General features: G+C 38.6%; 3 protein-coding genes, 1 long non-coding RNA gene, 1 other non-coding gene and 3 pseudogenes across 12 annotated transcripts; 3 read left to right on the top strand and 5 right to left on the bottom strand.

Annotated features, from left to right (window-relative positions):
• Window positions 1–11,647: 11,647 nt before the first annotated feature.
• Window positions 11,648–12,584, bottom strand: LOC122473817 (annotated as a pseudogene).
• Window positions 12,585–24,326: 11,742 nt separating this feature from the next.
• LOC122496768 lies at window positions 24,327–24,463 on the bottom strand. Its single transcript, XR_006300933.1, has one exon. It is a non-coding gene; the product is annotated as a small nucleolar RNA SNORA42/SNORA80 family (small nucleolar RNA).
• Window positions 24,464–50,705: 26,242 nt separating this feature from the next.
• On the top strand, window positions 50,706–51,477 carry LOC122479711 (annotated as a pseudogene).
• Window positions 51,478–114,944: 63,467 nt separating this feature from the next.
• On the top strand, window positions 114,945–149,184 carry MIER3 (MIER family member 3). Of its 2 annotated transcripts, none has more exons than XM_043590728.1 (13): window positions 114,945–115,025; window positions 116,472–116,496; window positions 119,521–119,666; window positions 129,291–129,425; window positions 130,951–131,071; window positions 132,208–132,293; window positions 132,489–132,561; window positions 134,542–134,693; window positions 137,966–138,047; window positions 139,539–139,630; window positions 144,732–144,859; window positions 144,937–145,079; window positions 145,181–149,184. In XM_043590728.1, exons 1-13 carry the CDS (start codon window positions 115,017–115,019, stop codon window positions 145,636–145,638), a joined length of 1,650 nt encoding a protein of 549 aa, XP_043446663.1. In that variant the 5' UTR covers window positions 114,945–115,016; the 3' UTR covers window positions 145,639–149,184. The 2 variants fall into 2 exon arrangements, with proteins under 2 accessions (XP_043446663.1, XP_043446655.1); XM_043590720.1 differs by having other exon boundaries at window positions 114,946–115,025; window positions 139,536–139,630.
• A 4,529-nt stretch (window positions 149,185–153,713) lies between these two features.
• On the bottom strand, window positions 153,714–160,986 carry SETD9 (SET domain containing 9). 2 transcript variants are annotated; one of them, XM_043590681.1, is made up of 6 exons: window positions 160,880–160,986; window positions 159,064–159,431; window positions 157,546–157,669; window positions 156,940–157,055; window positions 156,117–156,222; window positions 153,714–154,083 (listed from the first exon to the last, which is right to left on the bottom strand). In XM_043590681.1, the coding sequence occupies exons 1-6, from the start codon at window positions 160,975–160,977 to the stop codon at window positions 153,996–153,998; spliced, it is 900 nt and encodes a 299-aa protein (XP_043446616.1). In that variant the 5' UTR covers window positions 160,978–160,986; the 3' UTR covers window positions 153,714–153,995. The 2 variants fall into 2 exon arrangements, with proteins under 2 accessions (XP_043446616.1, XP_043446626.1); XM_043590691.1 differs by having other exon boundaries at window positions 156,117–156,218.
• LOC122489170 lies at window positions 160,914–234,328 on the top strand. Of its 4 annotated transcripts, none has more exons than XR_006298855.1 (6): window positions 160,914–161,017; window positions 186,837–186,933; window positions 199,491–199,621; window positions 201,329–201,545; window positions 217,957–218,110; window positions 233,073–234,328. It is a non-coding gene; the product is annotated as an uncharacterized LOC122489170 (long non-coding RNA). The 4 variants fall into 4 exon arrangements; XR_006298860.1 differs by lacking the exon at window positions 233,073–234,328 and adding an exon at window positions 219,361–219,439; XR_006298848.1 differs by lacking the exons at window positions 217,957–218,110; window positions 233,073–234,328 and having other exon boundaries at window positions 201,329–202,001.
• Window positions 169,950–171,063, bottom strand: LOC122489161 (annotated as a pseudogene).
• MAP3K1 (mitogen-activated protein kinase kinase kinase 1) lies at window positions 188,857–266,241 on the bottom strand. 3 transcript variants are annotated; one of them, XM_043590655.1, is made up of 20 exons: window positions 265,740–266,241; window positions 220,780–220,930; window positions 217,955–218,155; window positions 213,971–214,171; window positions 213,490–213,606; window positions 213,026–213,174; window positions 208,861–208,982; window positions 208,179–208,260; window positions 207,881–208,064; window positions 205,299–205,577; window positions 202,230–202,351; window positions 200,553–200,644; window positions 200,107–200,296; window positions 198,517–199,801; window positions 197,998–198,150; window positions 197,088–197,250; window positions 194,807–194,938; window positions 193,829–193,971; window positions 192,970–193,101; window positions 188,857–191,487 (listed from the first exon to the last, which is right to left on the bottom strand). In XM_043590655.1, the coding sequence occupies exons 1-20, from the start codon at window positions 266,219–266,221 to the stop codon at window positions 191,338–191,340; spliced, it is 4,530 nt and encodes a 1,509-aa protein (XP_043446590.1). In that variant the 5' UTR covers window positions 266,222–266,241; the 3' UTR covers window positions 188,857–191,337. The 3 variants fall into 3 exon arrangements, with proteins under 3 accessions (XP_043446590.1, XP_043446602.1, XP_043446594.1); XM_043590667.1 differs by lacking the exon at window positions 265,740–266,241 and adding an exon at window positions 264,676–264,845; XM_043590659.1 differs by lacking the exon at window positions 265,740–266,241 and adding an exon at window positions 249,951–249,976.
• Window positions 266,242–288,358: the final 22,117 nt, after the last annotated feature.

Raw genomic sequence — 288,358 nt, 5'->3', positions numbered from 1 at the left:
TGCCCTATAATAAGTAGGCCATTAGTAACATGAGCTTGGAGCCCAGAGAGTGAAGTTAGTGGTAGAAGGGCACACACCCATGTAAAGGTGACCGTTTGGAACTTTGAGAGGGATTGAGACAACCCAAGAAGAAAAACCAGATGAGAAGGCCTGAGAGGCTCTACTGGAAGCTGAGACCCAGAGTGTTTCTCTTTCTCAACCAGCAATTTCCTAGGTCAGCAATCATAAAACAAGCATTGATTAACTTACTGTGTATTTCAAATTACTTTTTGCACCACTGTGAGCTGTTCATAAATTTGCTGTCTTAGGAACAGAAATGAAATCAAATTTATTATCCAATGAGGTGGTTATTATCACCCCTTCAGTCTGTGACTTCTTTACTAGACTCATTATTAAGTTGGGAGATTTAACTTCTTTTTAGTGTTACTCATTTTTCATTCAATTCTTTACAACCACTTTCCATAGTGGCTTGTGATCATTACTTTTCAATTTTGGGTTTCCCAATAGCCTTTTCTACAATATGGTCCATTTTCTGCATCATGAAATTCAGCAGAGTGGAACATTGGTTAAATAAAATAAATTTAAAAGTTTGTTAAGCTCTGTATCTATAAAAATGATAGAAACTATGCTCTTTTCTATTATTTTCCAAAAATAATGGATATAGTTGGATCTTACTTGATCTACAGATTTACTGTAGTAACGCATTAAACACAGTGTTATCATCTAATTGTTATTTGGTCCTCATTGGGTCAAAATGTTTTAATTCAGTAAGTTAGATATAAATGATTATTTTGGTTCAAGGTCTTAATGACAGATCTAATAGGGCCTGAGAGGTCATCTATCCCATCCAAGGCTGTTCCTGTCTTTGCTTTCATACTTAGCCTTTTTGAAGATAGCAAGTTAAACTTGACACATTTATATAATATTATAAATGTTATGCTTCCATGGCAGTTTCTTATACTGATCTTATTTGATTCCTACAGCCACCCAGCTGCCCTACTTTTTATTAAGATTTTACCCAGAACTTCAATATATAGATGATAAAAGTTGAACTTCTCTGCTTCAAGCTGAGGTGAGAGTTTGGGAGCACCACTCATACAGGTATTCTTTGTTTTGTTTTGATTGTCTTTTGCCACTAAGCAGCAGCCTCAGCTGCAGTCCTGCACCAAACCAACTTGCTTTCTTCAAACTATTTCCTTGCTCGCCAAAGCTCTCACATAGCGATTCAATAAGAATTAAATAATGAATTGCTAACATCTATTGAACATTTACCCTTTGCCAGACGTGTTTGTTGTTAAGTGAATTATCTTGTTTAATTATCATAGCCATCCCCGGAAGAAGAGAAGACTGAGGCTTGGAAAGTTTAAATAACTTAGCGTAAGAACACATAGCTAGCTGGCAGGTGGTGAATTTTATTCCATTATCTACTACTCTTAGTGGATAAACTAATCTGTTTTCCAGTGCAGACACCTTTCATTTCTAAGCAATGTAGCTAGCCATGTTTGAAAACACCTCATGCTTTAAGTTCTAGGAGCATCTGTTATACGTTTGCTTTTGCCTACATAACAGCACAGCTGGCTAAATAGGTGATGAAAGACACATAATGGCAGGTGACAGTAAGAAGTGCTGTTTGCTATTTGAAAATTTGTATCCAGAGTAACACATTCCTTCTGAAATGTATTATCAAGGCTAAACATATTAATTATTCAGATGTCATCTTGGATGTGGTACTTGTCAAAAACAGAAAGCTGTTTTCCCAAAACACCTCACTCTTAATGTGCCTAACATCAGAAGCTGTTCATGTTCATTCTAGATTACTGCAGTGCTTCACTTTGGGACTTTTCTATTAAATATACATTGCCTTAGATGAGTTATTCATTGTCTTAAAATTTCTGAGGACTGAGATACTGATTTATTTCATGTTCCAATATGTGGCAGTATAGATAACATTGAACCTGGTCTTTCCTTTCATTAATTTTTAATTTTTAATTTTTTTAAGTTTATTTATTTTGAGAGCAAGAGGGCACCAGTGGGGGAGGAACAGAGACAGAGGGAGGGAGAGAGAATCCTAAGCAGGCTCCACACTGTCAGTGCAGAGCCTGATGTGGGGCTCTAACTCATGAACCATGAGATGATAACCTGAGCCAAAATGAAGAGTCAGATGCTTAACTGATTGAGCCACCCAGGCACCCTTCATTAATTTCTTAAAAAGTAATCTCGGGGTGCCTGGGTGGCTCACTCGGTTGGGTGTCTGACTTTGGCTCAGGTCATGATCTCACAGTTCGTGAGTTTGAGCCCCGTGTCGGGCTCTGTGCTGACAGCTCAGAGCCTGGGGCCTGCTTCAGATTCTGTCTCTCCCTCTCTCTCTGCCCCTCCCCTGCTCACACTGTGTCTCTCTGTCTCTTGAAAATAAATAAACATTAAAAAAATTAAAAAAAAAAAGTCATCTCCACCCAATGTGAGGCTAGAACTTAAAACCTCAAGATCAAGAGTCACATGCTTTACCCAGTCAGCCAGGCCCTCCGTTAGTATTTTTTTCTTGTGGAATTTATGAAGGATTACTTCCTGTCTCCCTCTCTTTTTCTTTTCTTTTCTTTTCTTTTCTTTTCTTTCTTTTTTTTTTTTTTTTTTTTTTTTTTTGTGAAGGTCTCTCTCTTTCTCTCCTTCTCCCTGTCTCAAAACATTCATTATTGTATTTTCTTATCAAAGAATTATTCTTCGATTTAACACACAATAGCTTGGGACTATTTATTTACATTCATGACCAACATTTCTCACAAAATAAGGCAGACAGCTCTTCCTTCTGAGATACAGGTGTGTTTATGGAAGCCCCAAAGAAATTCCATATGAATCCATCTAGGGTACAACCTGTCTTAACTTGTCTGTCATCCTGTCTCATTTCCTCTCATCTTGGGGCAGACCTGGGAATTCCTAGTCTTCCTGACCCTCTTCTCTTGCTCCTCCCCTTCCTGTACTATGACAAAGATTCTCTTAGTTCATCCTGCTCTTTCCATTCCTGTTGCAGATCAAGGCCAAGAGAAATCAAGTCCAAAAAAATGTATCATTTATCCCTTGGTAGGACTAATCAGGTTAGAACTGTGTACAGAAACATTGCTTTGGGTGCAAATATTTCTTTTCTTTTCTTTTCTTTTCTTTTCTTTTCTTTTCTTTTCTTTTCTCTTTTTTTAAGAGAGAGTGAGAGAGACGGGGGAGAGACAGCATGAGCACAAGTGCACACATGGGGAAGGGTAGAGAGAGAGGGAGAGACAGAGAGAGACAGAGAGAGAGAATCCCATGCAGGCTCCATGCTCAGCGTGGAGCCCGACCAGGGTCTCTATCTGAACTGAAATCAAGAGTGCGAGGCTTAACCCACTGAGCCACCCAGGCACCCCTGGGTACAAATATGTCTAATCCAAGCCTGTATTAGCCTTTAAAATTAGATTCCTCACAGGTCATTGGCCATTCAGATCTTTATCCTAGCTTTAGAACTGACAGTATCTTTACTACTCAGATTCCTAAACTGTTGTGAATCTAATTCTTTTAATGTCTTCTAGGAAAGGAAATTATTGCTTTCATCAACAACTCATGTCAAAGTTTAATGGTTCTTAATGGTTCTTCTACTTCAGTCAGAGATAATTATTTTCATGAAACACTTGGATCTTCATTCCAATATATGCATATGTAAGAGTCTCTGTTATAGGCTGTCTGCCTTGGCTACACCCTGGGGATCTTTTTTTTTTTTTTTTTTTTTTTTTTTTATATTGCACAAATGCCTTGGATGCTACTAAATAAGAATTCTAGGAAACACAAGGCAGATAATAAATATGAAAAGATTGAGGGAAGTACTGTTCCAAGTACCAAATGAAAATCAACCAAGAAGCTAAGTTTCTAAGATTGGGAGGTGGGTGATGGAGGAAGGTAATGAACTACTTAACAAGAGGACAAAATGGGGAAACAATAGGGCCAGAGAGAAGGAAATAAAAATTTCTTCTCTACTCTCTTAGGATCTCTGGCTGGGCCTGAGAATTAAACTGACTTAAAACAAATTAACAGGAGAAAAGCATACAAGTTTAATTAGAATTTTACATGTATGAAAATCTTCACAAGAAAATGACCCAGAGATGTGCCCAGAGCAAAAAGTTTATATATATACCTTTTAGATAAAGAAATAATACATTTGAAAAGACATGATAAGACAAAGGAGGTTTGGGCTAGAGGCAATAAATTATGGGGAAGTGACTAGGAGATGTACGGGGTGGTGGGGGTGGGGAGTGAAGAGATTAGTGGAAGATAAAGGTAAGATTTTAGTAAGATTACAGTAAGATTTTAATAAATTTAGTAAGTAAAGATTTAGTAAATTTATCTGTACAGATCCATCTCAGTGTCAATTCCCAATTTCTGGTGATATGGATGTTCTTTTATTTCTGCTACAGGAAGAGGGCACCTTTCTCATGGGAAATTTTACGGGCTATTTTTAGAGAGGAAAGGGGAGGTCAGAGAGCCCTTCTTGCATCTGCTGCTTCTCAAGTGCCTTCAGCTCAAAATAGTCAATATGCCAAAGTGGCATACTTGGGGTGGCATGTCCTGAATTCCTTCAGGAGATGTCTGTGTGAAAGTCAGAGGGTATTCTGAATATCTATTTTTAAGTACCAAAGCACCCCAAAACTTAGTGTCTTTATACAATAATCGTCATTTATTACTTCTCCCAGTTTCTGTGGGTCAAAATCTGAAATGATTTGACTGAGGTGTTCTGGCTTGGGTCTGTCATGGGTCCCAGTCAAGTGATGGCTGGAACTGGTGTCACCTGGAAGACTCTTCACTCACATGCCTGACACTGTGTTGGGAAAGATTCTGAGTCTGGAACAGCTGAAGCTCCTCAGACATCTCTGTCTACCTCAGTATGGTCTCTGCTTTGTCTCTCAGGCAGCTTCAGGGTATGAGAATTCTTATGTGGTGGTTCAGGGCTCTAGACCATGCATCCTGAGAGAGAGAGCCAGGAGGAAGCTGTATCACCTCTTCTAACTTGCCTCAGAAGTCACATAGCATCCCTGCCAACAAGAGTATTCTACTACACACATTCTATTTGTTAAGAGTCATAAGGCCAAGCCATGTTTGAGCAAAGGGGAATTAGACCCCATCATTGGTGAAAGGATTGTCAAAGAATTGGCAGACATGTTAAAGTGATCAGAGAAACCTAGGCCAGAAATAAAAACTTGGGAGTCATCAGAATATAAATCATTAAAGAAGTGTGAGTAATTGAAGATAAGGGTATGATGAGATGGAAGGAAGAGAGAGAGAGAGAAAGAGAAAGAGAACAGAACGAGAAGGAAGGGAAGCCAGGTCTGAGCCTTTAAAAATGTCCAACATGTAAAGATTATTTGGCAGAAAAGAATGAGAAGCTCTGATCAGAGAGACTGGACAACCAGTGGAAGAATGCAATATCACAATAGCAGGGACAACAGAATGGCTTCAAAGAGGATCTACAACGAATGCTACTGACAGACAATATACATCTGATTTAGGGAACCACTTGCACTGGGAACCAATTGCACATTTAAATGCTCATGAAAGCGATCCGGTAGAGAATGAGGAATTGAAGATGAGGAGAGAGAATTCTGTCTGGAACCTCAAAGATAAACAAATTATCCACTTAATACCTCAATTGTTCTATCTAGGTCTCTGAGCTAGTGCTGGAGCACCTGAAGTCGGGAAGAAGATATTGATATGGGGTGCCAACTTCAAGAAAAGCAGAGGACAGAATTCCTTCATGATCCTCTCTCCTTTAAATTTTCTGTAAATGAGATCTAGTGATTAACCAGATTGACACTGGATTTATTTTCCAAGACAACCTCGTGAGTGGTGGTGTGCATTCTTCTATTAGGTGGTACAGAAAGTCTGGTTGTTTTTTGTGATGTTAGCCACCATTGATGATCACTGACTTGATCTGTTGATTCATTAGAGATTGCAAAATGGTGATATTTGAATTCAATATTGTTCCTTCTTTCTACTGGTAGTCCTATAAGGAGAAACTTGTTCATCAAATATTTGCTTATTCTGAGGGACAGCGTGTATAGGAAACACAGGAGTAATGATTAATTCTTTGCTCTCTTTATCAGTTTTCAAACTTAATGCAGTGGTTCACTAGCATCCTCCAAAAGTGATCATTACAGGACAGTGTATGTATGCTATGCTCCACGGAATCTTTCAGGGGCTGCATGGCAAGGAAGGGTAGGAATTGGGCAAGTTCTGTGTCCTCACCCCAATTTACTCAGTGCAGCTTTTATGTTTTCCATATTGAGCATCGGTGATCCTTTACTGGAAAAGAAATGCTTGCATGGCTTAAAGAAAAAGGATTGAGGGGTGCCTGGGTGGCGCAGTCGGTTAAGCGTCCGACTTCAGCCAGGTCACGATCTCGCGGTCCATGAGTTCGAGCCCCACATCGGGCTCTGGGCTGATGGCTCAGAGCCTGGAGCCTGTTTCCGATTCTGTGTCTCCCTCTCTCTCTGCCCCTCCCCCGTTCATGCTCTGTCTCTCTCTGTCCCAAAAATAAATAAAAAAAAAACGTTGAAAAAAAAATTTAAAAAAAGAAAAAGGATTGAAAATAATTGATCTGAAAGATAAATTTTATACCTAGAACATTATAGGCTCAATAAATTTTTGTTTGTTGAATGATGAATGATGAACAAATGAATGAATTAAAAAACAGTGAATGACTAGATTTTCAGAACTGAGGGTTATAAATGAGTATCTAGTTCTTTCCAGCCATGGCCTTTGTTCACAGAAAGATAGGCTTCAGGGAAAGGTTATGTGAATAACAGGGATTTGTCTTGCTTTTTTTCCTACTTTCCAATAATCCAGAGACGGCCAGACAGCAGGTGTGTGAGAGAACAGGGAGAGAGAGGATAGAAAGAGAGACGAGAAGAACACCTGGTGTTAAGCCTCTGACTTCCGCTCTGGTCATGGTTTCACAGTTTGGTTCATCAGCTTGAGCTCCCCTTCAGGTGATCTCAAGCCCTGCTTTGCGTGAGCCCCACTTGTCTCTCTGTCTCTCTCTCTGCCTTTCCTAGGATTCTCTCTGTCTCTCTGCCCCTCGCTCCCCACTCTCCTGCACCCACTCTCTCCCTCAGAAAGAAAGAAAGAAAGAAAGAAAGAAAGAAAGAAAGAAAGAAAGAAAGGAAGGAAGAAAGAAAGGAAGGAAGAAAGAAAGAGAAGAAGAGAGGAGGGAGGGAATAAGTGAAGTAAAGGGTAGTCTTTTTATCTACTAGTCATCCTCTTTCATTTTGCTTAGTTCCCCAAGGACAGTCTGAAGACCAGGCAGTCACCAGAAACTCCCCTTTCTTAGTCTCATCACAGCTAGCTCAGTCCCTCCACCTTTGAGTTATTCTGTTCTTGATGCCCCTTGGAAACTTGGGTTGCTGTTAGTCTGGAGAACTTTGCCACCCCTCTGGCAGGTCCTTACAAATCCTTTAAACACAAGCTACAAGTGCTTCCCCATGACCGGGGGATCACAGGAACCAAGGGACTCCAGGAACTGTCTCCATCATTGATGTCCTACTTGATGATGTCCTTCAACCACAATTAGCTTTTAAGTTCTTTTCTTTCAGGTAACCCAGCTAGCCTGCTACATACTTTTTTTTTTTTTTTTGGTTTTTATTTTAATTCTAATTAGTTAACATACAGTGTAATTTTAGTTTCAGGTGCACAATATAGTAATTCAACAATTCCATACGTCACCCAGTGCTCACCACAAGTGCACTCCTTAATCCCCATCACCTATTTTGCCCATCCCCACCCCTCCCCTCTGGTAAAGAATAGTTTATTCCTTATAATTAAGAGTCTGTTTCTTGATTTGTCTCATTCACTCTCTTTTTTTTTTCCTATTTGCTTCTTTGTTTTGTTTCTTTTTAAAAAAATTTTTTTAAGTTTATTTATTTTGAGAGATAGAGAGAATGAATAGGGGAGGGGCAGAGAAAGAGGGAGAGAGAATCCCAAGCAGGCTCTGCGCTGTCAGCACAGAACCTGACCCAGGGCTCAAATACACAAACTGCAAGATCATGACCTGAGCCAAAACCAAGAGTCGCTGAACTGACTGAACAACCCAGGTGCCCCTGTTTGTTTTGTTTCTTAAATTCCACATATGAGTGAAATCATATGGTATTTGTCTTTCTCTGACTTACTTTGCTTAGTATTATACTCTCTAGCTCCATCCATGTTTTTGCAAATGGCAAGATTTCATTCTTTTTTATGGCTGAATAACATTCCATTGTATATATATACCACATCTTCTTTATCCATCAATCAACACTTGGGCTGCCTCTATATCTTGACTATTGTAAATAATGTTGTTATAAAGTTAGGAGGGGAACGTATCCCTTTGAGTGTTTTTGTATGCTTTGGGTAAATACCCAGTAATGCAGTTGCTGGATCGTAGGGTAGTTCTATTTTTAACCTTTTGAGGAAACTCCATACTGTTTTCCAGAGTGGCTGCACCAGTTTGAAATCCCAACAACAGTGCACAGGGTTCCTTTTTCTCTGCATTCTCACCAACACTTGTTGTTTCTCGTATTGTTGATTTTAGCCATTCTGATAAGTGTGAGATCCTGCTACATACTTACATAATCCGTGATGCTTTGTTAACCATAAAGGAAAATATTGAAAAATCCTGGGAGCCTTTCATTCCAAAAATTAACAAAAGGGAATGTGATCTTCCTAATAACATTTCTCTGTCCTAATTTTATTAAAGGTGACTGTATAATTTAAATTCTATTGTAATGAGAGTGGTGAGTTACCTGCAGATAATCAATACTATCTACATACTTTAACTTTCTGTTTTCTTTAAGGCTATTTTTCTGGTTCTTTCACTTACAGGTATACACATTTTCCAACTTCAATAGAAGCTTTTCTTCTCTTTAGAAAAAAACTACATAATCTTCCTTAAAGTTAATACTAATATGGAATTCAAACCCATTCATATGATAATTTACATCATTCAAGTTTATGGCTGTTATTGAGAATCTTACATTATTTGATCTAAGGAAAATCAAAATGAATACGGCTACGGTCAGTTCAAAGTGGGTTTTCATCTCATGCAACACCAAAACCAAATGGGGTAATTTAATATTGCCTAATGTGATATTCAGTATTCATGGAGTACTCACAGTTTCCTCAGATGAAGTCAATATTCTCTTTAAAGGAGAAACATGAGGGGCGCCTGGGTGGCGCAGTTGGTTAAGCATCCGACTTCAGCCAGGTCACGATCTCGCGGTCTGTGAGTTCGAGCCCCGCGTCGGGCTCTGCGCTGATGGCTCAGAGCCTGGAGCCTGTTTCCGATTCTGTGTCTCCCTCTCTCTCTGCCCCTCCCCCGTTCATGCTCTGTCTCTCTCTGTCCCAAAAATAAATAAATGTTGAAAAAAAAATTTTTTTTAAAGGAGAAACATGAATAAAGAAACCACCACGGATGCTATTGCATATCAATTTTAACATCTGGAAATGCTTACCATATGTGAACTGCTTTTCATTGATTGATTGATTGATTCATTCTGTAATCATTTGTAGAGTGCCTATTAGGCGCTGTGTTAGGCTCTGAGAATACTACAAATGAAAACAAAACAAGAGGGGCACCTGGGTGGCTCAGTTGGTTGACCATCTGACTTTGTCTCAGGTCAAGATCTCATGGTTCATGAGTTTGAGCCCCGTGTCAGGCTCTGTGCAGACAGAGCCTGTCTCAGAGCCTGGAGCTTACTTTGGATTCTGTGTCTCCCTCTCTCTCTGCCCCTCCTCCACTCACGCTCTGTCTCTCTCTCTTTCTCTCTCTCTCTCTCTCTCTCTCTCTCTCTCTCTCAGAAATAAATAGCCATTAAAAAAAATTTAAAAAGAAAACAAAACAAGAAATGTTTGGTCCCTTACTGATTATTTGACTGGCAAAAAAAATGGGGAAAGAGATCTATAGAAGTGACTCAGCAATTAAAATGATGAAATAGTGCAAAACATGCTATGATTGAGGTAAATCTAGGGTGAGGGGAGCAAATGGAAATGAGGGGTGAGGTTTAGGAAAACTTCCTAGAACAACTGAATCTGAAAAATAGTAAGAGTCAGGCAAAGGGAGATAGCAAGGACATTCCAGACAGAGATGGGCAGGAAATGCAAAGATCTTTTTGCAGAAGGGAGAAGGAACATCCTGTGGTCCCAGAATTGCAAGGGGTTTAGTATGATTGAAGATTTGAATGAGAGATGGAGAGTGGTAAGAGATGAGGCTAGAGAGGTAAGTAGATACCATATCATAAAAGGCCTGTAGGCAATTGTTATGAGTTAAGTAATAGTTCCCTGGAATTCATGTCAACCTGGAATCTCAGAATGCTGGGTCTTTGCAGATGTTAAGGATCTTAAGAGATGGAATCATCCTGGATATAGGGTAGGCTCTAAATCCCAGGACTGTTTTCATTATAAGAAGGGGGGGACTCAGAGAGACACATGAAAAGGAGGCCATGAGAAGATGGAGGCAAAGTTTGGAGTGATGCAGTTCAAGCCAAGGAATGTCAGAGATTGCCAGGAGTCACCAGATTCTAGAAAAAAGTAAGGAAGGATTCTTCCCTAGAGATTTCAGAGGGAGCATGGTCCTGCTAACATCTTGCTTTTGGACTTCAAGCCTCCAGAACTGTGAAAAGTAAACTTCTGTTGTTTTAAGCCACCAAATTTGTGGTAATTTTTTTAATAGTCATATTCTGACGTTTTGAACTTTATGCCTCAGACATTTTTTCCAGTCATTTAAGATTTACTTCAATAAACATTGTCCTGTATTTTGTGGATAGCATTTTAAAATCAGAAGCAATTTTACAAATTTCCATATATGACCGATGACAAACAAAGGACAAAAAATTCAAGCTTTATTAACAATTCTAAGTAGAAGAGAACACAATTAAGAGCTTCCCTGGTTAACATAAGCATTTAGCAAATAAATTATCTTGAATGAAAAAGTAGGAAATCTTTTAATAAAAAACAAAAATCAACACGCAACATGGATAGACCTAGAGGTCAAGTGAAGTAAGTTAGACAAGTAAGTAAGTAAGACAAGTAAGTAAGAAAGACAATACGGTATTATTGCACTTATATGTGGAACCTAAAAAGCAAAACAAACAACAAACAAAGCAGAAACAGACCCATAAATGCAGAGAACAAACTGGTGGCTGTCACAGGGGAGAGGGTGGGGGGATGGGAAAAAAATAGGTGAAAGGGACTGGGAGACACAGGTTTCCAGGTACAGAATGAGTAGGTCACGGGACAAAAGGTACAGCAGAGGGAATAGTCTGTGGCACTCTAATAGTGCTGCATGGTGACAGGTGGCAGCTACATCTGTGGTGAGCATAGCATAACATATAGAGCTGTCCAACCACTATGTTGTATCCCTGAAACTATTATAACACTGTGTCAACTCTACTTCAATTCAAAGAAATCAAGGATAGAAGGAAGAAAATTTTCCAGACGGCAGCTTATACTTCCGTCACAATTTGTATCACTTATATTATACATAGTTAAATAAATACTCATGTTATACTTACAAAATAGATAAGAGGAAAAAACCCAAGTATCAGGGTCTTTCATTTGTTGTCCTTCTTCCAATTTTCTGGATCCATTAGTTGATACACCAACTAAAAATGTGATTCTAGTTAACTACAGTTGAAAGCTTATCAATTAAGTCATCAATAGTGTAAACAAGAAGTTGAATGTCCGATTATTCCTTCATTCTGTGATCACTGTGTTTTCGGAGGATGACATCTACATCTTTGCTGACTACTCGGTTGGCAACCTGTATGGATGTATGCCAAGGTATGATGTCATCTTTCATGCCGTGGAGCAATCGTATAGGGCAGTTCACAGGAATAGGGCTATGTAACAAGCAGTGGTGTTCAGCTTCTTTAATGAAACTGTACTGAATGTCAAAAACTCCTTTTTCACTGTATTTTGATGGCATGGTCCACACACCTTTCATCTATATTTCCTTTTTCACCTCAACAGGGAACTCATTAAACTGTGTCACTAGGTCATCTACAGCTGTAGCTATACCAACAAGAGCAATGACCTTTTGTGGCCTTGGGATTGCAGCATGAAGCATAAGCCATCGACCAAGGCTAGATCCAACAAGTATCTGTGGTCCTTCAGCTAAGTCATCAATTATAGAAAGAACATCTTTTCTCCATTTTCCTACTGTCCATTCTTGTAAGTTACCATCCGAATTACCATCCTGAGTAATCAAACCTTATATAGGCATGACCTAGAGATTTGCAAAACTCTCCAATCGCCAAAGCTTTTGTACCATTCATGTTAGAAATATAGCCAGGGATGAAGATAATTCCCGGACTTTTGCCTTTTAGCTTCTTATAAGCCAAGTTTGAAAGGTCTGGTCGACTAAGAAAAGAGACTGATGACTTTGGTCTGCAAGCTGGGACCCACTGTGGCATCCACTCCGACTTCCTTGCAAGTAACGTGCTGAGGCCATGGTGGAAGCCTAAGAAGACAGCCTCTCTGCCCCACCTCTGATGAGGTACCCAAGAGCCCAGGGCAGCCATGCCTGCCCCTGCCATCTTCCCAGAGGCCCTTCAAATTAGTGGTAATTTTGTACAGAAGCCCTGGGAAACTAAGACGGTCATATTAAGTTTGAACTGATATATAGATATCTACAAGTCAGATGTCAGTCTTGACATATCCTATGAAAAGATTTAAGTAAAAAAGTGACATTATAAAATTGGTACTTTATTTTTTTAAATTTTTTTAACGTTTATTCATTTTTGAGAAATAGAAACAGAGCATGAGCAGGGAAGGCACAGAGAGAGAGGAAGACACAGAATCCAAAGCAGGCTCCAGGGTCCGAGCTATCAGCATAGAGCCCAACACAGGGATTGAACCCACAAACTGTGAGATTATGATCTGAGCCAAAGTCAGATGCCTGACTGACTGAGCCACCCAGGCACCCCTCAAAATTGGTACTTTAAAAAGGTCACTCTGGCTGCAGCATAGAGGACTAATGAGAAGAAAGAGAGTGAATGTAGGGACACATTGGAAAGATCTAGAAAAGGGTGACTTAAATGAGAGAAGGAAATGAAGAGAAGTGGTTAGATTTGTGAAATATTAGACAGGTAGAACTGATAGAACTTGATCACTCTTTTTTTATTTTTTCACTCTTTTTTTTTTTTAATTTTTTTTCAACGTTTATTTATTTTTTTGGGACAGAGAGAGACAGAGCATGAACGGGGGAGGGGCAGAGAGAGAGGGAGACACAGAATCGGAAGCAGGCTCCAGGCTCTGAGCCATCAGCCCAGAGCCTGACGCGGGGCTCGAACTCACGGACCGCAAGATCGTGACCTGGCTGAAGTCGAACGCTTAACCGACTGCGCCACCCAGGCGCCCCCACTCTTTTTAAATTAATTAATTTATTAATTAATTGGTTTTAAGTAAGCTCTACACCCAACATACAACTTGAACTCAAGACCTTAAAATCAGGAGTTGCATGCTCTACTACTGAACCAGCCAGGCACCCTAGTGATCACTCTTTCTTAGATGTGAAGATTTGTGAAGAGTGAAAATTCAAGAACTGACACTCGACATATAGTCTAGCTTTCCCACAGCTCCTTCAAAGAGAGTCTGTTTCCATCTACAGATCTAGCTAAGGTAGAGGACATGAACAGACATGTTTGCACCCCTTGACTCAGCTAAGTTGAGGCAGTCTGATTCTCTCTGGCTATGAACCATGATATTCAGGGCATTCAGACAAATGTTGCTGTGGACTTAGCTTGGAAGGTCACACTGGGTTAGAGTTGCAGGGGCATTAGTAAGTCATAGATTAGCAGAAAAACCTAGTCGTGGAAGGAGGAAATAGATAAAAGTCAAGAAAAGCTATTCAGATGAGCTTGGGAGACTGAGTTTCCTTTGAGGTCTGGTTGTTTTTTCTTTTCTTTGTAAGTAATCTTTACACTCAACATGGGGCTTGAATTCATGACCCCCTATCAAGAGCTGCTTGCTCTACCAACTGAGCCAGCTAGGTGCCCCTGTTTAAATTTCTTATAATTGCCTTTTATGGGGCACGTGGCTCGCTCAGTCATTAGAGCATGTGACTCTTGTCTCAAGGTCGTAAGTCCAAGCCCCATGTAGAACTGACCTAAAAAAATAGATATGGCACAAGAACAAATACTCAGATCGATGGAATAGAATAGAGAACCCAGAAATGGACCCACAAACGTATGGCCAACTAATCTTGGACAAAGCAGGAAAGAATATCCAATGGAATAAAGACAGTCTCTTCAGCAAGTGGTGCTGGGAGAACTGGACACTGACATGCAGGAAAAATCAACCTGGACCACTTTCTTACACCATACACAAGAATAAACTCAAAGTGGATGAAAGACCTCAATGTAAGACAGGAAGCCATCACAATCCTCGAGGAGAAAGCAGGCAAAAACCTCTTTGATCTTGGCCACAGCAACTTCTTACTCAACATGTCTCTGGAGGCAAGGGAAACAAAAGCAAAAATGAACTACTGGGACCTTATCAACATAAAAAGCTTTGGCACAGTGAAGAAAACAATTAGCAAAACTAAAAGGCAACTGACAGAATGGGAAAAGATATTTGCAAATGACATATCAGATAAAGGGTTAGTATCCAAAATCTATAAAGAACTTATCAAACTCAACACCCAAAAAACAAATAATCCAGTGAAGAAATGGGCAAAATCCATGAATAGACACTTCTCCAAAGAAGACATCCAGATGGCCAACCGACATATGAAAAAATGCTCCACATCACTCATCATCAGGGAAATACAAATCAAAACCACAATGAGATACCACCTTACACCTGTCAGAATGGCTAACAGTAACAATTCAGGCAACAACAGTTGTTGGCAAGGATGCGGAGAAAGGATCTCTTTTGCATTGTTGGTGGCAATGCAAGCTGGTGCAGCCACTCTGGAAAACAGTATGGAGGTTTCTCAAAAACTAAAAATAGAACTACCCTATGATCCAGCAATTGCACTACTAGGCATTTATCCACGGGATACAGGTGTGCTGTTTTGAAGGGACACGTGCACCCCCATGTTCGTAGCAGCACTATCAACAATAGCCAAAGTATGGAAAGAGCCCAAATTTCCATCGATGGATGAATGGATAAAGAAAATGTGGTATATATATTTACACTGGAGTATTACTCGGCAATCAAAAAGAATGAAATCTTGCCATTTGCAACTATGTGGATAGAATTGGAGGGTAGTATGCTAAGTGAAATTAGTCAGAGAAAGACAAAAATCATATGACTTCACTCATATGAGGACTTTAAGAGACAAAACAGATGAAAGGAAGGGAAACAAAAATAATATAAAAACAGGGAGGGGGACAAAACAAAAGAGACTCATAAATATGCAGAACAAACTGAGGGTTGCTGGAGGGGTTGTGGAAGGGGGGATGGCTAAATGGGTAAGGGGCAGTAAGGAATCTACTGAAATCATTGCTTCACTATATACTAATTTGGATGTAAATTTTAAAAAATAAAAAATAAAGTTAAATTAAAAAAAAAAATAGATGCCTGGGTGGCTTAGTAGGTTGAGCATCCAAGCCTTGATTTCAGCTCAGGTCATGATCTTGTGGTTTGTGGGACTGAGCCCCAAGTCAGACTCCACGCTGACAGCACAGAGCCTGATTGAGATTCTGTCTCTCTCCCTCTATCTCTGTCCCTACCCCTCTCATGTGCCCTCTCTTTCTCAAGATAAATAAACTTAAAAAATATATATATGTAATTGCCTTTTATGAGATTATCCTTAAACATATGATAAATCATCTTTTATTCAATGGCTTTTCTGTTTTGCAGTCACACTGTCTCATGCTATCATTTTAAGCCAAATTTCTGGCTTAAATAATTGGATAGGTAGCAGTACTATGCATCAAAAGGGAAGTAGTGGAGGAAAAACAAGTTCTGAAGAAAAAGTATGAGTTTAGATTTTGACACTTTGTTTTTGTTGTGCCAATACGATATTTAGGCAAGTCCAGTGTGGACACAGAAGATTTTATGGGAATAAAGTCTTTTGGACCAGAGTTCAGCTCCAGAAGCTATTGCCCTGTGAACATTAATTGATGCTATTTTCTTCCAGGGTAAGAGGGAAAAGAGAATGAAAACAGTGGGAAGTTTGACACTGACGGTCTTCTCTGTTTCAGAAAGAAAAAGGAAACTGCAGAGAAGAATAAGAATGAGTAGTCAAAGGAGTAAAAGAATCAGGAGAAGGTGGAGGGGGGACGATCTGAGTCAAGAAAGTAAAGTACTTCAAGGAGGTCAAGAGCATCAGATGCTGTGGTGAGTCCACTGGTTTTTAGCAAGGAAGAAGCCACTGCTGACTTTGGCACGAGATTTGGAGAAGTAATGAGGGCAGAGGATAGAGTGTGGGTAGAAACCATAGATTATGTTTCAGTGAGCTGACTGTAATGGAAAGAAAAGACATGGAGATAACTAAAAGGGAATATTTGTCTGTTTAACCTAGATGGGAGACACTTGAGCCTGTTTACAGAGTAGGGAAGAAAATAATTTGATAGAATTTAAAGACACTTGAGAAACATTCATTGATCAGTTAAGGTTTCTAGGAATGGGGGAGAGATAGATGCAGTACTTAGTTGAATAATTACCTTCTTTCACTGTGGTGAGAGGGGACATGGTAAAAAAAAAAAAGGAAGCAAGAATGCAAATAAATTTGTAGGTTGACTAGAGAAGTAAAAAATGGGAATTTTTTCCTGAAGAGTTCTAACTTGCCTCTGTGTAGTAAAATGAAACACCAGAGATTAAATTTGTGTTAACTGGAGAAATAGAACAGTAAGGTAATTTGGAATTATAAATTACTTAAGAAACTACCTCTCATCCTAGCCTTACTCTAAATGTGAAACAGGTGTGAGTACTTGGAATCACTTAAGAAGTGACTCATAGAAGGGAAAATCAGAAGGATAAATAAAATCTAATGCTGGTTTTTGCAAAGATAAATAATGTACAAACCCCGTAGGTAATACACAGACACGAATGCACACACATACATGTATGTATATACACATACCATTTTAGGTTTGAAAAAGGAGCTATGATAAAAGTCAAAAGAATTATACCAGAATGGTTTGCACATTCCACGGTAATAAAGTGAAAATTTAGAAATTTTTCTAGCAATATATAAATGACTGAAAGTTTTTTAAAACTTGAAATACCAATATGATTGAAAATATTAGGGAAGGCAGGACCAGCCTGCCTTTCCTATATGAGCTTCATTTCAGTGTAACTAAATAGTTGTTAAGGAAAGATTCTTTTTTGTTGAGGAATTTCAGCTAACAAAGGTAGAAACAATAGTAGAAAAAAAACCCACCATTTTTGCAAATCCTAATGAAAACAGTGGCTCTAAAGATTTTTTTTTTAACGTTTAAATACAAGTGAGTTAACATATAATGTAATAATGATTTCAGGGATAGAATTTAGTGATTCATTACTTATATATAACACCCAGTGCTCATACTAACAAGTGCCCTCCTTAATGCCCATCACCCATTTAGCCCATCTCCCAACCCAACATCCTGCTAGCAACCCTCAGTTTGTTCTCTTTAAGAGTCTCTTATGCTTTGTCTCCCTCTCTGCTTTTATCTTATTTTTGTTTCCCTCCCCCCTATGTTCTTCGTTTTGTTTCTTAAATTCCACATATGAGTGAAATCATATGATATTTATCTTTCTGTGACTGACTTATTTCACTGAGCATGATATACCCTAGTTCCATCCACATTGTTGCAAGTGGCAAGATTTCTTTCCTTTTGATTGCTGAGTAATATTCAGCACTTCTTTATCCATTTGTCAGTCAATGGACATTTGGGCTTTTTCCATACTTCAGCTATTGTCAGTGGTGCTACTATAAACATTGGGGTTCATGTGCTCCTTCGAATCATCACTCTTGTATCCTTTGGATAAATACCTAGTAGTGCAATTGCTGGGTTGTAGGGTGGTTCTATTTTTAATGTTTTGAGGAACTTCCATACTGTTTTCCAGAGTGGGTGCACCACTGTGCATTCCTACCATCAGTGCAAAAGAGAGCCTTTTTCTCCGGATGTTCACCAACATCTGTTGTTACCTGAGTTGATAATGTTCGCCATTCTGACAGGTGTGAGGTGGTATCTCATCATGGTTTTGATTTGTTTTTCCTCGATGATCAGTGATGTTGAGCATCTTTTCATGTGTCTGTTAGCCATCTGGATGTCTTCTTCGGAGAAGTGTCTATTCATGTCTTTTGCCCATTTCTTCACTGAATTAGGAATATTTATTAATGGCTGCTAAAACTATTAGGTGAAAGGCTGATGGTGAACTGTATAATGAATGGATTAGGCTGATACTAAGCTGAATTCAATCATCAATCTCAATATCACTATAAGTGGGACAATCAGACCTTAAGGGCGATCATGACGTGGTGCAATATGAAGTATACCATATGATCTATGAAGAATCCTTAACAAAAAAGTTATTTAACTTAAATACATTCAAGACTTTATCTAATTTTCAGTCTCCCAAAAATAAACAAACAAATAAACAAAGAAGAGAGAAATGAATGAAGTAACACTACAAGGAAATAATCAACCAAATCCAGAGCTATAATATACTGTAGGACAAGCAACCTGATTTTCCAACAAATAAATGGCATGGGGAGGGCAGGGTGGGAGGAGATAAGAAAGAACTTTCATAAATTAGAGAGAATCAAGAGGCAGAACAACAAAAATGCAATGCACTAGATGTTGTTTAGATTCTGATTCAAACCAATAGTAAAAGGATATTTTTTAAACAATCAGGAATTTTTTTTTAGGTGTGATGAGGTGGCTGTGTTGAAAACACCTTATCTGTTAGAGATACATGGTGAACTACTTACAGATGAAATTATATGAAATCTGAGATTTGCTTTAAAATATTCCAGCAAAATGGCACAAAAACAGACACATAGACCAATGGAATAGAATAGAAACCCCAGAACTAGACCCACAAACGTATGGCCAACTCATCTTTGACAAAGCAGGAAAGAACATCCAATGGAAAAAAGACAGCCTCTTTAACAAATGGTGCTGGGAGAACTGGACAGCAACATGCAGAAGGTTGAAACTAGACCACTTTCTCACACCATTCACAAAAATAAACTCAAAATGGATAAAGGACCTAAATGTGAGACAGGAAACCATCAAAACCTTAGAGGAGAAAGCAGGAAAAGACCTCTCTGACCTCAGCCGTAGCAATCTCTTACTCGACACATCCCCAAAGGCAAGGGAATTAAAAGCAAAAGTGAATTACTGGGACCTTATGAAGATAAAAAGCTTCTGCACAGCCAAGGAAACAACCAACAAAACTAAAAGGCAACCAACGGAATAGGAAAAGATATTTGCAAATGACATATCGGACAAAGGGCTAGTATCCAAAATCTATAAAGAGCTCACCAAACTCCACACCCGAAAAACAAATAACCCAGTGAAGAAATGGGCAGAAAACATGAATAGACACTTCTCTAAAGAAGACATCCAGATGGCCAACAGGCACATGAAAAGATGTTCAGCGTCGCTCCTTATCAGGGAAATACAAATCAAAACCACACTCAGGTATCACCTCACGCCAGTCAGCGTGGCCAAAATGAACAAATCAGGAGACTATAGATGCTGGAGAGGATGTGGAGAAACGGGAACCCTCTTGCACTGTTGGTGGGAATGCAAATTGGTGTAGCCGCTCTGGAAAGCAGTGTGGAGGTTCCTCAGAAAATTAAAAATAGACCTACCCTATGACCCAGCAATAGCACTGCTAGGAATTTATCCAAGGGATACAGGAGTACTGATGCATAGGGCCACTTGTACCCCAATGTTCATAGCAGCACTCTCAACAATAGCCAAATTATGGAAAGAGCCTAAATGTCCATCAACTGATGAATGGATAAAGAAATTGTGGTTTATATACACAATGGAATATTACGTGGCAATGAGAAAAAATGAAATATGGCCTTTTGTAGCAACGTGGATGGAACTGGAGAGTGTGATGCTAAGTGAAATAAGCCATACAGAGAAAGACAGATACCATATGGTTTCACTCTTATGTGGATCCTGAGAAACTTAACAGGAACCCATGGGGGAGGGGAAGGAAAAAAAAAAAAAAAGAGAGGTTAGAGTGGGAGAGAGCCAAAGCATAAGAGACTGTTAAAAACTGAGAACTGAGGGTTGATGGGGGGTGGGAGGGAGGAGAGGGTGGGTGATGGGTATTGAGGAGGGCACCTTTTGGGATGAGCACTGGGTGTTGTATGGAAACCAATTTGTCAATAAATTTCATAAAAAAAATAAAAAATAAAAAATAAAATAAAATATTCCAGCAAAATAAAAGTGGAAAGATAGATGAAACAAGAATGGAAGAGTCTTGTGATAATTGTCAAAGCTAGGTGGTAGGTACATAGATTCATTATACTATTTTCTCTACTTGAAATTTTTTATAATAAAATCATTTTCTTTTTTTTAAGTTTTTTAAAGTTTTTTTTTTTTAATGTTTGTTTTTGAGACAGACAGCATGAGCAGGAAAAGGGCAGAGAGAGGGAGACACAGAATCTGAAGCAGGCTCCAGGCTCTAAGCTGTCAGCACAGAGCCTGCTGACACAGGGCTCAAACTCACATGATTTAAGATCATGACCTGAGCTGAACCAATGTTGGACGCTTAACCACCCAGGCGCCCCTATAATAAAATTGGTTTCAAATAATGAAAAAAGCAACAAGTCTGGTCAAGTTACAGCTAAATTCCCTCTAACATTCAAATTACAGATAATTCCTATGTTTACCAAACTATTCCAGAATATATAAAAATATGAAACTCTTCACAATAGTTTTATAAATCCAGCATAGTCATACAAAGACAAAAAAGCAGAACAATAGACTAATTTCATTTATACAGGTTCAAAAACTTTAAATAACATGCTCTTGGATCAAATCCAACAAGGCATTTTTTTAAAATATGACACAATGGAACAAATGAAAAGATTTTCTCAATAGATAATGTATCATCAAATGCCGCATTTCCTAAAATTTCCTAAAATTATTTTGTAAATTTAATTCCATACAAATTTTTTCTTTTATTTGGATCCTAAAATTTGTATGGAAGAATAAATATAAGGTAATAGACAAGAAAAGCATTAAAAGAGAAAAGGAACAACAGTGTGGAAAAACTTGCCTACTTAATATTGGAATACATGATAAAGCTAATATAAAATTAAATCCAAGGGCACCTGGATGGCTCCGTTGGTTAAATGTTTAACTCTTGATTTTGGCTTAGGTCATGATTTCATGGTTTGTGGGATTGAACCTGCTGTTGGGCTCTGAGCAGACAGCACAGAGCCTGCTTGGTATTCTTTCTCTCCCTTTCTCTCTGCTCCTTTCTCTCTGCTCCTTTCTCTCTCTCTCTCTCTCTCTCTCTCTCTCTCTCTCTCTCTCTCTCTCAAAATAAAGAAATAGGGGTGCCTGGGTGGCTCAGTGGGTTAAGCATCCGACTTCAGCTCAGGTCATGATCTCACGGCTGGTGAGTTCAAGCCCTGCATTGGGCTCTGTGCTGACAGCTCAGAGCCTGGAGCCTGCTTTGGATTCTGTCTGTCTTTCTCTCTCCCTCTCTCTCTCTCTGCCCTCCCCGCTTGTGCTCTGTCTCTCTCTCTCTGTCTCAAAAATAAATAAACATTTAAAAAATGTTTTTAAAAATAAATAAATAAACATTAAAAAAAGAAATAGGTACAGTGTAAGTTAAAATTTGATACATAACAAAGGTGATAATTCAAATCACTGAGGAAAGGCTGAATTCTTTAATAGTGTTGGTGCAATTGGGGAGAAACTCAAATGAATCCTGTATTTTATAATATTTCGGAAAATTAATTCTGGTTGGGTTAAAGACATAATTGTAAACAATTAAATTTTGTAAGAAAATGTCAGACTTCACATGAGCCATCAAAGTGCATGAGGAACTTTAATCAAGCCTGGAAACCCAAAAACAGCAACAGAAAAGGTAAACATACCAAATTTAAAAACTTTTTATAGCAAGAAGATAGTATAAATAAATGAAAACATAATAATTTGGAAACATCTATAGAACATCATAAACCCCCATAACCAACAAGTGTTCTGATTCATTGATAGTGAAATGCAAATTAAAGCAACAACATATCACTTTTTGCTCATGTGATTGGCAAAACATTAAATGAATCAGTAGTGTCCATTCCTTATGGGAATTAGTAGAAAATGTTTCACCCATTGTTGGATAAACATGAATTTCACATTTTGGAAAACAATTTAGTAATATCTATCTTATCAAGTTGACTCAGAAAAAGAAAATTAAGTAGTGAGATTAGGTGAGTAGGAAACTATTGAACTTACTTTATGAAATAACATATAACATTAATACCTAAACTTAATAAGAACAGATTAGTTTCCTATTGCTGCCATGATAAATTACCACAAACTTAGTAGCTCAGAACAACCAGATCTATTATCTAATAATTCCACAGGTCCCAAATCTACAATGAGTCTCATGGAATAAATCAAGGTGTTGGCAGGGGCTATGTACTTTCTGGAGGCTCCAGAGGGGAATTCATGATATGGTGTCATAAATTGAGGAGTGTGACCACTTCAGTTCAGAATACATGGTGTCACACAAATATAAATACCTCATTCTTTGACATAGCAATCCCACTGTCAGTAATTTTTTTTAACAGAAACAAATGCATTATTGTAGAAGGATACATGAACAAGAATGTTTATTGAAGCATTTTTTTTTTGTAATAGCAAAAATTAGGACTTGACTTGTACATCCATCGACAGAATGGTCAAATAAATTACAGTCTGCCCATATACGGGAATATTATGCAGTTATTGAGAAAATCAGTTAGACTTATATATACAGACCTGGAAATATTGTCCATGAAATATTAAGTGAAAAAAATGCAACTTGCTAAGTAATGGGCATTATCCCATTGTTAAAAATATATATGTAAATAAGGAGAAGAACAAAATTCCAACATATGAATGTTTCTGTGTCATTGTCTAGTAGGAGGAGAGAGATCATATCAGTTTTATGAAAGGGAGAAAGCTAAATATAAAATAACAATAAACTAGGTATCAGTCTGCTAACTAGACAACTAAAAGGAAACTTGCAGATCTCTAAGTGAGAGGGTGGGATGAATCTGGTTCTCCAATTGTTGAAAAAAACTGCAAGCCTTATTCAGTCACTGCCAGGGGCTATGGTGGCAGCGGCAGGAGTGAAGAAGCATTCCAGGATGATGGGGGTCCGTTAGCAAACTGGAAACAAACAAGGATCCTAACAGAAAACCAGAAAGCCTAGTTACAATCCCACCATCACAATAAGACAGGGAAGAGGCTGGAGCTAAGAGACAAAGGCTTACTACCTAGCACCATATGTTTACACATAATTGTGTGGAGAAGAAAAAAAAAAAAAAAAAACTTTGAATGATCCACATCAACCAGTTACCTCAGAGGTAAGAAGATCATGAGAACTTTCAAACAGGAAAAGAATAAAAACTCCCATGTAGCATTTGATGGATTACAATGTGTGTGTACTATTTATGTAATAATTTTTAAAACCCCACATAACTAATGAAGCATAAAAATAAAAAGTTAAAATTAGAAGTAGATATATCCAGGATCCTGGGTGGCTCAGTTGGTTGAATGTCTGACTTCAGCTCAGGTCATGATCTCACTGTTGGGAAGTTCGAGTCCTGCGTTGGACTCTGCTGACAGCTCAGAGCCTGTAGCTTGCCTCAGATTCTGTGTCTCCCTGTCTCTCTGCCCCTCCCCTGCTCACACTCTGTCTCTGTCTCTCTCAAAAATAAATAAACATTAAAGTTTTTTTAGGGGTGCCTGGGTGGCTCATTGGTTGGGTGACCAACTTCAGCTAAGATCATGATCTCTTGGTGCATGAATTCGAGCCCCACCACAGCTCAGAGCATGGAGCCTGCTTTGGATTCTGTCCTCGTCTCTCTCTCTCTCTGCCCCTCCCCTACTTGCTCTTTCTCTCTCTTTCTCTCTCTCTCTCTCAAAAATAAATAAACATTAAAAAAGTTAAAAAAATTTTTTTTAAGTAGAAATATTCACCCTGAGGTGTGCCCTCAGGAGAGTATAGCTCTGTCACTGTGTAGTAGTAGATGCCTGAGCTGTAGTGCCCTTGGATCTGAGAGGTAGCTGCTCAGGGAACCAGTTTGCACTGTTAAATATACATACAGCTAAATGTATGTATTGGCTTTGAAAAACTTTTTTAAAATTTTTATTTTTTTACAATGTACAGCCCCCTTCAGTGCCCACAGCCCACTAGTGAGGAGGCTGGGCAGTGGTTCAGGGCTGCATGCTTCTCTGGCACAGGTATACTCTGAGAGGCCCACAGAGAAGGGCCCACCATCAATCCATCACTGTGTGCTTGCATTGGCTTTTTAAGCTATTTTGACAATTGTGACAACTTCTTGATGATTGTTGAATCTGGATGCTGGGCACATGGTGGTTCATTTTAATGTTCACTTTAATTTTCTGTAGGTTGGTGTTTTTTCACAATACTGGAGAAAAAACACTCTAATATAATCACAGTTTAGTTTTTAACCACAGCCATGAAAAGAAGAAAATACATGTATTTTTCCTAACTCCAAGAGGATCTGACAGTTCCTTAATGTTCATTTGAATTAATTATGGTAAGATCAGTTACAATGTTGATGAAGAAATCCAAACTGAACGTCCTGTAACAAACAATAAGGAAATAAAATTTCTCAAAACAAACAAGTAAAACAAGCATCATCGTCTCAAAATTAAGGGTAATATAAAACAGTAAACCGTTGTAGTTAAAAATCAAGATGTAACTGTTGAACTTCTTAAATACACCCTAGCCAGGAATCAATTTCATCATGATAAGAAACATCATCTGTCAAGAAAGGACCTTTACCCCAACCTGGCTAATGTTTACATTTTTAGTGTCCTTAACACATCTGATTGGTTAATGAAGCCCATATTTGATCTTTATCTCTGCAGCAAGCTCCCATGCCCAGCTCAGAATTTTGAAACTGTAAAATGTCTGTGTCAACATCTCATCTGCCCAAGATTCCTATTATTGAAACATATGGCACCTCTGTTACAATCTGGAATTCAATTTGATCTAGGCTGAATCAGAGAGATTTGGGCTTATATATAAATTTTTCTGTTTTCTCTGCTCTAGGTCTGTAACTTTGAGAAACCAAGAGTAGGAAGGCTTGGAAGAGATTTATACTTTGTGAGGGCAGTTGCCCTCTCTTAAGTATTCCACATAGCCCCTGCAAGATCATCAGGAGGCTGGAGGCAGTGGGGTTTAGTGTCAATAATATGTATGCCAGCATTCTTATCAAACTCCAGAGCCATCTCTACTTGGGTATGGAAGGCAGACTTTTTTAGCTGTGAAATTCCCCAGGGCTTTCAGATAATGCAGGAATGTGGAGTCTTCATGAAGGAGGTACTAAAGTTCCTGTTGAAAAGGCTTACGGACTGTGTGCTCAGAAGTGCCCTGATGCCCCGAGAATATGGAGCATCTCCCGTGGAATACATTTGTGAAGTGTAGCCAAGGTCTTCTGAAGTTAAGGAGAGGTCTGTAGACTAGGAATATGGTAAAAGTTTGAAATAGCTTCTGTGAGGAATAGGAGAAACATCTGACAAAGCATTTCCTGAAGGACTTTTGGGCTGTGAGGAAGAGTAAGCTGAGGTAAGAGAACCTTATTGCATGATTTTCACAACAGCTTGCATTCAGAGGCTGAGAGGGCTGATGGATGAACATTCAGGGATGATGGGAGGCAAAGGGGCAAAGATGATGAGATCACTGATGAGACAGTGATTGAACTGATATAACCCAGGGTGTAGGCTGAGTTAAAAAAGGAGAGAAGACAGAAAGGAAGGAAAGTTGGCGGTAAACAGAGGAGGTGGTCTCTGAGGGCTTGACTAGTTCAAATGTCAAGTGAAGGAGTAAGATGTGGGAGAGTTAGAAGGTGGTAGTCAGCGAGCAATTTACTGGAATTCAGTGTATCAAAGGTGGAGCACATAGACGTGCAAAGATCCCCAGGTGTGCCTATGGGAGGAGGTAGTTGTTATGGAATAAAGGTCATTGTATATATCAAACTAGAGTGTTGGATGACTAATCAATCCATATGGCTGTTAACACTGAAGACAGCAAAGCAAACGACTCTGGCATGAATTTAGGAGAACGCTGAAATATTGATAGCATGACAGACTGCTTTCGTTTGGAGTATGCGTCCCAGCCCCTACTCTCTATCTGTTGCATTCTGACACCCTGTTCCCCTGTTCTCTGAGTATCTCCCACCACACTTATACCCCTACACCCCACTTCACTCAGAAAAAAAAATCTTCCCCCAAGAGGCCACTCACTTGTTTGTCACTGTAAATTAGGAAAGATCAATAGAAAGGTCCTGGACATAAATCTCTCATTAATTCAAAGGAGAAAGAAGTATAAAATGACAATAATTTATAAGGGAGATGAATGGTTTATCATAATGAGTCAAGAAATCAGAACATTTATTGCAGGTTTACTTTGTGCTTAGCTTAGAGTTTAAGTGCATTGGCTTTGCAGTTCAGCAGTCCAAAGACCAAATCTGCCACTTAATAGCTGCATGAGCAGGGCAAAAATTACTTTATCTCACGAAACTTCAGATTGTTGTCTTAAAATTAAGATAGTACCTCTTACTGCATAGAATTGCTATGAAGATTAAGAGATGTTTCTTGTAAAGTAGAATGTACTTAGAACAACCAGCACTCAATTCCGGCTAGCTATTGTTAACATGCTTCTCCTTCCTGCATCCTAAAGCATTTTTCTGACAGGGTCCTCTTTACTCATCCTAGAATGAAGAGAAATCCATCCACATCTAGTGCTTGCCAGGGAATGTGATGGATCTAGCTTATGACAATCTGGGGTCATGTGCTTCTCTTCCTAACTTGTGGTTCAGTGACGTTGACAGCTGAGATCCACTATATTCGGAATGTTCACACCATGGAAATTGGCAAAAACTTACAAAATGGAAGGAGGGTTGGTGGTAGTGGTGGGGTAGTCAGAGTCTTTTTACCAGCACACTACTGCAATGGGTTTTAGCTTGCATGTTCCCTTCTCAGATCTGTAGCAGATCTGCTGGGCAGCTCCTAGCCCATTCCCAGCCTCTTGCAAGTTTTCATCTAGTGAGACTCTGCTGGCCTGAAATGGTATCTTCTCCTGCCCCCACTATCTCCATCACCCTCTAATTGGTGGGATTTGTGAAACATTGTAATTGCTAGACCCTCTATTTTCACCACTCTTTCTGTCTCAGTGTTTCTGCAGTGTTTACACCAGAGACTACAACATCCCTGGTATATACCCCACTTCCTGCCTAGTTTTTATCATGGAACTTGAATGTTTTTAGGAAGAGAAGGAAGGGAGGACTAGGAGAGAAGATTCTGGCTTCCTCAAACCATGTGGGAGGAGGCTGGCTGTCTAAGGTTTCTCATTGCAGTCTTTTACTTCTTCATTCAGGACAACCGGAAGGGCTTTACAACCTGATTTCTGGCCCACGAGTGCCACTATTTTCCCCAGTGGCATAGGAAAAGAGAGCAATTGATTAAACTTTTCCAGTTTCCATCTGACTTAGCGGAGTTTTCCCCTTGCTTCTGCCTCTAAGTTAATTATCAGTTTTGTGTTTTGATCTTGGTAGTCATCTTCTTTCTTTTTAAGTATTTCATTTGGAAGTCAAAAAGGTTTAAGCCAGGATCTACTAGTTGAATGTCATTTTATATTGGAAGTGTCCTAAGAGAAACTCAGTTTTACTTACACACTTTATTTTTGTTCTTTTCATGTCCTACTCCAAAATTGTTATTTAATAGAATTATTTTGTATTATATATCCTTTAAGAAAGTACACATGGCAAGAACAGAATCCAATTTAACCTAGTTTCTAGGAATTTATTGGAATATACACTAGTGCCCTGAAAAAAAAGATTCTTCCAATATGCACAAATTAATTAATATAATTATGAACTCTGCCTGGAAGGAGAGCTGAGATCCAGGAAATATACTCAGATCTATTATAATTATGTTTTCAAAAATTACCTTTTTGATGTGCCTGGGTGCCTCAGTCAATTAAGCATCCGACTTTGACTCAGGTCATGGTCTCGCAGTTTGTGGGCTCCAGCCCTGCATCAGGCTCTGTGCTGACAGCTCAGAGCCTGGAGCCTGCTTCAGATCCTGTGTCTCCCTCTCTCTCTCCCTGTTGCCTGCCCATTCTCTCTCTCTCTCTCTCTCTCTCAAAAAAAAAAAAAAACCCTAAATAAACATTAAAAAAATTACCTTTTTAATCAGAATAAAATCTATTTCTTTCCTTTTTTACAAAAATTATTTTTTTATTTAAGAGATAGAGAGATGGCACACGCGAGTGGGGGAAGGGGCAGAGAGAGAGAGGAGAGAGAGAGAATCCCAAGCAGCCTTTGCACCCCACACACGCTCAATCTCACAAACCCGGGAGATCATGACCTGATCTGAAATTGAGAGTCTGACGCTTAACCAACCGAGGCACCAAGCACCCTGACAAAATCTATTTCCAAGTTGAAATTTAACACCCTTCCCCCCTCCAAAAAAAACTAATAGATTTAGGTAAGACAAGAAACAAAATCAAGTATTTATTGGATACCTTCTACCAAAATAATTTCTGGCAGAGAAAAATTTAATCAAAAGCTATGCCATAAACTCAGGTCATGATCTCACAGTTCATGAGTTTGAGCCCCACATCAGGCTCTGCGCTGACAGTGAGGAACCTGCTTGGGATTCTCTATCTTTCCCTCTCCCTCATGCCTCTCCCTGCTCACTGTCTCTCTCTCTCTCAAAATAAATAAATAAACTTTAAAAAAAATCTACACCATAAAGACCTGTATTTTAGGAACACCCTTAGGAGTGAATGTTACACAGTTGATAATGAACTTTTTCCTCAGTAAGAACTGGTGATTATATTAGTGAATAGAGATGGTAACCTTATTTGATTGTTGGTCTTGTGTTATAAAGTTCTGGGAACTGTGTGTAAGTGCTGGGAAACAATAGCAGTGAGATTCTATTCTCCCTGAATTTGTCAGGAATGGGCAATCTAGGAAGATAGCTTTTGTCAGTTTGATTTGCTTTACCTTCATGCTGCCAGGTTGTGATTAGCTGTCAAGAAGAGTAACCTCTCTCCTGGGAGTGAGTCACTGATTTCTATTGTTCCTGTAAGAGTAACGCCTTCCCTTGGATAGGGGAGAGCCAGTTGAGTGTGAATGCTAGCCTTTGTTAAACAAATCAGAATCCTTTTATCTGGCAGTAGGCGCCAGTTTGGGCTCTTCAGGAGCGTGGCATGCCAAAGTAAACTCATTTTCTTCCTCATTATTATTGGTAGATGGGGCACCTGGGTGGCTCAGTCTGTTGAGCTTCTGGCTCAGGTCATGATCTCATGGTTTGTGGGTTCAAGCCCCACTTTGGGCTCTGTGCTGACAGCTCAGAGCCTGGAGCCAGCTTTAGATTCTGTGTCTCCTTCTCTCTCTGCCCCTCCCCCGCTCAAGCTCTGTCTGTCTTGCAGAAAAATAAACATTAAAAAAATTTTTTAAAAAAGATTGGTAGAAGAGAGGGAAGCTATTGATAGTTATTTTTTGTTTAATAGACATGTGACAAAGACAATCATGATATTCTTCTGGATGAATCCAGGAAATGTGATATGGAAAATAATACAATGGATTATGTGGGTTAGATTCTTAACTAATTTATTAACAATGGCCAAACATCTGCTTAATCAATCCATTTTGTCTTTGAGAGGTTCGGGGGTTTGTTTTGTTTTGTTTTGTTTTTGATAATTTTATGAGGATTCACGAATTGTACATACCTTTATTATTTACCTCTATGAAGACCTAGAAGAGATGCTTACCAAATAGGCAGATGACTAAAAGCTGGAGAAACAGATTACAGGTTGGATAATAGAATCAAGATCTCCATAGACTACATGATAGATCATGATAGATCTCCATAGACTACATGATAGATCTCAAAAGATCAAATTTGTCTACTTAAATTTTAAAGATCAGCCTCACAAATAGAAGTCAAAAGAAACCTAGCACTGAAAAAAAACTTAAAGCAAAGGGTTGGGGTGTCTAGGTGGTTCAGTTGGTTATGCATCTGACTCTTGATTTCAGCTCAGGTCACTATCCAACAGTATATGAGCTGGTGCCCCAGTCAGTGCAGAGCCATCTGCACTGACAGTATGGAGTCTGGGATTCTCTCTCCCTCTTTCTCCTTCCCCTCTCCCTCATCAAAAAAGTACCCTTAAAAAAAAAGTGATTTTTTTTAACTTAAAAAGGTTTTTTTTAACTTAAAAAGATTTTAAGTTTATGTTACTTAATAATTTACAAAGAAGAAAAAGCAAGTGCAACCTTAGGTTGTATTTATAGAAGTACAGCAAAAAAAGAATGGAGCCCAGTGTTTTCTGTAATGATCAAACCACAATTATTCATGATTATTTATTACAATGATTCAGAACATCATTCTAGAAGTTATTGGAATCTAAAATGGATCAGTCTGAGTTAATTCAGGAAGTTTATTGAGAGGATAAGTTTGTACTTTAATAACTACAGCAGAACGTAGGAATTGAGGTGTTATAAGAGAGCACAGGTGAAGTCATATGTAAATTTGAAGGAGCCAGAGATTATTTCTAGGAGTAGGGATCAAGAAATCCTCGTTGAGGGGCATTTGGGTGGCTCAGTCAGTTAAGTGTGTGACTTCAGCTCAAGTCATGATCTCACGGTTCATGGGTTCGAGCCCCACGTCGGGCTCTGTGCTGACAGCTCAGAGCCTGAAACCTACTTCGGATTCTGTGTCTCCCTTTCTCTCTGTCCCTCCCCCACTTGCTCTCTGTCTCTTTCTCTCAAAAATAAATAACCATTAAAGAATTTTTTTTTTAAAGAAATGCTCATTGAGCAGAGGGAATAGTTGGAGTAGAGAACACAGTTAAATCTCTTTGTTGTGTATGAGTCTTGTAGGGGTCTTGGTGTCTTTGGCTTATGGCTACAGAGACCAACTTAAAGTGTCAGACACAAAATTCACCTAATTTGAAATCCCAAGTGCAAAAATGGTACAGAAAGTTAAGTCTGATGGTCTTTGTCAAGAGTAATAGTATGAGAGAAGTAAGAAAGGTAAATTGAAGCCAGATAACTGTGCTTTATTAATATCAGTGAGAAAGGACTTCAGGTCTTCAAAGAGGTCCTAATGTCTCAAACAAGGGATGCAATTCCTAACTTTGCCTCTGTTCTCTGACCATCACAGTCTTAACTCATGCCATTGGGGATTTGATGCCTCCTGCTATACAGAACTATATGACTCTGATTTCCCTTATCTCTTCTTTTGTATCACACCTATACCTTCTCCAAAGCCCAATCCCAGTTCATTCATGTCTTATTAATACTTGTAACAACTACACCTTATGCAGAATACCTTACATACCAAGCACAGGTGTTTGCATTTTACAGAAGTGGCACAATCACAGAAGGGATTCAAACAATTTGTCAACCATGAAGGGTGGACAGAGTGCAAAGAAGAAGATCAAGGCAGAGAAAGAGATAATGAAGATCAGATTTAGAATTGTACTTACAGGAATATAGGGGAGGGAGCAGTCGTAGTAGATATACACAGTTCCCACTAAGGCAGGATATCATTGGGGAAATACTGGGCACACTCTTACTTGATTTAGGAATGAGGCAAGAATAATCACCATCTTCACAACAAATTAACTCTGTGAAACTTTAGCCTACACAAGCAGTCAGTGGAAAACAATTAGAAGATTAAAAATTGAAAAGGTAGAGGCAAAACTACTTTTATTCCCAGATGATATGGTAGTTTACGTGAAAAAAACCCTCCAAAATTGAAAGTAAAATGAAACAGTTTAATTTAACTGTATATCAAATTGGTGATACAGCCATAAAGAGGAAAGAATTATTTCAATTGTCTTTAGAAGATAGGACCCTGCCTGTAGAGTCTTAGGGAGATATAGCAAAAGAGTGAAATAAAAAGCAAATCTTGCATTTTACTTAGTAGCAATTTTGGTATTGATACTATAATTTTGAAACCATTTTATCTACATCATAGAATAAAACAAAAAAAAACTATATTCACATTATTAAGGACCAGTATTTTCTGTATGAGAGAAGGGATAGAAATAAATAAATCAAAGAAAGTGAGAGAAGCTTATGTCATTCAGAGAAAACTAGGAAGGGAATTAAATCAATTTGGTAAGGAGCACATATCAAACAACAACGATATTAACAGCTAATGTCACTTTAGTGGTGAAGTATTGAATGCTTTTCTGCTAAGCTGGTAACAAGACAATAATATCTATTCTTACCACTTATATTCACATTGTACTGAAGAACCTAACCAGTATAATAAAACAATAGAAAGAAATAAAAGGCATACAGTTGAAAGTGAAGAAATAAAATTTTGTTTATTCACAAATGATTTGATTTATAGTTAAAAAATCCAGTTGAGTCTACAGATAAATTTCTAGAATAATAAGTTGAATTTAGTAATCTACATATGAGGTCAATAGGAAATATATCTTTTACATATTAGCAACAGTCAACTAGAAACTAAAAATGTTAAAACTGCATTTATAAGAGTACAGAATGCCATCACATTATTCCACAATGAAGTCAATCAAAGATATTCTACAAAGACTTCTGCAATGAAAACTATGAAACATTGCCAAAAGAAGTTGAAGGCATAATTAAATAGAGATATATATCATTTTAGGAATTGGAAAACTGTATATTGTTAAGATGTCTAGTTTCCTCAAATTTATCTTAAATTTAATGCAATTCCATAAAAATCTTAGCATATTTTTTAAAAATAGAAAATTACAAGCTGATTTTTAAAATTATGTGAAAAAAGGGGCACCTGGTGGCCCAGTTGGTTGAGCATCTGACTTGGGCTCAGGTCATGATCTCATGTTCCTGAGTTCGAGCTCTGCGTTGGGCTCTGTGCTGTCAGCTTGGAGCCTGGAGCCTGCTTCAGATTCTGTCTCTACCTCTCTCTGCACCTCCCCTGCTCGTGCTCTGTGTCTCTCTCTCTCTCAAAAATAAATAAACCTTTAAAAAATTTTTTTTTAATTATGTGAAAAAAGTAAAAGATCTATAATAGTCAATTTTTTTAAGGTTAAAAAGCAGTGCTTTTAAAAAAATTTTTTTTAATGTCTATTTTTGAGAGAGAGAGAGAGAGAGAGAGAGAGAATGTGAGCGGGGGAGGGGCAGAGAGAGAGGGAGACACAGAATCTAGAGCAGGCCCCAGGCACAGAGCCCAACGTGGGGCTCGAACTCACAAACGGAGAGATCATGACCTGAGCCAAAGTCAGATGCTTAACTGACTGAGCCACCCAGGTGCCCCTAGTGGTACTTTTTTTTTTTTTAATGTTTTATTTATTTTTGAGAGAGGGAGACAGAGGGTGACTGAGAGGCAGAGCGTGACAGATAGCAGTCTCCAGGCTCTGAGCTATCAGCACAGAGCCCAACTCAGGGCTCAAACTCACAAACTATGAGATCATGACCTGAATCGAAGTTGGACACTTAGCCAACTGTGCCACCCAGGTGCCCCTGTAATAGTCAATCTTGAAGAAGAATGGATTTGAAGGACCTACCAGATGCCAAGAATTAATCTAAAACAGTCTAAAAGAGTAATTAAGACAGTGGTGCTATTGGCATAAGGACAAATAGGTCAATGAGTCCAGAAGGAGCCTCATGCATATATGGTTACGTGATTTACGACAAAGTCGTCAATGCAATTCAGTGAGAAAATGACTTTTTTTCAATGAATGGTGTCAGAGCAATTGAATATTTACATGGAATAAAAAGACCCTAGTAACATGCTTCATCTTATAACATACACAATAATTAATTTGATATTAAATCATAGATCTAATGTGAAAGATTAAAACTATTATACTTCTAGAAAAACACTTAAGGTAATACATTCATGGGATTGGGGTAGGTAAAACATTTATAACTAGGACACAAATGATTTAACCATTAAAAAAAGTTCACAAATCAGATTTCATCAAAATTAAAAACTTCTGTTCATCAAGAGCACCATTAAGAGAGCAAAATAAAATTGTATGTCTACAAAGAAAGTTGTACTACAATATTTATAGCAGTTTTATTCATAGTAGCCAAAAATGGAAAGTCCCAAAATGTCCATCAACGGAAGAATGGATAAATAAACTGTGTGCATATGGGTGATCTCTGGAGAATCCTTTAAACTTTTCTATATTTTTGAGATTTTTCATGATAAGATTTCAGGCGGAAAGTACAGGAAATAAATAAACACAGTGGAGTGCCAAATATGCTTTTTAATTATCCCTAGGTGTTTAGATTTGGCATTAATTTATGAACTTTCATTTCTCTTTTATGTTTTATATAGCATATTGGGGTATTTTTACATTTAGTATATATATTTTAATACAAAATAAATCTTATTTTGTCAATATGGTGTAAAAGAAAGAAGCACATGTATGTCCTGTTACTGCAGCTCACCTATGATAGTTCCTATGGCAACATGATGTTTTCAGTGAGATTTTTAGAGGTATACACAATTATCTGACTTTTTCATAATTACTCTTTAGGTGCATATTACCAAATAAGATATTTGATTTTGTAATATTTTTAAGTTTTTTATTTTATTTTATTTTTAATTAATTAATTTTTAAATTTACATCTGAGTTAGTTAGCATGTAGTACAATAATGATTTCAGGAGTAGATTCCAGTGATTTATCCCTTATGTATAACACTCAGTGCTCATCCCAACAAGTGTCTTCCTTAATCCCCCTTGCCCATTTAGCGCATTCCCACCCACAGCCCCTCCACCCTCAGTTCGTTCTCTGTATTTAAGAGTCTCTTATGTTGTGTCCCCCTCCTTGTTTTTATATTATTTTTGCTTCCCTTCCCTTATGTTCATCTGTTTTGTATCTTAAATTCCTCATGTGAGTGAAGTCATATGATATTTGTCTTTCTCTGACTAATTTTGCTTAGCATAATACCTTCCAGTTCCATCCACATAGTTGCAAGTGGCAAGATTATATTCTTTTTGATTGCTGAGTAATATTCCATTACACACACACACACACACACACACACACACACACACACATCTTCTTTATCCATTTATCTGTCGATGGACATTTGGGCTCTTTCTATATTTTAGCTATTGTCGATAGCACTGCTATAAACATTGGGGTGCCTATGTCCCTTTGATAAGTTTATTTTATTTATTTTGAGAGAGAGAGAGAGAGAGGGAATGCGTGAATGCATGCACTTGTGTGTGCAAGGGGTAGAGAAAGAGAGAGAATCACCAAGCAGACTCTGCTTTTAGCACAGAGCCCAGTGCAGGGCATGTAAGATATTTTAAAAACATGGAAAATACAGAAATAACTATAGTTAGCAGTAATTTGGACATACTTCTTTGCTATTTAAGTTGGAATCTTTTTAAATTTACCATTTTATGATGGTTTATTTTTATTTATTTATTTATTTACTTATTGACAGAGGGCACAAGTGAGCAAGGGGCAAAGAGAGAGAGAGACAGAAAGAGAGAGAGAGAGAGAGAGAGAGAGAGAGAGAGAAGTGGGGCTCGCCCAAAGCAGGGCTCATGTTCACTCTGTGCAGGACTTGAACTCATGAACTCATGAACCCATGAGATCATTACCTGAGCCAAAGTCAGATGCTTAATCAACTGAGCCACCCAGGCGCCTTTTTTTTTTTTTAAGCTATATGTATTTTTTAATAAAAGGGGGGAAACATTTGTTTTAAAGATAATTATTCGAATTGGCTATAGGAGTAGAGGACCAGGCACCAAAACACTCAGAGACAGCACTGAGCTTTAAGCCTGAGTACTGAGTACACATGTGTACTGCACAGACCATTGCCCATAATGCTAGCTTTCCCCACAGGTCCCCCTGAGAGGTTCCTTCCCTGAACCACACAGAGGGGACCAGTCCAGAGTGGTGCTCTTGCCTCAGCTGGCTGCAGTAAGTTGCCACAGAGGGATTGCAGTGATTTTTCTGGACCAATCAAAATCTTGATCTTGGGGAGTGTGGAAAGTTTCAAGAGGTAGCTGACCAGTTCGAAAATTGTAGTGGAAGCCAAACTCACACAGAGAGGAACAATATGCAGGTGCCATGAGACCGTGGAAGCCATGAATAATCCAAAGCCATAAATTGGCAGAAAGCATGAGCACAAGAAAGATAGCTGGTAGTTAGTTGACAGGAGAGGGAAGAAGCAGAAGTGCATCTGAACTCTTAATAATGCCTATTGCTTGCCAGACAATGTCCTAAGTGTTTTATAGACACTAACTCATTTAATTCTCAGTTTAAGGTAGATTGTTTTATTCTCATTTTTACAAATGAGGAGGAAACTAAGGCAGAAAAGCATTAATTATCTTGGCAGTCTGGTTCCAGAGACTCTGCTTTTAGCCACTATACTGTGCTGCCCCATCCCATGGCCCAGCAGGAGAGGGCAAATGAACTGCATGGGCAGCTTCTGTGCTTGGCCACCGAGGGGTCAGGCCCAGCTCTAAAGCTATTCCTGTTTTTCCCCTTGAGGCCTTCTTTTTTTTTTTTTTTTAATTTTTTTTTTTAACTTTTATTTATTTTTGAGACAGAGAGAGACAGAGCATGAACAGGGGAAGGGCAGAGAGAGAGGGAGACACAGAATCTGAAACAGGCTCCAGGCTCTGAGCGGTCAGCACAGTGCCCGATGCGGGGCTCGAACTCACAGACCGTGAGATCATGACCTGAGCTGAAGTCGGACGCTTAACCGACTGAGCCACCCAGGCGCCCCCCCCTTGAGGCCTTCTTATGCAACCTGTCCTGTTTTGTTTTGTTTTGTTTTGTTTTGTTTTGTTTTGTTTTTAAATGAAGTCTGGCTCTCTGCCTGAGGATCCTATCTTATATCAAACAAAGACAGAGAGAAACAATCACTACCAGGAGACAAACAGGAGTAATGAGTTGAAACTTCACAAGTAAGCAGGAACTTCATCGGAAAGGGCCTTTAAGCCATGTTAAGGTATTAGACCTTTTTTCCAAAAGCAAGGGATATCATTGAGATGTTGTAAACAGGGAAGGTGAGGGGAGGAGGATCATGATGAGATCCACATTTTTAGAATGATTATCCTGGCTGCCTGTGTGGAGGAGTGAGATAAGAGGCAGTGTGTCGGGGCACCTGGGTGGCTCAGTCGGTTGAGCGTCTAACTTCGGCTCGGGTCATGATCTCGCGGTCTGTGGGTTTCGAGCCCCGCATCGGGCTCTGTGCTGACAGCTCAGAGCCTGGAGCCTGTTTCGGATTCTGTGTCTCCCTCTTTCTCTGACTCTCCCCTCTTCATGCTCTCTCTCTCTCCGTCTCAAAAATAAATAAAATGTTAAAAAAAATTTTTTTTTAAAAGAGGCTGTGTGCCTATTAGAAGGCCAAATTGGACTTGGATGAGCAGTGATAGCCTGAGTTAGGGATGTGGCAGTGGGGATAAAGAGGTAAGTCTGAAAGGACCTTGTGCTCAGAAGGGTCCCATGATTTGCTAATGCTGTGCTAATGCTGCTTCTAGTAATTGTTGAACAAGAGACTCCACACTCCAGTTTTGTACTTGGCCCCACAAAATGTGTAGTTGGTTCAGCCATCAAGACTTTGGAAATGCAGCACTGGAGCACAGAGAAGCAAAGGTTTGAGTAGTGTTCCCCAAAGAGTGTTTCCCAAGTGTGCTTATAGGTGTCATGTGTGGGGAAGAAGTAGGGTCCATAATATGGGTCTCCATGTTCAAGTAAATTGAGGAAATACCAGGTTAAACAAAGTTAAATCATTTTTTTTTAAGTACAAAATATCCCAGAATTATCAGTATGGTAGATAACTATGGTATAATACAAAATATCTGGTCTTTGTCCCTAGTCCTGGTGCACATCTTCGTCAACCTTTGGAATTTCTTGAGTGATAGGAGTATCTTGGTTATGCTTATGCCATAATGTGGGGTGGGAGGGTCCCTAGCTGGTCTCAGGATGGATGCTGAATGATCATCAGAAAGACCAAACTTGTTATTAAAGAGTTGGAAATTTCAGGCACCTGACCTCCAAAGAGAGGAGCAGGGGTTAGAGATAAAGTTCAATCACATGGCCAGTGATTTAATCTACCATGCTTATGTAATGAAACCCCAATAAGGTCTGGGAGGCTCTGGAGAGCTTCTTGGTCAGTGAGCAAGATCGTACATTTCTTCTAGTACATTCTAATAAATAAACGTTGAAAAAAAAAATTAAAAAAAAAAGAAATAAATAAACAAAAAAATAAAAAGAAAAAATTTATACTCAAAGTATTCAAATAAAATTGTACTTTAGTTTTTGGCAGTTTAATTAAATTCCTGCACTCAGTGTCCATCTCGTTGCCCTGTAAAGAATTGTTATGCTTCATTCAGATCTATTGTGTCAGTTAGGGCCAGTTAGGAAAAAACAAATCACACCAGTTCGTTTCACAACAAAAACTTAAGGAATTGGCCAAACAGGTATCCAAGAACTAAACCACCGAAAAGAGATCAGGAAGGTGACATTGAAGATAGTATCAGTAGAAGCTCCCATGCCTAGAGGTGGGAAAAGAAAGACGAAACCAGAAATTTTCAGGAGGGCATTGCAGAACTGGGGCAGACACCTTTGAACAGGAAAACCTGCCTGGCTAGTGGATGCTGTGATACTGGATCTGGGACCACCGCAAAAAGCTGGATACAAACCAGGTGTCGCTGCTGAGCTGCAGGACTGTTGTGGAGGTGATATTAACAGGGACACCCAGCAAACAGGAAGGAGAAGCAAGCCCCCCTTCTCTGGCCTCGCGGCCTCCTCTAGCATTCTCTATTGGCAGAAGGTAGAGATTCTGCCTCAGAGCAGAAGGTCGTTTAGTATCTGAGAGACAATACAAATTTAAGAGTAAAACAGCTTGTTTGATGTTTTAAGTGTTCCTCTACCACCATATGCAACTGTTGTGACTACAGCATCCATTTGTCAGTTCCTCCAAAACCATCAATTTTACTATAGGTGCTGCTGAAGCAAGCACTCCTCCAGAGCCATCAACTGGAACACAAAAGAAAAACAAGAATGCTTGGCCCTATTGGGAAATACTTCTCTGTGGAAGGATCTGTTGCCTTCCTGCTTTCTGAGAAGAATTTGACAAGTTAACAAATTTATCTTTTTCTAACCTAAGCACTTCTGTTTCTCAAATCCGCCCTGAACTCCAAAAAGGTGTTGGCCTCCAATATCAACAGTGGAATAACCCACAAATTTTCATGGCATTTTGACACAGTTGCCTTTTGTTTTGAGGATATAGGGCAAGCCATGTGAATAAAGATTCCCCCGCAGACTGCACAGTAGCAGATGTTTAGGGTTAAAGGTTGTGCTGTGCCAAGGCTGATGGTAAGATCCCCAATGGCTAACATGCTCTCTGATATTTGTGTACGTGTGTGTGTTTATGGTATGCAGGGTTTGTGGTGTGCAGGGCAAGTCTAGAGCATCAAGACAAGGGCAGAGGTTCTTGTCTGGATCTAAAGAGCAGTACTGCTCAAGTGTACCCTGGCAGTGTGGTGGAATTAGTGCCTCTTAGGGAGGAATTTGGCCAATGAAAGATGGGCACCTATGGGTAAATTCTTCCCCTTTTCCCCCTTTCTCTCCCAGGATGATGCTGAGATGCCATTTATGTGGTTTCTAGGGGCACAATCTCATGGTTTTGAGTTACTTATTGGAGGTCATCTTGCTAGATCTTTTTCTTGTTGGTTCTTTCTCCTTCTCTGCCTCACTGCATTTGAGGCTCACTTCTGCTCCCTGGGAGTGAATTCCCTAGTAAAGCACCCAGGCATATACCAGTGGCTTCAGACGGTTTTTTGGGGGAACCTAGGCTAAGACACTGTCAGTACCCCTACCACGAGAGGCATAGCTGGAGAGTATTTGTATTCTGGTAAAGAAGAGTGAGATTAGTTCTCTAAGGCACAGCCAGGTCTAGGTTGATACATTCATTCCGAGGGTGGTGCAAGTGCAGGCTGGCCTGAACAAGGAGTGTCTCCTATTTGTGTCCCAGGAGCCCCTCTTCTCACACTCACCTGGCCTTGCTGCTGGAGGTTAGAGCATATCAATCTATCACTCCTGCATTTGGAGTCCCAATCAGTTGGATGTAGATATAAGAAACCAATATAGCAGAAGCTTTCATAGCAGCTGGGCAGTGTCCAGCAACTCCAAAATATAGGGGTTTTACTAAATTGTGTTGGAAAATGGGGAGCTTGCACTACATTTTTCTGAATGCTTTTGTACAAGTAGACAAATTCATCATTGTTTTCCAGCAAAAATGATTTTCTTATTAGATTTCAAGTGCAAGGAACCAAGTTAATCATTCTCAGGGTATGGCACACTGTTACTGTTGGTTCCAGGATGTCTTTTAGACATTAATGCTTAGCTGTCGTCGTCATCGTCTTCCTCCTCCTCCTCCTCCTCCTCTTTTTTTTCTTCTTCTTCTTCTTCTTCTTCTTCTTCTTCTTCTTCTTCTTTTAATGTTTTATTTTAGAGAGGGTGGAGGAAGAAGGACAAAGAGAATCTTAAGCAAGCTCTGTGCTGACCACTGAGCCTGAAAGCTGAAATGAAGACTCAGATGCTCAACCAACTAAGCCACCCAGGCACCTCATAGCCTTCTTTTAATTTTTTTTTTAATGTCCATTTATATTTGAAAGAGAGAGAGAAAGAGAGAGAGAGAGAGAGAAAACATGAGTGGGGGAGGGGTAGAGAGTGGGAGACAGAATCTGAAGCAGGCTCCAGGCTTCGTGCTCAGCACAGAGCCCAATACAGGGCTGGAACCCATGAACCACGAGATGGTGACCTGAGCCAAAATCAGATGCTTAAACGATTGAGCCACCCAGGTGCCCTATCATAGTCTTTTAAATGTCATTTTAAAAACCTGTTTCATTTACCAGTTTTTATGCTTTCTTTTCTAATTATCAAAGTAATTTTTTTAATTAGAGAAAATTTAGGAAGTTTAATAAAATAGAAAAATATCCATAACCCCACACCTAAACAGTACCATTATTAACATTTTGATAATTTCTTCTAGACCTTTCTCCATGCATTTTATGTTTTAGGATATATTTTGCATATACTTTTAATTTTTCTATCATCCTTTTAACTCAAGGTTATACCAGAGTCAGTTTGCAATGCCATTAAAACTTTTTGTGAGGGACACCTGGGTGGCTCAATCGGTTAAGCATCCACCTTTGGCTCAGGTCATGATCTCATGGTTCATGAGTTTGAGCCCTACATCGGCCCTCTGCTGTCAGCACAGAGTCTGTCTCAGAGCCTTCTTTGAGTCCTCTATCCCCCTCTCTCTCTGCTCCTTCCCTGCTCGTTCTGTCTCTCTCTCTTTCAAAATAGATTAAAAGACTGCTAAATTATAAGATGGAGGTAGCAACTTGATTTCAGTGACAAAAGTAATACATGCTCATTGCAAAAGATGTTGTCAGTATAGAAAAATATAAGGAACAAAATAAAAATCACCTGTAATTACATGTTCTAAACATGTACTACTAACATGCTAGTACATGCTTATGGTGGATTGTATGCAAAAATTACCACAATTATCCCCCTCCCTGTATCCACATGTGCTTGCAGTATGGTCTGGCAGCTCCTTATATCAAGAGATAGAGATGGGGCACCTGGGTGGCTCAATCAGCAAAGTGGTCAATTCTTTTTTTCTTTAATTTTCTTTTTTCTCTTTTAAAATTTACATCCAAATTAGTTAGCATGTAGTGAAACAATGCTTTCAGGAGTAGATTCCTTAGTGCCCCTTACCCATTTAGCCCATCCCCCCTCCCACAACCCCTCCAGTAACCCTCAGTTTGTTCTCCACATTTATGAATCTCTTTTGTTTTGTCCCCCTCCCTGTTTTTATATTATTTTTGTTTCCCTTCCCTTCCCTTCATCTGTTTTGTCTCTTAAAGTCCTCATACGAGTGAAGTCATATGATTTTTGTCTTTCTCTAATTTCACTTAGCATACTACCCTCCAATTCCATCCACGTAGTTGCAAATTGCAAGATTTCATTCTTTTTGATTGCTGAGTAATACTCCAGTGTAAATATATACCACATTTCCTTTATCCATTCATCCATCGATGGACATTTGGGCTCTTTCCATACTTTGGCTATTGTTGATAGTGCTACTATGAACATGGGGGTGCATGTGTCCCTTCAAAACAGCACACCTGTATCACATGGATAAATGCCTAGTAGTGAAATTGCTGGGTCATAAGGTAGTTCTATTTTTAGTTTTTTGAGGAACCTCCATACTGTTTTCCAGAGAGGCTGCACCAGCTTGCATTCCCACCAACAATGCAAAAGAGATCCTTTTTCTCTTCATCCTAGCCAACACCTGTTGTTGCCTGAGTTGTTACTGGTAGCCATTCCGACAGGTGTAAGGTGGTATCTCATTGTGGTTTTGATTTGTATTTCCCTGATGATGAGTGATGTGGAGCATTTTTTCATGTGTCGGTTGGCCATCTGGATGTCTTCCTTGGAGAAGTGTCTATTCATGGATTTTGCCCATTTCTTCACTGGATTATTTGTTTTTTGGGTGTTGAGTTTGATAAGTTCTTTATAGATTTTGGATACTAACCCTTTATCTGATATGTCATTTGCAAATACCTTCCCCCATTCTGTCGGTTGCCTTTTAGTTTTGCTGATTGTTTCCTTCGCTGTGGTGAAGCTTTTTATGTTGATGAGGTCCCAGTAGTTCATTTTGCTTTTGTTCCCCTTGCCTCCAGACACGTGTTGAGTAAGAAGTTGCTGCGGGCAAGATGAAAGAGGTTTTTGCCTGCTTTCACTTCGAGGATTTTGATGGCTTTCTGTCTTACATTGAGGTCTTTCATCCACTTTGAGTTTGTTTTTGTGTATGGTGTAAGAAAGTGGTCCAGGTTCATTCTTCTGCATGTCAGTGTCCAGTTTTCCCAGCACCTCAAGGTGGTCAATTATTGATTTTGCCTCAAGACATGATCTCATGGTTCATGAGTTCAAGCCCCACAGCAGGTTCTGTGCTGACAGCTCAGAGCCTGTTTGGGATTCTCTTCTCCTTCTCTGTCTGCCTCTTTCCTACTCTCTCTCTCTCTCTTTCAAAATAAATAAACATTACAAAAAAAAAGAGAGAGAGTCTCTTTTCCCTCCTCTCAAATATGAGCTGGTCTTGTGATTTACTTTGGCCAGTAAAACGCAGCAGAACTACAAGCCAGGTGTCAGTTCAGGATTCACTCTTGTTTTCAGAACCATGGGGAGCACTATGTGATCAAGCCCAGTTTGGTTCCCTTAGAATGAGAGACCAGGAAGAACAGAGATGAGCTGTGCTAGCTGATGCTGTCCTAAACCATTCAGTGTCCAGCCACTAGGCTGCTGACCACAGATGCATGACAGAGCTTGAGTCCAGATAAACTGCCCATATGAACCCAGCCCAAATTGTCTTTCTGCAAAATCGTGAACTAAAGAAATGGTTATTTTAAGCCACTAAGTTTTAGAATGGTTTGTTATGCAGCCAAAGTTGATAATACAATCTTTCCAGACTTCTTTTCTTTCTTTTTAATTTAATTTAATTTAATTTAATTTATGAAACAAATTTTTTTATGTTGTTTTTTTTTTTTTTTTTTTAAATTTTTGAGAGAGAAACCGAGCATGAGCAGGGGAGGGGCAGAGAGAGGAAGACACAGAACCTGAAACAGGCTCCTGGCTCTGAGCTATCAGCACAGAGACCAACACAGTGCTCACAAATATATGTTTTTTTAAAAAATAACCTAACGTTTTACTCTATGTATTATTTTGTAAACTTTATTTTTAGCATAATATAATACATAGCATATATGGTATATAGAGTGTATATATGATATATATGCACCTATTTGTGGCATTTATAACAATAATATATAATATATAGCATAATATAATAATGTAACATGTATTAAATAAATAACCGTGCTAAATAAATATTGATATTATTATGTTTAATATTATTAATGCTATATTCATTTTAATATTATGATATAGTGATACCATAATTTATTTCAGTAATTCCCCATTGGTGAAAACTTATTTTTCTACTATAAAAAAGCCCTCAGGGGCACCTGGGTGGCTTGGTCAGTTAAACATCTGACTCTTGATCTCAGCTCAGGTTATGATCTCATGGTTTGTGAGTTTGGGCCCTGTGTCGGGATCTGTGATGATAGCACAGAACATGCTTGGGATTCTCTCTCTCCATCTCTCTCTGCCCCTCTCCCGTTTGCTGTGTCTCTCTCTCAAAATAAAGAAACTTAAAAAATATTTAAAAAGAATCCCTCAGTAACATCCTGTAGTTATATTTTTGCAAATTTGCAAAATTTTGCAAATTTACTATTTCCTTGGATTAAATGTTTTAGAAATACAATTGTTGGGTCAAAGGCCATGTTCATAGTTAAGGATATTGATACATGTTGCTAACCTGTCGTCCAGGAAGGTGACACCACATTGCCAATTCTGTTCTTCATTGTCTCTATCATGGATTTCAGTTCTGCTTTTTCAGTCATTTCACCTACCTCCCTTTTCTTTTCATCCCATTGTCTTTCCATCTCCATCTATCCTATGCTCTTCTGAATTTGTTTCAAAGAGGTCAGTTACTTTGCATTCTTTTGAGCAGGAAAAATTTCCCAAACTTTAACCACCACCCACTCCCCCTCCCCCGGATTCCTACTGATTATCTGAGTCTGAGGATGTTGCCCCTTCTCTTGTTTTTGGTATTTTTCCACCGGCTTCATTTTACTATCTGTTGATTATCCTATGTATCCTCTAAAGAAGCAAGATTCATTCAGCGGTCTTACTTGGGTGTGTCTTTTGCCCTCATGCTGCTCTCTCTTCACTTGGGGGATGGTAGGGTCCACAAGTCAGATCTACAGAGAGTGGCTGGTAGATGTGCACCACTCCCAGCCCAGTTCAAGTAGTTTTCCACCAAATGTCTCTGCTGGAAGGTGGTGGAATCTTCCATACCTATTTGTTTGCCCTCTCACCCTCTGAACAGATGTAGTTCTTAAAAGATTACCATCTCAAGCACACATTTGTCAAAGGCTCCTGCTCTCTCACTGCCCCCACTTCTAGGATTCTCCTTGAGTGGCAGTCACATCACAGCTATGCTGAGCTTTCTATCTAATGGTTCTCTAGTTACTAATTAGATCATCATGTAAAAACATTTGTATTGGGGCATCTGGGTGGCTCAGTCTGTTAAGCATCTGACTTTGGCTCAGGTCATGATCTCACGGTTTGTGAATTCAAACCCAGCACTGGGCTCACTGATGTCAGTGCAGAGCCTGCTTTGGATCCTCTGTCTCCCTCTCTGCCCCTCCCCTACTCATGTACACCTGCACTCTCTCTCTTTCTCAAAAATGAAAAATTTTTTAATGTTTTTACTTATTTTTGAAGGAGAGAGAGACAGAGCATGAGTGGGGGAGGGGCAGAAAGAGAGGGAGACACAGAATCTGAAGCAGGCTCCAGGCTCTGAGCTGTCAGCACAGAGCCTAATGCAGGACTCAAACTCACGAACTGTGAGATCATGACCTGAGCCGAAGTCAGATGCTTAACCAACTGAGCCACCCAGGTGTTCAGAGTGTCTGCTGTCATTTGGCATCCCATTTGTGCTTGCCCTTCAGCATCACTCCATATTTCAAGCATGGTCACTAAGTGACCCAAGTGGTCAGCATTATCTGCAGTGCTCCAAACAACCTTACCTGACTCCAGATGAGTCAGGTGTTCTTGTCCTTGAACTTCAGGGGAAACTGGCATGGAGGGACATGGTGATTCATCTGCTTAATTGGTGGGCATCTGTGGTTCCCTTGCTTCCCCTCCAGTGCTTTTTACCTTGGCATTGTGCTGTCAGTTTGCCCATCCCCTGAGATTAGTTGGGCTGTGGTGGAAGGTCAGTTTAGATGAGTCGTTTAAACATTTGAATTGCCTCTCTGCTGCTTAGAAAGTGCCCTGAATGCAGGCTTCGCTACTGAGCATTTGAGGTTTGGTGCTGAACAAAACTGCACACCATGGAGCCTGCCCCCAAAGCCCTGTGTCATGTGTTTACCATTCGGGCTCTGTAAGTCTTAATCCACTTCATCCTCAATACCAGCTTAGTCAGTATGAAGTGCTTCTAATAATAGCGGCAGATGAGCATACACAATACCTGTCATCTTGAAGGTGCTTTAGAAAACTATGCACAGGTGTTTCTGTTTGTCTGGTCATAACTTTAACTTTGCATCTGGAACTATATGTGCATGATGACGTACATGGAAATATTTAGTAACTGGGAAGTCATGTGGTTATACCTGAGAGGTCCAATAGAGAATTTAACTAGGCCCAGCTAACCCCATTAGACACATCACCTGCCATGAACTTGCATTTCTAGGAGAATGGAAACCGGCCTTTACTAAGCTTGCTTTAAGAATCTTTTGGTTTCCATGGAGTTTAGAACTATAATGGTCTAGCAGGTGCAGAGGGAAGCCAGCTGTGAAAGGGTTAATAGGTCAGGCAGCCTAAGGGCTAATATTAGAAACTCATAAACTCATCATTTGTTGGACTTACAGAAATGAAAGCTGGTAGGAAAAAGGAAGGAGAGAACCAAGGACAGCTAGACATAGAGTTAAAATCTCATTGTTTGTCTTTCAGGAAAGGGGCCATTTAAAGTATTGATTGAAGAGATCCTGAGGCCAGTGGGTTCCCAGGGGGTGAGGAAAGTAAACAAGACAATTCGCTGGCAAAGAAAATGCAGCTGAACTGCTATGCGATCCAGGAGGGCTGGGAGGCGCTTTAGCCCTCCTCATTCTGCAGATGAGATGCGGTTCTTTGCCCAGAGGCCCCCTTCAAATATGAAAGGCTGAGACAGAAGTAGTGGGGTCTGCAGAAGAAGGATGATGACACAGAGAGACGAAAAGGGAATCTGAGATGAACTAGTTACTTCAAGTTCCTGAAACGGAAATATACATAACATATTAAAAATATAAACATATGCAATATTTAAACATCTGTGACCCTTCCAGGGGAAAATTCCGATTCAATGATTTCACTCCATGAATAAATCCACTTTGTCACTTATTTTGGTAAATAAAAATTTTATTCAAGTCTATTTAGGAACCTTTTCCTATTTTACATCCCCACTGGTTTGAAGACTTACGTAAAACCGGTTCTCTGCAGCTGCTTCTCATTTTGATCTCCACACTATGACAATTCAGTTGCTAGTCAATCACAGAAAGAGGACAAATCTTTTGACAAGGGGCCTAAAGGTAGAAAGCCATTGTAACGTTTACTATACAAGTCATACTTCTGGAGGGGAATATGCATGGTATCAAAAGAATTGCAGTAGGTAGGGCGGTTTCAAGTTTCACTTCCTTCTTCAGCTGTAATTTTAGAGGAGTGCCACGCTAAGTCATAAAACCAGAATTACACACTAAATTGTACTCACAGGCTTGGCTATGATTACACGGGTTTCTGGAGTGACTAAATATTTTCATTGACTTTAAGTGGCTAAATTGTGTATTTCTTTTTTTTTTTCCTTCAGATTTATATTATGGAAAATTTTAAACATCAGAAAAGTTGAAGGAATACTAAAGTGAACACCCATGTACCTTCTTTGTAGATTCAGGAATAGTTAATATTTTGCTATATTTGTTTTTTCTTTCTCTGAACTTTATATATATTTATACCCTTTGAAATTAAGTTGTAGTTATCATGACATTTTACTCCTAAATACCGCACCAACCTTGGCACTTATCATGCCATTAGAAAGTGAGAACTTTTGAATAGGTAAAGTCAAGTTTTGTTTAGAAAAGGTGGGCAAGGGGCACCTGGCTGGCTCAGTAGGTCCAACTTCGGCTCAGGTCATGATCTCGCGGTTCGTGAGTTTGAGCCCCGCTCAGGCTCTGTGCTGACAGCTCGGAGCCTGGAGCCTGCTTCAGACTGTTTCTCCATGTCTTTCTGTCCCTGCCCCGCTTGAGCTCTGTCTCTCTCTCTTTCTCTCTCAAAAATAAATAAACTGTAAAAAAATTAAAAAGAAAAAAGAAAAGGTGGACAAGATGAATTGTCAGCATAGCTTCTTCTGGTAATGGAGGTTTCTAGCACTTAGCTAATTCTCACATTGATTTTCTGATACATGGTGCCGTTTTATGAAGCATGCATAATAAATTCCTTCTTGCTAGTTCTTGTTTCAATAATTTCAAAAGAGACAAAGAAAATCCATTTTAAGTCTGTAATGTCCATTTTCTTCATGGTTTACTTCAAAAACATCTTTATTACAATGTTCTCTTGTACACTCTAGAAGACAGAACTTGCTTTTTTCCTCCCAACATAGGAAGTACTACTAGAATTATTTTGTAATATGTATTTGAGTCTGCTAAGGAGAGAGTGAAGATCTCTTTAAAAGATCTCTTTTAAGTTAAGATCTTTCATTATTTTTCTTGTGACTTGAACCATCTTCCAAGGTGGAAGATGTTAAACATCACATTAATACTTGCTGGTGATTGTAAAACATTACTGTGTGCTACATCATGATAATGGTTATCTTCTCCAGAAAAATAATTATATTCCTTTAGTGTACTCATAAATATCTCTGCAATTTTTAACTGGTATTTTGTTCCCAGCCCATCTAGTACACAAGTTCAGATCATAGTACCAATTAATCAGTGGCTAAATTATAGAAGATAGAAAGTATTCATTAGGAAGCTCCAGGTGTCCTGTCCTTGTTTCAGAACACACCAGAGAATCTAGTTCAAAGTTCTGAAAAAATAGTTGTAAAAATTTTTTGACAGATGAGATATGAACTTAATGAACCAGCTACGGAACAACACTCTCTGCTATGTCAAAGTACTCTCTGGAACTTTTCTATCAACCCGCTCTCCCTCACAACAGGTCAACATGTGGCACCTGTGACAAATCCTCAACGATATTGATTTAAAATTGGACAAAAGCTATTGTAATTGGATAATAATAATAATATGTAAAATGGAGTAAGAGCCAGCTGTTTTAGGTAAAAAAGAAGTTAAGCTTAATATTAAGCACTCAAGAGCCTGGCTCTGTATCATGTGTCTTGCTGCAATTCATGTAAACAGTCCAGTCCAGGGGTTCTCAAAGTTCAGGGTGCCTAAGGATGACTAAATGCCTGTCAAAATGCATCTTCCTTGGGGCGCCTGTGTGGCCCAGTTAAGTGTCTGACTCTTGGTTTCGGTTCAAGTCACGATCTCGCAGTTTGCAGGATCAAATCCGGTGTTGGGCTCTGTGCTGACAGTGCAGAGCTTGCTTGGGATTCTCTCCTTCTCTCTGCCCCTCCCCCCACCAAAAAAAAAATGGGGGCACCTGGGTAGCCTCCAACTCTTGACTTTGGCTTATGTCATCATCTCACAGTTTGTGAATTAGAGCCCCATGTCAGGCTCTCTGCTGTCAGCACAGAGCCTGCTTAGGATTCTCTCTCTCCCTCTCTCTGCCCCTCCCTCGCTCGTGCATGTGCTTTCTGTCTCTATCTCTCTCAAAATAAATAAATAGGGGCATCTGGGTGGCTCAGTTGATTAAGTGTCAGACTTTAGCGCAGGTCATGATCTCACAGTTTGTGAGTTCGAGCTCCATGTCTGCTCCAGGCTGACAGTACACAGCCTACTTGGGATTCTCTCTCTCCCTCTCTCTCTGCTCCTCCCCCCACTGTGCTGTCTCTCTCAAAATAAATACATTAAAAAAAATCAAAATAAACATTAAAAATTAATTAATTAATTAACATAAAACAAAAACAAAATGCTGATTCATTGCTGATCTTAGAGGCTCTGATTTGGCAGATAAAGAGTGGAGCCCAGGCATCTGCATTCTGTTCAGTTCCCCACATGATTATGATGAGACCATAATGGAACATGCTTTGACTTATATTGTTACCAGCAACTAAGATGCTAAGAGGGTGGGTCATTGCTAAGCCTGATCCATTATGTATGAGCTGACTTAATGCTTGTCTTTGCTGGTTGACCAGTACTAATGGTCTCCATTGCATCCAAGATCAGTCACTGCTCAGAAGGAACAAAGGACTGGTATGCTGTAACTAACAATCATTGTGTGAGCTGACTCTGAAAAGGATACTTTGTTCTCCTGTCAGCTCTGAAACAAACTTTTATGACAGGACACCAGCCCAGTAGTATTTAAACAAAATTCTGTGTGTTTGTGTATGTATGTATGTGTGTGCATATGCATGGGAACAGCTACTGGACCCAAAATTAGTATTTCAAGGGTCTACCCTACACTCCTGATTTAGCTCCGCTATAATGTGGCATATGCACTCATAAAAATCACTGTGCTATGCACAACAGTGCAAAAGAAATGAAAGGGTTTATGGGAAAAGATGGGATCAGAGAGACAACATTTCAGAACTTCATCAATGACACATTAAAGAAAAAGTGTAGGAACCTAATAAAAATGCTAGCACAGTTTTACACATGTTAAATGGTTAAAAAATTCATAAGTAGCCTCATAACTTAAGAAATTCATAGGCAGCCAAAACAGAGGATGGAAAATGGAGAAAAAGAAGTTTTCTGGAGAAAAGAAATGGAGAATGGAGAATGGAGAAAAGAAGGTTTCTGCTGTGCCAGAAACCATTAAGAAAAAGTATTGCAGTGCTGAAGATCAAGCACCTGAGAAAAATGCTCAAAAGATGCTTCCCAAGGCAAGGATGAAACTTATCTATGAAAAGCTAAGCACCAGAGTAGGGAAGATTGGAAGATGTATAGAAGTAAGATTTGAATTGTGAGGATTGGGCAAGAAGTGCAAACAACTTCTATGTAATGTGGAACCCAAGTGGGCATTTATTTTCAGGATCAGAGATATCCGTGGTGTGAGCCCAAAAGTCCAAAAGGTGTTGACACTTTATCTTTGTCAGTTCTTCAGTGGCACCTTTGTTAAGCTCAGCAAGGCTTCAGTTAACATGCTGAGGATGGTGGAGCCATATACTGCATGGGGTACCCAAACCCGAGATCAGTAAATAAATTGATCTGCCAGCATAGTCATGGCAAAATCAACAAAAAGTCAATTGTGCTGACAGATAACACTTTGATTGCTCAGACTCTTGGGGAAAAGGGCATCGTCTACATGGAGGGTCTTATTCATGAGGTCTGTCCTGCTGGAAAATATTTCAGAGAAGCAAACAACTTCCTGCAGCCCTTCAAATTATCTTCTCCCCGAGGAAGAATGAAGAAAAAGATCACCGATATTGTAGAAGGTAGAGATGGTGACCAACAGGGAAGACCAGATTAACAGACATGTTAGAAGGATAAACTAAGGTGTCTCCCATGATTATTTTTATAATCTGTTCAGTTAATAAACAGTGACCACTTCCAAGTTAGAAAAAAAAGGGAAATTCATAAATAATAAAGTAAACATGGCACTTTATCTTAAAAAGACTTCAATGAGGACGTGAATGTTGAAAGGGTAGCAGCTTGTGACTCACTGTAAAGGGGTAGGAAAGTAGGTTATGTAAAGTCAGAGGAAAAATTTAACACCAGACTTGGATGGGACAACATAATACACGGAGCGCACAGAGTTAGCTGGTAGAGCGTTAAGCATCTGTGCGCATGTGCATATGTGTTTTGAGTGTCCCACACTGCTGGGTTCAGCTGAGCCAAGTTTTCTGTTTTCATCCAGTTTCTCACTCATAAGACCTCACTTTACATAGGCAAGGGTAAATGTGCACCATCCTCATATTGTTTCCTAACATATGAATCACCCTGGACCATATTTGTGTTTTCAAGGCAAGCGTTATTGCAGAACTGACTCTGCCTGTAAGGAGTTCACATCAAAAGTAATAGTTTCAAGTTGTCAAGACTCTGCCAGTAGTAAGGAGGTCATTAGTGGCATATAGGGCCTGATGTCTAAGAGGCTTTGGGAACTGAAAATATGAAGGTTGAGGTAGTGGTGTTCCCTTCTACTTTCTGGGCTGTCCACGTGGTCATGAAAGATATCTTAGAGCTATTATCTCAGAGTCTCATGGGTGTTATCTTTTTCCATATTTTCATAGACTAACCTAGACTAACAATTACCCAAGGGTTTAGGATATCTAGGTATAGAAAATAAAAAACATTAGAGTAGGTTTCAGAGGATTCACATTTTATGCTTAGCTTTGCAAGCTATCTGACTGAAAGCAAGGCCCTTTATTTCTCTTGGATTCATTTCCTCATCTGAAAAATAAAAAACTAAACTGCATTTTCTTTCTCAGAGTTCCTTCCTGGATCCAATATCTTTTGACTCTGAGACCTTCTGTGTTGATTAAATGTAGAGAAAATGAACACTGCTTGACCTCTTCAGAACACACCACGTGGCTCAGCAATATTTTTTTTCTCATCCCAGGTTGTCTTCCTTGGTCATTTCCCAAAGTGAAAAATTCCAAATGGTTATGCCCCTCCATCTCTGCCTCCACCAACAGGTGGAATTTACTGAGGCAGATTGAGTCTGAGCTTATAAAACTTGTTTATTTATTTTGTTAACAGTTTTATTGAAGTAAAATGGATATGCAATAAGCTGTACATATTTAGAGTATACAATTTGGAAAGTTTTGACATATGCATACACCCATGAAACCACCCCTACTACCATCAAGGTAAGGAAGCTATCCAACACCTCCAGCTATTTGCTCATGCCCCTTTGTAGTTAATTCCTTCCTGTCCTGTTCCTCCTCCTTTCTTTCTATGCCCAGGCAACCACCGATCTGCTTTCTGTCAGTACAGACTAGTTTGTATTGTCTGGAATGGTATGTAAATGAAATCATACAGTATGCACTATTGTTTTGTCTGGTTTCTTTCACTTGGCATAATTATTTTGAGATCTATCCATGTTCCTTTTGTTAATAAAAAGGACTAATAAAAGGAGGGAGATAGTAGTCTATCACATGGATATACCACACTTTGTTTATACATATTTACCTGTTGATGCACATTTGGGTTGTTTCCAGGATTTTAGCCATTACAAATAAAATCGCTATAAATATTTTTTTACAAGTCTTTGTATGGATATCTGCTTTCATTTCTCTTGTGTAAATTCTTTAGAAGTCAAAAGGCTAGAGCATATATGGTAAGAATATATTTCACTTCTTTCGAAACTCCCCAACTGTTTTGCAAAGTCGTTTTACCATTTACATTCCTGTTAGCACTATATGAAAATTCCAAATTTTCCATATCCTTGCCAAAACTTAGTATGGTCAGTATTTTTAAATTTTGCCATCTAATAGGTATGTAGTGATCTCTCATTGTGGTTTTAATTTGCATTTCCCCAATGACTAACAATGTTGAGCATCTTTTCATATGCTTATTTTCCATCTGTTTATCTTCTTTGGGGAAAGTCTGTTCAAACATTTTGCCCCATTTAAAAAACTGGGTTGTTTTCTATTTATTAAGTTTGCTTTAAATTGTGATAAAATAGGGGTGCCTTGCTGGCTCAGTTGGTTAAACCTCTGACTTCAGCTCAGGTCATGATCTCGTGGTTTAAGAGTTCGAGCGCCACGTCAGGCTCTGTGGTGAACCCTCAGAGCCTGGAGCCTGCTTCGGATACTGTGTCTCCCTCTCTCTTCCCCCTGCCTCGCTCACGCTCTTTCTCTTCCTCTCTCAAATAAATAAATAAATAAATCTTAAAAAAATTTTCTTTAAATGTGTTAAAATACATTTAATATAAAATTTACCATCCTAACCACTTTTATATGTAAAATTCAATGGCATTAAATATTGTTGTGCCACTATCACCACCATCCTTTGCCACAGCTCTTTCATCTTGATGAACTGAAACTTATGTATTAAACCGTAGTAAAACCATAATAGCTTATTGTGTTTATTCTCCTGCACCCCCCAACTGTGGCAACCACCGTTCTACTTTCTATCTCTATGAATTTGACTCATCTTAAGTATCTCCTATCAGTGGAATCATATGGTTTGTGACTGGCTTATTTCATTTAGCATAATTTCCTCAAGATTTATCCAAACTGTAGTATATGTCAGGATTTCTTTCCTAAGAGGCCAGATATTCCATTGTGTGTATATAACATGTTTTTTTTTTTAATTCATTCCTCCATAAATGGACACTTGGATCACTTTCCCCTATCACTTTATTGTGAATAATTCTGCAGAGAACAAGAGTGTATAAATATCTCTTTGAATCCCTGCCTTTAAGTTTGATTACTGAGTTTTGAGAATTCTTTATACATAATTAACATAAGACCTTTATCAGAAATATGACTTACAAACATATTCTCCCACTCTGTGACTTTTCTTCCTTTCTTTCTTTTTTTTTTTAAAAAAAAAATTTTTTTTTTCAACGTTTATTTATTTTTGGGACAGAGAGAGACAAAGCATGAACGGGGGAGGGGCAGAGAGAGAGGCAGACACAGAATCGGAAACAGGCTCCAGGCTCTGAGCCATCAGCCCAGAGCCCGACGCGGGGCTCGAACTCACGGACCGCAAGATCGTGACTTGGCTGAAGTCGGACGCTTAACCGACTGCGCCACCCAGGCGCCCCCCTTTCTTTCTTTTTTAAAAAAATTTATTTTTAAGTAATCTCCACACCCAACATGGGGCTTGAACTCACAACCCTGAAATTAAGAGTTGCACACTCCACTGACTAAGCCAGCCAGGCACCCCATCTGGGGCTTTTTCTTTTTCATTTTCTTTTCTTCCTTTCTTTTTTTCTTTGAAAGAACTAAAGAGAACACAAGTCGGGGGAAGGGGGGAACAGAGGGAGAGAGAGAGAGAGAGAGAGAGAGAGAGAGAGGATCTTAAGCAGGTTCCACGCTTAGCTTGGACCCTGACATGGGGCTTGATCCCACGACCCTGGGATCATGACCTGAGCTGAAATCAAGAGTTGGATGCTCAACCCACTGAGTTATCCCTCTTTTCATTTTCTTAATAATTTCCTTTGAAGACCAACCAGAAATTTTTATTTATTTTTTTTATTAAAAAAATTTTTTTTTCAACGTTTATTTATTTTTGGGACAGAGAGAGACAGAGCATGAACGGGTGAGGGGCAGAGAGAGAGGGAGACACAGAATCGGAAACAGGCTCCAGGCTCTGAGCCATCAGCCCCAGAGCCTGACGCGGGGCTCGAACTCCCAGACCGAGAGATCGTGCCCTCCAACCAGAAATTTTTAGTTTTGGTGAAGTACAACTTATAATTTTGTTTTCTTCTTGGTTTTATATCTAAGAAATTTTGCTTAACCTGTGGTCACCACGATTTGGGAATTTCTCCTGGTTTTTTTTTTTTTATTATTATAGACATTTTATAGTTTTATATTTTACAATAGTATCTATAATCCATTTAGAGTTCATTTTTTAATGACACAAGATGTGGGTCAAAATTCATTTTTGTTTATAATGCTCCAGCATTATTTGTGGAAAAAGCTATCTTTTGTCCACTGCATTGCTTTTGCACCTTTGTCAAAAATCAGCTGTTCATACAGGTGTAGGCTTCTTTCTGGACTCTCTAGTCTGGTCCATTGATCTATGTGTCTCTCTCGATGACATACTATCTTGATAACTGTGGTTTTATAAATGAGGTAGTGTTGATCCTCCAGTTTTGCTTTTTCTCTTTCAAAGACATTTTGGCAATTTTAGTCCTTTGCAGTACCATATGAATTTTAGAATCAACTTGTCTAATAGTACAAAAAAACCTGCTGGGTTTTTTATTGGGAATGTGTTGAAGCTATAGATGAGTTTGAAAAGAATTGACCTTTAACAACAACACTGAGTTTTCCATGAACACTTCATCTCTTCCATTTATTAAAGTCTTCCTTAATTTTTCTCAGCAATATTTTATAGTTTTGTATGTACCTTGCATATCTTTTGTCAGACTTAACCCTAAGTTTTTCATATTGTTAGTGTATAGAAATACAATTGATTTTTATATATTGTCCTTGAATGCTGCAACATTTCTAAACTCATATATTAATTCTAGTAGCTTTTAAGCAGATTCCATCTTTTTCTATATAGAAATTTCCATATTTCTTCTATAAATAAAGACAGTTTGACCTCTTTCTTTCTAATATGACTGCTATCTATTTATTTATTACTTTAGCCTCGTTGCACTGGTTAGGACCACCCATATAATGTTGCACCAAAATGTCAAAAGTACACGTTCTCATCTTACTCCTGAATTTATGGGGATGAACATTTAATTTCCACCATTAAATATAATGTTAGCTGTCAGTTTTTTTGTAATTGTACTTTGTCAGACTAAGTAAGTTCCCTTCTAGTACCAGTTTTCTGAGAGATTTTGTTTGTTTATCGGAAACATTTTTTTTTACAGCATTTATTACATGATTACATAGATAGTTGTTGTTATTTTAGTTTTGTACCTAAAAAATAATCATGTATGGTGAGCTATGTTGAGTGATATTTGAATATGAAACCAATCTTGTATTCTCATTTTCTTCAAGCCCCACGTAATGGGGGATACAGAAGGATAGACCCCATGTAATCATAATGTATTATCATTTTTATATATCGTTGGATACAGTTTACACTTACCATTTTGTCTGGAATATCTGCATGTGTATTTATGATGGATATTGGTCTTTTTTTTTTCTGTCTGGTTTTGGTGTCATGGTTATGCTGGCCTCATAGGATGAATTGTGAATTATTTCATCCTCTCCAATTTACTGGAAGAGTTTGTATATAATTGGTATTGTTTCTTCCTTAAATATTTGGTGGAACTCGGTAAAGCCACTGACTCTGGAGTTTTCTTTGGAGGAGGGAGTTTAACTACAAATTCAATTTCTTTAACAGATGTAGGGCTATTGAAGTTATCTATTTTTTCTTGAGGCAACTTTCATAATTTGTAGAATCTGTCCATTTTCTCATTTAAGTTGTCGAAGTTTTTAGTACAAAGTTATTCATAATACTTTCTTATCATTTTTTTTCCCTCAGAGACCCACTTTATTCAATTCTGTACATATGGGGACATTGGCCCAACCCAGCCCATCTTAGCATGTATCACTCTGTGGAGAATAAAGCACCCTATGTACACAGCCAAAAGCTGCCCTGCTTGTGCCCCTGAAACCTAGGTCTGGCCCTCTTCAGCCCCTTGCCCTCCAAGGTGTCTAAAAGGGACAAGTGGGGCCCTGCCCAGCATCAGCACAAAGGAAATTCCTTATCATTATTTTATCATCAGTTGTATCTGTAGGGCTATCACTTCTCTCATTCCTGATGCTGGTAATTTTTGTCTTCTTTTTCTTTTTCTGGTCAATCTGGCTAGAGGTTTATCAACTTTATTGATGAAAAATAAATTTTTTAACATTTATTTATTTTTGAGAGACAGAGCACAAGCAGGGGAGGGGCAGAGAAAGAAGGAGACACAGAATCAAAAGCAGGCTCCAGGCTCCAGGCTGTCAGCACGGAGCCCAACGTGGGCCCAAACTCCCAAGCCATGAGATCATGACCTGAGCCAAAGTCCGACACTTAACAAATGAGCCACCCTGGCTGCCCCTCAACTTTATTGATTTTAAAGAACCAGCCTTTTTGTTTCATGATTTTTCTCTGTTGTTTTTCTCTTTTATTTTTCATTGATTTCTGCTCTGATTTTTATCATTTGCTTTCTTCTGCTACTTTGAATTTGCTTCTTTTAGTTTCTTAAGGCAAAAGTCGGGCATATATTCCTCTTAATGTCCTTCTAAGTAGTATTTAAAGGGCTATATCAGAGTCCTGTTGTATTGTCTTTGTAACAAATCACCACAAACTTAATGGCTTAAAGCTGTACAAAATTGTCCTTTTATAATTTTGGAGATTAAAAATGCAAATTCAGATTTACTGACCTAAGGTCAAGGTATTGGCAGGGCTGGCTCCTTTTGGAATCTTTGAGGAGAGACTATGTTTCTTTGTCCTTTCCAGCTTTTTTTTTTTTTTTTAAGTAGTCTTTATACCCAATACGGGGATCAAACTCACAACTCTGTGGTCAAGAGCTGTATGCTTTACCAACTGAATCAACCAGTCTGCCCCACCCCCCTCTTTTTTATAGCTTCTAATGCTGTCTGTGTTTCTTGGCTCAAGGGCCCTTTTTATATTTCAGACTGTATCACTTCCATCTCTGCTTCTGTCATCACATTGTTCTTTCCTCTGATTCTGACTCCTCCTCAGTTTCTCATATAAGGATTACTGTGATTACATTGGCCTACTCTAATAATTCAGCAAATCTCCCCATTTTAAGATTCTTCATTTATCACATCTGCAAGTCCCTTCTGTGATATAAGGTAACATTCACAGGTTTTAGAGATTAGGATGTGAACATATTTGGGTGCCATTGTTCACTCTACCACTTAGGCATCCCCTACTATTTGATATGTTGTGTTTTCATTTGCACTCTGTTCAAAATATTTTTTTAATTTTGATTACTTTCCTTTGTCACCTTTGTTGTTTAAAAGTGTGCTATTCTGGGGCGCCTGGGTGGCGCAGTCGGTTAAGCGTCTGACTTCAGCCAGGTCACAATCTCGTGGTCCGTGAGTTCGAGCCCCGCGTCAGGCTCTGGGCTGATGGCTCAGAGCCTGGAGCCTGTTTCCGATTCTGTGTCTCCCTCTCTCTCTGCCCCTCCCCCGTTCATGCTTTGTCTCTCTCTGTCCCAAAAATAAATAAACGTTGAAAAAAAAATTAAAAAAAAGTGTGCTATTTAGTTTCCAATTATAGTTGGCCCTTGAACAACACAGGTTTGAACTGAGCAGATCCACTTATACACAGATTTTTTACCATAAATACAGTATAGTACTGTAAATATATTTTCTTTCTTGCAATTTTTTTTGAATTGCAAAGGTAATTTAATTTCTTTTTTTATTATTTTTAATTTAATTTTTAAAATTTACATCCAAATTATTTAGCATATAGTGCAACAATGGTTTCAGGAGTAGATTCCTTAGTGCCCCTTACCCATTTAGCCCATCCCCTCCCACAACCCCTCCAGTAACCCTCTGTTTGTTCTCCATATTTAAGAGTCTCTTATGTTTTGTTCCCTCCCTGTTTTCATATTATTTTTGTTTCCCTTCCCTTATGTTCATGTGTTTTGTCTCTTAAAGTCCTCATATGAGTGAAGTCATATGATTTTTGTCTTTCTCTGACTGACTAATTTCACTTAGCATAATACCCTCCAGGTCCATCCACATAGTTGCAAATGGCAAGATTTCATTCTTTTTGATTGCCAAGTAATACTCCATTGTGTGTGTGTGTGTGTGTGTGTGTGTGTGTGTGTGTACCACATCTTCTTTATCCATTCATCCATCAATGGACATTAGGGCTCTTTCCATACTTTGGCTATTGTTGATAGTGCTGCTATAAACATTGGGGTGTATATGTCCATTTGAAACAGCACACCTGTTTCCCTTGGATCAATACCTAGTAGCACAATTGCTGGGTCGTAGGGTAGTTCTAGTTTTAATTTTTTGAGGAACCTCCATACTGTTCTCCAGAGTGGCTGTACCAGCTTGCATTCCCATCTTTCTTGCAATTTTCTTAATAACATTTTCTTTTCTATAGCTTATTTTATTGTATAGATAAGCTATATTTACAGTATATAATACATGTAGCATACAAAATATGTGTTAATTGACTGTTTATGCTATCAGTAAGGCTTCCAGTCAATAGTAGGCTATTAGTAGTTAAGTTTCAGGGAGTCAAAAGTTATATGTGGATTTTTGACTGTGTGGCAGATCAGCGTCCCTAACCTCCATGTTGTTCAGGGGTCAAATGTATGTGGAGATTTCACAAAGATCTTTCTGTTATTGATTTTTAAAAATATTTATTTTGGGGAGAACACAAGTAGGGGAGGGGCATCGAGAGGGGGCAGAGGATCTGAAGTGAGCTCTATGCTGACAGGCTGACAGCAAGCCCAATGTGGGGCTCGAACTCACGAAACAGCGATCATGACCTGAGTCATGATCCATCCAACTGACTGAGCCACCCAGGTGCTCCTCTGTTGTTGATTTTTAATTTCACACTGGCCATAAAATATACAATTACTTGAATCATTTAAAATTTGTCAAGACTTCAAAATATGATGTATTTTGGTAAATATTGTGTATGCATTTGAAAAGAGTATGTTTTCTGCTGTTTAGGGATGCAGGGTTCTATAATCATTGACTAGGTCAAGTTGGTTGACAGTGTTCAAGTCTTCTATAGCTTTACTGACTTTTCCTTTATTTGTTCTATTAATTCTTGAGAGAGGGTTATTGAAATCTCTGACTATAATTATGGATTTATTTACTATTCCTTGCAGTTCTGTACATTTTTGCTTTATGTTTATTTGGAGCTCTGTTATTGGATAAATGTTTAAGATTGTTGTGTCCTTGTGGTAGGTTGACACTTTATCATTATGAATTGACTTTCTGTGTCTCTGGAAAGACTCTCTTTTTTCAAACCTTTTGTGTCTTGATATTAATATAGGCTCTTCAGCTTTATTTTGATTAGCATTAGTCTGATATATCTTTTCCTGTCCTCTCTCTTTTAACCTTTTGTGTCTTTATAATGTGCATTTTTTACATGTGCTATATAGGGAATCTTGCTTCTATAACCAGTTGGACAATTTCCGCCTTTAAAAAAACTAATAGACTATCTTTTTTGAGCACTTTTGACTTTACAGAAAAATTAAGTGAAAACTACTAGCGTTCCCATAGATCCCTTTACTCCTGCACCCCAGTTTCCCTATTATTGACTTCTTGCCTTAATGTAGTACATTGGTTGCATTTTTTCTCAGCTTTGTCTTCCATAACAAATTCCATAGACTGGGTAGCTTAAACAACAGATACTATTTTTCACAGTTCTGGAAACAGACATCCAAGACGAAGGACCCAGTCTATTCAGTCACTGGTGGTGAAGGCAATTTTCCTGGCTTGCAGATGACACCTTCTTCCTTTTCTGGGTAAAATCACACACACACACACACACACACACACACACACACACACACACACTGATAGGGAGACAGAGACAGAGATTACCTCTCTTCCTCTCCTTATATGGCCACAGTTCTACTGAATTAGAGCCCCACCCTTATGACCTCATTTAACCTTAATTAGCTCCTAAAACCGTATCTCCTGATATAGTCACTCTGGATTAGCACTTCAAGAAAGGGATTTGTCAGGGGACAAAATTCAGTCCATAACACAACTGATGAGCCAAAATTGATACATGATCATCTCTGTCTATTAGTAATTATTGATATAGTTAGATTTAAATTTATCACCTTGCTAATTGTTTTCTGTTTCTTCCAGTATGTCTTTTGTTTCCTCTTTGTTCTTTTATCTGAATAAGGCTCTTTAAACCTAAAATAATTTACTGGTTTTTGTCCTGTTTTCAGTGACTAGCCTTGGGGCTGTATGATTGCCCTCTGGCTCCAATCCATTCCTCATTTCAGTGACCCACTCCTCTCCCACCAGCTCATGCAGGTGATGGTCTGATATGCCTTGGCTCTAAAAGTGACAGAAATCCAACAAGAATAGTGTTCAAATATTTTGGAATGTCAATTTTAGGTTTTATAGAACTTAGTTCTACCTACTTATCTGCCTTAATTTTCCTTATCCTTCTTCAGATACCCTCCCTATTTTTTCTTCAAACTTAAATGTAATGGTGCTCATACCCTAAGTTACTTTATCTTCAGACTCAGCTTCCTCCTACCATACATTTGATCATGTCTTTCCCTTTAAATACAAATCTTTTCCCTCTCCTATTTGTATGATGAAATCTTATGGACATTTAGACACTCAGTTCCTGTTTTGTCAGTTCCTGGGGAAGCCTGACCTGGAACCCTGCTCCACTCAACAACAAAAAGACTCCCTCCATTGGGTTTGCAGAGTGGGTTTGTAGGTGTGTCTGTTACAGCATTTTCCAAATTATATATAGTTAGGTCTGTATATGTATGTTTCTCCCACCAGGTGCCAAAAATCTTGAAGCTCCAGAGCCCATATATTATTTTAAAGTATCTTTCAGATTGTGGGGCTCAAACTCATGGAGAGTGAGCCCATGACCTGAGCTGAAATCAAGAGTCGGACGCTCAACCAAGTGAGCCACTCAGGTGCCCCCAGATTGTTCTTATATACATCAAGATTCTTGGTTGTAACTAACAGAAATGGATTTGGGTTTTGTTGGTTTGTTTATGTTTGCTCCCCCTCCCTTTCCCCCAGTTTTATTGTGGTATAACTGACAAACAAAATTGTATTTAAAGCATACGATGTGATGTTTTGGATATATATATATATATATACATATATATGTATATATATATATATATATACATTGTGAAAGAATTCTCACAATCAAGTTATGTAACACATCCATCATATCACATAGTTAGCTTTTTGGTGTGTGATAAGAATACTTAAGATGTCTTTGTGGTTCTATATCTCACACTTAGATTTTAGGAGTGGTCCCACTATTCTCAGGACTGATCAGAGTGGTTCTCTCTACTTAAATTGTACAATTTGGCTTATGATGAACCCTTACTTTCCTCTTGAGAGTCTTGCACCTGGGTATGAGATAGGGAGAGGATGCCTACCTGGCCAACTGCCAAATTAACAGACTCTGAGTCTCTAATGAGCTTTCCTGGTAGAGAACATTTTACATGTTTTTGTTTTTTTAATGTTTGTTTATTTTTGACAGAGAGAGAGAAAGAGAGAGAGCAGGGGAGTGCAGAGAGAGAGAGGGACACAAGAATCCAAAGCAGTCTCCAGGCTGTGAGCTGTCAGCACAGAGCCCAACAGGGGCCTGAACCCATGGGACCGCAAGATCCTGACCTGAGCCAAAGTCAGACACTTAACTGACTGAGCCACCCAGGTGCTCTGGGAACATTCACATGTTGTAACAAATCCTTGCTAGGGGAATTAAATGTGTCTTATGTGACTTTACTGGGAGCAGACTCTTGGAAAACTGTAATTGGTTTTCCCTGAACTTTGCCCATATGCTTTTTTCTTTGCCAATTATGCTTTGCATTGTATTCTTTTAGTATAATAAATCCTAGCCATGAGTATGACTATATGTTAAGTCCTGTGAGTCCTCCTAGCAAATCACTGAACCTCAGCATGGTTTTGGGGACTCTCAACATGGTGGACATCTCTTCAAGATAGTTATATGATACCTTTTCTAGAGTCCTAAAGTTTTCAGTGGCTCTGGAAAAGTTTCTAGGTTAATCTTTTGGTTTGGTGTTCACATCTCCACAGGATAGTCTGAATTTGTAGCCTCTCACACTTGTGACATAGATTTGAGGTTCTGATTTCTGATGGATGCCACCTTCCCTTGGTGGATAAATAGCTTCTTTGACCCTTCCTTCGTCAGTGGTCAGTGTCTTTCCATTTCTTTATCATGAGCAGAGCGGCCTTGTGAGCCTGGTTTTTGTGGGAAGCTCAAATCCTCACCTCTCATCTCCATGAAACCACTAATATTATAGTCCTTGGCCTCTGAGGCTAATATTGATTTGTCAATATTTTCTTAAGGGGTTTGGCTCCAACTCCTGTTTTGTGTCCCTAGCACCTGGGAATTTCCTTTACTTGCTTTCAAGCTTAACTCTGTTTTAAAATTTTTTGTTAGTTTTTTTTTTTTACCATCAATATTATTGTTTGAGGGTGATCTTTCTATTTCAGCTCAGTCGAACCTATTGCCTAGAAATTGGAACTGTATCTTTCTCACCTTGAATCTTCTTTAGCATGAAACCCAGAAGGGTATGTAGAAGGGTGAACAAATGTTGTGTGACTGCATAAATGGGTTGTACAGAACTTTGTTGATCCTTCTCATCCTCACTTTTACCTCTCCACAGATTGATGTCCACAATTGGGCATCTTTGAGCAGAGCAGGTCTCCATATTTATGACCTAAAAGGAAATAAGAAAAACTAATGTGAAAATCAAGAACTTTATCAGTTTGTGGGCATTGTATTAGCTGGTCAAGATTATAGATACTGGCCTGAGTAAATATGCCTGAGCAATGATAATGCTCCCAACCTCCGGAGAGTGCAGCAGGAAAAAACCTGTCTATGAGCATTTTACATGAGGCATCATCTCATAGAGGCTATGATGACACTCCCATTGCCACTGAAGGAAAGAGAGAGGACTGTTGGTGGTTCCCGGGGTGGGGGCGGAGGGGGGGCATGGATTGCTGTCATTTAATGCAGGCCTCCCACACTACCTTCTGTAGACAATGCAGATTCTGTTTTAGAATGATAGGAATCTAAAGAATCTTGTCTGGGATCATCCACGATGATAATTCTTCTAATTAGCTCTGGCCGGACTAGGGTACTATGCAGAAAATAGTATTGGTTTTTCCAAATTCTGGATGCATAAAAGTGACACAGGTGTAATGATTTGCCAGAGCTCTGGAGAAGAGGGGGCTGGAATAGACAGGACTGACATAATGAGTAAAATGAAGAGCTAAGCAAACTGAGGACAAACAGTAGAGGTAAATACTAAAAGTCTAGAGGCCAAGAAGTGAGCTGGTGTTGGGACCCCTGTTACACAATCTCAGGATACACTGCATGCATCTCCTTTGTAGGAACTGTTGTCACCACAGCAGGATGATCATCTGTACAAACATTTGTTATGTTCTTCACTGAACGATAATTTCTATGAGGAGACAGACTATGTCTTACTTACCCCAAGACCTACAGTGCCAGACATGTAGTAAATGTTTGTTGAATAAATGAAGAGTCATGGGATCATCCTATGTTGAGGCTTTTTTCACAGTCCTTTCCTGAGTATGGATTGAATTCTGGATGGAATCTCCAGACTCACTGACCACCTCACAATTCCATCAATAAAGCCCTTCCCCACACTTATTTCACCTCTATGTTTATGTAGTTCTGATCTGCCAGGTCAAAGCAAAGGAGTTAAGGGCTTTGTTTTGTTTTGTTTTTTTTATTTTCATTTTGGCTTGACTTGGTTTTGTAAATTTAGTTAGAAGAAACATTCAAGATACAGAGAAAAATGGAAGTACTTTGTTTATAATTTCACAGCAATGGCTCTCTGAAATAAGGTGACCACAGAAATGAAATCCAAAACTCAGTCCTTCTTCCTTTTTAACCACACACTATTGTGCCAATCACTCTCAGCCTTCAAACTTTGACGTGGGAGGTAAATGAGCAACCTTTTCTTTGTGGTTAAGCCCTTAAAAAAGTAGATACTTGGTTTTTGGAATTTTCTAAGTCAAATTCACTGCCACATATTTACAATGAAGTATTTATCTCTGGCTACCACAGACAGGAATGATCTTTGTGTAATATTTGTTTTAAGTTAATAGACATTCTTAATTTTAACTTTGAGGGCAGGGGCATGATCCAACTATGTAAAACATAGTTGTATTGGTATTCAGTTGTTTTAGTGTAAGCAACATTTGTAGTTGAGGGGACTTAGTGTGATCATCCATTCGTGTTAAGGAATCATGATCTATAAATGTGAAAAATGGACTATTGTTTAGAACACCAGAATTTGTGGCCAGCTCTGCCCCTGATTGGAGACATTTATCGTGGTTATTGTACTTTATAAATCTGACTGGAAATTTTCCCAAAATGGCTTGTGTGTGTGTGTGTGTATGTGTGTGTGTGTGTGTATAGCTTATATTGTATAGATATACATATATACACACACACACACGTTTTTTTTTTTTTCAGTTTGAGAGAGACAGCATGCACGTGAATGGGAGAGAGGGACAGAGAGAGAGACAGACAGAGAGAGAGAGAGAGAGAGAATCTTAAGCAGGCTCCACGCTCAGTGCAGAGCCTGATACAGGGCCTCGATCCCATGACTCTGGGATCATGACCTGAGCTGAAATCCAGAGTTGGATGCTCAACTGACTGAGCCACCCAGGCATCCCTTGTTTATATATTTATTGAATATCTATTATGAATCAGGTACTATTGTATATATAATAGGTGATGCAAAGATTATTATCTATTATTATAAATACCATATATGTCAGAAATCTATGTCAGCGTCATAATATGATGTATTGAAAAAGACATGTGTCAGAGAAAGCTGAGAAGTAGTTAAGGAAAACTTGTGGTGGAGGTGACCTGAAAAATGAAGACATTTCAGCAGGTAAAAATGGGAGCAGAGCCAAGAGGAGTATCAGCACAGTTGTGGAATGATCAAGGTAGTCCAGTGGGACTGCTGTGTTGGGTACACAGAGGAGAGAGGGGGACATGTCTGGAAAAATGGGGTAGGGCCAGAGAACCTGGGGTACTGCATGCCAGCCTAAGGAATCTGAACCTCATTTTCCATAGGTAGTAATAAGCCATTGAGTAATTTTGAACATGAAACAAACAGGAAAGCCTTGAGAAGAACAATAACACAATTATTATTCCATATTTAAGTAATTGCTACCCAAATCGGGAGATCTTTAAAATCACTTTGAGGATTATGTTTTAAAATACAAATTTATAGGCTACACTTCTGGAGGTCCTGAATCATTAGGACCTTTCATTCTGATTCATCTATTCTCAGAAGAGATCGCTTCCCTAGTGATGTCGACAACAGTGGTGCCCCTCAGGACTCAATGGTAGCAGAGCCATTGGCAGCGTTCAGTTTATAGCAGTAGTAGCTGCAGCAGCAATGGCACCCAACCAGGCTGGCATGACCTTGGCAGTGGGCTTAACTGCTTAGCCCACCTCAGTTCACACTCCTTTCTTTTTTTCTTTCTTTCTTTCTTTTTTTTTAAAGTTTTTTTTTTTTTTCAACGTTTATTTATTTTTGGGACAGAGAGAGACAGAGCATGAACAGGGGAGGGGCAGAGAGAGAGGGAGACTCAGAATAGGAAACAGGCTCCAGGCTCTGAGCCATCAGCCCAGAGCCTGACGCGGGGCTCGAACTCACAGACCGCGAGATCGTGACCTGGCTGAAGTCGGACGCTTAACCGACTGCGCCACCCAGGCGCCCCCTTTCTTTCTTTCTTTCTTTCTTTCTTTCTTTCTTTCTTTCTTTCTTCAAAAATTTTTAAACATTTTATTTTATTATTATTTTTAAAAAGTTTTTTTAATGTTTATTTTTGAGAGAGAGACAAAGCATGAGTGGGGGAGGGGCAGAGAGAGAGGGAGACAGAGAATCTGAAACAGGCTCCAGGCTCTGAGCTGTCAGTACAGAGCCTGATGCAGGGCTTGAACCCACAAATGCAAGAGTATGACCTGAGCCAAAGTCAGCCTTTCAACCAACTGGACCACCCAGGCACCCCTGCACTCCTTTTCTCTCTTTCTTTCTTCCTTCCTTTGTTTCATGTTTATTTTTGGGAGAGACAAAGAACACTCTTGCACTCAAGAGCTGGAGAGGAAACAGAGGATCCAAAGCAGGCTCTGCCCTGACAGCAGCAAGCCCAATGTGCGGCTCAAACTCACAAACCGTGAGATCATGACTTGAGTCAAGGTCAGAGGCTTAACCGACTGAGCCACCCAGATGCCCCTCACACTCCTTTTCGGAGCTAGATTCTTTAAGTTTCCTTATGATTAATTCCTACTTTGCTTAATTATCCCAAATCTTCATTATGTGAAGCCAAGTTCTCTGGCCAGTACAAAAACCAAGTGGAGTTTTCAGGAATGTTCAGTCCATGTTCATTCTTCCATACCTGCCTCTAACAGAGAGAAGTTTATCTCTTTGTCCTCTGGGAGAAAGCCCACTTGCTTGATAGAAGAGTCCACACCTGGCCATGAAGTATGTTGGAAAAGGTCTTCAAGTGCTAGGATATAAAAGTATATCTATCTCCCTTTCCCAGCCTCATTGCACTGCTCCTCTGCCTTGACATGGATTTATTTGGCATGAATTACTTGCCTACTTGATGACATTCCTCTCAACTTTCTAATGCTTTGGTATTCTAAAGTCTTGATTTCTTTAGCCCCCAACTTTCTCTCTGAATTTGATTCCTCAGATTTCAGAAAAGTTGCAGCTGTGTTCCTGCCAAGACATTTTTGGAAGCAAGCAGCTGTCTAGTGCAGGTTTTAATTCTTGCTATTTGGTATCAGAGGTAACTTGTGTGTCTTTTTAAATCCCTGTTTGCCTTAAATAGATTTTAGAAGGAAATGCTATCCCTTAGCTTAGCTGCAAACCTTTACCCCAGGACAAGAATATATGATTACATGGAGTCCAGAGCTTTTGTTTTGACAGGAAACTTTCTTCTCATTCTTTACCATTTGTAAGATCCAGAACTGTAACGGTAGGAGTTTTATTTTAAGGTCAGAACATCTGTACTTTTCAAAAGACCTTCATTTTGAACTCAAGACTCTCAATGCCATGTTTTTCCTCCAGGTGCAACTGAATGGGTCACCTGTACAGTCTGGAGAGGTGAGCAAAGATGGTGTTAATGCACACAGGAAGTAGGAGGCTATGCACTCCAATAGGAAACATGTCCTATGAAATAGCAGGAGCCAGACTTCCTGGGAAGATGTTTGCTTGGCAAAGCGCTGTCCTATCACTGACACTGCTTGATCTGTTATAGGTGACTTTGGAATATTAATTTAGAATGATAGGGAAAGATACCAAATTTCACCTAAAGAAGTGTTTTAGTATGTATCAGAATTATCTGATTACTAGAAATATAGATTGCTAGGCACCACACTAGACCTGAAGAGTAGGAGTATTTAATATTTAGGTAAATGTGTGTACATGTGTGTGCATGTGTATGTGGGTTGGAGGTAGGGAGTTTGGTCATATTTAAATTAGTAAAATGACTTTAATAAGGGCATAAAAGGTGGGGCGCCTGGGTGGCTCAGTCAGTTAAGCATCTGACTTCTGCTAAGGTCATGATCTCATGGCTGGTGAGTTCAAGTCCTGCATCAGGCTGTGTGTTGACAGCTCAGAGCCTAGAGCCTGCTTCAGATTCTGCGTCTCCCTCTCTCTGCCCCTCCCCCATTCACGCTTTGTCTCTATCTCTCTCAAAAATAAACACACATTAAGAAACTAAGGGCATAACAGGTAAATCCAAAGTAACTAATGATCAAAATTAGTAAATTATGCCAATATTGAACAATTGCTGAATTTTAAGTAGCGTTTTTCCATTATTAAGTTAAACTTTTTATTTTGAGATAATTTGAGATTTAAATGCAATTGTAAGAAATATTGCAGAGCGATTCCATAATCCTTTTACCCCTTATCCCTAATGGTAAAGTCTTACAAAACTATGGAACAGTATCACAACCAGGACATGGACATTGATAGAATCAAGATACAAAACAAAATATTTCCATTACCACATATCTCACAATGCTTTTTTGTAATCAAACTTGCTTCCTACCACTTACCCTGTTCCTTGACTCCTACCTATCACTGTTTTCCATTTCTCTAATTTGTCATTCAAAAATGTTGGATAAATGGAAACATATATTCTGTAATCTTTTGGATTTTTTTTTCCACTCATCATAATTCCCTGGAAATGCATCCAAGTTGTGTGCATCAGTAGTTTGTTTCCTTTTTTTGTTGAGTAGTGTTACATGATACGGGTGTAACATCATTTGTTTAACTATTTACTCTTTGAAGGACATCTGAAATGTTTCCATTGTGGGGCTATTATGAATAAAACTACTGTAAACATTAGTGTACACATTTTGTGTGAACATAATTTTTTATTTCTCTGGTATAAATACCCAGGGGTGCAGCTGATGGGTAGTATAGTAACTGTTTCATTTTTAAAGAAACTGCCAGACTCTTTTCCAGAGTGGTTGTACCATTCTACATTTTCCACCATCATTGCATGAGTGATTGGATTTCTCCACATCCTTGGCAGCATTTGGTACTATCGGTGTTTTGGATTTTAGCCGTGCATGGTGGTATTTCTTTGTGGTTTTAATTGGAAATCCTCTAGTTGCTAATGACGTTGAATATCTTTTCATGTGCTTTTTTTTTTCCATCTGTGTGTCTTCCTCAGGGAAATGTCTCTTTATGTCTTTTGCTTATTTTTTAATTGCATTGTTTGTTTTTCACTATTGAGTTTTGAGATTTTCTTATGTATTCTAGATACTATTCATTTGTCAGGTTTGCAAATATTTTATCATACCCTACAGAACCTGGGAACTGTGCAAATAAAGCCAGTCTAGTGTTTTTCTAGTTACATTAGGATCAAGAACTTGTTTCATGTAAAAGCATCCATTCCTGTGATATCTACCTGCCCACTGCAGCTCTGGTGACTAGAGAGACCCGAGTGCCCCTAGAGGCTATGTCTGGTAGTGCCAGCAGCTCTCAGGCCTGGCAAAGGTTTAAGTTCAGGTGGCCCTGAGGAAGTTCTGTTCCTGAAAGCTTTGCAAGTTGGAATCAGGGACAGCTGCAGTGGTTGACCCATTCCTATTTGGAGATGTGTTTCCAAGGGCAGAGCAGAAGAGTGTTGGAAACCAGAACAGTCAACAGATTAGCCTGGCAAGTGATAATAGGATTGAGATAGCACCACACGGAAGAATCCAGATACAGAGTTAAAAAACATAAACTGAGAAAGAAGAAAGGCTGTGAAAATGGGGCTGTATTCATCTGGGTGCAGTAGAGAGAGCTTTGAAGAATCACTTCTTAAGAATTTATAATAATCACATCAGCCATTATCTCTAACTTACAAAATAGTAACAGGTACTGTATAAGTGCTTTCTACATGCCAGGAATTGTATAGTGCATTATATACACATTATTGCTAATCTTTGTGTAACAGGTAAAATATCACGAGCATATTAAACCAATGTATTTTTGTCCTAGATAATCTGTGGGGCTAACTCACTTTATGGATCCCATCTCTAGAGCCCCTCCTGAGGTATTTAGAACAAAGAGGTGAGTGTCATAGTACAAAGCAGATAATACTTCCATCAAATGGTTAGGCCATGCCTAACCAGGGTTATGAGTTTGAGTCCCACATTGGCCATGGAGCCCACTTAAAAACAAATAAAGTAAATAAAATAAAATAAAATAAAATAAAATAAAATAAAATAAAATAAAATAAAATAAAATAAAGTAAAGTAAAATAAAATAAAATAAAATATTTAAGAAAAGAGAAAGATAGAGAGTTTTTTTCTCTTTGCTCCTTAAGGCTGACCCTTGGGCTAGGGTTGCAAACATCCAGTCAGTGTTAGAAATATCCAGAGATCCAAAGAATATCAGGCTTGGTGACTTCCTTCCCTAGGTGCTTTCTTGGGCTGGGAATCTTTCCTCATGCCTGGGAAAGATTGTGGGTGAGGAAGGGTGATTGGAAGAAGCTGTGGCTCCCTGGGAAGAGCACCAAGGAGTAAGCCCACCTGTACTCTCCTCCCTCCTTCTGATGGCCTTCCAGGGCTACTCTCTGGCCAAGTAACAACTGGAAGTCAGTAAGCAAAGGAGCCACAAAAGTAGTCCATAGTAGTCAGTCTTGGGACAAAGAGTAGGGTGGAGGAGAATTTAAATAGAAGGGACAAATGGAGGACAGGGGGAACACCTGCTTACCTTTATCATCTCTCTCTCTCTAGCTCCCCTATTTCCAACACACGCACATGCACACACACGTACACATGTATGCACTATAACCCAGCAGCTCTAACAGTTTTCCCCTGTGGATCATTGTCACTGTGCTGTGGAGCTTTGCATATGCAGTTCCTGCCTAAATCATCTTTTCCTTCACCTACCATCATCCTTCCAGTTTCAGTTTAGACATCATTTCCTCTGGGAAGCCCTTACTGGTCTCCAAGCCTAGGCTGGATACCCCTCCTCTGTGTTCCCACAATAATCATGGTTAACATATTTAAATTTATACAGTGGCAGACACTGCTCTAAGTAAATCTTAACATGTGTTAATGCATTTATTCTTTGAAGACTTATCAGAAATATACTATTATATATATTCAATTTACATTCAAGAAAACCAAGGCACACCACAGCTTGCTGATCAAGGTCATACAAGTAATGAGTATGGGGCCTACATTTGAGTTCAGGCAGACAGGAACTGGAGCCCATGATCTTAGCCACTGTGCTAAGCTGCTTTCAGTTCACAACTGTATTTATCCCTAGACCATTCACAGTGCCTAGTACTTAGAAGGTACTCAGTAAATACTAGCAGATTTAATTAGTTAGTTAGTTAATTAATCTATGTAGGACAGGAGTCATAAGTCATTTTTTTTAGAACATCTGGGTGAGAAGGATTTGTTACCTAGCTTTTGCTTTGTCCCTAGGAAAAGCTTAAGTGAGGTTGTGTTTTAATGCCCAAGATCTGGCTAAGAACTTCTGATACACCAGAATTTATTATCCTAGTTGCTCTTGGGGGAGTTCATGTGTCCATATGATGGAGGATCTTACAGTATGATTTCTGCAAAAACCATTAATGGTATCCACTTCAGCAATTATATTTATCATTTCCCACCTGGGGATTCAAGCCCTAGCCTTTGCTCACATGGATGTGCAGTAACTTATGGATCTGCTGTTGTGTCTGACGCCACGGTTTCTGCAAAAACCATTAGTGGTGTCTGCCTCAGCAATGAGGTACAGGAATTGGCTCATGGAAGAAATCAAAGAAAAGAGGAAGGTAGCTGTGTGGATGAGCTGTGGGAAGATGGTCTAATATACAGGAAGGAAACAGCTCTAAGGGGGAAACAGATCAGATTCAATTAGATGAAGTGTTAAACTGAGATCTTGCAAAAGTGAAGAGAATAAAAAAACTAGAATTTTAGGGTATACTTCCAAATGACAGACACCATGCTTTACATAGATGATCTATTTAGCAATTCAGAGGGATATTTTTCGGTTTACAAATGAGAAGACTGAAGGTCTAAGAGTTTAAGTGTTTGCCAAGGTTATTCAGAAATAGGCCATGGTGAAATCCAAAGCCTGTGCTCTTTCTACTGCTCATAACCTCAAGGTACCTCAGCTTGAGAGCTCCAGTGTGCCAAGTCCTGGAGATGTACCATTGAAGAAGGCACATTCACAGCCTCAAGGATCACATTAATCTTTGTGAAACATGCAGTGGTAGGATGTGATGGGAGTGCAAGGGCATCAACTCATCTTGGTGGAAGTGGAAAGAGACACTGACCTTAAGGAAGGTTTAAGAAGGAAGTGAATTCAAATGGAGCCTTGAGACACCAGGGATTAGCAAGGAAAGGAAGTAGGCAGTATATTCCAGGAAGAAGTTAGAGCTGAAACAAGTGCCTAGAGATCTCCCAGAACTCCAAATAGATCAGCAGGAAGCAGGATGATGACAAGAGTTAAGGCAGGACTGATAAACAAGGGTTCAAATGTGTAGGGCCTTGTGTAATATGTAAAGGATTCTGGACTTTATCTGGTAGGCCATGAGGAGACAATAGAGTGACATCACCAAATATGGAAGGATCACCTTGCTGTCATGTAATGAATGAATTAGAGGGGTCAAGAATGTGGGCAAGAATGATAGCTTAAACTAACATAGTGACACCAGGAAAGAGAGGGATATTCAGCAAATATCAAGAAGGCAGAGTCAACAGGACTTGGTGAGTAAGAGACAGTGAGGAATAAGGGAAAGAAGGATCAATTAGGATGCCATGGCTTTTGGTTTGGACCACTGAAAGGTATTGGCATTCACTGAAGTAGGGAAATCAGGAAAAGGAGCACACTTGGGGCTGATTATATTGACTTTAATTTGGGACATCCAAATGCAAAGACCTGTTGCTTATATGGGTATGGACCTCAAGGTGGAGACCTACCCCGAATAGAGCAATTCAAGCCATCAACATGAAGATCTTTGTTTCCAAACTTGGCTAGGAATCAGATTTGCCTATGACGCTTTTTGCAAATAACATGTCTAACTTCATCTAAGCCTGACTAAATCAAAATTCTCAGGCGGCAGAATCTACATACATATGTTTTTAAAGAGCTCCTTCAGGATTCTGATGCTCTGCCAAGGTTGAAATTTACTGATATTGATGATAGCTATGAAAGTGCGGTGCTCAGACTTCCTTCAGGTGAACCTGGTCTGAGAAGCACACTTGACTGACAGACCCAGCTGACCACCTCTCCCCCAACCTTTGAATCCTGCACTGTGTTCACACCAAGGCCACACTTCCCAGCTAGCCATAGGACTACTTAAAAGGCAACTTTGGCTCCAGGATTCCCTGTGCGCCTGACTGAAACTGTCTTAGAACTCGATGGCAGTCTGAGACTCTTCCTACTGATTTTCCTTTACCCTCTTCTTTCATAGGTGAGTTGTTGAAATGATATCATGATCTAAATTCTTTTCCCAACTTACTTCTGCTGCCTCTCCTTTATCCTTCACAGATATTTCTCCCAATAAATCTCTTGCATATCTAATCACATCTTGGTGGATGCTTCTTGGAAAACTTGAACTGACACGGTGTGGATGATACTTTAGGCATAGAAATAGCAGTGATCATCCAGTGTAGAAGAGAGAAGGTCCGGGGCGCCTGGGTGGCGCAGTCGGTTAGGCGTCCGACTTCGGCCAGGTCGCGATCTCGCGGTCCGTGAGTTCGAGCCCCGCGTCGGGCTCTGGGCTGATGGCTCGGAGCCTGGAGCCTGTTTCCGATTCTGTGTCTCCCTCTCTCTCTGCCCCTCCCCCGTTCATGCTCTGTCTCTCTCTGTCCCAAAAATAAATAAATGTTGAAAAAAAAATTTAAAAAAAAAAAAAAAAGAGAGAAGGTCCAAAACAGAGCTCTGAGGGTCATCTACATTCACAGGTTGGACAGAGGAAGAGGTGACTACAGAAAGAGGTTAATAACTGGGTGCCTGGGTGGCTCAGTTGATTAAGCATCCAACTTCAGCTCAGGTCATGAGCTTGAAATCCCTGGGTTCAAGTCCCACATCAGGTTCTGCTGTCAGCTTGGAGCCTGGAGCCTGCTTCAGATTCTGTGTCTCCCCCCACCCCTGCCCCTCCCCAGCTTGTGCTCTGTCTCTCTCTCAAAAATAAACATTAAAAAAAGTTTGTTGTTTTTTTTTTTAAAGAGAGAGACTGAAAAAAAGTGGCCAAAGAAGCAGAAAGGAAACAGAGACCATGACTTTACAGAAGCCCAGGGAAGAGATCTTCAAAAGAATGACATGGTTAATATGGTCAAATGCTACAGAGCTCTAATACAGACTTGCAAGAGTCCCCTGGATTTGGCAATATGGATTGGAATCTCAGTGAGAGTCACTTCAGTGGAGTGAAAAGCCAAGATTGCAGCAGCCAAGGAATAAATGACAGGTGAAGAAGAGGAGATAGTGAGCAGATACGTTTTTGAAAGACGAGAGAGCCTGAATGGATGTGGAGTTGAGAATGGGTGTATTTTTTAAGATGGGAAATATTAGGGCCTGTTTAAATGCTTTCAGGAGAGGGGCGCCTGGGTGGCGCAGTCGGTTAAGCGTCTGACTTCAGCCAGGTCACAATCTCACGGTCCGTGAGTTCGAGCCCTGGGTCGGGCTCTGGGCTGATGGCTCAGAGCCTGGAGCCTGTTTCCGATTCTGTGTCTCCCTCTCTCTCTGCCCTTCCCCCATTCATGCTCTGTCTCTCTCTGTCCCAAAAATAAATAAACGTTGAAATGCTTTCAGGAGAGCAGTAGTGTGAGGGTACGAGTGAAGATACAATATTGAGAGATGGTAGAACCAAATGAGATCAGATTACAAGTAGAATAGATTTGGATAAAAGGCAGGACATCTTTCCCATTTTGGCAATGGAGAAAAGGAGAAAGAGGTACAGACAAAAGTAAATTTGTGCATTGAGTAGAACAAAGTTGAAGGTGTTCCCAAATGATGAATTCTATTTTCCTTAAGGTGAAGTCTCTTACAGAGAGTGAGAAGTGATGGGATATAGATTAAGAAAAGGAGGGAGAAGTTTCAAATGATTTCTGTAGAGTGGGAGTAAAGCTACCCAGACAACAGAAGGATTGCCATATACTCACTGAGAACCTGTTTGGAGTACATGAATTCCGAGTGGCCTGACTATAAGTGTTTGTATAATTTTTTTTTTTTCCCATCATGGCTAACAGACGAGGTGTGGAGCACAAAGGCAAGTGGTTGCGTACTTCAGTCATGGAGTTTTCCTGGGCATGTGTGATGGAAGAATCAAAAAAGAAGGCAGTAGAGGAAACTGGATGGAGAATGGTAAAAGTGATTTGTGGGGTCTAGATTAGATAGAAAAGTAAATGCAGAGAGAATGAAGAAACAAGAGTCAAGAACAAACAGTGCGAATTCCAGAATGAGAAAACAAGATAGGACATTATTATCCAAGTAATGGCATATAGAGGTGGAATAATTTTAGGTGGTGGTGAGACCCAACGTATGTCAATTGAAATAGGTGAAGGTGATGGTATTTAGAGTTGAATAAGTAAAGAAGCACTGGATGGGTCTTTCATATAGACATTGAAGGAACCATTGATGATGATAGACTGGGGGAAAGAGGGAGATGATAGATGAAAAGCCAAGGTTCACAGTGAATGATGGGACATTTGAGGAGGTCAACAAATAAAAGAGATGAGGAAGGGAAGACAGTAAAGCCAGGCTTTGGGCCTTCAAGGAAAAGAGGATTTTACTTAAGGATGGAAGAATAATGCCCTGAATGCATCATTGCTTAAGGAAGATGCTGTCAAGATAATCTTTTGACCTCAGAGTACATCAGGTATAGCAAACTAAGAAGCAACTCTTCAGAGGGTGTCAAGGCAAGACGTTTTCTTTGGAAAGGTCTGGGTTTCAGGTTAGGCAAGATACTTAGGGAACACTTGGTGATGTTGAAAATCCTGTGGAATTTATGCATAAGAAGTAGTTTCCCAAGAGTACAATGGGAAGAGGAACAGTAGTGGTTGAGGCAAGAGAAAGGAAGGACAAAATAGTATGAGGAAGAGTCTAGGAGAGAAGAGATGACAAAAAAGGTGACATGGAAGTGAACCATGTTGTACTAAAAGTAGGGCATCTGGAAGACTTAGTTTCCACAGTGGCTTTATGTATAGGAGGGACTTAGTTTTCTGTACAAAGTCAGGCATGGCCCTGGTTGATTATAGTTCCAAGAGGAATCTAGTTTAGATGAGCCCATGAACAATAACAGTACCATAGTTTCATTTTAAGACAATGTGAATCATGAGACTATGCAATAAATAACAGCTTTTAGGGGAAAAATAAGGAAAGAATATATTTACTACCCAACCTGATTTCAGAAACATTACAGTATAAAACATACATGCCTTAGAGTTAAGAAAATATGAAAGCTGGTTCTGTATAACTTCTTCATGTTTTTGGTTAGTGGAGGTGAGGGACACAGTCTTCGATGGAACATACTTTATTTCTTAATTAAATAAATGAGGAAGGTGTTGAGAGATGGCCATTCAAAGAAAATAAGAGGAGAGGAGATGAAAGGTCTTCATGATGTTATCAAGAATTTCCAATCACTGATTATTCTAGTTTGGGCTGGTCTTTGTAACTGCAATATTGGGTTTATACAAAAACTTGGTATCTTCTCCTAAGGGATTCTAAAACATTGAGGGTTTTCAGTTCTTTGAAATGGGTTTCCTGGCTGAAGCCAAAATCTTGATAATTTCTCAAATTCTCTATCAAAGTGACTATTCTGTCATATTTCTTCTATAATTCTTGTTTTTCTCTTCACCCAGCCAGTTGAGGATAAAGTTGTTTTGTTTGTTTGTTTGTTTTTAAATAAGTCTTCATTTATTCTTTCTCTGAAACTTGCTTCTTTAAATCCTAACGTAAAAAATTAACCTAAAAAAATTTCCTGTTTTTCTCTGCTTTGATATTTACATATCAAAATGAGCATAATGCTGGAGTGATTTGTATGCTCTAAGAGGCAAAACCAAACCCCTACTTGGTGTAATTTACTCAAATGCCAGATTCTCCTGGGGAAACTGGGCTCTCTTTACAACTTGATTCAAATAACTACTCTGATTCTCAATAGCTTTTATGAAATTACCATGTAGAGCCTAAATTGGTGCAGCTGAATTAAATAAATATCAGAGCTTAACATTCTTAATCGCAAACCTTCAATTTAACCAACCGTTTATTATAATCAAAAAGCAATCAATATGTTGATTGTGGTGACATGCAAAATGGAGATAGAATTATTAGTAATTACCCTATATTTGTAGTTCAGTGTGATGGAGAAATAACTGGAAAGAAATTTTGAAGCACACTATAGTTAAAGGACTGGTTGCTATGTTTTGGAGCAGCATGCTATATTGATTGTAGTCTTTAAATAAATTGAATAACATAGGTTGCTGTCAAACATGTGAATTATTCATGAAGCAGAGTTTGGGAACATTAAAGCAGATACTGTTTATGAATATTCAAATGTGTTAATGTATAAACGACTGACCCAGCATTCTTGCATAAAGAAAAGATCTCACAAGCAAAGTGGAAATCTATTAGGCAAACTCACTGTCTTGGGTCACTCATTTGAAACATAGCCTGCTTATGTGAGAGATGGGGAATGAAGCCTGAACTCCTAATCAGAGAGGAACACTTGGTGACATTAAGTTTTTTGCAGGTTCCAGGAACCTCGGAATTGCTATGATCACATTTATGATGTGACTCTTGGATCCCGTCCTATTAATATTTGGACCTATATAGCAACATATATTTGGTTTGCTTTTTCAGTCCTATTTATGAAAGGATGTAAGGAAATTACAGAGCATTCCATTTTTGAGAAATCCTTAATGAGGAGTTTCTTTTCTCTGAATAAGTCTTCACAGTGCTCCATAAACTATATGTTTTATTTTTCTATTTTTAATGTTTTTTATTTATTTTTGAGAAAGAGAGCGTGCAAGTGGAGGTGGGGCAGAGTGAGATGGGGACAGAGGATCTGAAGCAGGCTCCGAGCTGTTGCTGACAGCAGAGAGGAGGATGGGGGGCTCAGACTCACAAAATGTGAGATCATGACCTGAGCTGAAGTCGGGCATTCAACCGACTAAGCCACCCAGGCACCCTTATGCTATATGTTTTAATATTTATGAGGTTTCATTAGGAACAAAATCCTTCTTTCCTAAAAACTCTGGAAATCATTGAGTCTTGGGAAGATATATTTTAGTAAACGATAAAATAGAGAATTTGTCTGATATTATCAGACTATGCAGGGTCTCATAGGAAGGCAGTGGTTTGTGACCAGTTAGGGTGACCAACTGACACAGGTTGCTTGGGACTCAGGGGGTTCCCAGCACATGGGACCTTCAATTTGAAAACATGGTGCATTCTCAGGAAAACCAGGATGAATTGGTCACCCTACCAACCATACCAATTTGACCAGAGGAATCTCCTGGGATGTGGAACTTACAGTGTTAATACCGGGAAAACTCTTGGACTGTTGGCTCCTCTACCCAAACTACAAAGTGAAATGGACAGATTTGGGGTGGGACAGTTGATAAAGTTTCTAAAAGATGAATTTACAAAATTAGAAGCTAACCTTTTAATTTACAAAAGAGTAACAAATTTCCCTATGAGTAGAATTTTATGTATATCATCTAGGATACCCTATCCCATCAACCACATGGCTGAATTTTTCAATAGAATATTTCAAATGTATGAATCAGAGCTAAAGAAGGGAGATTCTGGAGTATGAATTTCTGAATGTTACTGCATATTAGAATCACCATAGGAGCTTTGTAAGAATATGAATCCTTGAATTGTACTACTAGAGGTGTTAAGGGTTGGATGGAGCTTGGTAACTGGAATTTTATAAGCTCACAGAAAACACCACCCAAGTTTAGGAACAACTGAATGGGGACATATTTCATTCAGGCTAAGGTGGGACCTGATGAATTATTCCTGTCCTGCCGTAGGATACACCTCTTGGGTAACCATGATTTTCATGTCCCATGTGATGCAGTGAGCTCACTGCCTCTCAGCTTCTGGTGTCAGAAACCATTGGTTCACTTTTGACTCCAGTGCTTAGAAACTGAAAACTTAAAGCAGATCCCTGCTTTAAGGTCCCTGCACTCCCTGACCATCTGTTTCCTCATCTGTTGGAATGCTACAACAACAGAAGCTATTTCATAGAGTTGTTATAGAATTAACTGGTACAATATGTGTGAAATATTTATAAGCATGAGAGCCACAGGGTTCAATGAATATAATTTAATGTCTCTCCCTGAATAGTGATGACTAAACTGCCAAATTCTTCCTCTTTTCTAGCTCTTTTACCGGATTTTCTGAAGATCATTTTTTTTTTAATATATGAAATTTATTGACAAATTGGTTTCCATACAACACCCAGTGCTCATCCCAAAAGGTGCCCTCCTCAATACCCATCACCCACCCTCTCCTCCCTCCCACCCCCCATCAACCCTCAGTTCTCAGTTTTTAACAGTCTCTTATGCTTTGGCTCTCTCCCACTCTAACCTCTTTTTTTTTTTTTTCCTTCCCCTCCCCCATGGGTTCCTGTTAAGTTTCTCAGGATCCACATAAGAGTGAAACCATATGGTATCTGTCTTTCTCTGTATGGCTTATTTCACTTAGCATCACACTCTCCAGTTCCATCCACATTGCTACAAAAGGCCATATTTCATTTTTTCTCATTGCCACGTAGTATTCCATTGTGTATATAAACCACATTTTCTTTATCCATTCATCAGTTGATGGACATTTAGGCTCTTTCCATAATTTGGCTATTGTTGAGAGTGCTGCTATGAACATTGGGGTACAAGTGGCCCTATGCATCAGTACTCCTGTATCCCTTGGATAAATTCCTAGCAGTGCTATTGCTGGGTCATAGGGTAGGTCTATTTTTAATTTTCTGAGGAACCTCCACACTGCTTTCCAGAGCGGCTGCACCAATTTGCATTCCCACCAACAGTGCAAGAGGGTTCCCGTTTCTCCACATCCTCTCCAGCATCTATAGTCTCCTGATTTGTTCATTTTGGCCACTCTGACTGGCGTGAGGTGATACCTGAGTGTGGTTTTGATTTGTATTTCCCTGATAAGGAGCAACGCTGGACATCTTTTCATGTGCCTGTTGGCCATCCAGATGTCTTCTTTAGAAAAGTGTCTATTCATGTTTTCTGCCCATTTCTTCACTGGGTTATTTTTTATTCACACACTTATTCTTCAGATAGAGTGCTTCACTTTGTTAGCTTTCATCTTAAATATTTGACTACCCTGGGGCACCTGGTTGGCTCAGCCAGTTAAGCGTCTGACTTTTGATTGCGGCTCAGGACACAATCTCACGGTTTGTGAGATCAAGCGCTAACAGTGCAGAACCTGCTTAGGATTCTCTCTCTCCCTGTCTCTCTGCCCCTCCCTTGCTTGTGCACACACACACACACACACACATACACACTCAAAATAAATAAACAAACAAACAAACAAATAAATAAATAAAATTTTAAAATATTGGGATAAATTAATGTTTGTGCCACATTTTCAGCTCTGTTGGTACAATCATGTTTCTGTGGGTGCTATCAGATCCTCAGTCATTTACATGTAGCCAATCCAGATTTCTGTCAGAGATCGCATGAAACATTCCATTCTGGTATTGTGATCATGAGTTGGGGGTTGAAAAAAATAAGTCCCAGAATATAGGGCATAGGTGAGAATGCCCTCCTTTTTAATGTCCATCTAATCTCCTGTTCATTGCTCAAATAGGTGAGATTTTGATATATTTCATGAATTTGAGTTGGCTTCAGCTATGTTAATTTTCATTTCCTCATTTTCTACTTCTTGGAAGGATGCCTCACCCTCACCTCCATGTACCAAGAAGAGTGATCATGTGGAAGTCATGCCCATCTTGGTTATGGTAGTGTGGCTGCAATGGGCTAGTTGATGACCAAATAATTTCTTTTCCTTCCAGTCACATAGCTACATGTTTCTCAGTCTTCCTCGCAGTTAGACACGACAATATGACTGAATTCTGGACAATGGATTTGGGTGATATTATGTGTTATATCTGGTACTGGCTAAGAAAACCTTCTGTGTAACCCTACAAATTCTCTCTTCCCCTTCCCTGCCGATCTAATGCAAAGGGTCTAGTGAAGCCAACAGGTTAAAAGAACCTTGGTTCCTGGGTCACTGATCAGAGAAGAACTGCTTAAGGGAGCTGTATAGGAACAGCTGCATTGTACCATCGCATTTATAAAAACTAACCTCTCATTGGATTTAGTCACTGAGATGTTAGGTTTATCTGTTTCATCCTCTTAGCCCATCCTGACTTTTTAAGTAGGAAGGAGGGCTTGCAGGTATCTAAGACAAACATCTGGCAAATAACATTTTGGCCTCTAACATTGTTATTCTTTTCTATAAAATGTGTTTTTAAAAATAAAGTTATGTAAGTCTTTACATATTTATTGTAGAAAACTTAGAAAGAAGGAAGAAAGTTAAGATAACCCATAATTATAACCCATAATATAATCCATATATAATAATACCATATATTCTTCTGGACTATTTTCTCTGTATATGAAATTTTTTTTCTAAAAATAAACTCATCTGTCTTTTTTTTAAGTTTATTTATTTATTTATTTATTTATTTTGAAAGAAAGAGAGTGGGGCAGGGGCAGAAAGAGAGGGAGAGAGAATCCCAAGCAGGCTTCACACTGTCATTGCAGAGCTCAATGTGGGGCTCAGTCCCATGAACTGTGGGATCATGACCTGAGCCGAAATCAAGAGTCGGTTGCTTAATCAACTGAGCCACCAGGAAAAAAAAATCATCATTTTTATGGCAGTACCATGATCTATTTAGTGACCCGTTACTAAGCATTAGAATTGTTTTCAATTTTTTCTTATGCACAAATCCTGCTGGGGCACCTCTCCCTGCCTCTGTCTCTCCCTCTGTCCCTCACCCCTGCTTGCTCACTCTCTAAAAGAAGGAAGGAAAGAAAGAAAGAAAGAAAGAAAGAAAGAAAGATCTTGCTATGAATATCTTTGTGCATTAATCTTTGCTCGTATCTTTATTTCCTTAAGATAAACTCATTAAAGTGGAATTGCTAATATAACATTTCATTCCACACCCAGTACTGAGTTGCTTGATTTCTTTGGCCTTGACTAAACCACAGCTATATTTTAATGTCATAGATTATAAGTGTGACCAAGGGAGAGCTTGCCAACTATAATTGTTGTATCATGACCAATTGAAGAAGAAAATGTCTCGTTATTTAGAATTATAATTAATCTCTCACCCTAAAATAGTTTTAGCAAGTTTATTACAACTGAAATTCCTATTAAGATGAGAAGTGAGCCTCTCCTGGGGTAAACAGGTTTCTTTCCATTCTTCCTTATTTTTTTATGTTGAGATCTGCCTGGAAGGATGCAGTTAAATACTCAGACACGTATTAACCTAAGTGCTGCATTTAACATTTTGTGGAAATCACTCTGGTCACGAAACTTTTTATTTTCACATTTGCTAAGGACTTACTTGCCTTCGAAAAACTTCCTTGGGGCACCTGGGTGGCTCAGTTGGTTAAGCGTCTGGCTCTTGATTTCAGCTCAGGTCATGATCTCATAGTTCATGAGATTGAGCCCTGTGTTGGGTTCCACACTGAGCATGAAGGCTGCTTGGGATTTTCTCTCTCTTCCTCTGTCTCTGCCCCTCCCCTGCTCACACACACACAAGCACACTCTCTCTCAAAATAGATAAACATTAAAAAAAACAAAAAACTTACTTAAAATCTTATTATTTTAACTATTAACACCAGAGTTGTGAAAATATGAGTGATGAGGGATAATTTTACCTTAGGATGAAACTTGTTGTATATATTGCAAGTTTTGACGTCTGAAGGTTTTTAAACCTTATGTGACTGGTGGATTTCACAAATCAGTTTTCTCAGGGAAAACAAGGCAGTAGAATGCATGTTTTAATTTCAGAAAGGTGTCCCTGGTGACTTCTCTGGTCTCAATGACATTGTGCAATGGTACAGGACACACACAGTTGCAAAGACTATTATCTTTCATCAGTGGATGACTTTGTGTAGCACTGTCAAATGATCCTCTTTGGAGGCTAAGTGACCTCACTCTTAATGCCCTTTAACAGCTGGTTTCAAAGATGAAGAACAGTGCAAGTGGTTGAGGGCACAGATAACATAGATTGTGGGCTCAATTGTTGGCATACACAAGAGATATTTTTGGAAAAATAGTGGCCATAAACATTTTTAATTAGGATCAAACACACATTTTAAAAATATTTCATATGGCAGCACTTGATTTTGGTTTAAACCATTTGGGTGGATGGATAGAATCCAAAGACATATCATGGAACTTCATGGAGCCCAGTTTCATAAAGTGCTCCTACTATCAAAAGGCATTTGCTTGATAAATTTGCGGGCTCCCCAAATCAGTGTTTCCTTCTAGCTGCTCAATCACCAAAGAAGAGTCTAAGAAGATGATTGTGCCTCATCATTATCTTCGCTAAGTGGTATCTTAGTGGCCCCATGGAAAGTGTCACTCCCGGTGGTATGTTTGTTTAAAATAACATCCTGCTCTCTGGCAACCTAAAACCAAGTAGATTTATGCATAGGCTCTTGGAGTATGAAGTATTGGAAAGAATTTCACCTGCAAGGAGAGGCTCTGATTTTTATTTTGGCCTTTGCCCAGTGAAAAAAGAAGTAGCTGTTTCAATGTTGAATGATTTATTGGCTCTCGACCTTAGAAATAAGTAGCCTTTCCTCTCAAATTGATAGCCATGTTCTTGATACCGCTATTGCTTCAGGAAAAGATGTTTTAATGGTGGTAAGGAATTTCATAATAGAGATCATAGGTCTTGAAATGGAATCTCATCTAAATCATTCCCAATCAATGAACATCTCTTCCAGAATCTTTGAGGTACCAAATTGGCATTTGACACTGATTCCTTTTCTCCTGCTAAAGGAAATACTTCCCTGGTAAACGATGCCCATCTGCTGTAATTTGTAGGCTTAGGCTTGGAGGACAGGCTTAGTTGGCAGTAGGTCTTTTCAGAATGTGGAGGGCAGGAACCTAAAGATAGGACAGATCCATGGCCCTACATTTGATGTGTGATCCTTGCATGTCTCTTTATCCCTCTCAGTCACACCATCTGACCAGTCCTCTCAAACTGTTGCTTTGCCTTTTGCAGAAAAGTTATGTTTGTTGATTAACTTACATTTTTATACTCACTACTCTGAATATTCTTCGAATTTTAGTAGCCATGCTAAGCCATTATTTAAATGTGTGATATTGGACAAATCACATCACCACTCTGTACCTTATTTCTGTCATTAAGGTGTTTGACTGAGTTAGAAAGTCTCTTCAAACTCCAAATTCTAGGGACACCTGGGTGACTTGGTCGGTCGAACATCTGACTCTTGATCTCGGCTCAGGTCATGATCTCGCCGCTGTTCATGAGACAGAGCCCTGAGTCGGGCTCTGCACTGACAGCACGGAGCCTGCTTGGGAATCAATCTCTCTCTCTCTCTCTCTCTCTCTCTCTCCCCCCACCCCTGCATGCTCTCTCTCTCAAAATAAACAAATACATTTTAAAAAACCCTCTAAATTCTATGGTTAAAAAAACAACTAAATTAAGTTATTCATCCATTTATTCAAGAACTACATACTGAGCCACATTGAATGGTAGACCTTGTATTGGGTGCAAACAACTTCACATCTAATTCCTTGCTGTCTATCTAGTAGCTGATATCTTAGGCAGGGAGTACCAGAATTGGGGCTAGGACTCTTGGGGCATGTGAAGTTTGACAAGCTCCCCAGGTGATCCTGGTACTCACTCCGTCTATCAGTTGAGAACTCAATATTCAATCTGAAAAGGTCAGCCACAATAGGCCATTAGAATACATTGTTCCCCGATAGATTGGCTAGATAAAATCGAGCTGGAGGTCATCTCACTCTGTATAGCTAACAGTTTCACCATCCACTGTGTGGCACACGTGTACAGTATCATTGTGGCCAATGCTGGGTAGCTGATCTTTCAGAGGCATGGAATTTCATTTGAATTAATACATTAGTTATATCCTCTGTGATTCTGTTTCTCTCGCATTGTCAGGGAGTTAACATAAGGGATTCTTGGAGAAAGGACTGGTTGAGTGGTGAGTCCTTCGACTTGGGCCCCTCTGTTCCACACCTGGTGGTTGGATGGGGGAAGGGGAGCATTGAACATGACAGCTTTTCGCTATGAGGGTGCACCTGCCACACATGTCTGTAGCCATCCTAGGGGTGAGGGTTTCGGAGGCACTTTGGTGCTTGTGAATCTCCTGTAGTTTGTCACCAATCCCTCTGGAAGGGCCTGAGCAGCCCTCTGTTTACTGATTACACCCATCAACTCATTGAACTCTTCTCCCTTCACACACACACACACACACACACAAATCTGTGTAATGATAGTTGTTCATTTCCATTTTCTTATCATCATCATTCATTCATTTATAAGTCCATTGATTCTTTGGTTCATTCACTGATTTATTCATTCGACCATTCATTTATTCATTTCTCTGTAGATCAGCATTGAAAAAATACACAGGGTGTATACACAGGGGACTCAATCCTACCACAAAATGCTTCAGAGCACACCTGCATTCTCTTTACACAACTTCCTTTTCAGTGTTCTTCCAACTTAAACCTCACTTAGAGCTGATTCCCATCCCTCCCTCTGTTTGTCTCATCGTTTCTCCATGGAGACATCTCTGGTGGGTTTTGTTCAAGGAGATTGCTCATAAGTTTAGGAGGTCAGGGCTGGCTGTGTACAAAGAGCTCCATGGGCTAGTGCAAGTGCAAGGTGGCACCAGGGAGCAAAAGAAGTTGACTAACAATCAGTTGCAAAAAATACTATAAACATTTAAAATATCAATCAAAGAGTTTCTCAAGTTTTCCTTTCTCTCTCTAATAATAGCTCTGTGGTATAACCTGTAAATCTACTCTGGGGCAGCATATGGGAAGGGAATGTTCTGGAGCCCAGAAACTCCAGTGCTCCTGTAACTGTGCTCACAATGGGGCAAGAGAAACAATCAAAGATCCCACAGCCTCCTGACAGTTGTTAACCCCTTGTCTCTTTTTGTCCAGTCCGGAGCCTGGTTTCTTCATTTTTATCTCCCCACAGAGCAGTCTTTGTACTCCAGCTGATCCATAACCGACCCACAGAGATCCTTAGGCAGTATCTACTTGATTCCTGAATTCTCCATCTATTTTCACAGGCTCCATTTCTTTTAGTATTTTTTTAAATGTTTATTTATTTTTGATGGAGTCGGGGCGGGGGGAGAGGGAGAGAGAGAGAGAGGGAGAATGAACGGGGGAGGGGCAGAGAGAGAGGGAGACACAGATTCCAAAGCAGGCTCCAGGCTCTGAGCTGTCAGCACAGAGCCCAATGCAGGACTCCAACTCATGAACCGTGAGATCATGACCTGAGCCGGTCAGACTCTCAACCTATTGAGCCACCCAGGCGCCCTTCACAGGCTCCATTTTTTGAATCTGGGATTCTGTATTTGAACCTGTTGTTGATAACTTGGTTGATATCCCATCCATTAGAACAGGAGCCTTCCTCAGCTATGCCAGTCCAGCTCCCAAGGATCAGAATCACAGACAGCCCCAGTAATGACAGACTGCTGGCTTGGTGTCCTGAACTTCTAAGTGTGCTCCACTTTGAGTGCCCCATTCCTGTGCTTCACATACCCGTTGGGCTTCTCTTCCAGCTCAACTGCCTGCTCAGGCTGTCTGCAGTTGCAGCTGCTTGGTTCTCTCTTCCTCCCTTGTGTTTGACCCCTTGGAACCAACCCAGATGTATCCAAGGCCTCTCCCCTTCCATCCATCCGTGAGGATTGCCAAGGCTGGCTGAATCCCACAGAGTGACACAGGTGACAGTCATGCGTGAACTAAAGGTTATGGTATTTGCTGTTCTGTAGATCCATGCCACAAAAAGACTAGCCAAAACTTGAATGAGCAGAGAAATTTCAGGACCACATGCAAAACTTCTCTGTGAAATGTTTCCAAGCAAAGAAAAGATGACTAGTTGTGTACTTCTGTGATTTTCTAATTTAACATTCTGGAATGTGATCATAAATTTGTCCTTAGCAGGGTGCCTGGGTGGCTCAGTTGGTTGAGGGTCTGACTTTTCTGCTCAGGTCATGATCTCACGGTTTGTGGAATCAAGCCCTGTGTCAGGCTCTGCAATGACAATGTGGAGCCTGCTTGGGATTCTCTCTCTCTCTCTCTCTCTCTCTCTCTCCCTCTCTCTGCCCCTCCTCCATCTCAAAATAAATAAACATTGTTTTTTTAAATGTCCTTAGAGGGTGCCTGGGTAACTCAGTCGGTTAAGCATTGGCTTAATTGATTTTGGCTCAGGTCATAATCTCACAGTTCGTGAGATCAAGCCCCATGTCAGACATTGTGCTGATAGCATAGAACTGCTTGGGTTTTTCTCTCTCTTCTCTCTCTGCCCCTCCCTGCACTCTTACTCGTTTTCTCTCTCTTTTTCAAAATAAATAAATAAACATTTAAAAAAGTCCTTAACGTGTGTGCTGTGCAGCTTCCTTTATGCCAACCCATTTGAAATGTGTTTATTTTGTGTTACTTTATCAAAATCATTTTCATATGTCTTTAAATAACCTGCTTAGGAGCAGGGCATCCTAGTGGAAAGAATACTGGGCTGTGTTCTAGTCCAGTCTCTTTGGAACATTATAGATATTTGTATTTTGTTCTGTTTTGTTTTTATTGAAGTATAACTGAAATATAATATCTTATTAGTTTCAGATGTACATCATGGTGATTCTATATTTTTATACATTACGAGATGAGTTACTAGTTACTGTCACCATGCAAAGTTATGACAATATTATTGACTATATTCCCTATGCTGTATGTAATATCAACCAGACTTGATTATTTTATAGCTGGAAGTTTGTACCTCTTAATGTCCTTTACCTATTTCACCCACTCAACCCCTCCTTCTCTGGTAACTGACAGTTTGTTTCCTGTGTCTATGAGTCTGTTTCTGTTTTGTTTGTTTATTCATTTGATTTGCTTTCAGACTCAACATATGAGTGAAATCATATGGTATTTTCTTTCTCTGTCTGACTTATTTTACTTAGCATTAATACTCTCTGGCTCCATCCATGTTGTTCCAAATGGCAAGATTTCATTCTTTTTTTATGGCTGGGTATTTTCCATTGTATATAAATACCACATCTTCTTTGTCTATTCATCTGTCGATGGACACTTAAGTTGTGTAAGTGGTCTGAACTAATTTTCTGGGAAAGGGGTCTGTGCTCCCTTTGAAGTCTTGGAGCCTGGCTCTGTGGGTGTGCTCTCACTCATCTCGAAAGGGTTTCACTCATGTAGTCAGTTTGCATGAATGTGCTAACACATATTTATTGAATATTTACTATGGGCCATGAAGTGTGTTAGGTGCTAGAGGTACAATTGTGAATAAACACCTGTATGGTTCCTGTTCTCTTGAAGCATGCAGTTTAGTGAAGGGTTCTTCATGTGGGCACTATTGAAATTTTGTCATGGGAACTGTCCTGTGCATTGTAGTATGTTTATCAGCATATGTGGCCTCTGCCCACTAGATACCAGTACCACCTCTCCAGCTGATACATCCCCAGATGCCTCCAGCACATTGCATTGCCAGATGTTTTTTTAGGGGAGAGAGGAAAGAGGGAGGGACAGATTATCCAGGGATGAGACCAATGGTCTAGTATTATTAATGATGAACAATTACTGGGCACTTTCTAGGTGTCAGGTGCAGTGTTCAGCACAACTAGCCAAAAGGTAGATAATGGTGAAAATTGGTGAGTAGACCCTACTAAAACAACTCACCAGATTCTACAAGACTGTCCACTTATTTCCTCCATGACCAATAAGGAGGAATTCCAAGGACACATGAATATTTATTCCTAAGGACTCTGGTTCACCCGTGTACTTCTGCCCTGGCATGTTGACTCATATGTTTAAAAAGAAATGTCTTTGTTCTCAAACCTGTTTGTGCCTATCATACTTGTTACAATTGTGCGATTTGATTAAAAAGCACATAAATTTGGGGCGCCTGGGTGGCTCAGTCAGTTGGGCATCTGACTTCGGCTCTCAGGTCATGATCTCACGGTTTGTGAGTTCAAGCCCCACATCAGGCTCTAGGCTCTCTGTGCAGGGCCTGCTTCAGATCCTCTGTCTCCCTCTCTGTGTTCCTCCCTTGCTCATGCTCCCTAACTCAAAAAGAAAAGAAAGAAAGAAAGAAAGAAAGAAAGAACGAAAGAAAAATAGCACATAAACTAAATATGAGTGTGAAGAGTTTTTCTGAAGAAAACTAAATGGAATGTTTTGGAATGATGTGATTAAAAAAACCATTCTGTTTAATTAAATATGAATAAGAACAATTGTAATAAGATAGAAAAAAAACCTGTAAAAATCTAGAAGACATAGTTTTTGCTTTTACTTTAAAGAGTCCCAAACTGGAAGTTGTTGTCCATGTATTATGGATGTGGATCAGGTAAGAAAAAAAGATGTGAAGAATAGTTAGCCAAAGAAAGGTCTATGCACTACATAAGGACGTATAAATAAAGGTTTATTTGTATGTTTTAAGTTAAAAAAAATGTTTGGCAAATATATGGCATTTTATGATGTTCCATTTTTAGTTGACCAATTGCCTCATACTGACTTACTTCCAATGGGTGTGATTCTCTTATATTACTACCATTTCGGAGATGAAAAATTAAAAGTTAGAGAGATAACTTGCCCGTGTGACATGTAAACACCCTTCCCCACCATACTCTCGATTACATTAAAATGAAGGATTTGTGTTTAATGAAGAATGTTGTGGACAAAGTTACTAGATGATAAACTGGGAGATTTTGCAATGTCTGAAACCAACAATGGTTCAATATTCAGAATATACAGATAATTTCTGAAACCAAAAAGATAAAGAAAGCAATCTCAATGTAAAAATGGGCAAAGAGTGTAATGGATAATTTACAGAAGAGGAATCTCTGAAGACTAATAAGTATTTGAAGACATGATTGATAATTTTAGTGATCAGAGAAATTTAAAACAAAGATGAATGGGGCAGCTGCATGGCTCAGTCCTTTGAGTGTCCAACGCTTTTTTTTTTTAACGTTTATTTATTTTTGAGAGAGAGAGAAAGACAGAGAGAAAGTGGGGTAGGGGCAGAGAGAGGAGACACAGAATCTGAAGCAAGCTGCAGGCTCTCAGCTGTCAGCACAGAGCCAGATGTGGGGCTCGAACTATGAGATAATGACCTGAGCTGAAGTGCGAAGCTTAACCAACTGAGTCACCCTGGTGCCCCAAGTGTCTGACTCGATTTCTGCTCAGATCATGATCCCAGGGTCCTGGGATGGAGCCCGTGTCGGGCTGCACACTGAGCATGGAACTTGCTTAAGATTCTCTCTCTCTCTCTCTCTCTCTCTCTCTCTGTCTCTCACTCACTTTCTCTCTCTCTCTCTCTGCCCCTCTCCCCTGCTCATGTGCATGCCCTCTCTCTCAAAATAATCAACCAACCAATCAATAAATAAATAAAACAAAGACATCACTATGTGCATTAGATGGGCAGACATTAGCTAGAATATACCCCAAGGAGCCGGGGGTGAGAAGCTATTGGAGCCCTAGGTGCTGCTGGTGAGAACAGAGATGGGGCAGCAGCCCCTTCTGGGGGAAACCTGGCCCCACCAAGTGACCCCAAAAGTTTCCTCCTAGATGTACATCCTTGAGAAATCTTTACACAACTTTATCAAGGAACATGAACAAGGATGTTCAATATAGCATTATGGATTAGCCTGGGTCTTCTGAAAAACAGACACCAAGATGTGAATTAAATGTCCAAAGATATTAGTAGAGGAGGTACCTGTGGAAGAAAATTGGGAGGACTGAGATAACCTTCATTCCATGATGCAAGTCTGGTCCTGAGTGAAGAAGAGAGGGAAAGAATGTTGGTGGAAGTGTCCTCAATTGCCTTGTGATCTAAGGAATGTTTTTCAAGTCCACCTGGGTGTCCTCCAGGAAAAATCAGCTATGAGAGGAGTCTCATGTTACCCAGAAATGGGTCTGTCTTAGTGTTTCTGCTCCCTCCTGGGAGCAGCCCACAGGAAGTGTGACCTTAGGTGAAGCCCAGAGACAGATTTCAGAGCACAGCAGCTGGGGTCTTCAGTCACTTACACTCGCTGGGGCTAGAGGCCTGTGAGGAGCACTCTCATGGATGGCACACAGTATTAGGGGTAGCAGGGAGAGGAAACTGCATATATGTCCATTATGGGGACAGTAAATACATACTATGTACTGGACACACATCAGTGAGCAGTTAAAAGCAAAGAATTGGAGGTATACCTAACAGCATGGATGAATCTAAAAAACAATGTGTAGAGTGAAAAAGAAGAAACAGAATGAGGTATCACAACAATATTTACTGAATGTATGAATACATGCATACAAAACAGTAACACTCAATATACAAGTGTATACATACAAACCAAAAGATGTTCAGGACACCTGGGTGACTCAGTCAGTTAAGCAACTGACTCTTAATTTTGGCTCAGGTCATGATCTTGGGGTTCTTGAGATCTAGTCCTGTGTTGGGCTTTGCACTGTCAGTGGAGTCTTCTTGGGATTCTCTCTCTCATTCATGCTCATGCTCTCTCTCTCTCTCTCAAAATAAACTTTAAAAAAAAGATGTTCATCATGCCCGTTAGAATGGTTGCTTTGATAGGTTATGGGAGTAAAAATGAATTAACATAAAGGAACATACAAAAAAAGGCCTTACATGGAATCAGTGAAGATAAAGTGTCTCTAACTGAGCATGAGTAGCTCAGGTTCCTGACTCTGAAGACCTAAATAAACATATTAATACAGTGCTCACCATTCATCCCCTAAATTTGATAACACTCTAGCCAGAATTCTCAAAAAGAAAAGAGAGAGGACCCAAATAGATAAAATCACGAATGAAAATGGATTTATTACAACCAATCCCTCAGAAATACAAGCAATTATCAGGGAATACCATGAAAAATTATATGCCAACAAACTAGACAACCTGGAAGAAATGGAAAAATTCCTAAACACCCACACACTACCAAAACTCAAACAGGAAGAAATAGAAAATTTGAACAAACCCATAACTAGTGAAGAAATTAAATCAGTTATCAAAAATCTTGCAACAAATAAGAGTCCTGGACCAGATGGCTTCCCTGGGGAATTCTACCAGACATTTAAAGCAGAGTTAATACCTACCCTTCTCAAGCTGTTCCAAAAAATAGAAATGGAAGGAAAACTTCCGGACTCTTTCTATAAAGTCAGCATTACTTTGATTCTCAAACCAAAAAGAGACCAAACAAAAAAAGAGAACTACAGGCCAATATCCCTGATGAATATGGATGCAAAAATTCTCAACAAGATACTAGCAAATCGAATTCAACAGCATATAAAAAGAATTATTTATCATGATCAAGTGGGATTCATTCCTGGGCTGCAGGGCTGGTTCAATATTTGCAAATCAATCAATGCGATACATCACATTAATAAAAGAAAGGATAAGAACCATATGATCCTGTCAATCGATGCAGAAAAAGCATTTGACAAAATTCAGCATCCTTTCTTAATAAAACTCTCCAGAAAGTCAGAATAGAAGGAACATACTTAAACATCATAAAAGCCATTTATGAAAAGCCCATAGCTAATATCATCCTCAATGGGGAAAAACTGAGAGCTTTCCCCCTGAGATCAGGAACACGACAGGGATGTCTACTCCCACCGCTGTTGTTCAACATAGTGTTGGAAGTCCTAACATCAGCAATCAGACAACAAAATGAAATAAAAGGCATCAAAATTGGCAAAGAAGAAGTCAAACTTTCACTTTTTGCAGATGACATGATACTCTACATGGAAAACTGACAGACTCCACCAAAAGTCTGCTAGAACTGATACATGAACTCAGCAAAGTTGCAGGGTACAAAATCAATGTACAGAAATTGGTTACATTTTTATACACCAATAATGAAGCAACAGAAAGAGAAATAAAGAAACTGATCCATTTATAATTGCACCAAGAGCCATAAAATACCTAGGAATAAACCTAACCAAAGATGTAAAAGATCTGTATGCTGAAAACTACAGAAAGCTTATAAAGCTTTATGCTGTGTGCTGAAAACTATAGAAAGCTTATGAAAGAAATTGAAGAAGTCACAAAGAAATGGAAAAACATTCCATGCTCATGGATTGGAAGAATAAATACTGTTAAAATGTCAATACTACCCAAAGAAATCTACACATTCAATGCAATCCCAATCAAAATTGTACTGGCATTCTTCTCAAAGCTAGAACAAACAATCCTAAAATTTGTATGGAACCACAAAAGACCCCGAATAGCCAAAGTAATATTGAAGAAGAAAATCAAAGCAGGAGGCATCACTATCCCAGACTTTAGCCTCTACTACAAAGCTGTAATCATCAAGACAGCATGGTATTGGCACATAAACAGACACATAGGTGAATGGAATAGAATAGAGAACCCAGAATTGGACCCAAAAATGTATGGCCAACTAATTTTTGACAAAGCAGGAAAGAGTATCCAATGGGAAAAAGACAGTCTCTTTAAGAATTGGTGCTGGGAGAACTGTACAACAACATGCAGAAGAATGAAACTAGACCACTTTCTTACACCATTCACAAAAACAAACTCAAAATAGATGAAAGACCTGACTGTGAAACAGGAAACCATCAAAATCCTAGAGGAGAAAGCAAGCAACCTCTTTGACCTCAGCTGCAGCAATTTCTTACTCGACACATCTCCCAAGGCAAGGGAATTAAAAGCAAAAATGAGCTATTGGGACCTCATCAAGATAAAAAGTTTCTGCACTGCAAAGGAAACAATCAACAAAACTAAAAGGCAACAGACAGAATGGAAAAAGATATTTGCAAATGACATGTCAGATAAAGAGTTAGTATCCAAAATCTATAAAGAACTCACCAAACTCCATACCCTAAAAACAAATAATCCAGTGAAGAAATGGGCAGAAGACATGAACAGACACTTTTCTAAAGAAAACATCCAGATGGCCAACAGGCACATTAAACGACGCTCAGTGTCATTCATCATCAGGTAAGTACAAATCAAAGCCATACTAGATACAACCTCACACTGGCCAGAGTGGCTAAATGAACAAATCAGGAGACTATAGATGCTGGCGGATGTGGAGAAACAGGAACCCTGTTGCACTGTTGGTGAAAATGCAAACTGGTGCCACCACTCTGGAAAACAGTGTGGAGGTTCCTCAAAAAATTAAAAATAGAAATACCCTATGACTAGCAATAGCACTGCTAGGAATTTACCCAAGGGATACAGGAGTGCTGATGCATAGGGGCACATGTACCCCAATGTTTATAGCAACACTTTCAACAATAGCCAAATTATGGAAAGAGCCCAAAAATCCATCAACTGATGAATGGATAAAGAAGATGTGGTTTATATATACAATGGAATACTACTTGGCAATGAGAAAGAATGAAATCCTGCCATTTGTAGCAATGTGGTTGAAACTGGAGGGAATTAAGCTAAGTGAAATAAGTCAGTCAGAGAAAGACAGATACCATATGTTTTCACTCATATGTGGATGTTGAGAAACTTAACAGAAGACCGTGAGGGAAGGGAAGGGGGAAAAAAGTTACAGAGAGGAAAGGAGGCAAACTATGAGACTCTTAAATACAGAGAAAAAACTGAGGGTTGATGGGGGGTGGGGGAGAGGGGAACATGGGTGATGGGCATTGAGTAGGGCACTTGTTGGGATGAGCACTGGGTGTTGTATGGAAGCCAATTTGACAGTAAATTATATTTAAAAAAATAAAATAAAATTGGTATAAAAAACAAAAAAGAAAAAAAACCCTGCAAAAGCAGCCTCTTTGGAGTTCTGTAATACCAACTATAGAAACAGTCTTCTGTCCTAAGAACAGTAGATGCCCACTCTTGGTCCTTTACATTCTGCTCAACCTACAATTGCCTCTTGTTGTTGCAATGTACAGACACCAGCAACAGCAACTCCCAGCACTAGCCTTGGAGCTGCCTCAGGCCACCCACCTGCCTACCATCTCTCTCTCTTTCAACCCTCCCTTCAGGCTAGCTCCTGGGCTTTCTATTCCTGCCCTGGGCTCATGGTTCTTTTTTTTTTTTTCCCCACCCTTAAATAGCTTTATTGAAATATAATTCACCTTCCATACAATTCACCCATTCAAAATGTACAATTCAATGGATTTTAGTACCTTCACAGAACTGGGCAGCCATCACCACAATGAATGTTAGAATATTTTATCATCCCCAAAAGAAACACAGCAACCTCCAATCCTTCTGCCACCAAACTCCCCATCCCCTTCCGCACTCTAGGCAACCACTATTCTACTTTCTGTTTCAATGATTTGCCTGCCTATTCTGGACATGTCTTCTTGTAAATGGAATTAGACAATGTGTGGTCTTCTGTGACTGGCTTTTTTCATGTAGCATGATGTTTTCAAGATTCATCCATGTTGTAGCATGTTTCAGTGCTTCATTCCTTTTTGTTGCAAAATTATATTCCATCATATGAATATACCACATTTTATTTATCTTTTCTCCCGTTGATGAACATTTGGGTTGTGTCCTCTTTGGGGCAGTTACATACAATACTGCTAGGATATTTGTATATAACTTGTTGTGTGGACATATGTTTTCATTTGTCTTGGGTGTACACCTAGGAGTGGAATTGCTGGGTCATGTGGAAGTCTATACCCAACCTATTGAGGAACCTCCGGACTGTTTTTCAAAGCAGCTGCAGAATTTTACATTCGCACCAGCAGTGTATAAGGGTGCCAGTTTTCTACATCCCTGTCAATACTTGCTATCATCTGTCTTTTTGATTATGGCACCCTACTTCCCACTATTGGCTCCTAGAGCCTGTTTGGCTCACTGACCTTAGAAATCCTGCACTTCCTTGATTTCAGGCATCTTCTGGGTTTCCTGTAAAAGTCATTCTCCATCACACTGGCAGACTCCTTGACTTCCTCCACTAAGGAATAAGGCTGGCAGATATTGGGGTTCTCAGATGCTACCCCCAAAATAAAAGAGGAGAGAAAGAGGAAGGTTAAATGTGACTGACAGTACCCCTTTTCTTTCTCTTCTACTCCAGTTGCTGGAATGACCAGCTGAGGGACCGAGGAAGGGCTGAACTGAGGATGGGACAGCAATCATTCTGGAATTCCAACCTGAGAGTGGCAAGGATGAGATGGAACAGCCAGTGCAATGATCAGTTTAGAGGTGGACTCTCATTTCCTTTGGTCTTTTTATTTGCTGCAAAGGGGAAGGGAGAGGAGTCTCCGCATTAGGTAAGGTAGTAATAAATAACTGGTTTTTGCTGACAGTAACTTACAACTGATAATGTTTATCATTCCTCTTTTCAATGACTTCTCTTTTATGGCTGGTTTATTTAGAAACAACTGTTGGTGTTAGTACCTTCTATGCATTCCAGGCTGAAGAGTCCTGGTTTGGCGTGAGGCAGATTTCAATAGTACCACAGCTGAAAGAGAAAACCTGTCAGCACAAAGAGAAAGGCCATCAGAAAAGTCATGGATTGTGTTTCTGTTTAACCCTCTTTTCTTAGGCTGGGATGACTTAAGTAGAGGTTTCTGACTTGGAAAATTGACTTGCGTTTGAATCTCTCAACCGTACTTGAATTTTACCCTGGGAAACCAGGCTCAGTGAGTACACTTATTTCAGTAACAATTCTATACACAGCTGAAGGCTTTACTTAACAACCATTTAGATTCAGGAATAGATTAAATCCATTAACTAAGCCAGTGTTTTCTCCCTCACTGTGGTTATTAACCAAATTGCTAGCATTAGGTGTAACACAGAAAACCATGTTTAAAGATAACCTACACCTACCGTTTTAGCATTTTTATTTTAATGTGCATGATTAGGACATACATTCTGAAACTATATAGTTTTGTAGAATTCAAGTATAAACTTTTAAACGTCAACTTTCTTGAGGTATAATTCACTTAACATTTAAGTGCACCACCTATTTAAAAAAATTTTATTTTGGGGGAGAGAGATCACAAGCAGGGAGGGGCAGAGAGGGAGAGAGAGAGAGAGAGAGAGAGAGAGAGAGAGAGAGAGAGAGAATACCAAGCAGGCTCTGCACTTCCAGCTCAGAGGGCTCATTCCTACGAAGTGAACCATGAGATCATGACCTGAGCTGAAACCGAGAGTCAGATGTTTAGCTGACTGAGTCACCCAGGTGCCCCTAAGTGCACCCATTTTAAGGGTACTGATTAGTGAGTTATACATTTGTGTAACCACTACTATGATCAAGATATGGAGCATCTCTATCACCTTTCCTCCTGTCCTTTACTGTCAGTCCCCACACACTTTCCAGTCCCAGGCAAACACAAATTTACCTTCTTTTCCTAGATTAATTTTGTATTTTGTGAATTTAATATAACTGGAACCAGAGTGTTTTTGAGATTCATCCATGTTGTTACTTGTATCTGTTTTCATACCTTTTTACTGCTTGATGTTATTTCTAGTGTATGGATGTACCAAAATGACAAATTAAAGTTTATCCTAGGAATGAAGGATTGGATAAACATTGAAAATCACCAATTACCAGAATAAAGGTGAAAAAGAATGTGATCATCTCAATATATGCAAAAAAGTTACTTGACAAAATTTGTCACCCATTTGTAATAAATATTCTAAGCAAACTAGTAATAGAAAGGAAATATCCTTAATATGATAAAGGGCGTTTACAGGAAACATCATACTTAATGGCTATATTAGTTATCTAAAACTGTGTAAAAAATTACCCCAAAACTTAGCAGCTTAAGCAATAAACACTTAACGTCTCACTATTTCTTAGGGTTAGGGATTTGAGTGCAACTTGGTAGAGTAGTTCTAACTGAGATTCTCTCATGAGGTTGCATTCAAGATATCAGCTAGGATTATGTCATCTGAAACCTTGATTAGGGCTGAAGGATTTGCTTCCAAGATAGCTCATTCACAAAGCTGTTGGGATAAGCCTTCAGGTCTTTACTACTTGAAGGAGGCCTTAGATCCTCACCATATGCATCTCTTCATAAGTCTTCTCATGGCTTGACAAATGGCTTCCCCCAGAGTAGTGATCCAAGAAAAAGAGAAAGCAAGAAGGAAGCTACAATACCATTTATGACCATTTATGAAGTCACATATAGCCTTTCCACCAGAATCTATTCATTAGAAGCAAGTGACTACTGCTCACATTCAAGGGGAGGGGGAAAGACTCCACCCTCTGAGGGGAGGAGTATAAGAGAAACAGTGACTATATTTCAAAACCACCACAAAGGTAAAAGATGAGATGCTTTCCCCCAGGAATATCAGGAACAAGGAAGAATAAATACTTTCAACATTTTAATTCAACATTATCCTGGAGGTCCTAGCAGTCACAATAGAGCAAGAAAAATAATAAGATATGGATCAGAAAGGTAGAAGTAAAACTGTCTTTATTTGCAGATGACATATTTGTGAAAATAGAAAATTTTAAGGAGTCTACAAGAAGCCACTAACATATAAATAAAATTTCCAAAGTTGTATGATACAAAATTAATATACAAAATTTAATTGAATATCTATATACTAGCAAAAATCAATGGTAAAATGAAAATTTTAAATGCCATTTAAAATAGTATCAAAAATACATAAAATATTTGGGGTTGAGTTTAGTAAAAGATGTACAAGATCTATACATTGAAAACCATAAAACTTTGCTGGGAGAAACTAAATGAGACTTAAGTTAATGGAGAGATATGTTGTGTTCATAAATTGGAAGAGTTGCTGTTGTTCAGATAGCAATTCTCTCCAAATTGATCTATAGGTTCAATACAATCTCAAGCAAAATACTAGCAGGAATTTTGTAGAAATTGATGAACTGATTCTGAAATTCATATGGAAATAAGGATAGTGAATAGCCAAAATAATTTTAAAAAAGAACAAAGATGAAGCCTTTCACTACCTGATTTCAAGGTTTATTACAAATTTTATTATTATAAATTATCAAGAATTGTCTTATCCAATTTCAAGATTTATTATGAATCTTATTATTATAAGTCATCAAGAATCATGAAAAAATATATGGACCCTAGTAATAGGCATTATACACATACAATTTTTCATAAATATATATGAATTGAAAAAAAATTTTGATATATATATGAACCATCAAAAATATGTACATATCTATATCTGTATCTATATCTATATCTATATCTATATCTATATCTATATCTATATTTTGAGAAAGGTGCCAAGTTTTTTCAATGGGGAAAGTTTTTCAACAAGTGGTGTTGGGACAACTGTGTATCTATATTGAAAAAAAAAATAACCTTGACCCTTAACTCACACCATATATAAAAATTAACTCAAAATGGGTCATAGGCCTCAATGTTAAAGTTTAAACTATAACATACTTTTAAAAACAATATCAGAGAACATCTTGGAAAACTTTGAGAAGACAAAAATTACACAGGCTACAAAAAGCACCAACCATAAGAGAAAAAAATTAATACATTGGACTTCATCAAAATTAAAATCTTTGTTCTTCAAGTGTAAATGCAACCAAGAGAATAGCAGGGATTAGGGGGGAGAAGGCAGTGTATACACCAGATACTACGTTGGTGAAGGACAGTGGCCATGTAATCAGTAAATGACAGTGACCAGGAATGAAGATAGTATGAGTGAATATTAGGATTCTCAGAGGGTGGAGCATCCTGGCTTCCTACCAGAGGAACAAGGACATGGACCTCACCTCCTGACCCTGAAGTTTGTATGGTCTGAAAGGGTGATGTCCTGGGTGGGTGGGGGCAGTGGGGGATCAGGAGAAGAGCAAATTTCAGTTAAGGCAGGTGGTGGGGAGAAATGCCCAGGGAAGTGGTTCAGGATATAAGGGGTGTGTAGATCACAGAGTAGGACTCGTGGAGGCTTGGTGGAAGAGTTTGGGAGGAAAAGAAGACATGTTAAGAAGGAGAGATTCTGAGGATATAGGACAGGAGAGGCATATTTTGGACTGCAACTGCAGGAAAACTTCCTCCTCCCAATCTCCTAAAGCAGTGGTCTTCAAACTTTTTTGCTTCAATAGTCTCACATAAGATTTTTAAAACCTCCTTTACTTTTGTTGTTGTTGTTTTTATTCAAGTATAACTTTTCTGGGGCACCTGGGTGGCTCTGTTGGTTAAGCATCTGACTCTTGATTTCAGTTCAGGTCATGATATCATGGTTCATGAGATCAAGCCCTACATCAGGCTGTGCACTGACAGCACAGAGTCTGCTTGGGATTCTTTCTTCCCCTCTCCCTGCCCCTCCTCCACTCACATTCTCTCTGTCTCTTTCAAAATAAAAATAAAAATAAATTTTAAATATAACTTTTCTAAGGTACCTAAATCTTAAATGTACAGGCTCAGTGAACTTTTCCATATTTATACACTCATGTTATCACCATCAAGATGAAGATGTAGAACATTTCCAGCACTAGCAGGTTCCCTCATGTTCCCTTCTTGTTGATACCTGCCCTCTCCCTCCTGTAGGTAATCACTCTTCTGACTTCTATCACCATCATCTCATATTTTTCAGTTCACATGAAGATTTTTCTACTATAAATCTAAAGAATTTCAAAGGATGTCACTCCTGGCATATTATATAGTGTACCTTGGCCTGCAGATTGAACCTATTTCGTTTCTGGAAATGTCTGCTATCTAATCTAAATGGCAAAGCCAGTCTTCATTCTTAAACCAATTAGCCAGATTGAATTTTCAGTCAGAAGGAGTCTGACTTCATTTATCAACTCATATATATGTGTTCCTAGGTCTCCCTGTGATGGATTTATCTTACTTTTGGATTCCAATTCTAAAATATATAAATGGGTGCATAAAGCTCAGGGGCTTGCCAGACGGTTTGTTACCTGCTTGAACCAAGGCACTGATGCTTTATCAATTTTATGAAGCTCTTCTGCTTTGCCCTCAGGGAACTGCCTCACAGATGCTCCTCACAGGAGAGAGCACACAATCTCATGTCCTTTTTTTTAGGTGCTCTCTAGGTTTTTCAACTTGGGCAGGTTTATATGGGATTTGGGAGAAGGGTCATCAGGAAAGGAAGGCTGGAAAGGAGAATTGGCAGGCTGTAGCAGCCCAAAGTCAGGAAAGAGTACAAATGGAAACTAAAGACCTGTAACCAGTCAGCTTAAAACAATCTGTGCCTGCTCACTGCATGGAAGCCTATGTGCACTGTTAGGGCACAGTTTCTGCATCTAAGCACTATTGACATTTTGGGTCCTTTAACTCTTTGTCATGAGGGGAGCTGTCCTGTGCATTGTAGGATATTTAACAATATCTTTAACCTCTATATACCAAATCCTAGTAGCAACCCCCTTCCTCGCATTGTAACAACCAAAAATATCTTCACACATTGGCACATGTCCCCCTGGGGAGCAAAATACACCTGGTTAAGGACCACTGCCTTAGGGTACTCAGTTTGAGGACTGCTGTCCTGGAGGAGGATAGCTTCACAGACATCATCTGAAACCTGAAGTATGGAAACTATAGTCATAGTAGGGACCCAATTTTCCTTCTCTTTTAAGTCCACAGAAGTGGAACTTGAGTCTCATTTCCCACTAGGCTAGATGGTGACAGCAGCAGGGAGCCCAGGGGTATGGGCCATGTGGTCCTTCTTGCAAGGGTGAGTAGGAGTGGGCAGTGGTCTTCACCCTTGCTTCTAGCCATCAGCACTAAGGAGAGGGTGGGAATCTTTTGCAAATGTAGTTTGATGGCAGCATCAGAGGTGTTCCTTAGAGATGCCAAGAAATAACTGAACAAGATTTTGGAGGGCTAGGATCTTTTAACAATAGAGAAGCGTATTAGAAAACTTTTTTTTTTTTTGCTTTAATAAAATATCAATCAACATACTGCTTCCTTCACTGAGAACGTCTTGCTATGAAAGAAATGTCAGCTGAATTTAGTGTTTAATGACTTTAGTGTATAGTGACATAGTTTATTTGCATTCTGGCTCCAGTTCCTTGTCATGGCAGCATTCCACACTTTGTGTGGCTAGGATATGAACCGAGGGTCTTTAGAGGGTCATGAAATCAATTCAAGACTTGCAACCTTGTTAAAAAAAATAATGAAATGGAAAAAAAATCAGAGTATGTGCTATTTAGAATGAGTATAATTGTATGAATCTTTTGTTTCAGTTATATACATGTATATATACCTACACACGTGTACTGAGTCACAATGTCAAAATACCTTTACAAGTGTGGGTATTGGTCAGAAAAGTGTAAAAAGCACTGGTCTAGGAAAACGTGAAAGTGCAACTGTGCTCATTTAAGGCTGGATTCTGGTCCATTATGATTTTCAGAGCTTTTTTAGCTGTCCGTCAGCAGTAGATACTGCCAATGCTTGATCCATATTTTTCAGTCCACCTGGAGTCACCTTCAGACAGCACCTTAACCTTATACACCTAGTTCCTGCGTTTCTCTGCCTATGAGAGTTATCTGGCTGAGACAGCAGGCTGGGCCTTCCCGAAGGTCAGGACAAAAGTGCCTGAGAGTTAATGCCAGGAATTAGCTGCAAATGGGGATGGGAATTGGTGGATATAATTCCAACTTCCTTATCCCTCTGTGGAACACTTCTAAAGAGTTACACACTCTAAGAGGGGTACAACACAGACTAAAAAAAAAAAAGAAACTGAGGTACAGATACATTAAATGACTTACCCAAGTTCACATGCCAGTAACATTTAAATTCAGGTCTGTTTTATTCCGATGTTCACTGTTGTATCTGTGTTATATTTTTCCTCCCAAGATACACTTCCCTGGTCCATAAAGTTATTGACCTTATTTTTTCGTTTGTTTTTTTTCAAAGTTTTTAAATTTATTTAAGTTATCTTTACATCCAACGTGGGGCGCAAACCCATAACCACGAGATCAAGAGTAGCATGTTCTTCCATGTTCAGCGAGGCACCCCTAAAGTTACTGACCTTCTAACAATTTCTCCAAGTTGACCAATCTTGTTTTCTGGGTCAGTCCTTAACCTATGTCATTAATTCTCTTGAACTCCTCCATATGACAGGGGCAACAATTCCTACAAGCTCCATTTCCCAGGCTCCTGGGTTAGCTGGCTTCTTCTTGGGTTCAGGTAATGGAAGGCAATGGTAATAAATCACAGAGAGAAGGAGAGAAGCCAGGATATTTGTTCCTCTTTCTCTGTCTCTGGTTACATCTCCAGTACAGCTCTAGCTAGGCAAGTATACCATAGTTCTGGCTTCCCCCACTGACTGGCCCCCGGGCTGTGGTAACATTGATAATGCTTTTTGTCCCTCCAGCTTAAGAGTGGTGGCACTTTCTGCAAATCTCTGAATAACTTCACAGTACTCTGTTTTGAATCTTAGACTTGTGTAACCCATTCATGGATTAATTTCCTCTGTTTATTTATTTGAATTTCTTCTGTTTTATTTATTTAAAAATTTTTTAATGTTTATTTATTTTTAAGAGAGAGACAGAGAGACAAAATGCAAGTGGGGGAGGTACAGACAGAGAGGGAGACATAGAATCTGAAGCAGGCTCCAGGCTCCCAGCTGTCAGCACAGAGCCCGATGCGGGGCTCAAACCCACATGAGATCATGACCTGAGCCAAAGTCAGACGCTTAACTGAGTGAGCTACTCTCAGGCGCCCTGAATTTCTTCTGTTTTAAATCTTAGAATGGTTTTTTCTCATTTTCTATTTGGAACTGGCTGATATACTTCCTAATCTTCTATTTCATTAAGAGTGATGATGAGTCCTCTGAGCTCAACATGTATAGTGTAGGGCCACATTATTGATTAAATGATACTCTACTCAGAATCATCCCCAAGATTCCTTGTCAGTGTTTGTCTCTAATTAACAGGATTTTTTTTTCAGTCTCATTTTCTCTTTGTCAAGTATGCCAGCGTTCTAGCTTAGGTTTCCTAGAAAACAGAACCTGAGGCAAGGATTAAGTGATGATGTACTTGTGAGTATTTGGGAGATGGAAAACCATGGCAGCAAGAGGATGGAAAAAGGGAAATTAAACAGGGAAGAATGGAAAGCACTGCAAAGTGGTGCATAATCATGTTGCTCATTGCTCTGTGACAAAGCCACAGGAGGCCCAGCAGGTCACTCAGCAGATGCATCTTCTCAGTCACAATGGACATCTCAGGACAGGTTGCAGGAGGAACCAGCACCCCAGAGTCATCCATCCAAGGGAAGGAGGAGAGGAAATTTAACTGCCAGATACCCTTCAGTCTCTCATGTCCCCATTTATCAAAATTTGTCTCCCATGTCCCCATTCATGAAAGTTTGATATAGAATCAAAACTTCCATGTTTCTGCCTTACACCATCTAGCCCCTCCAGCAGTTACTCAAAAAGCCAGATTCTGTGCTCTGCAGCTGGTGTGTTGTCCAAGTGCAGAAGTGGCAAGAAGACTCCAGACACCAGAATGCAGTTCCTTGCGTGGAGGTGATCATCCAGGGCAGAAGCTACAAGTGTGAGAGGCAGATTGGGTGGAAAGAATCTGAGGGGACACCTGTTATGGATTGAATTGTGTCCCCTCGAGTTTCTATGTTGAATTCTGTAGTACCTCAACAATGTGACTATAATTGAAGATAAGGCCTTTACAGGTGTGATTAAGTTAAAATGAGGCCATTAGGATAGGCCCGAATCCAGTCTGATTGATGTCCTCATAAGAGGACATTTGGATACACTGATGCCAGGGATATGTGCACACAGAAGGAAGGCCATGTGAGGAGAATCTAAAAGCCAAGGAAAAAGGTTTCAGGAGAAACCAATCCTTCTGACACCTTGGTCTTGGACTTCCACTCTCCAGAACTGTGAGAAAATAAATTTCTGCTGTTGAACTCACCCAGTCTGTGGTACTTTATTATGGTGGCCCAGCAGACTAATACAGCACATAAATGCTTCTGATAGAAAGTTCTTTCTATGTCGAAAAGTCCTCCCCCAAATAGGCTTGTTCTTGCACAACTTTGATATGGTAATTTTGGATAGAAATCCACTCAGTGGTGGGGAGTATTCATTTGTGTGTAAAATTAAGTGTTGGCATGTAAGTATTTCAAAAGCTGAAATACAAGTTGGTGAACGATTATAGTTTTGTAGTGAATCCACTTAGAGAGCCTAGCACAGGCTGCTCATTATGTCCCTTCCTCTCCGAGATAGAGGGCCAGGTAGAGCTGACGTGGCTTGTGTGGACCAGGAAAATCCTGCAGTTATGGGTGAGTGGAGGTCCCAGAGGGAACACAGTGGGTGAAAGCCAAGGGAGCATGTTCCAGTGAGTCATACAAAAAAGGGGGCCCTTAGGAACATTACTCCGTGTGTGACATCAAGGGGAGTTAGTTATCTGAGGTGGGGGAGGGAGCTGGACTGCAACAAGTCAGAACAGGTGAACAATAGGGCTGCCTGACTGCACAGTGAAGTCAGACAGCTCCTGTCCCTGACTTGTCTTCCTGGTACACTTATTTCATGGGGAGGCCCTATCCAACCAAAGGCCAGGGATGGAAGTGATTTGTAAATGGATTAATAAGTGAATGACTGCTGCCTCTAAAATACCCTTCCAGTGATGCACTAGGACACATTGCCTGTTATCGTCATTACTGTATACCTTGGATTATTTGGAAGTGGCTGTAGTCGAACTGGATCCTGATTTACTCATTCATCCAACTTACATTTACTGAGTGTGTGTGCTAGGCCAAGTGTATGCAAAGAGGGACTCAAATGGACACAGTCTGTGTTCTCTCAGCTTATTATCTTTTAAGTACAATATAACTCAGATTATTTTACCTAATTGTATGAGCATTACAATAAGTTGATATGATACATATTTTTTTCTATTATCCAGTTTCATAGGTTATTTCCAAAGCTGGTCCCTTAGTTTAAGCATGTTTTTTCCTTCAACAGAGTTTGCTCAGTCTCTTAATTACCAAGGTTTCACCTAAATGCTTTTTGTTTTTTAATAGTTCCTGGTTTACTCATTAATATTTTGATATGAAGAAAACAGCTTAGGCAGATTTGGGCCCAAATTTAACTGTCATTCACAAGCTGGGTAAGTTTCAATTTCTCTATTAGTTTCTTTATCTATAATACAGAGACAATACCAACCTCCAAGATGGTTGATACACACTTAATAGGTACTCAATAAATGCTTATCATGTGGAATCAACACTGTATTTACATTTAGTTTGTGCAAGCTAAATGAAGAGAAAGGAAGATAAAAAGCTATTTAAATGGCATACTTTTTGATATTCCTAAAACATTTCATAATAATTATTTTACCTTTTAAAGATTTTATTTTATTTTTAAGTTTATTTATTTATTTATTTATATAGAGACCAGGAGCAGAGGAGGAGCAAAGAGATATAGGCAGAGAGAGAATCCCAAGCAGGCTCTGGCATGGGGCTAGATCTCACAAAGTGTGAGAACATAACCTGAGCCGAAATTAAGAGCTGGAGACTAAACTGACTGAGCCACTTGGGGACCCCCAGATTTTATTTTTGTAAAGTAATTTCTATACCAAACATGGGGCTCCAACTCACAACCCCAAGATCAAGAGTTGCATGTTCCACCAAGTAAGCCAGCCAGGTGCCCCATAATAATAATTTGAAAAGAAATTGAAATGAAAAAAAAAAAAAAGTTAGGAAACTTCCACATTGAAGGTGGACATACAGCCTCTCAAAAAAATCCAGTGAAGTCAATTTTCCTTCAGTATTAACTTGGTATCTCTTTAGTTTAACACCAGACAATGAAGGAGTTTTGTATTTACAGGCCATGCTGTACCAAAAAAAAAAAAAAAAAAAAAAGTACCTTTAAACACCAGAATTACAGTCAGTGCAGCAAGATGCTTACACTGTGAGAAGCCAAGCAAGAGTATGGAAAATTCAAGTCTTTTCATCTCAAGATAAAACCAGAATATTTTCATCAGGGGATGGAGAGCAAAGTCACTGGCATTCCTTGAATTGTACATTCTTTCTTCAAGATAATTTATAAGTCTATTAAATAAGTCTAGTTCTGTTAATACCCTGCTAATGATCCTGCATCAGCAGAAGTCCCTGTTTTTCCATGCCCTGTGCATTCCATCACAAACCCAGTTCTCCAAACGGGTTGCCTGTTACTTAGTGCTAAAATTCTGAAATTGTCAGTTAAGCTTTTTTAATACTCTTTCTAGCTTCTATTCTAATACAGCACAACAGAATTATGAAGCACTTGTCAGTACTCGAACAGTTGTTTTGTTCAGGCTGTTTTGGTCAGTCTTAGAGAAGTGAATTTTTTTTTTACAATTAGAGTGACCAAGATATAAGAAGATATCTTCACCATATAGTTTTAGAAATGCACATTAAAATGAAGGATATATAATAAGCTTGTAGAAATTATTTAATGCATGTTAAATCTTCCTGTCTTATATATTTTTTAAGTTAAATATGGTGTGAAGAATGGAGTATTTTGGTCCTTGTTGGGATTTTCTGACAACAGAGACAGTATGTTGTGGAGTAGTGAGAGGCAGAATAATTTTCATTTAAAGACTTTCTTTTCTGACCACTGTCAAAAAAATAGAATGCTTTTGAAGGAGAGTTCTAGAAAGAACAAAGTACAGAAGCAAGCATTGATAGGAAATAGTAAACACTATTTAAGCAAGTATTTTCAATTAGTCTCAATAAACTTGACTCCAAGAGGAAACAAATTTTTTCAGATTTCTACATTTCTAGGAACACTAGATAAAAGTCAAGATAAAAATCCTTATATAATTTCATCTAAGATTTTCCCACTTTCTATTAAAAATAAAAAGAAAGGCTAACTCCTGGACTGATTATTTTTAGCAGCACATACCTTTGTATATCATCAAATATATAAGAAAAGTTTGAACACAAATGAAATTAGTGGAGTATTTCTGAGTTTTTACTCATAATTCTTTATTTCCAAAGCAAATACCAAAGTTCAGTACACACACATGCACATTTGCCAAAGGATTACTGTGCCTTTTACCACATCCTTTGCAAAATAAATAACTTATCAATTTTAGCTACACATTACATTGAATGAAAACAAACTAAGTAATCAGGAACTGTGTATTGATTACTCTTGTTTTTATAACATGATAAAATGAATACATTCTATTAAATCTTACCTCATTTTAATCTTAAATTGCCTTTTAGTAATCTATTTTATAGCACATGGTTTGTAATTTATTTCTCAATGATTTTTAATATGCTTCAAAATAAGATTTAACATGCTCATTAGGATTGGTAGTGAAATTAGAAAGTGAAGTCAGATTTTCTTTGAAAGAAAGCAAATCTGACCTGGCAGTGTGGTTTGACAAAGGGGACAGTTTTTGCTGGTTGAGTTGTATGGCAAATATTTTCCACAATCTGAAAGGGCTGAATCTGAAGCTCCATGGTTTTGACAAAAATGTATTTAAAATGTGTGATAAGATGTAAGCGTCCGATTCTTGATTTTGGCTCAGGTCATGGTCTCACGGTTCATGGGAGCACAGAGCCTGCTTGAGATTCTCCCTCTCCCTCTTTACTGCCCCTCCTCTGCTCAGGAGCACACATGCTCTCTCTCTCTCAAAATAAATAAACTTTAAAAATGTGACCAATATAAATAAAATAAAAGAAAAAGGTTTTATTTAAAAATACTATATTGACAAGAAAGTATTAAAATTAAGAATATGTCCATTTGCCCTCCCTTTTCTGAGGGTGTTGGCTTAAATGTGTGCCTCTAAGAGAAAAAAATAACCAGTACAATCGTTCATTTGATAAGTTTTGGCAAAGTCTTTTTTTGGTATTCATCAAGATTGATGTGAATTATAGTGAAGGATCGTGAGGACTGGGTAACAAATCCTTTTGTTAAGTCAGGTAGCTTTTAATTATTTGCTTTCAACACAAGTGAAGATGATCAAAATAACAGTGTAAGATTATAAACAATAACGTTTGAAGGAAGATCACTACATGATATATTACTAAGGAGTTCAAAGAATTCAGTGATGGTTTAGCAACAAAACCCTATTGTGTGAATATGGTTTCTCAGAGTTTACTTCCATACACATAAAGAATAAGAATGGAACTGATGCTAAACTCATTCTCATTCTAGTGTTATATAAAATTTATCCACAGGTACAGGACCTAATTTTTTCAGGTCCCATCCATCTTATTAAGAGATTGATATCTAGTTTAATTTTGATTTTTGTTCAATAAGCTTTAATCAAAATTTGTAATACATGTATATTGTTTTGATCGATTGGGAATTAATAATAATTGGACTGATAATGTAATCTAGAGGGAAATTATTAATTTTGAGTGTCAATTTATAGAGATCTTTTTGTTGCAGAAAAAGATAGTAGGGCATCACCAAAAGACTTTTGGGCTTAAACATATTACACTGGGATAAAGTTCTTTGGATGAAATAGAATGGGAATTTGAGATCAGAGAGAAAAAGAAATCATAAAATTTCCTACTGTTAAAGAAGAAACATATCCTTTATTTATAAAAAAAAGAATGATGGACATATCAAATTGCTGTGGTATTTAGATTCCATTGCATGCATTTTAAAGTGTTAAATGAAGGCTTTCTTTTTAAAGGGCCACCATTACAATATTTTGGGAAGTATATCCTTTGCAACTCTTTAAACTTATAATGGAAAAATTAGATGTCAGCTTGGATATGTGGAAAGGGGTATAGGTATTCACAATTCTTTTGAGAAGATCCCTTAAATTTAAAGTTACTGAGTTTGAAGATCTAATTGTGTCACCTTACAAAGGTGTGTTAGCCTGATGCATCTATCATATTTTCTTTAATTTTTTTTAATGTTTATTTTTGAGAGAGCGTGGGGATGGGCAGAGAGAGAGAGAGGGAGACAGAGAACCTGAAACAGGCTCTGCACTGACAGCAGAGAGCCTGATGTGGGGCTTGAACCCACCAACCGTGAGATCATGACCTGAGCCAAAGTCAGGCACTTAACCAACTGAGCTACCTGGGTGCCCCAAATCTATCATATTTGAAGGATGGCCGTAACTCATGGGTCAGATAGATTCTCATGTCTGTGGACCAGATTTTCTTCTTCTTTGTAATGAACTGAGGATTCACTGTCTTTTTTCATCTCTGTGAATGTTCTTTTCTTTTTTTCTGAAGACCATCCCCCTTCCGTTAACAGTGTTTGTTTAGGCAAAACTTATAATGAATTAGTCTTCTCAGAGACTAGTCATTCATTTCAACAAAAAATATTTGAGTATCTCTCAGGAGAAGTGGATATATTTACAAAAAATGCAAGTAGTTCAATCCGATGGAGAGCTGAATTGCTGGCATTACAGTCTTATCTGAAGCCATATTGAGAACTAATACTAATTGGATGTTCTACTTTAGGGTCTGCAAACTGGAAGTTCACACCATGATTTACTTAATGTGATAAATTTGGCCTACACTGTGTTTAAAAATTTAATTAGTTGGCAAGTTAAAAAAAACAGATTTCACATAAAAATCCAACTTTCTAGTTGTTTTTGGAAAATTCAAATGTCTGGAAGCACTGGGCCTACATTCTTACAATGCAAAGGCCAGTCTGAGACTAAGTTAGTGGCTGCCCCTTTTAGGCAGGGTTATTATCTCTTGGTTTGCTATGGTCCCCACTTTTGTCTTCATATTAGCCTACTTCACCTATTCATCATACCTGCCTAACTACCATAGACTTTAACATTGGATAGCCTATTATTTTCCCTTGGGTTAGATGGAATCTGTAGAAAGCTAAATATTTGCATTGCATTACTGTCTTCCCATTAAAGCTGCTTTTGGTAGGTCATATACCCATAATGTACCCTCAACTTTCATGGATGGTCACTAAAAGAAACAGTGTTGTAAAACAAGCTAGTGAATTTGAAGAGGTGGTAAAGGGTATTTCCCTCTACATTACTATGTTGCTGTGTAGTGCAGGCAAGACATTTCTTTAAAGTGTCCTGAAAAGCTTTGTTGCCATTGAAGAATTTGTGTATTTCTCCTCCAAGACAATGAGAATCAAGCAACTGATAGCCATTATTTATTTGCTTTGTCTCCAGAAAGCTGCAAACCACATCTATGGTTTAACTTTCATATTGTATTACATCTCATTACTTGAATATTCTTGTTTTGTAACTTTTTCTCTGGTGTTGACCTCCTAGTGCATTTTGTTTTACTGGTCTTTTTTTATATTTACATTTTCTTTTTTTATGTATTTATTGTAAAACATCTCAAAGCACACATTTATAAAGTATTCTTGATTTATCTCATTTCTAAAGATGGCTAGAGCATCTATTACATTTTGGTTCTCTTTAGATGGTTACCATCGTTTTAGTTTTGAGTCTTCTTGCTCTTGGTCCCATCCACCACATACAAGAATTATTCAGTTACAAGGACTGAAATACCGGAGAGACAAGGACTTTTATGGTGATCCTGTATTGCCTAGTGTCCAGCATAGGACTTGTTCTCTATATAATAACACCTGTTGTGTAGTGACAGGATAATAAAAACAACAGTAAAATATAATTTTTTATTCCATTCCCTGGAACAGGGGACTTTATATCTATACCAACTCCTGGAAGTCTTGTCATCAAAGAGAATGAAAGATCCATGTACATAAGTAGACTTTACACACTTCATCATAAAAGGAATGTGTTATGTAAGACTGGGCAGTAAACTTTTTCTCTAGTGATTGGAAGGTGAGAAAGTAGCTCTGCTTCCTTATACTGGAAATTTATTTAGTTTCACTATTTTTCTGTGAATCCTTATTTAATACGTGGCAAAGGCTACATAAACAGTGTACTCTGATGGAGAGAATATAAGCAGTCAAAATTATAAATGCCTATATGTAATCTTTGCAGTTTAATGAAAAAAGAATTTGCAGATGCTCTACTAAGTTCATCCGAGTACATGAGTCTCTGTATTTCTCAGACATGGCAAAATGGAACCTAAGACCACAGGTAGTTTGGATTAGCCAAATTTTGCTATGAAGAAAACGTTTCTCCTAGTGTTAAGTCCAAGGCAGGTTGTTGGAGACACTTCATGATTCAGATCCCTGACCTAGTCTATGGGGGCTTATGCTGTGGTCAAGCAGATCAGGGCACTGTTTAATGGCTCTGTCCACAGGGCGTGCTTGCTGCAACATTTCTGAAGTTAATCACCTGCACTTAATTTCAAGCAACTTTTTTTTTTTTTTTTTTTTTTTTTACTTTGAAAACTCTAAACGCCTCATTGAGGACAGCACATACAACGTGTGCCAAGCCTCTGGTTTCAAAGTTCAGCTTTGACTGGACAAAAGGTCGAAAGGTATCTTTCACAGCAGGGAAAGTGTAATTTTCCATGTCTTTATGATGTTTTGAAATGGTTGAAGTGATTTTTCCCTAAAATTTCCATAAATAAATAACTTTTGCCGGGGTAGTAACTTTAATTCTAAGATGCCTTGGCAAAAATGTTAAAAGTAACCCTTTGCTCTCCTATCCATAATCATATCTTCAGCTTCATTGTCCGTGTATTCTCTTGGAGGGGAGAATCAAAGGTGATCCCAGCATAAAAGCAAACCTGTCATGTTTGGACTAAAAGTATGGCAAGTTTTAGAATTCAAAAAAGGCTCTCAATTTCTTATCAAAAACCTCAACTCTATCATTTAATACTACATGTTTTAGCAACAACTGGGAGAAGAGCTCTATGTCTGAGATCACTCTCCTGTGCATGTCTCTCTGTGGGTGTCCTGCCATACTTTTGATTGTATTTATATCTGACTTACCCATGGATGTGCCAAAATTTTCTCTTCCACATTCTAAACTTTGTTTTCCATATGTATTGTTATTTCTCGCTTCCTGCTTTAAGACAATGGTGTGCCAAGGCAACTTGGCATGATGGCTTGAAGCTTGCAGGATTTACCTCTGTGGGCTACCCATGAACTGTTAATGAATATTTCTGTGTACTTTGCTTAAAGTTGTTCAGGTGGATATGAATCTGCCAGGAGTTAGATTTACCTCTTCCAATGAAGAGGAAGGCACGTGCAGGAGTATGTGTATCTGTTAAGCCTTGTCCTCCCTTCTCCATCCATCCACTTGCCCACAGGACTAGTTTTCTTTTTGACCTAGTTTTCATTTTAAGCAAATGTTTGGCTTTCTGGGATGTAGGTAGAATTTTTGAGACCCGACTCAGGGCCTTGATTCTACTATTTTCGCTTTTCCACTGTTCTATCAAGTGTGTGCCCTGGACTATTTGGTGACTCAAAACCTCTTAAGATCTAATTTTTTGGGGTACGTGCACATTTTATATTTTGAGTGTCTTCTCTGAATTGTGCAAGTCTACTCATCATTCTTTGCCTTTTTGATCTTTTGCCTGTTCTGTGATTGTCACTACCTTCCAAAGCCTGTCTGGCAAACGATCACTTCCATCGTCCACTCCACGAGCCAGTGCATGTTGACCTGTATCCCCCATTTCTCAGGTCTCTTCGGGAAAACCGCAAGGTGTCCGGTCGCCGCCTCTCATTCTGGACTGACCCTGCCGTCCATCAGTCACTTCTCCCATTTCCCGGGGTTTTCTCGTGTCCATCAAGTCTACTCCATCGGTCACCTTCTTTCTTTTTACTTAGGGAAGTCTGTCGAGTTGTCCCTCCACGTCTCCTGCCGGCCTCCCCCAACGTCCTACCGGACTAGAGTGTCGGTCAGTCGGTCGATTCTCCGCTGCCCCGGCCAGCTCTTCGGCCTCGGCTGCCTGGACGTGGGTCTGTCCCACGCCCGAGTTTCCATCCGTCCCCCACTTGCCTACAATTCGGCAGGAACTTTACTCCGACCAAGAAGGGGAGGGCGGGCGAGCGCGGTTGTGCAGCGGCCCGTCCGCAGCGAGCGCGGGGTGCGGCGTGGGGCGCCGGGCGGGGTGGGCGTGCGAGCGGGCCGGGGGCGTCGCGGGCCGCCCTGCCCTATAAGGGGCCGAGCCGCCTCCGCCGCCGGGCGGGTGCCTGGCGGACCGCGGCGGCGGCGGCGGCGGCGGCTGCGATTGGCTCAGGCGCCCCATCCGGGGACTGGGCTCGGCGCTGCTCGTTCGCCCTAAAGGTACCAATATGGCGGAGGTGAGCAGGGAAACCGGGCAGGAGCGGCCGGGCTAGAGCGGGCGCCCGGCGGTCCCCCGCGGCCCCGGAGACGGCCTGGGGGATCCGGGGCCCTTCCCCCGGCCCAACGTGGGGGCGGCGCGGCGGTGCGGGGGCTACGGGGCGGCAACGGGCCGTGGCGGGGCCGGCCGGGGGGCGGGAGCGGGCGCGGGAGCGGTCTCCCTCCGGGACTAGGCCGCGGCGGCTCCGGCCCCGACCCGGCCGGGCGACGGGGCCGGACGGGAGGTGGTGACCGGCGGCAGCGAGCCCTGGCCTGGGGACAGCGCCGTGCCGTGCCCCCCCAGGCAGCTGACGCGGGCCGCCGGAGCCTCGGCGCCGCTTTCTAGGGCCAGAGTGGGTGGAAACCGGCCGAGCCCCCCCCCCCTCCCCATCCCCGGCCGAATTGCAAAGCGGGGAGCGGGCTGCGCCACTGTCCTGCGGGAGGAGTGCTCTGTGCCCCCGGCCCAGCGGGTCAGGGCTGCGGCGCCAAGGAACCTCACGCTCCACTTTGCTCCGAGCTCGGAGGCAAGCGGGATGCGCGGCCGCGGGGCTTCGCGGGAGGCGAGCGGGACTCCTCGCCCCGCAGCCCTGGAGGTGCGGGAGCCCCTGGGTGTGAGGCGGCTGTCCAAGACTCTCGACGTTTTTTCCGGGGGGCTCTCGGTAGCCCCACTTTCTTCTGGCCTGGAGGAAGGAGGCAGGGCGAGCAAACCTGCCCTGGTCATGTCCCCCGGGACTGGTGAGCTGGGGGGAGGGGGTAGCGCAGCAGGAGCCCCTTGGACTGGAGCTCGCTGGGGCGAGGGGCTCTATGGAGGGCCTAAACACCCTGGAGGGAACTAGCATCTCTGGGACTGAGGGGCCGCGTTTCCAGTTTTGGGAGAGAGAATGGGGGGCTTGCGCTTTGGTTTGGGGGCGAGTGTCCTGTTTCGAGCTGGCCTACGCTCGGGTTAGAGGACAGCCTCAGAATTGGGGCTCCCGGGCCCCAGGGGGTAGACTAGGTGCTCCGAGGGCGATTCCCTTCCAGGAAACGGTGTTGCTTTGCGAGGTGGTGTTTGGTTCCGTGGGGAGCCAGGTGGGATTTGGGAGACCCCGAGATGTCGGGAGACGGGACTGCGAGGCGACGGCTCTGGGTTTTGCTTCTTCGCTTTGTAACTTGCTGAGCTCCAAAGGACGGCTTGGGGGCTTGGAGTTGCCTGTTAGACTCTGGGCTTCGTCCCGGGTCTGCGAGTTTGCACACTGGGGACTCCGGGAGGAAGGCGAGGCAGCCAAGAGGGGCCCGAAAGGGGCTGGGAGCGATTGGAGCGAAGCTACGTCTTGTACTTTTGGCAGCTGCGGAGGAGCGCTGGGCTCCGCCTCCTCTGCGCCCTGTTGCCGGCGCTGCCTCTTCCCCGGGCTGCGCGATCTAACCTCACGTTTTCTTCTCTCTCCTAGGCTTCTTTTGGAAGTTCGAGCCCAGGTTTGTCCTATTTTCTTACCTCTTCAGTGGCTCCCACAGGGTAATGGGGGGCTCAGAGATCTATTGCTACAGGTTTTCCCACAAAAATTTGTCCTGCGAGTTTTTCATCACTTTGGTAATTGAGTTGTTCGAGGAAGGAACTGTTACACTTCTCTTTTTTTTTTCTTGCATGTTGAAAAAATAACTTGTTACAAAGCTGCTAACAGGTGTTCTTTTTAAGTACTATATCTTTAATTCTCACATGTCTTTTTTTGTCCAAGCCCAAAACAGTTAATCCCAAATCATCTTTCCACTAACTTTTGCAATTTAGTGTAGATAATAATTTTTTCCCCGAGAAACCGACTCTTTAATTTGTCGAAACTTTGGGATTACTTATATGGATTATTAACCATGACTCCCTATCTCCCCTTATTTTCTCTTCTAAATTTTTCATAATTGAGAAATGTCTATGGGCTCTATTAAAATTGGAATATGAGAGTTAGGTAAAGCTACCTTAAAAGAAACATAGAATTTCCAAGTTTGACACAGAAAAGTGCTAATACAGACTTTTTGAGGTCAGAGGACCCTAGATCATCTAGTACAGTGTTTAACCTTTTTGGAATCAGAAACTTCTGTCAGGATATGATGACAGCAAGAGACGGTCTCCAGAAGTCTGCACATATGCATAATTGCATACATTTTGGGGCTTTTGGAGCTCCTGAATCCCATCAGGGAGAGGACAGCTTTGTTTAATTTCTCACCCCCTTTCCAGCCCCATTTTGGCTGCCTCTTTCCCCTCTAATAGTCTCCAGGAAAAGTACCTCTGAACTACGCCAACTCTCTTATTTTACACTTGAGAAGACTTTTAAATAACTCCACTGAGAGTCACCTAGTTAATAGAGCCTGGAAAAGTTCGGAAATCTTCCCTTACAACATGTTGCCTTAGAGTGAAGAGCCTGTTTCCTTGTGTATTATTTTGTACAATATTTAGGTGTCTTTTAAGGTCTCACTTGATTATCCTTGAAAGTATAAAATAATTGGTCACCGAGTAGAAGAAATTTGTGGTTGTTTTTAAAATATCTATGTTTTTACGTTTAAAAATTGTTTTAAAAAGTTTTTCTGATTTTGAGACAAGCATTTCTTTGTCATAACTGGTTTCAGGAAGGAATATTTATATACATGATGCCAAACATCTGGATGATAATGGAATTTTTCCATTTTGCATCACTCTCTGCCTTTAAGAAGTTGCAATCTAAATAGCAAGAAGATTGTGTAGTTTTGGTGTTTAAACAAACTTTTATAACCTGTTTTTAATCATTTACCCAATTTTAAAGAAGATTTTAAAGCTTAGAAGAGACTCTTGGTCATCTAAGCCAGCACTATGCATTTTACAAATGAAAAACTGGACTCGGCCCAGAAAGTTGAAATGACTTGCCTCAGGTCCTCAGCAAGCCAGGGACAAAGCCTAGAGTAGACCTCAGGCGCTTTGCTTTCTGGCCCTTATTGAATACCTTCTAGTTTAAGAAGGAAGAGTGCTGTGACAAGTGATATGGGGATTACAAAAGAGGACAGAGCTGTGCCTGAAAGAGGTGGAAAAGTTACCATCTATTTCATCCCTGACCCTTAGTAATATTACAGAGGTTTCCAGGAATTCCTCAAAATAGAAAATTCATAATGGTGGATGCTCTGCTTTTGAGCTCTTTAATAAATATTCATCTTTCTCCTTAAAATTAAGCTCTGTACTTAAAATCTGTACTTCGACAGGTTTTAAAATGCACAGATAATCTTTTAACATTAAAAACATAACATCATATAATGAATGTAAGCTTCCTAAAGAATTAAGTGCCATAGAAATTGTGTTATTTTTAGAACTGATGATTATAGTTCTCCAAACTCAGAATCAAAATCTCTGAATTATGTCTGTGGTTTTTTTTCATAGTGAAAAATCTTTGGTGTTGTTCAGCATTTTGGTAATGATTTCACACTGTCCTTAAATGTTTGAAATTTAAAATGTTAAATAGCTTGATGAAAAACAGACCAAACTTTTTATGTTGACTCTGCTTCCTTCCACTTCTCTTTTCCTCTACCCAAAGATTCTGGTACTTCTTTCCTTCTATGCTCTGAGAGTCACTGGTCTGATTGAATTAGATATGAGAGTAAAATGGAGAAAATTCCAGTTTTCATAAATTTGGTTTCATTCTCTTGGGATTGTGGATCTTATTCATTTCTCAACTTGGTTTTAAGAGTATCCTGTTGACTTCGTATTTGCTATTAAAAAGCATTACAATTTTATAAACAAATATGAATTGGCCAAAACAGCTTGCAACTGGATACATCTCCCAGAAACTTTTAGATGTGATTTTCTGTTATTTCCTTCACATACCCTTAAAAACTAATTATCAGTAGTCCAAAGAAAAGTGTGCTCTTACAGTTTAATGCCTGTCTGGTTAATGCTGGGGAGCTTGAAATACAGGGGACATGAAAAGTGACAGTAGTTTTAGAGATTGATTTGCTGTATAGCTGCTTCAAAAAAACTTTTATTTGTTCTGGGAACCAGATTTCTATTGTTCCTATTGTTTTGTATCTTTGAAGGTTATAATTGGGCAGAATTTATATTCTCTTTGCCTGAAGTGTTGAGCTTTAGTGTATAATAGATTCTTGTGAAATCTTCCATTCATAGTCCTTGTAACATTTTTCTTTTGCTTTTAGACAAATGTATTAAACTGATAAACAGGTTCAACTTTTCTCTTAGATCATTTTTTAAGGACTGCTCCATTTAAATCACTTTGCTACTATTATAAGTTGTGTTCTCATGGACTAGACTTCTTATTAAAGTGTTGTTAAATTACTCTGCCTTGTTCTTTTGCTGATTTAGGTATCTTTTCAGAACTGTATGGTCTTTATAACCTGTTGAGTGTATATAGTAAATGCATTTAATAAACCTTACTTATAAACATTAAAAGGGACTGGCAGAAGAACACAAATTATTTTCTTTTGTAAGTAGCATTGTGAATGTGTAAAGTGATGTAGTTTGTTTCATTCCAGTTGGGTCTTTGTCTTCTGAGGATCATGATTTTGACCCCACTGCTGAGATGTTGGTCCATGACTATGATGATGAAAGAACTCTTGAAGAAGAGGAAATGATGGATGAGGGTAAAAACTTCAGTTCTGAAATTGAAGACTTAGAAAAGGTAAAGGATTTTACCTTTTCATATCTTAATAACGTAAAGATTTTGAAACTGTACTATAAATTATTTTACAGTCTATCTGAAATAAAATTAGGTTCAGCATCCTTGTTTTTGACCTAACTTTTAAAGATTTTCACTGATTTTCTCATTATTTTGAGGGAAAGTCTAATAAATGAGTAAATTCTCATTTAATTTTTCAAAATTGTTTTATATGTCTTAATCTAGTTTTTAAGTTCTGGAAGCACAGTAAAATACGTACATCTGGTCACCTCACAGATGAGAATATTGGGATATAGAGAACTATCAGCCCTAAACTTGGTTCTGAGTTCTAGCCCAGCCCAGTGCATTATACCACACTATTCTACTTAGGGTCACACTTGAGTTTAACTAAACACTGCAGTAGATACAGGGAGAAGTACTATAGGAACATTGAAAGATAAAAAGTTTTAATTCTATTTTTAAATGTAAAAAATGTCCCATTTTTCTACCATTTTTAGTCATCTTTTTAAAAGTTGGCAAGAGTAAATTTAGTTTATAACTCTTTAAATCCCAAATCAGTATAATTTGAACTGAACTGGATTTTAAACAAGTATTTATACCTGGACTGCAGAGAGAGGTCTCCATAGGGGTCACTAAAAAAAATAGGATTATGCTTACTAAAAGTTAACCTTATCTCTAATCAGACCAGAATAACAAAAGCTTTCAGGAATAATATTGAATAATAATAATCCTTTGAATTTTTATACTTCTTTTTCTTGAAGAAGACAAGACCCTTTCTTAAATAATCTCTTCCGCTATCTTTGTGAGACAGAGATGAGCTCTTATTGCATTTCTCCCTTTGCATTAATATACAGGGAAACTGAAGGCATTCTTCACGGTCTCGACCCTAGGCTTACTCTGGTGGACCTGAAAATTTCTAAACGTGTTCATTTACTTGGCAGAGTAATCCAACTCAATTGTTATTAGATTTAATCATTAACCCCCCACCAACTTATAGCCAAACAGATTTGGGAATATAGAGATAAAATGGTTGTGAAATACTTAAGAAGAAAAGTTTTGCATATTGCTCCTTTCAGGGGTAATAATAAAATGTTGCCTTTTGATTAAAAAAAAGGTGCCCAGAAGTCTCGAGCTCTGCCTTGGCTTTTTGCAGGCATTTGCTTCCTACCTCTTATGAATGGGTCTAGAATAACAGAATTATAATTCAGCTACTGTTATCATTAAGTCAGGACTGTGGTAGGCTCTGGGAATGCAAAAATGAGCAATTTGACAGTGTCCCTGAACTCAAGCAGCTTACAGTTTAATGTGGAGTGACAAAGGGGAACAAAGAATTTTAATATGATATGCTAAGAACTATGGAGGTAAACAGGCGCCTGGGTGGCTCAGTTGGCTAAGCATCTGACTTTTGATTTCCACTTAGGTGATGATCTCGTGGTTTGTGAGTTTGAGCCCCATGTCAGGTTCTGGATGACTGTGCAGAGCCTGCTTGGGATTCTGTGTTTCCCTGTCTGTTTCTGCCCCTCCCCTTCCCGTGCTCGCTCTCTCTCTCTCTCTCTCAAAAATAAGTAAATATTAAAAAAAACAAAAAACCAAAAAACTATGGAGGTAATAAGCAGTGAGAGCTGTGGAAGAATGTGTATAGTAAATGGTGTTTAGCCTAATGTGGAAGTTCATGGAATGCTTGTTAGAATAGAGAGTTCTCTCTTGTACAGTTTTAAGTGAAGACACCGCTTTGGGCCTGTGGCAAAAGTTTCAGGTGGTCTCATAATGTGTCTTCCTTGTTTATGTGTTGTTAAACATGGGAAGACAGCATAGTTAACACCATGACATAGGAAAATGGTATAAATGAATTGGACTGCATTTTAGACATGCAAATAGTCTTTTTGTCAGTAAAGTAGTAAGAATTTAAAATTTCATTTAATGTGATAACTCAGTTACTACTTGAGTGTGAGTAATCTGGTAGAGATTTTTATGGGCTCTTAAGATTTTGTTTTTCAGATGTGTAGGTTTTATTCTTCTAGAGATTGTAGTAATAGCTGCTTTGATCTGTGTTTAGTGGGTTTTAAAAGGACATTGGGGAAGATATGGAGAAATAATGAACAGCAAAGAATTACGGAGCTATTCACAAAAATACCTGGTCCTTTTCCTATGATTTTCATTTTGTTTAAAAAACACGGGTAATTAATTTTTTTGCTTTGTAATGATATCTGTCACTGAATTTGTAGATTGAGAAAAATTATAGGTCTTTAGATATTTCAGCTTCTTTCTACTTGGACAGTTTGGCTTCTTGGTATTCTATCACATTCTTAGAAATTGGGACAGAAAAAAAAATTGGGACAAAAAGATAAAGGTTATCTTTAATTAATTAATTAATTTTTTTTTTTAACTTTTTTTTTTTTTCAACGTTTATTTATTTTTGGGACAGAGAGAGAGCATGAACGGGGAAGGGGCAGAGAGAGAGGGAGACACAGAATCGGAAACAGGCTCCAACCTCTGAGCCATCAGCCCAGAGCCTGACGCGGGGCTCGAACCCACGGGCCACGAGATCGTGACCTGGCTGAAGTCGGACGCTCAACCGACTGCGCCACCCAGGCGCCCCTAATTTATTTTTTTTATTAAAACTGTTTTTAATGTTTATTTTGAGAGAGAGAGAGAGAGAGAGAGAGAGACAGAGCACAGGTGGTGGAGGGGTAGAGAGAGAGAGGGAGACACAGAGTCCATTGCAGGCTCCAGGCTCTGAGCTGTCAGCACTGAGCCCGATTCAGGGCTCAAGCCCACAGACCACAAGATCATGACCTGAACTGAAGTCAGACACTATACTGACTGAGCCACCCATGCGCCCTGATACAGGTGATCTTGAAACAGCTTCTAGCGAAGACCAAAGAACTGTGTCTCCATCTAGAAGCCTAATCTTCTCTCATTGAACAATGGATAAGAGGAGCTATTTCTTTTTTTTTTTAATTTTTTTAATGTTTTTATTTATATTAGAGAGAGTTTGCGTGAGTGAGGGAGGGGCAGAGAGTCAGAGACAGAATCTGAAGCAGACTTCAGGCTCTGAGCCATCAGCACAGAGCCTGACGTGGGGCTCGAACCCACGAACTGTGAGATCATGACCTGACCTGAAGTCAGACGCCCAACCAACTGAGCCAGCCAGGTGCCCCAAGAGGAGCTATTTCTAAGAGTGACCGACTGCCCAGTTTCTCTGAACTATAATTCTTATGTGTAGTAAAGCATAACTATATAAATGTGGTCCCTGTTCTTTATTGATGTTTAATGAAACATGAAAATGAATAAAAGAAACAGTAGATAGAGATACCAGTGTAAAGAGTAAAGATTATTTTTAGAAGAAATTTAAAATTATTTCTATATCATTTAATATATTTTATTAGTCTTTTATTATTGGAACATTGTTTTAGCTATTATTACATGTTCACAGTCTTAGGGGCTTGATGTTAATGTTTGTTTTTAAAAATTACAATAAGGGGCGCCTGGGTGGCTCAGCTGGTTAAGCATCCAACTCTGGATTTTGGTTCAGGTTATGATCTCACAGTTCGTGAGTTCAAGTCCCACATCAGGCTCCACACTGACAACGTAGTGCCTGCTTGGAATTCTTTCCCCCTGCTTTCTCTACCCTTCACCAGCTCTAGCTTGCACTCCCTCTCAAAATAAATAAATTTTTTTTAAAAAAACACAAAAATTACAGTAAATTTTTATTCTGCAAGTAAACAAACTCGGTAGCTTGTAGTCTGTAAATATGACCTGTATTTTAGTGCTTATAAATTTTTAGTTACATTAGATATTATGGAAAATAAGAGACAAAAAAAAACCCCACTTTGTATAGTAGCACTTAGAAGTAGAGAATACATTATGTGACTACATTTATGTCTTTGAACATATAAGGTTTACATCATGTCTTTCTATATTTTAATTTATTCATGTTAATTTTTGCTAAGGTTTTAATAGTCTAGAGCCATCACTTTTAGAAAAGTTCTATACATTATTATGTAGATTTCCCCCTTGATATTCACTGTGAAATGAGAAAGTGAAAATCACCTTTTCTACCACTTAAAGTCTGGTATAGATCCTTCCTGTTTTGTGGGTTTTTTTTTTTTTAATTATTTAAAAAAGCTATGTGTATTCTGCATGTTTTATGATATCGGACTGGTATTATATGAAAAGTGATCTACATTTCACTTAGACCATTTCTGTTGACCAATCTAGCAGCACCATGAGATGGATTGGATGAGTATTAGCATTATTTTCTTGGTTAAGAGGCCTTGTTGATTGTGAAATGTACCATAGATTTAGAAATTATATAGATGGGGGCAGAGACGAACAGTACTATGGGAAATCTATATGTTGGTAATGGAATGCATCCTGATTTGTGGTATGTGAAGTTATGTATCATAGGATCAAGGAAATTATGATACTCTTTATTTACAGATAAAGAAATGGAGGTGAGGGATTTTAGGTGATTTGTCTATGGTAATGACAGAGTCCTCTGCCTCTAAATTTTATGTTCTTTCTGATATAAAACCTTTGCATTAAAAAACAGTTCCCTTAGGAGTAGACTCAATGTGCTCCTTAAAATTTAAATAGGGTCAACAAAATACCCGAGAAAAATCCTCCTACCTGGAATAAGGTGCTAGATCAAACTTTTTTTTTTTTTTTTTTTTTTTTTTTTTTACATTTATTTTTTATTTTTGGGACAGAGAGAGACAGAGCATGAACGGGGGAGGGGCAGAGAGAGAGAGGGAGACACAGAATCGGAAACAGGCTCCAGGCTCTGAGCCATCAGCCCAGAGCCCGACGCGGGGCTCGAACTCACAGACTGCGAGATGGTGACCTGGCTGAAGTCGGACGCTTAACCGACTGCGCCACCCAGGCGCCCCTAGATCAAACTTTTAAGATGTTGATAGGCTCTAATAGAAACTTCATTTGTAAAGTGCTTCAGAGATTAGATTCACCTTTTCTGTATTTTAACATCAGCTCCCTTTTAGTAACTAGTGCCATTCCTTGACTGTATTAGTGAAGTTTCCACTAAGATAACCACCTTCTTTCTCAACAGATGATCATAATTATTTCAACGTTTATTTATTTTTGGGACAGAGAGAGAGAGAGAGAGCATGAATGGGGGAGTTGCAGAGAGAGAGGGAGACACAGAATCGGAAACAGGCTCCAGGCTCTGAGCCATCAGCCCAGAGCCTGACGCGGGGCTTGAACTCACAGACCGTGAGATCGTGACCTGGCTGAAGTTGGACGCTTAACCGACTGCGCCACCCAGGCGCCCCCATAATTATTTTTATAGAGAAAGTAGGGTTTTCATGAATGACTACCTAGAATCTCCTGTTTGCCCCACACATACAAATATAACTTTTGTACTCATTCTTTCTTCTTTCTTTACTGTCCCTAGAGTATATGCCACATCCCAGGCTAACTCTTAATTCTATCCCTCATGCTCTGAGTCTGTTCTTCCCACTTATTTTTTTTTTTTTATTTCAGTATAGCAAGTCCTACTCATATGTTTCCTACATTTGGAAGAACTTTTTTTTAAATGCCTTATTAAAATTTTTTTTCATGTTCATGTTTTTTGAGAATGAAAGTGAGTGAGACTGTGTGAGGGAGGGGCAGAGAGAGAGAGTGGGAGAGAGAATCCCAAGCAGGCTCCATGCTGTCAGCACAGAGCCTGATGCAGGGCTCAATCTCATGATGAGATCATGGCCAGAGCCAAAATCAAGTCAGACACTTAACAGACTAAGTCACCCAGGAGCCCTAGAAGAAATTCTTTTTAACCTGTGTTATCTTTAGTGATTCTTTTTTTTATAGTGTATGCACTTTTCCCCCCTCTATTCAGCCCTCAACTTTGTTTCTCCCAATAGTCTGTAGGGTCACCAGTAATTCCTGATTGATAGGTACAGAGAATTCATGTCTCTCTATATCTCAATTGATTTCTCTTTGATATTTGACTTAAGTGACTATCTCTGGTCTCTCCATAGTTGTTTCTTCCTTAACTTATGTAATTCTGCTTTCACCTAGTTCTGCTCTCCAGTATCTCCCTCTGTTGTACTTATGAGCTTTTCTTCCTTTGCCCATGTTTTAACTGATGGCATTCCCCAGGCCTCTAGATTTTGTCTTCGCACTCTGTATGGCCTTTCTGGATGATCTCATTCAGGCCCACTGCTTCAACTTTTGCCTTGAATTATCATTTACCATCCTACCCTCCACCGTCAAGTTCATTTGTCTGATGTTTCTGTTTCATAATGGTGCTATAAGTATTTAGCCTTTTTGGGCCAGAAACAGGCAGTTCATGTAGACTTCACTGTCACTTACTTTCACTTTATCATGTAGGCCAAGAAACAGATTCTTTTTTCTTAATTTCACTCAGATAATTCCCTTCCTTAGTTGAGGTTCTCATTCTTGGACTCCCCCCAGAATGTTACTTTCAAAATGCATATTTTGTTTAAAATTTTTTAGATGTGTCCCATTGCCTTTAGGGTAATATATCTGAAAGTTCTTCTAATAAACTATATATTCCTTTGTCTTTTCTGTCTACCCTCTCAACTTCTGTGGCTTTAAATATCATCTAGATGCTAATGAATGCCAGATTTATATCTTTAGCCCAGCTTGATCCTCTAAGCACCAGGCTCCTGGCCAACTTGACTCTTTTGCTTAGATGTTTCATAGTCCTCTCAAATTTAACTCGTGTCTTCTGCAGGACTCTTAATTTTTTTCCTTCACAAACCTTTCCTTCAGTCCTTTCTATCTCAGTAAAAGTTATCACCATGCAGGCAGTTGCCCAAATAGAAATCTGGGGAATCCTCCTTGTCTCCCCCTTTCACTCTCACATCCTGGAACTCATTTGATTCCACCTCCGGATGTATATCATCTATTTACTTCTCTCCATGTCTGTATCACTACCTTAATCCAGCATGAGGCTCTTAGGTGGTCTCCCTGCTTTTTTCTTACCTCTCCATCTTCTCACGCTTTTCTTTATGTAGCTGCCCAGCAATGAAGAAGAAATGAAGTCATGGCACTCCCCACCTGCCTTTTTTTTTTTTTTTTTTTAAGTCTCCATTTACTTCCCACTGTCCTGGGAGTAAAGGACACTGTCTTTCCTTTGACCTGGTGAAAGTAGATTCTCGACATTATTCTGTATTTCAGGACCCTGTTTATTTCATTGCATTCATCATAATTGGCAATTCTGTATTTGTGTATTGTCATTATCTCTGCGCCCCCCCCCCCCTTTGCACTGACTGTAAACTGTAGAAGGGCAAGACCTGTTTTCATACCAGCACTTGGCACACTGGCCTACTGGCACACAGTAACTGCTCAGTCAGTGTTTCTTATGATATACCACGAGTCCCTAGTATATAGCCCTCATCTGTCAAATCCCTCTTCATCTTTCAAGACTTAGCTCAGTCTTTCCATCCTATGTGGTACCTCCCTAACCTCATGTATTCCCATGAGGAAATGCCATTATTCCCAGAGTGTAGTTCTTCCCTTCTCTGTACTCAACAGTGTATGGTGCTATTTCCAGAATTGATTAATGCAGCCAACACATTGTATTATAGTTGTTAACTTACCAGTTTCTTCCATCAGGAGTACAGTCATTGAGAGCAGGGATTTTTCTATAAATTTTCTTTTCTCTATCCATAGCTAGTAGCCTCTGCACAGTATCTAGAATGCAATAAATTCTGTATTGATGGAAAAGTGGACCTGCCTGTGTATGATGAGTGAAAATTGACATCTCCTCAGGTCACGGAGAGAATCTGAAACTTCTGAGGTTTTGGAGAAATACTGATGACAGATGGTTTGCAAAGGCTGCAACCTAGTCTCCTCTTAAAACCAATATGAGCCAAAGGGAATAGGCTGCATGGAGTCTGCAAGGAGCAGGGCTAAGGAGACTCTAAATCTGGTCCTGGGCACATTTGAGGGGTTCTGTTCATTGATTCAGGAGAAGAATAATTCACGAGGTTTCCTCATGGCATGGGTGAACTTCTGTCCATCCTGACCATCCAACTCAATTTGTGCTGACTCCATGCTACCAAAGCAGCTTTTTAACTGATTTCAATCCCAAGCTGAAAGGATTTCATGAGTGACATGATTGGTATGGTCACTGCAAAAGGCACATGTCTCCTACAGCAAATTTACAAAGTAGCATTCTGTCCTAAACCTTATTCCAAATTCATTTCGCTTGAATCTGTTTTAATAAGGCACAGTGAAAAATGTAAGTTCTAGTAGACCTATAAAGGTGAAGGTCAGGTTCTTGGGCACCCCCAGAGCCTGAATTCCCTGTGGGGCCTGGTGGGCAATCAGTGGCTTTCTAGAATCATCACTGGCTTCTCTCAGCTCGCTTTGTGATATGCTGTGGATATATTTTACATACTCTGCTTTAGCATTTCATGCTTTTTGCATCATGACTTAGGCATTTTGCCTTAAAAAGAAAACTAAACCCATAAACAAGCTTAATGAATCTCTTAATAGATGGGCATAAACATCTTTACAATATTGAAAAAATTAGTCTATAGATACATTGTTTTGTGTTCATATATTTGAATAATTATAAATAGTTCTATACACTTTAGTAGTTGAATTAAGATATTTTTAAAAAGGAAATACACTCCTTATTTTCTGATGGATTAGTTGGGGGAAGAGGGTGCCAGTATGTGGCACGGCATAGGTACTCATTACACAGGAAGCACTGCAGCCAAAGTATGTGGTTTTATCAAAGCAGTGCTGCCAGTAAGTGGTACTAGGATTTGAACCCAGAACTGAGCCTTCTGTTTTGTCACCTGTAAAATGGTGGTAATGATACAAACTTCAGTAGATGGTTATGGAAGAGAAACCTAAAACAAGTGTACAGAATATAGCTATGATAGTAGTAATATAAAAGGATAATTTTTAAAAGTAATATATAAATATTGTTGGTGTTAGTGAATGCTCAGCAGTGGTTTCCCTTCAGGTATCATTTCATTAATATGAAGAATAAACCAAGTGGTCAACTGTTAATTGTGAAGAAACAAGCTAAAAATTACATGAAGTTATTGATTGATTAATTGTGAATGCTTTCAAGGCAAATCATTATACCAATGTGAATGCTAAAAAAATAAAAGTCACTAAAGCAAATATTTGAGGAATTTTTTAAAGGGTGAAATGATAGGGGAGGCCTGTGTGGCTCAGTTGGTTAAGCATCTGACTTCATCTCAGGTCGTGATCTCCTGGTTTGTGGGTTCGAGCCCTGCACCAGGCTCTGTGCTGATAACTCAGAGCCTGGAGCATGCTTTGGATTGTGTGTCTCCCTCTCTCTCTCTCTGCCTCTCCCCTGCTCACGCTCTCCCTCCCTCTCTCTCTCTCTCTCTCTCAAAAATAAATAAACATTAAAAAAAATAGTGAAATGATGCTGGAAAATAAAAATGAAGATGTTAATTTTTAAGGCTTTTGTTAATATGTTAATAAAAGCTCTAAGTCTTTAAGCCTATTTTCTGGCAGTAGTACAAAAAGAAAAACTAAAACTTGGCTTTGATTTGATACTGCTGTTTTGTTAATCTGTTTTATGAACATTAAGTTTATCTGTACTTCTGTATTGTGGCATTTACTGAGTTTATGTTTGTGCCTTGGCTTGACTAGGAAGGAAACATGCCTCTAGAAGATTTACTGGCATTCTATGGCTATGAACCTACAATTCCAGCAGTTGCAAATTCCAGTGCAAATAGCTCCCCAAGTGAACTTGCTGATGAACTACCAGACATGACACTAGACAAAGTAAGTAACAAACATTTAAAAGAAAAATTCCAGATCCAAAAATAGCCATTATCATTGGTTGTTTTTTATTAGTTTCCTTTTAATTGAAAGCATTTTATAATTCTGAAATGTAAACTTCTTATTGGCCCCCATTGCTCTTGTCATTTTGGTGACCCGATTTAAATATTGTTTGGATTTGATCACACTACTTTAAAAGTACTAATAGTTTCCCGCTGCTTTGTATGTTTGAGTGTTCTCCCCCAATTTTTTCTTCCCTATGTTGATATATTGTGTCTAAACTTAGATTTTGCCCTCACTTCTTTTGATCCTCTGACTACTTGAACGCATTGATTAATAAATCCCTCAGAAGCCTTCAAACCAAGCTGACTTAGATGTGGAGTGGTTAGAGAGAAGTTCTGTTTTGTTGGGCTCTGTGAGTGACAGCAGCCACAGTAGACAAGGCCATTGTGATGTATCTGTAACATTGTTGGTTGTGGGGAAGGCATAGTTCCTGCTGAGGAAAGTTCACACAACCATGGTCTCTGCTAACTTTCTTTGGTCTTTGGAAAGCTTTCCTTGCCTTTCAGATATCAGGCAGGGAGAGGAATCCACATCTTGGAACCTCTTCCTGTGAGTTTTGTTGTTCCCCCTTTCCAATCAAATGTGATACTACTGTACCATACCTTAATGATTATAGTCACCTAGCGAATATTGAGTGCCTACTAGGTACCAGGCATAAGATAACTATATACTTAAATAATAAATTCAAATCTGTTCTTTTAAAGTTATATCACTAGTCAGAGCTTTTCATTAGTTAGATTTTTTAAATTATTGGAAGAGAAGAGTTTGGAGAAGTTTTTGGTTTTGTTTTATTTATGTTGGCAGAAAATTTAATTGTTAAAAAAATTTTTTTTTAATGTTTATTTATTTTTGAGAGAGAGAGAGAACAAGCACTAGTGGGGAAGGGGCAGAGAGACAGAGGGGGGACACAGAATCTGAAGCAGGCTGTAGGTTCTGAGCTGTCAGCACAGAGCCCGACGCGGGGCTCGAACTCACAAACTGCGAGATTGTGCCCTGAGCTGAAGTCGGACGCTTAACCGACTGAGCCACCCAGAAGCCCCGAGTTTAATTATTAATCATTTAGAAGTAAGATTATTTTTGTTGTAAAGTCACTAAAACTTAGCCTGCAGCTTCATATGAGCTTTCTGTTTATCCATAAGTTAAGCAAAATTGTTTGTTAAAAGTGTGTAAGCAGTAAAGTTATTAAGTATTATATGTAATTAAATATTAAGTGTTACCACTATTTATGTATATGAAGTAAATTATAAGAGCATTTCAGACTTACTTCTCTCAAAACTAAGGGGGCTTCAACAGATTCTTACTTGTATCATAATACCATAGTAATATATTTATGAATAATATCATGAAGACTTTTTCTTAAATTGATGAGTTGTAATAATTTTTTTATTAAATTTTTTTAAATTCTTAAATATTTTTATGAGATGTAATAATTTCTAACTCTAACACTGCATTCCTATTCTTATAGGAGGAAATTGCTAAAGACCTGCTGTCCGGTGATGATGAGGAAACTCAGTCTTCTGCAGATGACCTGACACCATCTGTGACATCCCATGAAACTTCCGATTTCTTTCCTAGGCCTTTACGATGTAAGAAACCCAATCGTTACTGATTAATAGTAGCATTGATACTCTAGCTTAGGTACACTTAATGGCATTCAAGAGTTTGTCAGAATATTTTAAGTGTTTTCTTTAATTGACGTGCAGTCCTTTAATAATCCAAATAAGATTATCACTTTTTTTATTGGGATAGAGGTAAACTAATATGTCCTTTAAAAACCTAAAGTATTTGTTTAGTTTTGCAAGGCTGTACATTTTCTTTCCCAAGATTCATCTGTTACTATGGGAAACAATTCTTCAGCCATGAAATTTCATGGACATTTTTTGGACTCTCTTAAAAGGCTCTTTACTCTCCTGGTTTTGAAAACTATCAGATGCTCAAAAAGTATTTTTTAGCGATTTATTTCTTTATTTTTTCATTTTAGTTCTTGGTGTTATGTCTTAATGTATATCAGTAATATTGAAAGGTTTTTGAAGTGAAATAATTTCTTATCTGCAAACTTGCTTATTTTTTTAGGTATTTTGATTGTAGAAGAACTGTTCACTTAACAAATGCAAATACATATATGCTTGTATGTGCACAAAAATATAATTTTGATGGACTTAATGTGCATCTTGGTCTATGTCCCATTCTGAGTTAGTATATAATAAGACCTCCAGTGCTTTCTGTTCTTTTTTAAGGTGACCGTAGTGGTTTTCCTTTTACCTTCCCAAACTCTTTGACAAGACCAAACATTTTTAATCTTTATTTTTGAGAGAGAGAGAGAGACAGAGCACGAGTAGGGGAGGAGCAGAGAGAGAGAGAGGGAAACACAGATTCTGAAGCAAGCTCTAGGTTCTGAGCTGTCAGCACAGAGCCCCATGCGGGGCTCGAACCCACAAAAGCAAGTTCATGACCTCAGCCGAAGTTGGACACTTAACTGACTGAGCCACCCAGGTGCCCCATGACTAGACCAAAAATTTTTAAGGATATATACACTTTCTTAGTATTTTCAGTGTCTTGTTTTGACTGGTGTTAAGATTTGAGAATAGTACAAGAAGTTGAGTATATTTGTGTTACTCTCATGTATTCAGACTTTTATAATGTACCATGTGCCAGCTGTTCTTCCGGGTGCTGCAAAAGTAGGCAAAAAAACCTTTTTAAAATTTACTTTTCTTCTTTTAAGCAAATACTACATGTGATGGAGATAAGGAATCAGAAGCTGAAGATGTTGAAACAGACAGTGGTAACTCACCTGAAGATTTGAGGAAAGTAAGTTGAGTTACCATCAGAAGTTAGTGGACTGTTTGGACTAACATAACTTTTAAAAACATTTCTGAAGTAACTTAAGATAATTTTGTTGTTACAAGATGAAATTTCTTTTGACTTGTAACTGATTAATAAGTTGGAACTTGTTTTTCAGAATTTATTTTTATAGGGTGTTTTTACTTCTGAATTTTCTTGTAGGAAATAATGATTGGTTTACAATATCAGGCAGAGATTCCTCCGTACCTTGGAGAGTATGATGGTGATGAGAAAGGTAAGGAGGCTTTTGATTTTGATATTGATAATATTTGGTAGGCTCTTACCCCTTAATGTGTTTGTTTAGTTATCTGATTATATACCAGCCTTGGCAGTATAAAGATAAATTTGGAGTCAGTGAAAGTTTGGGACTGACTTAGGAATAATATATCGAAATGAACTTCAGAGCTTGGAGAACCACTCTCTTCTCCGTACAGTGCTTCTTAGCCTTACAGGTATGCGAAGGCAACTGCTAAAGTAGTGGAACATCTCTGAGGGTGCAGCTGCTTGGCCCACATCCCACTTTAGTAGAAGTGGGTAGAATCTTACCACTTGAGATAATGAGTATTTGAGAGATAAAATCCTCTTGGAAAGACAACTCTTAATGAATAAAGAATATAGATGAAATTTTGTGTGAGCCCTGAAAGAGAAGGTGGTAGAATACAAGGATTCTTCTTGTTTTGTACACCCCTACTTAAGTGTAATCAGTTTTTTCTTCACAATTTTGCTAGATCCTAGTTAACAGTTGGTTCTGAAAATGTGGTGGAAAATAAAGATACAGGTACATTTCTCTAGCCGAAATTGGGAAGCCTGTAGATTTGGCCATGTGCATTTGACCTTTTCCCTAATGAGTTTATTTGTTCTTATGACATGATGGGGCCAAAGCGTCACAGTGATACAACCCTTCCTGAGTCTTTCTTCCTTTTCTTTGTTAGCTCATCCTCTATTTAAAGGAAGGAAGGAAGGACTGGCTAACTCTAGGGTTCTTAGCCTTTTCAGTCCCTACCAACAACATTTTCCTAAACTGCTTTCAAAGTGATATTCTCTCAGGGAAGCAAACAGTAGTTGATCACCTTCAGATGCCCCAGTTGTCCACCGAAATGCCACACAAACCTTGGAAGTCAAATACATGCTTAGCAGCTGTCAGTTCTTAGATTAGACGTAATGGAGGTAGTCATCTCTCAGTTCTACACATTCAGAAGGAAAGATATACCTTCTCTATACTTAGAGGGAATAAACCCAAACTATTTTACCTATTTCAGTTTTGACCGAAGAGGAAAGAAACTGGTTCCAGAAATTTACATGAAAAGTCAGTCTTATTATTTCACAGGCATATTTTATTTTTAACTTTCCTGCTCACTGGGAGTGGTGATTCCTGTGGTGATTCCCAACAGTTGTGAATGTAAAGCACTTATCACGGTCCTTGGTACACAGTGAGATTTCAGCAAATTATTTTATTACACACTTGAAGAATGCATTGCACTTAAAGCAATGGGATAAGTACTTGGGCCTCTGTGTTACTTAATTTTGTGAAGTAGAAGCTTTAATTATAGTGGCAATGTGGACATTGATAGAATATATACCTTATTTGAGTGACATGTCACTCATTAGTATATCAGCCTCTTGAAGAGATTTTGGAAAGTTTACGTCTCTTACTGTTAATCATTCATTTTTGATTAATTTGCTTCCTCCTTTAAATAAAATTCACCTTTTGGGAGGAAATCAGTAAAGTAAAAACCTACCTTTCTTAGGTATTTCATTATTGGCAGATATTTTGGTTTTTATTGATCTTTGTTTGCTTGTTTTATTTCTTTACAGTTTTTAACCTGTATATAATCATCATAAAGACAGGGAGTTCAGTGAGGTTATTAAAGAATTTTCACAGGTTATTTTTACTCCCTCATTAGGGAGAGTATAAAACCTCTCCTCTGAGTTTTACATTAGATTTTACAGGGCATAGAAAGCCTTCTGATTGGATAGTAAATCCAACCAGCGAGAAAGCTACTTGCTCTAGCCACTGGAACACTTGGCCCTTAATAAAGTTAAAAAAATTTTTTTTAAACCTTTACCAATGAAGGACTCACCTTGCCAGACAATCAAATTGCTTGTGTCCTCAAATAGTCCCAGTGTGTAGCATATCAAAGAAGAGGAAGAACAGTTTGTATACATCTATGAGCATGTTCATTATTTAGTATGTTAATGGGATTTTCTTTAACAGTGTATGAAAATGAAGACCAGCTACTTTGGCGTCCTGGTGTGGTTTTGGAGAGCAAAGTTAAGGAGTACCTTGTTGAGACCTCATTAAGAACTGGAAATGAAAAAATAATGGATAGGATATCTGCAGGAACACACACAAGAGACAATGAACAGGTATTCTTCAAATTTTGTCGAAACAGCAGCTAACTAGTCTCTGCTTGATTTTCTTATATTCGATTAAAATATTTCTTACATGTGAACTGGATATCTCTTTTTCTGATAGATTTTAATTTTTTTTTAATGTTTTTATTTATTTTTGAAGGAGAGAGAGACAGAGCATGAGTGGGGGAGGAGCAGAGAGAGAGGGAGACACAGAATCCGAAGCAGGCTCCAGGCTCTGAGCCATCAGCACAGAGCCCGATGCGGGGCTCGAACCCACAAACTGTGAGATCATGACCTGAGCCGAAGCCGGACGCTCAACCGACTGAGCCACCCAGGCGCCCCAATTTGTTTTTTTTTTAATGTTTAGTTCTTGAGAGAGAGAGAGAGAGAAACAGAGCGCGAGTGGGGAAGGGGCAGGGAGAGAGAGGGAGACACAGAATGTGAAGCAGGCTTCAGGCTCTGAGCCGTCAGCACAGAGCCCAGCACGGGGCTTGAACTCATGAATCATGAGATCATGACCTAGGCCGAAATTGGACGCTTAACCAACTGAGCCACCCAGGTGCCCCCTGATAGATTTTTGAAACTTGGAAAATACTGGCTTATAAAAAGTCCCAAGAGCTGGTAGTGATAACCATTCCATATTGTTTGATGTCTTCTGGTCTTTTCTTCTATGTATATGTGCACATCTTAATTTGAGTCACTTACTTTCCTTTGCCATTGAAAATTCTTTAGTATCTCATTCCTGATGATTTTATATATTCCATCTGTAGCTATAATGTCACTTAACTTAAACATTCTCTATGCTTAGACTTGTAGGTTTTATAATAAAGATACTCTTTGGACTACTCTCGAACTTTATTCAGGAAATGTTTGAAAGTATTTTGTATTAAGGTTGTATAAATTTGCTTTAGGAGCATTTGTTAAGCACTGTGTACCTATAGATGCAGAATACTCCTGATTGTATGTGGGTTGGGGCTGGGAGTAATACCTATTAGGGCTTTTTTTTTTTTTTTGGATGCCCCTAGTTTTGCCCTCTGATACCATTTTGCCCCTCTTGTATACTCTTTACCCTGTATCTTTAGCCTAGGTGATCCTAACTGAAATGAATATCCAGTGATAGTTGGACTCAGCCTTGAATTCCCAAGTAACATAGAGAAGTTATAGAAACTGAATTTCAGAGTATCTTTCACCTGTCAAAAAGAAATCCCATTGGGTTTTTGTACTGATAATCCATGAAACTATAAATTAATTTTGCAAGAATTAGTGCCTTTAAAACATTAAACTTTCCAGTTCAAGAACATGGTCTGACTTTCCATTTATTTTACTTTTTTAATCACTCAAATGTTTTTGTTTGTTTGGGTATCACATCCATCTAATTAACTTAATTCTTCAATATTTGAAATACGTGATTTTAATACTTTTGTAAATGGGATCTCTATTATAATGGTATGTTAATATAGAGAAATACCAATTTTTAAAAATTTATTTTTTCTCAAGCTGTTGAAACTAATAATTTTTCAGTTGTTTTTATCAGGCTTTCTAGTCTTTAGGGAGCCATAACTCAGAGATGTTTGGTAGTGATAGTGATTTGAGGCCTGCTTTTGATGGAAAGTAATCATCTAAGGTTTTTACATTAGGAATAATACCAGTGTGGGGCACCTGGGTGGCTCAGTCAGTTAAGCGACCGACTTTGGCTCAGGTCATGATCTCATGGTTTGTGAGTTCAAGCCCTGTGTTGGGCTGTCTGCTGTCAGCACAGAGCCGGCTTTGGATCATCTGTCTGTCTCTCTCACTACCCTTTGCACCCACGCCTGCTCTCTGTCTCTCTCCTTCTCTCCCTGTCTCTCAAAAATAAATAAACATTAAAAAAAGAAGAAGAAGAATATTGGTGCTTGGTTTGATATAGGTTGTCTTTATTATAGTAAGGTAGTAACATTCTGCTTACACATATAATAGTTTTTGTCTTTGCGGCGCCTGGGTGGCTCAGTCAGTGATGCGTCTGACTTCAGCTCAGGTCATGATATCACAGTTCGTGAGTTCAGTCCCTGCGTCGCGCTCTGTGCTGACAGCTCAGAGCCTGGAGCCTGCTTCGTATTCTGTGTCTCTGTCTCTCTCTGCCCTTCCCCTGCTCACACTCTGTCTCTCTCTCTCTGTCTCAAAAATAAACATGAAGAAAAAAGTTTTTGTCTTTTTTTTTCCATGTTTTTTTTTAAATTTTTTTAAAATTTTTTTAAATGTTTTTTATTTTTGAGACAGAGAGAGGCAGAGCATGAGCAGGGGAGGGGCAGAGAGAGGGGGAGACACGGAATCTGAAGCAGGCTCCAGACTCTGATCTGTCAGCACAGAGCCTGACGCGAGGCTTAAACTCACAGACTGTGAGATCATGACCTGAGCTGAAATCGGACGCTTAACCGACTCATCCAGCCAGATGCCCCTTTTCATGTTTATTTTTGAGAGAGAGAGAGACAGACAGACACATACATAGTGTGAGCGGGGAAGGGGCAGAGAGAGGGAGACACAGAATCTGAAGCAGGCTCCAGGCTCCGAGCTGTCAGCACAGAGCCCGACACGGGGCTTGAACTCACAGACCATGAGATCATGACCTGAGCTGAAGTTGGACGCTTAACCAACTGAGCCACCCAAGTGCCCCTGTCTTTTTAAAATTAGAAATGGATATTGATTTACCAGATGCTCTTTTAGCAGCTAGATTGGTTTTTTTTTTAAGGTTTTATTTATTTATTTTGAGAGCACGTAGGGGAGGGGCAGAGAGAGGGGAAGAATCTTAAACAGGATTAAAAAATGATACATTTCATAGTAGACAATGAGACTGTTATAAACCCAAGTCACTAAAATACGCATCCTCTTCCAGGCTAGCTGTTTCCTTATATTGACACTCTAAAAGGCAGGGAGTAGGTGATGTGAAGAACAAGACCATATTTATACTAATTTTTCCCAACTGGAAAAAATCATCTAAAATAGGGAAATTTCCCCAGCTCAGATGGCCTGACAATAAAAAATAAAGTCAAGAGTGATACCAGTGGGTGACTTCTGAGGGGTAGAGTGAAAATGAACAAACTTCTGAGATACTTGAGTCTATCATCAGGATAGGTATGTAGACTAAATGTTTGGACAAACATACCCTCAAATGTCTTACATATTTAGAGAGCATTTCAGACAGTATTTGTCAGGACTGTTACTGGTCCTGGTTGTTTGTCTGTTTTAATGCTATTAAGTATGAATTTCTGATAATTTTTATTGAATAGTTTTTTTTCTTTCTCTTGTAGGCATTATATGAACTTCTCAAGTGTAACCATAATATAAAGGAAGCAATTGAAAGGTACTGCTGCAATGGAAAGGCATCTCAAGGTAAGCAAAGCTTGGGATCAAGAGAGGGAAATGACAGGGGATCCTCATTTGGGGAGTAGAATAAGCAAAGTATTATAAAGGATGGAGCAGTCCTGTAACAGTTTTGTAAGATCAGTGTTCATCTTCATAGCGAATAATTGTTTCCTTTTCTTGCCCTCTATTTTTAGACGTACCAGAGATTTTTCAAAAACACATTAGTTACCCCCCTGTCACCTCCACTTTCTTGAAGAAATAGTTACAGAGCAAAGCAGACCCCAGAGATGACAATATATCCAAAGTAATTAAAAAGAGTGATTTTTATGATTTCACTGAACAAAAAGTTGTTTTTTTAAACCAAACAGGAAATGGAAAGGAGATTAAAGATAAAAAAGAAACATGTATAAAATATTCCATTGAATTTATTACAAGAAGGGTGTTTTTAGTAATCATGTAATAAAATTTTTACAGCGCTTAGGTTTTGCTTTGTGTGTGTCAAGGAAAATGGTTAACTTTAATTTCAGTAGTTTTGTTATTATATAAGTGAATTGCATGCACCATGGCTTTCATTAAGTAAGTAGGTAAAGAAATAATACTCTAATATTATATAAATGGCTTGGCAAAAATAGAAAAGCTGAAAAGAGTATGTTTAAACTTGTAGGTTGAGACAGTCTTTTGGAATGTTTCCTTATAAAAGTTGTTTTTTTAAAAAGCTTATTTTAAGCTCTCCTAATGTTGAGAACTAAATACTGGGTTTTTTTCTTGAGTTCAAACTATGTTTTATCTTTATGGTGGACTATTCTTCATGGGGATGTAGTCTCCCATGTCTTTGAGGAAAAAACTCCCAAGTCTTTTCTGCCCCAAATAGATTTGAGTTTATTGTTAGTGTCTTCTGGGAAGTTGAATGGGATTTAGTGTTTTGAGAACATGGGCTGTTTCTTATTCCTGTTAGATTTCCAGAGTGTAGCACTCTGCAAAAAGACTTTAAATAAATGTATATTGATTACTCATGGTCTCTACTTAAAGCACTATGGTTTTGATATAATAGCAAAATAAGGAACTTTTTTTCCCATAAAGGAAATAACCTTTTTTTCTAATTAAAAAAAAATACATGCTTATAGTTTAAAAAAAATTAGAAAAACAATGAGCATAAGTTAAAAAAATTACATCCTTATCCTTTCATGCAGAGAAAAAAACCTAGTTTTTATATTTTGGTATTGTAGATTTTTAAGTAATATTTATAATGTGTATACTTTAGGTAATCCTAACTGAAATCATTGGATTACAGAACTGTGTGTGTGTGTGTGTGTGTGTGTGTGTGTGTGTGTGTGTGTGAGAGAGGGGGGGGGGGGAGGGAGGGAGGTACAGGCAGAGGGAGAGGGAGAGGGAAGGAGTTAGTTAATGGCCTTTCATAGGGGGAAACATACTGAAAGTAAACTAGCAATTCGCATAAAAGATGTGAGGTCAATCAATACATCTTTTTTTTTTTTTTTTTTTTTAACATTTCTTTAGAAGGAATGACTGCATGGACAGAAGAAGAATGCCGGAGCTTTGAACATGCACTCATGCTTTTTGGAAAAGATTTTCATCTTATACAGAAGAATAAGGTAAATTAGTACAGATACAGGTAAAATAAGGCAGATTAGTACAGATTGCTTAGTAATTACAATGAATATAAACAAATAAGTTTTAAGTCACTTAGGACAAAAGAAAGGAAGAACTTGTTAATGCTCTCCTGACATTAACATTTCTCATATTACTCTAAACATGACTGGGATTTGCCAACACCTACTCCTGGGAATGCTGATAGTGTACTCACCTATCTTTGGACACATATAGTTGTCATATTCATAGAATATGGATTCACTTGGGATGCCTGGGTGGCTCATTCCCGTTAAGTGTGTGCCTTTGGCTCAGGTCATGATCTCGTGATTCTTGAGTTTGAGCCCTGCGTCGGACTCTGTGCTGACAGCTCAGAGCCTGGAGCCTGCTTCAGATTCTGTGTCTCCCTCTCTCTGCCCCTCCCCCGCTTGCACTCTGTCTCTCTCTCTCTCTCTTCTCTCTCAAAAATAAACATTAAAACAGAAAAGAAAATGGATTTACTATATTTTCCAGGTAGTCTTAGTCTTTTACCATTTTCCTTGACTTTGATTTCTTTCTAAGCTATTCAGAGGTTTGTGGCCTCAGAAATGTTTCCCTTTAGTGGCCAGAACTGCAGTTGCTGAAAGAAGAAACATTGGTTACTAAAAGCAACTATAAATGTTACCACAGCATGAAATGCTGGTGAGGTTGTGGAGCAACAGGAATTCTCATTCATTGCTGATGAGAGTGTAAAATAGTATGGCCACCTTAAAAAGACAGTTGACAGTTTCTTGAAAGACAGTTTGGTGTTTTTTTACAAAGCTAACCATACTCTTCCCATATGATCCAGCAATTGTACTCAGTGGTCTTTACCTGAAGGAGTTGAAAACTTAAGTCCACACAGAAACCTCCACACAAATATTAATAGCAGCTTTAGTCATAATTGCCAGAACTTGGACATAATTAAGATGTCCTTTGAATAGATGAATTAACACACTTTGAGAGGAAGATGGATAAATACACTGACAGATCCATTCCATGGAATATTATTCAGTGCTAAAAAAGAATGAGCTATGAAGCCACAAAGACATGGGGGGACCTTTAAACGTGTATTGCTAAGGCAAAGAAACCAATCTGGAAAGACTATATACTGTATGATCTCAATTATATGACATTCTGGAAAAGGTAAAACTATGGGGGCAATAAATAGATTAGTGGTTTCAAAATTTTTCGTGGAGGGAGGGATGAATAGGTGCAGTACAGAGGATTTTTAAGGCAGTGAAATTATTTTGTATCATGTTATACTCGATAGATGTATGTCATTATATATTTTTCAATACCTATGTAATAAGTAATGACTGAGTGAACCCTAATGTAAATGATTTTGGGTAATAAACCCGTGCTGGTATAGATTCATTGATTGTATCAAGTGCCACTGAGGTGGGGAATTGATAGTGAAGGGAATTATGCATGTTTGGGAGCAGGAGATGTATGTGGGAACTTGGACTTTCTGCTCAAATCAGCTGTGAACTGAAAACTGCTCTAAAAGATAAAGTACTTTTAAAAAAGTGTATGTGTGTGTATATTCTAGTAGTTTGTAATAATTTTCATTAAAGTATGCTTTGTTTATTATTATCTCTCTTTATCCTAAAGGAACATAAGATTCTGAAGTGTTTAGATGGGTAGGTCAATATTTTCTGCCTTTTTCATTAATAGACTTTGTTTTTTCGGGCATTTTGGTTTACAGAAAAATTGATCAGAAAGTACACAGGGTTCCCGTGTATTCCCTTACCCCCACATACACAGCTTCCATTATTATTAATATCTTACATTAGTGTGATATATGTTATAATTAATGAATGAATATTGATATATTATTATTAACTGAAGTCCATGGTTTACATTTGGGTTCACTTTTTGTGTTGTATGGGTTCTGACAAATGTGTAATGACATGTACCATTACATGTATAATGATATCCACCATTATAGTGTCATACAGCATAGTTTCCCAGCCCTAAAAATCCGTGTAGTCTAACCTCTTCCACCCTATTCTTTCCCTCCCTGCAGCCCTACTCCTAACACCTGGCTTTTTACGCTCTGTATACTTTTGCCATTTCAGAATGTCATATGGTCGGAATCATATAGTATGTAGCCTTTTCGGATTGGCTTCTTTGACATAGTAATAACGCATTTAAGGGTTTCTCTATTTTTTTTCATGGCTTGAAAGTGCATTTCTTTTTATCACATTTCTTTCTATCCCATTGTATGGATATACCATCTTATCCATTCACCTATTGGAGCACATCTTGGTTGCATCCAAGTTTTGATAGTTATAAGCTGCTATAAACATCTGGTTGAAGGTTTTTGACTTCTTTGGCTAAATGCCAATGAGTGGGATTATATGGTAAGAGTATGTTTGGTTTTGTAGAAAACCTTCCAAATGTCTGCTAAATTGGCTTTACCATTTTGTATTCCCACCAGCAATGAGAGTTCCTGTTGCTCCACATCCTTGCCAGCATTTGTTGTTGTCAGTGTTTTAGATTTTGGGTGTTGTAATAGGTGTGTAATGTATCTTGTTTTCTGCATTTTTCTGATGACATATGATGTGGAGCATCTTTTCATTTGCTTATTTGCCATCTGTATTTCTTTTTTGTAAGGAGGTGTCTTCTGTTAAGGTGTTTAGCCTTTTTTTTTTTAAGCCTATTTTTTAACTGAATGGTTTGTTGTCTTATCATTGAGTTGTAAGTGATCTTTACGTAATTCCAATAACAGTCCTTTATCACATAGGTGTTTTGCATATATTTTCTCCCAGTCTTTGGCTGTCTTTTCATTCTCTTTTGCAAAGTAGAAGTGTTTAATTTTAATGAACTTCAGCCTAACAAATTTTCTTTTATAGATCATGCTGTTAGTATTACATCTTAAAAGTCATGTCATCCCCAAAGTCATCTAGATTTTCTCCTATGTTATGTTCTAGGAGCTTTATAGTTGTGCACATTACACATTTACATCTGTATTCCATTTTTAGTTAATTATTGTGAAAGTTTTTAAGAACTGTGTCTTTTCTTCCTTTCTTCCTTGTTTTTTTATTTGTTTTTACATGTGGCTATTCAGTTGTTCTAGCACCATTTGTTTAGAAGATGACTTCATTGCGTTGCCTTTACTTTTTGTTAAGGATTAGTTGACTGCATTTGTGTGTCTTTTTCTGGGCTCTCTATTCTGTTGCATTAATGTGGGTATCTGTTTTTTCACTAGTATCACACTGTCTTGACTCCTGTAGCTTTATAGTAAGCTTGAAGTTGGGTACTATCAGTCCTCCAGCTTTGTTTTGTTTCAGTATTGTGTTGGTTATTCTGTTTTTGTTTTGTATTGTTTCCCTTCCCATATAAACTTTAGAATTAGTTTGTCAGTATTTACCAAATAACTTGCTGGGACTTTGATTAGAATTGCACTGAATCTATAGGTTAAGTTGGGAAGAGCTGACATCTTAACAGTAATGAGTCTTCTTATCCATGAATGTGGGATATCACTCCATTTATTTATATCTCTCATTTCTTTAATCATATTATAATGTTCCTTACATAGGTCTTGCATGTGTTTTGTTAGATTTATACCTAAATATTTCATTTTGGGTGTGCTAATGTAAATGTTGTGTTTTTAAATTTCAAATATTTGTTCATTGCTGGTGTATAGGCAAGCAATTGACTTTTGTGTGTTAACTGTGTATGCTACAATTTTGCTATAATCGTTTATTAGTTCCATGAGTTTTTTGTGGATTCTTTGGATTTTTCTTTGTATGGTCATGTCATCTGTAAACAGAGACAGTTTTATTTCTTCTCAATGTGTATACCTTTTATTTTTCTTATTGCTTTTGCTAGATATTCCAGTATGATGTTGAATTGTTTAATGCCTTTTTGTATGTATGAAAATCTTATGTTTTCTCAAAGATGAGATGAAGTATTTAGTGAATAGATAAAACTTTTTTAAAGAAGGCTGGGTTGTTGAAGTCAAAATAAAACATAAGTTTTACAGTGACTTAGGAAATTTATTCGTTTATTCCATAAATAATGAAGTTCTACAATTTACTGGATGTTGTTTTAAGCACTAGGAATACATCAGTGAATAAGACAGGAAAGTTCTCTGTTCCCAAGAAGCCTATGTTCACCACAAAGACTTCTAGTTAATGATGTTTATTGAAATGTACACTATATTTCTTGGCTTAGAAAGCTTGTTCCCTGGAAACCAATTTGACAATAAACTTCATATATTGAAAAAAAAAAAAAAGAAAGAAAGCTTGTTCCATAATGTTATGCACTTATGTCATGATCAGTAATCAGGATAGAGATGCTAAAAGTTCCTCATAGGATACTGATTAAGCAGTGGAGAAAGTATTTATTAGAGAAGGACACAGAATTTTGTCTGTATGTTTGAACTCATACCTTTAGCTGCGTATAGTTTGAACAGCCCTAGTCTGGATGTGGAGACACGTTGGTGAGGCTCAAATTTTATTGTTTTTGTTGTTGTTGTTACCCAACTCCTGTAGCTGTGAACCAAACCCACGTTGAAGGAAAACACCCTGCCTTTAGCTAGAAAATCATCTTAAATTGCAGATGCAGTAGAGTGCTGATCCCTTTTCTAAGAGTTTTTAGTCTCTTTTGCATTATGGAACCCTTTGATAATCTGATGAAGCTGCAGCCCTTTACCCCAGAAAAGTGTACCTACATATAATTTTCGGATTTAATAGATGCCCATTAATCCCATTCATGGACCCCTCAGGGTTAAGGACTCCTGCTGCAGTCAGAATCACAATGAGTGTTCAGTGAGGAAAAAAGTAAAGGTTGCCAGTGTTTTAGGATTTTCAGCATCATTTCTGGGTACACATTTATTTTATAAACTAATACATTCTGATTGAAATAACAAACCTTGGCCTTTTGAAGGTATCCTTATTATTAAATAGTATAAATATAAAGACATTTTTTTCTTTACACTGATAAAGTGTTCAGAAATTCATAATTCGGGAGATAGAAAATAAGACCCATGGATTAAAGCTATAGTTGTATTAAAAAAATTACTAAAAAATGGATTGGGTTTGTTGGTTTCTACTGAAAAATTCAACTTTCTTTTGTTAGGTGAGAACTAGAACAGTTGCTGAATGTGTAGCATTCTACTATATGTGGAAGAAATCTGAACGTTATGATTACTTTGCTCAACAGACAAGATTTGGAAAGAAACGATATAACCATCACCCTGGAGTTACGTAAGTACCGTGGGCTTTAGAGACTTTTGTTTTAACTCTGATATGCAGTCATGAAATTATTGGGGTATGTTTTTCAGGGACTATATGGATCGTTTGGTAGATGAAACAGAAGCTCTGGGAGGGACAGTAAATTCTTCAGCCTTAACTTCTAATCGACCTGAGCCTCTTCCTGATCAACAGCTGAACATTCTCAACTCTTTCACTGCCAGTGACTTGACAGGTAAAATGAGCATCTTTTTGTGTTCTTCAGCTTAGGGCAAAATTGTGTCTTGTTTCATGACACAGGACAACTTACTTAAACCATTTTCCATTTCTTTTTAGCTTTGACCAACAGCGTAGCAACCGTCTGCAACCCCACGGATGTTAATTGTTTGGATGATAGCTTTCCTCCATTGGGCAACACACCCCGTGGACAAGTAAATCATGTGCCTGTCGTAACGGAAGAGTTACTCACCTTGCCTAGCAATGGGGAAAGTGATTGTTTTAATTTATTTGAGACTGGATTTTATCACTCGGAGCTAAACCCCATGAACATGTGCAGTGAAGAGTCAGAAAGACCAGCAAAGAGATTGAAAATGGGCATTGCTGTTCCTGAATCCTTTATGAATGAGGTTTCTGTAAATAATTTGGGTGTGGACTTTGAAAATCACACACATCACATCACCAGTGCCAAAATGGCCGTCTCTGTGGCTGACTTTGGCAGTCTGTCTGCCAGTGAGACCAATGGCTTCATCAGTGCCCATGCTCTACATCAGCATGCCGCCCTTCACTCTGAGTGACACGAGTGAGGAGCCCAGAAACAGTGGGTGTGCAGAACCAGTAAACTTGAGGAAAGGATCAGGTTTGCTTAGTCTTTCACTGGAAGTTTGAACATTTTTCACTATGACATCAGTGATGTCAGTATGTATAGAACTATATCTTGATTTATCAAGAGTATTTTCATTTTTCAATCCATAAATGTGGAAATGAACTATGATCAGCAGAGTTGGGAACTAAGATTGAACTCTGTGGTGCAGCTTTAAGCTCTGCTTATCTCTTCCTCATCCCCCAGTACCTCTTCTCCACTCCCTTTTTTTCTATTCTTTTCTGTTCCCCACTGCCCTCACTCCCAATTTTAAAACCTGTAGACAGAGGCCACCGGCTCAAAACCAGCACAGATGTTCTGAACTGAATGGAGTGGCTTCTTTTCGTGTAAATTCCTTTTGCCGTAATGGATGCAGTGGAATAACAATGTTTACAGGTACCGATCCCAATCCCTGCTCAATGTAGCATTTTTTGGTTTTATTTTCTTAATTAAATAAAAGCAGGGGTAGGTTTCTTTAAACTGCACAAACATGCAAGGATTTTTTTAAAATGGAAACTTCTCTCATGTTATTCAACTAGAGCACTTCAGTTTACAAAACAGCAAGTCCATCTTTATGGAAGCCAGCACGAGGAACTGCGTGCAAATTATGAAGACACTTGCTTGGATCCTGTTTCAAAATTCTAGACCAGGGCTACCTTACACAGAATCTGTCATTTTACTGTGGGAAGAGTTCTGTGTACCTTCATTGATTGGCTAAAAATTTGGCTTTTGAAGATGTGGTATTTAGATGGGGTTTTGTCCACCATTGTCAAGATTATAATTCTAAAAATCATACTGGTATTGATAATTTAGTTTATCCTGAGGCAACTGACTTGCAGGACACAGTCTACAGAGCCTAGGATGTTGCCACTCAATGGTTTACATTTGGGACACTTCTTATGTTGTTTGTAGCACTGCAGTTCAAAGTGTTCATATTTTGGAGGGACTTCTAGATTTTACACTTAATGCAGTAGAACCTTGAAGTATATTTAAACTTTTTTTGTTTAGCTTGAACAGTTGGCAAGAAAAATGTGAGTTTCTGTCTATTGACATAGAATGGTACTTTACCACTTTAAGTTTTAAAAAGTGATAGACGTTCAGATGCATCTCACACTCAGTTTTATTTCTATTCCAGACATTGTGAATGAGAAGCCATTGTCATAAACTTTGGCCATTTTTGCTCTATAGATATGCATCTTTAAGTTAAAAGGTGAATTCACATGATACACAATACAGTATTAGGATGTAATAAGCTTTGCTTTTATAGTTCAGTTACAATGGAATTTTGCTTTTTTTTTTTTTTTTTTGCACCATCTTAGTTGAAATTTTCAATTTCTGCTAGTTGTCATGCTTTGCAAAAAACTTAAATGTTTGGCTGCATTGCTGATATTTGTAAGTATAAGTCGCTTCAAGGTTGTGCTGATGAGTAGATAAGTTGTAGTGACCTTAGTAGTGATGGAAAGGGAGGGTATTTATTATACAAACTGTGAACTGCAATGACATCCTTAGTTTTGGATGATGTGTATTCTTATTTTTGTTTGCAGCATTTTAATGAAGATTGCTTTGAAGTGTTTACGCAGTAGCATATTTACTATAAAATTTAGTTTAGCACAGTGGACAAAAGTAGTTAAATTAATAACTTAAAATCAGTCTCTAATTTATACATCTAAAGTCTAGCATTCCTGTATGCACACAGTAAATAATGGGTAGCCTGGGCTCTATGTTGCTTTCAGATATTTTTATCCAAGTTATCAGCTTCTTATTGCTGTGGTGTTGTGCTAAACTTTGAACCTTATTTCTTTTGTTAAAAATCAGTATACCTTTTATAATTTAGTAAGATACTGGCCATAATCTTCCATTGTTATAACTTTAATTTTCACTCTGGGTTTACAGTGGCTGGTTTGTATAAAATAATTTACACAAAGATGACTGAATGCTAATACCAGTTGCACTTAAATGAACATGCCCATTCTCAGTAGCTGATGCAGTAACATAGTCAGTTTATCTATGCATTGCTGGGATCTTGATATAAGATGGAAACAGTGTTTCTTATCTAAAGTTTTGATTATCAGCAAGTTGAATGGACACTTTAGTTATTTAAATAAAGATTTTTGACCAAAATCCAGAAAATGATATGAGAGAAAAATAAATTCCAGCTAGTTTAATAGATTTTTAAATGTCAATCTGATTTTAGCCTCTTAGAGAGTGCTAACTAGCTGGTAACGTTTACTTTTAATTCCTTGTTAAAATGAGGCAATAATTTGCAAGATTTTTGTATATATATGTAAATTCTTCATATCTTTTTAGATCTAATTCAATATTTTCTGACTGCTTCCGCCATGTATAATACCATTTTTGTGCATGCTTGATGTGACATTCATAAATTGTACCACTATGACTTTATCCATGTAAAATAGCTATTTATTGAATTTTCTTTTAAAAGCTGGATTTGCTGGGTTTTGTTTCCTCCAGTTAAGCATCTTAACAGAGAATTTGTTACTGTTTATTAGAAGAATTGCGTTTGAGAGCATGAAAATAACTGATTTGCAATTTTATGAAGAAACAATAATGCCTTTATTATCAAGTGTGAAGCACAATTCTTATAACAAACTGTGATAAATTCTTTTGTTTTCTTTTGCCGCATTATTTTCTTATGAACAAACCAAAAATCCATGGTGAGCAGTTGCATTGTTGGCTGATGTATCTTTTATGTACAGGGAATTTGAAGAGGACAACGGATCCATTTAGGAGTGTAACTGGTGCTGTGATTATAGCAATACTTTTGTTAGTCGTACGTCATCTTTTCCATGCTAGCATTTTAAATGTTTAGTTTTCCTCTTGTCACGGTCAACTGCTGAATTTACTTGAAGGATGTAGAATACTGTTTAAACAATACTAAAGTGTGTACAATTAGGTCAAAGAATTGTGCAATTGTTTCCTTTTTAATTTTTAAAATTGAGGGTCATAAATATTTGAGAACGTCAGATTTAATAGAGCATAGTGATACTATTTAATTTAACCAAAGTCTCTAGTGAATATTTCAACTTTGAATGTAAACTAATGAATAAACCTGACCACCAAGGAGATTGTTTGCCCAGAGTTTCAAAGCACATTGTCTACAAATGGAAATTGAAATAATTTATAAAAATATTGACATTACTATGTTTTTTAAAAAGTTCTTAATTTTTTCACTAAAAGGAGGAAACTATTAGTTTTATTGTTAAATATGGTAGATATTAAAATTCCTCTTAGATGACCAGTGATTCCAATTGTCCCAGTTTGAAATAAGTATCCTGTGAGTATGAGATTAATTAGTGACAATCACAACAAGTTTTAGTATCAGATGTTCAAGAGGAAGTTGCTATTGTTGCATTGATTTTAATATTTGTACATAAACACTGATTTTTTTGAGCATTATTTTGTATTTGTTGTACTTTAATACCTGGTGTACAGTTCCAGAAATAAACATCTGGAAATCTTTTTTTTTCTTGGTTCGTGTGAGTATTTGCCACAATTAGATTTTTGTTTAATGAATGATAAGCTATAACTCATGGGACATGGGTAGATACTTAACCACTGTTCGGTTGGTTTTTGAGGCAGTAAGTAAGATATTTGATAGTGACAAATGGCAGATAAAATACTTTTTCTTTAAATCCTCTATAACAAATTTCCATATGGAATGAAACAGCCATCCCAAAATGAGGCTAGCTTATACTTTCAATGTAATTCAGGAAATATTTGTTGAATGTCTGTTTTGTTTCAAACACTGTTCTAGGTAAGTATGTCTTTTAGGAAGACGTGATGTCTATTAATTGTGTTGTTATTTGACAATGTATTTATGGTAAACTAGTCTTTCTTATCCTAGTATACATAGTTTAGTAGCCTCGTAGAAATATCTTTTCAAAACCTTCATCTTTCAAGCTGAAGATCTCTTAGTCTAATTTCACAAATTAATTTCACAAATTTGTTCGCATATTTCATTTCCTCTGAGCAGAGCTTTATCTAGTTCTTTTTTTTTTTTTTTTTTTTTTTTGAGAGAGAGAGAGAGAAGGGGGTGTTGGGGAGGGGAGGGCAGGGAGAGAGGGAAGGAGAGAGAATCACAAGCAGGCTCCGCACTGCCAGTGGGGAGCCTGATGTGGGGCTTGATCCCACAAACTGCAAGGTCATGACCTGAGCGGACATCAAGAATCAGATGTTCAACTGACTGAGCCACCCAGGCGCCCCTAGTCCATTCTTAATATGCAGTGATCAGATAGCACATAGGGTCCAGATTTTGTACAAGGACACAAAGAGGATAAAATGAAAGCAAACGCTCTTGACTCCTCTGCTTTGGTTACTTTTCTAAAATCACATTCCTTCTTGCACAGACGCCACAGAGCATAAATGTTCAGGGGTCTGTGGTGGACACAACACAGTAGTGCCTTCAGATGGGGACAAGTACAGATGTTTTCAATCCAGCCAAGCATGTGGCCAAGTACCATGTGAGAGCTACAAAGTACTTAAGGCTTTTAGGGGAGAGAGGAGAGCCTTGTGGGAACAGAATAATCTCTCCTGACTTGTAGACTTTATCTTTCTTGGCCATAATTTTCATCAATGATAGGCTTTGAGCCTGCAGCTTCTCTGACTTCTCAAAGGCCTCAGGGTATCTGTAAGTTACCTATTTCATTATGTACACTTTGAATTTATTTTTAAATTTTTTTATGTTTGTTTATTTCTGAGACAGAGACAGAGCACGAGTGGGGGAGGGGCAGAGAGAGAGGGAGACACAGAATCTGAAGCAGGCTCCAGGCTCTGAGCTGTCAGCACAGAGCCCGACGCAGGGTTCGAACTCACAAACCATGAGATCATGACCTGAGCCGAAGTCGGTCACTCAACCGACTGAGCCACCCAGGCGCCCCTACGCTTTGAATTTAAACTAGCCCCTGGTACATAGCACTGTTTACCATTTCCCATCCAGGTAGGCGTTCTTTAATCCTCACCGTCTATTTCTGTGTCTGTGTGGATTCTCTGGCAAAATTGTATACTAGGGGACTGAATTCATGGTTCTAGACCAGGAGTGCTCACGTTTTTCTATGTTTAATACATTAGTTGACATTCACTTTCGAGAGACACACAGGCTGTTGTGTAACTCAATTTTGATGAGATGCTTACACAAAGGTAAAGGCAATACTGCTACAAAGTTGTTTTCTGGTATAGAACTCAAAAGCATTTTGTAAGCATGTCAGAAATGAAATTAGCCATTTATAAATCTAAAAAAATTTTTAGTAAGAAAAAAGATAACATGGTTTTTCTATGTTTTAAAATGTCAGTGTTACATTAAAAAAAAAATTCACCCCTCCAGTGCAAACCAAGTCGTGATACTAGGCAAGCTTTATACTCTCACCGTGAGCATTTTATGAGGAACCATGTTTTATTCTTTGTATATCCCAGGACCCTTCACCTAGTAGGTATCACTGAATGCTTGATGGCCTATATTACTCTTAAACTAATGGTGACTTGTCCCCTAGCTTTGAAAGAAAGACTTTTTAAGACAAAAATTAGAATAGTATAATGAACAAACCAGATTGAACTGACATTTTGCCATATTTGATCTTTTTCTATATAACATATTTTTTCCCTGTACTAGTTAAGTTACTGACATTTCAAGAGTTCACTCCTAAAAACTCCAGCCCATCCTACAGCCCCTCCTAATATGTCCACAGGAGTTAGTATTTCTGTATTTTATATAAGGTTCTGGGTAACAGGATCTTCTTGGTCAAGTAGATTGGTTTTTTTTTTCCAAGTAAGATTAGTTTCTCCTGGTTTTAAGGATCTTACTGACACAATTAGAAGATAAAGGAGGCTAAGAAAAAGAATCAGATGCTGTCGCAAGTGTACGTTTACTATTTATACATGATACATATGATAGAGAAAAAAAGTGTAATAGGAAGTTTCAGGGCTGGCACTTAGGGATTGTGAATTGTGATTGTACGATGGTTGGCAAGGTGACAAAAAAGGGGAAGACCTTTGCAGGCACAAAAAACTAGTGCAGAAGCCCTGAAAGTGTGCGTGTGTCCAACAGGTTCAAGGTGTGGGAAGGAGGTAGATGTGCCTGGGGTAGAACGAGCAAGAGGTGAGATCAGAGGTAGTGAATGGCTACATCATATATGTGAAGGACTTTAGCATTTATTCCAGTATATGAGGAGTAATGAGAGGATTTTGAGCAGAGGTGGGTCAAGATCTGAGTTATATTTACAAGAACCTCTCCGGGTGATCAATTCTGTAAAAGTGGCAGGAGTGGAAACAAGGGAAGGCAATTATGATGCTATTGAAGTTGCAATAAACTGAAGAAAGTTGTTGATGTAGCAGTTAAGGTGGTTAAAATCTGGTTCCATGTTAGGATTTGAGGTGTCCTCTCCACCCAAGATTGGAACTGAGAAATGTGGGAGTCAGGTTGATGGAGATCAAGGAAAGATTACGAATGAAACTCACTGGAGAATGTGGCTTCAGAGCTGTGGCCAGGTGAGCTCACTAATACTCCACCTCCGAACTACTAGACTCTATCACTGGCTGAGCAGAGAGAAGACCAGGACACCCTCTCTGTTGGCAGAGTCCACAGAAAAAAAAAAAAAAAATACAGGGGTCTGGGCCATGGGTGCCTAGTTCTCCTCCAAAGATAATTTCAGAAAATCATTCTTCCTCCAATGGGTATAGAGAGAGGCCAGGAGCATCACTATTATTGGAAGTGCTCCCCCTTGGAATAAGAGAATGGGGAGGGGCACCTGAGTGGCTCAGTCGGGTAAGTGTCTGATTCTTGGTTTCAGCTCAGGTCATGTACTCAAGAGTTTGAGTTTGAACCCTGCATTGGATTCTGTGCTGACAGCAAGGAGCCTGCTTGCTTGCTCGCTAGCTCTCTCTCAAAATAAATAAATAAACTTAAAAAAAAAAAAGAGAATGGGGAATACATGTTCCTCCCATCACCACTATCTTATGACTTTATTTCCATGCTAAAAGCTAAAACAATCCTTAAATCACACACACACACACACACACACACACACACACACAACTCATGGCAACAACATATATTTTTGGCTTTAGTTTATAATATAAAAATAGAGTTTTTATTTTTATTTTATTTTTTATGAAATTTATTGTCAAATTGGTTTCCATACAACACTCAGTGCTCATCCCCCAAAAATGCCTTCTTCAATACCCATCACCCACCCTCCCACCCCCCATCAACCCTCAGTTTGTTCTCAGTTTTTAAGAGTATCTTATGCTTTGGCTCTCTCCCACTCTAACCTCTTTTTTTTTTTTTTTTTTCCTTCCCCTCCCCCATGGGTTTCTGTTAAGTTTCTCAGGATCCACATAAGAGTGAAACCATATGGTATCCGTCTTTCTCTGTATGGCTTATTTCACTTAGCATCACACTCTCCAGTTCCATCCACGTTGCTACAAAAGGCCATATTTCATTTTTTCTCATTGCCACGTAGTATTCCATTGTGTATATAAACCACAATTTCTTTATCCATTCATCAGTTGATGGACATTTAGGCTCTTTCCATAATTTGGCTATTGTTGAGAGTGCTGCTATAAACATTGGGGTACAAGTGTCCCTATGCATCAGTACTCCTGTATCCCTTGGGTAAATTCCTAGCAGTGCTACTGCTGGGTCATAGGGTAGGTCTAAAAATAGAGTGTTTTTTTTTTTTTTTTAATTTTTTTTTTCAACGTTTTTTATTTATTTTTGGGACAGAGAGAGACAGAGCATGAACGGGGGAGGGGCAGAGAGAGAGGGAGACACAGAATCGGAAACAGGCTCCAGGCTCCGAGCCATCAGCCCAGAGCCCGACGCGGGGCTCGAACTCACGGACCGCGAGATCGTGACCTGGCTGAAGTCGGACGCTTAACCGACTGCGCCACCCAGGCGCCCCTAAAAATAGAGTTTTTAAAGAAGTTTGTACACATCAACAGTGCAAGAAATGGTGATGATTTGGTTAAAATTTTATAAACCACAGAGATACAAAATAAAAGAAAAATTGAAATTTTAATTTCAGGCAGTAGGTTTTAATTTAATAAGCTACTGTGTTTTTAGGTGAAAGCCAATTAAAATTATAATTGCATTATAAATTTGAAATTGTAATGAAGGAAATAGCTTTTAATATAAACACATTAACATCAATAAAAACCAAAAATTCCCACTCCAATTAGGCCTCAAAATATTTGTTCTATAGGTGGAACTCAGAGATACAATTAACAAAAACATTTAGAATAAATAGCTGAATAGAAAACCTAATTTCTAATTCATAGTTAGCTGACAATTGTATAGTAGTTTGAAAAAAGCTCTTCTCCTTGTTTGATGTCCCTGAGTGCTACAAGAATGACACATCGAAGTGGGCTGAGGACAAAAAGAATACACAAAAGTTAGAAGTATTAACAAATCCAAGCTCATATTTTTAATATAACCAATTTAGCTGTTATAGACATAATTTTATTCAAATTTTTTACTATTGTCTTAGCTATTTGATTTCCACGAAGAAATAGTTCTTATCCCTGATGGAGACCACAAATCAGTAAGTTTAAAAAAACCATTTTTTTTTAACATTTATTTTTGAGAGACAGAGCATGAGCAGGGGGGAGGCAGAGAGAGAAGGAGACACAATCCAAAGCAGGCTCCAGGCTTTGAGGTGTCAGCATTGAGCCCAATGCTGGGCTCGAACCCACGAACTGTGAGATCATGACCTGAGCCGACATCAGACGCTTAACTGTCGCTTAACCGACTGAGCCACCCAGGTGCCCCTGTGGTTTAACATTTTAAAATTAATTTGTATCTTTGTATTCTGCAAAGATGAAAACATTACTTAAAATTAATTGGGATTAAAAAAAATACTTTTATGAACACCGTAAGACATAAGTAACCTTCAATGTTCCTACTCAGTTAACTTTTCCTGTACTTGTTGAACAGTAGTGATATTATGCTCCAGAGCATATAGCTAAAAAAAAAAACCCAACTGTTACATACACACACATAGAGACAGAGTATGTATCAAGTACAGAGAATAGTCAAAGTTTGTTGTGTTTTTAGACAGAGTAGGAGTCGGGGAGAAGGGAACGGGGGGGAGGGGGGGGAGGGAGGGAGGGAGAGAGAGAGAGAGAGAGAGAGAGAGAGAGAGAGAGAGAATCTTAAGCAGGCTCTATACTCAGTGTGAAGCCCAACGAGGGGCTTGATTCCATAACCCTGGGATCATGACCTGAGCTGAAATTGAAAGTTGGACGCTCAACCAACTGAGCCACCCAGGTGCCCCCAAAGAACAGTCTAAGTTTTAAATCTCTTTCATCTTAAAAGGACAATTTAATGGGGCCCATAAAAAATAAAGTTTGCTAGCACCTGGCAGCTCAGTGACATGACATAAAGATTATATTTTCCTATAGCACTGTTGATAAAGAACTCTACAGAATTACTTACATTTAGAAATTGTTACTTGAACACTTTCAGACTTTCCACTTATTGAATAGAAATGTTACATTAATAATATGTATTTTCTGAATATTTCCTCTTTTTTTTTAATGTTTATTTTTTTGAGAGAGAAAGAGAGAGAGACAGTGTGAGTCGGGGAGGAGCAGGGAGAGAGGTAGACACAGAATCCGAAGCAGGCTCAACGCTCTGAGCTGTCAGCACAGAGTCTAACACGGGGCCCAAACCCATGAACTGTGAGCCAAAAGTCAGGCACTTAACTGACTGAGCCACCCAGGTGCCCCTGAATATTTCCTCATTTTTCATTAAGTTTCCAAATGGAATAGTGAAATGAGCAAAAGAAAGAATAGTGTAATTTAGCCTTTTTCTTCAACGGGGTGTTCTCAAGTGAGATGAAGAACATAATGCTTAAAATGATTAAAAACTGTACTTGAAGATTTTGTAAGTAGAAAAGTAACAATGAATCACTTGAAAAAAAATTTAAGGTTGATACTTATAAAGGACTACATAGAACGAAAATGGGTAATAAGAAGCAGAATGAGCTAAGTTAATGAAAAATATTAAACTTCAAATGAGCCTACATTAATACATTAAGGTATGATGAAAATCAAAATTTAAGTTATAATTTTTTCCTAAGAGAAATTATTCCAAGTTCTGTATAGCTTTTTCTTGGAATATATATATATATTTAAACAAATTTTTTTTTAAGTTTATGTATTTATTTTGAGAGAGGACACACAAGAGAGGCAGGGGTGGGGGGCGGTGAGAGAGAGAATCCCAGGCAGGTCCACATTGTCAGTGCAGAGCCCTATGTGGGGCTCGAACCCACAAACCGTGAGATCATGACCTGAGCTGAGATCAAGAGCTAGATGCTCAACCAACTGAGCCACCCAGGCACCCTCGAATATACATGTTTTTTGAGTACAGCAGAACACAGGGGATAGGAAAAGACCAACCTTTGTTTGTCACAGCTGTAGGCAATGTTTGGAAGATACTGTTTTAGCTCTATAGGAAAAACTGCAGGCACATCAAATTCCTGGTAACAGACATTAGCGGCTCTGTCTAGGAACAAGTATATAATTTTTAGAAATAGCCGTTTTAAAAAAGGTCATGGAAAACAGAACTGAATTTTAACACTTGATGCATGGTTTTCTAAATTATTAGAACATTTTCAAATTAATAATCACTATTACCTTCCAGGCATTACTAGATTATGTATGTTTTATTATTTACTTTTTGAAGATCAGAAAACAGAGACTCAGAAAGATTGAAGGTTACGTAGAAAAGTCAGGTTTCAAGTTCATATCTCCCTAACACCAAAACCTATGCTAAATGTAGGCGAGATCAAACTTATATTTTTAGGAAAGTCAAGCCCTAGAGAAGGTAAGTGATTCACAAAAGTAGCAACAGAAAGGGGATACCAGTCTAGTTTAACCTACAAGGTTCTACTGAGGCTCTGACAAAATGATCTCTAATGCTCTCTTTTTTTAACTATTAAAAAATGCTAAAATAATAATGATCAAAGGAGCATTTATCAGTTACCTATATTTACTGAAAAACCAGAAGAAAAATAGTAAATTAAAGAATTCCAATTAATGTATATCATTATTTCCCCAACTTCTTTAATATCTGCCTTCTCAGCATTACAATTTATTTACAGGCTTTGAAAAGCTGAGATGTTAAATTTAACTGCCTCTGGCACTCAGTCATATAGCAAAGGAGGAAAATTACTACTGCTATATTTATATCTTGTCTCACAGACCCATAATGTCAACTTACCATTTGAACAATTGTTGACATACTGTCCTACAGCAAGTGGATTACAAATTTCTGATGTTAGCCATGTACTGTCACTCATTTTTAAAGGACCAAGTTGATCCCTCCCATTGCAAGATCTGAAACAGGTGAAAGCATTAGGTAAGAGATTGTTCTTTTATGTCTTACAGTAAAATCCAAAAGTACAAAATTAATCCTAGAATTGAACAAATCCAATTTCTCTTAAAAAGTTTTGTCTAGTCTGGGATGCCTGGGTGGTTCAGTCAGTTAAGCGTCCAATTTCGGCTCAGGTCATGATCTCACAGTCCCTGAGTTCGAGCCCCGGGTCGGGCTCTGTGCTGACAGACAGCTTGGAGCCTGGAGCCTGCTTCAGATTCTGTGTCTCCCTCTCTCTGACCCTCCCCCGTTCATGCTCTGTCCTTCTCTGTCTCAAAAATAAATTAAAAAAAAAAATTAAAAAAAAAGTTTTGTCTAGTCAATAGAGCAGCTGAGTTGCCACTTAGCAGCTGTCTAAACAGATTTTTATTTAAAGTGAAAAGGCCAGGGTCATGGTCATTTTCCTGTGGCTCTGTGTCCTATCGTTATGTTTGAACATGGGCACTAACTTACCTGTATACGACTTTTGATATTCCTTTGTCATTTCCATCAATAAGTACCCCATCCAGGCACCTAAAAATAAATGGATTTCCAATGGATTGGAAAAAGATTGGCTCATACTTCTGATATACTGTACCTATTATAAGATAAGGACATAGCAATATGTAAAAATTATTAACATCATGATAAGCACCTCTCTCTGGAAAATAAACATAACATGAAATGAACTATTTTATTTTGTCTACCTTTTTCTAATATTTTACTCCAGTCTAGATTATCACATTCTCTTTGGCTACTTCTTCCCTTTAAAGAGTGCCCAAAAGTAAATGGAGCAGAGAATCAACTTGTTCACATAGCCAAATAAAATGTGACTATTTTGATTAATTAAAATGTGAACACCACATTTGAGATTCAGCTTTACAAAATTATAGGGGCTTTTTGTTTTGTTTTGTTTTTGCTTTTTAAAGTAGAGTGTTATTTGACACCCATTAAAGTCTTTTGGGTTCCTGGGTGGCTCAGTGGTTAAGCATCGAGCTTCAGCCCAGGTCATGATCTCACAGTAGTGAGTTCGAGTTCCACATCGGTCAACTCGAGCCCTGCTTTGCCTCAGGTGAGCTCCAGCCCTGCTTCAGGTGAGCTTGTTTTCTCTCTGCCCCTCACTGACTTGTGCCCTCTCTCTCTCAAAAAAAAAAAAAAAAAAAAAAAAAAAGTCTTTTAAGAAATGTATTTGTTAATAACCAGTTAAATAATGTAGACAAAATGGGAATAAATGAATCTGATATTCAGGTTGTTTCCCCTTTCGCTAGCAGTAGAGGAAAGGAGAAAATTAGTATTTACTGAGTGTGTCCTATGTTACTGGCATCCTAATCTATTAAATTTATTCTAGTATTAATTTGTTGCCAGCTTGTTCTATTTAGCCTTTACAGAGTTAGTTGTGTAGGAGGAAACCAACTCTTTTGCTTAGGGATGTAAAATGAGAAAATAGAATGACTTTTTGAAAACATGTCTGAATTAAACATTTACAAATAATGTAATCTTAGTTTAACAAATAACATACCCTACTAAGCATTCTAGTCAATGATCTTTTTGCAAAGAAGCTGCTTTACTTTCAAAGTGTAGAAATGGCAGGAAGGTATTTATTGATTTACAGGTTTAAACTCTGTCATACCTGTTTTAACCCGTACTATTTTTACCTTTAGTTATCAATTATGTAAGCCAACTGACTTATTCTCTAGTGCTTTCTAAGTAATTCATCTTATCAAAGTAGGCCATACTATATTCTACATTTAAACATTGACTACAAAAATTTCCTTAAAAGAAAAGTGCTTTTATTCAAATAAATACTCAAGGATGCTTTCTAGCACATAAAATAATTTGTAGTTATTTTCGAAATCAGGATTTACAAATGTGTGGAAATCTCAGTTTCTAATTCAACTCCTTACTCAAAGGATTATAAGAGTAAGTATTTTGTTGGACTTATATTAACTGATAAATAGGAAACTCTTGGCAAAGCACTAATTGTGTCATTACCAGGATACATAGCTACAACCGCGCCTTTTGGTACCAATCCTCTGGTAACGAAGACACCTTTTCCAGCAGAAATCAATGAGCTAGTTGCTCGGGCAACACTGAAACCCAGTGTCTTATAAAGAATTTCTTCTGGTTTAAAGATATTTTGCTGTTGATGTCTGTATTCAAGCAGTTTCACCCTTGGATGTTGAACTGACAGTAGGTCATGATATTTTGATTTAACGGTTTCTGGAAGCATAGTCAAGATATCTGATTGCTTATTGAAATCATTAATGAACAGAGCCTGGAAAACTTTCAGTAATGTTCCTAGGACATCTTCATCTGAGATAACTTTGTCTTTGGATTCCTCTGGAACATATCGGACGGTCCTGAAAACAGGAAAAGTTTCCATTCACTACCCTTCAAGTGATAAAAGTCAGGCTTCATGCCTTCATGCCTTCTAAGTTACTGGGCTTAATGATGATTATTCTCACGTGTTTGAAGGGCATAAAACTAAAAAGTTCAAGAAAGAATTGTTTGGGGATAGTTCTAGTTCGCTAACTCCTGGCAATACCTACCCAAGTTACAAATAGCCGGTTATCTGTGAAAAGTCTATCTGTACCAAATGCTGTTGGGTCCTTACATTCATTATCTCATCTTTGCAGACAGGGAAACTGAGGCTTGACGTTGGGGTGCTTGCCCAAGATCCTAAAGCTGTTAAGCTGGAAAGCCACAGCTCAAACAGAACTAGTTCTTCTTCCCACTACATCCATGGCCATTATGTGAATATCGCATAAGAATCCTCATATATTTTATAGGCATTTAATTACAAAGACAAATTTAACATATACTTTGTCACATTCTCTCCCGGGAATACTTACTTCTTTAATGGCTGCATCATTTTTACTCGCATAATGGTATTATTTTTTAGTTCTTGACAAAAAGAAAGCCATTCCGCTTCACAATTCTATAGCAACGGTGGCCCTGAATTCACGTTTCCGCGGAATCAAACTTTGGAAAAGCTCTTCGGTTATTAACTGGCCTTCAGTGGAGCTAGCTTTGCCTATTTAAGTGAGCATTACGTGAGCTTCTTCACGATCGCTACCATGCCACTTACTAGAGCCAGAATTAACAGTGACTCCACCGCCACCCACTCAACTAGATCCCTTTCTTCAGGCATGGACTATTCTAAACCCCACATTCGGACGTGTTTTTAGTGACATTTTGCTCGTTTTTCTGCGTCAGCAAGTTGTTATCCTCACATCCAAGCCGGGCTGCTTTCACCATATAAACTATGGAGCTATGAAAATAAACCTCAGTTTGGCTTTTCTAAGGAACTTTGAAGTATGCCCTGGCGGAGAGAAGGCCATGCACCCGCACGCTGTATAAACTTTGCTCTTTTTCAAAAGTTTCTATTTTTTGCCCGGACAGAAACGCCCGTCAGCGAAGACCTCTAAAGGAGAGCACAAGCCGCACTGCCCGTGAGGTACGCCCGCCTCAAAGACCTCACAGCGCGGGGTACTCTGGGAGAGTAGGCCTCAGGTCCCACCCTCCCAAGGCTCCCCACGGTCTTCGGTATCCCAGCTGTCCTCCGACTCCACCAGCCTCGGCTTCGCCCACTTCAGGCCCCGCCCCACCTCAGGTTCTGCTCGCTACGGGCCCGCCCACCTCGGGCCCCAGGGTCGCCTGAGGCTCCGCCCACCAGAGACCGCCGTTTAAAGCGCTTTTCGCCGGAGGTTCCGCCCACTTAGGGCCCACATGCCTCCAGTTCAGCGGCCCTGGTGGCGTCGTGGGGCTGAAAGAAGACGTCCCTGGTCTGCCGGCCTCGCCCTCTCACCTCGGGTTGTGGTTTAGGTTCAGCGCGATCCAAGGGACGAAGCGGTACTTGTAACGACGCCATCGCTGCCACAGGCCCCGCAGCAGGCGGCCCGGCATGGCCGTCCCGCGGCGCTGTAACGAGGACAGCGCCGGAGAGGTGGGCCACAGTCTCGGGCCCGCCCTGGTCCGGGGAGGAGCGGAGGCCACGCCGTCCCGCCCCTCTTGGGTCTCCGCCTTCAGTGCCTTGCTCCTTTGCCCTGGGACTCCCTTGGATCTTATGGCCTCCGTCCCTCTCCTTTATTGACCTCAGCTGGCTGAATCGTAGGTGCGTATAGCTGAGGGAAGCCCTCTATTCCCCTTTTCTTTCTCCATTCGCTCGTGTATTTACACACACGCGCGCGCACACACACACACCCACTTCGGAGAAGTTCAGACCACGCTTAGTTCCAGTGGATGCAAACTACAAGAATCTCTGAAATCAGTACGTGTTTGTTAACAATTTATGGGGTGCCTGGGTGGCTCAGTCGGTTAAGCTTGGTGGGTTCAAGCGCGATGTAGGGCTCTGCGCTGACGGCTCGCAGCCTGGAGCTTGCTTCGGATTGTGTGTCTCCCTCTATCTCTGCCCTTCCCCCGCTCACACTCTGTCTCTGTCTCTCTCGAAAATAAATCAATAAACATAAAAAAAGTTATCAGACTGATGTGTTTTCTACCAGTCTTATTTCTATGTGTTTGTCTTATTTCAGTCTTATTTCTATGTGTTCTGTATTCCTACAGAAAATCATAGATATATGTGTGAATGTTTTAAAGCTGTTACAAATATCCACAACTTCTTTTATTTATTCAAAAATGTATTTTGGAGTTTCTCCATATTAGTTTGTATAATTACACTTTATTATTCTGTTTCTACGGTTTTAACATCGTTTATTACTATTTAATTTTCTGGTAAGTGTAGTTCGAATCTAAAAAGTTCTCTTCTAGTTTTGGTTTGTCAAGAATTTTTGTTTTAAGTTGATGAGTATCACATGCTTTTCTTTGCTATTTACTGAGGTGATCACATAATTTCTCTATGTTCTTTTGTTAATGTATGAATTATACATTGTCAGATGTTACACCATGCTTGGATTGAGATAGCTAGATAGTTATGAGTAACACATTGGTCATACTCTATAGGTTTTTATATGCTTTTGTTGTCTCAAATTTATTTCGAAGTGTGTTATAAAATTTTCAGTGTCGTGGCTTGTTTGTAGTTTTGTTTTCAGGTTTTGGTGTTAGACTTTTGCTGACCTCATAAAATGGATTGAGAAGTATTCTCTTTTCCTCTACTTGTGAAAAAAGACCAAAACATTTGTATAGGAATGGTGTTATTCCTTCCTTGAATGTTGATAGAATTCACCAGTGAAACCATTTGGGTTTGTAGTTTTCTTTGATAATGAATTCAGTTTTTAAAATTGAAGTACAGTTGTCATACAATATTAGTTTCAGGTGTACATAGTGATTCAACATTTATATACATTAGTAAGTGATCTCCATCAGAAGTCTAGCTACCATATGTCACCATACAAAGTTGTTACCGGTTTTGAAATAGCAAGAATTCTTTTTTTATGGCTGAGTAATATTCCATTGTATATATTTATACCACATATTCTTTTAAAAAAATTTTTTTGTAATGTTTGTTTATTTTTGAGACACAGCATGAGCAGGGGAGGGGCAGAGAGAGAGGGAGACACAGAATCCGAAACAGTCTCCAGGCTCTGAGGTGTCAGCACAGAGCCCAATGCGGGGCTTGGACCCCTTAACTGTGAGATCATGACCTGAGCCCATGTTGGACGCTTAACTGACTGAGCCACCCAGGTGCCCCACCACATATTCTTCATTCATGTTTTGATAGTGGACATTCAGGTTGTTTACATATCTTGGCTATTGTAAATAATGTTGCAGTGAACATGGCGGTGCATATATCTTTTCCAGTTAGTGATTTTGTTTGCTTCGCAGCTGTGAAATTGTTGAAATGTATGGTATTTCTATTTTTAATTTTTGGGGGGAACTCCAGACTATTTCCCATTGAAGCTGCACCATTTTGCATTCCCACCAACAGTACACAAGGTTTCCCTTTTCTCTGCATCTTTGCTGACACTTGTTATTCCTGGTCTTTTTGATACTAAACATTCTGACAGGTGTGAGGTGATATCTCATTGTGGTTTTGATTGGCATTTACTGAAGATTAGTAACGAGTATCTTTTCATGTGTCTCTTGGCCATCTGTATGTCTTTGGAGAAATGTCTATTCAGGTTCTCTACCCACTTTTTAATTGGATTTTTTTTTTATTGAGTTGTATCAGTTCTTTATATATTTTGGATATTAACCCTTTATTGTTTTATTAGTTGCAAATGTCTTCTTCCATTTAGTAGGTTGCCTCTCATTTTGTTGATGTTTTCCTTCACTGTGCAAAAGTTTTTTAGTTTGATGTAGTCCCATTTATTTTTGCTCTTGGTGTCCTTGCCTGAGGATGCAGATCCAAAAAAATACTGCTAACACTGATGTCCAGGAGCTTACTGCCTATATTTTCTTCTAAGAGTTTTATGGTTTCACATTTAAGTCTTTAACCCATTTTAGTTTAATTTCGTATGTGGTGTAAGAAAGTGGTCTAGTTTTGTTGTTTTGCAAGTAGCTCTCCAGTTTTCTCAGGACCAAATTATTGAATAGACTGTCTCTTCCTCATTGTATATTCTTATTTTCTGTGTTGAAAATTAATTGACTGCATAAGTGTCAGGTTTTTCCTGGACTCTAGTCTATTCTGTTGATCTATATGTCTGGGTTTGTGCCAGATCACACTGTTTTGATTATTATGGCTTTATAGCATAGTTTGAGATCGGGGAGTATGATGCCTTCTTAAAAATTATTTATTTATTTTTTTAATGTACATCCAAGTTAGCATATAGTGCAACAGTGATTTCAGGAGTAGATTCCTTAATGCCCCTTACCCATTTAGCCCATCCCCCCACCCACAACCCCTCCAGCAAATCCTCTGTTTGTTCTCCATATTTAAGAGTCTCTTACGTTTTGTCCCCCTCCCTATTTTTATATTATTTTTGCTTCCTTTCCCTTATGTTCATCTTTTTTGTACCTTAAGTTCCTCATGAGTGAAGTCATATGATATGTCTTTCTCTGACTAATTTCGCTTAGCATAATACCCTCTAGTTCCATCCATGTAATTGCAAATGGCAGGATTTCAGTCTTCTTGATTGCTGAGTAATACTCCATTGTGTGTGTGTGTGTGTGTGTGTGTGTGTGTATATATATATATATATATATATATATATATATATACACACACAACATTTTCTTTATCCATTCATCCATCGGTGGACATTTGGACTCTTTCCATGCTTTGATGTTGTTGATAGCTCTGCTATAAACATTGGGGTGCATGTGCCCCTTTGAAACAGCATACCTGTATCCCTTGGATACATACCTAGTAGTGCAATTTCTGGGTCATTGGGTAGTTCTGGTTTTAATTTTTTGAGGAACGTCCATACTTGGCTGCACCAGTTTGCATTCCCACCAGCAGTGCGAAAGAGATCCTCTTTCTCCGCATCCTGGCCAGTGTCTGTTGTTGCCTGAGTTGTTAATGTTAGCCATTCTGACAGGTGTGAGGTGGTATCTCAGTGTGGTTTTAATTTGTATTTCCCTGATGATGAGGGATGTGGAACATTTTTTCATGTGTTGGTTGTCATCTGGATGTCTTCTTTGGAGAAGTGTCTATTCATGTCTTTTGCTGATTTCTTCACTGGATTATTTTTTGGGGGGGTGTTGAGTTTGATAAGTTCTTTATAGATTTTGGATACTAACCCTTTATCTGATATGTCATGGTCTTGGATTCTTGTGTATTGAGAGTTTTTTGATTACTGATTCAACTTCATTACTAGTTATAGGTTTGATCAGATTTTCTATTCTTGATTCAGTCTTGGAAGATTGTATGTTTGTAATTTACCTATGTCTTCTGGTTTTTCCTATTTGTTAGCCTATAATTGCAGGATTTTTCTTATAATCCTTTATATTTCTGTGGTGTTCATTGTAACTTCTCTCTCATTTCTGATTTTATTTATTTGGGCCCTCTTTGTTTTTTTCTTGTAAGTCTGCATAATGATTTGTTGATTTTGTTTATGTTTTCAAACAACCAGCTCTGTATTTCATTAATATCCTCTGTGATCTTTATTTCCTTTCTTCTACAACATTAGTTTGTTCTTTTTCTAGTTCTTTTAGGTGTAAGTTTATTTGAGATTTTTCTTGTTTCTTGAGATTGGCCTGTATTGCTATAAGCTTTCCTCTTAGAACTGTGTTGTCTGCATCCTGCAGGTTGTGGACCATTGTGTTTCCATTTTCATTTGTCTTAAGGTATTTAGTAACATTTTTTTTTAATGTTTTTAATTTATTTTTGAAAGAGAGAGAGAGACAGAGAATGAGTGGGGGAGAGCAGAGAGAGAGACACACACAGAATCCAAAGCAGGCTCCAGGCTCTGAGCTGTCAGCACAGAGCCCGATGCGGGGCTCAAACTCATGAACCGTGAGATCATAATCTGACCGAAGTCAGATGCTTAACTGACTGAGCCACTCAGGCGCCCCTGTCTTAAGATATTTTTTAAATTTCCCCTTTGATTTTTTTATTAGCCCATTGGTTGTTAAGTAGAATGTTGTTTGGCCTTCATTTGTTTTTTGTTTGTTTGTTTGTTTTTTTCCATTTTTTTTCTTGCAAGTGATTTCTAGTTTCATACTGTGTGGTCAGAAAAAATGCTTGATATTATTTAATTCTTCTTAAATTTATTGAGACTTGTTTTGTGGCCTAACATGTGATCTATTGGGAGAGTATTCCCTGTACACTTGAAAAGAATGTGTAGTCTGCTGTTTGGGGATGGAATGCTCTGTATATCTATTAAGTCCACCTGGTGTAATGTGTCGTTTAAAACCACTGTTTCCTTGTTGATTTTCTGTCTGGATGATCTATCCACCAATGTCACTGCTATTATTTCATTTACTGTCAATTCTCACCTTTATGTCTGTTAATATTGCTTTATATGTTAGGTGCCCCTGTGTTGGGTGCATAGATGTTTATAGGTGTTATATTCTTTGGTTTGGTTGATACTTTTATCTTTTGTAATGCCATTCTTTGTCTTCAGTTACAGTCTGTGTGTTACTGTGTTTTTGTCTGATATAAGTATTACTCCAGCTTTCTTTTTACTTCTATTTGCATGGGCTATCTTTTTCCATCTCTTCACTTTCAGTCTGTGTATGTCTTTATATCTGAAGTGAGTCTTGTGTAGGCAGCTTATAGATGGGTCTTGTTTTTTATGTTTCTTTTTTTTCTTTTTTTCTCTTTTTTTAACCCATTTACACACCTTATGCCTTTTCTTTGGAGCATTTGGTTCATTTAATTTAATGTAGTTATTGATAGATAGGTACTTACTGCTGTTTTGTCAGTTGTTTTCTGTTTGTTTTTGCTGTTCTTCTCTGTTCCTTCTCTCGCTCTCTTTCTTTGTGATTTGGTGACTTTCCTTTGTGTTATGTTTGTATTCCTTTTTTGTGTATCTGTTATTTATAGGATTTAGTTTTGTGGTTTATATATAACATGAGGTTCATTCTGTTTTAAGTTGATGGTCATTTAAGTTCAAGTTAAAAGCACCATAGTTTAACCACCCTTACCACATTTTATGTTGTTGATATTATATTTTACATATTAATATGTTGTGTATCCTTTAATTATTGTGGGTCTAGATGATTTTACTACTTTTGTCTTTCAGTCTTCATAACTCACTCTGGTTGATCATTTATCTTTACTATGTGTTTACCTTTACCAGTTGCATTTTATTTTTTTTCACAATTTTCTTATTTCTAGTTATGGCCTTTTCTTTTTTCATGTAAAGAAGTTTCCTAAAGGTTTCTTGTAAGGCTGGTTTGATGTTAATGAACTCCATTAGCTTTTGCTTATCTGAGAAGCTCTGATCTATTGTTCAATTCTGAGTGATAACTTTGTCAGGTAGAATATTCTTGTTTTAAATGTTTTTCTTTCAACACCTTGAATATATTGTACTGCTTCCTTCTGGCCTGTGAAATCTGAAAAATCAGCTGATAGTTTTTTGAGGGTCTCCATATACATAACTAGTTGCTTTTCTGTTGCTACTTTAAAGATTTTGCCTTTAACTGTTGACACTGATTATTATGTGTCTTGGTGTGGGTCTCTTTAGGTTCATCTTGTTTGGGACTCTGTGCTTCCTGGAATGGGATATCTGTTTCCTTCACCACGTCAGGGAAATTTCTGTCAATATTTCTTCAGATAGGTCTTTGACCCCTTTATGTCTCTCTTCTTCTGGTACCCATTATGCAAATGTTTCTCTGCTTCCCACATGTTGTTGCTGAGAATGTTGCCCCAGAGGTCCCTTAAGCTATCCTCATTGTGTTTGATTCTTTTTTCCTTTTGCTGTTCCAGTTGGGTAGTTTCCACTATTCTGTCATCCAGGTTTCTGATCCATTCTTGTGCATCATCTCATCCACTGGTATTTTCTTCTAGTGTGTTTTTTCATTTCAGTTTTTCTTGGGCTCTGATTGATTCTTTTTATATGTTGTTTGTCTTTGTTGAAGTTCTCAGTGTGTTCATCCATTCTCCCGAGTTTGGTGAACATCTTGTGAAAATTAATTTGAACCTTTATCAGGTATATTGCTTCTCTCTCTTTTCTTTAGTTCTTTTTCTGAGGTTTTGTCTTGTTCTCTTGTCTTGAGCATATTCCTCTGTCTCTTTCTTGTGCCTGTTTGGGTTTGTTTCTGTGTATTAGGTAAATCAATTATATCTTTCAGTTTTGAAAGATTGGTTTTATGCAGAAAGTGTCCTGTCAGGCCCAGTTGTGCAACCCCTCTCCCACCTCCTCATTCTTGAGCCAGGTGCCTTAGAGGGCTCTCCTGTGTGGGCTGCACGTACCCTTCTTTTATAGCTGGCTTGCACTTGGTGTGAACTCCCTGGTGTGCAGGGCAGTTGTGCAGCTTTTTGTGAGGGCTACCCATGTCGACTCTGGATGTCCTGGTGAGTGGGGCTGGTCCTTGGTCTGTCTGGCTGAGAGTACAGGCCATAACCACTATGGGCATGCTTGTGTCAGAGTTGGCTCCTTGTGCAGCTGGCTGTGAAGTCCTGCTGCAGCAGCTGTGGCCATGTGTGTGGGTGGAATAGGCTTCCACTGTGGCTGGCTGTGACCTCCAGGTGTGACTATTGCAGGTGCCCTAGTATTTGGCTCTTTTCCCCTGGGGTGGAGGTTGCTTGCTGGGGATGGGAGTAGTGGGAGGCCAGGGCTCCAGTACAGCTGCCTCCACCCCCAGGTGTGGCAGGGTGGGAGCTGCTTTGGAGGGGTGCTGGGCTGGGCTGGCACAATCTGCAGAGAAAGGCTGGGGCCAGGTGATTGGTGTTAGCACAGTAGGTAGAGTGTCAGAAATGGCTCCTGCCAGGCTGGACCAGCTAGGTAGAAGGGAAATGGAAAAAAAAAAAAAAAAAAAAGAAGAAGAAAAAGGTGTCTGGTAACACACCCATCTCTGGAGAATGTTCTAACAGATCCCTGCCCCTCTGGCACATGTCCTGAAATTGGTCAGTGAATCTCTTTTCAGCACCCAGGTGCTTTTCCAGCTGCTGCCTCTGCTCTGGAACTTGGGATGATTGAGGTTATGCACCTGCCCTAAAGCATGGAACATAGGTTTCCTATTGCCTTCTGGGTCTCCCACACATAAGTCCACTGGTTTTCAAAGCCAGATATTATGGGCACTCATCTTTCCTGTGCTTAGCATAATGCTCTCTAGCTCCCAGTCTCTTAACTGGGGATCCAGATGTGGGGCTTGGACTCCTTGTTTCTCTTGGAGGGCCTGTATGTTTGATACCCTCCTGCAGGGGATCATTGTGCAGGAGGTGTGGGTACTAATTAGATAATGTCTTCACCCCCTCCCACCCATATTAATGTGGCTTTTTCTTTTTTTCCTTAGTTGTGTATGACATGTTCTGGTAGTCTTCAGTTTGTTTTCAAAGATAGTTGTTCTTTACATAGTTGTAGATTTTGGTATGTCCATGGGAGGAAGTGAGCTCAGGATCTTCTTACTTTGCCATCTTGATCCCTCCTCCTGAATTCAATTTCCTTGAAAGATGAAGCACTCTTGAAAATTTCTGTTTCATTTTGTTTCAAGTTTGATAAAAGGTTCTTCGTGAAATTTGTTTATTTATGCTGTCAAACTTTTGACATAAAGTTGTTCATAAATATAGTCTTATATATGATCTGTAGTGAGAACCCCACTTTGATTCCTGATTTTGGTGATTTTTTTTTTTCCTTTTTCTTCATCTTTGTAACTCGGGTTTTTTTCTCCAAAGAAACAGCTTTTGTCTTAATGTTCTCTTTTGTTTGTCTATTTTCCATTTTATTAATTTCTGTTCTCTATTATACATTCTACTTACTTTGGTTTTACTCCTCTTTTTCCAGCTTGATTAGTAGAACCTTACATCAATGATTTGAGACCTTCTGTTCTTTTTGTTTCTATGTATGTGTGTATGTATTTTAAAGATAAAGTGGGTATTTATTTGTACTTAAACCTATAAACCACCAGCCAAGCTGGCCCTCAGCTTTCTACAAATACTGGAATAATGAACAAGTTAGGAGTTGTAATTAAACCAGCACAGGGGGCAGAGTAAATCAGTGATGCACATTATAACTTAACCCATCACCATAACAGTTGAAGTTGTTAACAAGCCTCACAATCTCAGAAAATACAAATAATCCTTCATCACATGTCTTTGTATTTTTACTTCCCATTCTTGAGGTTGAATTCTGGAGCCGAAAGATGTCCAATTTAGTATTGTATCTAGTTATATATAGCCAGAAACATCTTTTAGCATGTTGTCTATAGCAGCCAAAGCTACGGAATCCTCTTTGATTAGACTGCAACCATACCCCCTTGATTGACAGAATAAGCATAATGAAAAACAATATCAAGGAAGAGATACAGACCGTAAAAGACAAATCCTAGGAGAAGTAATACAGCCACCACCCACATTTAAATTGATATATTCATCGTCACACATCTTTAGGCTGTATGTTCAGAGTAATTTGGGAATGAATCTATTGTTTCCTGAGTACTAAAATACTTAGTGGTTTGCTGTATTACACTATGGCTTTCCCTAGCAGTTAGTTTTTGTCTTTCTGTCAGTCTTAATGTTTATTTATTTTTGAGAGGGAGAGACAGAGTGTGAGTGGGGGAGGAGCAGAGAGAGAGGGAGACACAGAATCCGAAGCAGGCTCCAGGCTCCGAGCTGTCCGCACAGAACCCGACACAAGGCTCCAACCCATGAACTGTGAGATCATGACCTGAGCCGAAATTGGATGCTTAACCTACTGAGCCACCCAGCTGCCCCTCTCCAGCAGTTTCTAAGATGGACTCCAAATTGCTGACAGAATTTTGCTGGAACTGGATCTGGGCTGCAGGGATTCCTCTCCACAGTTGTGGAGCTGACTGTTCCAGGCCTGGCTGTTGCAGGCTTGGGGATACCAGGTCTGACTGTTCCAGTAATGGTTGCTCCATATTGGAAGGTTTCCGGAAGTGTTCATCAGGTATCCCTGGTGATAGGAATAGAAGTCTGGGTATTCTGGAGAGCTGAGTCACCCTGTTGTTATTCTTTGGCCAGTTGTTTTTCTGCCATCTCTTACATTTCATTCTCTGGTTTTGGAACCGGGTCTTAAACTGCTTATAGCTAAGGTTCAGAATGTTGGAAAGTTCTTGCATCTGCTAGAGACTGAGGTATTTCTGTGTCTGAAATCTCTCATTGAGTACATACAGCCAGGTTTGAGATAAGATGGTTCTGATATTCTGTTTGTTGCCCTGAGCTGTATCTTCCTTCTTCCCTGTGATCTTCTCTGTAGAAGTGGGTAGTACTTTTACTCTGGGACTGGTGGAAGTATTGGGCCTGTACTGAACAAGCAGATCCATGGAGGAAGGAAGAGGAGCGATGGTCTCTGTGTGTGGGGTCTCAGCAGATGACATTTGCAAGGATGCATAATTTCCTTCAGGCCCATAAACCTCATGCATTGGAGAAGAGTCCCTAGAATTGGGTGCTTTGGGGCAAAGTGGGCATTGGGGCTGAGCTGGATCCACACTCATGTTGCTGAATAGAGGGTAGAGAGAAAAAAAAGAGGGAGATACAGGCTTATGTATTTAGATGGAAGAACTTAGAGAAATATGAAGATCTCCAGAGGTAAGAGTATCAGAAAGAATGAAGTGGCGTCACCACTGAAATAGCTAAGCGTCAACCAACCCAATTTACCAAAACACTCAATTTTTTATTGAAATTCCATCTAGTTACCTTATAGTGTAATATTAGTTTCAGGCATAGAATTTAGTGATTCACCACTTCGCAGTGCTCATCACAAGTGCCCTACTTAATACCTATCATCCATTTATACCCCCGCCTACCTCCCCTCCAGCAACCCTCAGTTTGTTGTCTATAGTTAAGAATCTGTTTTATGATTCTTAAACAGAATCTTTGCCTCTCTCTCTTCTCCCCACCCCACATTCATCTGTTTCGTTTTTTAAATTACACATGAGTGAAATCTTAGGGGATTTGTCTTTCTTTGATGGACTTATTTTGCTTAGCATAATACTCTGTAGCTCCATCCACGTTGTTGCAAATGGCAAGATTTCATTCTTTTTTAATGGCTGATAATCTTCCATTGCATATATATAACTTCTTTATCCATTCTTCTATCGATGGACACTTGGGCTCCTTCCATAATTTGGCTATTGTAAATAATGCTGCAATAAACATAGGGGTGCATATATCCTTTCAAATTAGTGTTTTCATTGTTTTTATAATATAATATTTTTATCACTATATTTTGCCATTTTTATTACAATATGTCTTGGTGTGCATCTGCTTTTGTAATTTTTGGGAGTTCTTGGTGTCTTCTGGATCTGGATGTCAATTTCCTTCCCTAGGTTAGGGAATTTTTCAGCTATTATTTCTTCAAATAAATTCTGTGCCCTCTTTTCCCTTTCTTCTTCTTTTCTCTTCTTCTCCTGTAATATGAGTGCTACTCTGTTTGATGGAGTCACTGAGTTCCGTAAGTGAATTCTTGTTTTGCATAATTCTTCCTCTTTTGTTCAGCTTGATTACTTTAATTACTGTGTCTTTTAGGTCACTGATTTGTTTCTCTGCTTCTTCCAGCCTGCTGTTTATTCCATCAAGCATGTTTCTCCTTTTTATTGAGCCCTTTATCTGTGCTATGTTATTCCATATCTGTATGTTAATGGTCTCGCTGGTGTCCTCCACTCTTTTCTCAAGTCAAGTGAGTATTCTTATGATCATTGCTCTAAATTCTCCATCAGGTGTGTACTTATATCTGTTTCGCTTAGATCCCTGGCCATGGCCTTGTCTTGTTCTTTGATTTAGGTGAAATTCTTCTGGTGCCTGAGTGGCTCAATCATTGAACATCAGATTTCAGCTCAGGTCATGATCTCACCGTTTGTGAGTTCGAGTCTCACATTGGGTGAGCACAAGCCCCGCTTCAGGTGAACACGAGCCCTGGTTCTGGCAGGTTCTCTCTCTCAGGTTCTCTCTCTCTCTGTCTCTCTCTCTGTCTCTCTCTCTCTCTCTGCTTTTCCTGGGATTCCCTCTCTTTCTCTGCCCCTTGCTTACTTTCGCCCTCTCCCCCTGCCCCCCAAAAAAGAAATTCCTCTCTCTTCTCATTTTGTCTAAGTCTTTGTGCCTGCTTCTGTATGCTAGGAAAGTCAGTTATACCTCTTGTTCTTGAGAGTAATGGTTTTATGAAGAGGAGGTGCCTAAGTATAGTATCACCTATTCCCCAGGCCTGGTGGTTTCTAGACTATCTCCATTGTATGCAGCGTGTGCTTGCTTTGCTGTTGTGTCCTGGTTGCTTTATCTCTCAGGTCAGTAGTCTGCAGGGGCTCTCTTTGTTGTGGGCAGTGTTTCGTCCTTGGCCTGGATGTGGTGAGTTTTACCTAGGTGTCTTCTGGTCTGCTTGTGATGTGAGACCTGTCACCACTTTGCCACTGCTGCCAGAACCAAGGGTCCCCCAAACTCCCATGTCAGGAGATGAGGTGTGAGCATGGGTTTGGGCTGGTCTGGGAAGGGCCTGCCATGTTGGTACTGAGGCAAGCGTGACAGGAAAGGACACCTCCACCAGAGTGTGGGGGTGTGGGCCTTGGTGTAAGCAAGTTAGGTAGCAAGTGTCTGTGCTGGTTCCTACAGGTGGTCCCGTGCTTATGGTGAGGGACAGGGTGGGAAATGGTGCCTGTGAGTTCTTTTCTTCCAGAAGGGGACTCTCTGTGAATACTCCCTCTCTGTGACATGCTCTGAGATGAGCAACTACTAACCTCACCATGTGTGCCCCAGGTTCTTTTCAGATAACTGTTTCCATGTCCTAAGTCTACAGAGGATTTGACCTGCCTTTTCTTCAAGAGTAGCCCGATATCCTCCAAGCTCTCCCAGAGCCAAGCTGACCTTTAAAACTGTAGGCTTTAAGCACAACTGGGTGCAAGAACTCAAGCAATTTGGGCCCTCTTGCTTTCCTAGCCAATTGCTCTGGGGATTTGTTTTCCCCGTGTGCTCCCCTCTGTGTTTGTCTCTTGCTTTTCTCTGTGGCCACAGCTCCCTCCTCACTGCAGTGGCCACAATGTATTTCTCTCCCAGACCTGTCTCGGTACTTGCTGTCTTCTTCGATATGGCCTCTCCCTTTAGTTGTGGAGTTTGTTTTGCCAGTCTTCAGGTTGATTTCTGGGGTATTTAGGATCATTTGATAGTTATCTAGATTTGTTCGTGAGGAAAGGTGAGCTTAGGTCCCCCCTACTCTGCTAGCTTCCCCTGTCTCAAGAATCCCGTTATTTTGTTAAGCCAGAAAGAAAATACCTTTGCAAAAATAGAAAAAATGTCATTCTTCTCACTACTTATGGGGGAGATGGATTAACTGTTTTTTATAAAGGTATGTCATCCACATTAAGATGTAAGAGATTTTGAATTTTTATTTTTAATTAATTAATAAGTAAATATTTTAAAACATCAGTTTTCATGTGATACAGGAAGTATCAATGGATATATCCCATATAAACCAAAGCTCCTTGGGGACTCTTGGTAATTTTCAAAAGTGTAATAGAGTCTGAAGACAAAAATGTTTTAGAATCGAGTGTTAGAACTACAAACTGTGATGCAAAATTTTGAGGAAGGACATTTCATTGGAGTTAATGCCCATTCTATGAATTACAGTAGTGTATGGCATATTGATAAAATTAGACACAGAATATTTTGAAGTTATTTTGTGCCATAGGACCTAAAATATTTCATTAAAAGCAGAAGAAAAAAAAGATCTCTGCTAGTCTTTGTGTGGATTAGCAAAAGCCACTTTTTTTTTTAAGCAAAAGCCACTTCAGCCACTTTACTGCCATCTAGTGGAAAGTAATTGTAATAAATACACAACTCTTAGGACTGTAGTGTGAATGATGCCCCATAGAATTGTGTAGTTGGTTGTGGCAGTTTTGAATATTGGTTCTCAACCACTTCTCAGACAAAACTATGAGTTCAAGAAGTTTGAGAACCACTGGCATGAGCGAAGGTACAGAGATGGGATTGAACACAATGGGTTCACAGAGCAAGACTACAGTGATCTGAGTACAGCAAACAATTGCATTAGGAATGGTAGGAAGTAAAGTTTTTAGGCAGACTAAGATCATTGGAAATGTTGAGGTTTGAGGCATTAGGTGGTTGGTGGTCATTGAAGGTTCAGAGCGTTAGCATGTAGAAGTAGTTTAGGAAACTAGATCGGTGGGTAAATAGATGGTGGATGGATGGGTGGGAGCTTGAATGGCCAGCTAGGAGCTGGGTGGTCTTCAGAACAGGAGATCAGGAAAGAAGTTACCAAGTGTCTTGATACACCTTCTCCTTGGTTGTAGCTGTCTGTCAGAATGGGAAAATAGGAATGTCCTGTCAGACAGTAAACATTGAGTCTAGATTTTAGATTGAAAAAATAGAAGTCTCAGTGATTGCCTTTTGAGCTTTTTAATTTTCTCAGAGGCACACTGACACAACTGCTTTATTCATGAGAGAGAGGTGACCTAGAGGTAAATGTTCAAATAATTGGTAAAGTTAACACCAAGATCATCCTTTATTAAAGAAAATTTTTACTTTGCTGCCCTCTTCTGGAAATTATATAATTGCTTAAATAATTCTTAACACTGTTGGTCAATTAGTGTGGGCTGAATTGCCATTGAAAGGCTGGAACGAACTGCAAAAGAAGGAAATCAAGGTAAAATATAAAAAAGAAATGAAGCCAAACCAAAAAATATACAAATTTAGAAATATTTTATCAACTTATAGTTGAAAATTTCTAATCTGTGGAAAAGTACAATGAACAGCCATCTATCTTTTTTGTAGTTTCACCAATTGTTAATATTTTGCAATATTGCCTCCCTTTCTCTTTTTTTTTCCTTTCCATTTGAACACGAATTCTCCATATCAACTTTACAAGAACAACATTTTTCTAAGTAATCCAATATCCTGTCTTTTAAAATGAACATTAATTCAGTATCATGACTATATAGTCCATACTCAAATTTCTCTCATCTCAAAAATGACTTTGCTAGCTATTTTTTCTTTTGTTATTTGTTTTTTAAATTGGATCAGAGTTTACATATTGCTTTTAGTCTGTTTTAATCTGGTCTAATTTAGTCTACCCCTGCTTTTGTTTTTCATGACCTAAAACTTTTACGACGAGATCAAACCTGCTGTCTTACATAACTGTTTTATGTTCACCATTTGGTGAGAGGGATATTTATGATGTATATTATATATAATGTGTGCTTCTTACTGCATCACATCAGGAGGGACATCATTTCAGGCTGTCCTAGTATTGTTGATACTACATGTGATCACTTTTTTTAAAAATGACAACAGACCTTCACTGGAAGATAATGGTTTCCCTTTGTATTTATGAGTAATCTCTAGAGTGATGCTCTGTGACCATGAGAGTATCCTTTTCCCCAACATTTCACAGTGGTTTCAGCATCAATGAGGATTTTTTGCCTGGTCTGTTATTACACTGGGGTTCATGAAGTGATGTGTTTTTATTTTTTTTTTAATGTTTACTGATTTTTGAGAGGGAGAGAGCATGAGTGGGGGAGGGGCAGAGAAAGAGGGAGACACAGAATCGGAAGCAGGCTCCAGGTTCTGAGATTCCAGCACAGAGCCCGACGCAGGGCTTGAACTCATGAATTGTGAGATCATGACCTGAGCTCAAGTTGGACCCTCAACCAACTGAACCACCCAGGTGTCCCAAAATGATGTGTTTTAATTGATCCCCATTTCTATATTTATTAGTTTATTACCTGATATTCGTTTGTAAAAAACAGCTTTCCTTTTCTCATTCTCTGCCCTCTTGTAATCACTGTGGATTCATGGGTCTTTTTTTATTCAGCATGATAACATTGTTATCCCACTTACTGATCAAATTGCCCCAAATTTATTCTGTAGGAGCCCTGTTAAGCTGCATCCTTTATTTAATTAATTTATTTTATTTTGTTTTGTTTTGTTTTATTATTTATTTTATCTTTTTAATGTAATTTTTCTAAATTTACATCAAAATTAGCATATAGTGCAACAATGATTTCAGGAGTAGATTCTTTAGTGCCCTTACCCTTTTAGCCCATCCCCCCTCCATACCGCTTCCAGTAACCCTCTGTTCTCCATGTTTAAGAGTCTCTTATGTTCTGTCCTCCTCCCTGTTTTTATATTATTTTTGTTTCCCTTCCCTTGTGTTCATGTGTTTTGTCTCTTGAAGTCCTCATATGAGTAAAGTCATATGATATTTGTCTTTGACTGACTAATTTCACTTAGCATAATACCCTCCAGTTCCATCCATGTAGTTGCAAATGGCAAGACTTCATTCTTTTTGATTGCTGAGTAATACTCCATTGTATATATACACCACATCTTCTTTATCCATTCATCCATTGATGGACAGTTGGGCCCTTTCCATACTTTGGCTATTGTTGATAGTGATGCTATAAACATGGGGGTGCATGTGTCCCTTCGAAACAGCATACCTGTATCCCTTGGATAACTACCTAGTAGTGCAATTTCTGGGTTGTAGGGTAGTTCTGTTTTTAGTTTTTTGAGTAACCTCCCTACTGTTTTCCAGAGTGGCTGCACCAGCTTGCATTCCCATAAGTTGCATCCTTTAAAAAAAAAAAAAGTTTACTTATTTATTTGGGGAGAGAGCACGAGTGGGGGAGGAGCAGAGAGAGGGGGAGAGAGAGAATCCCAAGCAAGCTCTGTGCTGTCATCTCAGAACCCAAAGCTGGACTCAATATCATGAACTGTGAGATCATGACCTGAGCCGAAATCAAGAGTCAGATGCTTAACTGACTGAGCCACCCTGGCACCTGAGCTGCATCCTTTTGACATGTCCCATTAGGCTTATATACTAGGCTCACTTCTTATTTTATTGTGCCAGATCTGAAAGTAGCTGTTTATATGAGGATCCCTGTTTTGTTTTGTTTTTCATTTAGGTTTTCAGCCTTAGAAACCAAGATTGAGAAGCTAGGTGTGCTCAGTGTTACTAAAAACTATATTTTAAAAACCATGTGTTCATATCCAGTTGAAATTTACTAACATTTGATTTTTCCCCACCTCCTCCATTCATATTTGTATCTTCCTTCTCTCACACTGAAAACCCTCTTCCTTGGTGGCATCAATATATTTCTTTTTTTTTTTTTAACATTTATTTATTATTGAGAGACAGAGAGAGACAGAGCGTGAAACGGGGGAGGGGCAGAGAGAGAGGGAGACACAGAATCTGAATCAGGCTCCAGGCCCCGAGCTGTCAGCACAGAGCCCGATGCAGGTCTTGAACTCAGAAACCGCGAGATCATGACCTGAGCCGAAGCGGGACACTTAACCAACTGAGTCACCCAGGCGCCCCAATATTTCTTATTCACTGTATCCTATAAAATGCAAAATGCTTTGAGAATTACAACATCACTACTGAAACCAAATATGTATTTGCTTTCCTTTGTTCTTGAATATATCCCACCAGGAATATACAGTCAGAAAACTGGTCTCGTTAAACTATAAATATATTTTAAAAAATTAAGTTTATTTATTATGAGAGAGAGAGAGAGAGAGAGAGAGAAGAGAGCGCATGCATAAGCAGGGGAGGGGCAGAGGGAAGGAGATAGAATCCCAAGTAGGCTCCACACCATCAGGGCAGAGCCTGATAATGGGGCTCCAACTCACTAACTGTGAGATCATGACCTGAACCAAGATCAAGTATCAGATGCTTAACCGACTGTGCCACCCAGGTGCCCCATTCAGCTATAAATATTTTAATTAAGTTAGAAATCAACTGTATTTTTTTAGTCAATAATTTCTCCTTGCCATTTAGTTCAACAAACCTGAGTCTGTTTCAGTCTCTGTATTAGTCAGTGAAGGCACAGAAATAAGATACTGTTCTTACAGCGCAAAACTCACAGTCTCATACAGAAGAAAGGTAATTCAAAGAGTATAGGCAAGTAGTGAGAGGACCAAAAAGTTAAGTTAGGGATGCCAAAGCATTACAGAAGAGAATCATCTGACTCAGCATGGGTAGGGGTGACCTTTAGAGGAATTAAGAGTAAGTCTTGAAGGACAAGTTGGAGTGAATCAAGTGAAGAGAGGGGCAGGGGGAGAAGAGTGTGATGACAAGAGAGACCATATCATATGTTGGGAATAGCAATAGCAGGGAAGGTATCTTGGTCATGAGAAGGTGATAGTTTAGAAGGTGATGGAGTAAAGCAGAGGTCAGACCATGAAAAGAACCTCTTTAGCATTTAGACTACTTTGCTTTGCTTTTACTCCTACATAAGTTTTTTTTTTTTTAATGACATACAGTATTGTATTAGTTTTACAGGTACAACAATGATATATGTGTATTTTGCAAAATGATCACCACAATAAGTCAACATCCATCACCACACGGGTATAATTTTTTTCTTGTGATGATAATTTGTAAGATACTCTCTCGAATATACAATATAGCTGTCACCATGTTGTGCTCATTACTGTACGTCCCTAGGACTTACAGCTGGAAGTTTGTACCCTTTAACCATCTTTACCCATTTTGACCTCCTACTAACCCCCCTGCCCTGCAAACTGGCAACCACCAATCTGTTCTCTATCTAGGTTTTTGGTTTTTTTTTAAGTTCTACATATTTGTGGATCATACGGTCTTTGTCTATTTCTGATGTAATTATTTCACTTAGCTTAACATCTTCAAGGTCCATCCATGTTGTTAAAAATGGTAGGATTTCTTTCTTTTTTACAGCTGAATAATATTTATACACACACACACACTGACACACACGCATCTTTAACCATTCATCCATTCGATGGACGGTTGGGTTTTTTTCATGTCTTGGCTACTGAAAATAATGCTGCAGTGAACATAGGGATGCAGATATCTTGTTGAGAAACTAATTTCATTTCCTTTGGATAAATACCCAGCAGTGGAATTGATGGATCATGTGGAAGTTTTGTTTCTATTTTTTTGAGGAAACTTCATACTGTTTTCCATAGTGGCTGCCCCATTTTACATTCCCTGAGGTGATGTCTCATTGTGATTTTGATTTGCATTTTCCTGATTAGTGATGTTGAGCACCTGTTCATATGTCTAGCCATTTGTATGTTACCTTTAGAAAACTATTCAGATCCTCTGTGCATCTTTTAATCAGATTGGTTTTCGCTATTGAGTTGTGAGTTCTTTGCATATTTGGGGTATTAACCCCTTATGAGACACATGATTTGCAAATATTTTCTACCATTTAGTAGGTTGACTTTTCATTTTGTTGATTTTTTTTTCTGTATAGAAGTTTTTAGTTTCGTATTCCACTTACTAATTTTTGCTTTTGTTGCTTCCACTTTGGTGTCCTATCCAGAAGATTGTTGCCAAGAATTTTTATCCCTGTGTTTTCTTCTAGGACTGTTACATTTTCAAGTCATATGTTTAAGTCTTTAATCCATTTTGAGTTAATTTTTATGAGTAATGTAAGATCAGGGTCAGTTTCATTATTCTGAATACAGTTATCCAGGTTTTCCCAGCACCATTTTGAAGAGACTTTTTTCCCCTTACTGAATATTCTTGACTCCCTTGTCAAATATTAGTTGCCTCTATATGCGAGGTGTATGCCTAGACTCTTCATTTAGTTCCATTTGTCAATGTGTCTATTTTCATGCCAGTACCATCCCATTTTGGTTACTATCGCTCTGTAGTATAGTTTGAAATCAGGAAGTGGGAACTCTCTAGCTTTGTCTTCTTTGTCAGGTTTGCTTTGGCTTTTAGGTGTCTTTAGTGGTTCCATACAAATTTTAGAATTGCCTTTTCTTTTTCTGTGATAATTACCGCTGGCATTCTGATAGAGATTGCATTGACTCTATGGCTTTGGGTAGTATGGACATTTTGACAGTATTAATTCTTCCAGTCTATGAACACAGATTATCTTTTGATTCATTTGTATTTAAGTTTCTTTCATCATAGTTTTATAGTTTTCAGTGTCTAGATCTTACACCTCCATGGTTACAGTTATTCCTTTGTCTTTTATTGGTTTTGATGCACTTGTAAATGAGATTGTTTTCTTTTTTAAAATTTTTTTGTAATATTTTTAAGCTTTTAAAATTTATTTTGATAGAGATAGAGAGCAAGTGGGGGAGGGGCAGAGAGAGAGAGAGACAAAGAATCCCAAGCAGGCTCTGTGCTATCAGCCCAGAGCCTGATGTGGGGCTTGAACTCATGAACCCTGAGGTCATGACCCGAGCTGAAACCAAGAGTCGGAAGCCCAACTGATTGAGCCACCCAGGCTCCCCTCTTTATTCTTTATTTATTTTTTAGATATTTCATTGTTAGTGTAGAGAAACAGCTGATTTCTGTTCTTTTGTTGTTAGTTTTGTATCTGCAACTTAAAAACTTTTTTTAAATTGAAGTATAGTTGACATGCAATCTTGTATTAGTTTGAAGTGTACTAAGTAATGATTCAATATTTAAATATATTATGAAATGGTCAACCAAACAGTTACTTTGTTATTATTTTGTTTTTAATTTTTTAAAATGTTTATTTATTTTTGAGAGAGAGAGAGAGACAGAGCATGAGCAGGGGAAGGGCAGAGAGAGAGATAGAGAGGGAGGCACAGAATCTGAAGCAGGCTCCAGGCTCTGAGCTGTCAGCACAGAGCCTGATGTGGAGCTCGAACCCACAAATGGTGAGATTATGACCTGAGCTGAAGTCAGATGCTTAACTGACTGAGCCATCCGTGCACCCCTGTTTTGGTATTGACTGTATTCCTTATGCTGTACTTTTGATCCCATTACTTACTTTATAACTGGAAGTTTGTACCTCTTAGTCCCCTTCAGCTTTTTCCTCATCACCCCTCTCACTCTCTTGCCATTCCACTCCCCTCTGGCAACCACAGGTTCTCTGTATTTATGAGTCCATTTGTTCACGTGTTTTGTTTTTTACATTCTACATATAAGTGGAATCATGTGGTATTTGTCTTTCTCTGACTTTTTTCACTTAGCATAATGTACCTGCTACGTCTATCCATGTTATGACAAGTGGTTAAGATTTCATTCTTTATTTTTTTATGGCTGAATAATATTTCATTATGGATGTATATATACACATACACATACCCCACACACACCACATCTTCTATTTCCATTCATCTATTGATGGACACTTGGGTTGTTTCTATATTTTAGCTTTTGAAAATAATGCTGCAGTAGACATAGGGGGAAGCATATATATTTGTGATTTAGTGTTTTTGTTTTCTCTGGATGAATACTGAGGAGTGGAATCACTGGATCATATGGTAATTCTAATTTTAATTTTTTGAGGAACCTCCATACTGTTTTTCATAATGGCTGCGCCATTTTGCATTCCCTCCAGTAGTGCATAAGGGTTCTCTTTTCTCCATGTCTTTGCCAACATTTGTCATTTCTTATCTTTTTAATAGTAGCCATTCTGATCAGTGTGAAGTGATTCTTCACTGTGGTTTTGATTTGCATTTCCCTGATGATTGGTGATGTTGAGCATCTTTTCATGTGTATGTTGGCTTTCTGTAGATGTCATTTGGAAAAATAACTATTCAGGTCCTCTGAATAGTTTTTTAATCACATTGTTTGCTTTTCAGTGTTCAGTTGTATGAGTTCTTTGTATATTTGGATATTAACCCCTCATTGGATATATCATTTGTAGTTATCTTCTCCTTTTCAGTAGGCTGCCTTATTGTTTTGTTGATGGCTTCTTTCTCTGTGCAAAAGGGTTTTTTTTGTTTGATGTAGTCTCAGTAGTTTATTTTTGCTCTTGTTGCCCTTGCCAAAGGAGAGAGAGCCAAAAAATATTGATAAGAATGATGGCTAAGAGTTTATTTCCTATGTTTTATTTTAAGATTTTCATGGTTTTGTCTCCTGTGTTTAGGTCTTTAATCCATTTTGAGCTTATTTTGGTAAGTGGTATAAGAAAATGGTTGTTTTAGTTTTTTATTTGTAGCTGTCCAGTTTTTCTAACACCATTTATTGGAGACACTGTCTTTTCCCCATTGTATATCTTTGCTTCGTTTGTCATAGATTAATTGACCATATACATGTTGGCCTATTTCTGGGCTCTCTATTCTCTTACATTGATGTTTCTGTGTTTAGGCCAGTACCATAATGTTTTGATTATTACAGCTTTGTAGTATAGTTTAAAATCTGGGATTGTGATACCTCCAGCTTTGTTATTCTTTCTCAGGATTGCTTTGGCTACCTGGAATCTTTTGTGGTTTCAGACAAAGGTTAGGATTCTTTGTTCTTGTTCTGTGAAATAGGCTGTTGGCATTTTGATAGGGATTGCCTTGAATCTACAGACTGCTTTGGATAGTATGGACATCTTAACAATATTAATTTTTCCAGAGCAGGAGCACGGTTTATCTTTTCATTTACTTGTGTCATCGTCCGTTTCTTTCATTAGTGTTTTACAGTTGACAGAGTCCAGGTCTTTCACCTCCTTGGTCAAATTTACTCCCAGGTATTTTATTCTTTTTGATGCAGTTGTAAATGGAATGATTTTCTTATTTTTCTCTTTCTGCTGGTTTGTTCTCAGTGAATAGAAATGCAACATATTTCTATATATTGATTTTTGTATCTTGAAGCTTCACTGAATTAATTTATTAGTTCTAACAGTTTTTGGTGGAGTCTTTGGTATTTTCTATATGTAAGATGATATCATCTGCAGACAAAGACATTTTACTTCCTCCTTTCTGATTTAGATGCCTTTTAGTTCTTTTTCTTATTAATTAATTAATTATTTTAGAGAGAGAGCATGCGAGCAGGGGAGAGGGGCAGAGGGAAAGAGAGGAGGGAGGGTGAGAGAGAAAGAAAGAATATTAAGCAGGTTCCATGCTTAGCACCAAGCCCGATATGGGACTTGTTCCACAACCCTGGGATTATGTCTTGAGCTGAAATCAAGAATTAGATGCTCAACCGACTGAGCCACCCAGGTACCCCAGTTCTTTTTCTTATCTAATTGTTCTGGCCAGGAAATTCCAGTACTTTGTTGAATAAGATTGGTGAGAGAAGGCACCCCTGATTGTTCTGGGGGGAGGGATCTGATCTTGGAGGGAGAGCTTTCTACTTTTCATCTCCATAACAAAGTTATGTACAACCCTCATTCTGTCAGCATATTATGTAAATGTTGAGAAATCTCCTGGAATAAATTGACTTTAAGTTACAGATATGAAAACTTAGTTGAGTATGTTAGTGTGCTTGTCATATATAGCCTTTATTATGTTGACATATGTTCCCTCTGTACCCAAATTATTGAGCATTTGTATCATAAAATGATGTTGTCATTTTGTCAAAAGCTTTCTGCATCTATCTGGTGTATCACATTTTTTGATTTGTAGATGTTGAACCATGCTTGTATCCCAAGAATTAATTCCTCTTGTTCATGGTATATGATCCCTTTCCTGTGCTGTTGAATTGGTTTGATAATGTTTTGATTTTTTCCATCTCTATTTATCAGGGATTTTGGCCTATAGTTTTCTTATAGAGTCCTTAGGGCTATGTTATCAGGGTAATGGTGGCCTCATGAGATGAGTTTGGGACTGTTCCTTTGTCTTCATTTTTTGGGAAAAGTTTGAGAAGGATATTAACTCTTTAAATGTTTGATAGAATTCACCTGTGCAAAAATCTAGTCCTGGGCTTTTCTTTTGGGGGAGTTGATTACTGATTCAGTCCCCTTACTTTTATCAGTCTGTTCACTTTTGCTTTTTCCTCATGATTCAGTTTTTTTTTTTTAATTTTTTAAAATGTTTTTACTTATTTTTGAGAGAGACAGAGACAGAATGAGAGTGGGTTAGGGGCAGAGAGAGAGGGAGACACAGAATCCGAAGCAGGTTCCAGGCTCTGAGCTGTCAGCACAAAGCCCGATGCGGGGCTTGAACTCACAAACCATGAGATCGTGACCTGAGCTGAAGTGGGACGCTAAACCAACTGAGCCACCCAGGCTCCCCTCCTCATGATTCAGTTTTGATAGGGACCTTTTTATGCTGCCGTGATGTCACTCTCCCTTCTTAATTTCTTATCTGGACACTGCAGTTATCTTCTGACTTTGTACCTGCCTCTGCTACTAACTGGTTTGGTTCTTTAAGATGCTACTAGAGTGATCTTTACAAAATACAAATGCAGTCATGCCACTTGGTGCCAAGGATTTTTCAGTATCTCTCATACCATGTTTTTTCTCCCTCTTCTCTTTCTCCCCCTTTCACCCTAGTCACACCCTCATCCTCAGTATGTCTTTATACACGTTGAGAAATCTCCTTCAGCAAATTAACTTCAAGGGGAAATAGCATTTAGTAATCTCAAAAATAAACTCTGACAGGAATTTCAGTACTGTGGGAAAAGGAACTTGGTGCATGATGCCTTTGCCTCTTACATCATCAGGTTAGCCCAAGTTTCTCTCTACATGGCTGGCAAAGTAGGAGGGCCATGAGGCCTGGGCTATGGTGATTCTGGGTTAATTACAAAGTGGTAAGACTGGCTTCAGTCATGGATGGAGTCCTTTAGTCACAGATAATGCCTATCTATTGTCACATAAATTCACAAAGTTATCTAGATCACAGTAATGGTATATTTGAATGCTCCATATGCAGAATTTGCTACCTGCTAATCACGCTTTAGTGGTAAACATTTCACATCAGCGCATATAATTAGACATTGATTTTCTCTTCAGAGGTTAGTTTTCTAGCATCTATAATCAGCATCTCCACTTTCTCACCATCTCATAGCTCTTTGAAGACAAAAGTCCTAGACCCACTTTTCCAAAGTGGCGATTCTACTCCTGTTTTCTACCTTCTTTTGTTTTATAAGCCTGGACCAAAATCAGAGATTAATAAGTGGCTAGCCACAGGTCAAATCTAGCATATGAATTTTGGTTAGCCTACAGTTCCTAATCCAAATTTTAAATTAGTTTCTAATGTTTAAAAACCAGGAAATTACAGATAAAATCCAGATTTCCAGCTTCTTTTGAAAATTTAAAGGCTTTGGCAGTACTTTTTGTTTTGTTCTGTTTTTTTCCCCCATTTCAGTGTGGTGAGCTCGACCCCTTTCTTGGATGTGAATTTGGCATGAACTCTCAGGTTGGCCACAAGCCCTGCTAAAGACCCTTCTAGCCACAAAGAAGTATTTGAGTCTATGCCCTTGGGGGTCACTCATTCATTCATACCAACATATATTGTGTATCCAATGTACCTGGCAATTCTTGGTCACTTACATAGGTTCTTCTCCTTCACATAACATTGTCACTTTGTTTTCATAGAAGCAGAAATGGAGGTTCAGAGAGTCAAATGGCAATTGGCAGAGCCAGATGTGATCTAGGTTATGTTTCATGCTCTCTGGTTTCTAGGTCCATCCTAATGACCTACTTTAAAAGGCCCATCCTTTCCTCCCTTATGTCATTTTAACCTGAGATTTTTGCTTACAGCTTAAAATTAAGAAAGGACAAACCTAGGGGTAGCTTAGTCGGTTAAGCATCCAATTTCGGCTCTGGTCATGATCTTGTGGTTTATGAGTTCAAGCCCGAGTCAGGGTCTGTGCTGACAGCTTAGAGCCTGGAGCCTGTTTTGGATTGTGTCTCCCTCTCTCTCTGCCCCTCCCTCACTCATTCTCTGTCTCTGTCTATCAAAAATGAATAAACGTTAAAAAAAATAAAGGACAAACCTAAAAATTTTCATGACACATAAAGATAGTTTGCAAAAGTTTCTGTTAGTCACTGTTTTCCCCAGTGGCTTCAGTATTTCCTGCATTTTATTCTGTAACAAGTGTATTACTGTATTAGTTCATGTATGCATTCATTGGCTTTTCTGTGTAAGCATGATACACCAACATTTTTCTAGATTATCTCTAACCTGACAGTATCATCCTTTTACACAATTATTAACATCACTTAAATAGAATCAAAGAACAATAGAATTAAAAATTTTTTTAACATTTATTCATTTTTTGAGAGACAGAGCATGAGTATGGGAGGGGCAGAGAGAGAGGAAAGACACAGAATCCAAAGCTGCTTTGGATTGGCTTTGAGCTGTCAGCACAGAGCCCAATGCGGGGCTCGAACTCACAGACTGTGAGATCATGACCTGAGCTGAAGTCGGACGCTTAACCGACTGAGCCACCCAGGTGCCCCACAATAGAATTTATTTTAATTCCTGAGGCAAAAACCTGTTCTCAAAAGTAATGTTTTCTGAAAATGACACAAGTGTACCCTTCAGCAGTAATATCTAGAGGCTATATAAAAGACACACATTTTCAAATAATACAGAAGCTTTAAAACAGATGTAGACACAAAATGCCCTCTGAACCCACACTTACTCAGTGACATTACCTGTTTTGCAGGGTTGATTCATCTTGTTTCTGATAAGTTTGGTCCTGTGAGAAATGACTACTGGCAGAAAAATGAAGGATAAAAGTGGAAATGAGTACATAACCACAGGTACAATCTAAGACTAAAACTGTGGGGCAGGCCACGTGAGCTCACTGGCTGGTGTAGCTTGAATTGCAGAATGATTGAAATTGCCCCCTTTCTGCATTTGTGAAATGGAGTATAATCACTGTGTTCCAGGGTGTGACTGACAAATACTAGCTGGTGAGTAAATCTTCATTCCCATTCTCAGCAGGTTAATGTAAGAGGACAGTTTTTGTTTTTTTTTTTAAACACCATACGATTTAAACAGTTGTGTGAACAGAATCAATTAACAGAATCAATTAAGTTTCATCTATGCTGCCTGGGAACAGTAGTAGTATTTATGTGAAAGTACATAACTTGTAAAGCCACATAAGGTAGATTATGTTAAAAAGAGTTAGAATTTTCACTTAAAATATATTAAAAAAAATTTTTTTTAAAAGAGTTCCTCTTCTTGTCAAAAAACCCTTAGATGTTGATAGTGGGGGGGGGGGGGGCTGTGAATAAATGGGGCCAGGAGGAATATTGGAAATTTCATACACACACACACACACACACACACACGCTATAATATATGTGACTTTTATGTATACTTGTAAGATAGCTTTAAAAAAATATATATATATGTGTGTGTGTGTGTGTGTGTGTGTGTGTGTGTATATATATATATATATATATATATATATATATAACATATATACTAAAGCCCATAGGTAAGCTGGAACAAAGGCAGTCCAGCAGGGGTTGGGCCCCAGGGAGAGAAGGCAGCCTGAAGGGGATTAGGAAGATTGGAGATTCGTTACATGGGTGGAGGACTTGAACAAGATATATTGAGGTAAATGGGAGTCAGAGTTTTTACTGTCCAGGAAAGGAGTTAAAAATATGTAAAGAGGGACCCTGTTTTTATTTATTGATTTAAAGTTTATCCATTTATTTTGAGAGAGAGAGGGAGAAAGAGAGATTCCCAAGCTGGCTCTGTACTGCCAGTGCAGAACCCGACATGGGGCTTGAACTCATGACCTGCAAGATCATGACCTGAGCCAAAATCAAGAGTCAGACACTTAAACAACTGAGCCACCCAGGCACCCCCCACTTTTTAAATAAAGTGTATTTTGAGAGAGAGAGAGGCAGAAAGAGAGAGAGAGAGTACTATCTTGTTTTTAAATATCAGTTTCCATCAAAGAAATCTTTGGAAAATGGCTTATCTCCAGGCTGAAGTGGAAGACACACAAGATAGGTCTGTGTTCAGAGAAGTGTTCAGAGAAGAATGGTGGCTTGCCAGTGGACAGAGAAGCTAGCTTTCAGAGGCACCCAGTGGCTAAGGATGACAATTTGAACAAATACATGATGACAGTAATGGATTTACTCTCACTGAAGAGGAATCTGCAAATCCATTTTGTTATAAATAATAAGTCATTATAGCAAAATGCCCATTAATAAAATACAGAAGGAATGCAGGAACTAGAAAATCACCATCTGGCAACTAACAGAGTAATAATTCAGAATGCAAGAAAGCAAAGAGCAGAGAGTTAATGGTGAATGAAGAACAAACTATGTAGGCTCAAAATATTACCTCTGCAAAATACTTAACATAAAGCTACATATTAATTATAAAGGGAAAGGATAACTTTATATTGGTGAAGCCTACTCAGATGATCAGTTAATTAATATCACCAGCATCCGGACAGACTGACTCCGTAAGCGCCTCCTGGTAAGACACACTAAGAAGAGCATAGCATCACCTCTGTGATATTCCTGTCACAAAGGCATACTCTGAATCCAGTCATGAAGAAGCATGAAACTCCCAGTGGAGGGACCTCTATAAAACAGTCACCTTGTTCTGGATTTGAATGAGTCTTGACAACTACTAGGAACATGTGATGGTGGTTTGAATACTTCAACCATAAAAGACATAATGGGGCAGCTGGCAAAAAATAAATAAAATTACCAACCTTTGTTCAAAAACTTTTATTTACTATAAAGACAAAACACCAAAATAGGTACAAATACTATAAAATTGGTTCAATGGGGTAAAAATTTTAATTAAAATATCTTGATATATTTAAAATAACAAAGGATACATTTAAGCCAAATTTTCTTAACCCAGAGATTTTTTTTTTTTTTTTTTTTTTTTGTAACATTTGCTTACATAGTAAGGTGCTAATAGAAGTTAGCCCTTAAGCCCTGGAAGTCTTAGGAATCATAGTCACACAGCAAATATAATTTCATTGTGAAAGTGAACTTTGGTAGAAGAAAAATCTATAGGACACCTGAGGTAGTAGAACCTGGAATAAACAGCAGTAGACATTATTTACAACTTGAGTACCAAATAACATTAAGAACACAAAAATAATTACACAATACAATTTTCAGTCCAGCTTTGATCCAAAGAAAATAAGATTATATCACATTTGCATTGAAAACAAAACAAAAAACAAAACACCACAATTACCAGCAAGCTGAGGGAACTGCAAACAAACTCAAACAATGGATTTGGACATCTAGAGGCAGTTTGAGTTTGAAATGTGGTGGGCATGTGATCTACAAAGTAATACTGATTAGCTGAGGTTCCTCAGTTTATACAGTTTACATTTCTGTCAGACACAGTATTGATCTGACCAGTGATCTTCCAGTACATCAAATGGCAAGAGTGCATCCGTTAAAGCTTGCACATGAGAAACTTGGAAACAATCTTATTAGAGTTGTGAAAATTCTAAGTAGTCACACACAAAAGATAGAAAATAAAAAAGAAAGTCAAGTACAACACATGTAGAGCTACCAAACTTCACATTTCGGTACTATTTTTAACTCTTCAAATATTGCCAATCTTCCAAAACAAAGGAATGTAAAATTTCACTAAGAGACACATTCACATAGAAAAAAAAAACAAAAAAACAAAAACCCAAAACTGTCTTTTAAAAATTATATGCAATATATCCCTGTAAACTTAACTTGTAACTTATTTTACTTCCAATTTGTGTTGTACATTTAAAATGTACTCTATATAGCTTATTTAGTTTATCCTGAGTCTTTGAGAATAACCAATTCTGTTTCATTCTGCAACAATTCAACGGGCGTCTGAAGAGTTAAGATTTAACATCTCAAAAAGCTGTATTAAATATTTAATCAGTACTTGATTTTAAAAGACTCACAAAAAAAGGATAAAAGAGCTGCCATTTTCCTTCTAGATTCCATGTATCTGAATTCCACTCAGATGAAAACCATTAGATAATTGTGCAAAATTCAAGGATTAGTAAGTGGAATCCATTTGACTTTTCTTTCTGAACACATTTTCAAAGTCCCAAGCAGATTTATTTTGTACAAACGCTATTATTAATAGTTGGGTCATTAGTTAATTTTTCGTTAATGGTCAGCCAGGCCTAGTGGAAAGAGATGATGCATGGTAGAAGGAAAATAGCAGTTTCATGTTATTAGTGGTGATGACGAATGATGGATTATTACATACAAAGTAAGACTTCAATGGTGTGAAGTTTCCTACAAAAGAAACCAATACATTAAAAGAACTCAAATAAATTTCAAGGTAATCTTGATCTTGGTTGTGAGCTGCATCACAGAGAATAGTTGATTTTCACTGAATTTATATTTAACCTGCATGAAAAGAGCAGTGACTGACTCAATGAAGGTAGTATTTTATTATATTCCAATTTAAAAAAACAATCTGTATTAAAAAAAACACTTGCAATAGCAAGATATTTAATAAACTCTAGTTCACATCTAGTTCTATTTTTTTTTCTGGTTTGAAAAGATCACCTTTCCCTGAATATTAAACAAAAGTGAAGGTGAAATGAAAATATAGAACCATAATTTCCAAAAACGAAATGAATGGGCCAACAGTAAAATGCACAGTGAACCACAACTGCCCAGGCATTTAAAAAATAAAGGTCAACTGTGGTTCATAAAGAAGTCATCAACTTTTAAAAATGTATTTATTTACTGCTACTTATAGCATATTCCGATCTAAAAGAGGCAGATACTGATTTATAGCCAGTGACAAAAAACTGAACGGAATTGCAGAACCCCCTGCCTGTGATCATGATATGAAATGGAAGAATAATTGAAACATTAAAATAGATCCTGAGCCCCTCAGCTGCTAATATTGCTGAAAAAGTGCTCCAAAAAACCCCGAAATATGCTGCTGTTCATTAGTCATGCAAACTTCATTGCTTTTCTGTTTACCTATGGCCAGTTCTTTGAAAGGCACAGTTTACAGTGTCTGCACAAACTGTGGACTTTTGCATACTAAGCTTAGGTACAGATCATGATTTGTCAATCACATACTTAGGTAAGGGTTCCCACTGGTCTTGTTCATAGCTGTTCGTTGGCATGAAGGCCAGCAGATTATCAACGTGGTTCCCCACAAAAGTTTTTTTCTCTTGATGAGCATCCTGTCCCCATTATAGTTTGTCTAAATGGCTACCATGTAGTACGGAAGACTGGATGCTTCAGTAGCTCTCTTGACGGAGGTCTATCCTGAGGTTGAAGTTCCAAACACCGAAGAGCCACATCCCGTAAACCAGGAGACAAATGTGAAGGGATCGATGGAGCAGTAGTTGCACTTGCAATCTGTAAGAAAACCACCCGTGTTGAAACTTGCCACGATTGGAACTTCTGATGTATTAGTACATGTGCATAGATTTCAAAGCCTCTGTATGTGCATCCTGTACACAGGCACTGAGGCTACAGTGGATGGATTTCCTTCTGACAATCTGTGCAAAAACTCACCCACTGGATGGGAGGCTTCCTTCAAGAACCTTGAAATTTTAGGATTTTGAATTGATCAACTACATCCGGATGAGGTCGATCTATGGTTTTCCTTACTGTCTCAAATGAACAAGACTAAGTGCATCAAAATGGTCAGACAGGAAGAGTATTCAGTTTACTATATGCTTTACTCATATTCATTCTCCAGTATGGCTTTTGTGATCTTTGCTTCATCATGCATTTTCTTTTTTTTTTTTTTTTTTTTTTAATTTTTATTTTCAACGTTTATTTATTTTTGGGACAGAGAGAGACAGAGCATGAACGGGGGAGGGGCAGAGAGAGAGGGAGACACAGAATCGGAAACAGGCTCCAGGCTCTGAGCCATCAGCCCAGAGCCCGACGCGGGGCTCGAACTCACGGACCGCGAGATCGTGACCTGGCCGAAGTCGGACGCTTAACCGACTGCGCCACCCAGGCGCCCCCATCATGCATTTTCTAATATTCAGCACAGCGAGCTATTCCAAGTGAGCAAGACCAAACCTGGCCAGTACATTAGAAACACACCTGCACTGAATGAGGAAGTTCTAGGAGTGTGAAAAGGGCTGGAAGAAGTTATGGCAGGTGTGAGGTGCTGGGGAGCCAGTGCACAGGACTGATACTAGTCACTGTGCACACAGACAGCTGTGTGCTAAGGGCTTCACTAAGACCCAGAGGTAATTTTGTTTGTTCCCATAATAATCCCATGAAGTAGGTGCTGTTATTATACCTATTTTATAACCAAGAAAACAGAGGGTAGACAGAAATCATTTCCCTAGTCACACGGCTTTATGGAACCAGGGTTTGAAACCAGGTCTGTATGGCTGCAAAGCCCTAGCTTTTACCTAGCACATGTCTGGATCAAAAGCTAAAAATCTCAACTATTCTATTCTTTGATGGAAATGGACAGACAGGATTTGGCACCTGACTTGGGTGTACATTTTTTAAATACAGAAAATAGTAAATCAGATTGTAAAAATTTGTGGATTATATACAGGAAGGAAGAGCTTTACATTTTTACACTTGAAAGTCTGAGATACACACATATTTCACCTAGGAACAATGACTCATTATTTGCTAACTCATTGTTCACAATGACTTTATGGAGCCTAACTACTGTGAAAAATGAGAACCAACTGTACATGCTGCCAGCATTTACCGCACCATATGAATTCCTGCATATGTATACATACATATTTATTTCAAGGAAGATCTACCTGGACATTAGATTGAGAGTTAAGGAGAACCCATGAAAATCTTCCTCCTGCCAATTTTAGTGGAAAGAAGTAATTTTTATATCATAAATACCTTAAATATCAAAGCAAGATGATTGGAGTGTTTTTCTGCATTCCAGGGTGGTTTAGCACAAGCCATTTCTATAATAGCACAGCCAACACTCCATACATCACAGCTCCTACCATATTGCTGACCTCTTAGTACCTAAAATAAAAAAGAGAGTTAATTTGGAAATAGGATCCATTAAAAAAAGACAAAGACATTCTGTAGTTACAGATTCTAGTTTTTTTATTTCAAACCAGAACAATGGTACAAACAGCAATTCCATGGACTAGTCTGATGTCTCATTTATTTCATCAACAAACTTAATCTGTGTGGTACAAAAAATATTTTGGAGAACTGGGAGATTCTGAAGAAGGATCACATCACAGAATTTCAAAGCAGCCCCAGTGCACTTAGAAGTTAACTATGGGGCCAAAGGACAACCAGTTATCATTACATATGAACACGAAGAGTTCTGAACACAAAAGAAGCCTAATTCAGAATTGTAATGTTTACTTAAACTTCTACTAAGTCCTGCTTCTGTGTCATCTCCCTTTTGAATAGAGAGAGAACAGTTGTTAAGATTTCTAATTATGTGCACTTTGGGCTTACTACAAAACAAGTAGTATAAATTACCCCAAAATTCTTTGTTAGAAATAGCTTTTAAGGAAATCTACGAAAACCCATCTTTTAAAATTTTGTCAAGACCAAGATAGAAAGGCAGGGATTAAGAGTCTGAAAGCAAGGATACCATTAAAACCTTATTTTTAGACTCATGGACTTCTAAGTGGTAAGCATATACTGAATAACACCGCAAACTAATTTGCTATAATTCTGTCACACAGAACTCCAGATATTTTCTTTCAGCACACTCAAAGCTGCTTCTCACCTCAGGTGCCATAAATGCAATTGTCCCCAATAACTGTCCCTGAAACTCTCCTGCACCAGTTCCTTTTGATGCCAACCTGGCTGCAGCTCCAAAATCTGCAATTCTCAGTCTCTGACCTGTGCTGTCAATTAGCAAATTGGCACCTGTCAACAAAAACAGCAAATGACCTTGTATGTTAAAAAACAAAAGGATTCAAATCTCAGTAAAATACTACTAATAGGACAATCACAGAAGAAGTGGGTATGTCAGAGGTTCAGAGAACTCTCCCCTCTCAATTCGAAGGCACACTGGTATCGACATGTAAAACAAATAAAATCCCAAATCCTCAAAGGAAGATGAAAGTAAGAAGGCATAAAGAGATACAAAGGCAGACATTTAGTGAAATGTCACTAAGTGTTGAAAATCTTTAATATAATGAATCCCAACAAAAACCTTCCCTCAACATTAAAGTTTTAGTGTAGCTTATATCTTAAGACAAAATTTGTTGAAATATACCTAAGACCAATTCAAAATACACACTGTCAAATACTAGCCAAAGACTTTCATGTCAGGAAACCAAAGCTGCTCTTAAACAAAATAAACTGCAAAAGATTTGAAAGGCTTTTTCTCAAAAAAGTTCATAATATCCCAGTTATTTTAAATAAAACCAGGAATGGGAACTTTTGGGGAGGCAGTAGAAATCAGGAGACCAAGAAAGGTAATCAGAGACCTGAATTTTATACTTGGTTTGCCATTAGTTATCAGACTGAAAAAAAAAAAAAATCAGCAGTAAGAATGGAAAAGTCACAGCCTAAGGAAGGCAGATTATATGATTCCAAAGGTTCCTTTCGCTTAGAATAATTCTAGTGATTTGAGTTACTCAGGGGAAACAGTCCCATAGATAATCTCAAGTTAGAAATTATCAACAAAGGTCTGAGTTTTAAAACTACATTTGATTTCTACCTCTTGCTAATAGGTAGTAATGAAAAGAATTCTTACCTTTGACATCTCTGTGAATGATCTGGTTTTCATGGAGATATGAAAGGCCACGAAGTAATTGTTCAGTATAGTTAATAACTACTGATTCTTTGAAGGCTCCATATTTACTGAGCAAATGAGCCACAGATCCCCCTTTAAGACAAACATGTAATGATAGTTATCATAAGTTTAAGCCAAATTAAAACCATTGATTACATTTTGGTTACATTAGCTTGCACCACATGAACTCACATTCATGTATGGAATGTTATATTTATACACTGCATCAGGTGAAACTGATTTAAAAACTAACACATTCCTAACAATTAGACATTTTCATCAAACTTTCATGAACTAGTTTTTTGGGAGGTCAAGATTTCAGAAAGCTTTAAAACTTAATAGTTTTACATGGAGCCATTTCTGAAATGTACCATTCACCTCTCTTTTTGATAGATACATAAAACACTTTTTTTTTTTTTTTTTGAGAGAGAGCATTAGGGGGGAGAGGGAGAGAGATTCTTAAGCAGGCTTCACCCCCCAGTGTGGAGCCCAATGTGGGGCCTGATCTCATGACCGTGAGATAAGCCAAAATCAAGAATCTAATGCTCAATCAACTGAGCCATCCAGGTACCCCCAAAATACCTTTAAAAAAACTTTTTTAATGTTTGTTTGTTTTTGAGAGAGAGTACGCGAGCAGGGGAGGGGCAGAGAGGAAGATAGAGAATCTGAAGCAGCTCCAGGCTCTGAGCTGTCAGCACAGAGCCCGAGGTGGGGCTCAACTCACAAACTGCGACATCATGACCTGAGGACATCATGACCTGCGACATCATGTCCAAAGTCAGACACTTAACCAAATGAGCCACCCAGGCACCCCCAAAATACCTTTCTTAATAAAAAGACTTAAATAAACAGTGCTAACATGTTACTTAGCAGAAGGTAAAGAGAATAGGAGGAGCCAGAAGATGGAGCATTAGGCTTCATGTTCTATTATCTACTAGTTGTGACCTGGTACAAGTCACAAACTCAGTAAACCTCACTGAGAAGTATTTGTAATAGTCAACCTGAAAACAACCATCAACCTAGCTATGACCAACATCAGAGAACATATTAAAAATCAACTCTTCAAACACAAAAAATCTAAAAAGTTAAACCACTTATTCATTCATTACATCCCAAGTTACTTGTTTTACTGTATATATGGTATATTTTGTCATTATTTATTCACGTAGATAAGGTTCAATTTTATGCTTCATTGCTTAATTTTTCCAAGTTGTATCTTTTTTCTTTTTTATTTATTTTTTTTTAACATTTATTCATTTCTGAGAGAGAGCACGAGCTGGGGAGGGGCAGAGAGAGAGGGAGACACAGCATCTGAAGCAGGCTTCAGGCTCTGAGCTGTCAGCACAGGGCCCAATGTGGGGCTTGAACTCAAGAACCATGAGATCGTGACCTGAGCCCAAGTCGGATGCCTAACCAACTGAGCCACCCAGGTGCCCCTCCAAGTTATATCTTAATTTCACTTTTATATTGTCATGTTAAAACATCTCAAATCTGTCCAACTAATGACAGCCACCTGGAAAAATATGGGTCTTATACATAGCAGTTTAAAAAAAATTATTCTTGGGGCGCCTGGGTGGCGCAGTCAGTTAAGCGTCCGACTTCAGTCAGGTCACGATCTCGCGGTCCGTGAGTTCGAGCCCCGCGTCGGGCTCTGGGCTGATGGCTCAGAGCCTGGAGCCTGTTTCCGTTTCTGTGTCTCCCTCTCTCCCTGCCCCTCGCCCGTTCATGCTCTGTCTCTCTCTGTCCCAAAAATAAATAAAAAAAAAACGTTGAAAAAAAAAATTATTCTTATAAAAGAATGCTATATAATCATTTAAAAAGAAACACAGAGGGGCGCCTGGGTGGCTCAGTTGGTTAAGCGTCTGACTTCCGCTCAGGTCATGATCTCGAGGTTTGTAAGGTTCAGCCCCGTGTTGGGCTCTGTGCTGACAGCTCAGAGCCTGGAGCCTGCTTCGGATTCTGTGTTTGCCTCTTTCTCTGCCCCTCCCCTGCTCACACTCTGTCTCTGTCACACTCTGTCTCTCAAAAATAAACCACTGAAAAAGTTAAAAAGTTAGAGACAATATTTTATTTGTATTTAAAGACAAGTTATTTATAGTTTATATTATTAGGGTAATTTGCTTTTAGAAATTCAAGCTATTTAATAAAAATATGTATTCATCAAAATGTTTTTCCTAAATTTAACGTCAACCAGAAAGTTAAATTCATGTACTACTATTGGTAATTTAAAACATGAACATACCTGCCATCCATTCGATGAAGAGATTATAATTGCTCTTCTCACATGTGGCTCCCAACATCCTAATGATGTTGGGATGATTCAAATGGCTCATCATTCTGATCTCTTCTCTTAATGCTTCCACTACTTCTTCTTGCTCAGAAGATGTATTTCTGACATATGTCACCTGTTTCAATAACCACGTTTATAAGGTTTTTAATTCTGATGAATTTCTATTTACAGTTTTCACTGACAATCTGATCTAAAATGGGCAAATTCATATTAGCTTATATAATAGGAATTGGCATTTATGCTCATGGATGCAATGTAGATACTTCATGAAAAGCCAATTCAAACGCTTTTAGACAGGGTGTGGCTTAAGCAGTGAAATATCAGAAAAGTGACAAAAAATGGGACATAGCCAATCCTCCCAAACCGAAGACAGAATGAGAAAAGCCAATTCATGGAAGAACCAATGTGATTTAAAAATGAAAACTTCATTATTTTCTTATCTTGATAAGCATGCTCATCATAAAAAGTAAACTACCAGAGCCCCCGAGATGATGGTACATTGGTAACATTGCTAAAAGGAGTATGAAACCATACCTCTGTTTATAAAAAGCACAACCAAAAACCAAAAACAGCCACTATGAGGCCCACCTTGATGTTGCATCTTAGAATCGTCATGCATAGTCACACTTAAAGACTGTACTTTGAGGGATCGTTTCTATAATTTGTTAAAATAATCATGCTTCAGCTTTTCAATAGAATTCATGATGCTTTTGGTGCTTTGGCAGTATTTACTTTGAAATTTAGGTTTGTGATAATCAAAGAACAAAAGCATATACACAAAGGGACCTAGCCTTTACTTTTCTTATTTGCTCATGCTTCATTTTTATAATTTAAATCATTTATGTGCTCACCAGATATTTACCTGTTTAACAGCCATTAAAGTTCCAGTTCCCACATCTTGAGCCTGATAACAAGAAGAAAATGCTCCAAGGCCTATCTGCTGACCTTTTAGCCATTCAGTGTCTTCTCTGTAAGGTTGCTTTGCTTTGGTATGTCCTGGTAGAGTTTCGGGTGTCTACATATTAAATGAAAGCAATCTTTTTACTATTAAGTTAAAAGAGGAAGGATCTGTGAAATTAGCCTCGCAAAATATTATTCTTGTTCAGTCTGGCTTCCCAAACTACCTATAAAGTTAACCTCTGAATGGGCAGTGTTGGTGACCAATGTCAAATGCAGAAGTGATCACCATTATAGAACCAACCAGAAATGCCTTTGAAATAGTCAAGGAGTGTATGTTTAAGCAATGACACGATATTATATACAATGTGTAATTCTATGTGAAAAATTGCTTCTAATGATTAACTTGTGTAAAAAAACATCATTTCTGAATTAGATTTTAGCGGTACAAAGAAACTCTAATCTCTTTAAGACTTGTACTTACATCCTGTTGAATAATGATGATATCCTCTCCATTTTCAACCTGTAGTTGAGGAACTATGGGGAGGGCATCCTGAGACGCTGACATTGCCATGGCAATTGCTAAAGCTTCTTCTTCTTCAGCTTCCATCTTTTCTTTGCACTTCTGATTATGATTCACATCATCTTTGTAGGTATCATCATTTTCATCCTTTTCAGGAGACAGGACAGCAACTTCTGACTTAAAAGTTACTGTTGTGTCACTTGAAGGCATAGATGCTTCAAGAAGGTCCTCAATGCTGGAATTGAGTTCTGTATTGACGTCTAATCTGCATTTCTCTTCTACTGGGGTGAATACTGTCTCATCACTGGGTATAACAGCACTACTGCTATTGCTGCTGCCACCAAAGCTGTCATCACATTTGGAAGTACTACTTTTCAGATCAAGTGTCATGCTATTCTTTGAGACATCTCCTTGTTTACTTGTATTACCTGGGGTAGGTCGAGACGGCTTTGGCCTGTGTATAGTACTAGAAGGCAGGGGTCTTGACTGAGTAAAGATGGGGGAAAGTTTATCTGAGTCTCTGTTTTCGGAACAGTTTCTCTGGAACTGTAGAGAAAACTTACGCTGTGTTTGAGGAGATGCAGAAGGTATTTTGCAGGGAATGAATCCCTGAGGTCTATGCTTAGTGATATCTGTTCCGGTACCAACTGGTGCAGATGGGGCAGATGAAGAAGGAGTTGACAAGGATGGAAACACTAACTGGGAATGATGAGATAAAGGAGAGGAGTTCAAACACTGACTGTGGGGTCTGCCTTTAGTTTGAACCACTGGCTTTGGTTGCTCCATTGTTGTTGAACTAGGAAGTCCTACTGAAATGCTGCCCAGTCTGTCAGTAATGTCTTCTGAATTGGCACTCAGTTTTGTGGCACACAGTACTTTTCCAGTTTTCTCTAAATGGTCTGTGTGCTCAAGGAAGCTGTTCTCTGTGGTTTCAGGAAAGCTGTTAGAGACAGATGCCTGCAAAAAGCTGTCATGTTGACCATCCAAATTGTCTTCTATGCCCAGCTGGATGGCCTCAGCGATTTCCACCTCATCTGCAATAGCCATCAGACGACGACGCATCCTGGTAAAATGAGTGGAACTGGAAACATTCAACATTTCTAACAGTTTTGAAAATACATGGGGTACTGCAGTAACCATTCTTGCAGAACTCAAATAGATCCTTCGGGAGAGTTTGCCAACCATTGAGTGGGAATTATCAATGGACTGCAAAGCAAAGGTTAAGAGGGACAGCAGCTTTTTATACCTGAAAGAAAAAAAACACATTCAATTACAAGTTAAAACTACTGCAAAATATACACAAATAAAAAGAAGCTTATACATTTAAAAACAGTCCTTTCAGTACAAAGGATCTATATATTTTCAATTAAATAGCCCAGGCTTGAGGTTTTTATGTCAATCAAATATTAAGGTATTAGTAGTAACCTGTATATGTTCTGTAGTTTCTAAGTCTTTCTAAAATGTGTCCTTCTTTGGGGAGGGGGGGCGGGGTAAGGTAGGGATGGGGTAGGAGGGAAGAACAAAGTAATATATTTGCAGAAGAAAAATTACCTGACTTCAACAGGCTCAGCTTGTGAAACATCAGTACTGGCGATATGAGGGTAAAATTCAGCAGGAAATTCCAACAGCAGTCTGTCCATAAGACAAAGGCGGCCCAGAAGTTCTTGCCAGTTGTTTGATTCAGTTTGGTTTCCAAGAATACAACTTAAGACATAATCAACACCACCAATACCAATGGATCCTACAAAAAGGAAATAACAAATAACTGAAAAATAGTGATACTAAAATCTAAAACATGATCAAAATAGCATAAAGACCAAGAAAAATACTCTAATTATATTCATTTTAAGTATTGTTTAGATTAATTCCTATTTCTAATGTTAGCTGACTGAATCAATTTACACAATTACTTCAAAATCCTGTATACAGCTGCCCTATCAGAGATTATGGGATTATGATAAGACCTGCTACATTTATTTTAAGTAAAAAGATTTTACCAGCTTTAAGTATTTCTCTGCCAACTGCCAACTCTCCTGCTTGGCCTTTGCACAATTCCAACAGGGTTGATATAGACAGCTGACTTGTGCGACTAAAAATGAAAGAAGCAACATCAGACTTGGATCTTATCCTGGATAAAATACACATTAAAAGGACAAAAGGACAATAGTAATGTAATGCCATATGAAAAGGTGGCAAAAAATAGTTTCACAAGTGTTTGCTTTTCCACCACTAAAATCAATTTACAGTGTTGCTACAGATAATATTCATTATTTAAGGTCTAATTTCATAAGCTTTACCTCATCTATGTTAATCACAGAATCTTTACTAGTGGCTCTTAGCAAATGTTGATTTAAATAGCAAACCAGATAAAAGGCATATTTTGATTACTTCATTAAAAAAGACAGAAGACTCATTTTGATTTCTGAATTTTCACTAAGAATCTCTTGAATTAAAAACAAAACTTTCCCCTCCAAAACCTTCATGTTCTCTTCTATAGCCAGAGTGAGTTCCAAGTATCTTAAAACCTCTACTCTATTTTTTATAATGTCCATCATCGAAGCAACCAGGTAAACAATCTAACTTTAGAATTCTGGAAAGCACACAACTGCCACAAAAGCAATGAAGTTTTCAGAAAAATACTGATTCTCATACTGAAAAACCATGTGATTTTTCTGTGCATTTTGCTAATGATTTGTTAATTTGCCTGTTAATGTTCTTGAGATATTATAGGACTCTCCTTAATAAGAAAATCTCTAATACTTTCAATCCATAGGCTTGGGTAGAGAAAACAATGGAGGAAAAAGACGTAATGAAATGTGAAGCAAATCAAATCTAAGCACCTAATTTTTGAGACCAGTTACAAATGACAGCATGCGATGGAAGGAGGAAGACAAAGGCTGGGCTGAGAGAGCTCCAAATGGGTGTAATGGCAGAGGCACAAGGGTGAGTCCATGCTTCCTTACCACCTGAGACTGGCTGGATGTGAAGAGGTGAGAACCACCAAACAACTGTTCCCAGCTATGCTCACTAAGTGAAAAGTCATCTTTTCCTCCCACTTCACAGAACGGGAAAATAAAAGTGAACCAGTGGTCTCATAAAGGCACAGCCTGAGCTTATTTTACTATGATCATGCCTCACTTCTCTACCTTACTATCTCTACTCTCCCAGTTAGCATTACTCTTGCTCCTTGTCAGTTTTTATGGATATTGCAACGATATATGCAATTTGTTATTGTTGTTTTAAACATAAACTGTCAGAGTAAAATTCCATTACACAGCAAATATGGAATGGTTGGGTTTTTTCAACCAGGTATAATGATTTTATAGGTTCCTATCCTGTGTAACTCATTCTCTAAAATGAGATTATATTTGTATCAGCTACTATTCTTACCAACTGGCCTTGAGGTTAAGGACATTGCTTTATAATAAAAGAAAATCACAACACAATAATGTGGTTATCCATGCAGTTTGTTAGCCTGGTTTTTACTTGCCATTAGCCCTTCTCCCTAGTGCTGAAAATCTTTCAGTGTTACATTTTAATTTCAAATCTCATTTTAGAAAACAATATTCAAAGCCTCATTTAATAAATATGTATCAAATACTCACCAGGTATGAGGCTTGTTGCTAGGCTTTTAATATAAGAGGGTTTGAAGCAGTTCATCAATAGGGCCTTACCTATTGGCATCTGCACACTTGACTAGGATGGTGTCTACAACTGGCCGGAGAAGTCTCTGCAGTTTGATTCTTTCTGCCAAACTATGGCAAGGAGTATATACCAGCATGGCTCTCAATGTTTTCTGGGGGGGGAGGGGAAACCTGAAGGTCAGTTTAACTGCATTTGAAAAGCATCAGAGACTGGTATAATCTGAGACAATTTAATAAACAATACATAATGATAGGAATAGATTTATAACCCATAAATAATCCATGAATCCATATTGATACAAATAAAAAACTGAATAAATAAATAGATGGGGTAGAAAGAAATGCTCTGAACTATTTCTATAATTTTTAAAGTATGTATTTCAAAATGAAGAGTTTCCAGTGGCCAAAACTGGAATAATATGAGCAACAACTTAAATGATGACAGGATTACATTATAACCCACAGACTAAAAAACTCATCAGCCTATATTGATAAAATTTAAAAACTGAATAAATACACAATGAGGCAGAAGAGACAGCTCCTCTTTATAGAAGAATTCCTATTAAAGAAGGAATGAGAGAAATAGGAAGTCACCATTAGAATACCACAATAATAACTGCTGTAGACAAGATCCACTGAAAAATGCTAAAACCAGTGAGCGAAATTCTGAAGAGAAACAGGGTCTTTGCATAGTCTCAAAGTATCTGCCTCAAAACATTTATTGTCATTTTATAGCAAGGAACCCCATAAACATCACCTTTACCAAGTGATGAAGGACAGCATCACAAGTACTTGGCACATCATGTACCCCTTGATACAGTGCACTAAGAATGCACATAAATCTCTGATATTCTTGTGAAAAATGCATAAACTGAACCTAATCATGAGGAAATATCATAAACCCAAAATGAGGGGCATTGTTCAAAATAAGTGGTCAGCACACTTTCAAAGTGTCAAGATCTGTGCGTGACAAGGAAAGACTGAGGAGCTGTCACAGATGGGAAGAGATTAAGGGAGCATGATAACTAAATGCTATGTGAGTTTCTGGACTGGATCCTAAAACAGAAAAAAAGACATTATGGAAAAACTGGTAAAAACTGAAGAAAGTCTGCAGCTTAGCTGTAAAGAACATTGCTGGAACAGAAGAATGTATTTGTTCTCAAGAGATATATGCTAAAGTATATGAGGTGAAATACCATGTCATGATGCCTACAAATTAACTCTCCAAAGGTTCAGCAAAGAATTAGGTATGGCGAGGGAGAGGAAGAAAAAGGAGGACAGAGGGGAGGGAGAGCTTTAAGGGAAGGAACCACTTCTGCCTGCCTTATGCTTGGCGCACTAAGTAATTATAGAGGAATCAGAATATAGTATGATTCTGAGTCCCTTCCCTCTACAGCTCACTAACTAGATGGGAAACCATCTGAACTTAAGCAACAACCAGACAGGCAGTCTATTGAATAGTCAAGTATGTCTGAAGGTTCGTGTTAGATAACAGTAAGAAGAAGGAGGTTAAAAGTTGGGCCAAGAACATTGGTCTTTATGTTATGCTGGTCCCTGAATATTCTACTTGAAAAAATAGACCAAGGTAAGAAATATTTGGGAAATAATGCATCCTACTCCTTGATCTCATAGATTTCCAATGTACATTAGCTTACTGAAGGTTCCTAGAAGCCTTCAGTGAACAACTCATTTAATTTGTGTAATTCATTGCTTATCAATTTCAACTGAACAAAGAACTCTGTCTTCAAGGGAAGTTTTCATAATCCTGCCAAACTTCCATGGAATAGACTTTTGGAAATGCTGCTAAAGCAACAGAAACACCTAAAGGTTTCTAAGCTGGGGAATAATCAAAGTGGTCTTTAAGGAATACTGATGGCTACTGTATAGTCAATGTTCGATGTTCCAGACATTATGATTAGAGGTTTTACATAATCTCATTTCAAACCTAAGAGGTAGTATTTTCCTTATAGGTGAGAAACCTGAAATTAAAGAGTCCTAAAATCACAATGCTAGCCAGTGGAAGAACCAGAATTTGAATCAAGGTCTCTATAATCTTAACCTTATGTCCAGATTACCATGCTAGTCCCAGTTGAACTAGCAGATTAAGTATCCTAGTTAGGATGATAAATTATGAGGTCACTCAGTTCTGACTCCAAATTCATGTTCATAACCATCAGGCTATACTACCTCTCAAAAAGAAGATTTATTAGGCATAGGTGTTATAGGATGATTAGAAAAAAAGTGGAAGCAGAGGGATTAATGAGTTTTGAAACTGGCTAGGTAAGAATTATTCTGAAGCAGTGGTTGTGAATTGGGGCAACTGCATCCCTCCGGGGACACTCAGCAATGCCTGGAGACATTCTGGGTTGTCATGATGGGGAGGAGGGGTAAGAGAGGTGTGTTATGGGTATTCAGTAGAGAGAGGTCAGGGTTGCTCCTACACCTCCTACAGTGCACAAGACAGCACCCTTGCCCCCAACAAATAATTATCTGGCTCAGTGTCAATAGTGCTGAGGTTGAGAAACTGTTCTAAAGTTATGTATACTCAGAATGAAAAAAGTCAAATAGCCTCCAAAATTACAAATGAAACAAGCTCTTTATTTCATCTCATTTATGAAACACAACTTCCAATAGGTTAAATTAGAAAAACTGAATCATCTGTGTCCTAGAACCTTCCTCTGTGAAAAGAATCCTGAATTTACATACAATATTAACAATCAGTTCTCCTTAATGTGTAACTAATGGCAAATTTTCAAAAAAATCTAAGTAGCTTTGATCACTTGCTATCCATTAAGAACATTTTTAATCTGATCATATGTAAGGTGTAAGGAAAATGTAAAGATATGAAGAGCAAGACACTGTTGTCTTAGAGGAGAAAAGGCAACAGTATATAATAAAACTTGAATAGATTAAAACAAGTAAAATCCAAATGAAGAGATTAAATGGAAAATTGTAATTCCTGGGATTATGGAATAAAAACTTGAATTTTCCAAAATTAAATCAGGTAAAGTAGTTTTACTGGATTTTAAGGATGATATCTACAAGCTTAAAAAAAAACCCACAACCATAATGCTTTGGTTATATAATAAAGCTACTTACTAAAGCAGCAACGTACACTTTGTAGACAGGGTCAGCACAGACCATTGATAAAACGTTGCAGCATGCCTCTACCACGTCTCCTGAGATACTGGTCTGGGAAGACCCACTGGTGGCTCCAGCACTTGGGCTGCTTCTACCATTGCTCCCAGAATTTCCAGTGCTCTCCCCATTTGCCAATAGCAGAGCCCCACTAACATCATGGGAAAGACGCCTGAGAGCCATCTCTCTTACATTCCAGTTTCTAGAAAATAAGCAGCCAACGAGTTCCATTCCAAATACCTATAATCAAAAAAACACAATGAATTTAATGTGAAGGAAAACCAATAAACCTAAAGTATTTGGAAATAAGCATGATTTTTGAAAAATTGCGGACATTAATCTTAAGTCTCTATCAATCTACGCAGGTTCAAATATGTTTAGCCACTTAAAAATCCTAAGGAGGAATTTAATACCCAAGTTTAACTGGTAATTATCAGAAACCCTTAACATTTATTAGCTCAAATAAAATTAAGAGTGAACTCCATTAAGTAATTAGATGGATATTTATACATTTCTGTACTCTTATGCTTACCAAAGAAAAAAAACCTGTGAAGAACCCCAACTCTGAATTCATATTATGTTAGTTACAGAGAAAAAACTGAAGATAAAGCCAAATCAAAACAGGCACTGGACTGTCCAAGGGATACAGAGTATTTCTCCTACAGATGACAGTGGTAAATCAAAAGCTTTTAATGTGATTTCTGTCTTGTAGAAAAAGGTAAAAGAAAAAAAACACTCAGCAAAATTAGATGGAACTATAATGAATGGAGTGGAAAAATCTAAAGCTAAAAGAAAAAAAAAAAACTCTTGTGTTCAAATCAGCAAAGGATAATGATATGCCTATAATTAAAGTGCATGTTGGGACGCCTGGGTGGCTCAGTCAATTAAGCTGCTGACTCTTGATATTGGCTCAGGTCATGATCTCACGGTGGTGAGATAGAGCCCCATGTCAGGCTCTGCACTGGGTGTGGAGCTCGCTTAGGATTCTCTGTCCTTCTTCCTCTGCCCCTTCCCTGCTTGCACTCTTGCTCTCTCTCTCAAAAAAAAAAAACAAAAAACAAAAAAAAAACAACACATCATTACCATGTCTGCAAAGCCAGAGTCCCTAAATAACGGAAAGAGTACATGGTCTTGACATTATGGGACAATTAACTAAAAGTAAACTTAATACCTAAGAAAATTTATCATATGAAAATTTTTGAAATTTTAGAGATGAATAAACACCATTTTGGGGAAAACAAATGACTTATTTATAGATGTTTTAACTTAATAAAGGAGAATAAATTAACTAGAATATAGTTAAATTATTATATGCCTGGCACTCACTGTTAAAAAGCATACTATGATCAAAGTCTTAATTCTGTCTTATATTCTTAGTAAAAAACTAGGAATAGATAACATTAAGTGCAACCTAAAGCTTAAACAAAATACACTAGACCACTGCCTTGAAAGAATAGCATCCAATAGCTCAGTATCAATTTGAGAGTTCTCCTGAGGATTTATAGGTGAGGACCTATGTTAAATATCATTAATGAACCAGTTAAAATAAGGTATGTTTTATTAAGTTTGGAAATTTTATTAGATTCATGATAGGTTGATTACATGCTGAGAAGAGTTACAAAAGCTGCAGGACTATAGTGGTCATGAAAAGAAAAAGGAAATAAATCCTAATGACATATAAACTGAATGAGTTAGTGTGTCCATTGACAAATTTAACAGTTAAACAGAACTTAACAGATTACTGAAAGTATTTTACTTCACTTATCTACTGGAGATATTGGTTTGGGATTCATTCGTTCATTCATTCATTCATATTTTACAGAGAGAGTGAACGAGGTAGGGAGAGGGGCAGAGGGAAAGACAATCTTAAGCAGGCTCCATGCTTTGCGTGGAATTCAACACGGGGCCGGATCCCATGAACCATGAGGTCATGACCTGCGCCAAAATCAAGAGTTGGACACTTACCTGACTGAGCCACCCAGGCATCCCTGGGATTCTACATTTTTAAATATCATGGACTAAAATAACAAAGAAAAATCACTAGAATCCAAGCAAACAACCAGTAGAAATTCTGATTAAGGAAGAAAAAATTATTTCATCCAAAGAGAAAATAAAGGAATAGGAACTGCCCTTACAAATAAAAATGACTAATATAAGGCAAATATCATACATTTTTTTTCAACCACTCAGCAATTATTAAGCAGCTATTATATATATGCCATGAAGATACAGAAATGAGAAATAGTAGGAATGGGATTAAACATTTGAATAAGTTAGCACTGAAGGGGTCTAATGCCTATCCTTGGATAATCCTTAATGTCTGATGGTTCTAGAGATGGGCGGTGAGGCTCCAAAAATTTTTGAAATTTAAGCTTTATAATAAGCAGCATAGTATTAACACCAAAGGTAGAAATTTCCATCGAGTAAGAGTCATGATGGAGGCAAAGTAAAAGTATTTTCTTAAACTATAAACAACTGGGAGACAACTACATTAAGTGGTCTATAAAGGTTTATTTGAGAAATGAAGAACAAGAACCATTTACCTGAATCCATGGCTCAGCTAAATCTTTGTAAGCAGGAGGAATCTGCTGAGTTCCATAATGAGTAAGGTTAAAATTGCTCTCCTGACTCCTTCGTTGTGATCCAGCCAAAGGCTGCTGCTGTATGGTTTGCTGCTGTGCAGCTCGCAGGGAAGAAGGGGAATCCACAGGGCTTGACAACTCATGGCTAATTGAAAATTAACAAAATCTTGTTAAAAATAATTAACAGATTTAAATAACATTTAGGGAACATTTTAACTTTTTATTAGATACGTCCAAATCATTAATTCAAAACTGTTACCTGTAGAAATCGTGAGATCTCCATTTAGACCTACAAAGGGGACATATTAAAGGTTCTCTATTTCTTCTACATTCTTCTGCCCCTGAAAAATTAAAGAACTTTACAAAAATATAAATGCTTAACATTAAGTAGTTATATATAATAATTGTTGCTAGTGGCTAGTATAGGTTTATATTGAAAGAACCTCAAAAAACAACCTGATCTATTTACCTAGAAGCAGGCAAACACAGTAGGTTAAATTTTATTCTGATGCACATACCTCTTGCAAATGCTGTTTTTTTAGTTACAACATGTATTTTGCTAACTATTTTTCAAAACATTCTGCCCACTTGATTACCTGGTAATGTTATTTCAAACTTGCTTTGATGTTACCCTGTCATGCCTGCCCAGGTCTTCTACCTCTTCACCTCCATGTACACTTCAAGACCAGAATCATGTTTCTAATTCTGTGCACTCCTTCCATTACTACATGTATCACACTATGTTACATTTCTTTGCTCACACAGCTCATCTCTTAAAGGATCCTAAACTCCAATTCATTGAAAACTTTACCTAAGGGCCTAGATATACTTCTTTTCTTCTCTCCCTAGTCTCCACAAAAGTCATGTTAAAATCCTAAATAATATAGTTGGATCATAGAGCAACTATTCTGAGTGAGCAGGGGGAGGAAAGAGCCACATACAGATTGACATGCAGTGGTGATGCAGCTTGTTCCTGCAGCCGTCTTCACACACAGTAAGACTTTCTTCATCAAGCATGCCCAACAAGCAAATAGGACACATCTGTTCCTCCTCATCTTTGATACTGTAAGGAAGGGGAAATGAAAGCATTAAACAGAAAAGAATATAATACAGAATTAATGGCATAGCTAAAAACAGTTTTGGATTCTTTACAATATGAAAAAATAGAAATTCTTGTTAGGAAATCTTACATACAACTATTTGAGAAATTTATTTTTCCTATTAATTAGTAGAGTAACTTTAAATAAGATTTTGAGTTAAGCTTTCCTTGCTATGAGTACAATTCAGTATATAAACTATAATCTTAAGAGACCCATGTAGCCCCCAGATTCTGCTGTTCCTGAAAAACTGGTCTGAATGAGTGATAGTAAAGTAACAGTTTTCTAAAAAACGTTCCTGAAAGCTAAACAGGTCTAGCAAAGTCAGGATGCATGATTCCTCAGGTGAAGGCATACTTACTAGTCTCTCTCCCTCCTGACTATCTGCCCCTTTTCTTTATCTCTTTTCATAATTATGGAGCTGCATGGAGTGGGGAAATGCTGTCAAAATATGCATGCAGCAATGACAAAAAATAACAAATACTGGAGAAATTATTTATACAACAATCTATAATAAAAATATTAATGGCAAAGATGATCCCAGCTCAAGTAACTTTTCAAATTACACCAAAATTAGCTTACTCAAAAGATTTAGAAAAAAAAAATTCCACAATTCAGTCCCACTGCAAGTATAACTTACTACTGAAATGCTTTTCTGACTTAAAAAAAAATTCCATCCTGGAATTTTTCTGCTCATCTTTTTACAGTATATATTTTGTAAACATTATTTAGATCATTTATCTATAGAGTTGTACAATTTCATATTCTACTTGTTATTAAACTCTTCACATACATAGTGAAAATTTAATGGTGGCATCATTTTCCACTGAGTAGATAGATCTAACTACATAAGCACTTATTTATTGTTGGACAAAAGTTGTTTCCGTATTTTCACATTTTAAGAAATAAGTAGAAACCTCTTTGTGCCCACTTCTACATTTCTGATTTTCTTTTCTTTAGCAGTTTTTTCAGGAGTCAAGTCATGTGAGTAGAGAGCAGATATTAGCATACTACAAGGGGATCAAATTAGCCTGTGCCAGCTTTTGTAAACAAAGTTTTTTTTTTAACACAGCCATCCCCATTCATTCACATATCTTCTATGGGTTTTTCAGCTACAAGGGCAGAGATGAGTAGTTGTGACAGAGACCCAGTGAACCTTAAAGCCCAAAGTATTTAAAGTATAAAAAAGTGTAATAATGCCACTTACTGATAACCATTAAAATTTTTGGTCATTATAGTATGTATGTACCCATAATACCCTTTATATATATAAAAATTGGGTTCATGCATGACATACAGCATTACAACCTAGATTTTGTTTCATGCCATTCAGTATTCTTCAGAAGCATAATTTTAACGGCTGCATGAACTATTCCTAATATGGGTACACTTTAACCACTCCCTTGGCTCCATGTTTAAGCTATTCTCAATTTTTCACAATACTGTGACAGTCATATATATAAATCTTGTGCATTTCTCAGATTAAAATTTTTTTCTTAAAAAAAGGTACATTTACTGGATCAACAAATACAAACATTTAAAAAATCATTGTTTTTTTTTTTTTTTTCCAGAAAGGCTATATAGCACTTGACATACAGTGAAGCAAATCCTTACACAAGAACTGAATGGTCTTCATTACAAAGTCTCTAAATAAATTTGATACCTTTTTTTTTTTAATGACCATTTTCTTAGTTATCAGGTTAACTAAACCATTTTCATGTTTGTTTCAATTTTTTTTTAAGTTTATTTACTTATTTTGAAAAAAGAGAGAGAATCCCAAGCATGCTCCATACTGTCAGTGCAGACCCCAACATGGGGCCTGACCTCAAGAACTATGAGATCATGAACTGAGCTGAAATCAAGAGTCAGGACGCTTAACCAACTGAGCCACCCAGGCGCCCTATGAATTCTTGTGTCAATACTGTCTTCATGCCCTTTGCCCACTTATGTACTGGGACCTTAGGTTCCTGTTTGCAGCTTTAATTTTTTTGGTAAAGTTTTTAAAGTATATTCCAATTGTCCTAATTGTTTTTTTACTGTTTCTTATATAATTTAAAATTAATACAATGCAATCAGGTTTCCAGATAAGTTTCTTTTTATTTTAGTCTTTAGATATAAAAATTTGTGATTACGTGAAACATAACCTACTTAGCAACACAGTATAATCTCAGTAAAATCTAGATTATAGCTTCTGTGGTTTCTCTGCATGGATACATTAATCCAAGTGAATTAATATCCATAGTATAGCCAGCCCATATTTGGAAGGTACCTTTGTTTATTTTAGAGAGAAACTTTCTAACTTAACTTTGGCTACCTGGTTTTAAACATTTTTTATTTTTTCCAAAATAAAAAGCTACAGGAATGTCAACTAAAAGGAGAAAGGGTCCAGAATAAGTTTGGGTCAGGAAGCTTGAGAAATAAAATTCATTCTTTTCATCTATTTAGAAGAGATAAGTAGTAAGAGAAAGAGTTCTGAACTAAAAGTCAAGATGCTGAGGTTCTGGTTCTGCCTTTGCTCACCTGAGTGGCATGACCTCTTTTGGCTTCACTTATCATGGAACCACATAAACTAGAAATCTCTAATTCCCAAAAAGCTTGTAAAACTCTATGATTCTAAAACAAATTCATTTAACCAAAAATAAGGAAATTCAAACATTTACTTTTCCTATAGGTGAAAAAACTGGTCTCTCCATTTTTCACAAATCCCTTGGTCTGATTACTTTCCATTTGTGAATTTTGAAGTAGTTACAATACGTAAAAAACTGATGGATGAAGATGGGATTTAATCACTTAGACCCGTGCTTCTCAAACAGGTGCCCCAGGAACACATAGGAGGTGCCCTTTTAAGAAAAGCAGCACTCTTTTCTGGAGTGATTTAAAAAACTCATTTTTACATTAAACCCAATAAGGAACTTGGAAAAGAAAGATAACTGACAAGAATTTTTATAATACTAGAGACTTGAAAAATTTTTCACACTGGTCATTTTAGGCTATATCCTTCAGTATTATTGTATGTTCATTCTTATCAGCTAGGCAATGAAAAAGTTTGAGCAGTGCCATAGATTTTTTTTTTTTAAATTTTTTTTAATGTTTATTTATTTTTGAGACAGAGAGAGACAGAGCATGAACGGTGGAGGGTCAGAGAGAGAGGGAGACACAGAATCTGAAGCAGGCTCCAGGCTCTGAGCTGTCAGCACAGAGCCCGACGCGGGGCTCAAACTACGGACCGTGAGATCATGACCTGAGCTGAAGTCGGACGCTTAACCGACTGAGCCACCCAGGCGCCCCCTTTTTTTTTTTTTTTTTTAATTTTTTTTAGTGAAAGTGCCGTAGATTTTAAATAATAATTGTGATTAATGGCTACTGTATCTCTTAATTACAATTGATTAGTCTGTTTCCAAGAGTATCCTTGGGCTCTCACAAGTAAAACAGCCTGTAATGAGGATTCCCTGAAAAGATCTATGAAAGAAGTAGTGATGTCATACAATTTAGAGATCCTGCATTTCAAAGTGATTTTGGAAAACCATTTGCCTTGTATATAATTTGTTAATAAAACTATAGACATATTTTTTACACAGTGCTGCACCTTCATTATCTGCAAAAGAGTGATAAAACCTACCTAATGAGGTTGGCCTATGAACAGAATAAGACAACGTATTAGATGCTTGGCACAAAGTAATGACTGATAAACAGTAGCCACTTATATTTATACTTGCCACTTGATTTTTCTTGTGAAATGACTCTACTATATTCTGATATTTAAGGTGCCATTTTTCAACAGTGTGGTTTTTCAGGACGAGAAGTCCACATATATATATATGCATATATATGTGTGTATACACACACATGCTCAGATAATCTATGTTGTTTACCCTTGATTTTAACTTCAAAGCCAAGGTTCAATAGGTCAATTACTTTAGAGCAGCTTAACAAGTAGGTATAAAAAATTAACTCTAAAATTAAAAAGTAACACTAGATTAATGCTTTTAATTCCTTAAATAGTACTAACCTGTTTTCTGAACTAGATGTAGAAGTACTAGATGATGACAATGTATGAGAATTTGACATGCGTGAAACAAACTTCTGGATGGTGTTACGAGATGGAGCTTTGATCCTTGAGCTACGCCTACTGTGATATTTCTGGAACAAACTTTCAACCTAACATTGAAAAAAAAACAGTAACAATGATATTCATGCCATAATAACATATAAAGAATTCTATAGAGGTTGAATTATTTGTCTTTTATTTCGTAAGTTTTTCACAAAGCCAATTTAAGAGCTTCAAAATAACAGCAGGTCAGTGTTCACATTCTTTTCAGTCTGGAGGAAAAAGTCAATAGGTTATAAGAGATAAGGCTCAAATAATTCTTCTGTGTCTTTATAACTTCAAAATGACTCCTCATGGAGAAGTGTCAGGAATGAGCCGTAAAAATTTATTAACAATTTTACTCTAAGGTACTTATTAAAAATTACCTCAAAATTCTTTAAAGTTTTTCTCCATAACATTGGGTCTGAAGGTTCTAGTTGAAACACCCGGAGCATAACAAATAACAGATGGATACAAAATGTCCCACGTCCACAGCTGCAGTTCTAGAGAGTTAAAAGAGAACTTATGGGTTAACAAATCTCTAGCTCTATTAGAATTCATAAGATGATCACTTTTTTTTATATTTCCAAGTTTAACAAAGTTTCTATTTGCTTCATTATTCTTATGTAAGATATATAAGGATATGCAAGAAAAATCTATGTATGAACTAATCTCTTATTTTTGGTTAATTTATTAAATAGATCAAATCTGTATTCTCAAGTAGAAACCTTCACAAATACATTAAATATAAATGTTTATCAGCCCAAAATATTTTTTAAACTCACTTTAGTTTACTGAAGAGAAATAAGTCATCTAAACTTAAGAAGAACAGATACTAATAAACTGTAGAATGGTGAAAGATCCTACCTGAGGCCCAATAAACACCCGGTATTTATTGTCTGGGCTATCTCCTCCAATCAGGAAAGAGTTGGGTCCTATTTGTTGTAGTAAGTACAGCCTGGCCCGCATGACTTTGTTTACACGGCGGTTTGTCTCCTCAGGGCTGTATGGTGAGAAGCCATCCGGGGAAGGGGCTCTTCTAGGTGGTGTGATTCTCCCGCTCTGAAACTTCACAACATTGTTTTTGTATTAGGTAAATTGCTTACTTCTTGATAAGAAACACTTACCTTAAAAAAAAGGTCGTATCAGATGGCCATGTGGCATTTTATATTCTGGAAAAATGCCCCCAAATATAATGGGACAAAATGCATATTGCAAATGCTTTTATTTGACATACTCATCACAAAGAAACTTCTAAAATCACAGTCATCCCTATAAATAATGATAAATATCTGGCCAAGTGAGACAACCATGTGATAATTTTACAAATTGTAAATATTTGAGTTCTTTGAAGAGTATTATGTAAACCAAGATGGAAAGCATAAAAATTCACTTAGAAGCAAGCACAATGACTTGTTTCTAGTGATAAAAATTAAATATCCAGTTTCCTCACTTCCACTTAAGGTGTTACCAAATGCTCTTTTGCAAGAGCATATAAATGCTGCCATGCAATTCCTCCCATGGTGCAGTCTGTAGAGAACTAATGGCAAGTGACTTTCCCCAGATTAAGACATCTCACCAAGGCTGATAAAACTTCTCCTGTGGTAAGGGTGACATATACCACTCTCATTCTACCTCAATGATTCCCCTAGAACTTGGTCTTTCCATCAGTGGTCAGTGGGAATTCTAATTCTTTTTGACACCTAATTTAATCGTTAAAGATAATAAATGTTGGTGAGAACACGAAGCATTAGAACCGTGCTGGTAGGGAAATAAAATGGTACAGCTCCTATGGAAAACATGACCCGGCAATTCCACTTCTAGGTATAAACCCAAGAGAAGTGAAAAGTTACGTCCACCCAAAGATTCATATACACATGTTCACAACAGCATTATATATAATAACCAAAGAGTGGAAGTAACCCAAATGTCCATCAACTGATGAATGGTTAAGCCAAATGTGTATATCCACACAAACGAATGTTATCTTCTATAACTTAAAAGTATAGTACTTCTGGGGTGCCTGGTGGCTCAGTTAAGCATCTGACTCTTCATTTCAGCTCAGGTCATCATCTTGCAGTTCGTGAATTTGAGCCCTGTAACCACAGTGACAGTGTGGAGCCTGCTTGGGGTTCGCTCTCTTTCCTTCTCTCTCTGCCCTTTCCCAGCTCTTTCTTGCTCTTTCTCAAAATAAATAAACTTAAAAAAAAATGGAGTACTTTTAAACATAAAGAGAAGTGGGTGTATCAGAAATTAGTTTTGAATGTTAAACAACAAAAAAGAGGAAGAATGATATGGCACAACTAATACTTTGTGTTAAAATATGAATGCACATGGCAAAATTTCACACACTGATAATTTAAAAAAATTTTTTTAATGTTTATTTATTTTTGAGAGTGGGAGCAGGGGAGGGCAAGAGTGAGTGGGGAATAGGGGATCTGAAGCAGGCTCCATGCTGCTGACAGCAGAGAGACCAATGTGGGGCTTGAACTCATGAATACTGAGATCATGGTCTGAGCTGAAGTCGGATGCTTAACTGACTGAGCCACCCAGGTGCCCAATGCACACACTAATAAGTAAACACAGTTTGTGGGGGAAAACAAAACTAAAACAAAGAGAGTATGGATACAACTTATATTATGCTGTGTGAAAGAAGCCAGTCACAAAAGACCACATATACTCCATGACTCCATTTACTGTATATGTAATGACCAGAAAAGGCAAATTATATATAGAGTCAGAAAGTACATTAATGGTTGCCTAGGGCTGAGGATAGACTGCTCATTGGTCTGGGGTTTCTGGGGTGATGAAAATGTTTTAAAGTTGACTGCTGTGATGGCTATAACTCTGAGTAGACCAAAACCAAGGAACTATATAACTTAAACAGGTAAACTGTACTGTATAGGAATTATATCTCAATACAGCCATTATTTTTTAATAGGCAGTTATTAAAAAAAAAACAAGTACACGTGTACATGTTATATGACCTAAGTATTCATACTATGGATTTGCTCACAGATGTGCAAAATGATGTATGCCTAAAAAGTATGTTTGCATACTTTTTTTAGTAATGAAAGTGAAGAAGGAATATAAATGTTCATTAGTATGAAGTTCATTAAACTATGATTTATCCAGATAATGAAGTGCTAAGTTGCTGTTAAATGAGGGGTAACTTTGACATCTATCCTAAAGTGGGAGAGGGCAGGGAAAATGTAATTTGTATGTACTCGTGGTAGACTTTTACTTTGATGGCTCCTATGAACCACACTGCCCAGTACTTGCACCCTTGTGGAGTCCCCCACCACACTGATTCTGGGTTTGCAACTGGCATGTAACTACTTTTGGGCAATAAGGCATTAGGAAATAAGGCAGCTTTATAAGAACTTCCACACTGGACTTGCCCTCCTGATACACTTTTTTTTTGGCTTAACAGAAATTTGTTTCACAGTTTCAGAGGTTAGAAGTCCAAGAGCAGATGTCAGCAGGGTGGATTCCCTCTTAGGACTGTGAGAGAAAATATGTTTCATGTTCTCTCTTACCTTGAAACACCTGGTGTTGTGCTGTGAGAACGAAAGAGATGTCAGCAGCCCCCAACTGTTCTAGCATCCCAGCTGAAACACCAGATATGGGAGTAAGGAAGCATTTTGGATATTCTAACTTCCACAGATGCCATGAGCAACAGACAGAAGTCACTCTTGCTGAGCTCCACCTAATTTGCAGATTCATGATTGTTCTTATTTTAAGTTTTGTGTTTTTTTTTAATAGCTCATTTAAAGGTGTGTCAACATAAAGCCAATAAATACTGGTAGGTATCTTGGGCTTTAATGTGAAAAGATTCACTTAAAATTTACTTCTGGAAGGATTTATATGCAAATCTCCCCTTGGTAGGCATGACCTTAATCATTCTACCATTCACTCATTTGCTCTTCAAGTTTAGAAAGTCAATTTTAACTTGCATTTTGCCACTAGAGGTCTCATTCTTTCATTTTCTCTCTGGAAGTTAGCACCTATCATTTTGTAAATCTCTTTGATGTCTGATTTAAAATAGAAAAGGTATTGTAAAAGACAATAATTATGAACACTCTTTTTTGATACTACTCCAAAGAAGTGGTTTCTTAAAGGAGACTGATATGGAATCTGAAACCACACCAATAAACTTTTCCTACTGTTACACATTAAAATCCAGATGGTATATCTCACATAATTTGAATGGATCATTTACCTAAGGATGGTTTTGTTTCATCATGCACTGGTCATCGGGAAAATACTGGTTCACTAAGTTATGCAGATCTCTCAAATGTTCACACATTTCACTGTGCGATATATATGGAAAAAAAAAAACCACAGTTGATAAAATCACTGATCTCATTAGAAAATTCTTTTAAGGATTGGGAAACTGTCAAGCTGACAGTGGTAGATAGTTTTCCAAAATTCTAATTTTTGCTTGAAATCTCAAATTTTACCACTGGTGAAAAAACATTTCCATTGCCTTCCTTCAAGTTCCTTCCTTCACTTAACTAGTCTTAAGGAAAATGCCAAATACCCAAGTGAAGAATACATTTTCTATTGTCACAGCTTTAATTCAGGTGAATGCACCAGCAGCTTTACCCACCAATTTAAATGTTAATGCAATGAAAGGGGCAAATAGCATCTCAGTTTTATTACCAAATTTGCTTTGAATTAACAGATCCACAGAAAAGGTCCCAGGACCTTCCCTCTTCCCCCAACGTAGGGCTTGTGGACCACACTTTGAGAAGTGCTGCTTTAACAGATGTCTAGCAATATTTTCTGTGTTACAGATGAATCTAAAAATTGTAGAAACTTAACATGCTTGTTGAAACATTAACTTACAGGTACGGGGGAGACTCTCTTTCTCCTCACTCCTGGAGATTCAGATTTCACTGTGCGGCCCGCCGGGGAGCTGCCGGGAGAAGGACTGCGGCGGCCCTTGGGAGCTGGTGAAGCGGTGCTTGCCTGGCTTTCTCCTGGAGACTCAGCTGCCAAGCTGTGAGTTTCAGAACCGTCTCCTTTAATAGGGATTGGTTTTACCACCTAAATTAAAATTCCAATATTCTCATTACTTAAAAATATAAAAAATAAGTAAATTTGAACACAACAGACTAAGAGATGAACTCAAGTTTTTCATCACACAATATTATACAAATATAACAGACAACATATCAACTTTTGTTTAGTCTTACTTCAAATGATATAAATGTAAGACTTTTTACCCACAGATTTCATTAACGTAGGCTTTATCACTAGTTAAAATGTTATTATGTAATTTTAGAAATTTAGCATTATCTGTTATTATGTGCCCTAAATCACTTAACATTAAAAATCAACAATCACAGGTTAGTAAACAAATGTGAAAAATAAGCACTTATACCTTCTACAGTTAACTTATTCAACTAGATTAAAGTAGATGTTTTTTCATTTCTATTGAGAAAATGCAGGATCTTGAAAACAATAATGGGAGTAATTTATATGCCCAAATAGTCTAATTGATACAAAGCCATTTTGCCTTTTTTTTGCAATGTTATGTTACAATAGTTTAGACATATATTTCAGAATCACCAAAAGAAGCTAGATATTTAAAAGATCAATCTCTCAAGCACAAATGCAGGCTATAAAACCTGCTATTTCTCAACAGACCTAATCTAGCTATGACCAAAAGGCCATACACTGTAGCCTTAGCCAACCATCCCCGCCTTCCTTCCACTACTCTTCTACTGTTTTACTAGCCAGCTGCTGTGCCTACCACACACGCCTAACCTGGCCTTGTCCTGCACTCTCACTCCCACTCTCCCTTCTAATCCACATCTGTAGCCTGCAGCATACCAGGTAGCATACCTTCACCTGGTGAAAACACCCATCTTTTAAGGCTCGGTTAAAATCCTACCTTTAACAAAAGTGCCCTTAATTCTGTCAGCCTGACATTTTTCTTCTAAGTCATCATTGCTTTCTGCCCACTCCACACATTTGGTGTATACTCACAAACTGTTCTGTGGTATTTCATGCCTTTATTTTTATTTATAAGTTGCATTTTCACAACTGGAGATATTTATACCTCACTTATATTTCAAGAAGGATCTGATGTAATTTATATAAGACACAATAAACACAATCAGATTTCCCAAGTAGACTATAAACTTAAGGGTAATATGAAATCTGTAAACTGTAACATACAGGGTAGTATAACTGAGCTAAGGACTACGTGTCACATGTCTTATTCCACACATCTCTTCCCTCTTTAGCTCTGTCTTGTATTTAAGGATTTGCCAGAAAGGGGACAGTGAGAAAAACCAAAATTTCGTCTTAGAAAATGGAATGACCTTAGTTTATATGTAATAAAGGATTGGCTTTATTGGCTTCTTTTTAAAAAGTTGTAATTTCTGCTTTATGGTATTCTCAAAAGATTTAGACTCTCCACTAGCACAACGAGCTCCAGAAAGCAACACATTCAAATGGCTTTACCTACTCAAAAGTTCTTTGTAGTAACTGGGTAGAAATTTACTCCCTTCTATAAGTTATTTCAATAGAACTTTCGCTTTTCTAAGATAAATTCCTGATTTTTTCATCTTTATCCTCTGACATGATTACTAAAACAGTGAGGGGTTCTCACCATACTACTTCCTATGAAAAACAAATGGAAGAAATGTGGAAGCTCAGCTGGAAAGGAAAGGACTCATGAGTAACACAGCTTAAAAAGCTGGTAGATAAAGGGACAATTAAATATATTCTATATTGGCTCCATGGGTAAACACCAGTAGGTAGAACGTGCAAGACAACACAATGATGAGGGATGTCTATGTGGCTATCAAGCACTTGAAATATGGCTATGTGGCTGAGGAACTAAGTTTTTACTTTATTTACATTTAATTAATTTCAATTTGAACTTAAATAGGCAAGTGGGATGAATGGAGAGCTAGCTGGTCATTTGGCAAGGGTAAAGGTCAAGGGTTTCAAATGTCAGGTGAGTAGCTTGCCCAATAACTTTTATGATTATGCCCGCCATCCCTTTGCCTACCCCAAACCTAATCAATCTTAACTTATCTTTGTTTATAAAGAACAAAAAACTTGCCGATAAAGGCTGATACGGGATCACTTAACAGTTGAGGTCTACCTCCTTTGTAAGAATGAGAAGCACATTTCATAGTACTTGTATACCTTAAAAGAGAATAACCATGGCAAAAGATGGAGTATGACGTTCTCTCCTAATCCTAGTAATCTAGGTTTCTTTCCTCAAACCCTGGGCATCTTTTAAATTTACCTCAAACTCTATGAGGCTATTCAGTTTTTGCTTTCCTGGATGATTTCTGGAACTCAGATCTTTGTATCCTATCTTAGAGAGAGAAGATTAGAAAAATTGCTTTTCTTTCTTAAAATACAGTATAAATCTCTACCAAAAGGATTTTAGACACTGACAGTAGGGGGCAGTGTTGCTTTAAGCATAGCTACCCAATCCAACCAGTTCAGTTTCTAGAACAATTTAAGGTGCTTAATGAGCATAGTTTTAGCTATGTTTTATTCCAAGTGGCTAGAATGGTAAGCAAATCAAATAACTGCACTTAAAATCAAGAAGAAAAAAAAAAGCTTACAAGAGGATCTACTTATGCTTAATTTCCCATCTCTTCCTATGCTTTCTTCCTTATGGCAGGTAAACAGACACTTACCACAGGGCCCCTCCTATTTCTTCTCTCCAGCCACTCGTGTTTCCAGGCTGGCATACAGGTTGCCTTCAGTTTCTCCCTGATCATTCGTTCTTCTGGGCGATCGTCCATCTTATGCAACCCCTTGAGAGTTTCTTTATTCTCCATCTCGCGACTAAAATGGAGGGAGCAATAAGAAGGAGATTAGTATATAAAAAATTTCCAAGAATAAATGGTATTTTATATTTTCAGTGGACATGTAACTAAAAAGGTAACTCCTAAAACCTCAAATGATTTAAGCCAAGTATGAAAGAAAGTGTCACTGTGAATCATACATACTCTGTTTTTCAATGTTGTATGGTAATGTGAGTATAATAATGCCTTTAAAAAGAAAAGTTCTATTTAGAAGGTGCAGGCTTACTAATACTACTAACACAGACCTTTGTTTACAGGTAGTTAACAAAATGGATCCCAAGACATTAAGTACTGCATTAAGAAACACATTCATGAAGACTGCACTGCTTCCACTTATACCACTCTCACATACTTGAAGTATTTAACAGACAAATATTTAGAAGAGCATTTTACTACTCTAGGATTTCCAATAACTTAAGGATTTCCAATAATTTAAGTAAATATAGATAGAATCTGGTGGATATTCTCATTTTCCGAAAAAAGCTAAATCAATATTTAATAAGCTAAGTGAAACCTAACCACATCTTCTATGATCTCACAATATTTGTTCAAAGCCTAAATGATTAGATTTGTATTCTTGTAACATTATTTCCACATCAAAGTATTGGGGACACTCCATATATATAATGTAAAAATTGGTAGAAACATGTGACCTTTACTCCATAAAATACTGTGGAGTTATCAGAATAAAATAATCTGTAAGCTAGTAATTTTTGAAAATTAATCCTAAAAGGCTCCTAAAATTATTTAGCCTTTAATAGGTAAAGCATCCACTAATTTCAAATACACTTATATCCACATGCAGATATACACAACAGATACAATATACATATGCATGGATTTTAAAACCTGATTCATAAGGAAACAGTTAAAGCATTTGCACTCTGGGAGAAGTAACAATTTAAAAAATACTAATAAGCTAAGTTCAATAAATATTTTGGAAATTCTATAAAGCTACAGAACTGATTTTTCTACATAGATAGGAAAAGGAAATACTCAAGGAAATACCAGAGATGATAACTGCAAGCTTACTAAAAAGTGAAATGCAAACTCCTCTAGGAATTTTCCAGATAATTACAACCACAGAGCAGCAGTATCTTCAGAGAACCACCAAAACTTAAAACTAAATAAGCACTAGAAAGTAAATGGTTAACTGGTTTTCCTAAAGCATCAATTCTGGAGGGGAGTGAAAATCAACAAGTTAAACATCCCTGTGCAGAGATTGGTCTAGAGAGTTTTAAGAATGCAAAGAGTACAAAACATTTGAAAACTTGCAAATCGGCATTAAGAGCATGTAGTAGAGTATTTCCATCACATGGTGTAAAAAAGCTGTCAAAAAAAAAAAGAGGCTACCTGAGAAGAAAAAAAGTAAAGGAAGGAAGGAAGGAAAGGAAGGAGATTCTTTTATTTACTTAGAAGTGCCTGGCTGTTTTTCCTGCTCTGATTATAGTATAAAATACAACTTTTGGGGTATATAAGAGAAGACTAGAGGAGGGAGGAGAGGGAAAGGAAGAGAGGAAAGAAAGGGAAGGAACAAGAAAGAAGAAAAGGAGAGGAGAGTGAGAGAGTAGGGGGTGGGGAGGGCTAAGGGAAGGAAAAGGCAGGGATAGAGAAACGTTTTCACAAAATTTCATCCTGTTCAGTTACTACTTACCCAGGGAAGCTCAGATTTACAGGCAACTCAATTTATGGGCTGACTGCATACCAAAAATTCACTTACAATTCTCTAGTTTGAAAAGCAAACACTTTCCCCTCCAGTAACAACGTTGCAAGGCGTGGCTAGGTTCCCAGGCTAGTTCTCAAAAAATAAGTCACATGGCAGAACTGCAGTACATTTTACACCAGAAGCTCCTGCACTCCCAGACAAGAGAGCTTATCTTCCCTTTGGTCCTAAATGTCTCTCCTCCCCCACATTTGTTTTAGGAGTATCTCTTCTCCATTCTGTATTTTCAGTGTCTCTCTCCCAGGAACCCACCAGAAGACTCTCCCTGTCTAAACACCTCTTCCTGGAAGATGTGGTCTCCTTAAAGTTGGCATGAGTTGCCTCTTTCCTTTTTGCTTGTTTGAAAATACTGTAATTATTTAAACCAATTTCTCAATAAATAATAGGGAATGAGCAAACTAGTAGTTCAACTTTTACATACATCTGTTTCTTCAGAACAAGGGAGTGAAATGGAAGTGCTGGGTCAGACCATACACAAATTTAAGATTCCTGATAATACTGGCAAATTATCTTGAAGAAAATGTATCTTCCATTCACAATCCCTCAGGTCAAGTTGCCATCTTAGCTGGTCTGTACTAACAGACTCCTAAGGGGGCTTCTTCACTTTGAATCTTACTCCAGTCCAGGTTTCACAGAGCAGCCAGGGTCACTTCCTCTATTAAAACCCTCCAGTGGTTTGCCCCTGGGCTTAGACTAAAATGTTTAAAAGGTCCACTGTGGCTATGCACCATGTGGTCTTATCTCAACTGAAAATCACCTAGACCTCTACCCTACCCTTGTGTTTCTTTCACTGTCTAAAAAATTCCAACATCTTTCCTGCTCATGACTTTTGCACAGACAGACTTTTGCAGAGCTGTTAGACAGACTTTTGCAGAGCTGTTAGACAGACTTTTGCAAAGGCTGATGCAGGGCTTGAACCCATGAATCCGAGATCATGACCTGAGCCAAAGTTGGACACTCAACCCACTGAGCCACCCAGGTGCCCCTTAATGTTTATTTAACTTTGAGACAAGAGAGTGTGAGTGGGGAAAGGGCAAAAAGAGAGGGGGACAGAAGATCTGAAGCTGGGTCTGTGCTGACAGCAGAAAGCCCAATGTGGGGCTCAAACTCACCAATCAGGAGATCATGACCTAAGCCGAAGCTGGATGCTCAACTGACTAGGCCACCCAGGCACCACCCCCACCTTGTTCCATTCTTTGACAGCACTGTACTTTACCTTTAAAGTACTCATTGCAATTTGCAAACCTATTTCCCGACCCCCCATCAAGAACTATAAACTCTATGAAGGAAGGGACCAGTGTTTTATCCATCATTATATATACAACATCTAACAATGTCTGGCTTATGACAGGTATCAAAGCATATATTAAATGAATAATCATGTATTAACATCTTTGACAGCCCTAAGAACCTTCCTAGTTTTAAAATTTAATGACTACTCATGTTATTCTTTTTATAGTTCTGTTTTTAATTAAGACTACAGTTGCAGTTTAGATGTTATTTAGTAGAGCAATTTTTTTTGTTCCTAAATTAATCTGTAAATATAAACCAAAATATTCTAATGTCTTCATAAATAATTATATATCATTAATTATAAAATGTGTATTTTTCACATTTTAGTATCTCTGAAATCTGAATGCCTCTTACAATCAAATGTTGTAATTTATGGCAGGGTTTATATAAAATAATGGTTCCATTTACAACCAATGGGATCTTAGCTTCACTGAAATATACAGTAAATCCTAATTCTACTGACTAGGAAAAAAATCATGTGTGTATGGATAGAGAAGTCATGTGTCATCTTATCCAATTAACATTATAGCTATAATAATATTAATATTAAATCTTAATCTTAAACCCGCAAACTAATCTAAACAGATAGTTGCTAAATCACCAGGAGATTAGAGGGCCTCTAATTCATTTTGGTTAAACAAGAGTGTTCTGGAGAGTTATTTTTGACCTAGTACCTACAACCAATACCTGTTATTTTATCTAAAGTAATAGCTTGTATATTTCTGACTCTTTGACAAAACAAACATAATGTATTTTGGGAAAGTATTTTGAAGACTTTAAAAATAAATGAAATTTTAGCCAGACAAATATGAGAAACTTAAACACTGTTACAGATTAAGCTTTATCTTCCTTTCCTGTTTATTTAGAAAACATGAGGTTTCTTGCTTTTTTTGGTTCTAAACATTCCTCAGAATAAATTTGTGATCAATCTAGAGTGTCAGAGAACCTTTCTCTTCTGAGGTTAGGCTTCTTGTTCTAGTCTCTTTCTAGAGACAGAATTTACCTGTTAATAAATGAAATGGTTCAGTGGCCCCTTCTTAATGAAGCCATTTGGTCCTTTCTTTATCTGACCTCCCACGGTACCAGCTATTATTTTTTTTTTTTTTAATTTTTTTTTCAACATTTATTTATTTTTGGGACAGAGAGAGACAGAGCATGAACGGGGGAGGGGCAGAGAGAGAGGGAGACACAGAATCGGAAACAGGCTCCAGGCTCTGAGCCATCAGCCCAGAGCCTGACGCGGGGCTCGAACTCACGGACCATGAGATCGTGACCTGGCTGAAGTCGGACGCTTAACTGACTGCGCCACCCAGGCGCCCCAAGTACCAGCTATTATTAAATGGACTGTCACTCTTATAGATGTCCTCTCCCTTAACTTCTAGATGATTTTTTCCTATTTCTGCTTCTGACTCTCTGACCTCACTGGTATCATATATAGACCCTCTTCCAGGAGCCCCTTAAATACTAGTCACTGCCCTCTTCTCAATACTCTCTTAAGTACACCAAGATATTTCATACCTCTCTGCTACTGCAGATGGTTTTTTTTCTCCTGAAAGAACCACCCTATCATCTTACATGCCTTCATCAAGAACTTCCTACTCCCACTCTACAGCAGTTGCCACTCCCTCCCACCATGTTAATATTAATTATACAGCATAAAGTCCAGTATTGGTTTAAGTATCTGCTTCCCTCACCACACTAGGAGCTCTTCTGGGACAGACCGCAACATCATACTCATTTTTGTATCCAGGCAAATGTCCTGGACAAGCCACAAAAGGCACCCAACTCGAAGCCAGGGCACCTATCTAGTCATAGCCACCTCCCCTTCTGAAGGTAGTGTCTAATGCTCAGGGGCACTATGGTTTATAAACGTGAATCCCTCCAGCAGTCACAGTTGGCCAGTGCAATAATTTGCCCTCATCCAAAGACCCTCTATACTAGATGGTATTGTTATATTTTAACCAGATCTGCCCACTGTGGGAGTTTGCAAGATACATGGATGTATCACTGTAGGAAGAATTGCACCAAAATAGAGAAAAAAGCAGTAACTAGGAACAGTGAGACAAAATAAGGGAGAGCAAAGAGAAATTAGAAGGAAGATGAGGTCAGCGATGGAAGGATGGAAAGAAGCAATGAAAATAAACATGAGAGTTGTACCTGGGTCCCCTAATATGCTGTTACCCGATAAGAGCTATTTTTACACTTCCCTGGGTGGTGAATAACCAAGTTCTCCAGAGACTGCATGTGTTCGCTGCAATGGAGGAAACTTCATGGGTCCTTTTTACATTGTACTGAAATAAACCCCATAATCTCTCTCTTCCCTGCATCCCCAAAGAGTCTGACTACAGCACTAACACAGCTCATTGCTCTGGTACACAGAGGATATTCGAAAACACTCAAAAATAGAATCCTACCAAGTTAACTATAATTTTTAAAAGCTATTTCTTAAATAGTTCATTTTTAGCATGGAAATATGATAGTCAACTAGTAATATGGAGAAGTAATGGCCAGACTTACATCATAATAGAAAAAGTTAATGTTACATGACAGGCAAGGTGTTAGGTGCTTTATATATATTTACAGGTACTTCACCCTCCCAATAACCACATGAGGTCATTACCATCTGAGGCTTGGAGAGACAGGCTTACAAGCCTGGGGTCAGACAATATATAAGGAGCAGGACCAGGATTCAGACCTTGGTCAATCTGACTCTGACTGCTATGGCAGGTCACTGTCAATTCTGATTTTGTTTTTACAATGAGTCAACGCCAGGTATTTGATAAGAATACAAAGAAGTTTAAACAAGTTTTTACAATGGTGACTAAGAATTTAAAAGCTCATTAATTCTCTTCATTAATAGAGCATTTCACTGTAATAGGAGTGTATAATGATCATATGAAACCTTTCTGGAAATTAAGGGGTTTAACTTTAGTATATATGAAGATTGTCAAACAGTTCACATTATGGATAACTTTATATAGAAAGAATCTTCATTCTTTCAGTATCCAAGGAATCTCACAGAACCCTGGAAATACACTGAATTATTTGGGACAGGCACAATTAAGAGCCACACAACTGAGGTCCGCTTGGGAAGTTCCCAGAAGAGTAGGAATTCTTATGCTAAAACCCACAGATTTTGTTACCAAGGGGAGAGGAGAGTAAGGGAAGAACCCCCTTCCAAAACAAAACTAGTCTGTTGTGGGACCCTTAAAATTTAAGTTTCCAAGTAAAGGTCAGGAGAAGGAATGACTTAGGTAAGACTGGGGAGAGAGTCTGGTGAAGCATATGGCTAACAAAAGAGGCTAACAATCCCTTAACATCGACAGGGCACTGCGCTAACAGTTCCACATGGGTCACCTCAGTCAATTCCCAAGACATGGAACTTTTATTATCCCATTGGCAAAAAAACAAAAACAAAAATAAAAAGCCAAGGAGGTTAAGTAACATCTCCAAGGTGATAAAGTCTATATGTGAAGAATACAGGATTTAAAGCCACATATGAATGATTCCACAGTCTCTTATATTCTATAGGGCAAAAAGAAAATGATTACAAGTGCTTAAAATTTGTTGACCAAGATATGAGGCCAAAATATCTGTAACAGCTCTATTTTCCCATGAGATAATTTCTCGAGAGATGTGGGCTGCTACTGAGCAGGAAAGATCAAAATCAATGGCCAGTCCAACCTTTCTGTCTTTTTTTTTTTTCCATCTTCCAGCATTTATAACATATCTAATTTTACATAAGAAATAATACATAAAAATGGCTCATGTTATGAAAATTAGTCCCCAAAAGATTTTACTCAAGTTATGTTCAGTAATATATGAACCTGAGAATGATGGCACAAGTCCTACTGATTTACAACAAGAAATAGGCAATTGCTTTTTTTTTTCTATACAGAATAAACCTTTGTCACAACAAAGGTCTACTGATTTATTTATTTATTTTTTTGGTTTATTTATTTATTTTGAGAGAGAGAGGGAGCAGGAGAGAAGCAGGGAGAGGGGGAGAGAGAGAATCCTAAATAGGCTCTGCACGGTCAATGCAGAGGCCAACGTGGGGCTCGAACTCACGAACCACAAGATCATGACCTGAGCCAAAATCAAGAGTTGGATGCTTGGGGCACTTGGGTGGCTCAGTCAGTTAAGTGTCTGACTTCGGCTCCAGTCATGACCTCATGATTCGTGAGTTCAAGCTCCATGTCGGGCTCTGTGCTCACAGCTCAGAGCCTGGAGCCTGCTTCGGATTCTGTGTCTCCATCTCTCTCTGACCCTTCCCTACTCAGTTGCATGCACTTGCTCACTCTCTCTCTCAAAAATAAGTAAACATTATAAAAAAAGAGTTGGATGCTTAACCAACTGAGCCACCCAGGCACCAACCCCCCCTACTGATTTGTTAATGTGGGTATGACCATGATATAACCAGTTTTATATTATGTAGACTTTCTATCAGAAGTCTTTGTGGGGGAGGGGGGCCCCACCTGGGTGGCTCAGGTAAGCATCTGACTCTGATTTCAGCTCAGGTCATGATCTCACTGTTCGTGGGTTCAAGTCCCACAACAGGTTCTGTGCTGATAGCATGAAGCCTGCTTGGGATTCTCTCCTTCTCTCTCTGCCCCTCCCCTGCTTGTGCTCTTTCTCTCAAAATAAATAAATAAATATTAAAAAAGAAAGTCTTTATGGGGGGAGACAGCTATTTCTAGTATTGTACAAATCTTATTTAGTCCTTTGAGTGATACAGGCACAGAATCTCACTTTCAAAAAGCCCGTATTCTGGTCAATAACATCAAGAGTTAAATAATATGGAGGCCAAAGATCAAAGACAGTAATACAACTTATTGTCAACAATCATTATAAGCAGTTTACTACCACCTTAGTGATTCTGATGGATTCATATTTATAAATTATTCCAAAAATGCTAAAAATATATGCTAAATATATGCTAAAAATAAACAAAAATCAGTTTATCTGACCTCATGGATTAGTTTCAACCAAACTGTCACTCCATCTGAATTTTAAGATTAAATTTAATTAAGCAAAATTGACGAGATTTGGAAAAGTTGAAAGTGGTATAGACACATGAAGAGTATGTATGAAATTAACCAAAATTAAACCAATAGAATATATTAATGGGTAATCATACTGCAGTCATTTGTTCACTAGCTAACTTAGGCCAACCTAGACAAGAAAAGTGCAAGTGCTTTGATGGTAGGGCCTTTCTCTGGCACCTCCTATAGCTATGAACAGAGCGCTCAGAGCAACGTATGTCATGGGCTCCATAAACAATTGCTGATTCAGAGTCAGAGTAGCTGGTTATCACTTCTAATAAACAAATACCTAGGAAATAACACTGTGCAGATATTGTACCCAGCAGATACACACAGCCTATTTAACTCATAACTTCTAGCATAAAGCAGTGCCTCTGGGACATAAAAACAATTTCAAAGAGAACAAGAAGAATATTCAAAAGCTTTTTTAAAAAACTTATTTACTGTTTAATTTCCATCCAAGTTAGTTAGCATATTTTGCAACAATGATTTCAGGAGTAGATTCCTTAATGCCCCTTACCCCTTTAGATCATCCCCCCTCCCACAACCCTTCCAGTAACCCTCTGTTTGTTCTCTATATTTGAGTATCTTATGTTTTGTCCCCCTCCCTGTTTTTATATTATTTTTGCTTCCCTTCCCTTATGTTCATCTGTTTTGTATCTTAAATTCCTCATGAGTGAAGTCATATGATATTTGTCTTTTTTTTTTTAATTTTTTTTTTAAACGTTTATTTATTTTTGAGACAGAGACAGAGCATGAACGGGGGAGGAGCAGAGAGAGAGGGAGACACAGAATCGGAAGCAGGCTCCAGGCTCTGAGCCATCAACCCAGAGCCCGACGCGGGGCTCGAACTCATGGACCGTGAGATCGTGACCTGAGCTGAAGTTGGACGCTTAACCGACTGAGCCACCCTGGCGCCCCAATATTTGTCTTCCTTTGACTAATTTCACTTAGCTTAATGCCCTCCAGTTCCATCCATATAGTTGCAAATGGCAAGATTTCATTCTTTTTGATTGCCAAGTAATACTCCATTGTGTGTGTGTGTGTGTGTGTGTGTGTGTGTGTGTGTGTATACCACATCTTCTTTATCCATTCATCCATCCATGGACATTTGGGCTCTTTCCATACTTTGGCTACTGTCAACAGCGCTGCTATAAACCTTGGGGTGCACGTGTCCCTTCGAAACAGCACACCTGTATCCCTTGGATAAATACCTAGTAGTGTGATTGCTGGGTTGTAGGGTAGCTCTATTTTTAATTTTTTGAGGAACGTCCATACTGTTTTCCAGAGCGACTGCATCAGTTTTCATTACTACCAGCAGGCAAAAGAGATCCTCTTTCTCTACGTCCTCACCAATAATGTTAGCGAGGTGTGAGGTAGTATCTCATTGTGGTTTTGATCAAAAGGTTTTCTGACTTCTAAATCAGTAATTTTTAAAATACTGAATGAACAATCATTGTGCAAATATAACAACGGAGTTTACAAAAGGCAGAGAGCCACTAGACAGTATCAAAGCATTCTTCAAGGTAGCAACTCTATATGGAATTTTTTTGGCAGTCAATTACCCATGACCGAGTCTATGGAGTAAACTATATGCCTGAAGGTCTCCTTTTAGAGAATTCAAGTGAATCAAAAAGAAAAGCGTACTGTGGGGCATCTGACTGTCTCAGTCAGTAGAGCATGGGACTCTTGATCTTGGGGCTGTAAGTTTGAACCCCATGTTGGGAGTACAGATTTACTTAAAATAAAATCTTAGGGGTGCCTGGATGGCTCAGTCAGTTGAGCACCTGATTCCTGATTTTGGCTCAGGTCATGATCTCATGGTTGTGAGATCAAATCTCACACAGGGCTCTGTGCTGGGCGTGGAGCCTACTTAAGATTCTCTCTCAAAAACAAATAAATAAAATTTAAAAAGTGTATTTTAGCTACATTGTTCTGTACCATATGTTCTTAGATATGTAGTAAAAATATATAAATATATTTAAAGCAAGACTACAGAATAATGAATAAACACTAACGGATTGATAAGTGAATTACTGGTAGTTGTAACTGTTATAAATTCAAACACCATTAAAATGTTTTTAAATGTAAATAACATATTGATAACTACCAACTAGGACAATATTATGATGAATGGAGAATACATTATTCTTTTAATTTTTATTTATTTTGAGAAAGGTACAGAGAGCAAGTGGGGGTAGGGGTAGAGAGAGGAGACAGAATCCCAAGCAGGCTCCATGCTGTCAGTGCAGAGCCCGATGCAGGACTTGAATTCACAAACTGTGAGATCATAACCTGAGCTGAGACCAAGAGTTGGACGCTCAAACGACTGAGCCACCCAGGTGTCCCAAGTGAAGAAAGAAAAGATTCTAGATTGTTTTATGAGCTGCATTTTTATTTAACTCTACTCAACACTATTTTATGATTAAAAGGCACCTTTCTTGGTCACATATTCATACCAATATTCAAATATGAGTCTGATAAAACTACTCTGCAGGAAAAGTAAATATTGTATAATTAACACATGAGGCTAATGGATGGACTTCAGGAGCTTCCAAAGTTACTGACACAATGAAGGTAAAACACCAAGGCTACTCTTTCAGGTAGACATACTTATACATGAGTAAGTATCAAACTAAATGGGCTGTTTTTCCTGTGCCTACATAAATCAAGAAAAAGATACAATGAAAAATGAATGTTCAAAAATACCTCTTAGTCCCAGGAAGAATATAAAGCAGCAATGCAAAACTTGATTAGTAAGTTTCCTTGGTACATCCCTATCTCTCAGCTGACACATTCCATTAAGAACTACTATGTTTAAGTTAATTAATTTACCACAAACAGATCAGTCTAAATGCATTATTGGTAACATCACACAGTAATGGAACTATGATACGCTATCCAAATCTGGGGTAAAAAAAATCACTCTGCCTTCTAAATGTGCTAATAGATGAATTTGAAAATCAATAAATTTGTATCAAATGAGAATAATTATATATACTTTATCAAGCCAGAGGACATATAACAGTCATATGTAATGACAAGTATGTGACGGACCAGTCAAGAAAATGTCTACAACAGAAGTTAAAACTTGCCAGGAGGCAATAAGAATTTATTTATTTTTGTTGTTTATTTTTAGAGAGAGAAAGACAGAATACAAGCAGAGGAGGTACAGAAAGAGAGGAGAGAGGGAATCCCAAGCCAGCTCTGTGCTATCAGCGCAAAGCCCGATGCAGGGCTTGATTTCACTAACTGTGAGATCATGACCTGAAGCTGAGATGAAGAATTGGACACAAACGACTGAGCCACGCAGGCTCAGAATTTAAAGAAACTTAAAGGAAGTAAGATGAATCAAGGTAGTAATCAAGTTAGGTTAGTAAGGAAATAAAAATCCTAGAAGAAGATTAGCGATTTGAAATCGAAAACGTTTTTAAAAAGGCACTCAGAGAAAAATGAGACGGTGAAGGCAGACATCTTTTCAAGGTCACACCCCTCATGTATGTGCATAAAAGAAAACAAATCAGACTAAAGTGAACCAACAATGATTCAAGTTCAGTGAAATTCACGGACTTGTCACAAATTATGAACTAAAATTAAATGGCAATATTTATGGTAGATGAGTGAAAACTATAAAAACTGTCAGAATTGAATAGAAATGAGTTTTGTGATTTAAAAAAATTTTTTTACTGTTTATTTATTTTTTGAGAGAGACAGAAAGGGAGGGAGGGAGAGAAAGTCTGACATAGGGCTCGAACTCACAAACTGTGAGATCATAACCTGAGCCAAAACAGTTAGATGCTTAACTGACTGAGCCACCCAGGCACCCTCAGTTTCATGATTTTGTAAGATTGATCAACTCACAAAATACATGAAAATCCTTGTAACAGAAAAACAATGCTATTCTGCTAACAATGACAGACAAATGGACTGAAAAGTTGCTGCCAAGGGAATATTTATTACTTAAACTAAGTATTTTTCAAAAATACTTATTTTACTCATCACAGTAATGACCTTTGTAACAATATTTCTAAATACTACTATTCTTCCACCCATCTTTCCAGGGAGAAGATTCATACTATTCTTTTCTTCACACCCACGAACTTGGGAGATCTACCAGGCCTAATGTAAACTAGTTTCTGAGAACCACTGTTTACAGAGGGAGTTTAAGACCAATATGGTCCCATTTCTCATTTCTTCCTCTCCAAAAAAACCCACGGAAGCTTCAAAAACTTTTAATCCTGAAGCTTGTATTCTTTTGATAGTCACTGCTAAAAATTCCAGTTTATCCCCCACTTTGTTGTGTCCTTGATACCTGATGAAGTACCTTTAGAAACCTTTGAGAAAAATGGGACATATGAGCATCCTCTTCCTGAACTGTTGATCACAGATTAGTAAGCAAGGAAAAGGATACTAATACTTTATAGTATCGGGTAAATGTCTATTTCCTTTTAAGAATTCCCCTTTGTGCTACACGACAAATCTAGGGTTGTGTCTAAATGACAACCAATGGATAAGTATAGGGGGCTTTTACAATACGTTACAGAAGTAGACTGGAACTCCCTACACCACTACTGGGGACAGCTTCCCACAAAGCACTGTCTCCTGTCCTCAGTCTAAGAGCACTAGTACATAGTCCATGGCACAAAGCAGGTATTGGGGGGTGGGGGGAGGGATGGCTGTTCCTTAACCATTTTGCTTTTCATCAAAAAGATCCCAAATCAATGTTATATGGAGGCTCTGGTGTATGCTTTTCTTTGGAACTTCCTCCAATGGGTGTGTTAACTACATTTTTACTAAGTCAATTATTTTTCAAAAAGCATGGCAGTTCAGTTTGAGTATAAGAGATCAAATGAGTACGGCTAGTAATTGGAAGACTGGACTGTTACTGTATATATTCCTCTCTTTTAAGAAGAGTTGGTTTACAGTTAAAAATGTAACAATTTGACTGAATACCATCTATGTTGATAAAAAACCCTTGGGCTATTTTCACTGTTCCCAGATTAACGGAGGAGAGTATGATATAGCACCAAATTTAGAGCACAAAGCCCTCTTACATCCTTTGCTAGGAGAATGATTTCTTTCAAATGCCGCAGAACAGCTGATACTATTTCTATAGTACTACTTCCTTCTAGCTGGTGGAAAGGCATGTTAACTGGGATGCTCAAAATGAGGAAGAATGACTTCCTAATAAATGCTGCTTTTCTTCTTTATGCTTTTAATGCTAGAAACCCACTCTGTTCAATGAATGTTGGCATGTCTACTACATGTAAGCTCTGGTCTAAGCATCAGATATACAAAATGGGATAAAGAAACAAAAGATAGGGGCGCCTGGGTGGCGCAGTCGGTTAAGCGTCCAACTTCAGCCAGGTCACGATCTCTCAGTCCGTGAGTTCGAGCCCCGCGTCAGGCTCTGGGCTGATGGCTCGGAGCCTGGAGCCTGTTTCCGATTCTGTGTCTCCCTCTCTCTCTGCCCCTCCCCCGTTCATGCTCTGTCTCTCTCTGTCCCAAAAATAAATAAAAACGTTGAAAAAAAATTTAAAAAAAAAATTAAAAAAAAAAAAAAAGAAACAAAAGATAAATAAGACAGGACCTCTATCCCTCCAGGTGCTTAGTCTAGCACTTTCTCTATGGTAAAGAAAATATGAGGCCATCTCTGCAACAATAGAAGTATTTTAACATACCATAAATAGTTGCAAGGAAGGAGTGGATCTCCATCCCTTAAATTTATCTAGGGGAATCCTGGAAAGATCCACAGAGAAGGTAACACCTGAATAATTTTAAAGGAAAGAGAAGGACTGGCATGGAGTTGATTAAGGCTGAAAGATTTTCTAGACAAAAGATCTAACTTTGGTGAAAATAATGTTCTATAAAATACTAAACAGTTTATAACCCTACTGTTAGGAAATATTAGATAAAATGAAATTAAATGAGTTTATTTAAAGACCTATGTGCATCTTAATTTTCCAAGAGGGGTGAAAAAAGAAGATAAGATACACAGCATTCCTCACATTGGCACAGAAGCCCCTTTTAGCAGAACACCTTTGGTAGAGTAGTGGTTCTTGGTATATATTGTGAGAAATCTGTACTGAATCATCTATATAGTCCCTTTTGGCTCAAATAAGTCAATATATCTAAGAAGAAAAATCTAGAGAAGAAACTAAAACTAGCTGTCTTACTATCTTCATGTAAGACTTCTCAAGCTATCATAAAATTCAGCATGTCTTTAGAGCAACTAAGGCTCTAAGATTTCAAAATATGGGGAAAAAGATTATTTGACAGCCAGCTAGAGAGATGGGTAAAATCACCTGATGTGAACCTATCCTAAGAGAAGTGGGTGTCAGACATGCAAACTTGGGCTAATCTAACTACTAGCAGAGGCCAGAGTTTGTCACTAAGATTTGCCCCTGTCTACTCACTCTCTGCCAAGGACTTAGGTCTTGGGTAAACGTAAGACACCAGCCAAAGGGGGGAAAAAAAAAACAAAAAACAAAAACAAAACCTGGACAAGCCATTTTCTCCAATCTCTCTATGCCTAAGGAAAGCCCCAGAATATGAAATAAAAAAGGCTCCTGGGGCACAGTCTTCACTTTACTGCAAACACCCAAAGCTCTGGCCCAGTGGTAGCACTCTCATGTTTTTGGCACTGATGGCCACATTCCTGGTTTTTATCTTGACCAAGTCCCAGTTGTTCGTTTTTGCTTTTGTTTCCCTTGCCTCTGGAGACACGTCTAGTAAGAAGTTGCTATGACTGAGGTCAAAGAGGTTGCTGCCTGTGTTCTCCTCTAGAATTTTTGATGTTTTCCTGTCTTACATTTAGGTCTTTTACCCGTTTTGCGTTTGTGTATGGTGTAAGAAAGTGATCCAGGTTCATTCTTCTGCATGTCACTATCCAGTTTTCCCAGCACCATTTGCTGAAGAGATTGTCTTTTTCCACTGGATGCTCTTTCCTGCTTTGTCAAAGATTAGTTGGCCATACATCTGTGAGCCCATTACTGGGTTCTCTATTCTGTTCCATTGACCTATGTGTCTGTTTTTGTGTCAGTACCATACAGTGTTGATGATTACAGCTTGGTAATACAGCTTGAAGTCTGGAATTGTGATGCCTCCAGCTGCAGTTTGCTTTTTCAGGACTGCTTTGGCTATTTGGGGTCTTTTCTGGTTCCATACAAATTTTAGAATTGTTTGTTCTAGCTCTGTGAAGAATGTTCTAGTTCTGGGTTTTGATAGGGATTGCATCAAATGTGTAGATTTTAACAGTATTTGTTCTTCCAACCCATGGGCATGGAATGTTTTTCCATTTCTTTGTGTTTGTTCAATTTATTTCAAAAGCTTTCTATAACTTTCAGTGTACGAATCTCTTACCTCTTTGGTTAGGTTTATTCCTAGGTATTTTATGGTTTTGGGTGCAATTATAAATGCAATAGATTCCTTTATTTCTCTTTCTGCTGTTTCATTATTGGTGTACAGAAATGCAACCAATTTCTGTACATTGATTTTATATCCTGCAACTTGCTGAATTCATGTATCATTTCTAGCAGTTTTTTGGTGGAGTATTTCGGGTTTTCCATGTAGAATATCATGTCATCTGCGAAGAGTGAAAATCTGACTTTTTCCAGGCTGATTTAGATGTCTTTTATTTCTTTGTGTTGTCTGATTGCTGAGGCTAGAGCTTCCAACACTATGCTGAACAACAGTGGTGAGTGGACATCCCCGTTGTGTTCCTGATCTCAGGGAGAAAGCTCTCTGTTTTTCCCCACTGAGGATGATATTAGCTGTAGGTCTTTCATAAATGGTCTTTATGATCTTGAGGTATGTTCCTTCTATCCCTACTTTCTTGAAGGTTTTTATCAAGAAACGATGCTGTATTTGTCAAATGTTTTTTTCTGCATCTATTAAGAGGATTGTCTGTTTAATTATATATATATATATGTGTGTGTATATATATATATATATACACACACACACACATACATATACATACATACAGAGAGAGCACATGCGTGTGAGTGGGAGAGGGGCAGAGAGCGAGGGAGAGAGAGAATCCCAAGCAGGCTCCATGCTCAGCATGGAGCCCAATAAGGGGCTCGATTTGTGCGAGACCATGACCTGAGCCGAAACCAAGAGTCATATGCTTAACTGACTGAGCCACCCAGGCACCCCTGATTCGTTTATTAATGCCACTATATAAATGCTTTAGTCCTACAAGGGAGATATAATATAAACAAAAATATAAAGCTCAACATGACCCATAAACTCCCTTATTTGTTAAATCTGGAGAGTACCTTCTAATAGTTTATTTGTGTAAAATATTCTTTGCTACTCCTATAATCCTATGGCTCCCAGTATTTTAAAATCTGAGAAGCCTTTCTTACCATCAGCAAGCTACACATGTGAATCCACAGACCCTATGAAAACTCAGGCTAGGAAATACTAAACTTACAGACTCTGTACACTTGATAGTCATTACATAAAAGCAATTTAAACCTCATTACGAAAAGAGGTGAGTATTATATTTAAGAGTCTATCAAAGCTCTCTCGGAAATGTCAAACACCTATTAGGAAGAACGTTCAAGAAAGGAGAGACCACAAAACATGGACTTTCAGTTGTTTTACATTAAAAACTCTTCTAGTTTTTTTTTTTAATTAAACACAAATTTCTCTTTCTTAAAAGAACAGCCATTTTTGCATATTTAAGTGCTACAAGTCAAAAAGATGTAAAGTAGTACCTACCCTGAAATGAGAAATGAAGCATGGCTGGTTTCTGGTCAAGTCTTGGCTGCAATGGTGACAATGGTCCAATCTGAATTCTGACTCCCCTGGTCCAGAGCTCTCTGCAGACATACAGCCTGCTTTTATCCTAATCTGGTGTCATCATTTCAGAAATGCTTAATATGAAGGCATTTGGGTGGCTCAGTCAGTTGAGTGTCCATTCGGCTCAGGTCATGATCTCGTGGTTGATGAGTTTGAGCCCCACATCAGGCTCACTACTGTCAGCCTGTTACCACAGAGCCTGCTTCAGATGCTCTGCCCCTTCTCTCTCTGCCTCTCCCCAAATTGTGCTCTCCTCCAAAATAAACGTTTAAAAAAAAAAAAGAAATGCTTAATCTGTGTCACAGAAGTGATGGTTTGCTTTTTGTAAATGAAGAAAAGCTGAGATGTTAATATTTAATGTGTCATTTTGAGTGCTAACCTGAAAACACAATTACTGTAAAATCTTTTTGATTCTGTATTATTAAATATTATGCTTTTTATATTTAGAATGCTTATCATTCATTCAGCCAATTATTACTGCTTATTTAAGTAATAAAAGTAGATATCACTGCAACTTTTTTTTTAAGATCTGCTGTCTTAGATACAATTCATTCCTCAAACTGAAAAAGTGACTAACCTTTGGTTAATTACATCTGGTATTTAGGACACAAACTTGACATATTTGAATAAAAAACATAAACATTTTATATGGAATAAATTCTAATACCTTACACAATGTATATATGATTTTTTAGTTCCAGATTTTAATACATGTCATTCCTCTGTGGGCTGTACAATTACTCTGTCTATATCAGCAAGTATAAATCAATCTAGCGTACTGTCTAGCTCTTCTGGTAAGAAAAAAAAATTCTCTACTTATATAGTCCAATAAACAAGTGGAAAAAGCTGCAAATGACTGACGCCTAACAATAAATTAAGCCAAAACACCACAAATGTGTCAATAAACTACAAGTAATGGCCATGTAAAATTCTCAAATAAAATATTTTAATTCTATTACTGCTGTGTTTGCTAGTGTTCACGTTCTCAACTTTTCACTGATGAGATGACATCTTGTTAATAAGTATAAAAGTACCTTATGGATTATTGTGAAATAGGTATTTAGATTTCCAACTTGACTTCAGGAATCTCCTCAAATGACCTACAGCCAAGTTGTGATCAAACTACTTCTGTACTAACATTCTAGGTGACTGAGGTCTCCCCCAGTTGATGTTGACCAATTTCGTATGTTCCTTATTCTCCTTCAGTTATTCCTTGGCATAATTTCTTCCCAGACATTTGCTCACCTATTCCTACTCAATGAGTGTCCACATACCCATCTTCAAACAAAACAAAAACTTTGGGCCAGTGAGTACATTACAATCATGGGAAGGTTTTGAAACTTGCACAGTGCTGAATCGTGTTTAGGTTAAGGTTTTATTTTCTGCAACTGGTTTTGATGGCACAAACCTCCTCTAAGAATACTAGGCACACCTTATTTAATCCACTGGAAGATGAGATCAGGAGTGAACCTAACTTCTTTGTTCTTTGGCTGGCATAAGCTATCTATAAATAGTTGAAAAAACTAAGAATTCAAAGTGAAACAGAACATTCTAGAATGGAATGAGAAGAAAAAAACTTCATTCAGCAGGTGGCACTCTTTCCTTAAAAATGTAACCTAAGTGATTATTACTATCAAAGATGTCATCTGCCCCACTAATCACTTTAAAGAGAAGGTACATTAATTCTGATATCCGGTCCCAAATATAGTCTGAATCATTACTGTCTGTCTACCTAAATAACGTCTTCCTTATTTCAACAGAATTCTGGAGGTGTTCCTGAATATGCCAATTTCTTTTCACTGTAGCAAAAGGTACAATTTAGTAGAATCCAATAATTGCATTAATTTTAAAATGGCAGGTTTTGACTTATGACAGCCTAGTACATTCTTCAAAAGACAGTCATTTTAACCATCTCTAATTTTAATTAACTCAGTTATAAAAGAATGATCTGAATGAAAATGGGGCAAAAGATTATACATATATAAATTGTATTATTGTGTTATTCCTGTTTTATTATTTTTTAATTATTTATTTATTTTAAAAAAATGTTTATTTATCTTTGAGAGAAAGAGACAGAGCGTGAGTGGGGGAGGGACAGAGAGAGAGGGAGACACAGAATCCGAAACAGGCTCCAGGCACCGAGCCGTCAGCCCAGAGCCCAATGTGGGGCTCAAACCCACGGACTGTGAGATCATGACCTGAGTCGAAGCCTGACGCTCAACCGACTGAGCCACCCAGGTGCCCCATGTTATTCCTGTTTTAAATCATGGCAGGCACCAACTCTTTTTCCTAAGCATGTATATGAATATTCTTTTTACCTGGAATAACTTTGACTCAATTCATTACCATTCTGGCTGATATGCAACCTCGAAACTTTTAGGTTGAAAAATGGAAACAAAGCTGACAATAAAATGTGAGTTTATCTAGTACACAGAAGAAGGAAAAAATAAAAATAAAATTTGTCTAGTTTTCCTTGGCGTATCTCTTGGTCTCAATGCCCTGTAGTTGTCACCTTACCACTCAAGTTCTAGGGTCATCTCTACCTTAGAGAAACTGTCCCAGAGGCTGGCTTTCAGTCTGAGTTTGGAGTGAGGGATAGATTCTTCCATCCCCTCTCAGCAAATTGCACTATTAAAATGGGCACTTATCTGTCTCCAACACTTGACTGTGCAATCCTTGAGGGCAGAAAGTGTGGGGGGGTGGGGTGTCTCAACATTATGTCCCCCACCCTAGCAAAAAGCTTGGCATATGGGATATACTTAATAAATACATGCTGAATAAAGGAAAAGACTGATCTTTCCCCTTGTGCTATATTTTACTTGAGGGTAAGACCAGGTCTTACTCATTTTCCATTCTAACATTATGGACCTTCAAATGCTTGGTACCTATACACAGCAGGCTGGGAGGAAGGAATGCCTTTCCAATATGAGCCTCCAGACCATATCTCTATGACCACGCTTTGTGGAAAGAATGAAAAGGGGAAGATTTCATCCCAGTAGAACACTAAGAGATGGCCGGTAAAAGAAGCCAAGAACCACAAATTTAGACATCTGTATTTCAGTGAAAAAAACTTTCCCAAAGTTTGGGAACTTGAGCATGACTCTCATTTTGTTAATGCCTGATGATTTTCCTGTGGTTAGTAAGAATAAAAAGTCTTGAAGGAAAACCCAACAGGCTTTGTGCATGGGAGGGGAGAGGCAGAAGTCATGAGACTACTATCTTACTAGGAAGGAACCTCAGAGGGAATTAGCCAAGGGGGTTGATGAATGGGGGTATGTCCAGGGAAGCGGCAGTGTTGGAAGCCCAAATCTAGACTCCTCAAACATGGACTCTCCTAGTTTAGGGGAAAACAGCTGGTGGGATGCATTAGAAGCCATAGCATAAGCATGAAAAATAGACCATCAATTTCTAAAAGACCAATTTTATTCTAAGATTTGGGAGTGAGTTGCAATGAAAGTCTTTCATTGAATATACAAATGTGACTAGGGGCTCCTGAGTGTCTCTGTCGGTGAATCATCCAACTTTGGCTCAAGTCATGATCTCACGGTCCGTGAGTTTGAGTCCCATGTCGGGCTCCGTGCTGATGGCTCAGAGCCTGGAGCCTGCTTTGGATTCTGTGTCTCCCTCTCTCTCTGCCCCTCCCCCACTCATGCTCTGTCTCTGTCTCTGTCTCTCTCTCTCTCAAAAATAAAGATCAAAAAAAATTTAATTAAAAAAATACAAATATGACTAAAAAATAAAATTCAAATGAATTCAATGTTAGCCAATGACACAAAGATGTTCATTGTTCCAAACAAGCATTCTCAAGATGGCAGACTGCATGGGACACTCCTGGGTCCTTCAGCAGAACTGAATGGATGTCCAAAGTGTTCACAAATAAGCTAAAGCAGCTGTTCTCAACCGTGTTCCCATCAGTTTGATGTTTACATAAAGATATGACAAAACTTCAAAAAACTGTTCAGAGAGCATAATTTATCAAGGCCACAGCAACTAGCCATATATAAGCAATAAGTCACCCTCTACCTGAGGCAGAGAGAAGATAAACTGCCTAACTGCCAAGCATACACCATATCTCTACCACTTTCCACCCAAGAAAGCCTATCAGTTATATCTGTTATATAACAGAGTAAGTAATATTTATAGGGATATTTCTAAATATGTCCTAAACTATTTTTCTAAAAATATTTTAAATCTTTGATACTTTATTACCAACAAAGTACTATGGGATCTTACCCCTACATGCATCACCACACCACACCTTCAGCATCAAACTGTGACTGGCTACCAGTTAGGTATGCATGCTGACCAAGTTAAAACAGGACTGGTTATAGCACTGTAACCCACATTCTGTAGGTTACTATTTCTAAGAGGCAACTGTAAGTGACAATTAGGAAGAGGGTAGAGAACTATCAGAGCCACCAAGATGGCTTGGACAGAAAGCAATCTTCTGAACACTTGGGGCAGGGAAAGTCACTTAAAAAAAAAAAAAAAGTGTTCCTTGTCACCCTCAGGGAAGTCTGTAAGACATGAACAAACTGTGCATGTAGAAACCATGAAATGGGTTCCAAGTACAATCACAACCGTGTTTTGTTAGAACATAATGTCTGTAAGAGCAGGAATTTTTGTCTGTTCCCTCACTGCTGTATTCCTAGCGCCTGGCACATAGCCAGTTCTTAATAAATTTGTTGAGTGAGCGAATGTTTTGTTACACCATGAACTACAATAATTTAAACACAGAAAAAAATGCCTATCTACATATTTCATAACCATGGCAAACTTTTAATCACAGACTGGCTTCCTATTCACCAGTCAAGTGCCCTCCCAGCCTCCTCCTCAAGAAACGTCTGTTTCAGAAAAGCACGCTCACTACTTGAACAACAAAACCTCCTCTCTTTGCTCCATCTTTTCAGTCTATAAGCATTCTCCCCTCTCCTAGCCTTAAAATAAAGACCAATCACATCAATCCTAAATGCTTCTTTGCCTTTGCTTAACCCTTAGGCTTTCTCCTCTCTCCCCTTCTTCCATCTTCTGCCAGCTTCTCAAGAGGAGCCTGTGCTTCCTCACCGCCCTGTTACTCCTTAACGAAGCACAGGTGCTCCGATGCCCACCACCCCACTAAAACTGCTGGTCAGAAGACAGTTACTACCACCTTCACATTCCTTGCCCAATGGCACTCCCACTGCTGACCATTTTCTCCATGGACAATGTCCTCTCCCCTGCCTTTTGGGTGTCATCTGTCCTGTAACATCTCCTTTGCAGGTTCTCCTCTGCTCTCTTCCGTGAAATCCTGGCACTCCTCAGAAGGAGGAATCTGAGCTAGGATTTCCCCACTACTCTTTCAGAGGTCCGGAAATGAACCGGGGCTGATCTATCAAGGAATTAAAATTGCCCAAAGCAACTCCCCATTCATTCTTCAATCTTCAGCAATTGTGAAAGATTCTGAGCAACCCAGGGTTCAAGTGAGCAAAGGTATCCTTACAAACATTCATAAGAAGCCATGAAACTTCAATCCCAAAGGAGGAATTATTATCACTGTAATAAGATATGTAAGATTAAGCATATCTTACTTTCCACAAGTTATTTTCTTAAAAGATGTATATAAGTAAAATACACATAATAAAATCATTTTCAGGAGTTTGGCACTGCATCATTTTTTATTGTTTTCTTAGGAGAGTGTGTGTGTGTCAGCTTACATTTTTTATTAAGAGGCCTTTCTTACAGCACAACGGTATTTCTTTCTTCATCTTTTTTCTTCAATGCCTACATCATCTGTACCATAAAAAGATAATCAGTAGGCAGCACTTATGAAGTTGTCCTCATATCCAGTATATACATGAATACTGTCAAATCCAGGCAGAATGGACAACTACCCCTATTTTCTCCAAGAGTTTCTCCTGAACCTAGCTACCAGTAGTGCTATAACCAGTCAGAGGACACAAGAAGTCAATCATCTTTTTACCTCCCCAAATGAGTTCCTAGCACAGTAGTATGCATACAGTATGCCAGTAAACATGGCCTGAGTTGAGGTGACAGTTTAAGTTTCTACAAGGAGCACGTATGTAAGTTTTACAGGACAGCAAAAACATTACTATGATTTTTAAGAAAACAAAATAAGGGAATAAAAGACAGTTAAGGGCAAAGATATTTATCTTGCCCTGAAGGAGATTTCATTTTTACCTGAGTGGACTTTCTATAGTTAAAGATAATCGCCTTTGTTTGTTAGGGAGGCATAGGGTCAGGGAGATTACTGAATTTTCTCAAAGCCACTAAGCTCTTCTAATTATCAAAGAAGATGTCTGCTGAACACAAAATAAAGATTCCACATTTGGGAGGCAGGCATTTGTTAACTTACATTACTAGTAGAGAACAAACATCAATAAGAGAATAAATGGACTAGAATTCAGTTAGGCATACTTCTATATTGGATGTTAGCCTTAGATGTTAATATCTTTACTCAAATTAGTAAACAGGCATAACCAACAATTAAATTACACCAACCAAAAAAAATGCTGAAGTCTGAATTGAATCTTTATTTAAAACCACTGGACATGAAAAATATTTTTTTAAGACCCACTTACACAAAGAGTTCTCATAACTACATTTAGGTGTAAAGAAATAAATTTCAAAATGCCTGAAATACCCAAGGCAGCTACCTTGGAGCATGCACTAGGACACTCAGGTGCAAGCTGAGGAGAGGCGGCACAGTAGGGAGTGGGTGTAAATACAGAACAGAGGATTACTACTCTGTCTCTTACTACTTCATTTGCCTGGAGAGGCTGCCTAACTCTTGTGAGGTATCTCCACCAACTATATAATGGGAATAATGGCAGTGTCACAGGGTGCAGGGGAGACCAAGTCTGTGCGTGCACTCTGTGAAGGGTGAAGGCTCCACGGTGTTAACAATGACTACTTCTAATGCACGTGCACTCCAAGCACATCTCCCATTCTGTTGGCAAAGGTCTGTGCATTAAGAATCCAACCATATTTTGGGAATGCAAACTGGTGCAGCCACTCTGAAAAACAGTATGGAGGTTCCTCAAAAAACTAAAAACAGAACTACCCTAAGACCCAGCAATTGCACTACTAGGTATTTATCCAAGGGATACAGGTGTGCTGTTTTGAAGGGACACATGCACCCCCATGTTTATAGCAGCACTATCAACAATAGCCAAAGTATGGAAAGAGCCCAAATGTCCACTGATGGATGAATGGATAAAGAAGATGTGGGGTGTATACATATATATATATATATATGTGTGTGTGTATAAATATATGTATATATATATGTATATATATGTGTATATATATATATGTATATGTATATGTGTGTATATATATATATATATATAAAGAAGATGTGGGGTGTATGTATATATATAAAGATGATGTGGGGTGTATGTGTATATACATATATGTGTATATATATATATAAAGAAGATGTAGGGTGTATACACACACACACACACACACACACAGGAGTATTTCTCGGCAATCCAAAAGAATGAAATCTTGCCGTGTGCAACTACATGGATGGAATTGGAGGGTATTATGCTAAGTGAAATTAGTCAGAGAAAGAAAAAAATCCTATGACTTCACTCCTATGAGGACTTTAAGAGACAAAACAGATGAACATAAGAGAAGGGAAACAAAAATAATATAAAAACAGGGAGGGGGACAAAACAGAAGAGACTCATAAATATGGAGAACAAACTGAGGGCTACTGGAGGGATTGTGGGAGGGGGGGTGGGCTAAATGGGTAAGGGGCACTAAGTAATCTCCTGAAATCATTGTTGCACTATATACTAATTTGGATGTAAATATAAAAAAATTAAAAAAAAAAAAAAAGAATCCGACCATATTTGCACCCTAGAGCCTACTCTCTTCTCTGGCACAGTAAACACAATGAAGTCTAAATTTATTTGTGTTTACAATTGGCTTTATTTTATACCAACTTCACATCACAATGAAAAATGTTAACATGGTTCAGTGATGCTTCCTGTGTATTCTGGAAGACTTAACCATAATTTAAAAAGTCATAATCAGGGGCGCCTGGGTGGCTCAGTCGGTTAAGCGTCCGACTTCAGCCAGGTCACGATCTCACGGTCCGTGAGTTCGAGCCCCGCGTCGGGCTCTGGGCTGATGGCTCGGAGCCTGGAGCCTGCTTCCGATTCTGTGTCTCCCTCTCTCTCTGCCCCTGCCCCATTCATGCTCTGTCTCTCTCTGTCTCAAAAAAAAAAAAAAAAAAAAAAAAAAACGTTAAAAAAAATTAAAAAAAAAAGTCATAATCAGATATGATTTTTACTCCAATAAAAGGCAAGAAAAGGAAATAAATAAAAGATAATAAAATGTATGTGCTGGGGTGCCTGGGTGGCTCAGTTGGTTAAGTGTCTAAATCTTGCTTTCACTTCAGATCACGATCTCATGGTTTATGACACTGAGACCCGCGTTGGCTCTGCCTGTCCTCCACTCATGCTCTCTAAAAATAAATAAACTTTAAAAAAATGTGCTGATGTAACTCAAACCTATCTCCTGATTTAAAATATATGTATAACGTATATTAAACATATATTTATATATATATTATGTATATATATGTATGTGTGTGTGTGTGTGTGTGTGTGTGTGTGTGTATATATATATAAAAGATTATCAAAAAGGTTAAGAGCACACAGTCTTGGAGTCAGACTACCAGGGTTCACATCCAGGCTTCAAGGTCAACTAGCTGCCAAGTTACCTCAACTCTCAGAGTGTCTGCTTTCTCAGTTGTAAAATGGGAATAAAACTTCACAAGGATGGTGTAAGTCTTAAATGAAAGAAGCTATAGGATGCACCCAGTGGACCAGGCACGGAGGAAGTGAGCTATTACTGCTCTTTCCAATAAGAGCAGCACAGCAGGAGTACGCTGCTGAACTAGGATGAGCTGATGGGAACTCAGCACTGGCCAGCCCCAGCCGCCTCAGCCCAGGACTCCACTGCTCCAGATCTCTAATGCCACTGTGATACTTAGAGAGGCAGGTGCTTGCACTTTGGAATTCTGAAGTGCTGGGACCATAAATCCTAGTGCTGTATTGTTACCCTTTGAAAGCACTTTCATAGCCATCATTTAATTCAATTTTCTCAAATGCTTGAAGTATGAAAGACATTATTTCCCATTCATAGATGAGGACAAACTCAAAGTGGTTCAAGTACTTTACTCAATGGTCTGCACAGGTGGGAAGACAGTACTGGGTACAGGCCTGTTGGTGTGAGCTGATGCTAACACGCCGTCTACCACAATCAGCTCCTGGAGAGCAGGTTTGATGTTTTTCAACTAAAGACACAGAAAATTCCCTATACAATAGCTGAAAGGGGAAAGAAGGAATCAGATGTGTCCATAAAGAACTCTTGAATTTGAAATGCAATTTGATTAGGCTTTTCATTTTAAATGAAACAGGAAAGAAAACTTCAATTTTCTATCAGAATAGTTTTCATTTTCAAAGTATTATCCATTTTCTCACCTTTAAGTTGGGCTACTTGACTCTTCAGAGGTCAAAGAAAAATTCTTGTGGAATTCATTTGTTCCTAATTTTTTTTCATTAGTCCTACATAAGCAATAATAAACATCTGGAAATAGTCTAAAATATTCACGTTTTTAAAGAATGTTTAAAGTTCTAAGAGAAAGTAACAGGTAATGATTCAAAATATCATTTAATAAGTGAAGTGAACATGCTACCAATTTTTTGAAAGGGCAGTCTAAAGGCCCCACTTGTAGTTAGTCTGATTAAACTTGAATCACAAAATGAATAATTAGAAACACATCAAGTTACAAATCAGAGGCTAAAAAAAATTTAGGCCTAGGTGTTTTGTGGTCCATCTGCCTCTGTCAGAGTCTAGCTATCCCGTAAGAAGCTGATCAGGTTTTGCAGTTCACTGGCCGGAAAGATCGATTTCAGTTGCTCCTGCCACTGCCATCACTGCCACCACCAGCAGCCCCTCTGTTCTCCATCCCATTCCTGATCTAGTCGCCTCTAAAAGTCTCAATGGCTGCTTCTGTGCTCCAGCAAGGGAGAACAGGTCAATATCCTGAGCAAGTCTTATCCAGAAGCAGTTCTCTGGTACCTGAACTGATATAAGCCAGGGATTCCACCCCGGCTTCAGCTGCAGCATAGCAGCGGACCCCTCTGATGTCCAGGATCCAGGGTGAGACCCAGTGATATTTTGCTTTTCAGACTTATACAGGGGAGACCCCAAAATAACTACTAGGCAGCAGGGCAGAAACTGAAAGCCACAGCAGCCAAGAGCGCTAACTTCACCATTTCCTCACAACAATCACAGGTGACATAATCCTGGAGGGGAGGTGGTGATGGCTGTCATGTCTTCACAGTGACCACAGTGTCCAAACCCCAAATTCTTACACATCATCTTAAGAAAACAAGATTTTATCCCATTTTCACAGGTAAAAGAGCTGTGGAAGAAAGGGCTGAAATTCTGAAATTATAACATTTCCAGGATATTTTAACGGTTTATGGAAAAAAACACTGTATTTAGAAAGATTTGATGCACACGGCTAACTAAGCATATGGGGGAAAAATGAACACTTAAAATATATCCCTTAAGCAGAAACTTTTTACGAAATGTAAATATCAATTGTTTTTAATGTTTTTAATGTTTTATCAATGTTTTTAATGCAATTTCTCACAGTACACTTAAAATCAGTCCCAGATTAGCTATTTAAAAAATCAATAATTGATAGCGTATTATTTTTCTAGGTCTTTGGGCTAATTTCTGTGACAGATTTAAAAACAATACGGCTTCAGCCAATATAAAATGTAGCTCCTGTGCTCTGTATTCCCATGAAATAATATATTGGGGCAAAAGTAACCCAAAGCATGAGGACAGAAATCAGCCTATGAAGAGAAGGATGGTATAACTATCCAAAGTGTACAGCAAATTGATCACAAGGGCAAACCCTATCAATGCTTAATAAATAATTTATAAAGTAATATTTATTTTTAATAAAGGACTAAGAAATAGAGAAAAAATGTGATTGCAATGGCATTATAGGAAACTTGCTAAGGCAAAGAATTCAGTGCAGGAGGCTTACTAACAGCAAGTCTTAGAGCCACTGTCCAGCACAAGTGAAAAGTCAAGACCTGTCTGTGTTTTGGGGGGTCAGGGGGCAGGGGACATGACATGTGTATGTGTTGTAGGCAGGGAATATTAAACAGAGAAAGAACTCAGAAACAAAAATTTCATCTTGGCTCGGTATATGGCCAACCATATTCTCTACTCATATAAGAAATTTCTACTCATTTGCTTTTAGTAATTAAAATCTGTGACATTCAGTATTTTGGGGAACCTTCAATCAGAATAAAACATTACATTACACAATTTAATTCTTAGCAAGTTGCTGTATTTAGAGATAAGATGACTTTCAGACACTGATGGTTTTAGATTTTACCACCAAAACTTGGCCCAGGAAGTGAGAGGGAGAAGAGAAATCAAGAAGTTTGCAACATAAACCTTTTCTCTTGGATGCCCAAAGTGTCTTTATGGATCTAATCCCAAAAACGGAAGGCTCTGTTCTCACACATCTCTGGCATTATTTAAAACTCCTAGAGAATCCTCTTGCAGTGGAGGAAATGTTCTACTATGCATTTATAAAACTGCAGGATGATTTCAGTTTGCATTGTGCAAATTGACAGTCTACCTGCCTTATTCAGTGGTAACAAAAACTTTTGCTAGTTATCAGTCACAATAAGCTAAAGGAATAGTGCTAATTGCAACTGAGACTCAAAAGAACTTTGCTCTATTTCTCATCACAGCTGTGTCTGTGGATAAATCAGGTGCTAGCAGCATGTGCTAGCAGGTGCTAGCAGTGCTCCCAAATATCTGAATAGCTGATCCCAACATTCAAAATCCAGGAACTGTATGGGTTGTGATGGAAGCAGAAAAGGTCAAGTATTCTTCAGTACCAGGAATCCAAAGACAAACAGTGATTAGTACTGGATGTGCTCAGCAATGAATTAGAAGCAGCTTCAGTTCTGTACATGAAGAATAGCAATGGGCAAGAGATTTTCTGTGGCTATGCTTCAAGTTGGTACAATCACAGTGATTAAGTCAGTTAAAAAGCCTTATTCCAAACCTACCTGAAAGTCATATTCTTCTAGAACTTGAGCACCAAGCTATTAGATTAAAAAGAAAAAAAATTCATAATGAAATTCATACTTTCTAGGAATTGCCAACTCTGTCCAAATTATGTGAAAAGAACCCCCGCAATACAGTTAAATCTGAATTTTCAATATCAGGAAGCAATACAACTAAGTGTCACTGAACAATGCATTTTAAAGTTTTAAGTAAAAAAGAATGTATACATATGGGCATTTATGGAAAAACTTTACAAATTTAGGAAAAAGACAAAAGAGGGCTTTGTTCATTAGAAGATATCCCTGGGGATATCCTTTCCTTATACAATTAAAGCTAAATCAAAAAAACCCAAAAAATAAAACAGCTTTTAACAGTATAGTTACCAAAAATTAGATTCAAAGTTACTTTCAAAACTCTTCTCTAACCATAGCTGTTAAACACTAACATGCTAATTACTCAGTCCTAATTTTTCTCCACTTTGCAAAATACTATACTCCCAGTACAGTTACAGGCTTTAAAAAAAAAGTAAGGATTTTCTCATCATTTAATGTCAGTTAATAAACATGATTCCACTTTTCTAGGCCTTCACTGATTTTCATTTGTATTTCATGTTAGGGCTGATATCCAGGTTTAAAATTTCAAGAGTATGTAAGTTCACAAAAGTAATCATTTCAGTAATTAGAACTAAATACAGCCACAAGTGGTAATTTTCAAATTAAATTTTTGTAAAGTTGTTAGATCTTTAAGGGAACCAAGAGATTAAGTAAGTCACCTCTTCTTTTCACAGATGAGAAAACCAAACCCAGAAAACCAGCCCTATGTCCTCACAAAGTGATGAGAACCTTGATCTATGTACTACCAGTGATATGCTTTATCCCATATCACATAATTCTGAAAGTTGTGTTTTCCATTATTCTAGTAAGTAATTTCAAAATAATAAAAAATAAATTCCTCTCAAGATGACACATAATCTATATACATTACCTTTCCTAAACTAATGGTAATTAGTAAGGTAACCTTGAGTGTCTTAACCTCATCTTCATTTGTACAAAGTTTTAACTGGTCTTCATAGTTATTTGCAGTGATATTGCTGACAGTTAATGAGTACTTAAAAAATTTTTCCCCATTCATGCTCTGTCTCTCTCTGTCCCAAAAAAATAAATAAACGTTGAAAAAAAATTTTTTTAATGTTTACTTTTATTTGAGAAAAAGCACAAATGGGGAAGGGGCTGAAAGAGAGACAAGACAGACAGACAGACACAATCCGAAGCAGGCTCTACGCTCTGAGCGGTCAGAATTAAGCCTGACGTGGGCCTTGAGCTCACAGGCTGTGAGATCATGACCTGAGCCGAAGTTGGATTCTTAACTGACTGAGCCACCCAGGCGCCCCAACTGAGTACTTTACTGGGTCAAGAATCATGCTTTATTATTTCATCTCATCACCCCACTCACACCATTTCTGAGGTGAGAAATATGAGGGTCAGAGAAGTTAAGTGACTTTCCCTGAGTCCAACGGTATTAAGTGCCTAGCAAGTCTGACTCTTAGGGCCCAGGTTCCTAATCACTACAGCCCAGTGTAGTGCAGTTCCAAAACCACATTCAGGTTCAAAGTGGATGGAATTTGTTTTGCAGGTAAACACCTCCCAAACTGTGGACCTCTGCAACTGTGGAAGCTGCTGGCCATGCAAGAGTCATAGCTTCCAGAAAGACTTGTGGCTGCAAACTACCTTGCACCAGCTCTGATGTAACTCCTTCTTTGGGCCTCCTGTTCCACTTCCTAGCACACTGTGGTTACCTGTAAAACTACAAAAGCTTTTTATTTTGCCCTAAGCACAGAGATCTAAGGATTGACCAGTGGGAGCAATAATGAAGCAGAGAGCTCTGCACGGCTCTCTGGGCAGAGACAGAAATCTTGTCCACAGGTTGGTTCCTGAGCCCCATGTACACTCTACTCTCCACCCATTTAGAGCTATTTGAACTATACTTGCAGTTCACTTATCAGCAGAGGGACTGTGTCTGTTCCCCCTGCACCTCATGAAGTCTCCCTGTAAGCTCCTTTCACCTGTTTCACAACTCTGCATTCTTCAGAACTTGGCATGGACCTCCCATTTCCCTGAAAACCCTCCCTACACCAGTCTCACTCCCAGATGACTAAGAGCTGCACAACCCTTGTCATCAGTAGACTGTTACCTTGTTAAACTCCTTTACACGCATCATCCCTCTCGGGTCCCTAGCACCTTGGAGCCTGGTTCACAGAAGTCACTCAGAGTGCTCTTAAAGGCACGGATGGTGGCGGTGTAAGGGGGGATGACAGCACTGGTAATGGACATTCACCCTGGCATGTTTACTACTCTAGCCTTTGGTTTTTCTGGAAAGAGTATGCAAAGACTAGACAAAAAGATATTTCAAATGACCCCACATCTGACAGGCCTGTCTTCCTACAGCCCATCGGCTTCCTGGGACCTTGCCTGAGGAGGCCAGGCAGCTGATATAAACCTTGTGATGATGTGCCCAGGACACAGTCAAGCCCTGTGATTGCAGCATTTCAGCATGTTTGTTCTCCTACGGGAGATGGTCTTGGATTATTCCCAAAGACAGCAATACATTGTGTGGCACCAAAATATTCTACCAACATTGCACCTATGAAATTTTCACATAACATGAAAAATCCGGCTCACTTTATAGTAACGTACACTTTACAAACAACTCTTCGTAAACACCGTTGTTCAGTTAAGACATGACTACATACGCAATCACAGAGGAAAAACTGAAGAGGTTTAAAAGCGGCAAATCTATTTCAGATACTGAGGAACTTTAAATCAGAGTTCAGCAGAATTCACAATATTGACTTCTGCAAAAAGCCACACTTATATTTAGTAGAATACCAGTAATTCATTATTGCAAAGGGAGTAAAAACATATTGAAAACCATTTCACAGTGGAGATGAGGAGTATTCCAGATGGAGGAAACAGCACATTGAAAATAAAGACGGTGTCCTGAAAGGGGGAGCTAAGAGGGGAGCAGACCTGGTCACCAGGGGCTTCTGAGCTAGATTAAGGAGTCTGGACTTTATTCTGAGGATGAAGGAAAGTTCCGTGGACAGAAGTGTCAGGGTCATACCCTCACTGTAGAAGCCTCACTCTAACTACAGTGTAGGGAAAAGACAGGAAGACATGTCTAAAAGCAGGAGGCTGGTTAGGAAGGAGGCTTTGCAAGATCGGGATGAGGTGACAATAATGTGACCCTGGATTAGCAGCCGTAGGGTGAATTCCAAGGCTAGCAGGGAACTGGCAACAGTACAACTGGAGCCTGCTTGGATGCCGAGGATAAGAAAGCCAGAAGAATAAGAGCACAGCAATGAGGGAGACGATGGCAGGAGTTACCAACAGGCACCCAAAACAAGCAGGAGAACTGAGGGAGAGGATAGAGAAGCTGGGGGGCAGGGTGACAGGGATTCAGTGTGGACACAGGGCTACAGCACCTGCCGGAGCTGCACCTTCTAGAGAAACTATCCCAGAGGCAGTAGGATGCAGGGTTCTGTCAATGAAGCCAAGACATTTCAGGGACCAAAATCAATAAGAATGAGTCAGCAAAGATATAGTTAATAATCTCCTGATATATCCTTTCTCTCTAGTTAATGTCTTTCTTTTAATCTTGAAATGTGGCTATTTAGGAGTTTAGGCCCTTAGTGCAAGAAAAAGATCTAGAATAAAGAAATGTATCTGGGAACTTCCAAATATCTGAGAATTTAGTATGTGATAAAGGGAATACTTTTAATCAATAAACAGTGCTGGGACACCTAGTTAGTCATTTGGAGACAATGAAGTTAGACCCTGTACCATTCCTTACAACTTCAGATGGATCAGAAGTTAAAGTTTTTTTTTTTTTTAAATACATAAAAATATTAGAAAATGCTGGTGAATTTGTATAACTTTACAATAGGGAATAGTAAGAACCATTACTTATACGGTGTTTACTGTGCACCAAGCACTCACTGTCTGAAGAGCTATATAAACAGCCCTCATTATAACTATGAAATGGTATCTTCATCTTACAGTTAAGAAAAGTGAAATGCAAAGAAGGTAAGTAACTGCCCAGTTACACTACCTGGCAGTGGTGACACTCTGACTATAATTCATGCATCTGCACTCTTCAGTACTACACAGCACTGCATCTCTAGAAGGCCATGCTATAAGACCTAAATGCAAAAATAATGAAAAGAAAAAACTGAAATCCGAAAAGACAATTAAACTTTCTTTGTGGAAAAACACTCTTAACTGAAATTCATAACACAACACAAAAGTGGAGGAAAACAATTGCAATACATGTCAGAGCTATTCTAACATACAAAGGGTGATCACAAACCAACAGGAAAAAATAAACAGTTCTTACCCATGTATGAAAGAAAATATACCAAAGAAATATGAAACTGTTAATAAATATGACAACTTGTCCAATAAATTATTATGACAGCTTGTCCATAATAAATATGGCAAGTTGTACAATGATGTTAAAAAGCTAAAAAATGCAAATTAAAATAAGAAACCATCTTTCATCCAGACTGGCAAAAAATGAAAGATGGATGATGTCCAATGATAGCCAAAATGTGGGGCCACGGGCACTCTCACATACTGTGAAATAAACAGAAATAAATATAAACTGGTACAATGTTTGATGATGCAACTCAGCTATACAATCAAATTTTAAATATCCATGTCCTTTGACTCAGCAATTCCACTTCTGAATATTTCTTTTATAGAAATAAATTCTCTAATACATAAAAATGCATATACCATGGCAGTCACTAAAGGTTAATATAACAATCCAAACACAAACAATATAAATGTCTAAAAACAGGAAACTGAGAAAAAAATAGAAAACTGGCTAATGAGACATTCATATAACAGAATGTTATTCAGTCATTAAAAAGATAGCTCAGGGACGCCTGGGTGGCTCAGTCAGTTAAGTGACTGACTTCGGCTCAGGTCATGATCTCTCAGTTAGTGGGTTTGAGCCCTACATTGGGCTCTGTGCTGACAGCTTAGACCCTGCAGCCTGCTTCAGATTCTGTGTCTCCCTCTCTCTCTCTCTGCCCCTTCCCCACTTACACTTGGTTTCTCTCAAAAATAAACAAACATTAAAAAAAAGAAAAAGATAGCTCCATGTTTATCAACACAACTAACAAAATACTGTCAAGAAAAAGGCAAATTTATGGGGCGCCTGGGTGGCTCAGTCGGTTAAGCGTCTAACTTCGGCTCGGGTCATGATCTCACAGCTCGTGAGTTCAAGCCTCACGTCAGGCTCTGTGGTGACAGCTCAGAGCCTGGAGCCTGCTTTGGATTCTATGTCTCCCTCTCTCTCTGCCCCTGCCCTGTTCACACCCTCTCAAAAATGAATGTTAAAAAAAAAATCTAAAAAAAAAGAAAAAGAAAATTTTGTAGTCTCCAATGTACAGTCCTTTTTGTTAAATGATAAAGATACAAATTTAAAAAAGAATTGTTCTATTGCTTTCAAAAGGGCTGTCCAATCATTTTAGTAATGAAGTTTAATTCTATAAGTCCTGAATCCCAAAAACATTATTAGGACCTCATAAAACAGCACGGAGATGTCATTGTATCAGAAGATTGAAACATATTTTCATAATTCAAAATAAATTTAGATTAAAAAACCTAAAACTTTTTCAGGAATATTAATATCTACATTAGTCTGTCACATCTTTTATAAAATCTAAGTTTCAATTAAAATTATCTTATTTACTACCCAAGCAGAATTTAAGAATATTAATAGAAATCCAGAAGATAAAGAGATGCAGCCAATTAACCTCGAAGGAGAAAAAAGGAAGAAATGTGAATGTCTGTTTCAAAACACTTATCACCTTAAAGCATACAGACTTTTCCAAGTAATTAAACCAAAAACCTTGCAGTCATTAAGTAACTTGATCAGTGTTAAAAAGTCAGAGCTTACTGCTTTACTCTTCACAGTCTAACTAGGAGAAAGGTCAGGATATATCCCTAGTAGTAGTGATTAAGAAGTATCATAAAGAAACTGCAGGGTAGAATATGATTCAAGCCAACAAATAGAACAAAAAAGATTTTCCCACAGAGACAATCCACACGACATTTCTAATGAGTGGCATACAATTTTACGGAATTCTAACGGACTCCAATTATTTAGTATCATCAGGGCTATGTAACTACCTATTCTAGATAATTTAGAAGCTTACCACTTTAAGGATCAAAATACTTGCTACAACTATCTTGAATGAAAATCTTACTCAATATATTATAAACATTCTAATTTCCATTCGCTGAATAGAAAGCAACACAACTTTGTTATGATGAGCCACACTCGCCATTATAAAAAACAATCTTCTTCATAGTCATTCTACAAATAAGGAAATTGGTGCTCAAGAAGTAATGTGGAAAGTTTTGTCATTCAAAAAATTCATAATCTGAGAAGCTATCCAGGTATGTGGAATAGAATGTTCCCACACCAGGTGTCCCCCAACAGCAATGCTGTGACATCCTCCTCTCCCTCCCTCTCTCCTCTCTGGCTGTCAAATCTCTCTGCCAGTATTGCTGCCATCAGGGAACCTGTCCCTCATACTCCTAGTCCTTCTAATTGGCTGCTTTTGATTGCTGTGTTTTAGGAACACCAAATGGACAAGAAAACAAGAATATCTTAAGTAAGTGTCTGTGAATCCTGAGCCAATGCCCTTGGAACTCTCATAAGTGTAAAATCAAAGAACTTCAAAGGACAGATTTTGTTACAGGCTCTTTGGCGGCTGAGAGCCTTTTTTCCCTACATCTTAGTGCTAAACCATGTTCTAGATAAGGGAGGCTGCTGGGTTTAGTTACCATCAGTAAACTTTAAAATGTTTCGTTTCTGTTACGAGGGCTCTTGGTTCCTGAAATCTCATACAGTATTTGCCTAGCAAATCTCTTTAGTGCAAATGTGAACTTCTATTTACTACAAGTTGAATTACTATCAAAAACAGTTTAATAAATTTTACATGAAGTAGGGTTATATTGGGACAAGAATCCTGGAAATGGTATTTTAAGTTTACATTACATTACTAGTTTGTGAAAAAGGAACAATTACATTAATGCATAACATCTTTATGAGTATATTTATTCATATGAATATATTGGGACAAGAACCTTAAAACGATATCTTAAGTTTACATAACGTTTTGAGAACGTGAAAAAAAAGGAATCATTATATTAATGTGTGGCACCTTTATGTGTATATTTATTCATATATACATAAATATGCATACACACACATTTTCAGTACCCTAGTAAGTGCAAAAGAATTACATACACACAGTAAGCTCTTCTTACCTACAACAGATTACCATGCAGTAGAGCAGTCTCCCCTTATCCACTAGGAACACATTCCAAGACCCCCAGTGGATGTCTAAAACCAGAGATAGTACTGAACCCTACATAAATTATGTTTTTTCCTATATGTACATACCTACGATAAATTTATAAATTAGGCACTGTAAGAGTAACAGTAACTGATAGAATAGAACAATTATTACAATATAATTTTATAAAAGTTATGTGAATGTGGTCACTTTCTCTCCAAGTCTTATTGTACTGTACTCACCCTTCTTGTGATGATGTAACATGATAAAATGCCCATCTGATGAGATGAAGTGAGGTGAATGATGTAGACTTGGAGACGTAGTGTTAAGCTACTAATGAACTTTTTTAAAAAAAATTTTTAACGTTTTATTTAGTTTTGAGAGAGGGAGCATGAGTGGGGGGTGGAGGGAGGAAGAGAGAGTGAGAAAGAGAGACAGAGACAGACACACAGACACAGAATGTGAAGCAGGCTCCAGGCTCTGAGCTGTCAGCACAGAGCCCAACGCGGGACTTGAACGCATGAACTGTGAGATCATAACCTAAGCCAAGTTTGGATGCTTAACCCACTGACTGAACCATCCAAGGCCCCCCCCCCCGACCCTTTAAAAAAATTTTTTTAATGTTTTTCTTTATTTTTGAGAGAAAGAGAGAGAGAGACAGAGCATGAGTGGGGAAGGGGTAGCACTACTGAACTTGTGATGACAGTGTCAGAAGATGGAAGGAGGATCATCAGACTGTGGCCGGCTGACTGAAACCTCGGAAAGTGAAACCATGGGAAAGGGGGTAAGGGACTACTATATAGCTATTTCCCCCACGCCACATTAAGCTATCCTACCTCAGTCAAGGCACTTGGCATGTCTAATAGTCCACGTACCTCCCATGAATCTATCACAAACTGAGAACTTGGAAACAACAATCATCTAGGCTTTTGCTGTTTATTCGTGTCTCAGCTAGGTCCAAGGGTACTGTGACCCAAGGCGACAAACAGATGATCCACTAGGTTAAACTTGCCATTATTATCCTTACTCATTTATTCCACAAATATTTACTCTGGGGGTCTACTCTGGGCCAGGCATTTGCTAGGTGCCAGGTCCCCATCCAGGCACAGGCACTGCCCACACAGGTCTTATAATCTTCCGGAGAAGGCAGCAATTCATCAAATGAGATAACAAATGTAAAATCACAACATTGACAGTAGAGAGACACTGTGCTACAAGCCAGTCTGAGAGACCAGGGAAGAAAAGCTTCCCTGAGGAAGTATCAGTGAGCTAAGGTTTGAACAAGGAAGTACTGACTTGGGACTGGGGAAGAGTGTTCCCGGCAGAGGGAGCATGCAGTACATGCCAAAGCCCTATGGCGAGAGGTGGAATGCTGAGTTTGAGGAAATGAAAGAAGGCAAGCCAGCAAAGAACAAGGGCAAGTGTGATCTGAGACAGCCTGGAGAGGCGCAGGGCCAGACAGGGCAGGGACTGGGTAGAGCATGTTAAGGATTCTCTGTTTTTAACCAAATAGAAAGCTTCTGAGAGTTTTTATATTTAATCTTATTTACTTTTCTAGAGGAAAATTGTTATAATCAGATTAACATTTTAAAGTCATCACTCTGTGGGCACCTGGGTGGCTCAGTCAGTTAAGGGCGTGAGTCTTGATCTCACCCAGTCTTGATCTCAAGGTCTTGAGTTCAAGTTCTGCATTGGGCTCCACACTGGGCATGGAGCCTACTTAAATAAAATAAAATAAAATAAAATAAAATAAAATAAAATAAAATAAAATAATCACTCTGGCCATATAATAAGGAGAACAGATTAGAAGGGAGAAAGCAGGATACAGGGGCAAGCCAGGAAGCTACTACATTAGTCTAAATAAGGGATCATGGAAGCCTGGCTTAAGGATGTGGTAACAGTCAAATCCTCAGCCTCTGATGGTGGACTATACACAAGGAGCTGTCAAGGGTAACTCCTAGGTTCTGGTTCTGCCATTCCATAAGCCGAGAACGTATTAGTAGAACAAGGTATAGGGAAAGTCCTGAATTTGATTTTAGATATCTGAGTATGGCTCTGTTACACAGACAGTTAGATGTTAAGTCTGGAGTTCAGGAGAAGTCATGGTTAGGAAATTCGGCAATCATTTGTGAACAGTCAATAATTGATCTCAAGGGATTAATGAGGGTAGGGATGGAGAAGACAAAATGAGAGAAGCCCTAGGATCAACTTGAAGATCTTCTCATGTTAATGTTCAAGAGAGTGATGATGGGCCACCAAGCAAGAACTGTCAGGGTGAAGAAGATAATCAGGAGATTACCCATCAGTCCAAATAACTAGCCACTTGAAATATCAGAAACTCATTTTCTCACTATTTGATACTTTGAGCATGGCTCTAATTACTTTGCAACTACACTGAGCTATTAAACTAATTATTTTGTTATACGTAATATGAAATCAATCAATATGGTCAGTGATTGCTAAACACCAACTATTGCTACTAAATATCAAGCCTAAGAGACAGTTCTTGACTTCAAAACTTGCCTTAAGCTAGACCATGATTAAAATCACATCAAAGTAAATTATTGTAATCTTCAGATACACTAATTTAAAAATAACCACTTTGAGAAAATTAATCCATCCTAACATTTATGGGCACCTAACATTCATGGGTAGCAGACACTAGTCTAGGTACTGGGCAATGGTATAAATAATAAGACAGAGTTCCGCATTTGTTAACAACTGATATTTACTATTCAGAATGCTGTTAGACCAGTTTGAAGGTTATTTGATAATATATCAGTTAAATGACTTATTTAGGCAACAACAAAAAAGTAATGATCACGTCTATTTGTCAAGAGTAAAGTCTCCACCCAGTGTCTACTCTCTCCTTACTCCACATACACTCAATATATTTCATGTGATAAACTTAGTTAATGCACTAACTACAGCACTGTGGAAGCTCCAGGGACTTCCTCCATTCTTCAAGAGGTCTGATGGCCTCATTAATGATTTCCAGGTGACAGACTGTACTCTCAGAAATATATGCTTGGTGGTTATTAAGAACTTAACAGTTCTTGGCACTCTATGACATGTCAATCTATTAAACTAAACTAACCAGACTGGTATTCCAAAGGACTCTGTCACTAATAAAACTCCCTTCCATACCAAACATACCTAAACCAACTGTGATATGCCATAGAGTATATAAAGACAAGGATATTTTCTTGATTATCTTATGCCATAGAGCATAATTTACATTTCCCAATATTGTTTTCTTAACTAGCAGAGTTGCTGTTACTAATAATTAAGACTAAAGTTTAAAAGTACCATTGGCATATATTGAGTTTCTTGTTCCCCATACCTCCATCTTCTCTTTCAAGAAAAAAAAATCACATCTGAACTTGCAGTTCTGTATATATTCCTCTTAAGAGTATAGCCAGCAACAGTTTGAAACTCATCTGTATCTAGATTTCCTTTTTCCATTACCGTAGAAATGGAAAAACTACAGCATATACCTGTCCTAAGAAAGGGGAAAAAGACCAAATGCCCTGCAGAAAGTAAAACAAAGCTACCACCCTTAACTACTAATCTGGAAGGCCAACTAATCCCTGAGAAAGTTAGGGAGGTACCATCATATTCACTGCATGAATACAGTGTGGAATGCTGTGGATGAGATTCAGAACACTAATTTTTAATCTGGGTGTCTCTCTGAATTCACATCTCTCTTAAAGCACTTAACATGGTACTGCTAACACATGCATACTAGAACCCACCAAGAGAAACAGAGACCACGCATTAATGATCTTTTTCTCTAATACAAAGACTATCATCTTGTAGAGATTCTTAAATGTTGGATGAATGAAATAAAAAAAGAACAACAACAAAGGAGCAAGGTCCAGCTAGACAGGAAGTTTCTCTCCATGTATGATGATTTAGATAAATGAGTGATTTTAATTTCAGCTTCACTTCCCTCCACTTCCGATTTAATACAGCACAAATCAAGAAATCTAAGAAAAACTCAACATGAATCAATTATTTTTCGTGCCTAACACAATAAGGTGATCTAGTACAGTCTACTTATATTACATATACAAGGCCAGGTTACAGAAAACTATGCAGTATATACATATGAAGAGACAAATACATTGGCAATGGCACTCAGTGGAGACCTATTATGTTTACTATGACTCCTGCAGAGTAACTTCCTCCTTAAAAATTATCAATTAATTTATTTATTAATTTGAGAAAATAAAAGCAGCATAGATGGTGGAAAGAAATGAACTGTGGAGTCAGACTGACGGAGCTCTGTCTTCTAGTTATGGGATCAAAGGGCTTTAGCATCACCTATAAGTTTCCACCTCTTGAAAACAGAAATTACAAAGCCTTGGAGGGCTGTAACTTGTCTGACCCGCAGAAGGGAAGAAAGGTGACTACATAAAATGAATCCAAACATATCTGTATGCTCAATGAACATGTTTTAGCCATAGCTAAAATCCTCTTACATATCACCTGACTAATCTCACTGTTTTGCAACAAACCATTTACTTTAATTCTGTTCCTGATTACTTCTTTCATGTTAAAAATGTTCTTCAATTATTTGTTAGAGACAATGTGGATCTATTCCTAATACTGAACATTTGCTTACATTTATCTTCTACCCATTCACATTTTTAAGTAGCTCTAACTTTTGACTTAGAATATAAAAAGAGGCCAGGATTGAGGAAAACCACCAAGTCTAAGGACTATACTTGGTATCTGATATAATCAAAACATTACCAAGGTTAGAGGTGCAATATACTATAGTTCATAAGCAGCCTCTGGACTCTATTACTTTTCCATACCACGTTTTTCTACTGCCTTTATAGAGAAAGACCCTTCAACCCAAGAAAATGGGTTACAAATGCAAAATCGTGCTTTCTAACTCAGAGCACTTCTGAATGCCTCATATTTTCCCTCAGGGGAATCCATTCACCATTAACTGCCTTGCCACCCCATTATTTCTTCTTCTGGAATGTTCACAGCCAGTGTCAAGGACTGATGAGCAGACAGCCTAGGCAAGCTGTAGCTGGTTATTTTGCACTCGATGAAAACAAAGAACACTCCTTTCTTTCTATATTTTGAAATCTTCAAGTCAGTAAGTCAATGACCATTTTTCTAAGACAAGCAACATAGACTTGAGGCACTATGAGGAGGTGAAACAGTACCAATGAACAGGGCTACTTCCTGGTTTTTGTATCTAACAAAATGGAGTTATTAAAGAGTATTGGAAATCATACATTAAGGAATGTTGGTTAACCAGTTACCCCTGCCAAAATCAGATATGAAAAGAAAACAAAAGTTGGCAACAACTATAACTGATATTTTTCTTTCAGAATTATATTTAATAAGGATAATCTTTGAAGAATGCATTAATTTTCTTACTTGATTTAATAGAGAGTTTGGAGATAATTCATAACTACAAAACTTACAAATTCACATATGTTAGCTTATGTAACTCCCTCTACTGTTTTGTAAAATCGTCAACTTAATTTTTTAAAACTTATTTTTAGGTAATAATGTTCCTGTATCTCCTCTAGTAAAAAAAATCACTAAATTATATTTTTAACCCAGTAGCTTCTAAAAGGAAGTGAAAGCTGAGGGCTATATGAGGATATAAAAGCAGTCTATGAAATAGCTTTAGCTTTAACAAAAACTAACATTAACAAGTACAGCATATCTTGTTCTTTCATGGGGCCAGCAAATTGATAGTTAGGGTTTTTTCAGTTACAAAAATAGGATAGAGTAATTATAACTACCAAACTCACAACAGCCTGTTCATTGGAGGATAACACTGCAATTTTTCTTCAAAGACAATAAATAGGAAGAAAAAGTTCCTAATTCTGTAATGTAAGTTAAAATCCCAAACCTTTGCGTGCCACTTTCAGGCACAAAACTTTCATGGTTTCAATTATTACCCTAAAGGAGAGGGTCACACTTAAACTTTTCTATTTTTAATATGAGTATAACTTACATAATTTATACTGCACAAATATATTTTCTACATTTCCAGTTTCTACATCCAAAGGTCAAAAACCTGAAGGAAATTCTGAAATTAAAAATCATAGGAGTCTTTTTAAAACATACAATAGGTCTTTAGACAGAAGGGGTCTCCAGACCCTTACTACTACTAAAACATAAAAATATTTCAAAATCTCAAGGCTAAATTTTCCTCCAGAAAGTACAAATGAAACTGTCAAAAAAGTAAAATGTAGAGTTCAATGAATTCTTTATACTCAAAGTATTTATACCAACAAATGCAAATGAATTTCAATCCCACTGAGAAGGAAATTGAAAGGAAAAATCACTATATTTCAAAAGTTTAGGGAATCAACATTTTGGTGTAAATGAAATTTGCAGGGATGACTTAGGGTGAACAAACAGCATTCTGGCTAGTGAAATTCATTTTTAAAAAATGATTATGCTGATTAGCCCATTATTTCACACATTGCACAATTATAATCCACTCCTTAAACAAAGAGGGGAAAAATACCTACGTTATGAAATGCAAAAATTAAGCATAAATTACCGTTTCTGAATTCTACCTGCCTCCATCTTAGTCCTCTTATTTTGTGTGGAGACAACACTAAACAACTTCTACACATTTTTTACAGTGGTTGCTCTTCTATATTCATAGCTCTTTAATGACTAGAATGCTGGTACTAAATTATTTACTGTATTCAAAAGTTGCTTTCGTCAGAACAGATAAAATTAACTTCTCAAATTTAAGGTTTAATATTTTTATCTGGAGCTCATTTGTAGTATCAACTGCCTTCAAAGAATTATCCTACTGAGTTTTTACTCCAATCTGCACGGAAGCAGGAAAATGTAGAGGAACTTAATTCTCGTAAAACTAAGTTATATTTACAAGTGCACGCAGAAAACTATCACAGCCATCTCCTTTCAAGATTGCCATGGCACAGTGTTGACCATAATTTTTAGGGTAATTTTGGGGGGGGGGCGCGACTTCCTGGTAATAAATGAACTGTGGCTTTAAATAAATAATCAAGCTCAAAAAAGTGCCAAAGAACTTTAGATAACCGAAACCAAGGATTCCTACTGTCAGATTCGTCTCACAAGGAAAAAAATCTAAGACAGTCTTTAACATACTCAGAATAAAGGTCAGGAAACTCTACAGGGCAATGGGTAACTATCACAAAAACATTTCCAGCAACTCAAAATACTCATCAAGACTGTGCTGTGCAAACACTAGTCAGATTTTCTAAAAACATGGATTACGGCTGTCACACTTAAAATAATTTCCTTTAACATAAAGATTTCCAGTAGCCAAAGAAAGGGTCAGGCCAAGAACGTCTAGTCTGTTACCTTACACATACCGTAATGCATTGGCGCTACAGGACTATGTGAGCCGAAGCCCACCGCACTGTGACCCCTGGAATCCCTCAGTCAGGCGGGCGGCCCGCGCAGCTGCACCGAGCAGGAAGCACCGCACCCGAGCCGCGGTCCCCAGCCACGCCAGAGAGGCTGCGGGGAGCAGTCACCACTGCTTTGAAACTGAATGGCTGACACATCCGGTCCTGGCTCTTACACCACTCCGCCAAATGCAAACTTCAAAGGCCAATTTCAAACTCCAAACAGAAGTCACTCAAGTCTCAGTGGCGCTGTCCGCATTCCCAAGAACATGTGGAGCCCCTTGAGGGACGCAATGAGAAAAACCAACTCCAAAAATATTACAAGTTCCCGAGTGTGCAGTCTGCCCGCCCACAACGCTTTGACAGGCGTTACAGCGCCTTCCACCAGGAGCCCCTGTGGTCGTTCTGCCTCCGTCCGGGCCGGGCCCCGGGTACCTGCTAAGGGTCTCTGCCTGTCAAGGCCGGGAGGATCTCACCGCGTTCTCCTCCGTCCCGGGCCCCCCACCCGGCCTCGGGCTGGGCTTCCCACCCACCCCGCCCCTTTTTTTGACCACCGCTTGTTTGCAGGCTCTGGCCTCACCCCAGAGATCCCGGGACTCTCGTCTAGGGGCGCCGCCAACAGGCTCCTGCCCGCCCCCCAGCCCAGCCCCGAGGGCAAAGCCAGGGTCCCACGCCGGGGGTCCTCCAAGAGTCCCGATTCCGGAGCCCCACAAAGCCAGCCCGGGGCCCCACACCTTATCTCAACGGGTCCCTGCAGCGCGGCTCGCACGCCTGTCACATGTCTACAAACAATAACAAACTCTCCGGCACGTCCCCGCCCCGGGCCCCCGTTTCGTCCCTCAGGCCAGGTCCGGGGCGCCGCCCGACGCCGGAGGGGTCAAAGGGGGTGCCCGAGGGCTCAGATCCCGGCGAGCGGCGCGCAGCTTAGCTGCGCTGAGCGCCGGGACGCAGTGCGCGGTGTCCGGGGTTCATTCATTGCCCTCGCCCGCCCCCCAAGTCCCCGCCGCATCCCCGGCCGCGCAGCTCACCCGGCTGGGGCCGCTGCAGGAGGCGGCTCGGCGGCGGTCGTCCGCTTCTCCCCGGACTCGGCCCCCGCGGGGCTCGGAGCGCCGCTGTCCGGTGCGGCCGCGGGCTCCGGAGGGTGGGCGCCGCCACGGCTCGCGGCTCCGTGGGGTTGCGGCACGGCCACAGGCTGGAAACCGCTCCCGCCCGCCGCTGTGTCCGAGGGCTCCGGCGACGGGGAAGTGGAGGAGGACGGCGGTGAGGCGGCGAGGAAGAGCGGCGGCTCCGGCAGCTGGTCCAGCTCTACACTCCGCACTTTGCGCAGCTGCCGCCGCCGCCAGTCAGCCCGCTCGCGGCCCCCGCTGCCCGCCTCCCGAAGTAGCCCCGCGGCTGCTGCGGGCGCGCTGCTAGCCTTGAGAGCACCTCCACCGCCACCCGCCTCGGGGCTCGCCGCCCGGGCGCCCGGGAATCCCGACGACGAGGCGCGATTCCCCGCCGCCGCCGCCATTTTCTCTCGCGGGCTACATTCGCTCGGCCCCTGCAAGGGAGGGAGGGGGCGGGGAGAGTGCAGGGGGCGGGCGGACCGGCGGGCGCTGCGCCGCTAGCGTAGGGCCGCCTGCGCCAACTGCGTGAGCACGGCCCGCCGGGTGCTTGGCCTGGACGGTCTGGCAGGCTCACCGGGCACGGCCAGGGAAGGGGGAGGGTACGGCATGGAGCAGGTGGAAGGAATAGGCTGTGCGCCCGGCGTCCCGCGCTGGCCTGCGAAGTGGGCTGGAACGTTGCAGTCTCGACGGTGCCCTGAGCTTTGCGTGCTGCACCCAACCCCCGCCCCTGCCCGAGCAGCCAGGTAGTCCCGGGCTGCACCGGCGAGAGGAGGAGCCTCCGTGGCGGCAGCGCGCAGCTTCCTCTCCGCCGCAATCTCGGCCTGGCTCGGTGGGAGGTCGGCCAACGGGAGTTTCAATTCGAACTTAGGTGTGTGGTGCGTTGAAGGGAATGCCGGCGAGACAGTTTGCGGTTTGTCATTCTCACTGCCCTTTGCAGTGGTCGTCGGGGAAGCCGAGCGAGGACCAACCCCCTCCCCCACCCCGCGCGGGACGCGCAGGTGGCGGCCAGGGTTCTCGGCTTGATGGAAAGCGAAAGAAACTCAATTTTCAGCAGACGTGCAGCCGCGGACCAAAAAGAATAAGTTTTTTTTTTTTTTTAAACGTTTTTCTCTTCCTTTGTCCTCCTCCCCCACCCCCCGCAACACGAACTACAAATAAAACTTCAGCGTTTCCTGGAATATCTTGTTCACGACCTGACATCACCGATTTGGGATACCCCTCTCACCTAGAGAGAGACACGGAGGGCGGGTGTCCCCTTATACATCTTTATTTTTTCTTCCGCTGTTTTGGGGAAGGGCAGCGGTTTACGGGACCACATAGAGCGAGTTTGGGGAAGGAAGCTAGGCTGTGCAGGAAAGTGCTCGGTAATACCATCCTCGGCCAGTCCCTCCTTCTCCCCCCCCGCTCCCCCCCCCCCCCGGCCCTGCCCCGCCCCGCCTCTAAATCCGATGCTTCTAGCCGCACGTCCTTCCAAGGAGGGTCTGGCCACGGTCTGGGTTCCCTCCGCCCCGACCCCTGCAGTCCCCAAGTTGCCTAACTTGGCGTTCCGAACCCTTCCAGTCCCTGGGGCAGTCTCGGCGATAAGGTGACTTGGAATGGAAAAAGTACCATTTACATGTTAATGATTTTCGACCTTTCTTCTGGCGGGTAGATCTTCTGTGTGGCGTTTATTTCTCCCCTCCCTTCTTTTCCTCGAGCATGTTTGTGAGGGGAAACGTCCCACAACCCGGGACCTGCACCTCTATGTTTCTTTTGTGAAACGTTAATTAAAACATAGCGTGGGGGGATGGGAGGGAGAGGGTTCCTCACTAACACAAAGTAGAGCGCTGTCTTGTCAGTCTTCATAGAATTAGAAGTCTGAACTGTCTACAAAACAATTCATTTGACTTCTCCAAACTAGAAAAAATGAAAGCCCCATTCCCGAGTATAAACGTTAATTTAGGAGTGTGGTGATATTGGAGGGATTTTTAAAATAGCAGTGTAAATTAGCCCAGTTTTGAATACTACTGCAACATCTGCCATAGGATGGTTTTAGATAGTTACATTCAACGGTACAAATTTTGAAAGTTTAGATAAATCTGTTAAAATTTAAAGTCTACATTTAGGCTATAATTATATGCTCTTTTAATGGTAGCCAGGTGTATCATCCAAACTAAACACTAGTTGTTTCCCAGATCTTCCCAGATTGCCACACCCACCAAATCCCAAATTGAAAGGATAAACTATCCTCTTTCCTATTTAGACAGAAAAATCTTAAAATTGTGTACACACACACACACACACACACACACACACACACAGAGTTACCTGTAATTAGCCTTTCAAAATAGTTCCAATTTTAAAGTTTGGCCATAGTAGCAAAGTAGAAGAGGATTGCAGTAAAACTCTTTACTTGTAGCAAATGCAACACTATCAACTAGCCCCACTTCTCTGACCTCGTCCATTCACCACACAACACCACGGAGAAACCCAAGTACTGGTCTTTTGCCTAGTTTTTGGTGCTTTGAGGAATTTTGCCCTTGATCTTTTATGTAAATATTTGGGTTGTCATTATGCACTGACAAATGGATTTTTTTTTTTTAAGAGAGGGGAGGAGAGAGAAATAAGCAAAGGACATTCTTGACTGCAAAGGATGTTCTTTGTCTGCAATATGTTAATACAAAGTCTTGTTTAAGGACAATTTAACCCATGGTATTGCTACTGTAGTTTCTCAATCTTAAACATGGTAGGACTCTAGCTCTGGTTTTGGTACTGTTGGATCCTGATGTTGAAGTGCCTTAATTTGATTACTTTAATGACATAAAGGAGTCTTGTGTCTCTTCGAAGGTTGCTTGTGCATTGAAAACTTCAGGTACTATTTCCAAGTCCTTTAGTTCTATGCTTTCCCAGATAGAAGTATTGCAATGATTTCACTCATCCCATGACAACTTTGGTAACCTTTATCACACTTTGGTTGCTACACACATTCATTTGGAGAATCTAGCTTAATATTGGTGTGTTTCTTGATTGTGCATAAATATCACTGACATCAGAATGAGCTGATTTAGTATGCACTGGCAGAAATATTTCAGCCTGTATGTCATTCATCACATATTTATTGAGCACCTAGCATCTACTATGCATATGCAGGGAGTTTTCCTCTTCTCTGGAGATAATGTTTGTTATTTTTCTTATTTACAAAATTAAATAAAAAATTCCCATCTGCAAATATTTTTATTAGTTATTTTTCAGGCTGACTCTGAGAGAATTTTCAGATCTGTGTGTGTGTTTTCATACCTTTTTTGTAAGATCTAGATTTTGTAAGAGCAAGAATATAATGTGCAGCATAGAACGAAAAGCTTGTGTTCTATGAGGTTTATATATATTTATATATTTAGTACAGAGTACTTTCAGGAGAGCTGGGCTAGAATTTGGTTTCTCCATGTTCTTTCCAGATACCATACTTCCCAGTTGTTTCCAGATGTTCCAAGTGAGGAAATCTTGTCATTTATGGGATAACTGGCCCCCTAAAATGACATTTTCAAAGGGATGCCAGAGCACAACGAATGCTCATGGTGCCTGTATGCTTCTCCTTCCAGGTGAGTTGTGGGCCCGACGAAAATCTGTCATACTTGTTCCCAAACCTGATTATACTGTTATAAGTGTCCTTATGAAATTTAAATACTGTCAAATTGATTGTTAATAAAACATGGGTATGCAAATGCAAAAGGAACGTTGTTCCAATGAAAACTAAGTTAAATGCTTTGGAAAATGCAAGAAGGTAAGACCCTGAAAAAAGTATTTATGAAGTTAGTAGTGGATGTGTTAACTGTAAAAGATTAGAAAAGCAGGTATCTATCAGTTCTCACTTGGCTTTAAAAAAGTAAAAGTGAAAATTGTAGGCAGTGAGATAAGTGACATAGATACATGGAACTCTAAATAGTGAACCCACACTCAACAAACCAGGGCCCCACAGCCACGTACTGGTTAAGAAATCCCAAATCATACAAAACAAAATACTGTTATTTATGTTTAAGCTAAAATAAGATATTTAAGGGGTGCCTGGTGGCTTAGTTAAGCATTTGACTCTTCAGGTCATGATCTTATGGTTTGTGAGTTCAAGTTCGGCATTGAGCTCTCTGCCGGCAGGGTGGAGCCTGCTTGGGATTCTCTTTCTCCCTCTCTCTCTGCCTCTCCCCAGCTCTCTCTCTCTCTCTCTCTCAAAATAAATAAATAAACTTTAAACAGTAAGATATTAAGATATATGTATCTTATAAAGATAAACATATACATTTTTATGATTCCTTTTTATTAACCAGCCATCTAAATATTTTACATAAATTTGCATGTACTTAAAATCAGACACTAAATTTTGTAGTAAATAATGAAAAACAGATAATTTGGGTTTTCCTATTTAAAAATAAAACTACAACTTATGAAACTAATCTATCTCACAGTTAGGAAAATTATACTACATTTGCAACACCACTGATTCTTTGAATTCTTTGAATGAGCTATATTGGTTATTGTTTTTGATGTATGATGAGATATTCTTTTTTCATTTGACCTTTGTGGTTTATTTATGACTGTTAGTTTTGCAAAAAATATTTGAAGACTTCATACATTTTCTCAAGGTCCTCCTGTAATATTCAGTTGCTTTCTTTGAATTGTTGTCCCTGTTCCTTTTCTCTTCCTTTGTGGTCTGCTGGTTCAACTCTGCTGAATCCTACACTGGTAAGGCTTTACATGTGAGCTAAGAAGTTCACTGCCACTTCCGATGGGTTAGTTAACTTCTGCATCTTTTGCAACATTTGCACCTTCACTTTGCAATTGATTTGCATTATTTTGGGACGAAAACTGCTAAATAGGTATACAAAATAGATATCTACTAGAGCAGTGCTGTCTAATAAAATATAACGCAAGCCACAAATGCCAAGTCATATATGTAATTTAAAATTTTCTGGGGCGCCTGGGTGGCGCAGTCGCTTAAGCGTCCGACTTCAGCCAGGTCACGATCTCGCAGTCCGGGAGTTCGAGCCCCGCGTCAGGCTCTGGGCTGATGGCTCAGAGCCTGGAGCCTGTTTCCGATTCTGTGTCTCCCTCTCTCTCTGCCTCTCCCCCGTTCATGCTCTGTCTCTCTCTGTCCCAAAAATAAATAAACGTTGAAAAAAAATAAAAATAAAAAATAAAAAATAAAATAAAATAAAATAAAATTTTCTAGTAGCCACATTAAAAAAATTAAAAGAAACAAGTGAAATTAATTACAATAATGTGTTATTTTACGTAGTATATATAAGGTGTTACTCTTTCAATATTTAACCAATACATAGACTATTACTAATGATAACTTTTACCATTTGTTTTTGTACTAGATTTTTCAAATCTGATGTGTATTTTATACTTCAGAGCATCTTAAACATCATTTTGGACTAGCTATAATTCAAGTGCTCAAAAAGCCCGTGTAGCTAGTGGCTAGTGCATTGCACTGCACAGTCCCAGTGCCATTGTACCTAACACTTATGAGTTTTATGGATTATTAAATCCCTGGTGAGGCCAGATTGGTGTATAATAAAAAAAAATTATGCTAAGTGATATTAGTTGGTCAGAGAAAGACAAATATCATATGACTTCACTCATATGAGGACTTTAAGAGACAAAACAGATGAACATAAGGGAAGGGAAACAAAAATGATATAAAAACAGGGAGGGGGAGAAAACAGAAGAGACTCATAAATATGGAGAACAAACTGAGGATTACTGGAGGGGTTGTGGGAGTGGGGATGGGCTAAATGGGTAAGGGACATTAAGGAATCTACTCCCGAAATCATTGTTTCACTATATGCTAACTAATTTGGATGTAAATTTTAAAAAATAAAAAAATAAAATAATACACATTTATATGTTCTGTAAAGAAAAAGTCACAACAGATGGAAATTAGTAACATATAACTAAGTAAATTATTTTCTACTTCCAGTAGTTAACCTTTCAAATAAATTTCAGGTGCTATTGTCAGTTATCTTACTAAACTACAGTTCTGATTCTGTCCCTTCTCCTCAAACTCTTTAATGGTTCCACATTACATAGAGCATAGAATCCAAATTCCTTCTTTCATTCATTCAACAAATGTTAAGTGCATTAACTCCTTTTAAAAAAAAAGATTTGTAGTTTTAGTGTTTTATTTATTTTATTTATTTTTGAGAGACACAGAGACATCGTGAGTGGGGGAGGGCAGAGAAACAAGGAGAGAGAGAATCCCAAGCAGGCTCCACACTGTCAGTGCAGAACCCACGGCGTGGCTCAATTCACTAAACTGCAAGATCATGACCTGAGGTGAAACCAAGATCAACGCTTAATTGACTGAGCTACTTAGGCACCCCTAAGTGCATTAACTCCTATGTGTTAGATACCATGCAAGGCCCAAGAATATCGTAGGATCAAAGTAGACATGCTTTCTACCCTCCTGGAACTCTCAATCTATCTCCTCCTTCATACTTTCACCATTAATTATTTTGGTCTCACCATTTACTCTATCCTGAGGCCTGAGCTCCAGCAACAAATAACTGTTCCTCGCATCACCCTGTATAGCTGTAGCTGGGAAACAGCTGCCCAGTGAGGGACTCTTTCCCAGCCTTCCCTGCAGTTACATATGGCCATGTGAGTTGTTTCTCCAATAGAATGGGAACCATGGCTTTAAAGAAATGGCCCTGGCTGGGTACTGATAACTACAATACCCCCATGGGATGTCAGAGTCACAGAATAAAAAGGGTCTTTAAGTGACTAGGCAGAGGACAGCCCTTCTAGAAAACCTGAATTCATTCCCAGGGATAACAATTTATCGTTTTATGCCATTACTTATTTAGATTTAGTTGTTATGGTAATTTAATCTACCATAAATAATACAATATAATTTTCTTTGTTCACTAATGCATTGTAGATACCACTTGCTTTAGGAGAAGCGGCAATACACAGATACAAGAGGGCTTCGGTATCAGCTAAGTTGGTGTTGGAATCTCAGTTCTTCCATTATTAGTGACATGACCTTTGACAAGTTGTACATACTTTAGTCATCATTAACATGGGGATTTTCTTTTGGAGCCTCCCCTTCTCCTCCTACCGTTACCACATTTCCATGCCACCAACTACATCTCTCTGGCCTCTAACATTCACTTTGCTGACTATATAGCCTGCTGGAAGTGGACCCTGCTCCCTGATTCAGAGCAGTCTTTAACCAATGACAAGGGTTACAGTGCTGTACTACAGATGCTTTGCACACATTTGTAAGAACCTATAGTGCACATCCCAAATGCTACAAATCAGAACTTGGGGGGCATGGGTGGTCCAGTAGGTTGGGCGTCTGACTCTTGATCTTGGCTGAGGTCGTGATCCCACATGGGTTCTGTACTGACAGCTTGAAATTCTCACTCTCCCTCTCTCCCTGCCCCCCACCCCCACCATGCTCTCTTTCTTAAACTTAAAAAAAAAAAAAAAAGAACTCTCCCATCGTCTACCAGAGCTGTTTGTTAAACACTGACCAACATACCAGAATGTCTTACCCTTAGGGTGGGATCATTCAGGAGTGTGGTTGGCAATAATTTCCAGATTTTTTCCCCAGCAGGACTGATCTCCAGTTACCCATAGTGGTAGCTAGCTTGGAAATACAAACTTTATTAGCTGCCTTTCCTGTCCCAGGTCTCTACTCCCCTGCCTTCCCCTCTCAAACAACTATTTGCGTTAGAATCCTGTCTAAAGGTCTGGTTTCAGGGCAACTCAAACTAGGACAGGGACTAGCGATAAATAAAGTTGAAATTATGTAAAGTGCATAGAGCTTAGCAGGTGCTCCACAAATATTAGCAGTTCTCTGTACTGAAATAATATATGGGTAAACCCAACTCAGCAGAATTTAAGGGTTAATTAGCCATAATAGGAATTAAAAGTATGCATTTAAAACTCAATTGTCCTAAATACATAAATCACCTCTGTGGACTTTTTAAAATTTTCATTATTTTAAATAAATTTTTATCATAAAAAATGCAAACTATTACATATGAAAACTTAAGGTAAATCTCTAACATAACCAAAGAGACAAAATTAATTCAGGAATGTAGTCTTGTGAGATGTAGATCTCCAGGCTCTCTTCACACTGCTAGTAGCTGTAGCCTCTAATAAATTTAAAGTCTCTAATGCCTTTATTCATTGATACTGATTTTTCACTAGCAACTGTCAGTTTTGTCTTATTTTGGTTTTAATTTTAGATTCTTGTCTTGACCTCATATTGTATGTCACCTTTGAATAGTGATGTATGCCAGGATCTGAATATTCTAGGATTTGCAGTTGTAATTGTGGAGCCATTAGAAAGCTCTTTCATGAGGTCACCATTAAAAAGCTATAACCTCCCTAGATATTTCTCTTTAAAAACATTGGTATCCCCAGCTTTTTGAAAGTTTTCCTCTTTGCTTTTATGAAAGACCTGCATTGGTTCCTGTTTTTGCTAACCAAAAGAAATATGAACTCAGGAACCACACTCAGCATCAAGCTGCCATAGCTTTGAACTCTGTCTGTAAGCATCTGTGCTTTATCTCGATTTATTTTGGCATCCATTAGCAAGATATGTCCTATGATATCAGAAAAGGCTGAGAGTTTTGTTTTGTTTTGTTTTGTTTTGTTTTGCAGGGGGTCTGGGAATGCTCAAAAACTTTTCTATATAAATATATTTTTTTTCATTTTCTCCATATTCTTGCCAACATTGTTGTTTCCTGTATTTTTTAATAATTTTTTTATTTAAAAATTTTTTAGTAATTTACATCCAAATTACTTAACATATAGTGCAACAATGATTTCAGGAGTAGATTCCTTAATGCCCCTTACCCATTTAGCCCATCCCCACTCCCACAACCCCTCCAGTAACCATCAGTTTGATCTCCATATTTATGAGTCTCTTCTGTTTTGTCTCCTTCCCTATTTTTATATTATTTTTGTTTCCCTTCCCTCATGTTCATCTGTTTTGTCTCTTAAAGTTCTCTTATGAGTGAAGTCATATGATATTTGCCTTTCTCTGACTGACTAATTTCATTTAGCATAATACCCTCCAGGTCCATCCAGATGTGTATATATACCACATCTTCTTTATCCATTCATCCATTAATGGACATTTGGGCTTTTTCCATACTTTGGCTATTGTTGATAGTGCTGCTATAAACATTGGGGTGCATGTGTCCCTTCAAAACAGCACACCTGTATCCCTTGGATAAATGCCTAGTAGTGCAATTGCTGGGTCGTAGGGTAGTTCTATTTTTAGTTTTTGTTTGTTTGTTTGTTTGTTTTTTTAATTTTTTTTTAACATTTATTTATTTATTTATTATTTTTTTTTAATTTTTTTTTTCAACGTTTATTTATTTTTGGGACAGGGAGAGACAGAGCATGAACGGGGGAGGGGCAGAGAGAGAGGGAGACACAGAATCGGAAACAGGCTCCAGGCTCTGAGCCATCAGCCCAGAGCCTGACGCGGGGCTCGAACTCACGGACCGCGAGATCGTGACCTGGCTGAAGTCGGACGCTGAACCGACTGCGCCACCCAGGCGCCCCTAACATTTATTTATTTTTGAGACAGAGAGAGACAGAGCATGAATGGGGGAGGGTCAGAGAGAGGGAGACACAGAATCGGAAACAGGCCCCGGGCTCTGAGCTGTCAGCGCAGGGGCCTGATGCGGGGCTCCAACTCATGGACCGCGAGATCGTGACCTGAGCCGAAGTTGGCGCTCAACCGACTGGGCCACCCAGGCGCCCCGATTTTTAGTTTTTTTGAGGAAACTCCATACTGTTTTCCATAGACGCTGCACCAGCTTGCATTCCCACCCATATAAATTAATTTTAAGTGCTTCTTTGCTTTATGCCATTTTGGCTTACAAAGTTTTCATAGGAAAGCTCTACTTTTAGAGGGGAAACCTGTAGTCCTTTGTAATGTCTCTATGGTGAAATTATGAATAGCATTATTTACCTTATTATATTTCAAGAGTAAATGGGCTCTTACCAGACACAAGGGCTGAGGACATTTTGGAGAAGCCAAATTATTAGTTTCTGAAAGGAGAACATAATTTATTAAGAAAAACACCAAACCCAGAGTCAGGAGTCCCAGATTATTGCTCTCTCCGTCTGTGTCATATTGGGTGAGTCATTCAGTCACTTCCCTTCCCTGGGTTTTAGTGTCCCCATTTTCAAAGTAAGGACACTGAACAAGATGGAATTTAATGTCTATTTCAGCTCTAACATTTTATGGATGGATAGGTGTGTTTACACCATAGGAATTATTAGCAAATAGCATTTTATCAGAGTGTGACACATGTGGACAAAGGACCCAGTTCAAATTATGTAGCCATCATTTGCTAGTCCTATCTTAATATGTCAAGGTCTGTAAGACAGTAAGAAAAGACTTCTGGTCATGTTGTATCCTTGTTATTATCTTTGTCGTGTCAGTTACTGTGTGAAAATCAGAAAGTACTACCTTCATCTGGGGGAAAAAGGTAACAAAGTATTTTTCCTTAGGGTTTTAATGTTGGAAGAAATGACAGACTCTTGATCATGGTTTACTTGCTGATGTTTTAAAGTTTGTTTGTTTTTTTTTAATATGTAACTTACTATTATTCAGACTTGCAAATTAAAACAGTGAGATTTATTTATTTCCTATAAGACTGACAACATTTAAAAAGGTGGACAATGCCTGATGTGGCTGAGGATGAGAAGAAACAGTCACCTTTGGTCGAGTTTAATCTGTACCTGTCTTAACTGAGATCCCCCCAAAAGCAGAGCCTGAGACCATGGAATAGGAGTGGGGGAATGAAAAGGGAACTGTAAAGCCCATCCACGGGGAGCTTTTTCCAGTCGGTCACCACCCTTGTAGGCAGTCAAGGGCTGGCTCTCTCAGGGACCTTCTGAAGGGTTGTGTGAATTGTGACTCATAATTGCCCACCTAAAGAATGGGAGAGGGGAGGGGAGCATTTACCCACCAGCTCCTGTCCTCATTGGATAAGAGTCACACCAAGAAGTGTTAGCCTTTCGTATTTCAAGGTGTACGCACTGGTGAAAGCTGATTAGTGTCCCCAGGCATTGGTCAGACAGCCTGATAGACCCTGAGGAGAAGTGAGAGATAATGAGGTCAGGCTGGAGTGAGATGCTGTCGTATTGCAGACAGCAGCACAAAGCTGCAGCAATAATGGAAATAAAAGACGTGCAAGATGCAGGTGGACACAAGAGGTATCGAATACAGAACCAAAGAGGGCAATGTGAAATTGCTTTTAAAAATTTAAACAAAACTATGCTTTGATTTCTTTTTTTTTTTAATGTTTATTTATTTGTTTTGAGAGAGAGCTAGTGAGCAGGGGAGGGGCAGAGAGAGAGAAAGGGAGAGAGAGAGAGAGAGAGAGAGAGAGAGAGAGAGAGAGAGAATCCCAAGCAGGCTCCACACTGCCAGTGCACAGAGCCTGTTGTGGGGCTCAAACTCATGCACTGTGAGATCATGACCTGAGTCAAAATCAAGAGTCAGGTGTTTAACCAGCTGAGCCAACCAGGTGCCCTTGCTTTGATTTCTATTCTACAGAGCAGTGTTGATAGTCATGAAAGAGTAACAGTAAACTTGATCCCATTAGTAGTGGTTAGATTGTTAAAAATTATGCTACTTAAATGAATATTTAGTCACAGGGAAGAGTGAAATAGCTTGTTCTACTTATTTCTTGTACTGACAAAGAAAGATGTCTAAAGTGTAGTAAAGTGGAAAAGCAAGCAGCAGATTATAATACAATTACATTTTTGTAAAGTCTATACTTATTTTATATATGTTATATATAATGCTAATGTGACAAATTTTTATATATTTCAAATACATGTAAGATAGTTAATACTAACTCTTGGGAGTTGGGTGAAGGAATTTTCACTTTTTACTTCTATGTTGTTTATACACCTTATAACAGACATGGATCTTTCTTCAATAATAAATTTAAATAATACACACAAATATGAAGGAATAAATCTTTCCCAAAAAAATATGCCTTATTACCAGTGATTTTGCTTTGGCTAAGTTTTCATTAGACTCCTATAACTTTCCTAACTTTTGAAAATAAAGGTGTTTCTATAACAAGGGCACTAATTTATATACATTATGAAGTTTAAATGCTAGAATGCCAGGTTTTCTTTTGGAAACATAAAATTTATTGACTTATTTTCCCCAAACTTTAGTGCTCAAACTGAGTTGGTTGGTTATGAAGCCTTTGCACTCCAGTCTGAAATTACAACACTGAAGAGTAATCCTTGCAATATATTCAGTGTATGCTGTGGACACAGCATATTTTTCAGCACAGTAAGTAACTAAATAAAGTGTTTTTTGCTAGCTTAAAAAAAAAGTAAAAAAGAAATACAACTCACATGATGGGGGAAACAATCTTTACTTTTGGACTTAAGTTTAGTACCTCTCTGCATTTCTTAAGAGGACACCTATCACTGACTTCTAGCTTTAATTAAATTACAAAGAAAAATAATTTCTAAGATGAGAAAGTAAGTGTCATTGTATCAACAACTCTAAAACACAGCCCATCTCTCTAGAGCGCCCTCCCCTTCACACATATTTATTGGCAATTGCAGTATACATCTGTTGCTTCAGATGATTTTTGGCAGAGAATCTGCTGGGCCAAGCTGTAGGAAAACATGGCAAGATGAGGAAGCTAAGCAGAAGCATTTACTCTCCTCAACTTGTAGACTATAAAGCAAGTCGGGTCATATCCCAGTCTGAGAGAGGCAAAGGTAAACTAACAACGGCTTTTCTTTGAGAAGTACTCCAAAGGGTGGCAAAAATCACAGAACTATCTTCTTTATCAGTGTAAAGTGGGTGGGCATTGTTGTTATAGCTTACCAGTATATATGAAAACATTGGAATGCCAACTTAAGATAAGAAAACACTGGACTAGGCAGGGTCAGACCATGGAAACAAACTTTTCATTTCATTTCATTTTGTTTTATTTATTAATTTTTAGATGTTTATTTTTGAGAGAGAGAGCGAGGGAGGGGCAGAGAAAGAAAGAGAGTGAGAATCTTTTTTTAAAAAAAATTTTAAGGTTTATTCACTTTTGAGACAGAGAGACAGAGAGACAGAGAGATAGAGAGTGTGAGTGGGGGAGGGGCAGAGATAGAGAGGGACACACAGAATCCAAAGAAGTCTCCAGGCTCTGAGCTGTCAGTATAGAGCCCTACCTGCGGTTCAAACTCACAAGCCGTGAGATCATGACCTGATCCGAAGTCAGATCCTTGTCTGAGCCACCCAGGTGCCCCAAGAGAGTAAGAATCCCAAGCAGGCTCCTCACTGTCAGCACAGAGCTTGACTCAGGCCTCGAACTAATGAACGGTGAGATCATGACCTGAGCCGAAATCAAGAATTGGATTCTTTTTTTTTTTTTAATTTTTTTTCAACGTTTTTATTTATTTTTGGGACAGAGAGAGACAGAGCATGAACGGGGGAGGGGCAGAGAGAGAGGGAGACACAGAATCGGAAACAGGCTCCAGGCTCCGAGCCATCAGCCCAGAGCCTGATGCGGGGCTCGAACTCATGGACCGTGAGATCGTGACCTGGCTGAAGTCGGACGCCTAACCGACTGCGCCACCCAGGCGCCCCAAGAATTGGATTCTTAACTGACTGAGACACCCAGGTGCCCCTTTTTCATCTTATTTTAAACCACTTTTCATATTGCAGAGGGTCTCAAAATTACATTTTAAGATTCATGTCCTTCTTTAGAAATAGGATATTGCAACGTGAATTGAAGAAATCCGAAGAGCTAGGTTTTTAAAAAAAATTTCAAATATTAAAATGATTAGTGATGAAAATTATACAGAAATATCATTGAGATCAAAAGCTTTTGAAATAGGGGTGCCTGGGTGGCTCAGTCAGTTAAGCATCCAACTCTTGATTTCCCCTCAGGTCATGATCTCCCGGTATGTTGAACTCTGTGCTGACAGCGTGGATCCTCTTGGGATCCTCTCTGTCCCTCCCTCTCTCTCTCCCTGCTCCTCCCCAGCTCTCTCTCTCTCTCAAAATAAATAAATAAACTTTAAAAAGCTTCTGAACTCTAAGAACTTTTCTAAGCTGATTTTCAAATGGCCAGATTTTCCTAAAAGCAATTTTTTACCTTTCTAAAACAGTTGACCATACGTTGGAACTTAGATTGTGTATTGAGGGTTGAGGAAACCCAGAACATTAGCATTTTTCTATTCTCCAACTGCTTTGCAGCCTTGTTGGCTGGGCCAGTGCTCCTCACTGCAGTTTCAGGGCCAGGCCCAGCTCTGCCTATTCATGTGACAGTTACTGATCATCACGTCTGGCAGAGGACAAGGGGCAGCTCCCGAACAGCCTGGCCTGTCTCATACTGGAGTTGTCAGCCTCCTTAGAAGCTGAGCATATGTTCAAAATGGCCTCTTCTAACTCAGGTGATTTTTGGCTCCTTCAGTTGTATCTTTTTCTCTTTCTTGGATTCTATTTTCATTTTATTTGAAGCAAAGTACCCCAGCAGCTGTCATAACTTTTCATATTAGTCTAATCAACAACAATAACATCAGCTTAGGTAACTGCCAAGAGGCCATCACTGACCAGAGGATGGCATAAAATCATAATCGACTGAGTTCTCTCTGAAATGCTGCAGTTGTACTTACCCAGGGAAGTTACTATTGGATTCCCTGCCTCCTTTACCCACATACACTCAGGAGCCTGGCGGTACTCTGTGCTTTTACTAATACCTCAAAGTTGGTCTTAATCGCTTCTATTGGCATTGTTAATATTTAATATTCCTATTATTTTTTCTTCCATCTGTACTTTGCCAAAAATGAGTTGATTATTTTTAAGGGAGGAAGAATACTACATAATCCAGAGAACAAAATAAATAGATTAAAATTATTGGTGGAAAGACTAAAATTGAAGACAAACTCATTCACAACAACAGAAAATTTAGGATTTGATTCATCCAACATTTGATAAGGGCCCCAGTCTGTCAGGTGTTCTTGCATACTGTTACCCACGTAATTCTTCCACAGGTCGTTTTGGAGACAAAGTTTCCCCGTTCTACAGACTTGGAAATGGAGCCATAGGGAGTTTTTTTGTTTTTGTTTTTTTTGTTTGTTTGTTTTTTTAATCCTGCTGCAAATCACTTAGCTGGAAAATTGGCAGGATAGGCTGCTAACTCTAAGTTTGGTCTTCTTCCCATTATACATCACTGCTTCCAGGAAGAATAAATGTATTCTTTGTGTAACAATCAGACATCTCTAATCAGTCAACAAATGTTTATCAAGTGCCTATCAGGTACCAGGCATTTGAAGGTTTTCTGAGTAACGATAGTATAATCACTCATGGTCTTCAACCAGTCCTATTTTGAGCAGTAGCAGAAAATTTTCCAGCAGGTCACTGGGGTTAGAAGTTTAGTGGGGGGTAAAAGTAACAAAATTTCTTTTAATGACTCCCAGTAACTCAAACAAGGACCATGATTGTCATCTCAGCTCATTAGCATTATGTTCTAACTCACTGAGTTATCAGCCTCTCCAATGTAGGCCTGGAATTCCAAAACAGATTCTTAGGCATTTCGGTAGAATTATCCAACACACACCCTAGGCTTTCAGAATCCTCAAATACTCATATAACACTCTCAGTTTTGTATTTTCTCAGTTTTTCAAATTGAGTGCTTCACATTTACCTTCTCAGTAAGTCCATTTCAAAGTTCAGTTCTTTCATCATCTTCTTCTAAAGATGCTCACACGGATAAGGAAGAAAATAAATCTAACAAAGATGCCAAGAAAACACTGTGCTTTGTAAAGGCCTCATAACTGAAGGAATGCTAATCAAACATTCTCCCTAAATTAAGTTTTGGGTTGACTTCAATATGGAAAGCTCCAGCGACAAAGGATGAGTCCCAGAAATTTGAAAAACCTGAAAATAGGTGAGGTTTTATTTATTCTTCATCTTTGATTCTAATCTTTCCTATCAGCATCCAGTATGGCTGATACAAGTCCATTGGGGATGGACATATGGAGATGGTTAAATACAAAAACAGACAAACAAATAGACTGGCTGGTCATCAGTGAACAATAGCAGATAAAAATATCATTGTTCTTCAACTCTTAATTTTACAAAAGCTTTTGGGTGAAATGTCACCTCTCTTTCCTGAAGTGCTTCCCTTTACCAAGTAATTAAAAATTTAATTGAACTCAAAAGGGCAGAAGAGGCCCTCAGCATTTTACACTTGAAGTATAATCAGCATGTAATTTGTTTAAATTCATGGCTAAATGATGAGACATTATACAATAGCACATGGCGTATGTTTTTATCATTTTCCCCTCTAATATTCATATGTCACCGAATTAGAAATAGTATCATAAAATATTGGTTTCAGGCAGATGACATGAAGGCCCCATCAGAGCAACCCAAGTCTGTTTTTTCTTAAAATGTTGATAAATCAACGCTGCTGCACTTCAAAACTCACCACAAGAATCTATGTGCAATTCTGTTTTTTCTTACCCAGCACAAGGGAGAAAGAAAAGGCATGAGGCTTTTCTACCCAATAAGTGCATTCTCATTGCCAGCACTCTACCCTTTAGGAAACCTCATATGGTTGCTGACTTGATTGCAGGACAGAAGAAGTGAAAAGGTTGAGATGGTGTTTGTTTTCGCAGAGCAAGGGAAAGAGCAATTCCTATGGACAGCAGATAGCCAGCCAGTTTTGGCAGTGCGAAGTGAAACAGGTTTGGTAGAAGAAAAGAAAGGGCTCCATTAGTGAGGCATCTGGTGACCAAGGCATTTCTCTCCCCTCAGCCTTTTAATTAGCTCCTCAGTGACCCATCAGGCCAGAGCAGCCATAACAGCAATGTGGAGCTTCAAGGTCTCCCTGTGGTCCCACAATAGGATTTAGAGTAGATAGAATGTTCCTTTGCAGTGGGGAATTGTATCCTGGAACACTCAGTTGGAACCATATCCATTATTTTCTCCAAAACAGTATTAAACATGTTAGTTTGGTGCTATGGGACTATTAACCTTGTACTATAGATTCAAAATTACAACAGGTTTTCTGTTACAAGGTTTTCTAAACTGCAGGTCAAAACCAATTGAATGATTAAGAAATCACGTTATTGGGTTGTAACTATTATTTAAAAAAAATAAAATAAATAGGATAGAAAATATCAGAGTGCATTGCCTGGAGTGAAGGCAATGTGAATCTTTTGTGTGTGTTGTGTGTATGCATGTGTGTGCATGTAGTCTTGCTGCAAAGTGTATTCCTTACCACAGGTTGCAGTAAAGTAGGATTCAAGATCATTGTGGTGGAGACTGTAGGACCTAACCTTTATACATTCCAGTTCTACGTGTTGCATCAGGCCCATGCAGCAAAAGTCAATTCATTGATAATGAGTGAATTTGCCACAAGCTAGTTCACCAAAAATCGATTCCACAAATTATTTATTCACTGACCTATTACTTCATTGATTTACTGGGGACTTTTCCCACATTCTAGTGTCCTTAAAGCTTTGCTATAGTTCTGCAGCTAGAGATTTGCTAGACTTGTCAAATTATCAATGTTGGTTATTACACATCTCACAATTTAGATACCTCTGTCCCTTATGCCCCTGGCCATGTGGGTGGCTCATATGGTGACATAGCTGTGATGAATTTTCTGATAAATTTCAGCACATTTGTGGGGCTCAGTTGGTTAAGCATCCAACTTCAGCTCAGGTCATGGTCTCATGGTCTGTGAGTTCAAGCTCTGCTTGAGGCTTTGTGCTGGAGCTTGGAGACTGCTTCAGATTCTGTGTCTGCCTCTTTCTATGCCCCTCCCCTGCTCGTGATTTGTCTCTCTCTCTCTCTCAGAAGTAAATAAACGTTAAAAAAAAAAAAGCCAACAGAGCTGGCTTAATGCCTGGTAAGGGAGGGTATTTTTTTTTTTTTAAAGTGTTTATTTATGTTGAGAGAGAGAGAGAGAATGTGAGCAGGGAGAGGGACAGAGAGAGAGGAGAGAGAGAATCCCAAGCAGGTTCTGCCTACACAGGGCTGGATCCCAGGAATCATGTGATCATAACCTGAACTGAAATCAAGAGTCTGATGCTTAACTGACTTAGTCACCCAGGTGCCCCTGTTTGTTTGTTTTTAAATTAAAATTTATGGGGCATGTGGGTGGCACAGTTGGTTGATCTTCCGACTTTCATTCAAGTCATGATCTCAGTTTGTGAGTTCAAGCACCAAGCCTGCTTTGGATCCCCTATCTCTTTCTCTCTCTGCCCTTCTCCCACTCATTTTCTCTCTCTCTCTCAAAAATAAATAAAACATTAAAAAACTTTTAAATTAGAATTTATACTCTATTCTGGTGAGGGAGTGAAACCATTTTGTTTACATTTTGTCAATTATGAAGGTTGTGTATAGAAACTTATGTGAAAAAAATAAGATATATCTCTATATTTCTACATCTATCACAATGTCATTTGCATAAATTAAAAATAAATGTACACTCCTGTACTATTATGACTTATGCTTGTCTCTATGTGAATGCTTTATATACACGTGCTTTAAAAAATATACCCCCCAAGGGGCGCCTGGGTGGCGCAGTCGGTTAAGCGTCCGACTTCAGCCAGGTCACGATCTCGCGGTCCGTGTGTTCGAGCCCCGCGTCAGGCTCTGGGTTGATGGCTCAGAGCCTGGAGCCTGTTTCCGATTCTGTGTCTCCCTCTCTCTCTGCCCCTCCCCCGTTCATGCTCTGTCTCTCTCTGTCCCAAAAATAAATAAACGTTGGAAAAAAAAATAAAAAATAAAAATAAAAAAAAAATATACCCCCCAAAGCCTATTATTAAGACATTCACTCGGTTTCAATTTGAGCAGCTCAACTGGAATCATCAGAGATAGAGCAGTTGTTCAAAAAGTCTCAAGAGTTAAAAACAACAACAACAATACAAAGAGATGAGACCTGGTCTGAGGAACTTTGAGGAAGAAGGAAGAATTGCCAACCTCACAGAAGGGCTTTGTTTGGAAACTGCCTCAGTCAGTTTGAGCCAGAGGAGCCTTGACTTTTAATCAACCCAGAGAAGGGAAGGGCAGAGCACCTCCATAAAGAGGAAAAAGCAGTTTTACATGGAATTATCATTAGGACTTTGTTTCAAAATCAGCTATAAAAAGGATATGTGGATAAAAATGAAACATGCTATAAATTTAAAAATATATGCACCAAAACAATCTTGAAAAAGAACAAAATTGAAAGACTCCTGCCTTATGGTTTCAAAACTAACCATAAAGCAACAATAATCAAGATATTATGGTACTGGTATATGGAACAGACATATAGGTCAGTGGAGATAATCCAGACAGCCACATGTGAAAGAATGAAGTTGGATCCAAACCTCACAGCAGATACAAAAATTACCCAAAATGGATCAAAGGCCAAGTGTAAAAGGTAGAATTATAAAACTTTTGGAAGATACCGTAGGAGTAAATCTTTGTGATCTTGTATTTCATAATCGTTTTCTTAGATATCACACCGAAAGCACAAGCAGCAAAAGAAGAAACAGACAAATTAGACTTTATAAAAATGAATAACCTTTTTATTTCACAGGATACTATCAAGAAATTGAAGGGACAGCCCCGACAAGGAACTTGTATCTAGAATATGTAAAGAATTTTTACAGCACAATAATAAAAAGACAACCCAATTTGGAAAGAGGCTAAAGATTGGAATTAACATTTCTCCAAGGAAGATATACAAGTGGTTACTGAGCACATGAAAAGATGCCTAACAGTAACTATGAGGAAAAGACAAATCAAAAGCACAGTGAGGAGGTGTTTGTCTGGCTCAGACATTAGGGCATGCGATTCTTGACCTCGGGGTTGTGAGTGTGTGCCCCATGCTGGGTGTAGAGATTACTTAAAAATAAAATCTTTTTTTTTTTTAAAAAAGCACAATGAAATACCACTTATTACCTACTGATGGTTATAATAAAAAAGACAGAAAATGGCAAGTGTTGGTGAGATTGTGGAGACATTGCTGTGCAAATGTAAAATGGAGCAGCCACCCTGAAAGTGTGGCAACTCCTCAGAATGTTACACATGGAGTTACCATACGACCCTGCAATTCCACTCCCAGCTGTATATCTGAAAGAACCAAAAACATAGTCTACAGAAAGACTTGTACATGGGTGATCATAGCAGTATTATTTGTAAGAGCCCAAATGTTCATCAACTGATGAATGGCTAAAACAAAATATGACCATACAATGAAATATTAGCCAGCCATAAAAAGGAATGGAGTACTGATTTGTGTTACAACATGGATAAACCTTGAAAACATTATGCTTAGTGAGAGAAGCCAGACACAAATGGCCACACATTTTAATTCCACTTATATGAAATGTCTACACATTTTTATGATTCCACTTATATGAAATGTCTAGAAGAGGCAAATCTGTAGAGAAAGAAAGCTGATGAGTGGATGCCAGGGGCTGGGCAGAAGGGGATGAGGATTACTTCTTTAATGGGTGCAGAGTTTCTTTTGAGGATGATAAAACTGGTGTAAAATTGATTGTAGTTATGGTTGCACAACTCTATGAGGATACTAAAAACCATATAGCTGTACACTTTAAATGGGTGAATTCTATGGTATGTGAATTATATCTTGATAAAGCTGTAACAAATACATGCAGACAAAAGAATAATATCCATTTTGTAAGAACACCAGCAAATGTGACCATACACGTTAAACAGGTCAAATATGTCAAATATTTTCTATGAGGGAAAAGGGAAAAGGGAAAAGGGAGTGAAACATGGAGACAAGAGGGAATAAATAAATAAACTAAAACAAAAGGAGCAAGGGACATTGCCTGGTGCACGATATTGGGCATGAACCAAGGTGTGTGATGAACTCAGCCCTCTACAACTGTGTTTAAAAAAGAGAAAAGAGAATTTTAAGAATTGAGTTTAATGGCACCGTATTTCCAATATTTCAAGTGGTAGATGTTTTTGGTCTTCCTGAGATTGACCCACTAGCCCTCCCCTTTATCTGCAAATAGTTTTGACCTGACGGTTTGTTTCAACATTGGAGCAAGGGAACCAACCCTCTTGCCTAACTGATCTATGACTTGCCTGTCCTTCAGTGTTTCTTGGCTAAATAACAACATGTTCACATACAAAATTTTGTTGTATAATGATTTCTTCCATTTACTAACGCATTACTTTTATTTGGAGTTTATACCACTGATTGGACCACTGGCCGTAAACTGCCTCTGTCTGCTTTCATGTTATTTTCATATATTGTAATTTATGTTTCAATGTACTTAAATCTTTTCTTTCTGACCAAATTATAAATCTCTTAAAGGCAAAACTTACACTTCATGCTCTTTTATAGTTCATACAACAATATCATGATTCTTTTCATGTAATAGGTACTCAATAACACTGATTAATTGACAGATTGATAGTGTTCTTGGATTTACCATAGTCTTACTATGGTTTTTTAACCATAGTCTTAAAAAAAAAAAAGAAAAGAAAAGAAAAGAAAAAGACAAAAAAGGTCCCAAGTGGTATTTCCTACTATACTATTGTATAGTCATACTATGGTTTTTTAACCATAGTCTTAAAAAAAAAAAAAAAAAAGAAAAGAAAAGAAAAAGACAAAAAAGGTCCCAAGTGGTATTTCCTACTATACTATTGTGTATGATTCCTTTGGTGAATTTCTTTTTAAAAATCAGTATATTGACCTATTTAGATTTTTTTAAGTTTATTTATTCATTTTGAGAGAGAGAGAGAGAGCAAGAAAGGGGAGGGGCAGAGAGAAAGGGACAGAGAGAGAATCCCAAGCAGCCTCCACACTGTCATCAGCACAGAGTCTGATGTGGGGCTCAAACTCACAAACCTTGAGATCATGACCTGAGCTGAAACCAAAAGTCAGATGCTTAACCAACTGAGCCACCCAAGCACCCCTGTTTAGAATTTTTGTGAATTTTAACATATATACTTTTTTATGTCTTTAGATAACTAGAAAACAAGTGACTTACTATGATTTGCAATGTAACAAATGAACACTTCCTCCATCACCTAATTGGGAATTGTATAGAAAATCATAGAGTTCCTGACCTCATTGAGTTTGCTAAATAAGTTTATAAAAATGTAAAGCCCTTTGGCAAGATTGCATGGGCTTAAAATTAATTGGGTTAAAGCCAAGCCCACTTCTTACAATTAACCTTATTTTTGAAACTTGGGTGTGCATATTCCTGAATGACCTTTATTTCCAGAGATCTGTAGCACTAGCTGGAAAGGCATTTCAGCCATCTTGTTTTAGTAATTGCACTGTAGCAAACACAACAACAGCTGTCCAGAAGCTGAAGAGCATGGTCTCTTCAAAAAGTGTTCATGTAGCATATCCAGAAGGTTGTAAGTCCAAATTCCACCGATGTCTTACAGTCTAGTTTTGTGGGAGAGAATGAGAAATAGAAATTTCTATCTTAGGCTTCAGTCGCATGGTACTACTCATTCAATTATGTGAGCTTTTGCTGTGTCAGACTAGAATCTGAGTCCTGAA

The sequence above is a fragment of the Prionailurus bengalensis genome, chromosome A1 (assembly GCF_016509475.1).
Source record: "Prionailurus bengalensis isolate Pbe53 chromosome A1, Fcat_Pben_1.1_paternal_pri, whole genome shotgun sequence".
Classification (NCBI taxonomy): Eukaryota; Metazoa; Chordata; class Mammalia; order Carnivora; family Felidae; genus Prionailurus; species Prionailurus bengalensis.
The sequence above is the reverse complement of the archived record's forward strand: the minus strand, read 5'-3'. Positions and strand labels throughout refer to the sequence as shown.

Coding starts and splice junctions, on each gene's coding strand:
- MIER3 (XM_043590720.1), top strand. Junction 116,497..119,520: donor TTTTGGAAGTTCGAGCCCAG/GTTTGTCCTATT, acceptor GTTTCATTCCAG/TTGGGTCTTTGTCTTCTGAG. Junction 131,072..132,207: donor CTTTCCTAGGCCTTTACGAT/GTAAGAAACCCA, acceptor TCTTCTTTTAAG/CAAATACTACATGTGATGGA.
- SETD9 (XM_043590681.1), bottom strand. CDS start 160,977: ATGCCGGGCCGCCTGCTGCGGGGCCTGTGGCAGCGATGGCGTCGTTAC. Junction 159,432..160,879: donor AACCTAAACCACAACCCGAG/GTGAGAGGGCGA, acceptor TCCTGTTTTCAG/GACCGTCCGATATGTTCCAG. Junction 157,056..157,545: donor ATATCAAAAGTCGTATACAG/GTAAGTTAGTGC, acceptor CACCTGTTTCAG/ATCTTGCAATGGGAGGGATC.
- MAP3K1 (XM_043590655.1), bottom strand. CDS start 266,221: ATGGCGGCGGCGGCGGGGAATCGCGCCTCGTCGTCGGGATTCCCGGGC. Junction 214,172..217,954: donor AGAGAGTCTCCCCCGTACCT/GTAAGTTAATGT, acceptor AATGTTGTGAAG/TTTCAGAGCGGGAGAATCAC. Junction 191,488..192,969: donor ATCTTGCTTTGATATTTAAG/GTATTTATGATA, acceptor GTTTTCTTACAG/ATTGCAAGTGCAACTACTGC.